Genomic DNA, 288,358 nt, shown 5'->3' on the forward strand with positions numbered 1-288,358 from the left:
TAAGGTTTCTAGTGCAAATGATGAGGAGAGCCGGTTAAGGTGGTGTGCCACAGAGCACACCCCTGTCTCAACAGCCCAGACAGGGTGCTGGCCTCCTGTGATAGTTAAAGCACCTTTTCACAGAAACTGGAGCCATGAGTTTGTAAGCAACATTTTCTTTTTCAAATGATCAAAACCCAGAAGAATGCAGCAACTGTTCAGAGCTGTTTGCTAACATTTCAAGTTCTCCACTAGCTGTCAGAGTACGACAGAAACTCCTACTGTGACCAGACGACTGTGCTGGCTCCGCTGCAGGCTTCATGCGAGGTACAGGGCAGATTAAATAAGAACAGGTTCAACAACAGAGCCTACACGTGGGCACTAGATTCTGTGCCCTTGCATTCAGTCCTGCAAATCCATGCTGAAAAATAAGTGAGGAAGAATAGGTGATATTACAAGATGCTGACTCCAACACTGGCTGGACCACTTCATGAGACAATCTAATCTAACCAACACAGAAAAAAAAAAAAAAAAAGCTGGGATTTTCTGTCTAGCAATCTGGAGTGCTCCAGTGTTGGCTTAAGGAAGGTGCTACAACCACGAGCAAAGGGAGTGAAGGAGACAGAAATTGGTAAAGAATAAAAATGGATAGTGTGACATGTTTCTATGGACAGAAGGAAGATGTCATGCCAAGTCAGCTGCCCATGAAAACATGCATTAGGCACCTCAGAATAGCAGTAGAAACAGCTGGCGTGCTGAGAGGGCAACTACATGGATCAGCCTTGGCTTAACAGAAGGACAAGGCATGACAGATTTCACCTCAGCCATTGGGAGTTGCCTCTATTCAGTTAGGACCCACAGCCCTGGAACCACTCCTGAAATGAGGTGCCTGTCCATTTGCACAGATAATGATTATGACACCAATATTTTCTCTCAGAAGATTGTTGTGGGATGAGATGTTCCCTCTGCTCACAGAGCAGCCTCACTGTTACAGATGAGCTGGGAAGAGGCAAAAGTAAGCTGTCCTCTTTATTATCTGTGCCAGCAAGGCTCAGATTTTAGCCAGTCTTGTGTCTAACCTCAAATGCAAGATTAAAACCTGGGGGTCAGTACAGGTGACCTGGTGCCCTGCTCACATCACCCTGTCAGGTGGCCATGCCAAACCAGCAAGTCAGGCTCACTCTTGTGGTTCCTCCTGGGCAAATCTCATTTTTTTTTTGCCATGGAGTTATGCAACACTGCCTTTCCACCTGCTCCCCTTATAGCCTACTGCCAGGCCAGCTCCCATGCCGGCTGCATCCTCACATACAACTGGATATGTGGGGAAATTGAGCAACAATCTACTCGTGAGGGAGCAACTCAACAGAACCTGAGATGATGTCCGCCTTCTTTCAGAAAATTACTACATTAAAAAGCAGATTATAACACAGAAGAGGGAGGGAAACATGAAGGTTTATGCCATGCTAGCAGCACAGCACCTCCCTCTCGAGCACTGTGGCTCCAGCGCCCGAAACTCCCGGCGCGGAGTTCCCAGATGCGATCCCGACTCGTACACTGCACCTCTTTACGCTTTAAGCCATCTCCCCCTGCCAGCATCGCCCACTTAACCTGGCTGCGGCACAGCCACCCGGACCGAGTTCCAGTGACTTGCTGAGGTCACTCTTAACTGCAATTTCCCCTACGCAAACTTCATTGCTGCCAGTACGGTGGACTGAGTTCCACTAAAACCAAAACCGCCTCGCACCCTGCCAGCACCCCCTCATCATCGCACGCAGCGCGTCCGCCACCGCAGCTCCTCGGGCACACACCGCCGGTCCCGTCCCGCCCCCGCGGCTTCCCCTCCCCGTGTGCCGCCCCGCCTGGCCCCGCCCCAGCGCCGGTCCTCCCCCGGGGCTCCGGCGTGCGCCCGCCGCCTGCCCCGCTGCCTCGGTGGGCGCTGGATGCTGCACCGGAGAGGCCGGAGGAGCTCCGCGGCGGGGGCTACCCCGCGGTGAGTCCGCGGGCTCCGCTGTCGGGACAGCGGCGAGGGGGTGTCCCAGGGCTCCTGCGGCAGCGGAGGGGAGCTGCCGGGGGACAAAGGCGCGGGGCACGGGTGCCGGGTGGGAGCGGTGCCCGCGGGGAGCGGTGCCGGCGAAGCCGCCGGCCGCGGTGCGAGCGGAGAGAGCCGCGGGGCGCCCGGCTGCGCCCGCCGCCCGCGGGGAGGGAATGGTGGGGGCGAGGGCGCCGGGACGGCGGTGCGCTGCCCGCCGAGCCGGGAGGGGCTCCGTGCTGCGGCCGCCGGTCCCGCCGCGCGGCAGCGGCTGCGAAAGTCTATTTACAACTTTGTGGCTGGATGGGCGGTGCGAGCCTCGGCCGGAGCGATCTCCGGCTGTGTCACGTTATCAGGGGGTTTTCCCGTCGGAGCCGCCGCCGCCGTGGGTGTCTCTGCGCTTTCTCGGGCGGAGGCAGCGGGAGCGGGCAGGCACAAGGTGGGGACAGGAGGGAGTGGGGCTCTGGAGGAGCCTGGGGTCGTGGTAATTTATCCGTCCCTCGGTGTCGTGGACCGGGCCCCGCCGGTGGGTCTCGCTGGCGCTGGATGATGGGGTGATGCTGGGGCGGGATCAGCAGTGCACCGGCTGCGCGACGGGAGACACCCGAGGCGGCTGGCCGTGTCCCAGGGAGCTCCCCCGGGGCCGTACGATGGCACGAGTGCAGGACGCGTCCCAGCTGGTGCTCGGTTGGCTGCCACCTGCCTCGCAGGTGCCGAGGGAGACCGACAGGGACACGGCCCCGCGGGTCCCACCCCGTGGGGCAGCACCTGGGCCGCCTCCTTTCGGGGGGCAGCCTCGGGGGCGAGGGGCTGGACGCATCTCGTGGGGCTGGTCTGGGTGATCCCACAGCCGTAAGGGACTTTGATGCAGCCGTACGGGGCGGGACGGGACAGGAGGAGAGTGTCCCCGCAGGTGTTTGCTTGCGGGAGAAGGGGTGGGCGTCAGCAAGGCAAAAGTCTCCATACCTCGTTGTTTTTCCACGTCTTGGAGTTGTTTTTTGGTAACGATTTACAGGGAAAGGCTTTGGGTTTCCTGTGCTGAGAAGTCGTCATCGTCGGCATCGAGAGATGTTTCTCCTGCTGTTCGGCAGTGACAGGCTCTCAGGTTAACTCCCCTGTGGCATTTAAAATGCACATCTGTGTTTTTCCACCACACCAGAAAACTAGCACACTGTCTGAACCTTCAGAGTACCACTGTGATGCCTGGGCCCTGACAATAAATACTTCAAAAACGTTTTAAAAAAACCAAACCAGCAAACCACAACTGTATGAACACTGGTGACCTATTAATTTGTTTAGCATTTTTAATTTTTATTTTGTTCCTGGAAAATTTGGAATGACAACAGAATGCCTTGGCCTCACTGTTGTTTATTCCTCCCATTTAATTGTACCTTTAAACACTCTTAATCAAAATGTTCTGGTTTCAGCACTGGTGGTGGTGGGAGTCTGTGTAGTAGCCTGTGTTTTGGCTTCAGATAAGAGGTGTCAAATCAGAAAAAAATTGACTCTAAGAGGTGAGTGGGGGTCGTGTTTCTTGTAGAGATCACCTTGAGGAAGAAAAGAGGGGAGGCAACAAAAAAGAGTAAGACAAAAATAAGTCTACACAATGCTGTTAAGGAGCATGAGTTGTAGTGATTCTTTGCAGTGGTCTACCGAAAAATCTGTGCTTTTTGGACAGGTTTTTTTTTTTCCCTTTAGAATTTTTGTTGCTGTTAACTGGATTTTTTAATACAAACTTGATAAAATGGGATAAATACCAGTAACACCAAAACCATTTGGATTTACATGTGGTTTTCTCATCTAAGTCTTTTTCTGATAGAAGGTTTTAGACCTAAGTGAGGGACATATAATTTAGATTTTTTATGCGTGAATTTTTGTGGGGTTTTGGGGGGTTTTTTTGTTTGTTATATTTTAGTTTGTTTTTTTTTAAAATCAAAACTGATAGTACTTTAAAGCTACAGCACTTTTCTCTTCCCAACACTGCAGGTAAAAAACATATGAATCCAATGATTGGCTCTCTATCAGTTGGCTTTTGTGGTAAAGTCGTTGCCCTACTGTTCCTCCAAAGTGAGACAATGTAAATGACTTGCATGCTTACTGTGCTCCAGGGTTACACTTCTTTTCTTGCAGAAAGTCCCCTGTTACTGCGCTGCTGCTTGATTATCTTGGTGGTGTTAAGCAGTGGTACCTTAATTCGTGGTGTGTGATCAGTAACTCTGTGCAGACAAACGAGGGCTTGGCCCAAACAAGATCCTCTGGCAAGGAGGAGCTGCTCCCTGGAGAATCGCAGGAGAAGATAATTTGCTTCTTGTTTAACCATTACTTATGTTTGCCTTTTCTTTTTTTCCCCTCTATTTCCTCTTTTTGCACAATTCAGCATTGCCTCAAAAATGCAGCACTCTCTAAGGCTGGGTTTTTTTGTTTGTTTTTTTTTTTTTTGTTCTGTTTCTTTTTTTGTCTGTGTCTTCCCCATTGCTTTGCTAAAGCTGATGTCTGACAGTGTTGTGTGCAGTCTCTGAAACTGCATCTAATCATAAAGACCCTGCTGTTTCTGTTAATTTTATCAAGGTATTGGCAGATTGGCATTTTCACACTAGTAACAGATGCAAGCTGTGTTCCAGGTGGAGTTTTATCTATTCTTTTTGTCCACTTCACATAAATCAGTATTCCTCTCTCCTCTGAATATTTTCAAGACTAGCTTTACACTTGAGGGGGAAAAAATTAGAAGCAAACTGATGCAGAAACTGCCTGGTTGGTCTGGATATTTAGATAGTGATTCAAATGCAATGAGATCAGCAGTGGACTTTCCCCTTCCTCAGGGGAAGCAAGCCAATTTATTTTTTTACATGGTTATTACTGGTAGCAAAGCTATTTCTACTCAGAAGAATTTGTTACATTGTTAAAAAAAAAACCACACAAAAACCCAAAAAAACATGTCTCTCCTTATTTGTCCTGCAGCTCAAGGTATTGCTTGTGAAATTATAATTACGCTTTGCTCTTTATTTATTTATTTAATGAGGACTTTGTAGTCTGCTGCTTCTATAACTGTTGCAAGATCTTGGTGAGAATAGCAATGAAGAAATTTTTGGGCAGTTCTGCAACAGACTTCTGGAGTCTTAGGGATACATTCCAAGTCAGTCCAGTGTAGCTCAAGTGAAAAAATACTATCCTTGTAAAACAACTTGTGCAAAGACAGGCTTGTAGAAGAGTATCTCTCATCTGTTGTGCTTGAGGCAAGAGTATAATGGATCCCCTTGGGAGAAGTCCTGTTTATAGCCTTGGTAGACTAAAAATGGAATTTGTTTCCAGTTGGAGAATTAACTGATAGGCTTTTGGGTCAGGACGTGTCGTGCATTTGCAATTTGCACAGTATAGGAAGGTGTTTCTCTTCTGAGTTGCCAGTAGTGAGGCCAGGTCTTGCTGCTGTTCTCCTGCTTTTCCTGAGTTTCCGGACAGTTGCTGTGCCTGTGAAGGAAGCCTGGCTTTCCCTTACTGTAACGAACTTGCTGCCTGTACTTTGCCTCTCCTGTTTCCCATTGATAGAAAAGATGAATGGTCTTTACTAAAGAGCTGCGATTTACAAGGCAGAATTGCCAAGTGCTGGAGTGCTAAATTGAAGTATCTCTGTTCTTGTTCTTACACTGAGATTCTGCACCAGGATTGTCTTTACTGTGCTCCCGGCTGTGCATTTGTATGCCCATAAATGAGATTTCCCTAAGGGTCCATCTCAAAAGGGACATGTCAGTGTGTTTGAGGGGTGACAAGGTTGCTGTTACTGAATGGCTATTCCAGCAATTCACTTCTCTTAACTTTTGCAAGATCTCATCTGATGTGTGTTGGGAATCCAGCTGAGAAAATGGAGCTTGGCATTTCTGACCAGGCTTCCTTTGCAGCTGCTCTGTGTGAGGTGTAATGGATACTGGGGTTGGCTCATGCCCAATGCCATATTTTGCTGGTTCTTTCTCGTGCTTCTGCAGCTGTCTAGGCCAATTGATACCTTAAATTGCCACTTACTCTTAAACTTTAATTAATGTGCTTGATTTATGAAGTATGAGAAAGACTTATAAGTGATTGGTGTTCAATAAACAAGTCCATTAGTAGATTATGCAGCAGTAATGAAATTCATTGCAATAGAAACGGTGTGTCGGTACTCAGATGCTATATGGTACAAAAAACGTACTGTAGTACTGCAGTACAAAACATACAGTAGTACTACAGTACAAAAAAGTACTGTATGTACTACAAAAGTAGTACACTTTTACCAGTCAGTGAAAAGGAAGGATCAATTGATCAGTTTATCTTCCTACAAGAAAATTGTTTGTCTTCCCAGGTAAAAAAGTGTGCTGGAAAGGAATTGCATGCTCTAGATGCAGACTTTACTGTTTGGGTGTTCTTTAAACTGTGTACATTGCTAAGTTTTGCATGTAGTGCTGATAAAATAATGTATTTTAAAAGGCTGCCTGTTTTTGTGTACAAAAATTCAAAGCCACTTTCCATCACTTAAGAGCGATGGAAAAACATAATCCCTGTGAGATCCTAATTCGCCCCTTTTTGCCTGAAGCCTTTAATAGTCACTGTCTATATTTTTCAAAGAGCTCCTGAACTCAGTTTTGTTTCAGCTAAATATTAAGCTCATAAAGTGATTCATGTTGTGTTGTCCTCAAAGGGAGCAAACTGCTGAGGAGCTTTCTTCTTCCCATGGAAGAGGTGGATGGAAGCGTGGCAGCTACCTTGCGTGGTCCTGCCATTGCTGCCCTGCCCTCGTGCTTCCATGCATTGCAGGAGCAACTCCTTTGGTGCTCTGTCCTTTGTTAAGCATTTTTTCCTCTCCTTCAGGACTAGTAAATGCACCCAAAAACATGAGTCACTTTTCTTTGGCTGCAAGAGAATGCCGGTATCCCTGGGTTAGGAGAGTTGTCCCTATCTCTGAGTTTAAGGACTAAGGACAGAGTGTCATAGCAGCATGGTCCCAGGTTAGGAATGGGTGTCCACAGAATTTTGGGAGATTCCTTCTTCCTAAACACATTGTGTGGGGCTGCAGAGCAGAAGAGTTACAAGCACTAGAGCACATTTCCTGTCCTAGAATCCACTTGTACTGCTTGATGTGGGGCAGGGAGGCTTTATAGCACAAAGGTGGGGAGTCTGAGCACTCATGCCTAACTAAGAGCTGCATCTAATCCTGCAATGAAGACTAGCAAGAAAGCATTTTCCTTGCCATTGTTTAAGCTCAGTGTCACCAAGGAGGGCTGCTTGTACAGGAAGAAAGGAAAAAGCATGTTGGCTGGTATCTAAGACCAATGCTCAGCGATTTCCTCGTCACATCTGCTTGGGTTCACGGCCCTGGAGTTTTTGAGGGCATCTTGCATTGCACCTCTTGAAGAATCCTAAAGGAAAGGTGGGGGCGAGGCCCACATCCCTGTCCTGTGAGAGGACTGTGGTCCCACCTCACCAGGTGCCGAAAGCCTGCTGTAGGTGCATCTCCCAATTCCATGGGCTGAAGCCAGTTGTCTCTGCTGTCAGTGTTGCACATGTCCACAGCCAAGCAGCACCAGTTCTGGACTCCAGTTCTTCAGAGCACCCACGTGACTGGGAGATATCTTGGTATTCCTCGTTCAAAATGGCTTTGAATAGGGGCTTCCTACGAAGTAGTGTGCAGTGTTTGAAGATAGATGTGTATTTTACCCAAAAAGCAGTGTGTGGATACTAAATTTGGTACCTTACCTCCCTGTGGCATCCTTGCCCTTGGATGTGTTGTGCTAGTCCTGGAATGATGCTGAGGTAGACACATTTGAAAAGTAAGGGTGCTTCTGGGAGTTTGCTGCAGGATGTGACCTAGTTGTCCTGACTGCTGGTCACAGGTGGCACTTCTCACATCATCTTACAGCCATGACATAAAGCTATTAAGCTTCAATCTTGTTTTCTGCCCTGACAAGCAACTTTGTTTCCGCTCCTTCCTGCTTGATGCATCTTCTCTGAGAAATTTTCATCATTGCAGGGGTTAGTCAAAGGAGGTGGGTGGAGTTTTTTAAAATTGCTGAGAAAGGCTTATACATGCCATCATGACATCTTTTACTTGCTCAGGCTCTTTATTACTCTATTTTGCAGATAGTACTGATGCCCTACAGTGTGCATCTGAGGGGAAAAAATACCCGGAAGGTGAGGGGGGTTTTCAGTTCTACGACTGTGTTTCATCATGAGTACAAGGTAGCCCAAGTGTGGGTTGCTGCCAAAGGCAGATTTGTTTCCAGGCAGTTGTCTGTCTGTCTTGCTGCAGGACTGCCTTGATTAAAGCTGCTTAAGCTGTTTGTGAAACTGCAGCCTAAGAGTCTAGTGTTCTTAGAAGCCTAAGAGATCTCTGGATGATGTCTGGAAAATATTAAGAAGAGTCTTAATGTTTCTGGACACTTTTTGATGGGAGGCTGTAGGGCCACTGTGGCAAGGTTTAATCAGAAAGATGGTTGGTGCTCATTCTCTATCAGCTCTAGCAAAAGCACATGTTTTACTGTAATAAACCTTAAAAAGTATGTTTCCAGGTGTTTGTGACAGAAGCACAGAATTACCTGTGCTTTTTTTCTTGATAGATAAGAACTTTGTTCTGCTTTGCTACTCTGAGTTGGTAAGTTATGGCTAGTTCATCTGTTCCTTTTATTCCCCTTGAGATGTGGCTGTAGCTGTACCTAGCAGCTGAAATGAGAATTAGGGCCCAATTCACTGTGGTGTTATGAGCTAGTGTGTAAAAGACAGCGGTTCATTACAAAAAGTCACATGCTGTCTGGATGAGACATTTTCCCAGACAGGCTGGCAGTGGCATGGCCCCAAATTCAGTGGTGGCAGGACATCCTTGTGCCATTGGGTGTGTAGTGGGTGGGGTGTGAGGTGTTTCAGTGAGCCATCCTTCTGATCCCTGAAGCAAATGGCTCCTTCCTTCTCATTCAACTCCTCTTCCTCCCATGGGGGGCTCTTCTGCTCTTTTCTGCCTTGCTGGGGCAAGCCTCATCCATTCCTGCTTTGATCCAGCAAGTGCTGAGGTTCTGGCTCTGTGCAGGGAGGCAACTTGAGGGTCTGTGGAGAGAGGAGGGGAAGATTTAATTGAGTTTTTATGACCGTGTTTGAGCTGCTTAGTACGAGAAGGCTTGAAGTTAATGACAGGCATGTTTTCCAAAGATCCTCTGCATGTGTGTTTAGGTAAAATAAACACTGCTAAATAAGCTGTGCCACCACTCTGGGCACTAATAAGCCTCCAGTGTGATGATACCAGAAGAATACAAATAAATAGTGCCTTTGACTGTTTTAATTGATAGACTTGCTGGGCCTTTGACCAAGCAATTGCATCTCAAAATGCACTTCTTCAGGAGCTAAAACATGAAGTGACGTTAGTTTTAAAAAAAACAACACAACAAACACAAACAACCTGTAGGGTGTCCCAGAGGCTGATGACTGACTTTCAGCTTTTATTAATTCATCTGCAGTGCATTTGCTGGAGCTTTTATGGTTTAATTGAGGTTAAGAGGTTGGAATCTGTGGTAAACAAAGGAATGGCATATGGGCAGTCTGAAATTGTGTATGTTTAAGTAAGAGCATTCCTTCTGGTCCCTTGTTTTCATTGGGCACTTACTCCTGACTCACAACTTTTTTTTTAAAAAAAAAGTAAAGGTGTAAACATGCATTGCTAGCAAGTTAATGATTCATTAAGTTTTATCACATCCTAACATACCTCTAAAGAAGAGAAGGTTGAGCTGGGCTTGTGTTTGACCTCCCCCTTCAGATTAAGGACGTTTCTTCTTTAACCCCTTACCTGTCCTGGGAGGGTCCACAAAATCATTTGTTTTGAATCGTAAGAAGAAAAACAACTTCTCTTTTGCCTTTCTCACTTCCCTGTTCCGGTGGGCCACAGCTGTTCTCTTAAAAATTCAAATGGAAAAAGCAGGCGTGGGAAAAAAACTCTCCAGAAACTTTTTATTGTAGAGGCTATGGGGAAGTGGGAGTCAGTTTCTTCAGCTGTCCAAAGGAATCTGTGTGCATGTGTTTGTATTTTATGGTAACTTTTTTGTCCTACTTTCAGTTCTGTTTTGAGCCCCATGAGTGTCTTCACTGGCTGTGATACCCCCTTGTGAGAGGGAACGTGTACTGGCCAGTGCAGCCGTTTGACAATTAAGATAAGTTTATACTTGAGGTCTTTATGCCGTTGATAAAGTTTATGGCATGAATTACATCAGCTGGCAATAATAGTGGTGACCTGTTGCCCTCAAGTCATTCTGTAGACATCTGTAATTTATATACAGCTGTTAATAGTGTGTAGTCTGGACCCGAAGAGAACATGTGAGTATAATTATTTCAATAAGAGAAGATAAATCAGAATTTTCCTCTTAATATTTCAGTTAATAGCAGCTTTCACATGTCCCATAAAGTCAAATGTGTTTTTCTCACTTGCTTTAGTGTAGAGCAATCTTTTAAAAACTCCTATGTCACCATGACATTTTTATGAAAATCCTTTGCTAGGATTTTTTTTCTCCTGAGAAGCTGGGAAGCTTCAGCTTCTCCATGTTTTGCTGCTTTGGAATGTGATTTGAAGAATTGTTTACCCAGCATGTGAAATTGTTTTTACTTGATGACCAATGACAGCCACCTGTGTCGAGGCTGTGAGCAGTCACAAGATTTTATTATCATTCCTTTCTATTCCTTTCCAGCTTTCTGTTGAATCCTTTCTCTCTATTCTTTTAGTATAGTTTTAGTATAGCATTTTTAATATAATATATATCATAAATAATAAATCATGAAACATGGAGTCAAGATTCTCATCCCTTCCCTCGTCCTGGGACCCCTCGAACACAGTCATACCCCTAGGTCTTGTTAAACTAAATACTTGTTCTGAAAAAATGCTTTAATAACTCCCTTGTCTGCATTTTTTTTTTACTTCTGTCTTATGAGGAATGCTCTACGTAGCTTGAATCAAAAATTGCTTTGTTAAGAAGCATTGTATATGCTGGCTCGAGGAAGGTGGTGCATGGAACAGCTTCTGAATTTGCAAGAGGACACTCCTGGATCTATGTTGTATTTGCTTTAAAAACTAATTTTTAAAAAATTTGTGCTTGAGTACAGAGTTGAAAGGAGAGGGATAAATCCAAGTTCTGTTTGCTGTACTCTACATTATTGTTTGCTTTTCCCATCTCCCCCACAAGAATTTGATTCTGCCATCATTTTCTCCTGAACCAGGACAAACATGATTTTAAACACAAAATGCTTTTAAAACTTATTTGCAGTGCACAGGCACACAAGTACATGCATATATGTGTACGTGTGTTAGCGTAACATGGCCTGTTTCCCTGCTGCTTGTGATCCCTCATCTTTTATGCGTTGTGGAAGGTGAAGGAAAAGCCCATGGCTCCCTTCACAGCCTGTCCCCTGAAGGTGGGCTGGGCTGTGTGTGGTGGGAGAGGGTGGCACTTCCAGAACCAGTGCATTGGGCTGCCCTTGCTGGGGTCTGCACCTGTCCCTGGTTGTGTGGGGACTTTGGGGACAGGCATCAGCCAGCAGCAACTCTGTTGCTGTGCTGCAGGTGAGTGCTCAGGTGTTGCTGGTGGAAGGGAGTCAACACCTTTGTTCAGGGCAGTTGGGGGTTGACTTACATCAAAACTTGTATGGGGATGGAGTGGACCCCATGGTTGGTATCTTGCTGGTTTAGGTCTCTGCTGGCATTGATACCTAACCCACCCTCGAGGAACTTCTCCCCTTCCTGATGGATTCCTCAGGTGCCACCGGATACTTCCTGAGAGGAATGCTGAGAGCATTGGAGAGGAGAGGGCTATACATAAAATGGTAGAAGTTGCTGAAGAAACTGTCTAACCTAGCTGTAAAGTCAAGATGATGTTGGCTACTCTGCATTTAGCTGCAAAGAAAACTTCCATCTCATGTTTCTGTTAATGTCTGAATTTCAGCTGTAAGATGCTTGTGCAGCTTGTGCTCAGTGCTTGAGAGGAGGGCAGTGCTTACCTCACAAAAGGTGTTATACAGTGGCTCAGCCTTTTGAGTTTGTGTTCCACCTCCTCCTTTGAGTTGAGGTGTAGAGAATTTCAGGCACTGGTTTCCCAGGGAGTAGGGATGGAGTGAGGGGGAGGACAGCACAGATGAAGTCCTCTGCACTGACATGTGCCTGTTGACAGCCCATTGAACTCTCTGCTTTGGGAGTGAGTGAGGTGCCTGGCTGAAGGATGGATGGGCGCTCCCCCAATGTCACGAGTGTTTTCAGGCAACGGCCCAAGGTGCCACCTGCCTTATCGCTTACACCAGTCTGGAAACCTTGAGTCTGGTTTGTTATTCCAGGAAGACCTCATTGCTTTATGGCACTGTCGTGGGACTTTCAAACTGTTTAAAAGATTGACACTGCCTGGTTTGTGCTGTGATGCTGGTGGAAACATTGACTGGCCCTGGAAAATGGATGACTGTTGGGAGTGGTTTTGTTTTTAAACATCTCATCACACGCATGCTGTGAGCTGCTCCCAGTGCCAACAGAAGCACAGCACTGATGCTCTTGCCTTTTCAACAGGTACATGGGATGAAGGGAGCCTGACACCTGTCTGGAGAGGAGACCCCAGCCCCTGTGGAGCTGCCCACCATGAGCAGGACACTGCTGGCAGGCAGGATGCAGCCAGAGATCCGGAGCGTCTGCGTCTTCCTGCCCACCCGTGAGCAGCTCAGCCTGGCCGTCGGGGTGAGTGGCCAGGAGGTCGCTGCATCGCGGCCACGGTTCAGTTTTGTTAGCTCCCATTGTTCTCCCAAAAGCCTGGTGCTGGTCTGCTGACCAAAAGGCTATTAGCCAGCTTAGGGTAATTGGTTCTCCATTTTCTAATTGGGCAGCTTCCACTCATTCGCAGAGTTTGTTAGAAGTCAGGGCTGTGTTTGTCGGGTGGGGGTCTCCTCTGCTCTTTTTCTGTTGTTATTTACCTTTTATTATCTCTGAATGATTTTGCTGCTTGCAATAATCCAACAATTTTTAAAAATTGAACCTGAAATACCTTGATTACTTAGCAAGTGTACCCAACATATGACTGTTTACTCTTGTAAAGAGTCCAGCTATCCCTTGTTTTGAAAGCTTGCAGATCCCTTCAAAGAGTCTAAGGCAACCAGCCATTGAGGGTGGGGTTTTTTCCCTCCACTTGAGCGCTCATACACACAAAAAATCGAGGCAAGTCGCTTCATTTCTTTGATTGCTGCCTCGAATGTCTCAAAGTGTGAGTGACAGCAGGGCCAGCTCAGCTGGCAGCCCAGGGTGGCACGGTGTCTGCACAGCACGGTGCCTCTTTGTGCAATGCCGGCTGCTCCTTGAACTTGTGAGAAACTGAGCTGACAAGAGGCACTTGGCGTTCAGAGGACCAGCGAGTTTCAAAGATAAGTGCTCTCTTGTGAGCGTGTGCGTGCACTCATGTGGGCTGGGGAGATTTGGCTTTGTTTTGGGTAGGTTTTTTTCCCCTGCTTTGGGATGAGGAGGGGGAGAAGACAGTTGAGGTGTTATTTTAAGTACTTGATTGAAACTGTGGCTTTTGAAACTATGCATGCTAATCTTCAAAATCCGTGTTGGAATTTTCCTACCTGCTGTGTCTAAGTGTAGCATCCTTAACTGAAACAGCCTCAAGGGCTGGATGGAATAAAGCTTTAACAGAAAAATCTGGGACGCTCTGCTTCTAGGTTACTGGTTCAAACCCAGCCCATCCACTGCCCCAGAAGGCTTCTGCAATCTGCTGGCTTTTGTGCAAGGCAGAAAACGATGATTTAATTAAGTTCTTGGCAGCAGGTGTATGGGCCTGGGTAATGGTCTGTTGCAGCTGACCCTAAATCTCACCTTCTTACAGCTCTTATCAGGGAGGCTAAAGATGGGAGATGGCAGAGCTGCTGGCCATGGGGAAGATGCAGGAGGGCAGTGCACCAGCAGGGCTGACACTGTCACTGCTCCTCGCTGTGCCTGTGTCTAAATGGAGCACACAGCTGTTCCTTCACTACTGGGTCATGCTCCGGTAAATCATGAAAGCAGTTTATCATAAAATAAATTTGGGGTGAGAAAGACTCTTAAGATCGAGTCCAGCCATAAACACGATGCTGCCAAGTCCACCACTAAACCAGGTTCCTAAATGCTACATCTGCATGTCTTTTTTTAATACCTCTAAAATACTTAACTAACATAAGAAATGGTCTTTTGCATTGAGTGCTGGCAGGGACAGAGGAAAAATGCTCCTGTTCCCCTGTCCTGTCCCAGCCTGCTGCCACTCCAAAAAGCTGGGGTGCCTTGTGCATCACTACGTTGTCCTGTAGAGGAATCCTCCACAGCACCCCTCTGTATTCCTTTTAAGGAATTAATTTTTAAATGAATTCGCCCTTGTCATTTCTTTTAAAGACATTCGCCCTTGTCATTTCTGGTACCCCTTTCTTTCTTGTCTGGGAAATTGGGAAAGTATGTACTTGGAGATGCCTGCATGTGAAAGGGAATAGCTGCCTGGGCCAAAACATGAGACCTCAACACATAGTTGTGTCCTAATTGCATAGAGAGTGAAACATGACCTGTTACAGCTGGGCAAGTCACCAGAAGCAGCTTTTCATTTGGCTTCTGACTTTACCACAACACTCATTCAAAACAGCAACAAAAATTAAGATTTCACAGCTGGAGAGATCTCTTTTTTTAAAGAGACATCAAGGCAATTTTCTAGTGATGTTGGTAGAACCCAAATGTAATTAGCACAACCACAGATGATACTTTGTGCATTTATTAGAATAATAATGCCACTACTAAAGATTTCCAAAGCCTTTTAACCTCTTCAGTGTGGAATGCAAATACTAAACAAGCTTGCAGCTCATTGAGGTAGGTAGGAATGGTTATCTTTCCAGCAGAATAAATTATAGATCCTTCCCATGATAAGCACAGTGTTTATGCAGGTAAGTCCTCCCTCTCCCCTCCCATATAAATTCCACCCTTCCAGATAAGAGTTTACCTATATGTGTTTTATGTGGTCACATACAGATTGAAGCTTGCTTTTTAAAATGTATTTGTCTTACACCATTCACAGATAGTGCTGTTGAAGAGGGAAGAGCAGGAGCCACTTTAAATTCTCTTCCCCCACAATCAAGTATCTCTTAATTAGCTTCGATGTCTACCTTCTGAATGTACAGTGAATCTGGGGGATGGTGAGGAGTAAAACTGCCTTCTTGGGACCAGCTGTGAACGCTAGGAGAAGCAGAGCAGTGAGGGGAACTAGGGGGTGCTGCAGCTCACCAGCTGCTCTGAGGAGGGCAAGGCAAAGTGAGAGAAACTTTTTGAGTGGAAGAAGTCTGGTGAGGTCCTGTGGGCTGGTGAATAGCAAGCATAGGTCTGAAGTCTTTCAGTTGTTCTGTGAACAGGAGAGCCAATGTTTCAAAACATGCGTACCAAGAAAAGTAGATATAGGCAACTAATGCACGTGAATATCTGTACACAGAATGACCTTGGAGTAGCAGTTACCGTCTGTAAACTTGCACTTGATTTCACTTTGGACTTAAATTTCACGTGTAAAGAAGCCCTGAGCCCGACATGGGGCGAAGCTGAGTATCAGTGGAAGGAATGAGTCATAACATTTCTGAGATCAATCTTGGCACAGGAACCATATGCATAGGGAAGAAAGTCCAAAGATGAAAAATGCAAAGGGAAGTATTGGTTGCTTTGAGCAGAGGGGAAAGTAGGAGGAGGGCACAGCAGTTGCAAACATAATTGGTATTGCATAGCCTTTAAGGCTGGGAGTAGAACTTGATACAGAAGGGAAGTGCCAATTGGAGAATGGACAAGGTAGTAGTAACTTGTGCAAGAACTCTGCCTAAATCACAGTTTAGAGCTGTATGCCGCAAAACTGCCTCTTGAAGTACTCAGTTCCCTGGAATTAAGTATCTTAAAGCAAGTTTTTCTTCCCTTAGGTATGAAAGCTTGCCACTTAGAAAGTTCATGTGATTGTGTAGCATTTACAGAGAGTCCTATGCTGCCTGTGACTCTTGTATGCCCATAACCATTCTGGCTAGAGGTAGGGCACATCTTTCTTAGCAAATCCTTCCCAGGTAGGAGAACATGCTCAGAGCTTGCTTCTTTGGCAAAGGAGATTGCTCTGTGCCCAACTTTGCCTTCCAAATGTGTGTTCTGGGTGTTTGACTAAACACTGCATCTAGGTGTGAGACTGAAAGGGTGCAGTCTCACACGGAGACTCATAATTATAAGATCCAGATGTGGTTTTGGATCTTATCAGAACTGTGCACCACCTCCTCCCTGCTCAAAGCTTACACGTGTTTGCATTGGTGTAGTGCAGGCTTCAAAGCTCCTGATAAAACAGTAGTGAGTGTCTGGCTACTGATGCCCTGTCAAGTAGAAGAAAATGAGTACTTAAATGACCTCCTGTTTCCCATTGTCCATGTCTAGTGACATGGTACAGCCCGGGGCAGGGAGGCGAGTGCAAGCCAGTTTCTGGGGTGTGTGGCATACCTATACTAAAAGAGCTTTAAAAATTAGGATGGTGATTGGTTTGTAGGTGAGTTAAACAGTCGACTTTTGCCCTGTCATCTCTTGCTCGGTAGGTAGCACTGCACTGTACCCCTGCAGGCAGCTGCTCCTGGCACTGCTAATCTGCATGGTCCAGCAGTGAGGTAAAGAAATTCCAAGGTCTTGGCCCATTTTGCAGCTGCAGCTGGCTGCACCATGGCCTGAGCTGAGGTTGTCTGTGTCAGTGCTGTTCTGTTCTCCCCATCTGCTCTTTCTCTGGACTCCTTCCTCGTGCCTCTGTTGCCTGGGAGGTTTCTGTGTTTGCCTGTCCTTTTTCTCTCAGTACTCCTGGGATGGTGCAGTGGGACATGGGGAAATGGGGCTATGGATGGGGGGAGATTTAGTGGGAGAATCTTCCAATCATAGTGCACATCAAGGTCTGCACATGCAGTTAACCAGAACCATGCTCCTTCTGGGGCAGTCTGTGCATTACAGGAGGCAGGGATATCGGAAGGTCTCAGTGTGCAGGGAAACAGGCAAGGTCTTACAGGCTTTTGGCTGCAGCTGCCAAAGATAAAGATGTTAATGGCTGTGTGACTAGAAGCCAGCAGGAGACAGAACAAGCTCTTCTGTGTGGGGTATGAAAAAACCACATCTCTAACCTATGAGCTGCTCAGAGTCTTGTGTTTGTTTGGGTACTTTTGTTCCTGGTTCTCCTGAATGAAAACTTTTGGTTTTGGGTTTTTTTTCTTAAAAAAATATTTGCAAGAGAGCAGTATTTTTATTTCTGTAAATATTAATGATTATTATTCTATGATAATAGCAATAATACTGAAAGCAAAGGATGTTCTCTGGTGTGGTTGTGTTTGGGTATTTTACTTTGGTACCCAAAAATGTATTGGCTTGCAGCTCTTTAGAACTCTTCTTTAGAAGAGTTGCTCCATCCAGGTGCGTGAGCCATCTGTAATGTTGGATTGGTTGTGTCTTTCAGGTCAAAGCCACTGGACAGGAGCTCTTTCAGCAAGTTTGTGATTTAGTGAAGATTAAAGAGCCTCACTTCTTTGGCCTCAGCATTGTTAAAAGTAAGCAAACTCAATGCACGAGCAAGTGACTTGGCAAACATCCACAGACCCGCTTGTGTATTTACAGTGTGTGCATATATACACAGTGGCTGTGCCTGCAGGGGGAATTTGATTGTAATAAGGTCACAAAGTATGTAGATTATGCAGAGCCTTCCCAGAGCTCTTTTGATCTTTGGTATGTGGGCAGACAAATTGAGTAAAGGGGGGGCTTTTGTTCTCCACCTTTGTTCTTGGATTCCACCTCTTTGTGGGGCTTGCTTTCTCTCCTGTAGTGGTAGTTGCTAGTCAACATATTTGTTACTATATTCTAAACTATAGGTATTGAACAGGAGGTGGATTTTAAAAGGATTTTGGGGCTGAAAGTGTTATTTATCTTCTGAAGTCACATATGAAGAATGTGTCACTGGGGAGGAAACTCAAATGATTGTAAGGGACTGAATGCATGCATGGGACACACATGGGTTTTGCAATATCACATGGGAAATACAAAACTTTTAGTCCATGAGTTAAAGTCCAGTTTGCTTGGTCCTATGGCTTAGTATTGGCCAGGAAATGGTGTTAAGATGATGCTTTAAAGAAGCAAATTGATAATGAGAGATCACATTTCTGGTATGGTGTAAGCATTGACATTCCTTCCCACACCCCAACTCTTAGTAATTAGAAATGGACCTGTTGTCTTGTTTATCTATTATCTGTTGTCTTGCCTCCCCATATTTCTGAAAGCACTGAAAGACTTGTCTCTCCTCCGAAAACTTTTCTCAAGTGTGTTATTTACTACTGCAATTCTAAATATTTCATTGAAATAATTATATTATTTTATAAGTCCTTCTAAATAAGGTTTCTTTTGCCTCTTTATAAATATGTAGGATAAAATAAGGTGTCTTTTCTAAGTTTGTGCCATTTCCTTTATGCTCTTATTCTGTAAGAACTGCTTTTTTTGAGTGCAACATTGAAATGGAGAGGAACATAAGCTTTTTATGTCCATGAGGTTTGTAGAGTCTCCAAAAGATTCCTTGAACCTAATATACCTGTGCTTTAAACCAGCATAGTTTTTTTAATGTGAGGAGACCTGAATACTCTTAGCTTTTTTCACGAATCATCTGTGTTTCTGAGTCCTCCCCTTTGCAACATTTTTTAACACCAGGTTTTGCCTGTTCCACTTGAAGGACATCTTGGCTGAAATTGGAACCCTTGTCCTCTCCTGTAAGACAGGGCAATTTCATTCCTATTTTCTTTGAATTCTTCTGTTTTTCCCATGTTTCTTTCCCTTTTTTTCCCCCCTTCACATGTTTTTTTTGTTTCATATTTTCCATATTTTCCTGCTTTTGCCTTCCCTCACACCTTTTCTGTGAAGCAGTTTCCTTCACTCTATCAAGCACAAGGGCTTCTGGTCCCAAAGTAACCTGTAGTGGCAGATACCTTTCAACCTGTTGGAAATGCATTGTAACCACCGCATCCCAAAGAGCATAATAAAGCTGTTCTGACTAGAGTATATTGTCCACAACTTTAAATGGAAACACTCTTCTCACTTCATGAAAGTATTCTTCCTTTTAATAGCAGCTAATTCTTCCAGAAAGCTCTTAAAAAGTCAAGGAAAAGAGTTACAAGAGTCCAGTAGCCTGAATTTATATGTCTTTTTGTTTGTTTGTTTTTGTTTTGGGGGCTGGTTATTAGCTTTCCTGAAAGAAAAGACTTTTTCTGTTCCCCAACTTGGTTTCTCTCCACCTTGTTTTGGTCAGCAGACTGCTGATCATCTCCCTTGCTGCCTGTGGTAGCTGGGGTCTTGCTTCTATAGCAAATGTAGCACTGAGTCTGGCATTTGGAAGTAGCCTTTAAGGTATTGCCTGCTTCTCAGGGATTTTTGACTTCACAACAAGCTATCTGAAAAAAGGGAAGCGCTCAGGTCAGGTAGTGGGGCGCCTGGGCCTGGTCCCTCAGGAAAGGCTGAGCTAGGTGTCCAAAAAATGGAGAGGAGGCATCTACATTTTTGAACAAGGTAATCCTCTCCTTCATCATGCTTTCACCTCTGTGCTGCGGCTTCAAGAAGACATTTTTTTAAAAACAGCCACCCTGGTTTAGTAATAATACCTTTCCTGGTTTCTTAATGTGTATTTATTTTTGGTGGTCTGATACTGCCACATGCAAAACAAGGTATTCTAATCCACCTGCATCCATTACTTTGCTGCTAATTTGTCAACAAAACCCTGACTGTCAGCAGTAGCAAGAGAATGAAAATTAAAGGATTTCTACAGAACTGTAGCCAATCACACTGCATGGATTATCTGGATTAGAAGCCCATTTGACCTGCAGACGTTGTACAGATACACTAATGCTCAGTTGGTCTCCTACTAAGTATGTGTGTGGGGGGAGAGGTTGGGGTCCTTAATCATAAACAGAAGTTTAACCCCTGAGTGTGGCAAAAAGGGGAATGGCATCATAAAGCACCATGCAAACTGCAAACCATGAATGCTGTAAAATCTAAGCTGCAGGTCTTTGAGCATGTTTCCCAGCATTTGATACCTAAATATGTTGCCTTCTCTTCTGGCTGTTGTAGATACTGAGTGCAAGCTTCAGGATTAAGGGTAACAGTTACATTGTCGGGATAGCATTTATGAAAAATGCCCTTCTGTTCTTGAACAGTTTTTTTATTCTCAAGAGGAAAACCGCTTCATCCCAATATATCTGAGAAGGAAAAAATCTTGTGTCTGTAAGAAGTTGATCACTTTGGAAATGTACATTAATGGGAGGTCCTACAAACCTTGGGACATGTTGCTCTTCTAGTTTTGTCATGGATCGTCAGGCAGGCTATACCTTGTGTGCTCTTGCTGCTGAAGTGCTTGTTATTAATTTTGTTGGTTTTTTTTAACTTGTAGTTTGCTCAGTGAAAGATCCTGTGACCCTGCCAGGTTCAATCTGGTTCCATGGGCTTCAGCAGCTGGGTCTTATATGGCAAATCCTCCTGTGGGGTCAACCTTATCTAGTGCCCTGCGGGAGGTTTCCCTCTTGTTATCGGAAAGTGTGTGCAGCAACACATTCAGTCTTCTAAAACAAAACGGAATGTCAGCAGACAAAGAACAGCCAGCTTTCCTTTGTTGTAACCCAGATCCCTTCGATCCTGAGTTTTGAGCCATGCTTTTCTAGGAGCAAACCTTGCTTGACCTAAGCAGATGGAAGCCTTCAATTGGGAAGGAGCAAGACTGCAGCTCCTATACCCTGCCACTGTCTCTGTGTCCTCTTAGGAATTTGTCAGGCTGGCTTTCGTACGAAACCAAATCCCTTTGCTTCAGCTCCCCTGCCTCAAGAATAATACTCTGGTATTTAAAGTTATGGCTGTTCACCTTGCCAGGCCCACGCTTCCCAGCACATGCTTACCAAGGAGCTCAGTGATTAACTCTGCCAAAACCACTCTGCCTCCAGTTAACTCTTCTGCATGTGTATATCCTCCAGTACTGAAGTTCATGGACAGAGTATGCTACCACGTTATCTTTATATTACATGAGTATGTCTTATAACAAAGGGTCTCTTAGGAGACAAATAACAAAAGTTCTCTGAAATACCTTGTGATGATTTCTACACACCAGTCCTTCCTCACTATCCATGCTTCTTGCCTGTCCTCTCTTAAATCTGCTTGCATAGTTGAATCTTCTTTAGGAAATTCTCCTGTATTCTAACCTAAGATACTACTCCATTGCACTTACTTTGGTACCTCAGATGAGTTATATGCAATATAAGAAAAACACGTATAGAAATGTACCACCTAGAGGGAGTTGTAGGGGTTCAGATGTCCAGAGAATATAAAGTACTCCTTGAAAGGACTTACATGGTCTCTTCCTATGAAGGCAGTTTTTTGCCTGTACCTGCTGTCAATTGTTTCTCCTTCGGTATCAATACAACATCCAGCCAAGTGCTTTCCTGCCTGAGAATTGCAAAGAGTTTGTTTGCCCCTAGATGAGCAGTGCTGGAAATGGTTCTGCGGCTCTCCTTGTGCAGAAGAATCCCCCGTGACACTGCTGAAGTCTGAAGATCTTTGCCTGGGCATGCCTTGTTGCTAAATGTAAGATGCCAATGTAAAATTCTGGCAGTACCTATCCATTACCAGGAATGACTGAATCTGCCTCAGTGCTCAGACCTCAACAGTTCCTAACACCACAAAATCTCAGGCTTCTTTCATACTACCCTCTATATGACTTGTGTCCATCCCAGGTAAAGTGACCTCAGCCAGGACCTCCCTTGCTTTACTCCCAGCCTGTGTTGTGATTCTTCCCTTCACTTGGGATACATGTACTTTCCAGCTAAAGCTAAAAGCACAAGGTTTTCCTGAGCCAAGTTCTTTTAGACCCTTTAGTAAACTGATCAACCATGTATCAGAAAATGGACAACATTTCTTTCTATTGGCTTGAATGGTAACACCAGGAGCATTGAGAAGCTATGCTGAGGTGGTGGGAGCAGGTGCCATAGGGGTAGTGATTTTCCCAAATCACTAATGCTTGGAAGCTTGCGGAGATCCACATGCAAAAGGGGGTGTGTAGCCAGCTCTTCTTCATTAATCAAACAAAAAAATCCATGCTGGTGTTCACATTATGTGAGGGCTACAGCATGTGTTGTGAGGTATATTTTAGTGTGGGGTTTTGTTGGTTTTTTGTTTTATTAAATCTTCAGCTCTCCCCTCACCCTAGCATCCCTCTGTCCTGCTCCTGCTCTCTTTCCTGTTGCACCTCAGGGGACATAGTGGTGTTGCCATGAAGCTGCTTGGAGCGTCTGGGAAAAGTTAAGCGCAATAGCCATGGAAAATATTTTCCCTTCTCTTTTAGGCAGAAAATGCTTGCTATGTGGAAATTTGGCTTCACACTAATTCATATTTTATTTGAATCCTATTCTTCTGGACTGTCTAGATGCATTGCTAAAATATACAGGACTCAGCCAAATTTGTTAATGGGATCTTCCTGGCTGCCTGTGGGGCTAAGCACCCTCTCTTGGTAGGACACCTTTGTGGAATTTGTTGGTGCTCCTACCCCACAATGGGCACAGGAGGAGAACAGGTTTTTGGCATCACCATTAGCTTCTATGCAGAGAACTTATTTTTCATAAAAAATGAGATGAGGAGGAACTGGTTAATGCAAAATAATGGCCTTTGGGTTAACAGGGACTCGGAACTGATTTGACCCTGTATTACAGCCATAATTTTCCATTCCCATTTTTCCTGCAGTGTAAATAATGCCTATTGTAAGTCTGCATCACTCACTGGAACTGTGACACTTTTTTCTAACTGGGGACCTGGCACATTATTTTTTTGCAACAATGCGTGTCCTATATTTTTTTTAAATACATAAAATATGCCGAGCTAATTTTACAGAGTAAAAGTGTTTTACATTTCTGGTAACTGCTTATTTTGAAATGTGATTTTTACAGCATAAACTTTCAATCTCATTTGAGAATTCTTAAAGGTGAAATTGGGAGAAGTGTGTCAGTTTCTTTACTGCAAAGGAGCTGGCTGTCCAGATGCGTTTCTTGGGATTGCAGTGTAGTGCACTGGTGAGTTGTGCCAGGTCTGGTATCTGTGCATATGTACATAGGGGAACCTTTCAAGAGAAGCTGATGTATTTGTAAGATCACCTAGAGTGCTGAGATGAGATTCATGAACTCAGTGTCAGTAGCTGCAGGTGGATGACTGTATTTTTATGTGTGCATGCTTCTCAATCAGCTTCTTATTACCTTTCACTTGTCCTTCAGATGAGGCCAGTGAAGCAATGACAGTTTGTACCTGCTGAGTATCCAGCCCTGTTTGGATCCACAGATCAAATTTATTCTTCCCTGGAAAGGGGACCATCTGTGCATTTCTATATTGTCCTTTACAGCACTGCTTAGAGGTGCTGCAGTTTGGTGCCCTCATATTTGTTAGAGATGCTTATTTTCAAAGCAGGCAGTTTTAGCATCTGGCAAAAGATCTCTTAGGGTTTCATCACTAATCCAGTGTAAGGAAAAAAAACAAAACAAAGCTATCCACAAAGCAGTAGGGCTATGGAGGGAAATACCTCTTTGTTTTTGTAGATGGAGGCTTACATTGCAGGTTGACGTTCCAGCCATATTAACTTCATTAAGGCAGGAATGTAGTGCTGCATTCTTGCACAGAAGGGAGGATGCTGAGCTGGGCTGGGGAGGACCCCAAGAAGAGATGATACATTGGGGTGTCCTCCTGTAGCCTGGCTTATGCTTGTGGTTTATGTGTATCCCCCAATAGGCCTGATAATAACCTGGAATCCTCAGGTGTGACATCTGTGCCCTCACAAAATCATCTCTAACCTAATTAACATGACAGGAAAGAGGGGCTCTGGGGTGTTGATAACAAATGGCTTTACTGTAGGTTACACAACAGTTCTGTCACACTTTTCCCTTTCTGATGTACTATTCAGGGGTGATGGGATGGTTTGGGGTATGTCACTGTGCTTGCTATTGCAATTTTCCCCTTCTGATTGAGGAATAAATAATGTATTTCTCTAAATGCCTCTGGGCATGGGATCATTGTTGAAGTAGAAAGGAAAACTGACCCTTCAAGTTGTTATAGCCTCTTAACTAGGCATCACTGAATACCACAGTGCTGGCAGAGCTCACACCGGCTTTACCCATGACTGCTGTACCCATCACTCCTATACTGTGTGGGGAACCCATAGAGGAGAGTTTGCCCCACTGCAGGACTGCCAAAGCCCAGGCAGGGACTGGGTGGCGTGCTCATGTTATCCCACTCCTGTAGCTTACTGTGCAATTGATTCCCTAAATGAGCTTTTACTTACTTTTTAATAAAAGCTTTATGGAGTGATGCTTACCAGCTTGGCAGCTGATGAGGGACAGAGACAAGCCTAACATGAACAAACCCTTCTCTCACTCACTGACTAAGACTTCTATCAGCTTCTTCCAGGCAGGGTTACCTGATCTTAATGAACCTAGAAAAGAAAGGGCTGGGGCCAGTGTAGCCCCCAGCCACTCTATCCTAGACAGAAGTGAAGAGGCAGGTACAAGACGCAATCTCTGTGATGATAAAAACAAAACCAGCAAAACAGCAAAAATAACCTTGTCAAAACAGCAAAAATAACTTCCATGTCATGCTGTATCTGTGTGCTACAGCACTTAAATTGGCCACCACAGACACTTTCAGAAATTCTATACAGCCACTTTGATGGTGCAGTTAAATACTGTTTTGTTTCTGTACGTGGTATGTCAAGTAATGTGATAAACAGAAGTGTAGGTATATTAAAAGTACAGCTGCAAGCAGTACAAGGCAGGAAAGAGCATGGAGGCAGAAAAAGAACTTTTTTTGGGCATTGTCATTTTTGTATCCAGTGGCACTGCTATTTTACAGAAGATTTCTTAGTAGGGTGATGTGTGGGCTAGTTCTGGATAGAACCAGATGTGGTTTCTTTGACTTGAGGTGGGAGCTGAAGGAGGTGGCATTAGGAAGTTGTTTTGCTTGCTTGTTTTTTGAAAGCCAGCAAAGAAAGTATTTGTTGTATGTGGCCCTGTAAGGATCTGGAATGCTTTGGAAGGGCTGTGAGGTAGCTCAGAGACCCCTTCAACACCTACTAAAACACTGGCCATGCCAGGCCTGTATCTGCCATAATACAGACATGAGTGCAGGCTCTCATTTGGAAGTCTGGGCTGGTCTTAAAGGGCAGGAGTTTATTTTGTGAAGGGTTCTTTTTTCTTTTTTTTTCCCTCCCCTTTTTTACTCCTGCTCCTTTCATGTTTAAGGAGCAAGCTTTTCATCTTGGCACTTATGTCACCTGTCAAAACACTGTCCTAAGCAAGATCAAAGTGTAGAGGGACTGGTCAGGTGAATGTGCTCAGCTGGCATTGCTGCTGCAGCCTGAAACACCTGCCAGGTCTTGTCTTTTATTTTTTTCTTAAGAGACTTGAAGACTCAGGAAAAAAATCTTTCACTGGGTGAGTTGTTTGTATTTGATAATTGTTAAGCAGTGTTATGAAACATCAGCTTTGAAAGCAGCACAAACCTCTTTCAAGATGATGTGCCAATCAGGCTGTGTCTTGTTCACTCTCACTAGGGTGGAGAGCAAGTCCTGGTCCTTTAGTGTTTGGGGCAGGCCAGGTTTCCCTTCCTTTCATTCATCTCTTCTTTATATGAAAGAAGTTGGGTGTGAGCAGGACGCACCAGACCTTCTGAGAAAGGCCTTTGTGTTTGGTCCTCTTGTTTCTCACCCTTTCAGAGGATCCCCTTCACATGCAGAGGATGAAACCTGTCAAGTACCCAGCTCTATTTACTTACTTTTGCCATGTTTGATCATGGTGCTACATGATGGCAGAATACAAGCTTGCTTGTTTAGGTAGGGCTTGCTGGTTTAATAATAATGAAAAACTGAATCTGGTAAGCTGACAGTACAATTAGCTGGGTAAGATGATGCTTCTCTTTTTTGTAAATGGCTTCTTGATTATAAAGCAGGAATTCTGCATTTCTGGCTAAGATGTTTGGGAATCTTTAGCTCAGATCTCTTGAATGCATGAATGACCTTCCTTCCATGCTGTCTGGAGTAGCACATGTATGTAAGAGTACATTGTTTGTTTGTTTGTTTTTTTTTTCCTGGTCAGGAAATTTATTGCTTGGAAATAACTTGTAGAGTAACCTAAATGTTTAGTGTCTAAACATTTCCAATTATTTTATGTTGAATTCCTTTTTTTCTTATCTTTCAGATAATGAATATGTTTTTATAGACCTGGAGCAGAAGCTTAGCAAATACTTTTCAAAGGAATGGAAGAAGGAGACCACCAAAGTAAGAGAGGTGTTTAACTTTGGAAGCTGCTGCTTTTTTATTGGACTGCACAGTGAAATGAAAACTCTTAAACTAAGGTCCATAAAGCATTTTTTGAAGATAGTCTGCAGAATACTTTTCAGTTGCAAGATGCAGTGACTTTTGCATAGTTGTACAATTAGTTAAACCAGCCCATTATGCAACTTTAGCTGAGCAATAGTAACCACATGGTTACTGCTTGGCTGCTGCAGAAGTGGAGAAGGTCAGTTGGTCAATTTTCCATTTGAATTTAGTCTGGATTTTAGTCTGGAGATCTCATTTTTATCCTTAAGCAAAACAGCCTAAAATAACCTTCTGTGACTTAAGTCTGGTCTGCGGGAAATGACTGGAGCTGTGACTCTTCCCAGAGTATGTGCAAAAGGACAGTGGAGGGAGAGGAAGGATATTTTGTTTGAGACGAGTCCTAGTTCTTTAGCCAGCTAGCCCTGATAAGGGAGGGAAAAACTACATGAAATAAAGACAAGCGTATGTAATTGTTTAATACTGTTCATTCAGACATGATAACGCCTGTTTGTGTGTGTCATTTATAGAGGAGCCATAGTCTAGAACAAAGTATAGCATGCAATTGCTTTCAGATGTCTTAACTGGGTTGTTGTAAAAGTTGTAAATTACTTTTTTCCACCTTGCCTAAGCGTTTTCTTTTACAGAGTAGGCACACTTGCCATTTCTGCTGCTTACAGAAGTTTGCAGATAACTAGTGAGGTTTGGGCATCTCTCTTATCCCCAAGCATGTGCTCTGCTTTTCCCAAACAAGTGAGAGTTACTTAAGAAACAGCCAGAGTTATGCGGAGGTGCTGTCTGTCCAGCCAGTGAGAGCTTCCCAAAGCAGGTGTTTCTGGTCACCTCAGGATGGGGTATGCTTTGAGGTCTCTCTGTGATTGGATTCTTGCTGCACTTTCCTGGTCAGGATAAGTGTTGAACCTCTGGTGTGATGCAAATCACAAAAGATTCAATGAGTTGCTACTGGCAGTACTACAGTCTGAGATGAGTTGGCCTGTTGGAATGGGTTAGTTGACAAGGATTTAATTCCTATGAAGAGGTTTCAGGTGGAAAGCCCAGTCTAGCTGATAAAATCGTGTGACTATGAACAACTTCCAGAAATAAATCGGGTGACTATGAACAACTTCCAGAAATAAAATGGAGATGTTTGCATGGTCAAGAAGCTGTCTGCATCAGATGTGGAGGGTGTGCCATGTACCTTGTCCCAGTCCAGATGGATCTGACCAGCAAAGCCTTGGAATTGCCTGTGGGAGCAAAGTTACCTGTGTGAACATGAAAGTGGCAAAGTAGGAAAGATGAGAGAATGAGCTAGTATGAACTAGTAAGATGTTCCTTTCCTATTTTTCCATTTTTTCTTCTTTTTTTCTCCTGTTCAAACAAGCCTGTAAGTTGGAAAGATAGGCTGTAGCTAAAACAACAGGCCTCATGCTGGCTTTCTTCTGACAGCGCTCCTCAGTGTGAAGTAGACACCACCACTGCCTTCTGCTCTGTGGCTGCAGGAACATGTGAATAACTAACCAGGAGCCCTGCCAAACAAAAGGCATGGAGCTGATACCAGGCTGGTGCTCCTGAGCCCCAGGCAGTGACTGCTGGACATGGCAGCATGTGTGTCTGTGCTGGGTGATGTGGTGTGGTGCAGGGATGGTGGTTGCTCCTAGGAGTGCCCTGGAAATGCCATGGCCGTGCCAGCATGGCACACTGCTGTGCTGCTTTGCCTGGTGCTGGGAGGGAGGCTGGGTTAAACTTGCTGCGTTCAGCTCAAATGTGTTTGTGGTGCTGCCAGGTGCTGAGCTAGGTAATTCTGGGCCAGCCTGGGTGTCCCCAGGCTACACTGGGACTCTTACACCAGCTCATCCCTCCTATCCAAAAATCTTCTGCTCTTCCTAGGAGATTTTGTTGTTCAACCTGTCTGAATGTTTTGTGATGCCTCATTGTCATGAGCCTCCAAGACAGTCAGACTCCCTCCTAAAACTTGCCAAGAGCTAAGAGTAGAAAATGAAAAGCAGTATGGGAAGTGAATTTCAGAGGAGAGAACATTACCAGATAGGGTAACAGGAATTTTGGATGCTGATCATAATTTAACTCCTCTTCTGTCTTTGCTCTAGGGGACAGAGAAATTCAGCCCTCCATTTGTTGCGTTCTTTAGAGTACAATACTACGTAGAAAATGGAAGAGTAATAGGGTAAGTTCTCTTCTCTGGTAATTACTGTGTTTTGAATTATTCAGTGTGTTCTTAAAATGAAAGAAAAATAATGTTGCTTTGTTAAGCTCATCTCTGTGAACTCATTTAAATAAGCTTTAAAAATCTGTTTGAATTTTTTTAAGACCTTCACAGACATCCTCACTCAGCTATGAATGTTTTCTGCCTGAATCTTACTCCATATCCCTAGGAAAATTGTGACTGCTTTTCCATCTGTGTTGAAAGTGCAGGTTGAATGACGACATTATCAAAACACTCTTTTGCTTGTGTCTTTTGGTTGTATGAAAGGCACTGGATGAATATACCAAAAATAGGTATTTATACTCCAAAGCACATGCTTTAGATCTGTTGTTTTTTTGGTTTTTTTTTATTTGAGCAGTGCTCTGTGCAGTCTGCTTCTGGAAATGGACTTTCATACATGGACAAAAGAAATTACTTCATAAGTTAGAGTTTTTCATTTGTAGTCCATTCACATGGAATATGGGCTGCACTCAAAACAGCACCACCCTCACCCATGGTATAGAACAAAGGATGAGGTAGTTAAAAATGAACAACTGACAGAGTTAATTTACATCAATGCTTCTGGTGTGGCTCTGTCCCTGGGGGAAGCCAAGAGCTGGGATCATTTAGGTGGATTAAAATCTTTACCAAATTTTTGGCATTCATTCTTGTCTTGAGCAAAGCTTGTGGTTTTCTATGTTTTGTCTCTCCATAGTCTTCCACTTTTGGATACAGGGGACTCTTTCTTATGGAGACTGTCTGGCTGATAAGTTTTTTTTGTTCCATTTTGCCTTTTTTGTACAGAGAGAGATTACATACCATTCTGCCGCTCCCGAGTTATGTATCCTCCACCATCACAGGCATATTTCTCTTGCGCTAGTAGTTTAATTGGAGAGGTTTGTAGAGCCATGCAGAGATAGTTATCTGGCCCCTTCAAACTTACTTGCACACTTTTACAAGCAGACTGTAGTGTCCAGCACCTCATCTACATGCACATGTCAGCAGCCTGCTTCCCATGATCTCTGAGGACAGGAGATGTGTGGGTTATCAAGGCTATGCCATAGTTATTCCTTATCAGACAATCCCTGTTTAGCAGCTTGAGGAAGAAGACAAAAACAAGCCCAGGGCTCCCGTGTCTTTTGATCTACCTTGCAGGGAATTAGCTGTTAAGAACTATCATGAGCCTAAGGCAAGGTGAAACAAAAAGCAGTGCCAAGTTTGGAGGGAAAAGGAGGACAGGTGTGCAAGAAACAGGACTGGGAGTCCAAGGGAGTTGACTCTCCTGGCTGCTACAGGCTTTCCAGGGAAACAGAAATGCTTGATTGTAGTCAGTCTCCAAAACAGGTGTGATGTGATTTTTCTTTCATCTACCTTCTGCCCTTATTTCTTAGATCTCATGCTCCTCAAAGTAGAAGCTACAATTTCTTGTGTTTGTACAACACTTAGTGGGAGAAGACCTTGATCTTGGTTTGGTGCTCCTTATACACACAACTGTATCAGGGTGGCATTGGCACACATCTGATGTGTCAAAGTTTAATCGCTCTTCTCAGCAGGATGATGTTTTTGAGGGGCCTTATCTGAACTTTGTTCTTGAAGTAAATTTGCCTTTGTCTTGCAGCGATAAGGTGGCACGGCAGCTCTACTACTGCCATCTCAAAGAGCAAGTACTTATGTCTCATTGCAACCACAAAGAAGAAATCTACTTCTTGCTGGCTGCCTACAGCTTACAGGCAGACTTGGGCAACTACAGAGAGAAGGTCCATGCTGGCAAATATTTTGAACCTCAGGCTTATTTCCCACAATGGGTAAGTTCGGGGGGAACCTTTCTGTGAAGAGATCATGCATGCAGCAGGAGCTATGCGAAGGTGGTACCTAACTGCAGCCATGAAACTTCCCCATCTCCCTCTGCAATGATCAGGCAAATGGGTAGAGTATCACCCTGAAGGTCCCTCAGGAGATATCCCTTGTCTTTCCACTGGATGTAGATGCACATTCCTGGGCTCACTCATCAGTGAGGTGGGTGATACATCCTTCCTTGGTGATGGCATGTGTTGGTGTCACATGAATAACTCTGATGGTGCAGAAGTCTTTGTTTAATTCTTCTGTGGCTTAAAGGGTTGTGTGTTTCCAGTGGTACATCAGCAAGATCTGCACAGCCCAAGCTCTCCAGAAAACCTTAGGGCTGCAAAGCCAAGTCTACTTCCCTTTGTTCTCTCTGTAATCCTTGCCTTAGGGATGGATAGATCCAAACCCTACAGGGTAATACTGCTGTGCAGTCCCTCTGGTGCTTGCTTTGTCATTAATCTCTGCCTCAAGTGCAGTAAGAGGAAAGAGAAAGTGTTTGCATGTTTGTTTATAAGCATGTGCATGTGACTTGTGCCCTTCAGGACTTATAACCAAGAATTGATTTAATTGTCAAATGAAGGCAAATTAGCTAAGACTTTGTTAGTTGGCTGCTTGTCCCAGGCAAGTTGCATCTCCCCTATAACATGGCACTGTCCTCTGCTTTGGGGAGAAGGTTCAGATCAGTGACAGGACTTGTCTTGAAGACCAGTAGTCTCTTTTATGCACAAATCCTTGCCTGCCTGCCTTGCTGTGCAGCAGTGTGCCTTTATCCCAGACAACAGGCCCTCATCACATGCCATTCCTTGTTTACCAGGTGCCTGTCAGGAGGTAGCTAACAAAGGGCTGGAAATGGTGGGTCTTGTGTGCTGCTGAGCCACAACCCCAAGCAAGTATGTGGGTGATTTATTACATCATTACAAGCAGCAAAATCTGGCAGGCATGGGGACGCTTCTCTCCCTGCCCCTGGGGAGATAGTGAGCAATCTCCTCCTCCAACACAATCACTTCCTTCAACACGTGCTTCATATCATTTGGCCAAGGGCTGCCCCAAGTCTCGTGCCAGTGAGGAGAGGCACTGCTGCCCTGGGCTGATCCACCCAGCTTTGAACCGTGGAGCTGGCACGTCTCTTTCTGCTGACACTGCACAGCTGATGGCATCAATATTGTCCTCCACCAAGACCAGCCTTCCTCGTGGGAGGGCAACCAATCTGGCAGGGCATGCAGAGGTGTTAGCAAACAGAGCAAGCAAGGGCTTTAATATTAAATGTAAGTGGGAACTGGCTGGTGATGGTGTCTGGTTGGTTTGAACCAAGAGAGGTTGTTTCTGGCAGGATGTTCTCAGGTACCTGGTGCAATCTAGTTTTAAATGCTCCTGGTGGTGGGGGATGTTGGGAAGTGAATTCAGCCAATCATCCCTCTTACCTGTCACTGCTACTCACAGCCTGAAAGGAACCAGTTGAGTATGGGAGAGGGATGAGCTGCCCAGCAGCCTTGTATGGAGAGGGCATGTGGGCAAACATGGGAACTGGGCACTTGCAGGGCAGGAGCAAAAGGTCCAGGGCAGGTTTTTTCTACTTCTTAGTGAAGCCACGTGCCTGCCAACCACTCCTAATAGATAAAAAAATACCTTGAGATAGTGTTATCCACCCTTTGAGAATGGAAATGCTAAATAAGCCTAATGTGCAGTTTCTGGTCTTAAAAGGAAAACCTAGTATTTCTGCCTCTTCAGAGATGTTGCTGCTGATTGTGCTGGCATGCAGAGGAGTATTTGTTATCTGCCCATAAGCATTTATGGATGCCAAGAGTTAGGAAAACTAATTCCAATACTTAAAAATGAAAAGAGCTGACGTGACCTCTGTAGTCTTGGTCTGTTACAGTTTTGCCACTAGGATCTGTTTGGAGACATCAGTGTCATCTGGGTTGCATTAAATGCTTATCCTCCAGGGAGGTAGAGGCAAACACAGACCAATGTCTTGAGGGAATATATGAACCTCCTCCACCTCCAGCCACTGCTTTGCTGTTGATCACAGCTGCCTCTCCTGGGGATTGCTGAAGAGTTGCTGACCTGTTTGTTTTCTTTGCGGTTTAGATAATTGCAAAGAGGGGGAGCGACTACATCTTGAAACATGCCCCAGAGATGCACCGAGAACAGCAAGGGCTGAGCGCTAAGGAAGCAGTGCTGAAGTTCATTAAGGAATCCTGCCTGCTGGAAGATGTGCCCGTCCACTTCTACAGGCTGCAGAAGGTTAAACAAAGAGCTTCTTATTTTGAACTTCACTCCCATCATTAATTGAGTGCACCATGGCATTTTTCTCTTTCTGTTTGTTTGAGGGACGGTTGCCTCTGATTCAGAGAGGCCAAACAGATCTAAAATGCTCAGCCAAGTGAGGGCTGTCCCCACAAACAAATCCGTCGCCAATGTACAGATATAGCTGGAATTTAGTTTTGTTCCTCAGCCAAGAAACTGGCCACAGGAATGTCAAAACTTCATATTCGTTCCTGCCTGTCAGTAGAATTGCACCAGGGAAATCAATGAAGCCACTTTTTTTCTTGTTGTTTTTCATTGAAATTATGACAAGAGGTCAGCCAGCTTTCACACAAATGTCATGTAACAACTGAAGGTGACACTGAGTCATTCCAACTTTTGTATCCCATTCCTTCTCCACCTCTGCCAGAGTGGTTGGTGTTTTTTCAGCTGTATGCTTTTCTTGGCAGTTTTGGATTCCTACATTGTTGCTTGTTAGACTCCTTACCCAAACCTGCTTAAACAGAAGGTCCTTCATTTTCACATGCTGAGTGTTTAGCTTTAGAAATGGGACTAATGAGAAGTTTTCTGTTCCACTTAGGTGAGTGAAACCTGCCTATGCAATTAGGAATGGCTTGGGCTTTTTTTTCCAAATGGAGATATATTCCTCTGTCAGACTCATAATTAAACTTTTTGGGTTTTTGTGCTCAGTGGCAATTATGTGGGGGAAGTATACATGTCCTCTGGACATATCTAACAGCTCTAGTTACTGAAGAAACATGCATTTTGTAGAGAAAATAAGTTTTGATCAGTAGTTCAGGCTTAGTTGCTTGCAAACCAAAGATGCGCACCTACCTCTCTTCTGTTCTCTGTTTTGATTCTTAATGCTGTTAGTGATGCAGTCATGAAAGAGTTAGTTACACTTGAATGCCATAAGAAATCCAGCTGGCAGGACATGATACATTTTATATCCAAAAACACCAAGGCTGTGACATTGGTTGCTCTTAATATTTAAATTCCTGGTTGACTTGAATTTAGGCATCATGTACTCTTCCAAGTGTTGTTTAATCCTTAACAGAGTCTTATTCCTGCTATGTGACATATTACCTCATTTTGTGGGTGAGAGATGCTCTTCCTAGGTGATGCTTGAGTCACAGATTGCCTGAGCAAGCGCAGAGGACTTGGTGAAGGTTTTGGTGGGCTGGTTGCCCTGAGATTTCAAAAGCAGTCACTTTTGTCTTAACACCCTCCTCATGGCTTCTACTAAGGTTGGGAGCTAAAGAAAACACAACACGCCCTCTATCTCTCATTCAGACCAATACTGATTTACAGAGCTCTTTGTCCTTAGGGGGCAGAAAATATTTCTTATTATTTCTTAATATTTCTTACTTTGAGCTGAAGACAGGGATGCTACCAGGGACAAAGGGTGGGGTAATGTGATGGCATAAGGCTTGTATCTTGCAAGCCAGATGAGGAGAGACATAAATAAAAATGAGTTGTGACATAAAGTTTGAGCTTTGTGAGCTCATACATTTTTACCTCCAAATTTTCTTTCTGCTTTTCCTCCTAACAAAAAAATGCATGTGTTCCCCTCCCTAACTCTGTTGTGTTAGGAGAGGCTGAAAGAATTAGCTGATGATATTTTTGGTCTTCAAGCAAAAGAATATTAATAGAGACCAAGTTTGTCATACCAAGATGCAGCAGGAGTTAAAAGACAGTATTTCAACCCAGATAATAAAACTCATGTAAAACCACCTATTCCCAACACCAAGATTGAATGTTAGAATGAAAGTCCCAATAACTGGGCATTTGTTAGCTTCCCCCCTAGCCAAAAGCTACCTAAGATCTAGCAAATCCCTGGATGGGAACAGCAGTGCTGTGGCAAGGAGAGGGGAATGCGTTCCCCTTCTGTTTTGGGCTCACTGTCACCTGGAGAGCAAGACTGGTGCATGTTCATGGGGACAGCAGAGACATCAGATGGTTACAAGAGAGGTTACAAGGTGGTACCCCTGAGAACAGTAATTGTCCATATTCTCAAATCACTAAAGCTACAGGATTCCCTGTCCAGGGCAGCTAGGACATATGCTGGTGAAATGCCTGAGCCTCCCAGCATGAGGGGATTTTAGGTGTAGGTATTTCAGGGGTCAACAAGGCAAGATGCACTTTACAAACATAATAAAAACCAAATGAGCTGATGGCATCTGTGTGATGAGGAGTCCTGCTACCTCTCCTGCAGTAGGTGCCAGAACAAGAGCGTGGTCTTTGTAGATTAACCTTTGACTCTTCTGTTCTTTTAGGATAAGAAGGAGGATCGACCGACAGTTATCCTGGGCCTGACCCTGAGAGGAATGCACATCTATCAGGTAACAGACTGCTGTGAAAGCCTTCTGGTGTAGCATTAACTCTGCCCAGTTCCCTGTCCTCCCCCCTCACCACGGCTCCTCTGCCTCCCCTGCAAACCCCAGGCTCCACATATCTCAAATTCTTGGTTGTTTGCAAATTCTTTGCACATCGCTGATTCCACCCTGTACCTGCCAGTCCCTGTGTCACTCTGAGTTTGATGTGTTGCAGGAGGTGAATCACGTTCGCCAGCTCCTCTACGACTTTCCCTGGTCACATATCGGGAAGCTGGCCTTCCTGGTGAGTATGATGGAATGGAGGCCATCTGCCAGTGGCTGCCAACCTGGGATGTGGCGAAGCTGTTGGCCTGTGCTGCTGCGTCAGGTCCTGTCACCTGCACGCACGAGACCACATCTATCTCTGGTAACTGTGTGGCTGAAAATGTGCTCCTGCTCATTTCTTTGGCATCGTTCTCTTTGTGCAGGGGAAAAAATTTGAAATCCAGCCAGATGGTTTGCCCTCTGCACGGAAACTGGTTTACTACACGGGTTGCCCCTTCAGGTCACGCCATTTGCTACAGCTACTCAGCAACAGCCACCGGCTCTTTCTGAATATTCAGCCAGTTTTGAAGCAGATCCAAAAACTGGAGGAGGCTGAAGGTATGTTAGGGAACACCCAAGTGAGTTTAGTAAGAGGAAGTGACAGTGTGTTAGTCTCTTCTGGTGTTTCATGGTGCCTGCTCTCATCTATTTAATGGTGTTTCTGCCTTATCGGGGTGCCAGTGACAGAAGCAGAGGTTCTTCTGTTAGATACCTTTCAAGTCCATTCCTAAAAAGTAATTGTGGCTCCCACATTGATGACTGTGATTGGAAAATGTGTTTGTGTGAAAGCAATAGAGGGATATCTCCTCTCGGGTGGCTTCTGTCTTTCCCTTCAGTGGGGTTATAGCAGTGGCCTTGAGCTGTGTGGGTGCAGCCAGTGGCATGTGCCAGTCACCTGCAGAAAGGCTCACTGATCAAGTGCCTGTGGGCAAAAAGCCCTCGGTTGTTTTGTGTCCCTTAGTGTTGCATGGATTTCTCAACCACCCTCAGCACATACATGCCATGGGAGAAATAATAAATCATTACTAAATACCAGCCACAGGAATCTTGTTGTTAGCTGACTTCATGTAGTGGTGGGTATTTCAAGAACCAATCAGTGCATCTGATTTTAAAGATTGAGCACCAAATTTCACTAAGTAATTCCCTTTTTTTGTTTGCTTTTGTTTTGCTTTGTTGTTATTGACCTTCACTCTGAAACCCACTGTTTTCTGTATCATAACTGCCTCTACCTGCCTGTTCTAATTTAGGAGATGCTGGGTTTACTGCAAGTATGAGTAATTCTTTCACAACCACCTGAGCATCCATCTGTTGAGCAAACAAAATACAAAGCTGTCCCTGTATTTGTTCAGTAGCTGCAGCAGTTGTTTCTTAGTTGTTGGCTGATGCTAACAGAACTTCCTGAATATATTTTGTTACCCTTCCTTAAAGTTCTTACTGGTTTCTCCCTCAGAGAAGAAGCGCTACCGGGAGTCCTATATCAGTGACACTCTGGACATGGACCTGGACCCGTGTGACAAGAACTCCCGTGGCAGTGGGAGCAGTGGGGGCAGCCGCAGGGATAACCGCCTCTCACGCCAGTCCACGGGCAGCCACGGCAGCTCCCATACCTCAGGCATTGAGGCTGACTCCAGGCACCGCGTGTCTGTGGAAATGTCGGTGGATGAGCCCTTCAGCATTGACCGCGTGCATAGGAAAGAGAAATCCTGCAGCTCAACCATCAGCTACGGTAGCTCTGGCATTGACAGCGGCAGCAAAGGGCGGGCTGAAGATGACACTCAGGATGATGGTAAAGAATTTGGATATGTGGAGCAACTTCTAAGCCAACTTTTGTCTTCCCCTGCAGAAGGGCAGGGAGTAAGAGACTGTACAGCAGCTTGGAGCACAAGTGTAATGCTAACCATTCTCCTGCTGCTCTCTTCCTCCTAGAGCTTGAGCTGGCAGTAGATGAGCCAGAGGAGATGCCTGTAGATGAGCCTTTAGAGGGAGACCAGTTAGAAGAGGCCACTGTGGGAGAATCTGTTGAATCCCTGCCTCTAGATGCTGCTAGCTGCCAAGGTGAGATGGCTTTCTGCTGATGGTCAATGTTGTTCTTTAAGGCTCTAGCAACAGGCATAATCTGAGGGATCTACAAAAACTCTTATCTCCTTCTAAACAGCTGCCAGTGCTATTTACTGCCCTACTGCAACAGGATTTGCAGGCAGCTCATCTAGAGTTTACAGGCCAGCATTCTGTATTGTGTGTACAGTGCTGCTCTCCTCTGTGCTCCTCAAAGTCTCCCTTCTCTAAATGTGCCAAGCTTATATTCAGTTAATGACAGAAAGATAATTGAGGAAAACCTTTTGTAGGGAAGAAATATGCTTTAATATCTTGTATGCCACAAAACACCCAAGGGGATCAACCACAGAATAATGGGATGGTTACAGGAATTCTTAGGTAAAGTTTTGTGACTTGTGATACAGGGAATGCTAGGCAATGCTAGGGTTATGCAGGAACTGTCTGGCCTTAATATATACAGCCTTTATAGCAAAGGCAGGAAGGGTGAAAATGGGACAAGTTGGCAAGAAATTGTTTCCTTGAAAGTTTTCAAATGTTGATCTTTAAGGCCAAAAATGAGTACTTGTGAGCAAACCTCCTGGAGCGCTGAGAGTGCCTAATGATATATATTTGTCTTAAGAGGACACTTTTTGTCACTGTTTGTCACTGTTTGAATGTGGCCTACGAGAACAAGTTCCCTTTTCTATTGCCCACAAAACCTCAAACTTGCAATGCTTTTCACTTCCTGCTTCTCCTTTGCAGCTATAAATCAGGACTCTCTGTCTGTGGTGCAAGTCACACTAATCAAAGTGAGAGGCCAAAGTGTGGAATCCCTTCACCAGGTAAGGGAGAGGTTGCTCAGCAGGAGGGTCTGCGTGTGGGCACTGAACCGAGGTCTAGTGTAATGGAGACAGCTCTAAATCAGGACACCAGGATTAGTTTGGATTTGACTGATTTTTACGTGGTGTAATCAAAACCAGCTGCTGGTCAGCTACTGATCTCAGGAATAGGATAAGAACAGCATTTGGGCTCAGAATAATATAGAAAGGTTTGGAGCAATGAGCAGGGAGATCATGCAAGCCAGTTATTATCTACCTTAGTCTTCTGGATGAGACATGGAAAATCAACCACTTCAAAAACTTCAGTGCAATACAGAGGAAAGACCATCTATGCAGTTTGGATGGGAGTTGAAACTTGATCATCTTGAAGCCAGAAGTAGCTTACATCAGAGCAAAGCCAGATGCTCAAGCTCTAGTTGTTATATCATTTGTGTGATTATAGTCTGTGTGTACTGAAGTCTTTGTTGTCAAGGTTTTCTTTTCACCAAACACTTGAGAAAGGGAAACTATATATGGTAAAGTACGTCACAGAAGAAGATATATTTGGAAGAAGCTTATTAAAATGTCTTTTTAAGTCTTCTTTTCAAAGTATAGCTGTACCCACTGGGGTAGAAATGTGGTTTTTGAAAAAAACCCAACAAAACAAAAACCACAAAAAAATCACCTCTACCCTTTCTTCCCTCTCCTAATCCAAAATTACCTTATCTGCTGAGAGAATTCTAAAACTCTTAACATGGATTTCCATCACTTCTTAGGACTTTGTTTTTAATTTTCCATGTTTCTTTCTGGACCCAGTCAAAAATGATAAGAAATTTTCATTTATCAGCAAAATAGTCCATAAAGTGCTGTAGGAGATTTGAACAAAATCTTGGTTATTTCTTCCAAAAGACCATACAGTACAAATCATAATGAATTTATTCCTCTATTTGAGTGGAAGACTTAAGGGCTCATGGCTGGAAATGGGCCTCTTGCTTAAAGCTGTAATGTTTTTAAAGTTACTGCTGTTATCATGCTTACACTGTTAAATGATCATGAGGCATCTGTTTTATAAAAATGGTTCTGCTCAACACAGGACTGTCTATATGATTGCAAAGACCTGGCTGCCACTTTAGTGCATCACATATTGGTGGCTCCTTAGAAAACTATGAAAATATTCCTTACAAGGCCATGTAACTAAATGCTGCAGGGTTTCCTTAGCATTGACCAGACAGTGAAACGTACTCCTATTTCTGGGAGTACAGCTGAGCCAGCACAGGATTTCCTCAGGGTAGTTTTTTAATTCCCTTCCCATGGCAGTGAGAGAAATTATACTGGGAGTAAGTTTTCTGTGGTGCCAACAGAAATGTCTTGGTTTCAAAATTATATTCTTGAAATTAGCCTTACTATTAGCATTTAACAGGTGATTATTAAAGAGGCAGAGCAAGAAAAAAATACAAGTGTTGAAGCTGGAAATACTCTCTAATGGTCAATAATTCCTTCACAGAGGCTTGTGTAGCAAGATGGTGCCTCTGGGAATTACTGCTGATTTGTTGCTACTCTTTATGGAACAGAGTTATGTAGATGAAACTGTTTGTGGCAATTACTGGATACTGTAAACCATTAGTTTGCATGGTTGCCTTCTGAACCTTCCTTTCAGCTCATTAGACTTAATGTGTTCAAGCACTTGGGGTAGTTTTTTGTTAAGTGCACTTTGTCCATTTGAGGACAACTGCTTGGGACTGCCAAGAAGTGTGAGGTCATTCAGGTGTCAGTATCTGTAAAGTGTTTCATCCATTGTACTGGACACTTGAGGACACAGGGCAGACAGATCAGGATCCAGCTCAACATGGCATGCACTTGTAATTTCTCAACATGGCTCAATGCACTTGTAATTTCTGAATTGTTCACAGCTCCTTCTTTAAGCCAACATCCTTCAGAAGGCTGGTGGGGCTCTTTTGAAAGCGGGGAAGAACAATTTTGAGAAACTTTTAGCATACACAGCCAGCATCCTTAGGCTGTGTGTGAGCTCATTGTTTTTATTCATGTGTGTCTTGCTGAACTGACAGGTCAGATCGCCCAAAAGCCGGAGCTGCATGGACCAGCACAGCCAGAGTTTGGATGACATCCGCTTGTACAAGCGCCGGCACCCGTCGCTAAGTGCTACGCTGTCCTCAGACACATCCCACAGCTACACCTTCGGCTGCAGCCTCGAGGATAAGCTGTCTGTCTACGGCTGCGTGTATTCCACTGCGGACTGCAAAACCAAGTCTGCCCTTTATGGGAAGCGATCCATGAACTGCCTCTCCTTGGATCTTCTGGGAGAGGACCAGCTCCCAGAGGAGTTTGTGGTGTAATGAGATTGGAGCTCTTCCATACCAGGAAACAGCTCATCATGGCAATATATACCTCATTAACACGTGTGATGTCACTCTGGTTCTTGCAGGAGATGGTGAGCAGCTTTGTTATTCAGCTCTGTATCAGTAAGTGGCATCACTTCTGCAGACCTGGCTACAGGGCAAATCAACTGGAGTGTAGCACTTAACACTGGCATTGGTAGTGTCTGAGCAGAAAGTGGAAGTGGCCTGCACCCTTGGCAGGGACACAACCAACATAAAAACCAAAAAACAGTGGACCAAAACTGACACTGAGCTAGTAAAGCAAATTTTGTCTAAATGGATTAATCAGAAATTTTAAAGTTTGTCGTGTTCCTGCCTTTGTCTTGTGGTCCATGTCTCTTCATTTTAGTGTACAGATAGTTTGTCTTCAGTTTGTGCTGCTGCAACATTGCCAACAGCTGTCAGGCCAGGATATACTCCCAGCACATTTGGAGGGCTGAGTATGGAAGTGTCTGGCCTGTTTCAGATGTAATGAACACAAGTTGCTTATTCACGGCACTGGGAGCAAGACCTGCTGTGCCAGGAGTTTCTTCTTCTTTTGTTGTTGCTTTGTTGTAAGCATCCAGCCAAATACAATATGTGGTCTTTTTTTTTTCCTTTATTGCAACAAATGGAACTGACTGTCAGCTGTCTACTACTGCTGTGATGCAGATTCACATTATATCCTTGGGGAGATAGGGAGGAGATAAAGCAAATGACTTGGCTGCTTCTGAGAGTACAGAGGGCAAGAGCATTAACTGACAGGCTTTTGAAGAGAGGAGTGTGACTGTCCAGGACGAGAATTTGTCCAGACATGATCACCCCTTACTTTGATTCATACTTTAATGCTGTTCTTTTATTTGTTTTTAATAAATCTGTTCCTTAGATTTTTTTTTCCCTCTGCTTAGGAGGCAGGTAAGGACTGAGAAAGTCACTTTGCAAGGACAGACAGAGTGACTGTGTCCTACTTAGTCATGGATAGGTCATGCAAATATGTGTGTGTGGTGCTGCAGGGCTGATGATGGTGCAGGCATAGGGTATTTGTGTGCCAGGCCAAGAGTACTTGTTTTGGTGATCTTGAGAGTGGTGGATCTGGCTGTGCTGGCTCTCACTAGGGAAGTAATGATAATTATGCTGTTTGATTCAAGCATTTGGTGTGGAAAACATCCTGCTACCTTGTTACATGCAAATAAATATGTGTTTGGTTTCCTCCCCTCATCGATTCCCAGCATTGGGAAGCTTGTACTTGAAGGCCCAGCTTAGTGCCCAGCTTTTGACAGCCATCTAGGTGTGTTCTGGCAAACTCTAGAAGGAAAGGAGTACTGTTCTGCTGGTTGGGGAAGTGTGTGTTGTGCAGTATTGGTCATCAAAAGCTGAAGATAGCCTAATTCAGGAAAGGAAGGAAGCCAGACTATGACAAGGAAGGTTTGAGCTGCTGCTTTGATGGTGGGCATGCAAGCTCGGTAGTTGTCTGGTAAATTGCATTCCCATAATGCCGTAATTCCCATTCATTAAATAGCAAATCCTTGAAGTCCATCATCTTGCTACTTCTGTGTGAATGCCATGTAGAGACAGGCCATGAAAGTGCATCTGCATTTACTGAAGTGGGACCAGCTGCATTACATCCTCTGAGATGAATCCAGTACTAAACCCAAGCTGTGTGCACTGTAGCCATGACTTAATTGACTGTGCCCTCTTTGATCACACTGTTCTTTCTTGTTGTAATGAACAATTAGGAGGTGTGTGTTCACTGTAGCTTGTTTTCCTTTGTTCCAAACAAAGCCAAAATGCCTTTGCAAAGTACTTGAGGTATGTTTACTGCATCCAAAATGAATTCTTCTAAATGGATCTAAATGGGTAAAGGAAATCTGGTCGGCTGCTCTTGAACAGTCCAGCCAAGCCTCCCTCTGTCAGTCACTCCCTGTTACCTGGGTCCTGTTTGGCCATAAGCCACTGGAGATAGGCATGGCCAGGATCCAGGAGGCCAGTGGCTGTACAACAGGGAGCAGCCTTGCAGCAATGCAGGAGCCTTGCTCTTGCAGCCACCACGGAGCTGGAGGGATGGCTCTTACTGCAGCAGTGCCTGTCCATGAAAACGTGAGGGGGAGGTCTGGAGGGAGGGCCCCACTACCCTGTTGCTCTCCCACCCATGTAGATGTACAGTTACTTGTGGTTCTGGGAATGGTTCTTAACAGGAAAAAAAGGTCAAAATTCAGTGGGTATAGTTGTTTGCAAAAGGGTCATAAAATGCGTGTGCGCCATGTGCACACTTCTCTCAAAGACAATCACATCCTTATCTGCTTCAGCCTAACCACATCACAGAAGTGTTTATTGCCACCAGGCAGCTCACTGTTCTGGTTTTGCCGTTAGCAGGCATCCAAAGGATTTGGTGAAGCACTGTAGTCCTGCTGCCACTGGTTACAAAATGCACCAATGCCTGAAAACAGTGTAACTGACTCTTGCATGAGCATCCACTGCCTTGTACATTCCTGAGGAGTTCTTGTATTTATTCATGGCTGGTAGGGGAGGCAAACTCTACAGGTCTTTTCTCTCTGTGGTCTGTGCAGCTCCCTCCAGTACTGTAAGTGACGTATGCATATGAAGGGGAGACCAGACACTTTGTGTATAGACGGAGAATGAATCAATCTTACGAGCACTGTGAATATCTATTATGCAACTTTTGTATTTGTATTAAAAAAAAAAACAAAAAAACACAAACCACCTGTTTCTGCTAGTAATACATTTATTTTTTGTTTGGATTTAGAAGGTCTCTTATTTTTGGGTTTGATAGTTTGGTAGATGTTAGTGTGTAAGCATTTATCAGCTGATGTTAGAAACTAGCTGCCAATATTTGTACATATTTGTAAAATACTCGTGTTATAATCACTCTATTTTAATGGTAAAAGTTTCTCCTTTCCATGAAAGGATTTTCTTGTTTAAAATAAAACCTAAATAATTATATATACACCTGCAATAAAGTATGGATAGAAAAAAGGTAATGGTGTGGCTATTTTTGTGTCCAAGGAGGATGTGTCTTCCATTTGAGATGGGTTGTAGAAATTAATTTGCTGCCAGACTAATCCATATGAGCTCAGCTTGTGATGACAAACCCAGAGGCATTGCAGTCACTGGAACAACTCCTGTTCCTCCTTGCTGTTCTCTGTAGCACAATGCCAAAGGGCCTTTGTCAGGTATTAAGAACACAGTTGAGCAGGTTGGAGTCAGCAGGACACTCAAGGGGGCTGAATCTGACTGAAGAGACAAGTTAAGCTGCTCCTGGTGGTTAGTCAAGAAAACCAAGCGTGTGAACTCCCAAGGAGGCAGAGAGATCCTGTCAGCATCCTCCAGGGGCTGCATCCAAGGACAGCTACCAGCCCACAGGATGCAAAGTGCTGCTGAAGAGCACTCCACCAAAGTCACCTAACCTGCTGGCCTGGAGTCTGGCATGGATAAAGGAAAGGTTTCTTTTCTTAGGTCATAAATCTATGAAGGAATGCTGCAGAGCTATCTGGATCTCTTCTTGAAGAAACTTGCTCACTGGGAGCAATATATTTTCTTGCCCACCGTCCATATTATATTTTCTCTATAAGAAATTTTCTTTTTATGTACTTTGATACTGTAGTGTTGCCCCATTCTTAAGATTTCCTTTCTTGTACTTCATCTTTTGTTTCCAGTATAAAAATTTTCAAGGACTTTAGAAACTCATCCAACTTTGGCTTGGGGATGCTGGGAGAGGGTGATTTGATTACACATGGAACTTTGGAGATAAAACTAAGTAAGAGATTGACATTAGGTCACTCAAATTTGAAGGACTTGATGACTTCTCTTTGTTTTGTTGTTTGGCAAGTAATAGCACTTTCTGGCCCTCTAGGGTGGACTGCTGCTGACCAACACATATAGAATGTGTCTGTCTCAGAAGATGGGGCTTCTCGTGGTACCAGCAAATCCTGTGTGGATTCAGTCAAGTGCTGCAGTGTGGGATGGGGACAATGTGGTTACTTCACTGGATCTGTTTTGAAGCATGCCATCTGTGGGAGCTGCATGGAGGTAAGGCCTGAAGATGTGTACTAAAGCTGATGGATAAAACAACCCATGTGTTTTGGGTGCGGTGAGAGCAGTTCTTCAATGGATTTCTTGGCAGCAAATTCTGAGGCTGATACCGTATTTTAAGAGTTTGAACATTTTTGAGCAAGAGCCGGTCCTGAAGCCTCTCACTGGAAAGCTGTAGCTCCTTGTCCCCCAGCAAGGTGCTTCCTCTGTCTGGGTCTGGTGGCTCCGAGTTACTTTGCCCAGGCTTCTCGTGGCAGCTCTGTTCCCTCATCCCTGCCCTCGTCTGCTCTGCCTCCACCTCGGAGCCCCTGCTATGACGCCTCCCCTTTCTTGGAGCGTATTCCCGGGCTCGTGGTGCCCGAGGCCTGGCTCCTGCCTTCATGTCTCTCCTGGACGCGCACCAGTTGTGGCGTGGAGAAGAGGAAGGGACCCACGGTGTCCCCTGGCGGCTGTGCCGGGCCCGTGGCGGCAGCGGCTCGCCGTGGGGCACCCAGGGCCAGCGCGGCGGCCGCCGGGCCGGGGCGTGCGGCAGGGCCGGGCCGCGCGGGGGCGCCCGAGGAGCGCGGCGGCCTCAGGGCCGGGCCGGGGCCGGGGCCGGGGCCGGGCCGGGGGCTCCGGGCAAGTGGTGCCGATTCGCCTCGGGTAGCTTCTGTCAGCGTTCTGCGGGGTCCAGGCTGACCGCCTGCCCTGGGACGGGGTGATCGGTACTTGAGTGAGCAGAGGCCAAAGCCAGCGGTGGCCGTCGGGTCCTGACTGCCGCACAAAAAGCCCATGGAGCGTTTCCAGGTCTCGGGGGTCCAGCTCCGCAAGAAGGGATGCGTACCCAAACTGCACTGGGGAGAAAGGTGATGCCCTTTAGGCTCTGGTCACCCTTGGCCCGGCATAATTTAGCCGTGAAACGCTGATACAAGTTCAGAACCTTCCCTCCCTCTGACAAGTTGGTTTAAGAAAAGCAGACGGGTTTAATGGGATGAAAAGCCCGGGGGCTCGGGCAGCTGCGCCCTGAGATGCTGTAGCTGGGACAGCATGGAGGTGTGTGTGCGCTGAGCCAGCTGTGCTCCTTCTGTGTCACACACGGGCCATGGTGGCAGGCAGGACGGCTGTGAGGGAGCCCCGAACACCCCCCAGTGAAGCGGCTTTTCTCTCCAACTTGGAGCGAGCTTCCTTTCTGCAGGACCTCTGCAGTGTCAGAGCAGCACCACTGGGTATTTCCCTTAGGTGCACCCAGGAAATCAGATGTACTGAATTTTTAATTCCATACTGAATTTTTAATGACGTCCGAATGCCATTGCAATCGCTTGCCCACCATCCAACTCCAGCTCCATGGCCCCCTTGGGTAGCTGAATATTAGGGTTGGGCTGTCTGTTCACATCTGGGCCCTTCTGCCCTTGCCTTCAGCCCATTTGGAGCAGGGGCAGCTGGCACGGTGGCTGAGCCCACAGCTTGGGGAGGCAGTGCACAGGTGCCTCTCGCACGACACCCTCCTGGTGTGGCACACCCTGGGTAGCCCTCACTGGAGCAGGGCTTCAGCAGGAGTGGAGCACAGGAGAGGGTGAGCCTGGTGTCATCAAGAATGCCTTTGATCAGCAGGGATTGCCTGGAGGGAGCAAGAAGATGATGGAGAAATGTACAGAAAGGGTCTTGTTTCACTTCTCTCATCCAAACAGCAGTTTATAAAGTAAACCCAGCTCAAAGTAGTTCCCGTCCTTCCTTTGCTGGCACTGAAGCTCATTTTTTGGGGGCACTCTCCAGCCTATGGCCATGCTGTATTTTCATGCTGCCAGTCAGCCAGGTACTGGCTGTATCTGTCCTTCTGAACCCTGAGTTTTTCTCTGCAAGCAGGAGATTGTAGTTGCTAGAATAAGATCCAGATAGCAAGCCTTGCAGGGGAAGTCTGTTGTTCTACTGCGGAGATGTAATGATGAAAAATCATATTTATCCTTTTTGGCAGACTGCAGGGGCAGCTGAGTATGGGTTATTGAAGAGCATAGCTGTGGTATTCTAAAATTTTGCTTTGTTTTTACTCCTGGAAATATAAACATCACATTTTTATTTTAAATCTCATAAATACATTTATACCAATCTGCTTTTCTGTCTCCAATCAATGCTGTTCTCATATGCAATGAGATAATTGGATATGGTATATGCTGCTTTCCAATCTGCAGCCTTATGTCTCAAGCCACCATGTGGAAAATACCACTTTAGTAACTGTAGAGCATTCAGTGTAGGAAAAAATCATTTTGTGTTAACCACAGAAAGCATTCAGCCCCTTTGCTACGACCAGATGACAAACAGCCTGAGCTGTCTGACAATCGTTGCAATGGAGACCAATTCCCACATCCATGTTCTCCACCCTTGTGAAAATGGAAGCCTTGACTATGGGTCTCTGTCAAATCAACAGCTTTCAGACTGGAACAGTTGCATCAAAGCAGCCCCTTCCTGCTTTTCTGCTCAGTGCAGGCTTTGGGGTTACCCTCCCCTCTGCACCCTCTCAAACTCAAATGCATTCAAGAGAGCGCTGGCTATTGGGATGGAGATTACTGAGCAAAATCTTGCACTGCAGGAAGCCAGGTACTTTTCTCTCCTCCATATGTAACTTCTGGGGATGAGAGGGATGAGGGTTTTGCCCTGTTCTGAGATACCCACTGTTGGAAATAAGGACTGAGATGCAGTTTGTTGTTGTTACTGACAGTGGTATTGAAATCTTCCCTGTCTGGCTTATGAGCTGCACTCCTTATCTCTAGGGTGAAATGGTTCTCTGGGTGTATGGGAGAGGCATGGGAAGCCAGCCTGGATTTTACCTGTATTGTTCCCTGAAGTGGATCCTTATACCCTCTGTGTTTGCAGGATCAGTGACACCAGCAGTGTCCCACTCCTCTCCTCTGGCGCACATGGTGCACCACTACTGCTGTCAGGGAGGGTTTTCTGCCCATGTGGTCTTTCTGTGGCTAATGCGAACGTTCTGCCTATGGTCTTTCTAGTCAGACGTGAAGAGAGGGCTCTCATAACTTGTATGTTAAAGTGCTATTGGATTATGTGATGCATTTTTGGGAGCTCCTGTTCTTGGGATGGTCAGGAAGGACGTGGCAGTCACCAGAGTGGGTGCATTAAGGCTGGCGAGGCACCTGGGGGCAGGGGATGGTGTTAGTATTGCCAGCTTTGTCCACACATGTGTGCAGGTGTTGCAGTGCTCTAGGTTTTCTTTGGAAACCCTGGTCCCTAAATCATGCTTCCGCATAAGAAGGAAAACAAGGAATGCTTTGCAGCATACCTGGCTGAAGGGAAAATTTGGCAATAGGAGTGCTTAAGGGGCCCATGCCAGAAGGGCAATAGAGAGCCTCGAGTACAGGTAAATGTTGGAACATCTAGATCCAAGCCCACACTTGCACAATGCCTTGAGACTAGGAGTGTGGACAGCTCCCCTGGAGCAGCTGTGCCCCTGGCCTGTCCCAGCCCAGCCTGGCTGGCAGCCCTGGCATTCAGCTATAGCCACATCCTGCAGCAGGATGAGCAGCAGGGTTTGCTGTGGGAGCAGCTGGTATGACTTTACTTAACATGTGCTCTGCAAAAAGAGAGGGTACAAACCATTGCTCTCCAATCTGCTTCAGCACAAACCCATTTGAGCTCCAAAATTTTCAGCATTACTACTGAAAAACATAGGGCAGCTTAGGCAAACTTAGGGAGAGCTCCACAGCCACAGTGTCAACTTTAACCTGTTTTCAGGATTAACACAGGCAGAAAGGAGCTCTTACAGACTTCTTTTTCCCAAGGACACAGCTGAGCTTTTGGACACCCAGTATCCTTAAGGTTAACAAACTTTAAAGACTCCTCAAAGCTGCTGCCTCAGACTGCTACTGCTACCACTCTGGCCCTGCTTCATTGAGGCAGTCCTTAGCTCAGAGTTGCCTCTCTAACTCCAAGTGGGTGCCCACAAAGCTCCAAGTACAGATTCTTCCCATTTCAGGATGAATGGTTAAACCAGAGATCCCCACAAGGCATGGTGACAGCAGGGACAGTGAAGTGATGACATCCCAGGTGTGGAGGAGTGTTAAGTGGTTTCTGCATTTCTAAGTCATGCTCTTACACCTGACAGCAGGGACCACAAAGTGTTCCTTAGTGGCTCAGGTGTGTAACTTGCTGCAGCTGGTAGCAGGTCCAGGCGGAGGGTGCTGCAGAGGAAGGCAATCAAGGCACAGGAAATCAGCTGTCTTTCTGAGGCAAAGAGCCAAGTGAGAGAAGGGTTCAGTAGAAGCTCTGGGAGAAGCGACCAGAAGGCTCCAGTGTCGTGGTCCTGTGGATTCCCAGGAGAGAAATAAGAAGAGCCTTGCTGGGATAATGGGGTAGGGCTTGTTTGCTTCCTAGTCTTTTCCAAATGCTGTTCATTCTAAGAGCCATATTAGATGCTGGTGTTTCCTAATGGTGAAAGTGCTGACTCTTCCCTGGGATGTGGTGATGTAAGGAATAACTTGCAAGGACTACAGGCAGCAATGGCATGGGGTGAGGGCAGCAGTAACTAGGACCTTGTTAGGTCTTCTGTGCTCACTGCATAATTAGGCCAGGGCTTATTTTACTCACGATTGCCCTTATTTTATCCCATATGTGTCTCTTGTGTTGCCTGGAGCTTGGGATTCTCCTGTGAGAACAGCTCTGCAGTCCTGGTTTTTTGGGCTGCAGAGGACCTTGGCCTCAAACATGTCAATTGTCCGACGGTGTCCTGTCTCAGGGCACATGTGCTGTGATTGCTGGGTCTAAACTGGGAGCAGCCCTGTCTGGATGTGGGCCACAAATGCCTGGCAGCGTGAGCAGCTGGGTGAAGGGGACAGCAGGATGTAGCAGTGGGACACCTGTAGGGACTGGCCTGGTGGCAGTGCCACTTGGTGAGAGTGGATGAGAGACACTGAGGCCCTTCTTTAGGGGGCTCTCAGACCTGCTCTGTCAAAAGCAGATGCCTAAGCTGAGACTCTGGCCGGGATCTGGCAAAATCTCAGCAGTGAGGATGAGACCTCAGCTTCATGGTGCTAAGTGCCAATGAAATCTGATCTGCCAGGGTTGTTTTCAGGACTTCAGTGAGTCAACATTTGTGTGAGTCAGTGTCATGGCACCTCCACTATCTCGTGCCTGCCATTACTTTATCAGAGCTCCCTCAGGACCCTGTGGCATTTTCCATGTTTCCCTTTCACTCCTTTTGGGAAGCAGATGGTGTCCAAAAGTCTCTGGCCTTTTTTGATGCTGGATACTTTTGCTTTCTTGCATCTGTGGTGAGGTTGCCTTGCCTTCAAGTTTCCCATCACCACACTGTAACTGTAACACTGTGTGTGGCCCAGAGCACACCTGGCTGCAGGACTCCTGTGTGCTGTCCATGCCTGGCCTTGTAGTGTGTAACCTCCTCTGGCTCTCCCAGAGCATTTGGGGATGTTGGGATCCTCTGTGCTTGGCTGGTCTCTCCAAGGCCATGTTCTGGGCAAAGGCAGTTGTTCCTGCCTCGTGCATCACCAGACTTGCCTGCAAACAATCCTCAGTGGCACCACCCCTTCCCTGTCTTGGCAAGGATGTTCTGCAGAGGGACCACCTCACCATGCCATGGCAGTGCAGGGCTCACTTCAGGAGAGACACAGCAGGAGTACTCACCTTCAGTAAGAGGAGGTGGATGGAGAAATACGAGTGGTGAGAGCAGCTGCTCTGTTGGCCTGAATATGGCCTGAGGTAATACCTGTAGTTACCTCTAAGCTCATACAAGGTCCACAACCAGAATGGGTGCAGTCCTGGTGATGCAAGGATCAGGAGCAGCACCTGTGCGCTCAGCTTCCCCAGGTGTTACATTTCCCTGCTGTGTAACTTGGGAAGATTTCTTTACCAGGATCCTTCCTGGGAATGTGCAGGCAGCTTGCTTATTGTCCTCTGCTCCATGTCCCCATGCAACTGCACGTTTTAACATTTTTGTTATTCACCAATTCTTCTGCCTGTTGTCTGTATGCCACAGGAACTGAGCTCATGACATGCAGCTGGGACTGCAAAGGCTGTGACATTTTGGTGTGTCTGGGTTTATGGGACAAAGCTCCTAAGAAGGGTTTAACATAGGCCCACTTCTGCTGGAAAACTGTAGGCCTATTGCTTGCATCCCACATCCCTAAGGTGGCTGTTGTGAGTTTTTTACAGCCAGGTGGTGCCCACATCAAAGTGTCCATCAGAAGTCCTCTCTCCTTGTTCTCGTGGGCAAAACAAAAAAGCTGATGCTGCTGAACTGCAGGTACAGCTTCTTGTGTTCAGGCATCACAGTCACATCCTGCCCCTTGCTGTTGCAAGTGTTATGCCGAATCTAGCAGGTAAACCAGATTCTGGTAAGGAAGCAGAAGTCAGCCTTTCTTTGGACAGAGACTGGGCACATCTCTCCATAAGGCAGCATCAGTGGGGGCTGGCCAGAGGTACAGTGCCCTTTATGGCCCCTTGTCTTCACTGGAGACAGCCCAGGCAGAGGCTGTTGCATTGCCTGGCACCTTCCCAACACCTGGGTTGTTGTCCCTCTGGGCTGAACCCTGTGCCATCTCCATGAGGTGTCCCTGTTTAGACACGGCAGTATCAAAATGCCTCTTGTGAACTTTGTCCTGTCTCTGTTGGGAAGTGCTTCCCAAGAGAAAGACGCTGTGAAATAACTCATCAGATCTGACTGCCTAAGCTTGGTTGCATTAGGAGATACTGAACATTGGCATGGTAAATACCTGCTAACCTTTTTCCATGGATTCAGCCTTGGCAGCAGAGCCCATCAGAGCAGCATGGGTTCCTCATCTACCTCCTTTTTAGGTAGCACATGGATGAGTGTGTGCATCCACCTGCCTTGGGGTGGATGTGGGACATGGGTCAGGAGAAAAGAACCTGGATCTCAAATGCAAACAAAACTTATCAGGGCATGTGTAATGCAGATTGTGATAGGAACATAGGTGCTGCTTGGCCAAAAGTCTGGAATTGTTGGAGGCCCAGGATTAAAGCCTAAAGAAGCAGTGCTCACTAGTGTATCGGTTGCCTTGCAAAATGCTCCCATTTCTGAATTGAGTTGTGTGTTTTTCCTGAGGCTTGTATGGTTTAAAACAACAGCTCAGAGACAGCAGTGGGCAAAGTCTATGTGTATGTGTGCGTGCTCAGAAGGAGATAGAGGAGGCTCTTGCTACAAAAAACCCAGACATCTGAAGTGAGGGAGGAGCTATCCTATTCTGCCTCTTGGAAATTCAAAGCTTCTGGTGTGGCTTCCAAAACTTTTTATAGTAGTGGGGTGGGTCTTTTTTGTTGGTGGTGCCTTTGGTTTATTTGTTTTGTCTTGTTTTATGTAGAAGAGGGACACAAGTAATTAGTAAAGTCCAGAGGAAAATGAAAAGGAAAAGCACTCCTGGTGCTGCTTTTAAGTGAACTGCTGGGTACTGACTCATCCCAGGCAGGATAGCAATTTCATGTAACAGAAAGAGTAAGAGGGGATACATGATGGAGGAGATACTTGCAAAAATGAAGCTAGAGGAGTTGGGAGAAGAGGGGGGTGATAATTTGACTAACTGAGGTTCCCCAGGGAAATGAGCAGAGGTGCAACTTTAGGCCTGAAAATCTGTGGATAAGATGTGCTAATCTCATGAGATATGTGCATCAATTCAAGAAGGCTCAAATTTAATCTTAGATTTAAAAAAAAATAAACAAAATCAAAAGAGGAAGATGCATTGCAAGATAAAACCTGGTTTGATACAAGTGTGTGTACAAGAGGGCAAAAATAGTTGTAGGCAATGTTTCCTCCCTCTTGTGTCCTTCAATTAGATCCCCCTGTGCCCTCCATTATATGATATGTGGCATTTTGACCTGGCTGGGGCTATGATTAATGTCCTTGTTTAATTGCCAAGTTGGTTTTGTGAAAGGCTGTGGAACCTTTGTCATCCCTGCACTCTGGGCCTGTTTGCTCCTCCATGATCAGATGCTGCTGCTTCTTCTGGCTGGAAGGGAATTGCAAGCCCATCAGCTTGTGACTGTTTCTTCTTAGCAAGAGCCAAGAGCCTTTTCCAGTAACTGCTTCATTCTGCCTGTTCCTCACATTTTGCAAGGGTTTGGAAAAGTGCTTCATAAAATGGAATCAGCAATTTAATAACAATTTTTTGTGAACCTTCCAATGCTGATTATGGTTTTTTCTAGCCTGGCTAAAAGCAGACTTTCTTTGTGGCTGCTGCCAAATCATGAAGCCACACATGGAAATTAAATATATAATTTTCAAACGTCAGCGTAGGCCAAGGTTTTGTTTAAGAGTGGGCTAAAAACACTGTCTGGCTTGATTACTGGTTTGTTTTAACCCGGTGATGATATGCAGCTCTCTTAAGCAATGGTGGATCACAGTGCTTTCTGGGGCTCTGCTGATAAGAGTGTTCCTAGGTGATGAGGAAGATTAAGGGCTTATCTGGAGAGGGTGCACAGTGCTCTCAACTGCAGTGTGGGTTTAGCACTCAAAGCTAAAAAAATGGTGAACTGCCCTGCACAAAGATGTACCTTGCAGGTGCCAAGTAAAACATCTTCAGAGAGAACTGGTGGAGACCTGCTGCTTTGCCACGTGAGCTGCTCTGCCTTATTTCATGCAACCTTGCCCTGTTCAGAAAGCTGACTGCTGCAAGGGAGCTGGGGAGAGATTACAAAGGCTGAGAGGCACATGAACCAGCACTGCAGAGCTGGGCAGGCACGGTAGGGTTCAAGGCTGAAAAACATACGTGAAAACCCTGCACAGCACTTGTATGTTCTTCAAGATTAAGTCCTTGAGCAATCAGTTTCCCTGGCTGTGGCAAACTGAGAGCTGGTGCTCTAAACTCTTTGCTTGGACTCCATTGATAGACTGGGAGGCAGAGTTATTGCTGAAAGTGGATCTATCCTGTTAATCCCTTTCCTTTGGCAGGAAGGCCAACCACCAACCTCAGCTGATAAATTCAGTCTGTAATGATAAATCCACAGAGAAATGTGGGCACCAAACTGTACTTTTGGGCCAAATTTTAGACTTGTACTTTAAAGGTAATTGTGTGATTCTAGATAAATCTAGATTTCTGCTACCTTTGTATAGGTTTACATGTACACATGTCTGTGTATATTACCTTAGACAAGCACTTGCTGCTATTAGGCCTTGGGGATTGGTCTGGTGGAGTCCCATTTTCCTTGCCCTATCTCCAGATCTGCTAAATGACCTTCCAGCCAGAGCATTCACATGTACTGGGAGAGACAGGAGCTCAAAGATTTGTCTTTGAAGTGGATCTAAAGTTTCTGCTTTTTGGGAGGATGCTTCCACTTCTAAATAAGGTGCTCCGGGGTACATCTGCATGACTGTGGGACCCTGGGCCTGCCAGGCAGGTGCTGTGCTGGTCGGGCTTCACACCATTGGCTGCTTGGCCACCTGAACACCAAACCAGGATGCTGAGTACCAAAAGTATTCACGAGAGCAAATTCTCGTGTGTTTGTTGCAGTTTCTGCAGTGGGCAGGCTCTTTGAGGAAGAGCTGGAGGATTCTGGATACTGTTGCTGAACTTATTTGCTCAGCTCCTCTACAGGAAGCTGCATAAATTCAAGAGGAGCTCCCGAAGGCCAGCCCCATGGGTAGCTGGGGTTTGTGGTGCCTTGCAGCATCATGTGGATGTGTGCCTATTTCCGAAGGCCAGCCAGGGGACAGTGCGAGTGTGACATAGGTGAGCATGGACTGAAATGTCACAAGAGAAAGTTGGGGCCCAGGGGAGGAGAATGAGAGCCCAGCAGTGGAAGGTTAACATGTTGGCTGCCACCAAGGCATGTGGATCATGGATAGGAAACAGCACCCCTCTAAACTGAGCAGTACTCTGAGACAGTGACCCAGGACTTGTCTGAAGCAGGGTTGAGAGTGCTCCAGCTTCAGTGCCCCAAGACACCAGCACCAGCTGAATGCTGCATTATGCACTCACAGACTTCACTGAAAGGATCTTCTCCTGATTTATGTTGTTTTAACTCTCATTTGTGCCCCTGCCCTTGAAGAGAGCAAAGCTGTTTTAGCATATAGACTACGAGGGCACTCTTAAAAACAACGACCTTTTCCCTGGTGCTTATGCCCTTCTATCTCAATATTTCAGAATTCTTGCAAACATCACTTTTCTTTCTTTCTTTCTCCCAGCGTTGGTATGTGTGTTTCAGCTTGACAGTGCCAAGACAGTGCGGACTGCTTTATCAGGATAGGCTTTAGTCAATGAGGGAAACCTTGAGATCAGCTCTGTGAATATCTGTCACATCTGCTTTTCTAAAACAGATGTAATTTCAAAGCATGAAAGATCTAAATAATGAAAAATGACAGCAAAGAAGTACAGGGACTTGCATATGCTATTTTGCTTGCTCCCCAAGACATAAGTTACATGTCTGAATATCCTCCTTTGGCAGGCCTGGGTGACTCTTGGGACAGAAGGCAATTCAGCTTAGACACATGAGTAAAGCCATTTCACCCTTACAACTTTTACCCTTCTTCCCTTCTGACACTGGGATTGAGCAATCACATCTCTCTAACCCAGGAAATTCCAAACCTGAAGGTTGTTAGAACAAAATGTTAACCCTGCTGCCCTGCATATCCTGTACACTCCATCGTGCAGGTCAAACAGTGAGCGATATGCTATGCTGACAAGGAAAACAGGAGTAGGGAATGCTGCATACTCAGTTTGGCAGAGTTAATGTTAATGTAGAAACTTTACCTTTTTGCTCATATTTGAAGGGTTTATTTCTCTGCTTCAATAAGTACTGCTGTTTTTCTCCTACAACAAAGGTTATAAATAAATCCAAAGTTTTGAAGGGCAGTTTTTCAGAAAAAGAAAAGAAAGAACATGGCAAGTTGTGCTTCTGTGTAACAATTTAAAATGTCACACCCTTAAAATACTTGAACTTACTTTTAACTACTGGTGGAATCAGCCCTTGTTACCTCTCCTTGAGCTGTAATCCAGGCTGCTTTAGTAACTCGGCTGTCCAGAGTCTAAGGTGAGCTTGAAGCTGCTCCTGCATTCTGTTTACCAGGCTGACATTCCTCGCTCTGGCACTTTCTCACCTGAGATTGTTTAACTGACCACTCAGCTTCCTAAATTCCAGTGGCCAGATTTGTTTTCTACCCCTCTGTTACTGCTGGAATCAGGTAAAGTGAAGGCTTTTTTTACCCTCATGACATTATTTAGGAAAGCAAGTGTTATTACAGATCTCTGGTTCAATACTTATGTTCTGAGTACCAGAGCACTGCAAGCAACACAGCAGCTGTTATATATTCAAGGGTGAAATTCCAATAATAGTATGCTACATAATCTCTGGATAAATATTTGTGCTTGTGAAGGTTAAGTGACTTGGAGTACGATAAACTCCAGCTTTTGGGGCAGGCCACTGCAATTTAAGCCTTCTTGCAGTGACCTAACAACGACCTCTCTCCCAGTCTAGGGGCAGAGTAATTGCTGGTGGAAAAAAAATTAAGAGTGGCTCTTGAGGCCTCTGCTGAGCAATAATTTACTGCACAGAACACATCAGATGTTGCTTGATCCCAATTGTTCACCTTGGACCTACTTCTCACATCTAACATTGCTTAAACTTCTTGAAACTTCTCCCAGTGTCCCTTCATTCACAAACCCTGCATGATGTTGTCTCACCTTTGGTGTAAAAGGGTGAAAGCCTCTTGCAGGTGACAAATGCATATCAAAAGCTGGTGTTTGGTGTTTTATTTGCATGGTTATCCTTTTTTAACCTGAAGGCACAGCATCAAGGCTGTGATGTGTTTAACTTGCTTCAGAATGCAAGTGAAACAGTAGGCCAGATTACTACAACAGTTGTACAAGTTGGGTCCCATTAGGATCTGTAGTTCAGGGCCTCTCAGCATTCATGAAGCAAAAATATCCCCTAAACAGGCAAAGCTGTGGGTTTAATGAACTCAGCAGAGCTGGGACTCATTCCAACTATTTAACTTAAGTGTGTTTTCAAAAAGTTGTGTAATCCCTCATTTGCTTTCTAAGCTACATTCCAGAGGGATAACAGATATAGCCTTACTTATTTTTCTCCATCTCAGTAATGCCATTATTTCCTACCTAAAACCAGAGAACAAAACTCCATTCAGTACAGCTCATGGGTTCCTTTACACTCCTACCTGTTGCTAGTGCATTAGGAATGACCCCATCCCTGCCAGATAGAAGAGCAGTCAAAAAATGATGTGTCTCATTTTAATACAAGCTGGGAGAACGTATTTCACTTGCTGCTATGAAGCACTGGAATGATATTTAGACTCCTGACTTCTACTGAGAAGACAGAATGCACCCTTGGCCTGTCACAAGCAAACCACCCTAAATCAGGGCCCTGTTGACTTAGGGCAAGTAGAATTAAAGAAACACATCACCAAAGCTACGTCTTAAAGCCAGTTTATTTCTCTACCATTCCACCGTGGTGGGTAGCTGTTGACAATATTTGCTGTTATCTTTGGAGCAAGAACATCATTAGCAGGTTTATTGGTTACTAATGCCATGTTGAGGATTGTTTATTTTATCTGGCAGTTGATATCTAAAAGAATGACTTAAGGACAACAATATACATTTCAGTCTGAGGAACTCATTAATGATACTTTAATCCACAGGCGTCTTAGGTTTTATTTTCCTTTACTCGGCACTGGGAAATTTTTTTTCTTGACTTGTCCTCTCTGAACTTGCCGAGCACGAGTTCCAAATCCCAGAGACTGCATTGATTCTGTTAAGTACTTTTGGCCAGGAGAGATGCACAGCATCACCAACAGTTTGGCATCACCTCCTAAAAGCAGGGGAAAGACAAAACATACTTATTTGTCTCATTATTTTCATTAAGTTATACATTGTTACCATGCTGTTCTACACAAGAGTGAGCACAGGTTACCATTGCTTTCATGGAGCAGAAGACTGCTCCTGAAAAAAGGCTGTTGAAACAGACAGCTCCTGCATGGGCAGTCTATATCTAACAATATGACATTTGCCCCCAAGTGTTTCACAATTTGTAAAGTACATTTTTTTCCCTATTAGCTTCATTAGTTAATCATCATGTATGTTATGGCTCTGCACACTTATTTAAGTTCTGTCAAATATTTGTAAATTTGGGGTAATGGCAAAATGGCTTGTGTGGCGATAAAACAAAACAGACTTGAAGTTTATAGACAATGATTAACAAAGGAAAAAATGGCCATTTTGAACACTTCACCAAAGTCATACAACAGACTTAGTTAAAATCAGGCTGAGCGCCCATACAACATAGCTCTCACCTCTCTTTTTGGCTTTCCCCTTTCACAGTAGGGACTCCAATACTAAGTGAAAATCAAAGCTTAAGCAAAAAATTCATAGTATTTTAGAAACTCTGAAGAACTGTTACCTCATTCACTGTCAATGCCTTGAACTGGAGATTGAAAGCATAAGGGCTAATATTTTCTGGCTGAAGAAAAATGAACTAATGTACTATCCATACGGACACAAATCTGACATTACTGCAGCCATAACACTTGGTTTAAAACTGCTTCTGCATTGATGAGGAGCTAAAGAACAGGAAGTGACCCCAACACAAAAGGAAATTGTAGCACAGTGCCATGTCTAGTCTTCCTCCTTTGTCTTGCTGCTACAGGGCACAATGTTAAGGAATATGCAAGCAGGTGTATGTATGTGTGTGTGTGTGTGTATATATATATATATATATATATATATATATATATATATATATATATATATATATACACATATACACACACACACACCCTGTAGTACTAAAGATTGAAGTTTAACTTTTAAACTATACCTCACAGGAAACACTGGTGAAATGCAACTTTTACCCTTTACACGATCATTTTGGGATGTTGTTCTTCAACTGAGCTTTGGAAACAGCAAGGTTTAGCCTGATTCAGAAGTTCAGAACTGTCACTGTGTACTCCCACTCTCGTGAGCCAGAGTCTTTGAAATAAAGGGCACATTCAAGCAAGGAGTATAAGCTCATCTTCTAGTTTTACACAGAAAAGGAGAGAAAAAACCAGTAGAATAAATCTATATCATTGAACAAGAGTCAGAATAATTCCTCACCTACGGAGTCCTGAAGCAGATGTGTAAGTTTGCTGTTCCGATATGGGACGTGAGCTCGCTGCTCTGCTATTGCTCCCAGAACGTCGGCCAGGGCGGACAGGCTGCGGTTGATGAAGGAGGTCTCTCTCAGTGCTGCCCCTGTCACTCCAGACATACCTGGTACGGTGTAGAAAAAGGCACTGCTAACACTAAGCACATCTGCTTCAAAACTGTAATATGGAGGAAAGGTTGAAGAAGATTCAATGTCTACAGCTGGTCCAAAGCATCTCATGTTAAAGTTGATCTCTGCAGGTGTACAATGCAATTTTTGCTCCATATGTATTAAGAACAAAGAACCAAGAAAGTAGGAGCACCTTCAGATCAGACAAGACAACACTTCTTTTGAAAACACGAGTCCACAATGGCCCCAAAGAGAAGCCTGTTTTGTTGCAACATTTTTTATAATAGTTAGCTGCCCCGTCTTTATCCCTTTGGAAAAACAGAAGAGGCACTGATGGCACAAGCTGCAGAGAGAAAACTGTACAACAGCCATAAATGTGAAGTGCTTGGGTTCATCAAAGACTGTGGAGTGGTGTTTTATGACATGATTTGCTATAAGGAAATAGATAAAGGAAAACAATGCCCTTCTACCACCCACCCAGCATGGCTGTATGTAGCTATGCTGCCCTTGAGCAACACAGTAAAGGTTTGGTCTATGCAACACATTGCACCAATTCAAAGAGGTGCTGCAAGCTCAACTCTGTGATCAGTCTGGATAAGGTTGCAGTTAAGAGTAATTAATTCCTGCTGTCCTTACCTTTGCCATTTGGGAAAGAGAAATTTGGTATTAGCAGTTAGCATCATATTATTCAAATTCAAGCTTTCTTGAGGATAGTGGATGAGGTACAGATACACCCTCTGTCACTTCTTACCCAGAGCACATGATCCATGTCAGGCAGAGCTGATGACAGTGGGATCAGATGAGGCCAACAGCTTTCTCTACCGCCTACTCTCCTATCTCTCAAGACAGGTACAGGGAGTAGCTAGAGATCTTGTTTTCCCCTTAGGCCAGCATTTTCTAGCAAAGGGGAGTTCAAGAGGGAAATGTGAAAAAGTACAGTAATAGCAAAAACCCCAGGAGTCTGGACAGAGAGAGCTGTAGAACTGTGATGGTGGGAGAGGATGAGGTTAGAGTGGTAGTCTCCAGTTGTCAGAGAGAAACAGAGCAGAAGAGTTAGGAAGATCCTGTCAAAGGGTGGATAACAATCCAAGATAGGCTGAATCTCCAGGTAACTTTAATGGGGTCATTATACATATAGCCATCCTCAGGCTGCTTATATATCAAGGAAAAGTGGACTCCTGGGATAACAGTTATCCCCCTAAAGGAGAAAACTGCAAATAGGGGAGGGGATACCTGTTTAAACTGCTCATTATCTGCATCTGGTTAGATGAACTTTGACAAAGCATTTCACTGAGTTTTCAAAGTGAAACACAGTTTGCTGAAAAGGGACAAATTGGCTTGTAAATGCTGCAAATGACCCAGGCCAGCTCTAGAGCCAACAGTGCTGCAGTGTGTGAGAAGCTTGAGGCACTGCTGCTCACTTAGATTTGCCCACATTTTAAAACAATTACGAGGTAACACTGCCCTCACTTTCAGCAGAGTATGTCCACTAGCACATCTGATGACAGAGGTCAGTCGGCCACTAACTAACCCATCTAACACTGATGTGAGCACAGCTCTTCTGGCTTCACTGGAGGATCTGGCCTGCTGAGCCCCAAACCAAGGAAATGTTTGTCCTGGTTTAACTGAGAGAACAAACACACGCCCCGTTGCTCAATTACATGTTTTCAGCATTTAGAGCAAATGAAAAAATAATGTATTATATTAGGTTTCTCTGTAGAACAAAAGTTTAACAGTGAGCAACAGCAAGAATTCTTGGCAGTAAAGTAAAAGACTCTTTCATAATACTGGTTCACTTTTCAAAACATTATTTCTGGAATGATACATTTGGCTGCACGGTTTTTCTTGGTAAGAAAGCTTGTCCTTTAGGAAATAATCAAGTTTTTGAAATTATTGTGTGCATAGAGGAGGCAGGAGGAAAATGCTTTGAAGAAACAATGAAAACAATATTATCTTTTCAACACTAATTTCCTCCAAGACTTTTTCCATAATAAAGCAGAAAAATCCACACATGGTGATAATAATTATTACAGATATTTGTAATATTTAAATAATTTATGCCCTTTAAACATTTTTGTACCAAAGACATGCTAATTTTCAGAATAGGAAAACAGGCCTAATAAAAGCAGTCTGAACAAATAGTGTATCTATGATATGGGTAATTGTCCTGGGCTTATTTCAAGCTTATACAGCCATTCTTTGAGTTAAACTATACCAGTGTAAAACCGGATCAATCAGCCCTCAAAATTTTGTTTATGCCAAGATCTGTGGGCTCAAACCACCCTTGTGTGAGCAGCATGTACCCCTCCATAAAGAACTAAGGCATTTATTGTAATCTAGATCCATGCCCACGAACAGACACACTCACTTACCGACACACTCGCTCCCAGCCAGGTCCACCAGCTGCAGTCTCGTTTTCACTAGCTTCATTTTCTCAGTTGCTTCAAGCTGCACCGGTGAAGAGGCTCTGGAAGAAGAGGTGGATTTATTTTCTCTCAATTTTTGTGGAAAGGTGAAGGAAGCCTCTTTATTTAGTCTCTGACTGGTTTGTTCATCTTCCCATAAAGTACCTGATTAATGGAAAAAAAACAAAAGAGAGCTTCTCACTGACACTGAAAATTGAGGTGGGGAAAAAATGGGGCATCAAAAGGGTGATGTACAGTATCTGCTGCTTCAGGCTATTCTAACAGAATCCATGGCACAGGCAGGCTGAATGACTTTTTCTATCTTATTTAAAGTTTTACTCATCAAACTGATCATACCAGCTGGTAACAAGCTTTGGTGTAGATTGTGTTGTATCCAATATCCCCATTGTTGACACATCTGTGTGGAAAACAAGAAATGGGAGTCCAGTAAGGACTTTAAAGAGGCTTTTTTAAAAAGCTTTAGACTGATCGCAACCAAAGTGCAATTTCAGATGCTTGGGAGCAGTAGGCTCTGAAAACAAATTCTATGTATTTGAAACATCACCTGCTGGTGCTCTGGCAAAAAAAAACCCAAAAAACCTTATCCTGCCTCTTCTATTTTGTCCTTTGCTGCTGCTCTCCCTAGGCTTCCTTCAGCCCTCATATCCCAGTGCAAGATCTCCACATGATGAGCTATTAACCTCAATAGTGTAATTTCCACTTGTTCAGGTTGGTTACCTACTAGTATCTTTCCTCAGCAGAAGCATCTGGCTTTCTCTCTTTGCTGGGAAGGAAAACAAATACTGTCTGGGAAAGCTGCTTTCACATTAGCTTAGCAGGAATATATGCAAAATGGATTTCCCAAAGCAGTTGTTTTTATTTTTCTCTTAGTGTTTTGGTTTTCATCTATCTCTTTCTTTCTCTCTCTGAAAGAACAAAAGAATAAAAGGCACATATTCTGCTACAGGTCATAGAGACAACAGACCTCCTTGGGCGCTTACAGAGTTCTAGCTGGAATAGTAGAAAGTTTCCAACTGCAAAACTTGACTAAGAAGCAGACTGACTTGCATTACAGAGCTCTGTACTTCTCCAAGTAGGCTGCTGCTAAACCATGAGCCAGCTCTTCACAGTGTAGGCAGAGCAGCTGTGTTGGCTTACACAGAATAAATGGCTTCAGGCCTTACAGTGTCAAACTAAGTGTTCCCACTTCTCTTAAGTTTTAGACAATGAAATAAAGAAACAGCTCTCCTCAAACAACAGATAATACTGATCAAAATGCTAAAATACCTTAATCAAACCTGAAGAAGTGCTGGCTTGTCAACCCTGGCTTTAGGTGCAGAACACATCACAGACTTTACAACTTTTTCTTTAGTGACTAAGGTATCTGACATTGAGATATTTGACAATGGCACCTGGCTTTTAAATCAGGATCCTTTCCTTTTGAACAAGCCAGGCTGTGCTGTCACACACTGCTGCAGTGAGGCCCCAGCTGCAGTGCTGCTCTGTTTCCTTACAGTGCACATCTTCACCTATGTGCTGTGAGTCAAAAGCCAGAGTCAGCATTCAACAACAATTAGACATTTCTACAGAGCTTTGCTGCCAGGCAACATGGCACAGTGGAGTAGCTGCAATTAGAAGTGGCAAAGGGAATTCTGGACCAGACAAGATGGCTGCTGTGCTAATGGTGCAAGCACTGAGTTTAAAAAAGTACCATCGGTCTACTTGACAAGAATCTGGAGCTGACTAGAGTTAACATAGGGAATGCTGGAGCTGCAACTTATAAATTAACTGTGTCTTTTGGCAAGGCCCATAGGTAAGAGAGGGCACTGTTTGTTCTGCTTTTCTGTTGGTTTAATTTCTGATAGCAGTCTAAGGGAAAAAATGTTAAATATTTCCCACTTTCTAAAATCATATTGTTGTTGCAGAGTATGAAGGAGATGGACCACAGCACTGAAAGCAGAGAGCTTAATTATAACATGAGCAAAAGAAAGCAAAGTTACCACCAAGAGCCCCAAAAGAAAGTTTTTCCTCAACAAATAAACTGGTAAGTCTTGGTGTGGTAGTGGAAAGCAGAAATATCAATGTTGCCATAGTAAATAGCACAAGTATTTTGTCTTTTCATACAGTGTGGCCTATTATTAACAGTTCAAAAGATTCTGAATTTAAAGGACGTCTTTGCAGGGCAGAGAGTAAATAAATTTAATTCTTTCTCAACCACAAGCATATGATGATCCCTAAAATTTATGGTTAGCTTAACCACAAACTTTGTATGACATGTAATTATTCATTCTAAGTAATTCAACTACTTTATTTGAGTATGTACCTTATCAAGATCTTTACTATCTTATACCTTATCTTACGACTTTCTGATAACACTTATTCATTAGCTGCCTCATGCAATAAAACTTCAATAACTCTGGAAGTCAAGGCATGTAAAGAAAAGTGCTAAGATTTTATGAAACTGAAAGTGCAAGTAGCATTCAAACAGGAAAATGGTCTGTTATTTAAGAAGGAACATAGAAGTTAGAAAAATGGAAAAGAACTGAGGGAATGTATAAAACATTGGAAAAAGAAAGAAAAAGCAATATGAAAACCTCCCAGCCCACAGACTGTTTTTCTAAAAACAACTGGCTCCAGATCTATTTTAGTAACATCCTACTTACCAAAGTTATCTCCAAAGACAGCTGTGGTTATGGTCAATGTCACTACCAGATGAGAGCGAGAGGAATGAGCATGCACCAGTGTTGGGTGCGTGACTCTCAGCTGTAGGCCTTTGTTGACAAGATGCAAAAATTCAGATGCATTTTCAACAGTCCTAAGAAGTAAAGAAACAGAAAGGATATTTAACTGACTTGCAGGAAAAATCACACAAGAAAGCTGACAACTTGAATGAGAACCTCAGCATTTCCATTTCCCTGCTCTTCTCCTTATACTACTCTCAGTTTTGAACTGCACAAACAGACTTTTTCAGGTGGGATAAAGATGAAAATTCATGCCAAAAGCTGTGATGCAGCCCTGAAAGTGCCGCAGAAGTGGCCTGCCAGCCTTGCAGGTCCAGAGGCACTACAGCTCAGCTCTTGAAGCAACAGACATTTCTATATCTCCACACTTCGGAAGAAAAGACACAGGTTTGCTGGAATTGCTGGAATCTCAGGTCTTACAGAAGTAGATTTCTCCAATTTATGCTGAGGTAGCTCATTTTCTTAGGTACAGAATTAGGCAAAACCCCCCCAAATTTCTCTGGGCCTCTGGAAGTCATATTTCACATTTGGAATTAAATCCAGACTCCCTGGCCAGTTCCACTGTTCAATGAGCCCAACGTCTGAATAAGATGTGAATTTCTATAGACCATTTATCTCATACTATCTGTTTTCTTTTCCTGCTAAAGGAAGTACTGCACATATGATCAATCCAAGGGCAAAGACCTAGCACACACAGTGAAATAAACACAGAAAATGAAATAAACTGGTTAGGTAAAAAAAAAAACCACTATGATTTTCCCTATGTTTACAATGTTTAAAACAAATGAGATAAGAGTGCCTACCCTTTTCTTTCACTGTGTTGCCTTCTTCAATAATCACTGAAGGTAGAACATCTAAACAGTTGTTTTTAGGTGGGGGTATAAATTATGACAGTGTATCATAGCCTGGTCACTGAATGCTCTGTAACAGCACAACCATTAATGACTCTTACGATAGGCCACAGGCTTGGTTCCACAATGCTGCAGTCAGCAGCAGCTAGCATGTGATAAAAGACAAGGTCTTTAAGACTTAGATTTGGCTGATTTTAGTAAAAGTCACACCAGGCACAAACTTATTTTATGCTAAGAGCCATACCTGAAGAGTTTAGAGACAGAAGAACAAAAGAAAACAAACTATACTCAACTAAAACAATTTCCTCAAAAAACAAAGCAAGGGCATCTGAAGTACAGAAAAGCATTTGGCCACACTATATCTACAGGCACTTAGGAGAAGCAGCCAGCTAAGTGCAGTTCCCTGGGTATCCAGGCCTGCATGAGGTAAACAATCACTACAGACTTCCCCTGTCAATCCTGAGCCACACATGCCAGCCACCATGGTGACACTTCTACCTCTGGGCACCCAGTGGGCATGTCTCCTGCTTGTTTGACCTGGTACCAGCAGAGAACCAGTGGCTCCAGTTCCTACAGTGGGAACCTTACACAGGAGTGACCTGACTTGCCTCACATCCAAGGAGGCACACATCGTGCCTTCTCAAGCCTTGAACTGCATCTTCCAGCGGCTAGTCAGCCAGGACTGGAAGGGTCTGAGGGGGAAGTAGCCTTGGCTAGAACACAGCACCAGGCTGTTGGATTCTGCAAGCTGCCGCTGCTGTGAGCTGGCAAAGGGTCAGCACTCCAAGCTGCTGCCCCATGCCTGCATTTGCCAAGGAAGACAGGGCCCAGGGTGTGCTATCAGTGCTGGTCACCTACAGCTGGGAAGCTGCAGCTGGCTTTGAAGACAAGCAACACCCCCAGCCCTGAGTGGTGAGCTTGGCACAGTAGCTCCCCCGCAGGACTGACAGAAATAATATTTTAGTATAATCTCTACGACTTCATCGTGCTTTATGTGCCGCACGTTCCAGGACCAGATTCTACAAAGAGAAGCCCTGTTGTGGTTACGTTAAAAATTTGATGCTGAAAGGTCTCCAAAGTCAACCAAGCTATAAAAGAAGAAAGAGACTGAGGCTTTCATGATTCAGTAAGATGAACATGTTAGCAGGAAAGAAACTACTGTACTTTAGTGGATATATGGAGAAGCCAATGAGGCCAATATATTCTAGATGAAATATTATCATAAATGAGGATGTGTTTTTATTCAAAGCACCAGCTGTTTACTTAAGATTTCAGGCAGCTGGGTGGCCTCATTCAATGATTCCTTGACTTTCTTTGGGTTTGTTTTATCTTATTAACCTTTCTATGTAATTATTAATATAACCTGTTTATGAATTGGACTTTTTTCACTGCTTGCATTGTAATTGAGATACAAATCCATATTTTTATTTATGTTTGCATTAGAATTTAGTATTAACTGATTGAGATAAGTGGCTTTTAAGAGTTTTAGTTCAAGGCACCAGGTTCCTTTGCCATGAATTAAAATTTACAGAAATAAACAGAGCAGCCATTTTATTAATTAGAGGGACAAATGAAACCTTATTGTAGCTTTTTTTTTTTTTTTTTTTTGGTCTCTATGGCACAAGTCCCACTGCTTCTCACCTCTCCTTTTCCCAAAACCTATGAAAAGAGATGGGTCATCCACTAACTAGGCAAAGCTCCCTTGGGAAGTGGAACAGACATTTTTCAGGAATAAAATTATGCCAGGCCAGCATCTTAGTAACTGAAATACCTTAATTAAAAACTGCTTGGAGGTTTTGATGAAACAGGGAAAATTCAACTCCCAGCATGCTCACACTACATCCACCCGTCTTCACTTTTCTAAGTCATATGGTTCCTTTCCTGTCTAGTCAAAGAAAAAGATTAGCTCCTCCAAGAAAGATTCAGCACACACAGGTTAAGTTCTGCTCCCAGCCTCTTCTGGAGTTTTCATTCCCTTGACAGCAGAGCCTTAACTACATACTAAAAGTTGCAGTAGAGTCACAGTTGGGAAATACAAGGATAGAGACATAGAGAAACCCACTAGTCAGCATAATACAGACAGAAAGGGCAAAAGGATTCATGACTTTAAGCTCCAGTCACTTTTTATTCATTCCATGTTCTTATGGAGCATGCAGAGTGCAATCAAGCCTTCAGAATTTCTATGGAAATTGTATTTAACCTCAAGACCAAAGAGCAGGCAAACCCCAGATACAAATGTTAATCCTTCTGAGAATATTGCAGTGCTTATTATTTCACAGAAAGAAAGGAGAGTCCTATAGCACCTACAGTGAAGAAAACAACTTGACAATTTCTCTGGGCTCCTACTTTTCTACGAGCAATTACATTGGTAGAAAGTACAAATCAATAAATGCATATCACTAGGCAGAATAAAAGTACATTTGGACAATCCTCTAGTACATTCTTGTATTTTTATCAAGGCTTGCTGGGAATATCATTAAATTCACATAAACAAACTACTGGTCTGCTTATGAGACTAAGTCCCACAGGACAAAATTATCTCCACTGATGGTGCATTTTATTTAATTGGCATGGGATGCATTTCATATCTGACTGCTAATTCCCCTTGGAAAAGTAGAGATTAGACCATGACAAGAATTATTATAGAGAAGCAAAGAAAAACATCACGTTTCCTCAGAAACATAGGAAACACTAATGCTATTCTAAACATTTCAATAGAGCAAGATGTTTCTGTTCACAAACACTATTTACTCAAGGAGCAGGACACTTCTTTATGTGACATGTCGATAAAGGAGCACATGCTCCTTTCTGGAATCTGTTCTTATGCTGGGTGCTCACAGAGAGATGCCCAGTTTAATTCCACTGGGTACCATCACCTCTCTGGTGCCACTAGTACTGCTTATCCTAATTTTTTTTTTTTCTAGCTAATGTTGATACTACTAGCATAATGCCCAAAGAAAGGCCACAAAAATGGTGAAAGGCCTAGAAAGGAAGCCACATAAGCAAAGCTGAGGTGACTTGGTCTGTTCAGCCTGGAGGAGACAGAAGTGAGACCTCATTGCAGTTACAACTTCCTTGTGAAGGGAAGCAGAGAGGCAGGAATCAGCCTCTTCTCCTTGGTGACCTGAGGGAACAGCCAGAAATTGTGTAAGGGGAGGTTTGCATTGGATATTAGGAACAGGCTCTTCACCCAGAGAGTGGCTAGGTACTAGAATGGGATTCTTGGGGCTGTCCTGTGCAGGGCTAGGAGTTGGACTCAATGATCTTGTGGGCCCCTTTTCACTCAGGACATTCTGTAATAAACGACACAGCCATTAGTAAAATGAAGCCTCTGAAACAGATTCCCTCTTCTTAATGGATGAAATTGTATGAATATATGATTTTTAACATCTAATTTCCCAAGGTAAGTTTTTTATATATAACAAGAAAGCACTGTACATTTGCTTTGTATGCCACACTTACATAATGCCAAGAATCATTCCCATGAGTACTAGAACAAACCTTTGTAATGCTTAGTAAGTAAAAGAAGGCATTAAAGTAAGTATAGCTGTAGCCTTAAATACCCTAGCTCTCCCTACACTGTCAAGTTGTGTAAATAAGGATCAAACCTGGCATACACCAATGCTGGGGAGGGACATTTTAAAAGTGAATGGTGAGAAGTTTTGCTGCTTAGCTTTTAGTTTGAAGAACCTTGATTTTCAAGACCTACCAGTTCAAATGGCAACATAACAATTCCAGCTTTAACACCTCCAGTTATGAAAACAGAACATTAAGTAATATTAAGAAGGCTATTGGTATTAAAAGATCACTTAAAATCTTATTCTAATTTTTTGCAACTCCAGTGCATAAAGGGAAAGCTAACACCCTACAGCTGCTTAACTATTGTAACTGGTACATAAATTTCTTTTATAATCTGTAAATTTTATAATTCAATGAGAATGAAGAGTGCTTAGTGACTAGATTATCACTTCTTTTTTTACAGCTGACAAGATGCCATAGATCCAGCAACAACAACATATGTGGCAATCTTCAGGCATTCTGAGTGAAAGGCACTTAGCACAGGAGTATAACTGGAAGTAATTGTACACATATTTCTAGAAGTATTTTGACATTTGCAGCCAACTGCAGTCTAATAGACTGAGCTAACAGAAACAGAACTGTTCTTTTGCACATGGTAAGGTCTCATTGTTTAGAAGCAATCTGGTGCCTATAATGCAATTTTGTGACAGCTCTACAGAGCATTAACACCAGATAGTGTTTGGATGGTAGGAGCCGTGTACTCACTCGTGTGTCAGCAGTGGCACATCACTCTTCCCTTCTCTGGTTGTGACAACATCACGCTTGACGCCAAACACTTTTCCACAACTATCTTTGGCCAGAAGATCAAAAATTTCATTATTATACACTTCTACAACAGAAACCTCAACCCAGTAACTTCCTGGTGGCTTTTCTGAAATAAGCCTGGCAAATAAAAAAAGAGAAAAAAAATTGAAGAAAAACATCCAAAAATGTTGAAGTCAAACCCCAAATGAACAATCTGTGAATAGAGATCTATTCTTTAATTGTAATATAATTACAATCTGATAAAAGCATTTACTAAGTATCTGCAGCCTTGGAATTGCCTCATCCATATGCTAATGTTAACTTGAAGAATCAGAATATACAGTTTATTTATACTTGAGGAAGTAAATAGAATTTAATTTTCCAAACAGCTGTGCCAGCTTGTTTTTTCCACTAGCCTTCCACCTCGGGATTTTTTTAATACCATTTCTCTGCTGGCAGTTATTGCACTCAGAGCTCAGAGTATAAAATCTGGCAGAGGGCAAGCAATTAACAGAGATGGGAAACTATATCTGGAAGAAGTTATCTGTTCACAGCCTGAGAAAATCCATAAATTAAGGGCTTCTCTATTCAGGAGAGTATTTACAGTTAGACAGTTATTCTCATACAAAATTGGTTCTTTGATTTAGCATACCCTTCTCCAAAACAAACAGGCTTAGCTGGAAAAACTTCTCGTGGCTCTTTTATTATAACATAGCAGCATATCAGTTCAATCCTGTATTAGGTTCAACTGAAAAAATCTAAGAACCCTTAAAACAAGAACAGATTGTAGCTAAAAATTCTACTATCCTTCTTCCTTGGGACTGTTTTCTAATCTGAATCCTCTTCATCCATTCCAGTTGTCAATATTCACAGAACTTTTCAGAACTTAATTATCTTTTGGACTCCCACAACTGTGGCTGAAACATTTTCTGAAGTTTAATTAGAGTCTGAAAGCCAGACGGACAGATAACACACAGTAAAACTGCATAATCTTACTGTCTTAGAAAATTGGATTAAGCAGGAGAGAGACTAGAAATCTATATAAAACCTCAAATATCAAATGGTGGTCAGAGAAGCTATAAATATTAACCATTTTGAAACTTAAATCTGTAGTGATAAACACACTACAAACATTATTTCATCCTTTCTATACAGTTTAAAGTGACTGCCACTGACAGCAAGCCTTTACTTCGTTTTTACCGGAACACTTCTTGGGTAGCTCGGGGAATAATTCCAAGTTCTGATTCCTCTTCTGCAGCGAAGGCTAAGTTCCCCTCTAACTGTGGTCCCAACATTGTGTATGTCTTCCCACTCCCAGTTTGCCCATAAGCCATGATACACACATTGTACCTGAAAAATAGAAGTGCTGTAATTTATTTTTCCATCACCAAATCTGTCTGTTAGGTGGCAAGTCAAACTTCAAACAATATGGGAACACAAACTTAAAAAAGAAAAAAAACAACACTGCCCCCGATTTCTTTCTGCAGATCTCGAAGTCTGACAGTAATTACTGTTCATAACATCACCTAAACAGATTTTATTTTTTAAGCAGAATTGAAGGGAAGCTTTTAAATAAAAGTTTAAAAGATCCTTAGCTTGGAATGATTGATGCTGTTAGACCTCCTTGCTTGCCCAACTTTCAGCTTTTGCACTACTGAGCTGCTTTTTAATCAGCTCCTGCACCACTGCAGCTTACAGTACAGCATTTTAAAGTAAACCATTTCTGAGCTAGATTTGTGTTACAGTGCTGTGCTGCAAACCACTGCACTTGTATCCTAACAGCTGGGAACTCTTCATCCCTCATAGCCTTTTTCAGGCAGGCTCATTAGTCATAGCCCTCAGAGAAGACAGCCCTAAGAATAGGAGGCACAAATTTTAAACCAAGAGCACCAGTTGAGAATGAGCACGCACACAATGACTACTCTGGAACAAAGGTGGCAGGAACTGCTCTGATAAGGACAAGTAGAAAATGAAAATGTACAATATCAGTGCAGAAGAACAGGCACTTATGAAACATCATCTTCTGAAGCAGACAAGTAAATATGTCTAAAGAACAGAACTCTGAAAATGCCTCTTAGCTGCACTGAAAATAGTAGAAAAAGAATTGTTCACAGCTGTGAGCACTGTTGTGGATGGTCTGTGCTACAGAGATCTGAACTGAAATGTATGAATCCTATCTAGAAAGTGTGTTACTAACACAATCAGATCAAAGTCAACATAAGCAAAATAAGTGGGTGGATACAGATGCATTCAGCCACAGTATTGTTTTGTATGGAGGACCAACACTGTGCTGTGCAGCTGAAGTTTTGCCCCTCCTTGGCTGTGCCTGCTCTGCTGCTCCTGCCAGCAACTTGATGTTGACCACAGTACTGTGCCAGCCAAAGCCTTGGAAGATGTGCATTTATGCCGACAGGACTGCTTTCTTCTTGGACTATCTTGTTTCTTCAGAGATATGACATTAGCAGAACCTTCGTACACAAGAAGTGCTTCACAGTTTGCAGAAACTTCTGCTCTACTAGAGTTGCAAGAATGGGCTTGCTCCTTTTCTGCCAGGGAATAAAATTTCACTGCCTAAGCTACCTCCTCTGTGGGCAGACCTGAAACAGCTGCTTTTGATTATCTGATGCTTTTCCTCATATCAAAAATGTAGTCTCAAGCACATGCCAGCATATTTCAATGAACACCTCTCATCTAATTGTTTTAAATGTATGGTTTCAAGTCATGAAATACTTACATGCATATTAAACATGCCTAGAAGCAATTATTTCAGGAGGATTATTTTGAAAGCTTTTACTTTTTAGAAAGAAATGTGGGCTGATAAGCCACACGGAAAATACCTGGGTACCCTTTCTGGGAATGTGAAGTCAAAGTTGTAGTCAATGAATCTATAGTAAGGTCCCTCCAGATTTTAGCAAACACTGCAGAGTATATAATAGGAGTCTAGTCATAGATTTGATGAAGTAAAGGAGATGATAAAACTGTAATTGAAAACAAGGAGCACTACAGTAAAATTAAATGTGACAGCAATTAGGGCAGTACAGCTGAAATGAGGGATTTCCTGGGAAAATATTCACTGCTGACATAACTCAGTAGAAAAACTCACACTAATTTTGGTAGGTTTTAGCTAGACTAATCATGAGTAATTTTCACAGTTCCACCCCTCATACACACTGCCTGGCCAGCCTGTAACTTATTGAGACTTCTAGCCCTATTTCAAAATTAAACAGATCTTTGGAACCTAAAAAGGAACCAGATGTTTTTTCCTTAGGAAAAACAGAATTAGTCTTCTTAGAAGTCTCTCCTAAAGGAGAGACTATAGTCCAGCTATTTAAATTTTCCTTAATTGCTGCTAGTTATAAGACAGTAAGGATCATGGACAAAATAGTTCTGACAAGATACAGATGATATGATTAGAAGTTAAGTGGGCAGAGGATTGTAACATTGAAGACAGAGGTGCAAGTCAGGTTTCAATCAGTGGTAATTTCTCTGCCAAAGCCCAAACAGTGTTTCAGTCAGCCCAAATGAGCTAAAACTGGCCAAAGCAGTATCATATCTAAGTAGGTACAGGAGATAATGAATTGTTGGGGGATTCAACAATAGGACAAGCAGCAGATTACTTTATATTTACCTATATAGTAGTTATTTATTATAGTTTACTTCATTGGTGTTCTAGCTCCAGCATAAAGCTTTCAGATAGAGAAGTATGAAGATTTTTGACTATGATTCACCTATGTGCCCTGATATTTTTCCTTCTCCACTTTATTATTATATATAACTGTTATAGACTTGTTTAGAAAAGCTAAAAACTCTTATTGTGAAGCTAAAATACCAATAGTTTTGTAGCACTTCTCTCCTGAAAAGAGCGTGGGTGTTCACTCTAGCAAAGTTACCCCTAGGAGAGAACACTGTTAAAGGAAATGAAAGGAGAAATTCATTCTTTAAAATAAACAAGTTGGATTCTTCAATGCTGTAAAGAAAAGAAAAGTTATCTTACTCCCCTGTTGGCCCTGTATGGCTCATGGTAAACTTTGAAGCCTGCTATACTTTGTCTGGTTTACATATGGAACAATCTTTTCTTCCTGTATATTTGTACTGAAAAATGAAACAATCCATTAAGAAAGAAAAACAGAAAAAAAAAAAAAAAGGAAAAGGAGAGAACACTCCCTTCTACTCGAGCTAAAAGTTGTTACAGACCACTTTGGAACCCAGACTAAAACAATCAGGAGCAGCAAAGAGGTTCAAGGTTCAGACTAAGAATGTCTGTTTCCCATTTACAGTGGGAAGGCTGCCGTACTCATATGCACAGACTCGCCTTTCCTGAGAATCTGCTTCTGTTTAAACAGCACTTCTGGAAGAACAAGACAGGTCTTTTGTTTGCAATAACAGAACATTTCCTAACTGAATACAAAATGTCAGCTTTTAGGACAGGATTCTCCCCATGTAAAAATTAGTAAGTGGGAAGTACAGCAGATCAAAGTACAGATCAGATGTGTCTGACACTTAAGGGACTTGTTGAACCAAGGCAAAATTATGATCATTGCCAAAGGAAAAGCAGGGAGAGAAAGCAGTAGTTTTAAGACTTCTCTAAACTCCTGCAACATAGTCTTCCCTAGGTTGGTCAGCTAAAGAAACTGAGGTTACTCATCACTGGTAAACAAGAATAATGCAATCTATGACTTCCCTCAGCCAGAGAGCCCCCGGGGGCCTCTCTGTGGCGTGTGGAATTCCCAATATTCACAGTATCTTTAGATACCTCTTCTAGGATGCTTTTAACAAAAGGAACCTTGGAAACTTCAGTGTGCAGGCTGCTGGGAATAAGGATTCCCACTGTTCAACTATGCCACTGTGAATAGAAAGGGACTGTCTTTTTCTCTCCAGGGAGCGAAAGGTCCATGACAGCCCTACCATATAATTATGTGGTATTGGAACAGGGATGAAAAAAGGAATAGAAAGAAAGTTATATATAAAACTCAGCTTAAGCCTCAAGGATTATAACAATATGCACATCAAAGCCTCTTTGCGAGAGTAGCTTAAGTTGGCTCAATAGTTATGAAAAATCACACTTTATGAGCTTCACTAGCTAGAAGTAATTCCATGTATTTGTTAGTGCTTGTAACTGATGAGTTATGCATTCAAACCAGAATTCTGTTTTACCCCAGTGCCTGAAGGAGCAGTAGAATGACTGAGAATGCTCAGTTCTGGTTCAACCAGGAACCGATCGCACCACCTCCTATGGCCTGTGCTGGACCAGAACAGAGAGTGGCCCTGGCAGGCCTTTCACATTGCACACAACGTTCACAGTGAATACACTGCTGGAAAATATGTACCATATAATGTCTGCAGCTGGAAAAGTTATAAAATATAACCTGAAGAACACAAAAATACAACATCTTCCATTAGAAGCATCAGTTTGACAGAAGCAGATCAAAGGAAAAAAATGGGATTTTTTTAAATCTTTACAAATTTGTCTGCTCTGCTAAATTTTGTAAACCATAGTTTCACCGTTTATATAGAGAAACAGTATTTGCTTGGTGCTGAGTAGAAAGAAAACAGGAAAATGGAACTGCAAAGCCACAAAACTTGACTAGATCACCATTATTAAGTATTTTTCTAATTGATAGATTTCAGTAGATTATTGTGCTTTAGCTTTCTTACTGCAACTTTTAAACTTACCCGTCCAGCAGAGATGTTAGCAAAGGGGCCACATCTGCAAATACTGCATCTTGAGACTCCAAATCATTGTAAACTCTGAGGAACAAAATGCCATGATTAACCAAAGAAAAGTATGTTTGTTGTCACAAGAACACAGACCACAGAAAACTGTAGGCCAGTGACATATATATCTGGGACTGGCTGACATTTCTGTGACACAGAACTGAAAATTTCAATTCCAAGTCCTCACTCACATTTTGGGAGCAGCTGTTGTGTGTTTTGGGGAGAACAACACATAGGTGTACCCTTGTGGATTGAGCTCATCCTAAACCTCCTGCTTGCCCCTCTGGCACACAGAGTCTTTTTTTAGGCTGTACTGGATCCCTGTAACTTTTTCACACCAACTAGAATGTGAAATAGCCCTGCTGCCTGGGATTCCTATATATCACTTTATGGAAGACAGTGGTCAGGTTGTACTGCCCTTTAGATGTGGGTAAAGTCTGGGGGGATGGAGGGGAGGAAGAGGAACAGAGACTGCAAACTTGCTGAGGACTTGTCTCAGAAGACTCAGAGGCACAGCAGAAATCAGAATGCTCCTGAAGGTAATGTTTAAGGATGCACTATCTTTGTGGGCAATACCAGCCTAAGGTATTTCCATCCCCAGCCCTCATGAACTACCTACTCTGAAATCAACACTTCTCACTCAAGGGAAGACTTTCTTTTACATATTGATGTGGAGTGCAGACCTTTTTAAACAGAATGGAAGACAATTAAATTGCATGAGTTATTCTACCTCTTAGAAAAGAGCAATGACATTTCAATATGTGGGCCAATACAACAATGTCTGAAACAACTCTCATATGTTTTTTTGAATGCAAGGAGGAAAAAAAAACCCAACAGTTATCTTCAAAGAAATCTTTTCTCCAACCCTTTCAGGTTTGTACAACATAAAATCAAGACCCGAAGACAGGAAATCATCAGAGAGAGGAAATTCTGATCATAAAACATGGATATCCCTAACTCATTCATTTCTTCTGTAGCACAACAAAAATGTATCCTCCCCAAGAATACAGCCTGCAGCACCCATTGTTTATACAAGATGAACAGAATCTAAAACATGAATGTCTTTACCCACAGCTAAGTATCTGAGGTATGAATGTTTATCTTTTGAAAAAGTTTCCTTTTCTGGTATCTTTCTGTGGTGATTTTTTTTGTCTAGCTCTGTTTTCCAATAGGTGATATATGCTCTTTATAGCTCACAGCAAAATGGCTAATTAGGAACAGAATTTTGGTAGCAGCAAATGTTACAAAGTGTAGTTACCTCTCTGTGTATACAGCACACCAGTACACTTCAGTTAACAGTATCCCACAGATTGTACAGCATACTACAGGGTTAACTGCATAAAGACAAAGTGTTGCTATTCAGCATTTACTCAAGCCTCTTTCTATATCTGACCATGATCTGTCCTGTACAGTCTACAGACTGCACAAATAGAGTTTTTGCATTCATGCTCTCCATAAATAAGTTTATATAGAGGGATCACTGATAAACAGATACAGAATTGGAGCCAATGCACTGAACTCAGCATTTTTCTTCACAACAGCCAGAGGAAGAAGGAAGAAACAATATGGTGGTCAGCAACACAATAATTAATTTCTGTGCTTCATCCTAATCCTTAAAAGCTGTATACTGGCCTCAAAACTGAAATATGAGTTGAATCTCTATTTCAAAAAAAATTATTATTAGAATTAGCATTCAGTTTCTTTCTGGATCTTGCTAAATTCTTGGCCCAGAGCAACATCCTGTGGCAATGTGTTCCACAGACTAATTGTAAGCTGCACGAAAATGTACTCTCTTTAATCAGGAAAGGAGCACTTGTCTGGTTTGATAGACAAATACTGTTTGTATTGCCATTCCACTGATGTTCCATCATAGTGCACTGAGAAACCAACAAATATGCAGGGATGTGGCACAGTTCAGACCGAGAGGACACAGGCACTGAATACTCTGTCCCTGCTTTGCATGCACATGAGCATATGCTTCAGTAAACTTTGCACATCCAATCTGCAAGGTCAATATAAAAGAGCAAAAGCACTTCCAAACACTTTGCTTCATCTATCATCTGCAATTGATGAAATATTTATTAGCACCCAGTTCTCCACCTTAACCAACTAGGTCTCTAACTCAGTATGTGTTGAAATATTTTTTCTTTGCACGTCAAAACATCTCAGAGCTACTATGTAAATTAAAAAAAAAAAAAAGAGAAAATGCTAAGAAAGGCATTTTAAAGATTAAAACATTCACAGTTGATGACTTTTATTGCCTAAGAAAGCAAACCATTGCTACTGGCCACAACCCAGGTGAGAATCAATCAGTCTTAGCAGTTCATTTGCACAGCAAAGTAGAATCACAGAATCAATTAGCTTGGAAAAGACCTCCAAGGTCATCAAGTCCAACCTTTGACTGAATGCCACCTGGTCAACTAACCCAGTAGGTGTCACATCCAGTTGTTTCTTGATGTGGGGATGGTGACTTCACCACCTCCCTGGGCAGCCTGTTCCAGAGCTGAAGCAGCCTTTCTGTGAAGAAAATCTTCTTGATGTCCAACCTGAGCACAGGCTGGACACACACCTCAGCCTTAGTGCAGCTTGAGGCCATTTCTTCCAAGTACAGCCACAGCTGGGGTCAGTACAGCTATGGCAGGGTCAGGCTACGGTAGCTGATCTGAGGAAAGGCATGTGATTCCATGTTACAGTAACTACTCAAATATTTACTCGACTTCCTAAAGGGGTTTTACTGCCTCTACTTAGCTGCTGTGGTTCAAATGCTGTCCATACTGAAATAAAGTGGTTTAAAGTAGTCTTGAACTAGTTTATGCTACACTGTAACCACAGCCTTGGCTGAAGCATAGACACCCACTTCATTAGCTATCTGAAACCATGAAAGATGCTGCAAATCCAAAGAATCTCTTTCTAAAATCCCATGTATTTTTACCCGAATGATAGATTTGTCCCTGTGCACTGATTAATGTGAATTTCACATTGAAAATTCTGAGCTTCCTTTTTATTTTGCTAACTGATTTGCCAATAAAATTATAAAAGCATAACATGTTGAAAGCTGGAATTTTCTTCCAGAGCTGAAATCAAATATTTTGACATTTATTAGTTCCATAAAACATTGCTAAAAAAATAAACATTCTAGAGTTCATAAGAAACATATGCTTTTCTGTTTATAAAAAAATAGCTGTACTGGGACACTAAAAAAACATTCCTGGAGGACTGCATTCTTTGGGGGATTTACATTTTTTTTAACCCTTTTCCTGATTACCAGGATCTACACCACATTTCCAGAATCACAGCACCTCTGGAGTAGTGTGTCAATACCATTAACTATGCTGCTCTACAGAGCTGAATTCCAGCATTATTATGTATTTACTTCAACTGGTATGGCTGTGTTAGGTACAGCTGAAGAGTGAAAGGAATTACTTTGAGTAGCTTAGCAACATATGAGGGGGCCATGTACCTAAGAGATCTCATATGCCTCGAATCAAAGAAGTCCTATAACTTGTGGGATCAGTAAAGCTTCCCCAAGATCTGCATTATCTCAGGATTTTTCAGGTGCTTGGTGGCCTGCATGACAGCAGTCCCCATTCTCCTGTGAGTAGAAAACTGCAGCACTTTACAAGAACGCCTTGAGGAAAGGGTAAACAACTAACAATGTTTAGCAAACCTACAGGAATTTCTGCTGAACAGGCTCAGACATTAAGTTTAAACCAGGACAGATAATTCATGCTGGGTACATCTGACTTTAAATCAAGTTTTGCCTTCATGCAAGGAAGCATGATATTGTCCTCCTGTATTCTGTTTCCAGAGGGTTTTGCATCGTGGTTCAGGGTAGACAGCCTCCTGAGTAATTGCAATATACAAATTCAAAGTTTGCATTAGAAAGAGGCGTTGGGGTAAAATTTTGTGTTTTGTCATTTACAGAGTTCTCATTGTATTATTTAACTCTTCATTCCTGTTTTCAGAGGTCCAAGTCAGCACTATTTTGACAGAACAGAAGGCACCCTTTAGCCTGACTCCCAGCAGTTTTCTGTCTCACTGACAGAGACTGGCAGTGACTCCAGTGTCCCATTAAATCCCTTATCACAAATGGTGCATTCAAAATCCTATTCATCTGTGTGGATTTTTGAGCATCTAATATGGAAAGTAGTCCCACTGTAGCCTTTCCCTTGGGGAGTACTGATTCCCATGCCAGTGCTCCGCCTTGCTGCCTCTGGTCAGGCTGTTTGAACATCAGCTCGTACAAGCGCTCAGTCCAGTTTCTGCCAAAGTCATGCTCTAGTTCTAAGGCTGAAATCTTGCAATCCACCTCAATTCAAAGAATCATTGAATTGTCTGGGTTTTAAGGAACCTTTAAAGGTCACCTAGTCCAATCCCCCTGCAATGAGCAGGGACATCAACTAGCTCAGGTTGCTCAGAGTCCCATATCACCTGATCTCAGATGTTTCCGGGAATCTGATATCTAGTCCCTCATTGGGAAACTATTCCAGCGTTTCACCACATTCATTGTGAAAATATTCTTCCTTATATCTAGTCTCAATCGACCCTCTTTTAGTTTAAAACCATTACTCCTGTTCCTATTGTAACAGACCCTACTAAAAAGTTTGGCCCCATTTTCTTATGAGCTCCTTCTAAGTACCGGAAGGCAAACAAGGCTTCCTTACCTTTAAAACATTCTGCTACATTGCAACACGTTGCAAGGATCAGGACAGCTATTCATGTTGTGAAAAGAGTCAAGTAAGTCTCTCTAAAGGTTTCAAACTCAGCCCTCTCAGTAGTCTTTACCAAGAGGGAAGACTGCTATCTATTCCCTGAAATGCATTATTCTGTCCTGGGAAGAACATAATCATCACACTAAAAAAACCCCAAGAATTTTCCTCCTGCCTGCCCTACTCAAAAATCCCAACCAAAAACATCATTACCCTCTAGCTAATGTCTACTAAAAATATTGGTCTCCACTACACAAATCTTCCAGCAATTCAGATTTCCAGATTGCTACACAGGACTACCCACCTCTCAAACTGAAAAGTCTTGTTTACTGAGGCATGACCAGGACGGCTACACTTGACAAGGATGGTTTCCTAAGAGAAAAAAGTAAATAATCTATAGTTAATATCACAGGCACACACACAAAACCAAATATCCATCAATCTTAATGTATCAGGTGACAGCTTTAAGGACCCGGAAGTCCAAGGCCTTTCTCCAGCAGTCACCAATTCATGAGGCTTTAGAGCATGCAGTGAACTTGCAAAATCATGAGAAAGGCCCTCAAAACCCATTCAGGTTATTAAATATCAACCAACACAAAACATGCACTTAAGTTCAAGAGAAAGATCCAAACCCTTACCTGAACCTTTTATTGGACCTAGAAAGTCACAGGCAAGTAAATGCAAGCTCCCCAGCTGCCACTACAGGCACAAAAAAAATTGCAAAAAAGAGGTTTTTTTTTATTGTTGGGCAAATTTTAAGTGCCTTTTCAGATTGATTTCATAGATAGCTCTGCCTAGAACTCAGCAAAAGATGCACATTTTATCAAATAACATGGTAGTCCACAACAAAGAGAAAGAGCTGCACTACAATCTGTAGAATTCCACAAGTTTTTAGTGGAATGCACTTTCCAGATGAGTTATACACTTACTTTGTAAGTCTGACAAATATGTAAGCAGCCCTTTAAACTATTACCAGAGTACAATCACAGCAGTGTGATGTGGCTTAGCTAGCAAATTCTGTGCTCCTCATGGCAAATGTTGCTTAATTGCTGAGAAAAGCAAAGAAAAAGATGTGGGGGGCTTACAACAAATTGGGCGGAAGCTCTCCAGCACACAAAATACTTCATCTAATTCAAAGAGATTTTCTAGCTTACTAACCTGTGGTTACATTACTGCATTTGATGGGAGTGCTGAAATTCCTAATGTGCTTCAGACAAGTGGGCTGGAGTCTTGAACTAGTGGCCTCAAATAAGTATTGCCACAGACTGAAATTATAAAAAGCTGAGCAAATAACAATCACAGAACAGTATGTCCAGTGTTCAAAAGGCTAATAAACATCAACTTTCTTCCTTTAGTGTTTATGAGTATTTCTACCTCTTTGGAGAAGAGAAATGTATAATTGTCAAACTAATGATGACTAAACACTTACTCTACAGAATGAGCTATGTTACCCACCCCAGTAATGGCAAATTTAGCTGAGTACAGTAGTCAGTACAATACTGCTACTAAATGCCTGGCACAAAAATTCTAATAAGATCAGTAACCAACAGGCTCCAGGAGAAGGAAAAAGGAAAAAACTTAAAAATATATAGAATGATGGAATAAATTTCTGATTCTGATATCTATACATCTATACTTGCAGACAAGTTTTCTCTAAGGTGAGAAATAAGAGAAAAAAACCTCTATTTGCATAACATAGAAACAAAAGAATTGACTGTTAACAGGCAGAATTTTCATATGAGCATTTGTAATGACCACGTCCAGTCAGGCTTTGAATGTCTCCAAAGATGGAGATACAAACCCTCTCTGGGCAACCTGTGCCAGCTTCTTCTCATGTTTAGACTGAATTTCCTATATTTCTCATTCCCCCTTGAGCTGTCACCACCAGAAAGAGTCTCTGCATTCAGTACCTCCTCATCTGCTCATTTTCTCAGGTATTAACAATACCAGCACTGTTCAGTGTGCAAATCTGTGTGGAGTGGTTCAACCTGATGTGTGGTGTGTACTCATTCTCCACAGTTATTGCACAATAAGCTTCAGAAGAAAGGCTGAGACAGTTGTTAATGTTATGTTGAGGAGCTGAGCATACACAGGACAGCAAGAAGAAAACTTCAAAAATCTTCAAGTAACTCAAAAACTGAAATGCAATACTCTTTCTGGTACACCTAGTAAGATCTTAAGCTTTTTTAGACTTAAAATCAGAATCATATTTCTCTAGACAAGATGACCAATATGTTGGAAAAGACCATGCGTCTTAAAAATGATATGAATTTCTAAACAAACAAAACATTAAAAACCCACTCAGAGACTAAATGGAAGTCATGTAGTCTCTGTGGATCTAGTTCTCAAATGTGGCTCTGCTTTCTAACACAATCATGGCAAATAATTGCCTGGTTATGCTACACACGAAGTATTTTCAGGAAAAAATTCTGGAGAGGCAGTCATGATTTAAAAAGCAAAACTAATAAACTCAGCTTCTTTACTACACAGAGTCTTCCTTCACCTTGATCTAAAATTTCCTTTTAAATCATTATCTGGGAAATGGTTAACTTGTTTCCAGAAATACAGTCTTTGACTGCATTGCAACTAAAAGCTCAATACCAGTCAAGCCCCATATTTTAATCTGAAAATTGCACATTTATCCTTGCCACTAGCATAACATCTTCCGTTATTAACAGCAAAGTAAACAGGCAATAAACATTATTTTCCTTTACTTTTGTAAGATTAGTCTAAATCGACTGCTTTTTGTAAGAAGGATTCTTGCAATATTTTTTTTTTTCTTAAAGGAAGATAAATTCTTATTAAGAAACAAACAAAGACTTCAGGTGTTTGATCAAAACTGGCAAGGATTTTAACTAAATAAATGTCCGGGCAAACCAATAAAACATTTGAAGTCTATGTTGTGTTTTCCAAAACCAGGAAGTTAGCATTTTGCAAATTTCATTTCTCAATCCTGTGCTTATATTTATATTCCTGAAATATTTCATAAGATTATCATATTGAAGGTCACTCTTTCATCCAAAATAAAACTCATAAATTGGCATAAGTAAGCCAACACTGCCTTGCCTGTAAACATATCAATACTGTAATGCATCATATATCTATATGAAATAACCCAAAACCTAAATATTCCTAAATATACCTAATTTAATCCTTATGCAATAAAATTTAACAGGCCAGAAATGGCTGCAATATTTTATAGTACAATAAATGTGTCAGGATATCCAGAATACTATGTCTACCATTACAGGTCCCTGTTTTTTATCTCCTGATGTATTTACTTTCTTCATCTCTTTATGAGCTCCATTAGTTATTTAATTGCACACACACACATATATATATATATATATATATATATATATATATATATATATATATATATATATATATATATAAAACTATCCATATTATACAAGTGAGATCTGCCTAATGAAACTCTAATTTTGGAGATTTAAAGGCATAACATACTGTAGGTCACTTCAGCAATATTTTAAGCACTACACTATAAAAGAGAATTTGGCTCATCACCATGTAAGTAACAGAGAGCAGCCAACTAAGAACTATGGCAGCTATGAAAATTAAAACCCAAGTTAATACTTTGACCTTAGCTCACACTACTGTGCCTTTTAAAATTTTATGTCTTGGTAATGGCCTCAGCTTAATGCTGGAATGTCATTTGGATTTGCAGCCTCAATGACCATTCTTCTTCCGATGGATCTAAGCCAGGATATTTTAACATGCTTGACTGCAGCACCACATAGGCTGCTGTGGTTCACGAGGTATCAGATTTCTGTCCTAATGCACTAGCTGTGTTGCGATAGTAAAATTTGAAAAAAGCCTGACGTAATTTTAGAAATAGCTACAGCACATACAGGTGGCTCAAAGGGACTGACAGCAGGAAATCAGCAGCAGTTTGACTGTTGCAAACATTCAACCTCCAGTTTAAGGATGGCTGATCCAGCAGAAGCTCCAAGCTATTACCACTACAAAGAGTCAGGATGAAAATAGCACAAACCACCTGCTATTGCACCCATGGGTAATCAAATCTCAGCAGCACCTGGCCTTGTTGTTTTAGTTTTTTTAAACTCATGATTCTCATGCCCCTTTTGTTTCTTCTTCTAGTATCTATGAATGTGCTGTTGAATTCCACCATCAAATACTCACATCATCAGCTGCATATGCCACTTTTTCTGAAAAGTTTCTTTGCCTGCAAGGGAAGAAAAAAGCACCAATAGGAGAAAAAGAGGTACCTTTCAAACCATAAATGTTCCACTTATCTGAGAAAAAAAAATGTTTAAATGTGAACTACACACTGTCTGAAGAGTACCTTTCAGAATTATTGTACCCTACTAGTTAGTACATACTAACACCACAGGTGATTTTGAGTAAAGAACAAATTAAAGTGCAATCAAGCAAAATAATTTGTTTTAGAAAAGACACTTAGAACAAACCAAATTAAGATGCATGCACATGCAAGCCATTCTATTATTTTGTGATTATTGCATGAGCTTGTAACAAGAGGCTTTTACTTTAGAAAATTAAAGTGAAAAACACCCTCTTTTCAGGTATTTGTCCCTGATCTTGAATCCATGATTAGTCCAAACACTGACTGGGATTACTGAGGTGTGTAAATCTATTTATGTGTGCAAGATTTTGGAGAATCAGTCCATAGTTTTAAAGATTAGTTTTATTTAAATTACTTTTTGATACATTAAGAAAAGTTACCCTTGACAATTGTTTGTTTGGCCCAGTCCATCCAGTTTTACACTGCAAGTCAGCACCTGATTGCACTATTTCATACTGCAACAAAAAAAGTGAGTGGGTTCATTCCCAGGTATACAAAGCACAGGTTAATGCAAGTTTCAACTTCAGGCTTCTTGAAATATCTTGTCTGTTATTTTTGACATTTTTTTAATTAAAACAATCTTTTTGTTTTTAAGATTTGCCAAAAAATAATAAACTTTAAAACACTGTACTCTTAGGATTACCAGGCAGTAAAAGTAAAAGAAAGCCCCAAATCAGCTATTTACTGATAAAGCAAATGATAATGTTATTGGTTTCTAGCCACCCACCTAGTTTTCCCGTTCTTTCTTTCCTTCTTTGTATACACTTCAATCCCTACTTTCTTTCATGTTAGTCATCTATGGAGAATTCAGCCTGTTAAGCAGATACTTGCATCTAATCCCTCTTTTCCTTTTGGATCTTGGAATGTTTTGACACATCAGTTACAGTAAACGTTTTATAAATTAGGGATGCAGAGCCAAATTAGACTGAAATAGAATTACCAATGTTTGTGGTGACAGCCAATGTGTTCTGTAGCATTACAAAACAATTGTAACGCTGAGTGTGTGTCTCTACCCATGACTTTTGGCAGCTCTCACATTACTGCATCCCAGAATTTGTACAGGATAGTGAATACACTCTAAACTGATTGCAGCTGTGTTACTTCTGCCAAGCCAAGGATAATCCTGGCTTGGCAGAACAACTATGGCTTTCTATTGAGATAGACATACTTTTAGATAGGGAGTTGAGATGGCTAGAGCCAATTTAGCAGGAGAAAGAAAACAGCAATTAGTTTTTATGATACCATCATTCTCTCCCCACACACATAAAACCAAAAAACATCAAGGACACAGTTGTTCTCATATAAACATAACTATTATTTTCTCTGTATTTGAATCATGAGTCAGATAGGCTGTAACACAATCAAAACAGTTTACCTGTCTTGTGAATGTCCAGCAGCATCATCAAAAGGTAGCAATGGTCGAATCCTGCAGTGGACTCTGATATTTCCTCTCAGTTCCTGGGATAAGAATATTGAGCTGTATTTAACACAAGTTACTGGAGAAGGTAAATACACTGAAATTTGTCAAACAGACATGAACATGTTTAAGAAAGCCAGTGTTTACCACATCATAGCCCTAGACTCTGTGGGGAAAAATAGAATCAATATAATTTGTCTTAGTAAGGTAGGACAAAGTACTTGAGGAAGTATGAGCTCTTCAGAGCACTGGAATTGTATAGTCCTCTCTAGGTCATATGAACAAAAACAACCCTTCTGAGCCATTTTCCCTTCGTTCCTTTTTCTCCTTCCTCTTTCTCCTTCCTCCTTACATGAGCTTTTTCAGATACCTGCATTAACTCAACAGACATTACACACTCCATTTCTCTTCCACCAGTCCTGAGGAAGAAGTGGAATATAAAATATGTTATATATTTTCCTCTCCACTGCATTCCTACATGATTAAAAAGCCAGTAGATGATTTTTTACTGTAGGACATTTTAGACCTATTTATCTCTTCCATTTTGTTGGTGATCAGTTCTTCTGATTTTGATGACTGAACACAACTTGCCTGTGAGGACTATTGACCACTGGTATTAAGGCCCCATTGCTCTGGGGAATATCCTTTCAGTAAACTGCAACACAAAGCAAAATTTAGAAGATAAGTACTTTTTAACAAAGAGATTTATTGTCCCAGGTAGAAAAACTTTTAAAAAATTTGTTTGAAGAAGGCTTGTGTTTTCAAAAATTGGGTCCTGATTCAGGAAACCCAAAACTAGTCATTTGTGGAGAGGGGAGGAAGAGTAAATTTAAAGTACAAAGAGGAAAAATTTAATCCCAAATGAACCATCACTAATGGCTGAGCAGGATACAGCTTGAGATATTTGGAAAAATAAAAGATGACTACTTTGCAATATCAAGTTAAGAATTTTAGGAATTTCAAAACAATTTCAGAAGCTGCAAATTTAGAGAAGAGGATAAAGAAACTCAACTTTTGTCCACTATATTCAAAATGGATGATACTCCCTAGGGCAATAGGTCACATGAGAGCATTTGGAAGATTGTGTGTAAAAAGAAAGGAATGGGGCTTATTATAAGACAAATGTGCCTCAGCAAATAAACACATCATATATAGACAGCTGGGGCAAGTGATATATCCATGTGAAGTATATTCTTTACTTATACTGGTGAGGAAATTATGGGAATAATTTCAACAAAATAAGCCAATGTTCTGTTATTAAACATACTTACAATTAAGCTGTTATGTAGAGCCTTCCTCTTCTGCTTTTCTTTCTCATATCTCTCTGTCACCTCTTGTAGAGACTGCTCAAGATCAAAAGCTTTTATCTGAAACACTGGAAGAAAGCAGTTTCAGAAATAAAAGCTCCATGTCTTTAGAAAAGGAACTGTCCAGTAGCACCTTATGAAATATAAGCACAAACCTTCTCAACTTCTACCAAATTTCAATTAGAAGGCTTAGTTTCTGATTTACTAGACATCTATGAAAAATCCCATCATAGTTCTTGCTATGTGAAGCTACAAATTATTACCACAACTATACATGTGAAGTCTTGAAAAGCAATCAATAATGTAAGATATTTAAAGGCAGCTCAAATGTGTCAGTTTAGTCAGAGTGATGTTACCTGCCAGCAAAGCCTGAAACCTATATTTGAAGCAGCCTGCTGCTAGATGGGGCTGCCGTTTGCAAGGCTCATACCACAACAGCACTTATTAGACTCATGTGGACTAACTTTACAAGAAGTTAACCTGTCATTTACCCTCAGCCTAACTTACAGTGCTACTAATCCTTTACAACAGTTGTAAGGTTCCCCTTTAAGATAGGTTCATCACTCCATGAGGAATTCATCGGAAAGATGGATCATTTGAAACCTAGGGAGTCTCTTTCACCAAACGGAGAAAATTTTTATGGATCATTCTAAAAGCCTCCTAACTTCACAAATGGTTTTATTTCAGCCCAATTACATTAACACTGAGCCAGCCTAAAACAAACATACAGCCCAGAAGACACATTATGCGACTGTAAGCTTGTGTAAAAAGCAAGTTTTTAGGAACCCCAGTGGGAAATTAATATCCCCAGCAATTAGTGAGCAGTTTGGAAATTCAGAGTATCAAGAAGTCAAAATCAGTGTCTGAGAGCTGAATTAGTCAGATGGTCACCAGTCTCAGTATGTGCTACCTTGCAGAGCAAGGAACAGACTCAGTATCTCAGCACGGTCACACATACAATTTAATCTCTCTGGTATAGACTAAAAATTCAATCATTTCAAGGGACATTTGTGTACACTAGAGATTTCTCAGATCTCTTTTTTTCTAATACCCATGCCATTCACTCCAGCTCAGTGTTCCTCCACAAGTGCATGCATGCAGGGGAAGCATGATGTTAATAGCTGGGGAATCAATGTCTATGAGTTTCACTATGAAAAATCTTTCTTTTGCATCCAGCATGTGGAGTAACACTAGCATGCTTTGGTTTGTAGAATCCCATGTAAATTTGTTACCATAAGTTTTCAAAAGGGCCACTTACAGTCACTGGCCCCTAATTATACTGTAATTTTTAAAACACAAGGTTAGATTCCATTGATTATTTAAGTAATATTCCATTTATTATTTAAGTAACTTCCACAATAAGAATCTTCATTTACATATTTGTGTGCACACACTTTGAGTTCCCTAAGTCTCTGAAACAAGCAGTAAGGTAAAGCAATAGATGCTAAGGGTACTTTTCCATGATTCCAGTCCTGAAAGAAAAAAAGTTTCCTAATGCATAAATTATTTCTGAACTTTTTTTTTTTTTTTTTTTTTTTTGGAAAGTAGAATTGTGCAGTTACAAATATAAACACTCATTTAACATTTTCCTTGTTTTCTTCATGGCACCAGATGCAAGCTATACAGGAGTTACATTTTCATCCTTAACCTAGGGGTAGACATTGGGTACATCTGTTTTAAAATACTACTAACACACTCTTTATTAGGCAAGAGAAGTAGTCACCACATGAATGCATCCATTACAGACATGCCTTCTCCCCATCATTTTCCCATTTCACTGATTGATATGGAAATTTTCTGGGAGCTGGGAATGCCAACAATTTTTCTGTTTAAATGTTAATGATCACAGTAACATCAGTCTAACAGTTGTGATGTCTTGCAAGCATATTCAGGACTGTAACCTTTACAGTCCCCTTCCGTCAATTGACAGTCCCAGAGCTTTTTATTCGCTCCCCTTCAGTGCTGCACCGGATGTTCTGCTCTGCTCACACAACTGCTTGCTCAGTCACAGAAAAGTCTAAAAAGCAATCCTTCCTTCTGAGCAAATTCTGTCCCAGCTCAGCTCCCTGATCTGTTCTGTGTGTGGTTTCACAGAGTTCACAAACGTAACAGAAAGGTCCATAATAGGGACATGAAAAACAGGAGCAGCATAACCTAGCACAGCCATGGCACATCTGAGATATGGATGTGTAGCAGTCCCCATAGTTCCCTGGCATTTTTAATGTTTCTTGCCAGTCTAGAGTCCATTTTAAAAAAGGTCAATCTAATCATGTCTCCTAGGACAAGCAGCTATGACGCAATAGACTTAATACCAAAACTTCTTTCAAATTCAGCTGTATTTTATATTCCACACTGCAACATTATTTTTTGCATGGCCTGTTGTAACAGGTCAACAGGTAATGGTTTTAAACTAAAAGAGGGTCAGCTTACATCAGCTTTAAGAAAGGCGGCTTTTACAGTGTGGGTGATGAAACACTGAACAGGTTGTGCAAAGAGGCGGTGGATTCCCCATCCCTAGAAACATCCAGGGTCAGGTCAGACGGGCCTCTGAGAGCTTGATCTAGTTGAAGATGTCCCAACTCACTGCAAGGGGAATGAAAATAGATAACCCTTCCAGATCTCTTCCAAACCATTCTATGGATTATTCTTTGGGCTGCTACCTTGGATCCAAGTTCCTGCTCCTACTTCCTACTCCACTAAGGGAAATGCTCTCAAAAGGCAGCTGAGCTGGTGAAAATCACCTGTGGAGATGAAGATAAAAGAAGATGGTAGTTCACCTTCCACCAATACAAGTCATTAGCACAGTGCAGAGCTCAGCTTTCTCCAGCAAAAGCAAAGAACATAGGTGGTAGCACATGGACAAAATGGGAAAGCTCCTTTTTTAATCTTCTCCAGCCCAGAGAGAAAGTGTCCCAGAATTGCAAAGCATATCTAAGTCACTAGGCTTATAAGTCACCACAATTTCCTCTTTCTGATAATATCTGCATGGTGAAGCAATCTAAAAACTAACCTCAAATTTTTATGAATTCCCACCTTTCCAAAAATCTGCTGAATTACTGCTTCTGACTCAGTAGTATCATCTGCAATTTGCTTGCCAGTATTTTTAGCAAAAATGAGATCAGCTTTATCCCTGAGGAAAACAGACCTATAACAACAGAATAATGGGCACCTCTCTCTCTTATGAACTGCTACCACTTAAATTCAGTGGGAAAGGTAGCATAGCCTGGTTTTCAGACTGTGAATAAATATTTCTAAGCAAAGGACTACTCAGTTATTATAAGAAAGTTTTATAGTTTGTTGCATGTGAACTACAACTTTGAAATTTACCTACTCAAATGCTTCTTCTGTAATTTTCTCCCTTGTTTTCAATCTTTAGTTTAAGATTAAACCAGTAATATATACTGTCTCCAGAATATATACTTAGGGCCTTCTGTCTACAAAAGATTACATGTAATTTAAGGATGGCAATTCCAATGGTCATATTTAACCTGAATCTCCACCTAAAACACTTGACAGGGAACTGAAAACCAGCCAAATTGAAAACAAAAGTCATCCACCAAAGTGGATGCTAATTTTGTTATAGTTAGGGAAGTTTCTCCAGCTTATGATTTCAAAGAACAATGCACCAGGAAATGCAAACTGAGAACAGTCAATGCAATTTTGCCAGGCCTCTGAAGGAATACTTATTATTTATTTACACCACAATAGCTCAGTGCCAAACTCAATCTCATATTCATTCATTTAGCCTCCTGCTTCAATAAGAGAAAAGTTCACTTTTTAGATACAGTTAATTTTCAACTTTGGGATTTTTTCATTGAAGGAGCATTTTCTCTACAAGATCAATACAGTAATCAAATAAATTTTATTTATAACTTAGCACTTAACATACAGGAGTAAGTTCCGTAAACACCCATCACCAAGAGTGCTGTTTGTTGCTATTGACAAGAGGAGTCCCATTGGAACCAAATCGGTCCCAAAATGAAATAATTCAAGGAAAGAAAACATACCTTTTAAATGGTGACACATGGATTTCAGAGCATCACAAAGGGCCTCTGATTGTAAATTTGTGTATTTGTTGTTCACCAGGCTGCTACATATCAAACAATTTAAGCATTGCATGTGTCATATGATTCTCAGACCTGGTAGGAGCTTCACCAGAATCAAGGCTATTGGAAGCAGGTGCAGAGATCCACACCATGGGATCCAGGTGTAGGACCAATGCACTTAGTCCTCAGGGATGAGGGCAGAGTGTACCAGTGCACTGGCTCTCTTTCCTATGTATACATGAACAAGGAAGTGCCTGAATTCCAAAACAGCAACCCATGTGCTGTTAGTATCTACAGTCCAGCAGATGCAACTGGTTTTTGATTTTGAAGTAATTTCTTTTTTGGTAAATACCCAGAAATATTAAAAATAAGTCTATCCTAATTTCAGGCAGCATTTTCAGAAACCGCTGAAATAAGCCAAGTCTTTTCCTGGTACAGTCAAAAGCAGACAAATTTCAGCTTTATAAAGCAATGCAATCTTTATTTGGCTCTCCTATAATAGCCAAGATAACAAGCCTGAGAACTTCAGTTTAAAAATGCTACAGCTGAGCCAACTCAGCAGTAGTCTAATAGCAGCTGTAATCCACACAAAAGACAAACTCCAATTATCAGTCATAACCTCTGCAGACTTATTTGTACTTCCTCTAATGCTTCAGAACTCCTTGATGATTTAATGTCAAACAAGAAACAAATGCTACAATTTCAGTGACATGTTTCTCAAAAATCAAACTCAACCTTTTAACATTAGTAACATTGAACAATCACATTGTTGATGTTACATGTTTGAAATCTAAGTGCAATGAGCCTTACTTTGCATTGCTTCATTCTGCAGCTGTATCCCCTGGACTGCTGCCAGAACTTGGTAAAGACAAGTCTTGCTTTGACGTTGAAAGTCTTTTGAAAGCTCAAGAGCAAATGAATGAAGGCTCTTCAGGTCTTGCTTAAGCCTCTTCTCAGCAAGAAGAAAAATATGTTATAAAGACACAGAACCAGCAGTTAAGAAGAATCAATATAACAAGCCAAATTATTATGGTGAGACATCACAGGCAGGAAGAACCCTCTACTTGATGGAAGGAAGCCTTCAAGAGAATATCATTCAGTATGTTTAGAGAAGGATCCTGCAAAACATTTAGCAATGTAATTTCCTAAAAGTTTCAGCAAGACTTTATGGATCCTTATCATTTTATCTTACCTATTTTGACTGTAACACAGCTTCAGATATAACCAAGTCTCTCTGTTATTTCATCAGACAAAAATAAGTGTGTGTGAGCATGTGTGGGCTCTGTCCACTTTCAAGTCACCCAAGTCCTGAAATGGACATGCAAAACCATCTCTAAGGTCAACTTAACAATACCTTATGTCACAGAAACTCTGTGATATTTCCTTGTCAGCCTGTGTTACAAAGTGTTACATATTCTGTGACATTTTATTTTTCTAACTGTGGTACTGACCTTGAATTAATTAGTTTCAATGATAAAAAGGCAATCTAAACTAAAGGGACAAAATCACTGCATTTCACACTTTCAAAAGCCATATAATGTAAATGGGAAGAAGTATATTTTTGTTATTATGGGTATAGGATGACTGTTCATCTAGACTTTTATTTAGAGAGCTTTGTTCCCTCCTAGTATTCAGTGACATCTGATAGTTTACTACCTTAATCCACTGGTATTGCATCACAAGCAGTTCTGCCATTCTAGCTAATCAAAAATGTAAAATACTACCACAAAATTTACAAAGCAGAACTGCTGTAATTAGAATAAAACAGTACAGTTCCATTGGAAGAGACCTACAAAAATCATCTAGTCCAACAATGCTCCAGTTAGGCTGCATCCTTCTGTCTGTTAAGGAACAGATTTTTTGCTGAGATACTTTTTGGTCATTTTATGCAGGCACTCGGTGCTGCCTTGAGAAAAGCTGCTATTTGGAAGTGTCCCTAAAAGGAACTCACTGCTCTGTGGAGTAACTTCACAAATGAGTACTTCAACAAAGGCAAATATTATGGTACTGGCACTAGGAGAACAGTTTCAGTCTCTCTGATGCAAAATTAAAACCTGAGTGAGCATACAGCAAACTACTCTTCTTGTAAGATCTGCCAGAGAACTCTTAGTAATCAGTGGGGCTCTAAAATGCCTTTTTCAAAGGATTTGCCTATCTGGGTAAAGCATATCACAATACTCTTTCTAGGGTTGTCTGTATGACAGTCACATGGGGAATTGTAAAGATTTGACTACAAAAATATCTGTCTCAGGTATTAATAGCACCCTACATGTAAGATCCTGGAGCTCAGGACCATCCACTCTTACCAGCCTCTCAGGTGACTTTGCAGCCTATTACAGCAAAACCACTATGAAATCATTCTTACACCTCACTGTAAGCTCTGTTGTGAATACAATAAAGCCACAGATCAGGTTCATATCACACCATTTTCTGGGGTTTACTATATTTGATAAGCATGTAAATGTTTAGGACATTGATTATGTCTATGTTATCACTAGATGCCTTTACCTTTATTGCTTCATGCAGCTGGGTTACAACAGAACTCCTCTGAAATTTCACCTGTTGGCCATGAGCAGCATAGAGCTGCAATACTTCATTAGTGCTTCTTCCAGCCAACCCTTGGTACTATTAAAAAAAAAAAAATCACAAAAAAATCACTTAAAACACTCATGTTCACTATTTAATTCTGTTCCCCTTTTCTCTGTAAATACTGGTAATTCAACCATATGATAACATAGGACGTTGCTAACACTCAATTTCTTTGCTTTTACTTTTTTCTGAGTTAAGTGAAGAATCACCTCATGGTAAGAGGCCAACATCACTAAATTCCACTTTCTTGGGTCATAAACCTGAGTACCAGATTACTAAAATGCTTCTGCAGTACCTGAACCCTCTTATTTATGCTTGAGGTGGGTCTAAAGGGTTAAAACTGTGCTTTCACTTAGGGAAAAGGGCTGGTTACACAGCTGGATTAAGCGTCTCTGGAAATTAGATTTAATGCAGAAAGTACTCTGGAAGGACATGAAACAGAACAAAGACAAACGTACAGGTGTTAACCACTGAAGCCCTGAATACACAGCCCCCAGCTTTGTGCCCCCTGACAACACCAACTCCACTACAATCACTAGGGTTGCAATGGTGCCAAGCTGGGCCAACAAAGACCCTGCTCTGGGTCTTCAGAGATCACAGGAACCAAAGCAATTTTTAAAGTTTGTGGAGAAGAATCCTGCCTAACAGTGTAAAATCACCTATTATGGAAAAGCAATTTTTATGGCCAACTTGAGAACTTTTTGAGATGTTGAAATGAAAAGGAAAATAGAAATAATGCAACTTTAAATATTTACAGGCATGAATACAAGAAGAGTCATCTCAGTAGAGACTTCCTGTGAAATTCTGCAACATGGAAGAATCTGTATAACACTAAAAAATGCATTTTTGTAATTTTCTGACAGTCCTGGTGCTTAAAATGAGCTGCAATTCAGCTACTTTCCCCTGCCACCTATTCACATCTATCATTCATTAACCAGTATCAATTGCCTCTTTATTTTTGAAACGCACTTGTCTCTTGCACAGACTTATTTCCTGCTTTATTCACACCATATATTCTGTGACTGTAATTCTCTGTTATTTAAATTAGCAAAGCATAGAAGAGCCAAAAGACATGAAAGAGCTAAACCTACTCATACAATGGATTTGATTCAATTCCAATCATCTGACAACCACATTTATCAGATGATAAAAAGCAAGCATTTAATTGCAGTTTAACTACAGGTGATATAGACAAAAACAGTACAACATCCTGGAGCTGTTAGGATAAAGACGGATTGTATTCTCAAGAAAGAAGTACTTCACTTATCAAAATCAATATTTTCATGTGGCTTTTTCACCTTCATAAAACATGAATCTTCTATTTACACATGCAAGTGGAAGCTCTGTGCAACAATGCACCACCTTAGCACTATTAGAAAAAGTTCTTACAAGAAATATGAGGAAGAGATTTTTTGTTTTTTTAAAAATTCTTACAGGTTTTAAGGTCCCAGATATTGAGACTGATTCTATACAGTGTTTAGACGCTCTGAAAATCTAAGGATTTTCAAGACTCACGTAACTCAGATGCAATATTTACAAACAGCTTCACAAAAATGCACACTAGTAGTGCACCAGAATTAAGTGTCTTGTGAAAAGTTAAGCATATGTATATAAGCAATTGCAGTACTCAAGCCTTGTTGTTAAGTAAGCTTAGGGTAGTTAAAACCTCCTTTTAGCACCTAATCTGCACCATCTGCACAGGTTCCCCTTTACCCTCCACATTTCTCAACACTAAGATAAAAGCAGAAAGTTCGATGCTACTGTCATTGCATCACTTTGTCTATCAAGGCCATCTTTATAGCAAACGTTGCCTTGATTTTGGGGTTTTCTCCACTAAAATAGTTTTAACATTCATTAGAGTTGTTCATAGGCCCAGCACTTGCAAACCCGTGCTTGAGCATAGAAGCAAAAAATGGATTTTTATAGTCAGCTTTCTTATAAGCAGAAGTGAAACAGAACTATTCAACAGCATTCTCCAAAGAGAAATCTCAGTTTTGCAATCAGATCCATTCTGGCAGACTTGGCTTTATGTAAAGAATGCTGCAGGGTTAGGATATCAAAGACTGCTAATAAAAGCAAGGGCTATGCAGGTAGATAAACAGACTTCCAAACAGGAAAAAGCAGGGCAAAAGGAGGTCTACCAAGAAATCTGACTGCCTGTGTGCAGTAACAACCCCTCCAGGATGCTGCTGGGACAACAATACACCAGGCTGCAGAACATAGGAGAAGTGCTGAAGTTCATCACTGTCTCAAGGATGTAAGGGAAGGTCTGTAGCAGGAGATAACATTTTAACAAGACTGATGCAACCTATAGACAAACATTTACCCTGCAAATCCTAATTTATGGCAATCCTCATAGGTTTGTCTCCAAAGCTTCCCAAGCCACTCCAGACAAAATGAATCCAATTAGCTTTTACAAGTTAAGAATGAGACCTCTGTTAACCCTGTGACTGAACTTGTTACAGCTCAATCGCTCAGGCAGCTCCACCAGCAGATCTGAAGGATCAGGGATACACAGCCAAGGGCAGCAGCTTTTCTCACCAGCATAGCTGGTAGAATATTAGGACATATGGTGGAATATTACACAACCTTAAACAACACTCATTTCAATTAGTATTGTTTTTAATAGAGGGTCTTCAATTAAGGTAAAAGTATTTCATAGATGTCAGTTCAGCTCGTGTTTTCAGATTGCTGTGGCACATTAACCAAGAAGAGGCAAATTTTTAAAGTGTATTTAAATAACTGCCTGAATCAGTGCAAGAACCATTAGTGCAAGGTTAATTGCAAAGGATTTCATTTGACATTGTTTCTGACTGATGATGGTAACACTGCCCACTCTCCTCGTATGTCTATAGGTGCCCATTTCTTCCAGCACATTTTTCAATAAAATGAAGCAGTGCTCGGTTTCAAAAACAAGGCTTCATTCTTTGATACAAAGACAACTCCTTCCTACATCTGATTTACCTTACTGACTAGAATAATTAATTTCTTGTGCTTGTGAGGATAGAAAATAATCAGCTGAAATACTGAAGGCTTTCAATAAATATTGTAAAGAAGAACAAAGACAATAAAAACATTTCCTCAGAATAAATTAGTGTTCTTCTGTATACCTAGCAAAACTCATTTCAGATATACCACCTGTTTCCAGTTAGAGTTTGAAAAATGTTAAACCCATTTTTATCCACGGCTGTTAGCAAACCCACAGGGAGGGCAAATGGCTTCCCTGAGGTCATCCAACCAGTTAATGTTTCAGCCCAGATTAGAAACTCTTGGCCAACAGTTTCCACCGCCACTAATACAGCTGGCTCTGCTCTAGCAGCCTAGATCTATATTCAAAATTCTTTAAATCTCCAAAATTCCCCCCCTTTGAAGGCCCCAAACATTATCACAGGCTGCTCCTCATTTCAGTGAGGATCTAGGAATAACCTATGCTTCTGTAGAAGGATATAAGGCAATGAGGCCATCCAGTTATTGCTGTATGCTGGGTGACAAGGCACATGTGCAACAATACCAGTACTAAAACCACACGCAGCAGGGCATCCCTGGTAAGTCTACTCCTAATGAAATGTCTCTCCTGCACTCTGTAAGCAGCTCCTTTCAAAGCATCATCCCAACTGTGTCTAAAAAGCATTCCTGAAAAATCTGCCATTGTCTTTTAGACAAACATGTTCCCTGTAAGAAGAAAGAGCTATTCCACATTTAATGCTTCCCGAGTCATTCCCTCAGTTCAGCTTTCTAGATTGAAAGCAATAGCAAATATTTAAATTCAAGCTGACTTCTAGTTACTTGATCAGCCTATCATTACTGCTACCATTCATGATTTTGAAAAGAAAGAGATGCTGAGCCTTAACCCCTTCATAGATATTCCCAACTGGTAAAGAAGGCAAAACTTGAAAAGAGGAAGGCAGATTTCAGTGTCTTTTCCACAAGAATTATTTCTGAAAAAAAACCAAAAAACAACCAACAATCACCTCTGCAAGTTTTAGATGAAGAACGGCATTTTCAGTCTCCAGGACAACTATTCTTTCTTCTTTGGTCTAAGGAAGAAAACCCACCCAATACACAAAAATTTAAAAAAAAAAAAAAAGAGTCTGATTAATGTAGTTTCATTGTGATAGCCTTCATTACCATATTCCACTGTTTCTCAAACTTCTGAGATCAGTGGACTACCTACCCCCACCTCCTAATCACAACAGTATTTGTATATGAACATGCAAAAATTAGGATAAACTCTTATTCTTCCTTTATTTCCGTCTTTTCTGTTATGTTGCTTACTTGTGTGGGAACGCATAGGTACACAATTTAAAGCGCTTTTGCTTTGCGGAACCATCCCCTCCTGGCATTTTCCAGAACCGTGCTCCTTAGCAAAGCACTCTTTTATTTATTTATTTATGCATAAGCACGTAAGTTTCCAAGGCAGCACTATCAGAGGTATCCAACGGCGTCGCCGCCAGACGCTCCCTCAGCACAGGGCCGCCTCCCCAGAGCCCGAGCGCCCGCCCGGCCCGGCTGAAGGAGAGCTGCTCGCTGCTCTGACACTCCATTTCTACCCCAGCCCCAGCCGGAGCAGGCTCCTCCGACACCTGGGGGCCTAACGAGCCCCCCGCACTGCGGGATTCAAGATTCCCGCCTAGGAAGGAGCCGGCTATGGCAGCGTCCTCCCGGCCCTCCCGCCCGGCCGAGGCGCGGCCCCGCTGCACGTGCCCGCCCGCAGGCCCCGCCCCGCGCCCCCTCACGCGCAACCGCTGCTCCAGCTGCCGCAGGCGCTGCGCCCACACGGAGCTCGGGTCGAGCCCGCGGCGTGGCCGCATCATCCTGCCCGGTCCTGCGCCGAGGCGGAGCCAGAACTCCCCCGGCTCCGGCTCCGGCGGGGATTTAGGCCGGGACGCGTCTGGGGCGGTAGCGCGGCTGCCATGGCGACGGGACCGCCCCCTTCCCCCGCCCAGCGCCCTGCGCCGCGATTGGCTGAGCGAGCTCCGCCTGCCAGCCACGCCCCGTCCCTGAATGGCAGAACATTCAACCAATCCGCGAGCAGAGCATGGAATGGGGCGGGGCCAGTGTGGTGCCTGTGACGGAGCGCGCCCCCAGCAGGGAGGCTGAGCAGGGAACGGGCGTGCTGTCCATGGGGCTGGGGGTCCGTCCGTCTGCAGCGTCCCGCGGGACAGGCGACCTCAGAGGCCCATACCCATTATCCATGGGGGCTGGGGGTACCTCCGCCTGCAGCGTCCCGATCTCAGAGACCATGGCCAAGGATTAGGGCAAGGGAGTGCAGGAATAGAAGGAAAGCCTGGAGCTCCCAAGGCCGGTGTAAGGCTACCCGGTTCCTGGGCTCAGGGGCACAAAGTTCGCATCAGCGCAAAGGGCGAGGAGAAGGACAGAGTTGAGAGCTCTGATATTGGCTACACGACTTCCCCCCTAAGCAGTTGGTGATGTGTGCTTTGGGCTAAGGGCCACAAAGAAGATTAAGGGATAGGAACATCTGTTACACGGAGTGTGCTGGGGGAAGTGCAGCCCGGAGGAAGGGAAGGCTGAGGGGGATCCAGACAGTGTGTGCAAATACCTAATGGGGAGTATGAACTCCACAGACTGTGTTCTGTGGTGCCCAGGGGCCAGGACAAGAGCCGGGAGTCTAAGGGCAGTGTGAGGATAGTCAAACACTGGCACAGAGAGATGCTGGAGTCTCCACCCTTGGAGCTACTCAAGCCCCGATTAGACTCAGCCCCGGGCAAGCAGCCGTAGCTGCCATGGCTTTGACGCGGAGCTGGATGATGCACCACAGGGGCTGGTTAGTAACTGCGAACCCGGCCGGCATTAGGGCTGGTCCTAGGACAAGTACAAAGCCCGTGGGTTCAGGATGTGTGGGACTCCTGAGAAGCTGCCCAGAGCAGGAGAAATTCATCCGGCTGTGGCTGGGGGTCTCACACTGAGGTTTCCAAGGTGAAAATGTGACACGCATTAGCAATAGTACTTAGTACTCTACTGTATTGCACTGAAAGATTTACGTGGTCTTGAAAGCAGTCATTATACTATTTGGCTATAAAATATGTAAGTACACCAGACACAGACATGTCAGCTTCTTGGAAGTGGGTAATAGCGCTATTTTTGCACTATAGTTGTTTCAGTTTCTTCTTTTTTTTTTTTTTTACCAAAACCAACATGATAATTACAGAGGAATCCAGTTCTGCAAAATAGCAGTCTCAAGTTACTCTCTACTGAACATGTTAAATGAGCTCTCATGTGGACAGTACAAAATCCAAAGACACAGAGCAGTGAATGCCTCCATGTTTGGCACAAAAGAGATAGTGTTCCTTTACTAAGGAACCCAGACACAGCCCAGCTATCACAGGCCAAACCAAACGCCCCTGTGCAGCTCTATCCACCATCTTCTGGGATCCTGCATCTTCAACAAGTTGCTACAATCTATAGCCTCTGTTTAAAAAAACGAAAAAGACCCATCTGGCTGGTTGCAGTTAGGTTTGGCACACAAAAGTGTAACTCAGCAGTTCCTCCTTGCAACTAACTCTGCTTTGATGGAAAAATGAGAACTGACAAATGGATACAGGCTAAAAAACACATCAAAAGTGCTGCAATGGTGTGGATGTTACAAGATGTTGGCACTAAGTAAGGCAAGACAGTATTTTAATCAACATCAGCTATTTTGGGGAGGATGATTTAGTTGCTTGCAGGGTGTGACTCACAATGAGCTGTGATTTTATATGTAATGCTTATCCTGGAGCAGCAATCAAGTCAGAACAATGTTATTTACCAGCGAAACTCAGCTTCATCCCAGAAGGATCACCTCTGAAGTGTAATGGTTAATCTCTCCCTCGCTGTGGATTTTACCCACAATTAATGAGATTAAGGATCTTGTTTCTGTAGGCTGTAACAGACAAGACTTAACTTACTAGCACTCTTTGAAGTAGTAACCTAAAACTGAGCATTCACTACTCCTATTTAGTCATTTTTCTGTGCACCTCTGAAGGTCAAACAGTACTAAAAATTGTCCCATGACTAGAAAAACAAAAAATCTCAGTATGATGTGTAGCTCTTCATAACAGCAGCAAATCTCCTTAGGGATCTTCCTTCTATATCCAAAGCTTAGGAGAGGTTGCTTGATGAACAAAACAGCCTGTTGGTGAGACCTGGGAAAGAAACAATTATAAAATCCAGCTCTTTTCTAGAAATGCTGCCAGATCCTACAGCAGCACACCCTTCTACACTGATTCTCTACTTTGAAGAATATTTTCCCCCCCCAGCTTTCACCAACTTGATCCCATATTCCCCCTGCAAATAAAAAGCCTTGCCATATTACAGATCCCTCTGTGGAACTTCAGGGCCAGAAATTTCATGCAATTGTCTAAATAATAAAATTTGTCAGTGGATCACAAATCTTAGGATCCTATTAAGTAAGCACTGTCTTGTCTTGACTTCTGATGCATTTCACTTTAACTCCAGTGATGGAACCAACAAGACCTAAGAGGCCCCAGCTCCATAAACTTCTGATGAGTTGTCCATTGCAACATTCCTAAATACAGAATGGGTAGAAGAGCGTTTGGGGGAAAAGCCCAGGAGAGAAGGCCATTATCCCTCTTCTGCCAAACACAGAGAGATTCTGCAGTACGTCCCCACATTTTCTACTGCCTCTATGAGGTGACATTCTCCACACTCAACAGATGGTAACTTGAGACTGCTGTACTGCACACAGCCCGTAAACATTATTTGGTGAAACTGTAAATTTCTCATTGCACATTTTTTTTTGGTAACTGTAGTTGAGTTCTGAGCATCTGGCAGTAACAATAAACTGAGATTCTCTGGGCAGGTGTATTGCACAGTGGTCTCATTAAATTTACCTGCTACTACAGTTGGGAAAGAAGTCAGCCAACTTCAAATTTTTAGCCTGTGAGGCTTTGCCTTCTGGAACACACAACCAGTAACTGACCCTGAGACAGCAGTATCATTTGACAAAACAAGAGGAAGAGCCAATTCTAATCATCACATACATGAATCACTTCATGTATTTTAAGACTGTTATTACTGAAGCTCATTTTTTACTAGCACTATGTTTTGTGTTATCTAATTGAATAAGGAGGTAAAGAACAGTCTTGTTTATGCTGCTACTTGTGTACTCATTGCTTGACATACAAACAGCAATCAGTATGATCAAATATATTGCTTATTATTTCAGGGAACAGGTTACATACTATGGACTTGGTCAAAATCTTCATTTCACTGCCTTTTCCTCAAATCCCAGCAAGACTGCAGTACAGACTACCTAAAGGAGTTGAAAAACAGTGTATACGGATGATAAGTGCAGAAGGGAGAATTTAACAGATTTAAAATTAATTTTTTTGTAGAGAGCTGACTGCATATGCGAATATAACTTCACAAGGTTATCACTCTAAGGGTCATCATCAGTAAAAACACCAAGAGCTGTGCTGCCAAGGCTGACAGCTCATGTCCCTAAAGCAAAGCAGGTGCTGCACGGCCCAACAGCATCACACTAGTGTGCTCACTAAACAAACCTAACCTGAAGGCATAGCCCAAAACTTTTTTTCCCACTCAGTATGCATTACTACTGGTGCACATCACACACAATTCCTCTCATATCCCCTGGAATAGTTTCGTCTGGAAATAAAAGTTTCTATGACAAAGTTCACAGCTGCAATAACTACAGACTCAAATACACCACTTTCTATTTGTACTGGCTCTTTTGTTTAGACTGAGGGACTCACATACAGAAGAGCAATGGATTGTTTCCATTTTCTTCTAGTCTGGACAGTCTACATTCAAAATTAAAAGTTGCGTTCTTTTGAGGTTATAGGTGTACATCTTCAGCAGATGTACAGCTACAGCAGAAGGCATCTACAGCACTTCACTGGGGCCAGGCTCCCTCCCCAAGCAGAGTCTGAACTGCTGACTCCCATTAACCACAGCAATCCCAGTGGAGACTCTGCATACACTATTTACTTTTCCAAAAGATGCCACATTCTAGGTTCCTCTTGGCTGTTAGAAAAACAACGTTGCACTTAAGGAAGGTACAGATACAGTGTGACTAGTCTGTATAATCAACACCACTGGTATTTACTACTTCATAAACTGCTGGTTAAGCTGTACAAATCGTTTCATGTCAGCACTATAGGTATCAAACAGGCTAAGAAATTCTTCTCTCTGATTAGTGAAGGTCAGCCTCTGTTGATTCTCCATGTAAAATTAATTTGAAGTTTTCATATGAGATACACTGACTTTGCTCATAAATACATTTTAAGAGGACAGGCAAGGCAAAACATATTAAGAGCCCCTCTGGTTTATGATAATGTTGTTAGGAATGCAGAATTAAATAAGAACACAAAAAACATTAAATGCAAAGTTAAATACAATACAAACTTTATTAAAAATAGGTTGCAAGTGAAATACAGTAGAAATGGGAAACTACAGCAGTTTTGATGTTTTCTTTTTTCAAATAATGCACAGACAAATATGAAAAGCACTTTTACACATATTCACACTTGACCCGAATGCCCAATAGCGGCCAAATCCACTCAACTGAAGGTTATAGGTATTTTTTTTGCTAAGCCTTTTTCAGAGTCTAGCAGCAACAGTAATTCAGCCACAGCATAAGTTTTTTTCCTCAAGAAAAATTTGTCACTGTAAGGCTGCTAGTGTTCTCAAGATAAATTGGGAGAGGCTTGCTTTTGCTGATGAACAGACATAGCAAGCATGCAGATCCTTCATTAACACTTTGAACCAGTTTAATCTTCTACTTCATATTTAACAGGTGAAACGGTAAAAGCACACTTTCAAATAAGAAACCTGAAATACGTAAAAAATATTTACACTCCAATTTTCATTAACTTGCATTTATTTATCATACAACTCTTATTAAAAGTGATTTCTTTCCTAAGGCAGTGAAAGTCTACCCCTTTGTATTTGGAAGTGTGCACAAATCCCTAAATATATATTTATAAGAGAACAATATGATACAGGAAAAAAAAATCATCTAAAGCCAGTAAAGGGCTTTGTCAAATAGAAAATTTGTTTGGAATCACAATATATATTGTCTTAACATCACACAATGAGAAACTCTGATGAGGTCCTTATTCCCAACATCATCAGCCACATAAGCATAGCTGAGGAAACAGTGGGAGGAAAAAGATTAACAATTAAAAATTAAATAAGGCTATAACAGTGTGAAAAAATAGCTTGAACTGCCAAAAAGGCTTTCAGTACAACCATAACAGGATGGCACTAAAGCCAGCTAGACAGAATGGGAGCTCACTAGCACTGCTCCTCAGCATGAGCAGGGATGGTTCCTTGCTAGCACACCAGCTCAGTTAATGACATTATGAATGTTCCCACTTCCAGACTGCAGCACAGTATTTGATGCTTTGCACTTCTGTCTTCTTCTCTAATATGCCAGTTGATATCTCCATAGAAAAAAAATCTATTGCTGAACTGATAATAACAGACTTATCAATACTGTTCTAGGCCTAATTGCCCAATAACTTCTAATATGAATTTCTCAGAAAACATACCCACGTGTTCTGCTCACCTTCTAACTGTAATCCTTGCCTTTAACACACTACTAACATTTTGGTCCTAGCTGATGAAGGGCCACTAAGTGTAGCCTGCTATCTATTGCTTATGTAATTTTTAATGAAACAGTTATCCAAAGGTTGTTATCTTCACATTTTTTCAAAGTCTGAAGCACATATAGTGGGGATACAACAACATAGACTTTTCCATAACTACAGATAAAATCTTAGGCATCCATTTTAGACCCAACAAATACATAGGAATAGAGACATTTTTATTCCAAGATTCTATCTAGAGAATGAGTGTTATGCCAGTACTTAGTAATGGTAAGATCTGTATTGATATGCTGATCCTTCTATGAACACCATACAGTATGTCACACTTGCATATGAAACCTTGTTTAAGGTAGCCCAGACATTGGCTTCTTGTCAAACAACCTAAAATGCTAATTTCTAGTGCACAGTTTAGTTTAGGCAGTTCAAGCTATTCTCACTCTCTCTGCTCAGCAGCTAAAACAAAAGTATGTCTGTAAAACACCAGGAAACAGAACTTATCTTTGACAAGTGCTACTTGGTCTGGTGCAAAAGAACTTTACCCCCAAAACAGAAAAAAAGTTACCTTCACGTGATTCATATCTTTAAAAATTTACAGTGCTTTCATTGTATAAACCACAAGCTCCTGGCAAAGTAATCAGTTTTCTTGCTATTGCAACATCTCTAAGTCTTAATTAACAGTCTTAGATATAGAGGAATCAAAGTCACTCCTTTCAGAAAACATTCATTTTCTGTTCATACTTAGTAGTGTGCCCCCAATCTCAATCCCTCAATTTGGATATCATCCATTACATCTGATAAGGTGCTTTAATCTTATTTTGTGTTCAACTCATTTTCCAGTTCCATTAGTTTCCTAGAAGCTTTTACTTTATTGGATACATCCTGACCCTGTGAAAAAAGTCGCTGGCGTTCCCTGAACGTCAGGTTTTCTGGTGCTCCAGGTAAATCTGCATCTTGACTGGAAAGGAAACAAAAAATATTTTTTATAATTCTCATTTACAAGATCCTTAAACATAATCATTCTTGATGACATGCAATGACAGCTTCTTTGACTACAGCAAAGCAGTCTACATTCTGTGTTCTGAAAGGTTTTGTTCCTCACATATACCTTAAACTCTGACATTGTGCTATCACTTCAGAGAAATTCATGACTTGACCATTTATTGCATGTCAAAATAAATGGAAATGCTTGCCAATTTCCAACATGAATAGCAGGTTATAAACTAAGGCTCCGCCTGTGTTAGCACAGCATTACTGCTTTGGAAAAACTAAAGCAGTTTTCTGTGGTGGCATATTTCTAAGAAAAAGCACTGGAAAACAAACCTTTTCTTGTTCTATCATCAGTATGCTCCATGGTAAAGCCTGTATGAGATACATATACAGCTTAAATCTTTTATGCTTATTACAAGTTTTGTAAGAATCTCACTGGAGAGGTACTGTTCAGATTTATAAATACACCTAAACCAGGTGAAGTTGCTCATTTACAGTGATCATTTTGTTTACTTGTAGTGCCAAAACTCGTTGCTATTCATTTCATGCTTCAGATCATTTAAGGATTTGTGGAGAGAACTTAGTTGTGTTTTACAATAACCCGTAACAGAGCCAACAGCAGAACTCTGAAGTAGCCCCCAGAGATACAACAATGACAACAGAAAATACTGCAGAAGCTAGCCAAGTCAGTTGTATAAAAGTTAATGGACTCCTGTATATCACCTTTTAGACCTTTTGTCTCTTGGATCCCGATAAACATCCCCAGCAGCTGCTCCTGTAGTTCCAGTGTATGAATTTATTCCTTATGCAAAAGAAAGAGGTAAGTTTAAGGACAGCAGCTACAACACAGGAAGTTTTATACTGTATTCCTTCAAAAAGGTGCAGTGCTTCTTTCAAGAAACAATCTCAAATGAGAATCATAAATAATCAGAGGCCATCTGACCTCTAGAATATTTAATCCCAGTACTATTAAATTCAAACCCTCTTAAAATGGCCTATTTTTAAAATTCTTAATTTTGAGTCAAAACCCATTTTGTTTAGATTATCCAGCACATGCCAAATCATGTGCTTTATCTTCTTATGCCTTATTGTAAAACAGATACTAGAAGCTGTTCAAGGAGATCAACAGAAAGAGCAGCACTCTTCATTATCCTGTGACAAACTTCACAGGAATTGTTAGCTGTAGCTCCTCTCTTTCTGAGGCTAAAAGTAAGCAAAGATTAGTACATACCATCTTTGTATTTCAGCAGAATCAAAATTTTAGTCTTTGTTAAGTCTGATACACAAACCGTATCACTCAGAAGGTGGCCCCTTCCTCCCACCCCTGAATTTAAATTTCAAGTCTTGCCAGCACTGCACCTTTAAGCTGATATAACACACAGGTTTTACACATTATATTAATTCCTTGTAAAGGCCACAAGACAAAACCTTTTATTTCCAATCAGAAGTTTAATAATTTAGTTTATATTTAAGACCATATTCTCTTTATAATTGTCAGGAAAAGAGTAAAAAGAAGTGTAGCACTACTCAGATTTGTCTTCAGACAGTTCTGGTCTCAATATCATACATGTTATGTCTTGTGAACCTTCTTTGGTACAAAAGGAGATGTTTGCTTCTTCCACTGGTACATCTAACTTCTCAGAAATATTCAGTAACTCTGAGTGAGGCTAGAACACGTAAGCCAACTTAGCTAATGTGTTGTAGGCCAAATTTTTTCCACCAAAAATTTGCAGCAAACCAAATCATACTAGGTATGCCAGGCATATAAAGATTTTTTTCCTCTCAGTTGTGAGCCTTACATTCCTGTAAGTACTGCCCTCCCTACTTTGAAAAGCTTGTGGCTGGATCCACAAGCTGTGGTTCATGGTTTCATTTGCATTTCGATAGTGGTTTTCATTTGGGTGTTGACTTTTTCCTTGGTGAGCTGACAGACCCAATGGTTTTTAAAGACCCAGTGGAAGAAAGCACGAGAGCAAAATTTGCAGAAGCATGGTTTACTAGAGTTAACACTCAGAACAGGAAAGAGCTGTAAAGGACAGGAATGTAACAGAGTCAGCGAGATGGGAGATGGTCAAACTGCACAGTGAATTCTGCATTTTGTGCAAACGGCTTTGTACGTTACGCAGGCAGTCTTCATAGAAGCTTGAGCAATCAAGTGAAGTTAACCTGTTCTCATGGCTATTTTAAAAATTATGAAATAAGAGTATTCAGAATTAGTTGTATGGTTTATGAATTAGGCTATTAAAGGCGAAGCATCATACTACAGTATTCCTTAATTGTTACCAAAACCCTGACCAAATCTTTGTAAATTGTCCTTTTGATTGTTTTCCAGGAAAAACAAATGTGCACAAACAAAACCACTGAACATTTCACTTTCCTGAGATTCATTTTTCAATTAATATTAACAGAAAGCAGGATCAGAAATGCAATTATATACTAAATGGCATTCTGGATTGTGGATGATGGAAGGCAGGGAGAGTGGTGGTGACAACTAGTGATTGATGGCTCTATGGTTGCCTAATTCATTATATGTACAGCCTTCAAAGGGCTAAATAGGGAAGGGAAGCAAGGGCTTTTGCAAGCCTACATGCTGTGATGGAAAGCACATTTTACTTTTTATTACAGTCAGCTTCAAATAAGAATTCCTAGAACAAGGAAGTCCTTTGAAAGAAAAGAAATTAAGTACAGACATACAGTACCAATGTTTCATGTCAGAAGCCTGTCATTTCAGAATATTCTTAATTCTTTGTGATATCTGGTGTTCAAAAGCTGAAGTCCTTCTGGTACAAAATTGGCTGTGGGTTTATCAGTGACTTCACGTGCATGGTAGTAGGCATTATGGTAGTACACAGCAGGTAGCATCCAGAATTATACTCCAGTCTAATGAAAACACACTGAAAAGCTAAAACCTTCCCTCACCTTCCTTCAAGATTCAGAACCTATTACAGAGCCAGACAGGAGTGACAGTGGGTTTGCAGAAGAGAGGCTATTACCACAGAGACTACTACGTCCTGAATCTCACAGACAGCACCAGTGTAAATTACCAGGCTTCCCCTGAATTTACAGGAGAATCAATGTGGATACTTTTTTTATGCAACTTGGGTGTTGTGCTGACCACAAACAGTGGAACTACTGATCACCAACTGCACCAGCGGGACAGTAATCATAACTGAGCTAAACTGTCCCTTCAGTAATATTAAAAACTACATAATACTGTGCAGAGCTTCTCTTCAGCACTGGAAGCAGTTCAATGGTAGCAGAAGCTAATTTGCCCTGCAAAGGAAAGGATGATAATTTTCCTTGCTGGAAAATGATGACTTGAGCCTCAACTGAACAGGATGTGGACAAGCAGTTGAGTGGCCTTGTATATGTCCTAAATCAGATTCACATATTATTGCAGCTGGATTAGAAGTGCTTCTAATAGATGGAACCTATTTGGAGGCTCATATCCTCCCTATGCCCAGGGCACACTGCTGGATAAAGCAAGTGAGCGATTTTCCTAATTTGTTAAGTGGCCAAAAAAGTGATAAGGGATGTAATACACTATAGGATTCCACCTGTACCACTGAGACTTGAATCCAGCAAACAAGTTGACCAATAGCTAGAAGCCAGCATAAACACCTTCCCTTGGGATCTCAAGTGACTTGCTACCTTTTTCATTTTAGAAGGATGAATTGATCACATAGAGTTGGTTGTCAGGCACTTGTTAACCGCCAGTATAAGTAAAAAGAACAAACTAGGAGAATGTCATGACCCCCACCTTCAAAAGAACACAGAAGAAAACAAATGTAGAAGTACCAGCAGATGCTGCTGTTTAAAGACAAAGTATTGTATCAATAAAGTACAATCTTATCAGAGTGAGACATACTCAAAGAGTCAAGTACACAAGATTTCTCCTATACAGCAGCAGTTTAAAAAAATTTAGCTTTGAATTCAAGAGTATAATTAGTACTCTGCAGGTAAAATATGGTGCTGAAGCAGCTAGAACTCTAACTGAAATTAAACTTCATTATGGTTGGCTTGGAGTTGTACAACAACAAGATGAGGAGTCAAAGAAACAGAGAGGTGTAGAAGGGAAGGAGTAAATCAAACAGTACTAAGATGAAATTTAGATTTTTGTCTCTCTGCAAGGAAATTGCACTGTACAAACCAGAAATTCAGGAATGGTGCCTAATACATGAAACTAACTGCAAGACCTATTTCTCTTGGTGCTTGTGTATTTAAGATCTACATCTACAAATGTAATTTTTAAAGCCATTTGCACACACTAATAAAAGAGAGAGAACCCTGGTACCAACAACAAAGCAGAAGATAAGTTCTGTCCATGAACCCATTAGGAGAGGTTTCCTGTGTTCAAGAAAGGTGCACTTCCAGATGCTCTGAGTAAACGGCAGTCATACAAAACAAATCACTTAGAGATACAGAGTGAAAGCCAAAACCAACAGTACTTCAAACTGATTGAGTAGCAGTTAATATAATTTCTGATTCATACATGAAAGATGGAATTTTTGCTTTTGAAAAGTTTGGGTAAAGAGCAAGAAAATTTGAGAGATCAACATAATTAAAAATTGAAGGATTCATATTAATATAAGGATTTAAGTTAGATCACCAGAATGAAAATAGTGATTAAGGGAGGGGAAAATCACAAAGTCATTCAATCTAGAGCCCTGGAGTTGAAAATACAAGGACAGTTTTGTAGAGATGACTTATTTCATTGTTTCTACCTTTAGAGCTGCTGGCATGGATGAAACTTGGTTTGTTTGATGGGAGTGGGGGCTGGCTTTTTTTGACAGTAGTACTGTTGGCATTGACAGGAGATGACTGGAATGAGTTGGAAAGAAAGATGCCATCTGAAACTGGGCGAGGCTGGCGGGAAGGCTGCTGTGGCTTAAGGGTGGCAGGAGGAAAGTCACCATAAGATTTTCTTGTGCTGGAGTACTTATCCTGACCTGCTAGATTGGAATCCTCCTCCTCATCATCATCATCATTGTATGCAACAAACTTGGCAGTATAAATCGTGTCAGGGGAGAGGACCTGTGTTTTGAGGTAAGAGGTGTTTCGCTGAGGTGGGGGAGGAGGAGCGTTAGATGAAGGGGTTGGGGATGGGAGTTCATATTCCCGTGGAAGCGGAGGTCTGTACAGACCAGGCTCGTCAGGTTCCAGCAATCTTCGCTCAGCTTCATCGTGCTGCCTGCGCCTTTCAGCCTCTAAGCGACTGTAATACTCCTCTTCCTGGCGCCTCTGAAAGTCCAGAGGAAACAGAAACACAGCAGTCAGACATTTCAACCCATGAGATTTAAGCTTTCCATCACTGAGTTACAAACATCTTCTGTCAATCTTTTTTATCTCCTTTTCTGGCTATAAGCAGGGCATCTATATGGACTCATACAAAGAATATTTACTACTAAGACTGAATGATTTTTGTGGATGCACTGGTGTTTGGCCAGTGGTCAAACCATCACATTTGCAAAAAAACAGCAGCCATCCAATAACACAGTGTAGCTGTTATTTACAGATTTACCACTGCCTGTGGTCACTAAAGCAACTGCCTGTGTAAACTAAGGGCATTCCAACATTTATTACTCAAACTGTAACTATAGTTAATAAGGTACAGATTTACTAAAGCTGTAGAGAATCCGTGGGAGAGGAATAAAACTAAAATTAACTACCACCTTAAAAAAGGAACTTTGTAATTTTGTTTCATGCTTATACAATGTAAATTAGTCAACAGAGCCTTGGAATAGATGACTCCTAACAAAGTTTCTAGTATTAACACCAGGAAAACTACTGTCACACAAAAAAATTATTACAAAGAACTTTTCCAAAACAGGCATCAAACAAATACTGATAAAAGGCATTTAAAACAGAAACTATGCTAATGATATTTATATGAGGTTACTGACCGTTTACAAGGTCATTTAATATCTTCTATGTATTCTTCCTCTTTATAAGACTGTTTTGTTTTTAAACTAAATAACATTTAATTCTGTCCAGCTCTTGTCTCAGACACATTGTAAATTAATACAAGGGTTTATTCAGTAGTTCAATAACAAATGAGGTGTATTTGGGAACTGTATGTACATTACAAAACCCTTTGGGTATAAGCATAGAATAATTTCTGCTGGGAATATATGACATTTGAAATAACCATAATTTCTAGTTTTAATCCACACATTTAAAAAAATCCACCTTAATTCTATCTGTCCAACACTGAGTCAGTTATCCTGAAAAAAAATAATAAATAGATCTGATCTTGTTCATCTGCAGCAAAGACATGAAACTAATCTCCTTGTACTACTCTCTAAAACCATTTCACTGATAGTACTGGGTTCTGAGTTGGTAGAAGTATGTCAGTCAACATCTGTCAGTGAAAACTCTTTCAAGTGTGATCCAAATGTCATTTGGCCGCATCACTGTCAGAAGTTAAGAAAGCCATAGTTGTTTTCTCTTGGTTCCATTTTTTTAAGGTCCCTACAGTCTACTTTTAAAAACTTTCTGCACTTCAGATACACATTCCTCACTTCTCTCTTATTACCACCTCTTCCACTCATCAAACCATACTGTTTATGGGCAACAATTTAACAAAGCTTGAAAAATAAATGAACAAAGTTAATGTATCTAAAGTTTGGGGGCTTTTTAAATGTATTTGATCAATCTTCCGAGATGAACAACTTGAAAAGCTAGCCTTCTTTCTGAAGTCAGTGTTACTAATAGGGAAACTGAACAGAAGTTACTGCTTTCTCTAGGAACAAAAAAGGTCTTAAGAAATATGCTGAGTCAAATAAGTTGCTTTGTCTTCTAGTTTTATCAGTATAGGTTCTCATATTCATGTATAATGTTTCAACGGAACCTACAACCCTGAATTTTTATAATTTGATTGCACACTTATCTGCTGAAATTATTCACTTGCTTTCTAGAAACCACTTCCCTCCCACACTCCAAACATAAAAAAAACCAATATGGAATATTCATCACTACTCCGTCGTATTTCATACTTCTCTCTGTATCTGTATTAAAAAATACGACAAAATATGTAAGTGCCATCTACTGGGACAAAGGAAAACCCAATAACACTAACTGAGCCATGATAATAAAAAAGGCATACAATTTATGATGGGAGCTGAAGGGAAACAGGAAGTACCTGATTTCTTTAATAATTTTCAGAAAGGCTCTGAAGGTAAGAGTCTTGTGACTGCTAAAAACCATCAGGCACTAAGCCCACAGTACTATTTCTGCAAAACCAGTCAACTCCAGCTGGCAAGAATGGGCTGTTTGTTTAAGTGCTTTTTGGTTTTGATAGACCCTTTGGTTTGGTCATGACCCTTATCACCAGGGCTACTGTGTGTAAACCCTGCTGACCCAACACTGAGCTGGTACTGGCCAGGCTGAAGAGGAAAGGCCTGCAAGAACCCCTGTGGCACTCAGAAGACCACAACCTTTTCTTCAGCCTCTCTCCTGGTCCGCTCCTCCTCTTGCTGTCTGCGCTCCTCTTCCTGCCTGGCCCTGTCCTCAGCTTCTCGTTTCCGCATTTCTTCCAATTGTTGCTGCCGTCTGCGTTCTTCATCCTGTAACTAACAGAGACACAATTTTAATTGGTCACTCACATGGGCAAGATGGGTCAAAAATGTAACTAAAAATGTAACTAAAAATGTAACTAAATACTGGCATCTAAAAGTAACTCATTCACAGAAAATGCTATTCTACAGATCCATCAATACAATTTCTAGTCATTACAAGTATGCTTTGTTACACTGGTTTGCCTAAAATCCCTAAGGAAAAAAAAAGGAAAATAGAGGCGCACAGAACTACATACATAAAAGCACAAATTACCCAGGGAAACATTTTCAGTAGTCATGTATGAACCCCCAGTAGAAGACTAAGGCGACTCATGTTCCAAAGAGCTCCAACAACCATAGTCTCATAGGTACAATAAAATGAAATTAAATACTTAGGACCGAAAGTCCACAGCTCCAGCAGTCAATTGTTTTTTTCATTCTGGATTAGAATTTAAGCACCGGAAAATCATGACTCATTAGTCAAAGGGTCAATCCATTTAAAGTAACAGGCTCATTCAGCAAGTCTGCAAATAGTCTCAGGAAATAAAATCTCCCACTGTATCTGCAAGCAGATGGGTTTTGGAAAAAGCAGAGTGAAGGAAAGAAAACCTTTGACTACTAGAATGAACAGCTCACAAGAACAACTCATGTCCAACAGACAATACTGGTTTATATATGTGTATGATGCTGCACAGATAGGAAAACTGAGCACAATCCAAATTTTGCATGATTCTTTAAAAGCTAACAGTATATAAGCCCTTGATGGACAGGAATATTCACTGGCACAGTAATACAAGTAGAAATTATCTGGACTACATGCTGTGCTATTTCTTACTGTCACATATGTTTTAAAGTAATTTTTTTCCCTCCACATATTTTTTTTTAATCCTTATTAGTATAAATCAACAAATGATTTGATCTTGCTATAAACTGCATGTAACAGGGATACTTTTCTACTCCTGGATTTTATTTTACAATCCAAATTCACTTACAGAAAAAGACCCTTAAGACACAAAGCAGTACAAGAGAGAAAGAGAAATGAAATCTTAAAAGACTTTGTGAGGACAACCTTCATGCAAGTATCTTCCTCCCCAATTAATTAATAAAAAAGCATAAACAGTTTGGCTAATTTTCTTACAATTATTTCCCCCATTGTTCATTTTTGAGCATGAAAGCTAAAGAACAAAATTAATTTGATGAATGTATTTTAGAGGATGCTACCTCCAAGTAAATTCCCCTTATTTAGGGCTAAAACTTTGTCATTGCTAACTGAAAACAACAAAGATAAAGATCAAGCTCAGTCTGCACTGCAGAGCAGGGAACAGAGTAGTTAACCAACTCCCTGCTTGGATTAAGACTTCTAGTCTTAGTTATTAGAAGGACATTATTTCAGCAAAGGAGATAATATTGCTGTCAAAAGGAAAGACAGCTAGTAATTCACAAGAGTTTATACAAGAGAAGTAATTTCCTCTTAATAATAAAAAAAAAAAAAGAAAAAAAAAAAAAAGAGGCAAGCAAAAACTGCATGGTGAGAAAATACAGGAAAATTCCTGTCCCAACTATGAGAAAAACACCCTGAACATGGCAGTTACTGCACCCAGGTTATGGCATGGATGCCTTACTGCTTAGCAGCAAATATTCCTATTCAAAAGCACTTAAATGGTAAAGAACCTCCAACTAAATTATAGAGAAAGTAGGACTGGTTTATTTGATTGTCTTTTGACCATAACTAAAGAAAGAAGGCAAAAGTTACCATGCTGCCCACCTGAGAACTGTTGTTAACATCTGAATCGCAAGAATTGTGAAGACAACTGTATTCAGGTCAGAGGCTATTCTAAACATAATACCTATAGGAAAATAGCTAAAAAATTGTATGGAAGGCAGAAGTGAGAATACAGAAACTATTAAGAGATGACATTTCATTTCTTGATGACCACTAACTAGTTTCTATTTTGGAGCATTCCCAGACAAGGGCAGGGAGCAGAGTGAGATGAGGTATGCCAGAGCACTTGCAGGAATTTGTGTCTGTAATTCTGTGTGTACAACAGTACACAGTTCTAACTTCACCCCAAATTTTCAGGACGCAAAGGAAAATCAGCTTTGCATCCCAGTTCTAGTGAGAGGGCTGTTAAGATTCCCTGGTTGAGTATTTTGATTGGATGCTTCTCTATCCCAATCAGTTTTTCTCTTGTTTAAAAGTCATGTTTCCACCTGATTTACTGTACTTCCACTATCACCTCCAAAACCATGTGTTTATATTTTAAAAGGGAAGAACAACTAATTTGTACAGCCAGAGTGATGGAGAAGAGCATCCTCCCAGCTGTAACCAAGCAAAGCAGCTGAGCACAAAGCACCAGTTCTTTTCCCCTGCTTTGACCCAGCTCTACTGCAAAGTGCCAACCGTTTGCTCAGCCACACAACTTTGTCTCCCTATTGCCAACATACACTCGCAGCACTACTCCTACACCTAGGAGGGCCGAGAAGACCACATTTCCTCTGAGCTATTGCCCCTGGTAAAGGGGTCAGTGGGCTGATCCTATCAGGAATGTTAAGATATTCAGAGGACTGGCAGGCCATTCTCAAATCCAGTCATTTCTCCAAGCACTGCTTGTAACACTCTAAAAGATGTTCCATGAGAACTTCAAATTTATACCTATTTATTTGGCAGGTAAAAAGCTGTGTCAGATGTCATAGGGCCTGGGGAATTAAAAAACAAACACTATTTAAGCTGACAATTTTTGTATTTACTGTTCATCACCTTCCTTCAGGCTTGTAATTAGTAAGCAGAACAGCTATCAACAAGGCTCACCCTAGACATACAAAAAAAGCATCAAACATGACAAAGTTTTGTTGTTGTTGGTTTTGGGTTTTTTTTAGAAACAAAGTAGCAATTACTTGGGTATATGAAGTGGCACTGTTTAGATGCACTTATGTCTCGAAAGTCATGTGAATGGGATAAAAATAATGAAATTATGAAAAAGTGGTATTTGCTGGGTGTAGTGTTCAACTGTTTCAGAATTAGCTTGCTGCCTTTTTTTTAAACTAAATTTATGAATATCATAAATCATCTGACTGATTCAGGCCATGCACACATCTAGCCCAGTATTCTGCTGTCTCTGACCATGGCAAGAAGAGCTGCACATGAGCCTGGCCTTTTCTACTAGCATTCCCCCGGCATTTAGCATACTACTAGAGATGTCAGCTGGTACAGCCTTGACTAATCCTCTGAGCAGCTGTTTGCAGGCGTGATGTCTATGCATTTGTCTAATCCATTTTTCAAGCTGGTGATACCGTCTGCCTTCACCAGCCTCCTGTTGCTGAAAGATCCAGATGTTTGCTGTCTGCTTGGAAAAGCATTTTATCTATCTAGCTGCAGCTCCAGGAATCAAGGTTTGAGGGGAAAAAATATAGGTAGTAATTAGAAAATATTGGTAAGATTCTAAGTCTGAAAAATCCATGACTCCTGGCTTGTCCTTAAATTCAAAAAGGTGAAACGCTTCACCTGTTCCACTGCTGTAAACTGTTTAACCCTCACGTAACACACAGATACAAAACGGAGCACCTTAGATTTTATAAGTTACTGAAGTATGCATTTTAAAAGGTCGTTTTCTTTTTCACAAGGCAGTGCTGAATATTCAAATCCATACATGGAACCAACAGATTGACAGTTTTTCCAAGCAGCACAAATTAAATTTTACTAACATCCCCTTTCTTTTAGAACTGGTACACTAATTACACAGAAAGTAACTTTGAAGGGAATGTATTTCTGCTCTGGAAGACTACAAAACTCCTTTTTCATGCTCGATGAGTGCAATAAAATACAAAATTAACTGGAGTCATAGCAATTACTGTTCCAGTTTGAAAGTCTGTCATGTTTTAGATGCAAGAGAATAGTATTAACCAACTGAAACGGAAATTATATTGTAACTTAATGACTACATGCTTATGCAACCAACTTGGAAATACCAGTTTGGAAGTGATTTCTGAGTTTACAATCCATTTTTATTTTAATGTGCCAAAACCAAACACCTGTAACACCTGCAAACAACAGGGTGTCAGCATGTGCTGAAGAAGTATGCTGTATTATTAGGCTCTCAGTACAATTTCCCTTCAAACTGCAAAGGAAGTGCTCTTAGGTGAGTTCTTCTAAAACCTGCATGGGTGTGAAAGGAAAAGGAAGCAATCTTACCTCACAGCCTGTTCATTCAAAGTTATTAGTAAGATTTTATAAACAACATTGCACAAATCAGCAGATACAGTTTTATGTTAGATCACTGCTGCAACAAACAAATCAAGTCTGCAAGCAGAACACAACATCTAAGAGGAAGGAAACACAGGGAAAGGAATCACCATATCTGAAAACATTCAAATGCATGCTTGCAGTCAACTTACTGCTTACAGTATCATAATGATCTCTGAACACCCAAAGATGCCAAATCATCATCCAAAGCACATAGGGCTGTTATTGATAATAATAAGGAACTGAAATGGGAAAGAGATATTGAAGAGAAAGAAACAAACATACCAAATCTAGAACAGAGATTGCTGGCACAGCAGTCTGCTGCAGGTAGTAAGAAAGGGAAAAAAAAGAAAGATGCACAGTGTAAATAAAGATAGGTTAGATATGTGCTATTTCAAAAGCATTTTCTTTTATTTGTTTAATTGGCTGCTTTAGAATGAGGAACTGAATGGACATAGATGTGAAATACAGAAATTAAAACAAATAATCCAAAATATGCAAATAATCCACCTCAGTAGGTCCGCAAAGATGCTACTTAACTGCATCTCTAAAAGCGAAATGTAATCCAAATGTAAACATGAATTCAGTTCAAGACAACTGTTATTTTTTAGTTTCAAAATGTTCCAAAAAGCTGGAAGAACTTCATGCACAAATAGAGTTTTAAAGCCAGCACTTGCAGAGAAGACTAATATTGTTATGCAATACAACTGGCTGTTTTTTTATTAACACGTGGCTTTCTTAGCCTTGCCACAGTAAAATTTTTAAGACACTGTTTGTTAAAATGGCAGTTCTATATGAATTTTTTATGCCCATAGGTAACTGTCTATGTGTCACAAATTGCCCGTTAACAATGCTGGACTTTAGGGAAACCTGTTTGCTGAATACATATTGAGCTTTTTCTTTCTTCAGTTTCCAGGTTTGAGTTATCTATTGTTTTACACAGTAATAAAGTTAGGCATAAGGAAAAAAAAAAAGGAAAGCAATGCAGACTGCAGCAAATATGAGAAGAGTAAGTTTAGGAAATGAAGCTGCCAAAACAATCGTGAACTCAAATCCTACTCAAGCCACTAGCTATTTCTGAATGTCAAAACAAGCATGTCCAAACATTTCTCAGGAATTAAACACTGCTTATCACAGAATTAAGTCAACTTTTCAAGACAAACACACAGAAGACACTGAACATATTACAGAGCTAGCTTTTAAGCCTGGAAAAGCACAGCTATTGGTATGCAATTTTGGAATCCATGCTGTTATTCAGGAAAGAACAGATTTTCCTATAGACACTTTTTCTCAGTAACAGTAGATTTAGCAGAGTCTTGGGAGACAACAGCCACCAGCAAGACTGGTTAAAAATTCCACCATACTATTTAGCTGTATTATTTTATTACATAAATTATGAGCTTTCACAGAACTGAAGCTAAGCAAACCTCAGATGCTGATTAAACTGGATACCATGAAAAATCCAGGCCTGTAGGAGTTAGAGCTCTAGACAGGGTGTATTAGCTATTACATCACCCAAAACCACACACCTCAAGCAATGCTCCCTCCACTGCTGAGGTCAGTGCTGAGGGGTGGGTGGTAAAGGTGGAGGTAGCAGCTGTATCAGACCAGCAAGTTGGAATGTCTGTTCATCTCACTACTCCCTGGAAACAGTATGCATTCAGTGTCTGTGTTCATGGCCCAAGACTATAAATAAAAACTTTTAGAGGTAAATACACTGGGGAGGGGAGGGAGGAATGACACTATTTTTATTCCCGATTCTCCTACAAACTTTTGTAATTTCAAATGTTTTTGCCTACCTTTGTGCAAGCAAATTTCTGCCGTATTTTACCTTCTAACCATACTTTAGGGTACATGGCAAAAACCTTTATCCAAATGAAACTTTTCTCTTCCCCAAACCGGAAAAGTAAATTCAATTGCTAAATTGAATTCTATAAAAGGTAGCTTTGATACTGTCACAATACATTACTTAACTGATGAAGTTATTAATTTTAAAATTCAAGCCATTTAAGAAAGTGTCATCCTCCTTTACTCTCTAAGAACATCAAAATACTTAAAGCATGAAAACCCACCAAGCTAGAAATTTACAGTATTTTTTTCTAGAAAGGATTTTACCCTTGCTCTTCTTTCTGCCTCCAGTCGCTGCATGATGAGCATAGTATCCACCTCATCATCCTCCTCTTCATCATCATCTTCATCCTTTTGCTTTGATTCTTGCAGTCGCTTTTGGAACTGCCACTCAAGCATGAGTTTGCGGAGACGGTCATTTTCTTCTGCTGTACGATCAGGTTTGTTCTGAAGCTCCTGAATCTCTTTACTCAGCATGTCCACGATGTGCATCTGTTGCTGCTTCTCCAGCTTCTCCTTCGCATCCCGTTTCCATGGATCTGGAGAGAGGCTATCACCAGAGGACAGTTCTTCCTTGCTGATAGTAATGTACTGCAGATCTCTCCGCTCAATAGTCCGTGGCTGCTGTTGGGGCTGCAGCTCTCGAATAACTGTTTCTTGAGACCTCTGCAAAGTTGAGGGCTTTTCTGATTTCACTTGTTGAAGGGAGACGGGAGGAACCACAGGCTGAGCAGGAATTAGTGGCTGAGAACGCATTTGGCCCAGTTTTCTCTCCTGCTCACGACGTTTCCTTTCTCGTTCTTCTTCCAAACGCGCCTTTTCCTTTTCATACCACCTCTGATGCTCTTCTCTTTTTTTACGCTCAGCAGCAGCTACCTGGGAGGATGCTTGTGCGCCTATCTGATTTGGAGGAGGAGGTGGAGGCAGAGGCAAATCCATTTGTAGTTCATCAAATTCAGCAGCATAATGCACTGGAGGAGGTGGCGGCGGAGGGGGAAGATCTGTTCTGATGGGCTGGGAAATGGCCACTGGAGTTGGCTGGCTAGTGGCTGGAGTTTTCCAACGGCCAGGTCCACTTTTAGTTAAACAAGAACCAGGCGACACTGGTTTGGAGGAATGGTTCAGGTGTTCCTGGCTAGATGTGCTAGAATCCACAGATGAATTCATCCACTGATCGCTGTCCGACTTGCGATCAATGTACTCCACATCTTTCCGTATAACAACTTCCAAACGATTCCTCTCTGGCTGGAAAACTTTGTCTCTCAGCTCTTCCTGGGAACGAGCTACACGCTGAAAAACATTAAACAAGGGATGTGTATCACAGTCCATCCACATTAAAACATATTTGAAAATGGTTTACAAAACACATTCTTATTACTGAAGGTAATTACTTTTAAATAATTTCAGCATTTCCATACCCAGTAGGTTTCCCAAAACCAACAATAAAATATTTTTCTCAGTCTTCTTAACTCATTCAAGCGACGGAAGTTGTAGCAAGCTCCTGGGAACTGCCTGGTAACTGGACTGGGAGGAATGATGAATGCAAAATGGAGTTTAAGCTGAAAACCTCCCCAGCTTGCACAGTTTCTCAGGACTATCCCTGACATCCCCTCCCCCACGTGTGAGTACAAGAGTCCTGGTAGCTCTGAGCAGTGGCTCAGTCATACCAGCTCTGCCATTCAGACTTTGACTGGCTTCACTGAACATCTTTCCTATTGGGAAAGCAAACACAAAGGCTGCAGACAGAGAGAGAGAGAGAGAGAGAGAGAGAGAGAGAGAGAGAGAGAGGAGAGCCTCTGCCTACCCTTCTCCATTAACAGGAGAGAGGCCCTGCAGGAAGCTCCCATTACTAACACAATTCAGAGCACAGAATCCAGGCAGGCAGTCTAATTCTACCAGCTCCTGGAACATGAGTATAATGGTCTAAGATTTTTGTCACTGTAGTGCAACACCAAGTCTTTTTCTATAGAACCTCTGGGTCCCATTGCACTGAACAACCACCTGAGAAAAGGAACACTGGACCATAAACCAGGATTATTAAATCTGTGAATGATTTTCTTGAAGCAAATATTCATACTTCAAATGTTAGGAACTGCTAAGCACTGAACACATAATGCACCAATTATCAACAATTGAGAGAAGACTAACAAAGCAAACTCCTTTTATTTTCTTACATCAATGACCTTAACCATGACCTCCAAAGAATGCCTTCTTTGAGAGGAACAAGTGTATTTTTTATGCTCTATTAGTCCAACAGAGCTGAACACACAGTTATTTGTGGTAGATTTGCTGTAAAGATGCACCTAGCCAAAGTTTGCTAATGCCTTCAGAACAGAAAGCAGGCATTTAGCAGCTTTTTTACAAGCCCAGTTCTCTCTGCAAAGATTAAAGTGTATTTTTTTATTTTTGTAAAAGTTTTTCTTCTGTTTTCTTCTAATTTTCAACTTAAAAGAACTTCAGTCTGGCAGGGAAAATCTATTAACACTTTCAGTGCTAGTAAGGAGTTAAACCTTCTATTTTGCTTTAGCAAAATCCTTTTCTGCCCTGCCTTCAGCCTTAAGGATATAGCTCAAATTCATTGTCTGTCAACAACTTTAATAGATGGCCTTCATCTTTACCAGTTTCAACCACCTCATCTAAGCTACTCACTTAAGCTTGTTTTAAGCAGGGGAGAGATGCATTCCAGGAAACAATTATCATAGAATTCAGTTAAGACAAATGGGTAGGAACCATTCTCTGGAGACACCCACCTCCTCTTCTCCCATCACTGACAGACAGCGTGTAGATGTTAACTATGCAGCTAAGATTAAGTGAGATAAAATCATGAAATGTGGAAGAGTTAAGCAGGGAAATTCAGTAAAATACTTCTGTATCTATTTGCCAAAGTCATCCAACTTGCAGCACTCCCTTTTAAATTACTGTCCTACTTTGAGCAAAACATCTTTTTTTTAACAGCCCAAATAATGAGAATTTAATCTCTATAATACTAAAAAACCACTAAAATAAAAGTGACTTTTTACTGAATTTACTTGCTCATGCATGTGTGAGCAACCTATAAACAATTCTTTCTTTGCTTACTTAGACAGAATTTCAAGATAATTCACACGATGCTTTTCCAAAAGTAAAAGATAAGCCTGGTATAAGGGTCTGCCCTTATCACTAATTAAGAAACAGCACACACACCAAAAAAAAAAAAACAAACCAAAAACAAAACAAACAAAACAAAACAAAAAAAAAAACCCAAAAAATTATATATTTTTAAGTCTGGTGGATTAGAGAAAGAAGATCATCCAGTAACTAGTTTTAGTAGATCTAGGTTTAATTTCCTGTATGGATTTAAGTGAAGTTCTCACTAATAGGAGCAGAACAACACTGTGCTTGAATTTCTGAAAGTACAATGGGTGTAAATTCAGTCCATGTCAAGATGCATCTACACTTTGATAATAGATACAATTTGAAATGATATCTTTCTTTTTTTAACTAGGAGCAGGGAATGTGTTTCAGTGAACACCTTGAATAGGTCTCACAGAATTGTTTTATTTCAATTTTAATACTTTATCACTTAAATAACACAACCCTCGGGCAAACATTTTTCCACATAAATCTTCTTGGAAGAATGGAGATTTAGTTTGCTTTTCAGAGAGCCACAAAACATTTTACAAGATGAACCCTACTACTACTTACACCCCATTATCTCTAACAGGGGGATTAAAATATCCCAAATAACAGGTCTGCAGAACATGGTAACAAATTCTGTGAAAGGAAGGGGGGAAAAAAGGCAAAATGAGAAGGAAAAAAAACCAAACCATAGGGTTCCTGAACCCAAGCCCATCTTGGCAAAAGTATAGTTGTTCCCATCTTGTGGTATAATTGTAGAGAACAGTCCAGGAAAGCAAGCAGTTTCTTTCAGATTTGTTTCCTCATACAGAAAAAAATTACTTCTCACCTGCATGGTAGTATTGATAGAATGATTACTTTCTGCCTGAAGCTGGGGTTTTTCTTCGTAACTTGGCCACTGACTCTGAGCTGGACCCATTCGATCCTGTGACTTTGAAGCTGGGAATGTGAAATATTCTCTAGTATAGGTCTGTGTTGGGATGGGATAAGCTTCAGGTCGTGGGGGCAGAATCTGTTCCTGAAAAAGGGAGAAAAAAAATAAGGTAGGATTCTCTAATCACATAGATCTATATGGAAGATTGTTCTAAACATGCATCTTCCAAATATTTTCTTTTGGCTCCTAAGAGCATTACTCATCTGGGACAGGAGATGAAGAGGTTGCCTAGTATCAAATATAACTGTGGCTATGACTCATGTTTTTATGGTCTCAAAGCGAGTATGCAACATTGTACAAACCTAAGAAATCACAAGGACAACTTCATGAACAAAATTTAATGAAATCATTGAAAACTTTCCAAACCTTTCATCAGCTGTAATAAGCAAAATCCCACCCCATCACAAGCACCAGCACTGTGGTCAAATAGCTCAGTAAGACACTGCTTTGAATCAAGTCCACTGACACTACTAATAGATAAAGAAAGTTTAATAGCCAGCATTTTGCTTGCCATTTCTGACCTCTGTACAAAGATTTCCAGTAGAGACTGAGGTTATTTTGGTGGTAGTTCCAGATGCATAAGCATTCTTTCCCCCAGGGCTTGGAGGCTGATCTGTTGGAAAGTTAAAGGAAGCATTTACATGACTGTTAATAATAATTTACAGACCTTAATAAAGTAACAGTATTCACAAAATAACTACTACTTTGTCTTTAAGTAAGTTCCAGCAAGAAGCTTGCTCCAAATGTTACCACTACGCTGGCATTTTAAACTTCATCAATTTTTAAAAACAGTCACCCCCTTTTGAATACAACAGCCTCTAAAACTACTGGAGGAGGAATCTATCCCCAAAAGAAGGATAACTTTTCTTACTTGCTACATTGGGACTGGAACGATGATCGGCCCTGTTCTTCATCAATCTGTCATCCCCTGGCAGCTTCTTTGGTTCACTGTACTCCGTCCACGGCAGCTGAGGACTCTCAGGTGATCCATTTTGCGTGGAATTGTTATACAGCTCAAAACCTTCACTCTTTGGTCGGGGTTTACCTGAGCCACGGCGGTCAGAAACTGTAACAGTTGGATATGTAGTTTCTCCTTTTCACTTAACTACTGCCTAGCGTATTTTTTTTCAAACCAGAGCTACCATGAGCTTATATTTAAAAATTAAGTTCCCAGTAAAGCAAATGCTAGACTTAAAAATCTTTATTTCTTCAAATATACGATCCAAATCTTCTATCAAATATACAGAATTCCCTCCATCTGTATTCTTCAAAAGAACTTTAAAGGTTCCACAAGGCACCAAAACAACTGGAAAAACTAAATATGTTATACTGAAAGGTCTCTGGATGACTGAGACATATGGCATCTGGGACGGTGTTGTCAGCTGTGATAATAAGGATTTGTTCTTTTAACCCATTCTTTCCTATACTAGTACTACTCTGTATGTAGAAAATGTCTTCATTAACAAAACTGTTTCCAATACTATTTTATATTGGACTTCAATATTCTTTACAATACTACTTTATATTGGGCTTTTGTTAGTACCCTGAAGTAGGATGATAAAATAAAACAATGGAAAGCATCCCAGAACTTCTTAGGATCAGACACAGAAACTTGAAAAGATACATTTCAACATTTCTAGTTTTAAAAAAATTTAAATGGCAAAATACATTCCAGGGCTTCTGTTTACATTTATTTATCTCCTACTAGTTACACTGCACTCTGTGGTTATAAGGAAGACATATTCTGAGAGAAGAGAAGCTCTTCTAAAAGGGACAAAAAATGCCATGAAGTTCAATGCCCTTTATAGTAATTATATTCCAATTGTTAAAACAAAAATTAATTCAAATCAGAATTGTATTTAAATGCATAATTAACTTTTGAAAGGTACATGTGCAAAGGATTTATTCATTACTAGACTAGAAGAATTTCAAGCAGTATTTAAAACCAGATGAATTTCTGATAAGAAAGGAAATTTCTTTTTTTCTGCGCAATTACATTTCTTTTCTGATTTAATATTATAGTAATACTTGGTACGATACTGTAAATTATTCTATTTTCTGCATTCTTATGAATGCAGAAGGCAGACTTACAAAGCTGTTAACATCAATATTAGTATATTTACCTCTTTGCATCATTGGGGATGGCTGATTAAGCAGGGTTGCCAGGCCATGGTAAATTGCTCCTTGTTTTGCTACTTCTAGTGTTACTACAGAACCTGTCCTAGTCATAAGTTCTGCTGCCCTGCAAAAAAAAAGGCAGAGCAAATAAAACAAAATTAAATTAGGCACTGTATGACTTAGTTACCCTTCTTATCAGTAATCTGTTGCTTGACAAAGCACTCTTTCAGATTAATATTTAAAATCAATTTGAAAAAAATTACAAGACAGTAACAAGAAGATAGGCTTATGCGCACAGACAATACCTACTGACAAGTACTATTTAGTCCCAGTTTCTGCTTCAAAGGTCAGAAGCCAAAGTATTTAAAATTAGACCTAAATAAAGATCATTCAAAACCAAAATCCAAATGTATAATACAATCTTACAATCTCTTCTATACTGTAGAATCTCTTCTATACTGTATGAAAAGAGAAAAATAGTACACAAACAGTTGAACTTGTTGCTAAGGTTATACATAGGCAATTATCAAACACCAAGACAAAGCCTAAAGTGTAAAAATCATGAGCTTCTGTCCATTTTGGTACATTATTAAGCTAACATTTTCTTTGTATAAAAACAAGCAAGGAAAGCATTCCTTACCTCTCCTGGGACAGGCCCACCAAACTTCGACCATCCACACTAAGCAGCTGATCCCCTGCAGCCAGACGACCATCCTAAATACATATTCAAGAGAAGAAAATTTATACACCAATGCTAACATGATCTCCATTAAAACAATCTATCATTCACACAAACTAGCAAACAAAGGATTTTCAAGCATTTCCAAAGGCTCTTACTACTTTTGAAATTAATGAATTAAGAATATTACTAACCACATCTGCAGCACCTCCTTTCACAACAGACTTGACGTATATTCCAAGTTTGTCTTGACCAGCACCCTACAGAAAAAGAGGCATTAATTTAGTTAATTTACATTTTATCTCTTAAGCACTCCACAAACTTTAATCAAAACTTTACATGGCTAAGTAAACCTCTACTTTCTCATTACTTTTACGTATTTTCAAACTAGAGAAAAACCAATTATGCAGAGAAGAGTTACATTCAATTAAAGTCATATGACAAATTTAATAGTAGGCCTATTAAAACTGCAAGCTTTGTTAGAAGCAAAGAATATTTGGTCTTAATGCAAGTTTCAATAAAAAAAATACATTAACTGAAACTTATACTTTAGACGTTTGCTCTAGTCTCCTCCTAATAAGAAATATTTATTTGCACTTTCAGAAACATGTTATTTATACCTCTTTGTATTATGTTTTTAAAGAGAGCACTGTACCCCAGTGAAACAAGGTAAATTGCAGATTACTTGAAAAAGGAACAGAAATGGTTTTTTACATTCATTAGGACTGTAAAGGAGCCAGTGTAAAGGAACGGAGAGTATCTTTAGCTTTACATAAACAAGTAAAGCAGACATAAGTATTTTAGAATTGACAGAGCCAATATTTAAGTCTAGCGCAAAACCATGCAATTTTGTTCATAAAATATCTTTCTCAAAAGTGTTCTGCTACATTTTGAAAGGACTGTTAACAGTGACCTTATTGCAAGACAGATACCAACAGATACCAAGATACAAGAATGGAAGCATCTATTCAAGCCATGCTGTTGGGTCATCCACATGCTCCAATGTACAAGACATGACACAAATCAGTCCAAATGTTAGTATCACAAACCTTTAAATTGTCTCATATAATGTAAGACTATTACTTGTCATTTATCTACTACAGCAAACGGTGCCATTTTACTCTGCAAGTCACTTAGGAGAGTGCTAAGCACATTTTCAACAGAGCACAGACTTAACTGTAACATCATTTTTAATATAACCCCCCCCCAAGTTGTTCTGATATTGAACACACAGCTTCCTCCTTTTTTTCTCCTCCTCCTTTTCAACTCTTTTGTTTTGGCAGCAAAAGCATGCATTGCTCTCATTGTTATAATAGAGTAAAATAAGAACCAAGGTGAAGATTATTCCAAAGCTAGTTTTACACAGACATGGTTTTCTACACAAGTGAAAGACCTATTTTCATTAAGTCTTAGGTTAATCCCAAATGTTTACACAAAAGACGCAGAAAAATAATTCCTTCAAGTCTTATGATTCCAGATTAACATTCTATGTGTCCAAATTTTTCGATTTTTCATAATGATAAGTCATACTTATGGATAAAAAGGAAAAATGAGAAAAAATACCTGAAATATTTTTCTAGAAAGAATACAAAGATATTAAGAGAGTTCAGTTCCTTTCTGGTTTGTTTTGTTTTTTTTTTAAAGCTCTAAAGAAACACCGCTGTAACTGCAGAATAATTTTAACTTTATATCAGAAAAATCGGCTAAAGTTATGAGAAACACAAGTCAGAAGACAGCAAGATAAATGTAATGGAAAATGAAATCATGCTTCACAAATCTCTTTGTTTTTCCCCCAAGGAACCAAGATGTATATGAGGAAGGATGACCTAGCTGAACACCTAGACTTCCAAGTTGGACATCACAAGGTCTTTTAGCAGGAGTTCTTCAAGACTTCAAGGTGACATGCAATAAGAAAGAACCTGTCCTTGTATATTAATAACAGGTTCAATAATGGATCAAAAGTTGTTAGTTTTCACAAGGAACAGAAGTTTGCAGAGGAGCCCTAAATGTATGTACTGTTTACCATGCTCCTACGTGTTCCAAAAAAAGGGCAAATAATAATAATGTAACTATATGTACCAAATTGAAGATTTATCAAATAAGTCAAAACCAAGAGTTGCAGATGGATCACATGATACTGAACACTGAAGCAGTAATGGGGTGAAGATGTACTTCACGGGTTCAAATGTGAAATAATGTTTCAACCTTCTAAGGTGCTGGTTCCCATCAGGGCACTGTTGGCAGAATCAGTTACCACCTTTCCTGGCTGGGAACTGAAAATGAAATGACAGCGTTTATATGTGCCTTCTTCTGCCTCCAGTCACTAAGCACACCTGAAGGCAAGAGCCTTGAATTCCAAAGGGCAAAATAATCAACAGCAACTCACCCACCCACCCCTGCAGTTATAAGCTCATGCATCACATCTGTCATTGCAGGAACCAACCCAGGTTTTCCTGGTGGCCACACTGACCAAGGATAACCAGATTCCTCTAAAGTCACCTGGAACTGACAGCATTTTTAGTCAGTCCTGACTTCAAAGGATGCTAGCAGGAATCTCTTCCCCTTAGGTCCAGAAATTCAGACAATGATCTGTCTCATACAATGATTAGGTAAAAACAAGCAAACCTTTGGAAGAGCACTGCCACTTAAAACAGTGCATGCATTAATCACGCAACTTTGGCTGTCATTTATTGCATCAGACACTATATTCATCCATATACATCACCTTTCTCATGCTTGATTATGACTCTTAAGCACATTAAACAAAGCTGAAACTTTCTGTATAAGCCCATGATATGTGGCTTATATTGGTTTGCAGATAATGATGAAATAAACATTTTCAATTGCACAAATACCCATAAGAGTGGTTTCTAAACTAACTTTAACTCCAAAAGTTTAGTCACTGTTTTCAGAGTCATCTTACATCAGCTCAGAAATCTGGAAGCCAGGAGAACAGAAAAGAACAAAAAGAAAAAAAAAGAACAAAGCAAAAACCACCATGGTCACTAAAAATCTAAAAGGGTCACTATCATTCTCTCATTTAGAAAACTGTTTAGAATTCTGATTACTCCCTTACAAAATGACACTAACAGAACCATAAGGCTCAGGTGATAACAAGAATCATTAGAAACATGCAATACCTTTGTTGAGAGAACCAGCTAAGCAGACACATTGGCTCCTCAGCTCAGCAACAATCAAGGAACTGAAGGCCAATGAGATCCTGAGTTGCACTGATAGAATTATTTATCATCTTTCTGATCAGCCAGTAGAAAACACTTCTTTACTTCTCCTACCAAATGCAGCATGCTTTAAACAGTAAAACACAAACAAAATGCAACCAACCTCCATCCTGCAAAACATTTTCCATAAGATTTCATAATTAAATTGGAAAACAGCCAGGAACAAGACTGCTGAAAGATGCCAAAGTGTAAACAGGCTCCAAAGAGCCCTCGGTAGGGTTCTTTGAGGCTTTAGAGAAAAAAAAACTAACAAACAACATAACACACCCCCTCCCCCCCCCCCAAACAGATACAAGGCACTCTGAAATTACATAAAGCTAGAAACCAGGATGAACCACAGAACAGTCTGGGTTGAAAAGAACCTTAAAGACCATCTAGCTCCAACCCCCTTTGCACAGACAGGGACACCTTCCACTAGACTGGGTTGCTCTGAGCCCCATTCAGCGTGGCCTTGAACACTTTCAGGGATGGGGCATCCACCACTTAGCTGAGTAACCAGTTCCAATCCATCACCACCCTCACAGAAAAGAATTTCTTTTGACCATCTAATCTAAACTTACTCTTTTTCAGTTTAAAGCCATGCCCCTTTGTCTTGCCCTTCTAACAAGTCCCTCTGCAGCTGGCTGGCTGGCACCCTTTACGTACTGGAAGGTCACAATTGGGCTACTTTGGTTTTTACTCTGGCTGAACAATCCCAATTCTCCCAGCCTTTCCTCACAGGAGAGAAAGACCTTCCACTTTTGTTATGTTCTTTGGCTAAAGGCACCAGAGCAGGAGGATACCATATCAGTCTGATTTTTGCTCTAACCGTGCCTATACTCTAACCCTGACAGTAATTCTTCGTTATGATTCAAAGGAGCTGGCATTTTACTCCTCATTGCTTCTTTTCCAATGCTTTTATGATATCTATACAGTTTGTCAATCTCTTTCCTGTTTTAAAGGAAGTTACGAGGAGATATATTAGCTCCAAGTCTTCTCACTTAAACACAAAAAATAATGCATTTTGAAAGTATAAAAACTATTTAAAAATAAATCTCTGTTCAGATTACATTACAAGAACATCTTTATCAGTTACCACATCTACTTATTTCTTATTAGGACCAGTGAGCTTCTCTCTAATTCACATGTCATTTAACATGTTTCTAATGATACGCATGTACAAGCTTGGGAAGACTTCTCACTAAACACCCTAAAATCAACTCATCACCTTCCCTTCAATTTTTACCCTAAGCTTTACAGTAACTTGAATCTAAATTCCTATATTCTATTGAAATAGACTTGATTTTGCTTTGTTTCTACCTTTCAGAAGGCTGCATTAGAAGGAAATATACAATTTTTAGAAAGACAAAAAGGTTCTTAATATGTAGTAAGCCATACGAAACACCAAAGTGAATAAAATTCTCATATGCTCCACATGGGTTTTCCTGTTTTCCTTTAATGGCTTTACAATTAAACAGATTTCTTTGTGAACTACTTATTAAACTGCTTTTCTTTCAAAGGAATGTGAAAGTCAACATAATTAAAACTATTCCCCCACAAATAGAGCAATAACATGTGTGTATCGGTAACAAAAGTATGATAAACCTTCTTTTCACTTCATTTTATTTTGTCTAATCTTTAATACAGAAGCATGTGTATCCCTATGGCTTTTAGTCCAAACACAAGAACACAACTCTAAAGGAGTCAGATGACTGTGGAAAACAAGAATGCAGTAAGCATAAAGAGATGGCTTATTCCCTTTTCCCAGGATAAATGTACTGAAATCTACAGCATATTTTCTCAGATATACATAACCAAATACAAAATCACAAAAACTTTTTTAAGGATTTTTCAAAAACTAAGATATTCTATATTTAAAAAAACCTCATCCGCTGTACCACACTTTTTAGCGCTACCAATCTACCCATTTTCTTTCATACTTAATGCAATTTTTTCCCACAATCCCAAAAAGAAAGTAAAAGATAGCCTTTGAAGGAAAAATTTGGGAAATCCTCTCCTTTAAGTAATAATTTAAGGAAAAAACCCACTGAACTGCTACAGCTGCTTCAGTTCACCTGGGTGACAATATTCTTGAACTGAACTGAGTACAAGAGTACAACACTACTCTGAAGACTTCTAAATGATACCTACTTTTACAATGCACAGCCAAAACAGGACCCTAGGGGAAAAAAAGTTCTACAAGGAAGATATTAGCTGAACAGAATTCAACAAATAGTGAACTGGGGACTGAAGAACAGAATAGGGTATTTAAAAATGGTGATACCTGATGTACATCAGACCTAAGCTTCAAAATGAGAAACACCTCCATTCTATGCTTTTACAATCCAGTTAAATAATCAATACACAAAAACCTTTATACACAAATAAAGTGCATAAAGTAGAGAGAACTAGTTTGGAGGCCAGCAATGAAGCACTATCCACACATTTCAGGGTTTTAAAAATCCTATAATAATAAATTAATTACAGCAACAGTAGTAGTGCACTTATACAGAGCGTCAGGAAGAAACCCACCTGTCTGCTCCCATGCTGTCTCACACTTGGAGCTGTGCAGGCACTACTGTGTTGTGGCAGGTCCCATGACAGACCTGGCTGGAGACTCAGCTGATCCCTCTCCCCAGTTCCCCTCCTCCCAAATACAAGCTTTGTTTTCAACTTAATCAGCTTCCCTAAATTGTTTACAGCAGAGCATGACTTGTTCATAACAGTGCAGGAAAGGAGATTGCTAGGAGGGGCCTGAATCATTACGGGAGGTTAATTCCTTTATTTGGTGAACAAGGTTATTTTCAACCCAACAACTTATACCATTTGAAATTCCTAAATCCTACTATAGCCCACCTATTGACTTTTCAAGCAGCTCTGTGTAGTGTCTCCAAAACAACTGTATTCTAGTGGGAGTTGAGCCCTAAAACAATTGCAAAACAAACACCCACATACATGCACGTTCCCACACAGAGAAGTAAACTACACAGTGGAAAATTACTTCATTTTTAAGCTTTTGAACGCCTGCATGGCAAACATACTGAAAAGACACTTCCCAATTTTTCCAAGTCCCACCCATTCCCCTTCTAAATGTAAAAAATTCCTAAACTTGGCAAGGGACGGAGATGAATGACACAAGTAGAACTGATGAAAATGCATCTAACTAAAAAACACAATGCACTTTTACTCATGTAATTGCACAATGGGATAAAAACGTTATGTTCCTGCCCCCTTTTTTTTTTTTTTCCCAGAGAGCTTTATTAGGTCTCTGAGGCAAAGCATGAAAAGATTCTTGAAAATAATCTTCTCCACGCTTGGGCTTATTCATCTTTAAGATGCAGAAAACCAACACATGGGGGAAACTGAGGCAAGCAATTAAATCCAGTATCCAAGATGAAGCCACACATTTGCATGAGATGCAACCCCAGTATAAAGATCTTCTAATCATCTCACATGTATCTTAAGAAGTAATTAAATGTTTTAAAAGAGCACAAGTTGAAAGATGTTAACACACTGCACTTGCAAGTTTGTCATGCACTTGGAGTTTACTCAGAGTATGAGAATAATTAACCCTAAATTTGCTGTGGTTTACAGGTTGGAATTCTATGACAAAGGACAACTTTTCCATTTAACTGAAATTTTAATAACTGGAACTTTGAAAGATTTTCAAATCCTACTTGGGAGATAAAAATAAACACAGGGCACTTCTGCATACAGATGTCTGCTAGAATGGTAACTTGGGTCATTATTGTAAACCTAAATGAAGAAAAATTATGGGAGAATGTTTAAGTGACCAAACTACCATGTAAAAACAAAATAAACAAGGAGTCCTCCCTTACTGATAGACTAAAAGGAGCTACAAGTCAAGAGGATAAATTAAAAACTGAGGTATGAAACACTATTAATAAATTCAGAAATTAAAACTCACCAGGAGTTCTACTTTCTTAGACCTACCTTTATCTCACCTGTGTAGCCCTGTACAGGGTGTGACAATATTTAAAGTTGGACTGAAGGAAGATAGGGAAGCTTTTAGAAAAGAGGAGTAGCTCTATTTTTTACAAGGCAGGCTAGTTTGAAATAGTTCTTATCACAGAACAAAAACATGTTTAGAAAAATCTTACAAGATGGAGTCTGAAATAACAACCAAAGACTATAAATAAAAACAAAGGAAAATAAAAAGCAAGGAAATAAAACACAGAGAGGGTTTATTAGGCATTTGGCTGATGATGATTGCTGAGTTTCCTATCAGTACTGGTCAGAGGCTATGAGTTGCAGAGTCCACACAAATCTAACTTCACCTGAAAATATGACCAAAGACTGGGGCAGAGAACAGCTAACCAGATGGAATTGCAGCAAGAGCTTCCAGTTCTTTAAAAAAAAAAAACACTACTATTTATCTTGGAGACGAATGAATTCAGACAGACTGGAGCCAACAAAAAACCCATTAAAACCAACAATTAAAGCCGACATTAAAATCTCATCTGAGAGATAACTTTTTTTAAACCTACATAAATAATATTAGTATATTATTATGACAAACGTGCTCTTATACATGGACACATATATTCTTCTCAACTAACTGAGGGAAAGTGCTTGCTAAGTACTCATATTGGAAAATTAAGACGTGAGGAAGACTCTGCAAACTTTCACTTATAATTGTCTTCTAAATAGCAGTAGGATAACTGGAAAACCTGAGCTAGATCTCAGGACGTATCACCTTTCATAAAGGAATTCAGTAAAGAATTTATTGAATAAACAAACAAATAAATTAACTGAATTGCTTTCCTGTAAGGCCTGAAAGATTGGAAGAGTTCTGAGAACTCATGCAACTATGCAATCCATAGCAGCTAAAGAGCCAATTTTGGCATCTCTGGTCAGCACAACTTCAGCCTCTAGAATGCTGATATATTATATTTAGGAGGGCACTGACACAGGGCAGGGGAGCAAACAACTAACCACTACAGTACCTCACTAAAACAGAACCTGAAAGGTGAAGAAAATAAACAACCTCCCCCCAATATTATGTTTGTTTATAGGACTTTCATTCTTCAAGTCACACAGACTTCAATCTCAAAAAACCCCCCAAAACTCCAAATTCACTGGGAGTAGGAGGATGGAAGGAAAACTAATTTGATCCAACAGAGCCAAGTCGATTTAATACATTAAAAAAAATAAATAAGAAGCTCAGCTGAGACAATGGTACACAAAGATTTCATACCTGTTGTCCAAAAGTGTATTTGCCCCTTTTAAGCCTGGTAGAATTTTCTCCTTAATTACAAAAATTCTGTCACGTTAAAGAAGCCAAAGGACCAAGCTGGATAATGTAATCTAACCTCAGTTTTTGAGATAGTCTAACAATAAATAAGTTATTTTCCATCATATCTATTTACAATATATCAGAACACAGTAGCCCATAACTGTTTGCACAATTGGGATTACTTTGCAAGCCCCTCCTTACTCTGAAAGGATTGTGCCCAAAGTATTGCGTTTACTTAAAAATACACTACGAAAACTGTAGAAATAAAAGAGGCAGCATTAAAGAATACCTGACCAAAACAAACCATCACAGCTACTTCTACAGAGTAGTCAGACCAATGAAGAAAAGTACAAGATAAACTACAGTGAGCTAAAAAAAGAAATTGCTACTCCTACATCAGGATGATGTAAAACTGAGGATGTACAAAAGTACCACAGTAACAAATTAATAAGTATGACAGATTTAATCAGAGTGGTTAAGGAAAACAGATTTTATTGCTAGCATTGCTATGTCACAAGATGAGTTTTATAAAACTTCCTTGTCAGTAACAGACACAGGAAACTTTGTCTCACATACATTCCATTTGCCATAAAATCAGAAAACACCATACAGTGCAACTATATAGAAAAGTCACAGTTTGAATAACAGGAATATCCAACAGACTTCCTAATGGCAGCCCCACAGCTATCCCTGAGTTGGTGAGTCACCACAGAAGCATTAAAAGCAGGCAGAAGAAATTCTGCTTGCTCCTCCTTCCCACTTGGTATTTGCCAGGACAAGCAGCCATAAAGGCATAGTGAAAACAACAGCCAGCTCCTTCTAGTGAGAATCAACATGCAGCTTCATTCCCAGGTGAGCCACCCATGCTGTGACACGCTCATGAGGACCTGCCACCTGCAGAATGATGGCTTGGAGGTGCTGAGGCACCGCACAGCCCCACCAGTATCCCAATGTAAAGAATGAGAGGGAGTGAAGGTCCATCTGTTGACCAGGTGCTATCCTCTTAACAGGTGAACTATTCCCATGCCCACACATCATGCCCCACCCAACGTAGGTGGATCACAAATCACTGTACTTTCTGTGAGGTTAGCAATACTCCTGCAGTTTTAGGAGACCTGTAAAATGCCCTGGTTATTTCAATACCTATAATGAGAACCAGAACTACAAAAACTATTATAAAAACAGTTTTACAGTTAAAAAGAACAGAAGAATTGTATTAAGTAATTAAGGAAAAACTATGCATCTGCAGAGCAGATTGGCAGTACAGCACCCAACCAAACCGGTGCTGCTCCAGACAATTAACAGGAAGGTCTTGTCATTACTTGTTCTGAAGCCTCTTTTGCCCACACCCGTTGAGCTTCGTATACTTTGTTTATCACTCTGATAAAATTAAAGCATTGAACAGCTTCCAATGAAGTCTGGCAAAAGCATACCTGATTAAAAAATACTCTTCAATAACATTTTTTTTGAATTGTTAGATTTTTAATATAAAAAAACTTCCAGTATAAAAAGTGACTTTAATTTCCATAAAATGTCAGTGTCTTCCTAATGATCTTTCAATACAGAAGTGTACATTTCTGTACATATACATGTAAATGGTTTCACATTTCACATAAACAGTAAAATGAAAAAGGAGTCCTGAACTGAAAGTATCTTCACTCTCCAATTATACTTTGAATCCACAAAAATGTCATACAGTCACCAATCTTTTTAAGTAATACAATTTAAGTGGCTTCAGATACCAAGACTATATGTCAAAACACTTCAGTAGTTCACATAACCGTACATCTTTTAAAATAAATAATTTTCAAGATTTCCTTAAATTTGTCGTATTTATGCAAACATGAAATAAGATTTTATTTTAATACTGTATGTATCATATATATATGTGTGCACATATACACAAATATACCTTAGTAAAGGTATCTGGGATGTCTCATAATGCTTACAGCTGTCAGTTTTTCCAAGTCATTTAAGCTTCTGTGGTATTTTATAAAAATTAAACTGTTTAATACAGAACAAATCAACTGCAAATAAAATGTGTTTAAAGAAAATAGCACAGAAATGTAGCTTTTCAGGCCTGATACCAGCCATCAGGCCTTTTATCTGCCTACACCCAGAGTAGATTTCACTGATTTTTATCAAGGCTAATTCCTGATTCCAGATTCTTAAGCTTCGACAGAAGCTCTTTGCAAGCTGTAATAAACATCCTTAAAAGCAAGTTTAGGGAACAGAATCAAGTCTCACTCTGACTGCCCTGGAAAGTAATTAGTCTACAAGCAATTAAATAACCCAAGCTTGTAAGCATTTTAAAAAATAACAGTTTACTAAACTATGCAGGAGATTTACAAATTCACTCTCTAGGAGGCAAAAACAAAGGTTTTTGACCACCCAAACACTCACATTCCATAAAGCTGCATGTGTTCTTTAGGTTGTATCTGGATGAATATAAATGTTATCTTCCTTATATACCAAATATACTAAGTCTAAGACTCACTGAACTACTTGCTGTGGGTGGGTCCAGAGGCAGGAGAAAGGCCAACTTTGTAGGTACTGGTCCCACCTCTAGCAAGTGCAAACTTCTCTGGACTTGAAAAATCAGAAAAACCCCACTTTTTTCAGAGAAAGCTAAGGCCTGTGCTGCCTCAATACCAATGCAGACACTTTGGAAATCTGTCATCATTAGAGAAAATACTTTTCAAATATAAATGAGGTGAACCAGCCTACTGTATCTACAACTGATCTGTTAGCTGTGGTTACAGATGCATGGAGTCATGTTGTACCCTGACTTAAAAAGAATTTTAAAACTGACCCATGCTCTACATACAACATACTTCTGCTTTTCTCTCTCACATACTCCTCCATGTCGGGGGCTGAAACCCAAACGTTTCTGGAGCTAGAAAAAGTACAGTCACAAATGGGCAAAATATTTCCAATTAAACAAAACAAAATATTCCCAATCAAACAAAACAAGCACAAAACTTTGGTGATAATCAACATTATTCAACAGGTTAAGAAACTAAGCATTTAACTGCTATGACAAATTCCACAGCAGCTTTAAATTGCACTGAGTGGGAAAAACACATGAGAAGTGCCTTACTACACAGAGAAAAAAAAGGCAGATTGGCAGCAGTACATCCAACATCTGAAACATCTAACAACCTAGAAACTTTATGTCTGGTGTATCTAGATGCTCTACTTATAAGAAACTTCTAAGGGAGTAAACAGAAAAGACTGAAGAGTTTTGTTGTTATTTTTAATGGAATAGGGGTTACATGTTACTGTTTAATAAAAGAATATCTGCAATCAACATTGACTTGCACACAAAGCAAGCATATATATATACACACTCTCATCTTCTAAATATTCTTCTCACAGGACAAGCCAGGATATTCTGAAGTGGACATCCTGAAATGGCATTAATAAATTATACTGCACTGTACTCTTGTGCATATGTAATTGTATGGGGATTTCAACAGTGTTCAGCATGGAAAGCAGGTACACTGACACAAAGAGCTCTAGCATCTTCTGTGCTAAACAGAAATACACACATTTACAACAGCATGATTTCTGCCACACTCTAGGAATGCAACTGACCTAACATTTAATTCTAAGACTGGAATCAAGTATGCAACAGGTCTTAACTTACTTTACTCGTACTCTCATGAAACGGGAAAAGTGGTAAGTAAATGCAAAATGCTTCATATACAACATTTGTAAAAGACTAAGCAAATTTTATTCATTAGTCTTTCTTAACCTTTCTGAAAAAAAGAAGTCCTCTTTATTATTATAAATGCTGCAACTTAATATGATATACTACAAATGCATTAAAGGCACTCTTAATTTTCAAAAAAAGAAATTAAATACATGAGCCTGTTTGATTCCACTTCTCTTTTATTTCAAAGGAAAAACCTTTCACTGAGCTCAAGTAAAATATATTGCTTGAGCTCTATTTCACCAGTTAAAAAGGGTTAACTTTTTAATGTACATTTACTATAAATACTCCATGAGCATGGCCACACTAATAATACTCAGAGTTATGTACAAATCTACAAGTTGTACTGCAGGTTCTGTGATGCTCTTTCTCGGTAAGTCAATTCTGATCCTATGGTTCAGCTTAATTATGCCTGCATTATTCTTCACAGGCAAGACATACTGAGCAATTTATTTTGGAAAAAAAAAACCCCATACTGTATCTCTGCACTTTTTCAAAGAAATGGCACTTGCCTTTATAGCTAAGGATAAATTACAACCCAAAAAACCCAGAACATTAACTTCCATATAATACAGGTTCTACAGTTTCAGATGGATATAACATAATCCTGGAGCAGTGTGTACACTAACACATACTATTAAGCACCTAAATTCCTACTCCAACTGAGAGCATTACTCATACAGCAAGAAGTCAACACAGAACTTGCTAAGTTCCAAAAGTCTTTCCCATTAATAGGAAAAAAAAATCTGTATTAACATGTATCTAAACAGAATTTTCAAAGTTATTAGAATGCCAGAATTTAAAGAAGCCTGGCACAGGAATTCTAGCTACTGTGTATGTGCACTACAATTTTAGCAGGCATGCTAAGAAGTGCCTGCCTACACAGGGTATTAGTGCAATGAGGAAATGGCACGTGAATTTTAAAACTCACTTTCTTTCAGAAGGCCTAAAATACACGTCTGGCTCACCTCTTTGCAGTATCAATCTAAATACAAGCAAATAAGTAAGATAAAACCCACTCCACTTGAGTAGAGCTGAGGTCTCACAGCTACTGAGAAGAACACTCACACTGGGATAGTGTAACCTTCAGATTTTACACAGCACATAAAAGCATTAAAAAATTCTGTACAACCATCTACAGGGCACCAAAATTTAAGCAAAAACTCTGCTGAAAGTTAGGAATCAACAAAAACCCGGCAAATTGCTAATACAACAGCTACTTATTTGTTCATGATGAAAACTGAACTCGCAACCTACGTATTATTTTATTTCTGTAAGACTCAGAAATCTGTTCTGTAAATGAGAATGATACACTGTACTTTCCCTAAGGTCCTCCTAAGAAGCCTGTTAAGGTAACACCAGTAGTTCAGTTTAGCGCTGAACACTAAAAAAAATAAAAATAAAAATAATAAAACCAATTAAAAAAACACCTCCACAAAATTTTAAATCTTATTACTGAAACATTTCAATTAATTCATACTAGGAGGAAAGGCCAGAAAATTTCCCTAAATACTTAGAAATCACAGTCACAGGAAGGGTTTAAATGCTGAAGTATTTGAAATCTTAAGACCTAGAACACATGTAAAAAGCTAACAAAGTCAAAAAATTCCTATCACTGTCTATATTTGCAAACACAGGTTAGATCCACATCTGTATATTGTTACCAGTATAATTAACTATAAGCATAATTTTCAATTTTGGGAAAAATAATTAAATTAATGTTTAAACCTGTTCCTTCTACATGGATCTCCTATAAAATATTTGTCGAAAAAACCTTAATGAAAATTTTACTTTAAATTTGATATTCCTGTAGTCTCAAACCCTCCTTAAATTTAATACCTTGAACTGACTGCTAAATATAAAATGACAAACAGTGCTTTAGAAATTTAAGCAACTTAGAATCACTTAACTTATCCTTAAGAACAAACAAGGTTGCCAAATAATGCAAATTATTTCTGGGTAGGATGTTACAAATTTGTTTTTAGAACAGTAAGTCCATTCCCCAGAGTATTTACTGCTGAACTGTCATACTCATGTTTACAATGCTTCTATTAAAAAAGAAACAACTTATCACCTCTCACACTATTTCAGTAAGCACTACTTAGTCTGACTACCTGTTAAAAAATCCTAGAAAATACACTCTGATTTATGTACCAGTGGGGCCATATACATACGCATTTTAAGGTCCTAGTATATATTTTAAGGTAACTTTTTCTGTTGATACTACTAAAAGATGACTGGACAAGAAGTAGAAGTGTGCCATACTTTAAAGAACTAAATCACAATATACTAATGAGTATAACCAGCATGCAAAGATTAATCAAGAAAACTTCCTGCAGGACATGGGAATCCTTCCTTTCGTGCAGTAGGAATCTAAACAGAATTTAAATGCCTCTCCTCTGCGAATGTGTTCAATAAGACACCTTAACTGCAACCAGTTTGAATGTTCTGATCTTTTCAGATGGGTCTAGAGAGTATTAAAAAACTTACACTGCTTGGGACATCGATTTTAATTATTCTACTAAGATTTTTTAAGAGGAAAACAGACTTTTAGAAGAACCTGGATTAAAGCCAACTAATATGACAAGTAAACAGATCACAGGTCATGCTATTCATGCTCTGGCACAGTATAACAGTAGTTATCACACCTGAAACTTTAAATATTAATAGTCACTTCCACAAATTTCAGAAGTACATATGAAGAACAAGCTAAAAAATTAGTTTTTTCTTTCTAGATTTTAGAAAGTTAGCTACTAACATCTGACTATATTTAACTGCATGCTGTATTACATAGTTGCTACATGAACAAATAACTACTGGCAGGTTTAAACAGGCAAGAGAGCAGGAAAAAGTACAGGGATAGTAAAACTTCAGAGAAAAACAGTCCCAACAGAAACCTGAACGGACTTACCATGGATTCTGTTCTTCCAACAACAGAAAACCACATTTTGATCTCCGGGACTACAGATCCTTGAAAGAAAAAAAACAATTCTCCACTTCTCTTCCAGCCCTCAACAGCAACCACCAGCTCTAGTCTGCTGGATTTTCCAAGATACCCATCAAGATAACTCGGAGCTCGATGCTATGACACAGTGTAGCATTTATCAACACCAGCTATAACCAATACAATATTCAGACTCTTACGTAATCAGTTATGCTGTTCTGACTTCCATTTACTTTAGAGGCTTTATTAAACTCTGAAAACTGCTAGAAAAAACAAAAAGGGAGCCCTTTTGTACTAAAGACAAAAAAACCTCCAAATTAAACAGGAAGTAATGTGCTGGCCCACAGATGGCTAAGAAGTCACATGCAAAAGCCCCCAAAAAAGTGATATATTTTTAAAGTAAACTGCATGCACACGCAGCTTCCAAATCATCTGGATTTCATAAAAACTTAACCACAATGTGGTTGGGAGTCTGGCAGCTTTTAACATCAAAACATCTTTCAGGGTTAGAGCAACCAAAGTCTGCACACAACCTCAAAAAGCAACACTGTTCCCCGTTCCCTATACCCGACCACTCCTACCAACTGCATTTCCATATTCCATTACAAAAGCTATTGCTAATAAAGCTACAGAGTATTACTGTAAGAAAACATGCAACATCTACCAAAGGGCAGAACAAGAAGATATTCTTCTGGATCACATATGAAGCTAAGCACTTTAATTTTAAATAAAAATAAAAATTGGTTTAAAGCATTCAGTTTAAGAATTGCTGTTAGGTATTTTATCAATTTATAAGAAACAAAACAAAACCCAAACAAGCACAACACTGTTTACAGTGCGCTGGAAGCTAACAGCTGTTTCATAAGTAAACTTGTTTTCTCTGCTATGCTTGCATATAGCATATGCACTCACTACATGTTTGCTCAGAGGGACTGTCCTGCCTCAGATAACAACAAAGTGAGGTGAATACGGTGATGCACTGAATTTCTGCTCTCTGGCACTCCTGGCAGGCCTTTAAAATTTCTAATTAAATAAAATATGAGTAGTTGTGATTAGAAAGTGAAAGAAGTAATGCACTTAAACATTTTACCTGTCTCTAGGTGGGAAGAGGATCCAACACAGGGTTCCCCAGGGACCTGACATTTTCATATACTCCTTGACTCACCTCTTCAGGATTTGTTTTGGTTTTAATTATATTAATGTACACATGTTTGTAATCATCTAGTATTCCAAGGTAACACTTCTATCATATGAACAAGCAGGTGCACAGCATTTCAATGCAAGTTGCATTCCTTCTCTGCTTGTACAATTCTTGCTTTAACTTCAATCCTTGTCTTTTGATTGCAGAAGGAGTAACAATCACTTGATAATTAGGAACATTTGGTGTAAAGGTATTATACAAGGCATGATTTCTAATCTTGTCATTGGAAACTCTTAATTGGCACAGACTTTAAGCCAATAAAACCTCAAAACAAATAAAAACTCAATCATTAGAGTACAAATTTTTTAGATGTTTCCTCAGAGATGAACAGATTTACTAGGAAAGCACACATTTTTTTGCAATGGGTAGAAGGAAGAAAAGCAGTCCATTGGTATTATTTTCCTTTATGATCTCCTGAGAACGTGCCTATTTTGTCCACCTCTAGAATATCACCAAGCTGCATGTTAACAAACTCAACCCAAAGCCCATGACAAGTACGAGAAGCCCCGTAACACGTAACAAGAAAGGCAGGTCAGCACTGACATGAAAAGGTATTCTCACAACATTTTACTGAAAGCAAGTATTTTGTCACATCACAGGAAAATAACTGGTTTCCTAACAAAAGCTAAACAAATTCAGGGTTTCCTTCACTGGTTAGAGCAGGGCCTGTTGACCAGCTGCATCTTCTACTGCTACAGCCCTTTCAACGCACTGTAAAAACCAATAGTTCATTAAACACAACTGGGTCAGCAATCAAACTGGGCCCCTGTGCAGGGCAGCAGCAAGTAGGTATTTCTGAAAGTTAAGAGCACCTAATAGCCAACCTTTTACTATTAGAAAGTTTAGAAAAATCAGAATCTATTCTCCTACTTGCCTCTCCCTCATATTTCAGGCATTCCATCCAGTTAATGTTTAGAAAATTTTAACAAATAGTTGATTGGACTTCTTCCTGCCTTTTCAAAGTTAAAAATGAGAATTTTAACTTTTATGCTGCTAAAAGATATACTACTTGAGACATGAAGAAATATATGCTAGTAAATATCACCAATCTAAGGAATAGAAAGAAAAAATGCACCAACCCTTGCTAGCTTCTCAGTCACACTCACTCAATTCTCTAAGCTGTTCTGCCCTGATCAGATTGAGAAAATTAATGCTTGTGTATTCTTTGTATTCTTCTTTACTTTTTTTTAATGAAGCCTATTACAGGAAAAACATGCTGATAATTACTCACAGTGTGCAACTTTGAACCTCTTGAAAATAATCCTATTTAACTACTACAGCAACTTGTTTCAAACAATGCATACAATCTTTTCTATCCAACGAACATTCTGATGGCTTCATATTAAGCAGAAGTTTCTATCGTACATACACCAAAACTAAAACAATCTGTTTCCTTGCTTATTTCAGAGCAAGATTTAAAACATTACTGTTTTTATATCAGAATTCCAATATTAGGGCAGCACACAGCAGTAAGACAAAACACAACTGCCTGAACCAGTGTTTCTGCAACTGTGCAGATGAAAACCCTTCCTTCCATGACTGATGAGGTATTCCTTTACAGATGTCAGAAATCATGAGATGTATTAAGTAACTTGTAAAAAACTTTCAGATCAAGCTTACACACTGACCAGTAGCATTTATGCATACTGCTAATGGAAGTTAAATGTCAGTTGTTAAATCAACATCTAGAAGCCAGCCAGCTCCAATGAAAAAGGAAACTTTTCTTCCCCCAGTAATACGCTGCTTCACTCTAGATGAGAAATTAGATTTCACAGAGTAAAGTGAAAAAAATTACTTCCATGGCACATTTTGAAACATTCAACAGAAATGCAGTCAGAAGTCTGATACATATTTAATTCAGTGTCAAGAACAAGTATTTGCCTCTCAAATTATTAACCCACTCCACTAAAATCAGAGCAGAAAATTGACTTACATTTTCCAGATCCTGAACTGTTTCCTCAATAATTGCTGACTGTTTAGAACTATACACCTGACACCAGGTATTCCTTTACAGATGTCAGAAATAATTCTTAAAAGCTGATACCATGCAAGATTACCATTTCAAGAACAGACTACAAAATGAGTGAAGGTTGAAATAAAACACCAAAAAACCAAACAGTGCTGTTCAGAAGCAATTAACTATGTGAGGTAACTTAAAAGTAAAACAATCATGTTTTCAGCTCATGCATTAAGTGCCAAGGAGTACCACAGCATTCTGATGTTTCATACTACACAGTGAAGAGACATTAGGAAAGACTTCTTCCTTTTATTGTATGCCACCTAATCACAATGCAGACTTTTCAGTATCACTGCTGTATAATTTATAATAAGTTTTAAACTCAAAAGATTATGTCTGCTATTTGATTCAGTTAATAAAGCAAAACCAACCAGCTAGTGGAGTCTTCCATCTGGTGGCTGGAGCTGTATGTGCACTCTATACATTGGTACGTAGTGCTACAAGCTACACTACACCCTAGCTACTAGCTACAGCATTCACCCACAATTTTGGCTGTTACACTGTAGTCTCCACAGTGTAAAGAAACAAAACTGAATCCATTCTTGCACCTCTCTCTGCGCAAAAGAAAAGGTGCTTCTTCATGGCAGAAAGTATTCCAACTTCAATGCATACATTTGAATTGTTTTGTTTTATTCATCAATTAACCCACACACACACATTCTTTGTGTTCACTTCTTTACTTCAAGCAGAACTGCTAAATGGAATAAACCTGCAGCAGAGGTTTGAATTGAAGTGATGTAATAACTACATCCATATTATGTTTTCCCTTGTATTGTCCATGTGTTTATTTTACAGAAACATTTCCCAATCAGAATAAAAGCACGATCAACACAATGCGCACAAACAATTTAAGGAAAATAGACTTTTTCCATTAACATTTTCCACAGCAGACTTTTTTCAGTAAGACTTAAACAAACTGACTTCCATACCTTGGCAGCAACGATGCTCAGACCCATTCCATTTTGTTTTTTTAGTGTTACAGTGATAATTTCAGGTTCTTTTCTCAAAGGCTGAGCCTATCACATAACGAAGGGGAAAAAAGAAAAAATTCAGAAATTCATATTCACTGCCAGGTTAGGAAAGTAGCTAAGCAAAGTACTTCATTACAAACAAAGCTACTTTGTTAGAACAGCAGGTCTCACATCCTAAATAACATACCTGATATCTATTTTACAGGTGGAACAGCTAACATTTAATTAATATGAACTAATATTAGGTACTACACCTGTGTTATACTACACCACTGAAACTTGAGGTCTACTCATTGCTCATCCTTCTTTAATTTAGTAAAGAGATTATTAATGAATTACAAATAAAAATGTAACCAGTCTATAAAATTGTAGTAACTTTTAACAAAAACTGAGTTCAGACTCCATTGGCCCCTGTTACAAAGGTAAGGGTGATCTACATGGAGAGCTCAATTTTTAGTGCTGCATCTAGAAGATGATATTATCTTTGCAGAATTATTAAGAAGCCAATTCATCTCAAAGTCAGAATTAAACCTTTGAAATAAAGTTACAAAAAATTTCACTTCTGAATACTCTTGAATACAGCCAGAGTCCCCAAACATGTTCAGGTTTTTTTTTAATATATCTTTCAACATTGCCAGTTCCTCAACTCAAAAAGTTGTCATCACAATCTTCATTAGCTGAAGAATGTCAGTTGGAGCATGTTAGCTTATATTCATACTGAAACATAACTGCAAATTCCACAAGATCCATGACAAGTAAAAATATAAGCCAAGGAAAGTAATTATAAAAAAATATTAGTACTTTCTGATTGAGTTCAAGTACTAGAAATGCAAGTAGTTTTTAAGCTGAAAATACTAATCAAAATATGATGCTATTTCTGTTTAGTTGCTCTAAAAATTATTTCATATAAAGCCACCATCAAAATCAAGCTGTTCTGTAACTTTGATATTCAGACAAGCAGAAAAAAAATCACCACAAAACAAACAAACAAGCCCTTACAACAGAAAAGAAAAAAACCCCTTACCTTGCACTGAAATGAGACCCTTTTTACTAAGTATAATATAAAAGAAAACTAAAAGATGTATTGGTTTTTTTTCAGGAAAAAGCACCAGACTAGAACTTAATATTAAATATTTGGTTGGTAACTGCCAAATTAGAAATAAAAGCAGCCTGCAGTTCCGTAAGTTATTTATAGATACACATCCATATATATTTTTGCCTGTGTTTAGAAGAAATTTCTTCACTGTTTATTCTTAGATTGGGGGAATATGACAAAGTTTACTTATGTGTAAATTATAAGCATGCTACAGCCTAGAAAAACAGTGACTTTAAAAAATCTCAAAACAGTTCCTTAAATGCACCAATTCACTGATGAACTAATGTTTAACAATGAAGCCCATTCTTCCTAATAAGGACTAAAACTGATCACATAAAACTCAGTGCCTTGCCAAGAGTGCAGTCAGTAATTATTCACTGAATCAATACTTACCAGCTCAGCATTCTCATGGGACAGGTGACTTTCATAATCTGCACCCTCAAAGTATATTGTCCACGTGCCTGGTGACCGTGGATGAGGTGTTAGTCTACAAAAGCCTAAAAGAAAAAGTAATGTCAAAACAGCCATGGTATTTTCTCAAGGGATTAATTAAAATAAAATAGTATTCATCCTTTTTATATTCATTAGCATGTCAAATCTTATATCTCAGATGCCATTATGGGCTTTGTTGCAATTTTATGCTACTACCTACAAAATCCTATAGTTCTATAGCTGTTTCTTCTCGGAAACATACTTACTTAAAAACACTGCATGCTCACAGAAAACTCTGGGGCTGCAAAATACTGCTTTTACCAACCAGATTCAGAAGAGACATGAAACACCAAATCATCTTTTAGAATACAAACTACCAGAACTCTGATTAAAACAGTGCTACAGAAATCTACTTTGCAGACGGTCTAGCTAACCAGTCTCAGCATAGATTTAGCAGAGGAGAAGCTCTGTGAGTACTCAATATGGTTTTAAATGCAGCACTGCAATTAGCAGGTATTTAGTTTGATTTACTTTTTTTTTATTTTAAAAATTCCTAGAATTTTGAAAAAGAAGCCACAGCAGTTCATAAATATCCAACATTTTCTCCTATATCAGGGACACTGAGAACACACATCACACAAATTATTAATCACTCCATCCAAATATATGATATTCTCCTCCTCATAAAGACCATTTTTCATCAATTCAGTTTACACTGTTTCACTCCAAAAAGTCCCCCAACATAATTTAAGGGATACTCAAAAAGCAAAATTTGTAACACATGCATTAAAAAAGCCTTACTTAGAATGAATATACAGCCATTTGTATGGCAACTGAATTATACTTCCTAATTAAATAATTTATTCTATTAATCTCCTTTAGTCTCAAAATTACACCCTGTGTTACTAACTGGACTTTCAAAACAGTCAGTTTCCTACTTTTCTTTTAAATGCAAGAATATAGCTTATCTATAAACTAAGTTGGAAGCAACAATTGCAAAGGTTCACTGTAGTACAGAGCAAGTCTGCTTTTTTAATAGCCTCCTTTGCTACAGCCTCTTATTTACCTTGACATTCCTGTACAAGTTTTTTTAAACAACTGCTTTTAAGCAGAAAATCAAGAAATTCTAATAAAATTGAGTAGCACCAAATAAAGATTATAGCTTGTTCATTTACTGAAAATGTTCAGACAGACTCCCTGCTTTACTTCCACGAGTTTAACTCAGGTTCATGCAACCACAAGATCTATCATCTACTTGTCATCTGAAATTCTGCTGGACTACAAATGCCCAAACTGTAAGTTCTTACACCGATCAACAGTGAAAGAATTATTTTAACCTCACGGGGTTTTTTAATGTTACATGGAAGCAGCTGATGAGTAAAAAGAAATTTGATTTAAACTATTCAATTCACATTAATTTTAAAAATCAGAAAAGTTTTGGAGCAAAGGCAAAACAATACTTCAGTAGGCTCTAGTAATTCAGCACTGCTTACTTAGAACCTTGAAACTGAAAGAAAGGGACAGGGACAAGGGGTAAGGATTAAAAAAGCCTTAATAATTTTAATGGCTTGGGAAAACAAACACTTTAAGAACACAGTATAAAAAGACTGAGTCATACACAAAGAAAAAGTGGCTTACACTTTACTAAAATATATTCTGCATTCTGTGTTTGCTACACAGATCATTGCAAAACAACAAAAGAACTAACCTCTTTGACAAAGTGGATCTAAAAATTCTTGTAAACCACTTGGAACATTTCTGACAACATCACAGGAATAGCCATCTTCTGGTAAGAGAAAAGGTAGCTGTAAGTCAGGATCCTCTTCCAGCTGGACTTCTCGGCCATCGCTGCGAGCAAGTTCATCAGCCGTATTTTCTGCAACAGTTACTACATTCTCTATCAATTCCTGGACAGAAGGCAGAAAGACATTGTTACTCCAAAGTGATCATTTTATTAAGTTAAAAAACCTTACATGAAGAAGATGCTAAGATTGCAAGAAAAATCAACTTCTTTGGCTCTGCTATGTACAGTCAGTACACTGCATTGCTTTATTTTAGGAAATTCCATAGATAATTGTATTAGCAAATGAGACAGAAGCTCTTATTTTTATTTCAGTATTTTCCAAACCTGTGGTGCATGTTTTTAATATATTATTATTAGTAATAATAATAAAAACCCAAGCAGTGATGGAATTCCATCTATGTGTAAACAGGTAATATGGGTTAAGTTCTTCAGCAAAAGACTTTTTAGTTTGGTAGCCAATACATAAAAACATGGACTTTGTAAATAATGCTTTCAGCTATATAAATATTAGACTACCTCTACCTTTTTGGGGTTCTGAGATTAGTGAACTATCAGAGTTTACCCGAAGAGTAAAGAGTGTTTTTTACAATTCTGCAATAACACAGCTGTCCTTTGAATTTTGCCATGGATAAAATTTAGGATAGTCAGTCATCCTAAATATCAAGAAAAAAACAGAGTCCCCAAACCAACATTATACATATATATACATACAAATTCCAGCTACCAATATGTTAATCAAAGGACAATCTGTTCGCTGCTCGTATGAAGGGATTCAAGATCCCTCAGTATTTACTTCCTACATGTCAAAAAGTGTAGCGTTTCTGATGCTTTCCTTTTGATTTCTACAAATTAGCAAACTTTGTTCCTTCTGGTTACACAGAACCAGATTTTAGAGGTGCTCTGTTCTCTCCTCTAGCACCTTTCTGTATTTCATTACAAATGATGTAAGATGCAGTGACACTTCTCTGAGTATGTGCAACATGGAATGGTACCTTCCTTTCCAACTCAGCGTAAGAGATTCTTGTTAACACCCTGCCTGAGTCAGTGAATTACATCCACCAAAGGTAAGATAGCTATTCACAGCCGGTGTTTTTTTATCTCCAGTATGTTAAAACTGGACAATGAGCGACAGAAGAGACTTACTGTTGGGATGAGTGGTTCATCTGGAGCACAGTGATAATTCTGCAACAAGGCTTGTAGCTGCAGAGAATTCAGCTTAAAGCAAGTACTGTTAATATTTGGAACATCTGCATGTGAATATTTGTCCATGGTAAGCAGTGTGGTTGCCTAGAGGGGAGAAAAAAGTCCCAAATGACAAATTCAAACCAGAATAAAACTTTAAGCCTTGTGTCTAAATGTTCTTCAGATATGGGAAAAGAGAAAGCAAGAAGACAGATTTGTAACAGAAGCAACATCAAAAGCCTCCCCAAACAAACATTAAGTAAAGATGAATTAATACTAAATCTGTCATAAATTCAGCATATCAATTTTCAGCTGCTCTTATCATCTCTGTTTGGCATAGTTACAGCTCAGTCTTATAAATGGAAATTTAACAACCATGTTCACTATTAATTTCACTTGTAACTTTAACAATATTGAAAACATGTTTTGTGTCTTTACCTCAATGCTACCTCAGCATTCTATGATTGACTCACACAAGCTGTATTTGGCCACATGCTATTTTCTAGGAACATAGCATAGGCAAATATTGTCTTTGAATATACAAATATGTGAGAAGTGCTAATCACAAATACACTCACCTGTACTATTCTGCTCAGGTGGCAATCAGCAGCCAATTCTAAACCTTGTTTTTCTGCCCAGGCTTCAATGTGGCCAAGCTGTTGGCGCATGATAGCTCCCCAGTAATGTGAACATAACCCTGAATCTGGGGCTGTAACTAATCTGTTAAAAAGCCACATGTTGATAAAATGAAACAGCTGGGAGAAGAGCTGTATGGTCAGAGCAGCATTTACTCTACATCGTCGCAACAGGGACATGGCTCCAGTCAAGGTATGCAGCACATCATCTACAGAGATAGAACAAAAAAGTCACTCATGTTCACAAACTGCAGAGTATACCTGGTTTAGGCAATAACACAAAGACACTCAAGTCAGGCTGGTGAATGCTAGGAGGAACCTACGTGTATTTAATTACATAGTCTTTCAGAAATACACCTACTGGTCCATGATTTTAAAGATAGAGCAACATTAAAATGCTAGGTGGAACATAACCCCTGAAATGAAAAGAAATTCTTGGGGAAAATATTTATCATACAAGTAAATAACTGGCTATACCCAAAGTTTAAATCACATTCTCATTTCAGTAAACTGATTTTTCTATTAGTTTTTATAGCAAGTTCATATTCTGTTCTTCTATGCAACCTTTATATTCTACTGTTTCAAATGCATATTCTAATTATTCCATAGCTTCTTCTAAGCATCAAATTGTACTCAGAAATTTCAGCTGAAGTTATTTGCATTGTATGATACAGTTAAACTATAGAATGCACCTTCTTTTCACACATCAAATTTTTAAAACACATCAAAATCCCATTTTCCAATTACTCCACTGCAATATTACCTAACAAGCAACAGGGACTTCTATTAGCAAACACTCTCATGCTTTCCAGTGGAAGCAACACATTTATCTCCAAGTCCTCTTTAAAGCAATACTTTTAATTGGAAATATCTTTAGAAGAGACCATTAGTTTTTTTTTAGAATTGAAACTCAGGATTGTGTCTGAAAAAAACATCTGTAGATTATAAGAAATCTATAATGAAGCTCAAAAATGACTGAAATAAGAACAGCATCTGCTTTTATTCCAGTATCAGTTTGTTACATTTTCTGGGTTTGTGTCCCCAGAAGTACTCTCACAGTACAGGGCACTACAAACATAGCAGCGCATCGTCAGTCTTCCTTGAAGGCTCAATGCAGGAGAAAAAGCAAGAACAGAAAACTTAATACTCAAAGTAACAGAAAGTAGTTCAACCAAATGTTCTGTTTAATTGCTCTGCAGATCACTTTTCCTTCAATTATTGAGGCATTAGAAGTCTGAGCACAGTCACTGAGCCAGGATTACAGACACAGGGTGATAGGGAGGGCTCTGGGGGGGCATTGAGCGGGGGGCTCTGGTGGCAAGAATCATGTTTCAAGTATCACAGCAGGGAACCCTAGCAGGAATCTACATGGCCAGTCAGCCTGACCTTAGTAGCTGGGAAGCTCTTGATCAGGTTCTCCCATAACATCTTTACAACTATGGGAGGAAACTACCAAGTTGAGGACTGGATAAACTGATGGCAACACATGGTTTGACAATAGGACTTGGTGGATTTGTGGATACAATGTCCAGCTGACAATCACAGATTAGTGGCTTCCTTCATGTTTTGAGGGGAGACTGATACTGTTTAATTAATGCCTTTAATTAATGATCTGAGCAATGTGATGGAGCACATTCTCAGCAAGTTCACAGATGATACCAAGATGGGGCAAAATACTGATAGGCTAAAGAGCGGCAGCATTTTTCAGCTGGAGAATGGGCTGATAGGGATTTCATGAAGGTCAAAGGCAACTGTCAAGTCCTGCATGTGGGACAGAGTAAGTCTGTGCAACAGCACAAGACAGGTACCACCTGAACAGAAAACAACCCTGATGAAAATTATGGAGAGATCCTAGTAAACATCAAGTTGAGTGTGATTGAACAGTGTGTCGTTGCTTGAAAGGTATCCAGTTGCACACTTAGCTGTTGAGTCAGCCACAGTGCAGCTAGTAGGAGGGAGAGAGGGAAGCAATCCTTCCTAAGCACTCAGCATTGCCAGACTGCATCTGGAGCACAGCATCCAGTTTCAGAATCCCTGGCACAAGGAGGATACAGGATTAAGGGAACAAATTCAGAAGAGATCAAGTAGTCTAACCTATTTTAGGCCTCTGAGGATTGTTTTCCTCTGGATCATCCAGGAATGCTGGCATGTAGTTATTAAGCTCTGACTGCAGACAATGAACCAGGTACCTGGAAGGGAATGGGGTAAAAAGTGAATTTTAAATCCTCCACGTTTTCATTACAAATGTTCTAAAGAGAAGAGCTCTATCAAATTACAAGATTCCTGAAATTTCCGTGTTATGAATGTGATTATAGGAAACCCAATTATACTTTTAAAAAGGCCTGAGAGACCAATTTTCCCATCAATATCCTAGAAGCCTTGCACAAATAATTAGGCTGTCTGGGAACAAGCAATATGCATTTACATGCAATATTGCCACCACACTGGTAAGAGACAGTCATATGCTACACAAAGAGATGCTGCCAGGCCAATCTTGGATTCCGTAAGTTTGAAAAAATAATTTCTTCTAAACAGAAATAGATTTTTCTTTGTTTTAAAATCTATCAATATTTAAAAAAAAAAAAATCATGTTGTGACCCAACACACAAAATCCTGAAATGACCCTAGGGCTTTGTGTGAGAAATTTTTTTATTCTTTTATTTCTCTCATCTTCAACTACCCCAGAATGAAAATCTGTTTTAGTATCGTTTCTCTTCAAATAATTAAACATTCTCTTCAACTCTGTTTTTGCTAATTCATATTTTCTGCTAAGAACTAAAACTAAAAAGGAATCAGATTGTAAACATATGTATACAAGAAAATATTTCATGGTTTTCTAAAACACCCCCTTCGTTTCACTGGAAACATTTTTAATGAAATACAATTGCTAGAAATTAAATCCATGGCAATTTCAACCAGTGCTGCAGTATACCAGTTACTATCAATTGACATTTTCACAGCACTTCTTTCTGTTCATGCTTCAGTTGTGCTTTTTTATTTACCTTCTAAGTTCATATTCACAGGGGTCTCCAGAAGTTTAATACATGCATTTGGACATGTTATTCTATACTTGGGGAAAATCCACACAGCTAAAATTCAAGACTAATTTTGCATCCAGATTGCTCATAATGTAGAGAGATAAATAGAGCACCATTCCTTCCTAGACGCAGCAATATTCTGTCTTTGATGACTACCCAGCCAATAAAGTATCAGGAAATTATTTTAAGACACCGATTCAAGACACTGAGCTGTGGCAAAAGGCACGGCTTAATTAACAACTGGTGATTTAGAGATGCTATAAAAATTGAAAGACTTTGTCATAATAGCTACTTGCTATACCCTACTTGCCCAAAATATACCAACAGGAAAAACAAAGGAACCTGCAGGAATCCATACATGGGGTCTCGTGCTCCCCTGAAATCTTTTGAAAGTTCAGAAAGCAATGACAAGGTTTCACAAACTACACATACTGCTCTTCTGAGAAACATAGTCCCCCAAAGCATATGAACAAAATTTAAGCCTTACTTTTTGATTAATGTTGTGCTCAGCCAATATTGTTATCTTTATTCAATAACACGTTCATCTGAGGGTTTCCCTTCCCATTTGGTTATTTCATACAATTTTCCTTTAATCAGTATTGCAATTGCCTGAGCTGACAAGTATAGCTTGATTTTTACTCCAAACCAAAACCTGTCCTTCCTTTTTTAAGAAAAATCTGTGCAAAAAAACCACTGTGAAAATTGCTGTTTATGAAAATTATGAAAGCAGATAATATTTAGAAGCCCTTAAAGAGCACAAGATTCATTACTTTAAAGACCCAGGAATATTTAAGCCTATGTATTTACATACTAACAGCAAAACTAAACTTCCCTCACAATTTCAAATTAAATTAAGAGAAAGCCATCAACACAAACTAAATTTCCCTAAAATTATCATTGGCAGCCTCAACTATCACAAGATCATCCAACAGATGATACTTTTGCGCAACTCATATGTGAGTGATCCATATTCACAAAACAGGGCATCTGTCTAAAGAAGTAAGTCCAGGCCATTTTTTTAAGTTTTCCTCTCGGGTATTTAACAAAGCTCAAAGGATATTATTGCAGTATCTAAATTTTGGCAGAAATGTGAAGTTGTTCTATAAATCACAGAAACAAAGAAATTGGTAATTGAAACAGAAGTTTGATAGCCTTACTTGAATGCCATTTGAACCAAGTGTGCCAAAACATCTTGTGCATCCACGGTAATTCGGCTAAGATCTCTGTCTTGCTTTATGAAATTGAGTAGTTCAGATGCATTTGCCATCCAAAAGGCAAGGGCCCCAGCAATATTCTTCTGTTTCTGTAAGTGGAAAGAAGCAAGAAATAATACAGGGAAATAATTTTCTGATAAAACATGGCAGCTTAAAAAGGCTCCAAAAGATAGACCAGTACCTCTTCCCATTTCACCAAATATCTCTCAGATACCAGATATTTGCAAAATGTTTGTACGTAATACCGCAATTGCTGTAACTACTACGTTCAATTTTAACATGTTCACTGAACACATGAAATGCTAATAAATTGCCAATAGCCACATCAATGAAAGCCAAGTGTAAACATCAAATTACACAGTGCTAAGAGCTTAGCAGATGCAGTATCTGGTAATCTGTGCACTCTTAAGCGCATATTCACTACTACTGCCCACTGCCACGCTGATACTGCGCTCACTGGCTTTGATACCACGTGATTCAGTATCAAAGTACTGATCTATCTCACCATCTCCCGACCACAAATGCCAGGCCAGGCAACCTCAGATGAAATCCAAAGAATAGGAACCACAAACAACAAAAAAAGAAAATAAAGGGAAGAAAAAGAACTTTGGTCATTTCATATCCACATTGAAGTGCGTTAAGCAGAAATTATGGAATGCCGTAAAAGTTGCATAGTCGAAAAAGGATTTTAGTACTGCATGTTCCAGTTGCTGAATGAGTGTTATGAACTGTTCAAGTCCAGCTGTTTGAGTATTGTATTTTGATATGGAAGCAGCATGAGAAACTGAGCTAAGCCAACATAGCTAGGATCAGTTCCCAGCAAATATATCCTACCTGATCAACCTGGTCTACCTCCTGGAGAAAAACGGACGAAGGAAATCAAACAGAATAGAAGAAAGAAACTTGTGAACAATCATGAAAGCTTTAGAAATCAAACACTAAATATGAAGGTACAACACATGTTCACAGTTATACACAGATGCATTAATCAGTAGCTACAATGCAACTGAGCTCCTTCTAAAAATTAATTAATTTAATAGGACCAGTAGCACAACAGCTATGAACTGAAGTGCCCACAGGTCACAATTAATTCAAGGAATTAATGCCTTAAACTAGTTGCCATCCCAGACTGATTATTCCATGCTCAGTGTGCCAGAGAAACCTTGCAGAAATTTTTGCAGACAGTGGGGTAACCAGCCATCCAAACAACAGACCTTGGGAGCCATTTGCCCACACTGCTGCAATAGAGACAATATACAAACACACACAAAGAGGGAACAGAAACCCCCCAACTAAAATGAAAAAAAAAATAACCAAACAACAACATTCAAAAGCAAACAAAATACACAGAACACCTAGGACAGATTTAATACATAACTTTTCAATTAAAGAACAAAAAGATTGTTTGAAACAACAGAAGAGTCAAATGAAATACCATACTAAGTTTCTTAAATGTTGGTAAATATAAAGCTACACTGAGTTAAAAGAAAAAAAAGGACCCACCAGATGTTTGCCTGATTATTTAGAACTGAGCTCTTAATTATTTTTTGCTTTCTGTTCAGATCACTCTCCCCCACCTGCAACTCAGTGAGCTTAGATGGAAATATTTGAGGTGTTACTATTTTAATTTTAGTTAGAGCTCAAAACACCAAACTGCTGCTTTTTAGTCTCCTCTCCCTTTCCAACCAAAGCACTCTTAACTGACTGAAGATGTGTTGGCACAGAACAAAAGGAAATGCTCCTTCTACAAAGAAATGTTAAAATTTAAAAAGGATGAAAAATGTCACAGAATGATTTGGGGAAAAAAAAAAAAGGATACAAAATAAGGGCTTTTTAATATGAACTAAATTTCTAATCCTGCTTTTTTATTGAAAGCACTGAGCCTTCTTATAGATCTCTCCTATTTTATACTTATCTCATACAAAGTCATCCATAATATTTGGATACAAATATGAAGTCACAAATTTAATTTGTTAGCAAATACTTCTTGAATAACTTCACAAAGAGACTTGATAGCTTTCTGATCTAGGCAGGCAAAATTAAGATCTCAGCCATTAATTTACTCCCACAATATAGCACAGGAGTTTGTGCACCTTCTCACTCCTGTTTTGGGTGCCTCTCTCTACTTGCCACTCATTTGTTTTCTGTGTCTCACACACCATCAGATCCCTGTCAGTGCAGGAGTGCTTTACACTTGAGACACACAAGAAAGCTATTGTGATACAACTTACTACATGGTAATTTCACTGTGACGACCGTAAATACAACTACTTATATTACACCTTAGATCAAGTAATTTGACTTAGCTAAGCTTGTACTGATTCTACTCCACTAAGAGAGGTTCAAGCTAAAAACATTTTACTGGTCCCTAGAATCAATGTATTTCTTTGCCTTTAGACTATTAACCTTGAATTTCATTAAAGTTTTTCTCTTTTGTCCTGGGTGTATTTTCCCCCCTTTCCTCTAGTTCCTTTCACTGTGACATTTGAATGAACCTCCTTCCAGTTTCTATGCAACCTCTGACTCCTTTCAGTTAATTTCTTGCAACTAGGCAATATCTTTCACAAACCACAAATACTGCTTCTTTGCTGATGTGTTCCGTAATATTTAGGCTGGAGATTAGATTGCAGCTGAAGTTACATGGCTGTAGAAATGGCCTTTCACAAAGGACAGTCAGACAAACAGCTGGGTTTAACAGTTTTGTAATAGTATTAGCAGGATTATAGAAAATACATTTGCTTACAACTACAAGGCTGCATGTGACTTGGGAAGCCCTTCTCAGTGCAATAAATGAATATTTTTCACAGGATAATCTACTTTCTAGCTTTCATTTGTTTTCAAATAAAACTGATATTGGAGTCCACCCCACTAGAATCTTCTAGCAGTCACCTCAATAGCCATTCAACACTTACAACAGAGAACTTTATCTCTGCTTTCCCACTGTACCTGCCTCTGCCATTAAAAGTCTTTTTAGGTTCATTATATCTAGTATACATTAATTCTAAAAACTGAGTGACTTTGATTCAGACCTGTAACTTCCAGTTTATATTTGGAGCCTACTTCTCTGTTTACTTTCCATTCTAGCTGCTGAATTACTTATGTGCAGGCTTTTGCCAGTTCATGTTCTCCCCTGTAGTCACAGTCTCCTCTCTTACATGGACAGATTTAATTTTTTTTTTTTTAGTAAAAGAGCCTGATATTAATTTTTGATACCATTTCCATTTTATCAAATATCCATTGACTGTGACATCAAGATTCAAACAACTGTGACATCAAGATTCAAAACAACATACTAGTTCTTCACTCCAGAAGCAAACTGCTGTTCAGTCTCTGACCAACTTTGGAATGTACACAGAAGGTGAATCTTACTTTCTTATTGCAAAGTGTCCTCAACACCAGCATTTCCTCCCAATCTTTCTTGTGGAAGGTAGGGTCTTGTTGTGGAAGACTACCCAGGTGTCTAGAGCTAACATTCCCTTGCTGAAAACTTCACTAAATCTTTCCAAAACCTGAACAATTTTGGTTTGTTGTGAGTTTCGTGCCACTCCTGTTGATTACTTTCCTACTCTCCCTTACTCAAGCTGTTGTGTAACACTTGCATTGTAAATTCTCTAAGCAGGACTGACACATTTGTTATGCCTGTACAGCTCTTAGTGCAGCAGGGTCCTTGGTGCTACTCTGGCAGCACTATTTGCAACGAACACACCTGTTTTAATAAACATAGAAACAGATTTCAATTTTTCTTCTGGGAAAAAACTGCAGACAAAGAAGTTTAATTAATTAATTACTGGGGATACATGAACTAGCACTCCTTTTTGAGAAAATTACCAGTCTGTTTTATCAATGCAAGGTCCACAATGCAAGGTATTGTCTAATATCACAGACAGCCCAGGGGATCTTATCCTGCATTTTTACACAAAACAGAATTCCCCCCATAATTCTGTAGAAGACTTGCACATATAGTAGCAAGAGCACTAGACTACATATAAAACATTGGAACATTTGAGAACTTGTATTTCTCTTTACAAAGCAGTTGTGTCAGCTTGGTTCAAGATGTCCAAATTTTATGTCCAGTTTTATGTTCAAGACGTCCAATCATTTTCGTGGTTACAAAAGTTGTAAAAGTGACAGGGTCAGAATTTAAAAGTCATGATTCTTTTAATACATTAATTTCAAGTATCAATCAGTGCAAACAAATGCTACCTATACAGTATTCTTTAATAAGCTAATCCAACTTTTTTTAAAAGGATTCACAGCCAGAAATGTTTGCAAAGATCTTACCTTCTAGAAAAGAGTCACCTCTTGTCAGGGAACATAATCTTCGGAGCAACAGCCACTCCCTAACTTCCCACATTGCTCAGGAGAGAGTTTCCTACCACTGACATTATTCACTGACATAAAAGCAGTGACTGCCCCTCATAAAGGCAGTCAGTGCAGGTATTACTGTTTAATCAACTACTATTAAGGGTCAGATGAAAAAAAAGGCTAAGAAGTTAGCTTGATTATCAACAAACTGTAGGTAATTCCCTTGACATATTTTGGCAGAGGAACTCACCTGTATCACTCCTTCCATCATGTTCACCATCTTGTTGACTATTGCAATGACTTTGTGAGTACGCTCAGCAGGAGTGATGTCAGGTCTGTATTGGCTGGACAATACATACCGACATGTCATATACAAAACATATGTTGGTGACAGCTTAAAATGAACTGTCGAACTATTTGTGTAATTTATAATGGCAGATAAGAAGGCATCTTCAGCTGCAAAGAGGAAAAGAAACAGTATGTTATAAATCCAGAGACAGAAAGAACATGAAAGAAAACTATTTCATAACTTGAGGCACAAAGGATTTTCTATGGGAAAAGAAGAGGAAGAGGGAGCAACTTACAGGAATTTGAACTTTAAGCTGTCTATTATGTACTACTGTTAGTTAGACACACTAACAAAACACTTCCATATAAAGCCAGAAAATCTGATCATTGGGAAACATTTCTGTACTATTTCCTATCTACTGAAAATTTGCATCTTCAAGGGAACAGGAAAATGAAAGATTTCTCTTGCACATTTTACTCCAACAAAGCTCTCATACTAATAAAAATCAGTCTTTTCTTGCTCACAAACCAAATTAGTTTCAAATATTTGAAGTATGGGCAATCTCTAGTATGTTATTTTGCTACCAGATCTGAGGCCTTCAACACCTGAGGACCAAGATAATAAAAAATTAAAACTCTAAATGACAATGTAAACCTAATCAGATTCTACAGAAAATGGATTTTGACCAAGGTGCAATCTATTACACAAGGCACAGAGAGCTATATAGAAGACAATGAATCCAAGGTACTCTTGAGGAGATGGGATTAAAATTTTTTCACACTTTATCTAAAAATCTGAAGATAAGGAGTTGAAATGCAATCAGAATTAAGATACACATGAACATGCCTCAATATCTAAAGTATCTGCTCACCCTCCCAACAAAACAAGTTATACTACTAGACTGTCTAGCATCTGTATGGTCATAGTTTCTTTCAATGTTTACTTAAATGACCCTTAAGTTTCCAAGCTGACTGAAATATTACAGTATAGAAGAATGCATTAACAGGTTAGTATTGTAACTTCACTATATACTCACAGCTTTCCCTGAATTCAATACTGGCAGGCAGTATCAGTTCTGGTCCATGGGTATCCTGAGATCTAAAGAAAGATGAGAAAAATTGAAACAAATAATCCACATGGGTGATATTAATTACTGTAAAATTACGTATTTCTCCAAATACACTGGTTCCAAATATCTTCCACAAAATGACACTTTTTTTACCTTTCCTCCAGAATCATTCAAGCTGTATTTGCCAGCAACACAACAGATAAAAATACAGACTTGAACTGTGGAGTCTGTGATATTAATGAGCACCCTCTTGTGTGCTGCACAGCAGACTGACAGGATCAGTTTGCCATCTGCCATTTACAGGATTCAAATAACAAATTATTCATGGACACATGAAAGAAATTGAATGAAGCTTTGCCTGAAACATCAGCTTGGTTACAACAAATGTACTTTGCTGCCTTTCGTGTCTTCAAAATTTATAAAGACTTAGTCAACCTATTTGACCTTTTTTCTGGTAAAGAGGGAAAGGAGGTCAAACACAGGCCCTACCTAGCTGTTGCTACACTACATCAAGAAACAGCTATTAGCCCCAGAACTGTCCTCACTGAAACCGACTGCAGAGCTGTTTCTTACCAGAGCCCATCAGACAAATCACCGAGTAGAAAATTGAACAGAGATTTGACTTTTCTGGTGGCTGCAAAAGGTTAAGTGTATTTCACAAAATCACAGACTATTCTGAGCAGGAAAGGGCCCATCAGAATCATTGAGTCCAACTCCTGGCCCTGCACACGATGCCCCAAGAGTCACAACATGCGCATGAGAGCACTGCTCAAGCTTCTTGAACTCTGTCAGGCTGGTGCTGTGACTACTGCCCTGGGGAGCTTTTCCAGTCCCCAGTCACCCTCTGAGTGAAAAACCTTTTCCTAATTTAATAGATCACTACTGCCTTAAAGCAAAGACATTACCTGAGCTGTTCCCTGCAGCTGGGCACCTATTTTTAGGAAATGAGTCAAAGCTTAACATTTTCTGTATGCAATAATCATTTTAACCACATGTTAAACAGGCAGCTTTCTACTCTCCCTAACAGCTTTGATAAAGAAAGGTATGTAATATATTAACATTGTTCTCCTGAAGATTATCAGTTATGCCACAAGGCAGAGATAACTGAATAAAGGAGTGTTATACCTCCTGTAGTAAAAATCCACAATATAATTTTGATGGCTGATGTCAGAAGACCTAAACTAAATTTTAGCATATTGAATCCAAAAATCCAGGGTACCTTTGGGTGGGGTTTGTTTGGTTGCTTGCTTTTTTACAAACTTGCAAAACCTTAAACCAGCAGAGAATTCAGGTTATGCCACCTAGATAATGTGTTATTTTAAGAAGTGTTCACCAAATCCAATTTCTGTGGGAGTTGAAAGTTAAGGAATAGCAGGCATAGCATGGCAGTATGTACACAAATTTCTGCCATTTCAGTTACATTTCAAACATGACAGCACGCTGTCTTTATGAAAAGTACCCAGCTGGTGTGTAAATTGTATCTTTTTATCACTATAAATTTAAAATTAACTAATTTGTCACTATTTCCACACTGTCAAAAGTGCTTCTCCACTGAGAACTTAATGACTTCCATAGAAAAATTACTAATACATGGTATTAGAAAATGGAAATATAGTGGCAACTCCAGAAAAAATTTTAATCTTTCATTACTGGAATAGCAATAAGAGATAGAAATAGTTTAACAAACTGGCTAGTAAACCAGTAACAGATTTCAGTTGATGATTTATTTTATTTTCCTTAGAACAAAATTATATTGATCAGTTTCAGCACAAACAGAGGAACTGGATTCCCAGCCAATGAGAGACACTGTGTCATGAATGATGAAACCTGATAATAATGCAAGATTGCTTGCAGCCTTCTGGAAATTGGCCCTAAGAGCCAAATTAATACAAAGTATTCTTTAAAAACTTAAAATTTAATTCTATCTGTAAATTAGTTGTCTGGGAACTGATGCAGTAATCAATTATTTAACTACCCTAATAGGAATTCCTGTCAACAAATCCTGGAGCCATAGGATGGTCTGGGTTGGAAGGGGCCCTTGAAAATCATCTAGTTCCAGCCCCTGTACCATCTTCTTCCTTCCTCTAAAAGCACATAAAAGAAATACTCTCTCTAATTAAGCTTTGCATATTAGAAATCTAAGTTGGAGTAATTCTCTGTGCTTCTGACATGATAACATTTTAATGGATACATCTGAAGTGTATATTGTCCTTATGCTATTGCTCCTACAGATAAAGCCTCTCTGTGGTGATGAAATTCTTTCACTAAACCAGTCTGAAAGTCTAGTTAGGTTTAGAAGGGCCATAAATATTGACTAGGGGTTGCCTCCTTTCTTAGTATAGTATCAGGCAATATTACACTTTAAAATCACATTAAAAGCAATAATGCATTCTCCTGTTATTTCTGTATTCCCCTAGATTGTCTCTGATAAACTGCATTAAAAAATGAAATATCCTTGTGTGATTGTTTCTGTCAGCATATTATGTAAAAATTTTTAAGCATGTTACTTTTTAAGGCAAGGAATAAGGTAAGCATCTGCATTCAGTTAACACCATTTATATATTATCACATTCTTTTCCAACCAACCACATCTTAAAGAACTTCTGAAAGGTATCCAAGGCAAAAAACTCTCTTTTCTCATTTTTATCATGTATTTGCTCATGTTAACTGTAGTCAGTTATCTAATGAGAATGTAAGACCACAATCCTTAACTGATTAGTCATTATGTTTGATTTCCAAGAATCACATTACAATCAGAACAAGCATACCCAGTAAGTAAACTGGAGTTATGCTCTCAGATGTCAGGTTTTTTTCTTTCTAGAAATGAAAAAAACACGGCAGCTAAGTTCTAATCGTTGGTCTTCAACCTATTCAGTGAGTGACTGGAGTCTTATTTGTCTTATTATTCACCTTTAGAGAGCAGAGATAAACACAGAGAGTACCCACAAACATTTAGTGTAGGCTGAAAGTTGTACAGTAACAAAAACCTGAAACTTGCCACTGAAGAATTTTTGGTTTTTTAAACGAATAAAGCAGCTCACAATTATAGTCCTTAGAGTTCACAAAATGAGACCAGAGTATCCCAGAGGAAATCTAACTAAAGGTCCACAAAATACATCCAACAAAGGGGAATTTCATGTATTCAGGCAATTCATTGTTGTATTTGTCAAGTCCTAATCTGACATCCTGACTTTGCTAATTTGTTATTCTCATGAACACAGTGAATGTATCTGAGAAAGAGCACATGATAGAAGGACTGTATTTAGATGAATAAGACTCATTACATAACACATACTACAGACATTTAAGATATATACAGAAATAAAATATCAACATCAGGGCTGGTGATGAAGATCTCTGAAGCTGTAGTTGTCACAAATTTAAGTGTGATCTAGATGCCTCTAAAAATACTTTCTGCACACAGGAATCATGGTGAAAAAACCTTTGTAAAACCTAGCAATGAGTACTCTCTTTAGAAGGAATTTAAGACGTTAAAAAACCCCATCAAAATGAAGCCAAGATACAGCTCACACGGCTCTGTGTTTTTGAAATACAGAACTACAGCACAAGATAATACTCTTCATAGAAACGTAATAAACGTCATACACATACAGAAGCACAGTTCAAGAAATATTCACAACAGAAGCCCCAAGAACTTCTAACAGGCTATAAAAAGTTCAGAAAGAAGTTTTTGTTTATCTTTTATGAGGAAAATTACAATTAAAATGCTAGTAATCCAAGAAGAAGTTAAATCTTCACAATCTTAATAGAATTCTAAAAAAGAATCTGAAGATGGTCAAGCACTCTAACAAGGGAGTGTGGAGTAGAAGTGAGTTATATTCTAGTCTAACTTCACTGAAAGTATTTAAAAGATGCCCCTGCTATAGAACACTTGAACATTCAAATTCAAGTGGAAGCACAGTTTTCTGCCCTTGTTTGGTATTTTTTTCCTGCCACTCATGCTCACATCTCTGAATTCTCTTTTCTGTCTAGGGAATAATATATCAACTTAAAGATACAAAAAAAATCCATACTGTAAACTTTACAACTTGGATCACTGCACGTTTTAACCCTGCAGCAAATTTACCTTACCTTTCATCCATTTATCACAGCTGTTCCTCTAAATTTAAAAGTTGATTTATGTAGACAGCAATGCAATCTTGTATTTTTTGAAAAATTTGGAAAAAAAATTTATTAACAGTCTCACTGATTTGCTGAGGTGTGATAGGAGACACTAGAGATCATCTGATCCAATTTCCCTGCTCAAAACAGGGTCAACAAGAGCAAGTTGCTCACTACCCTGTCCAGTCAGGTTTTAAGTACCTTTAAGTATCTTCAAGGACAGACTCCACACCTGCTGACAACAGCACAGTAGACATAGCAATGACCTGGTTATTTCACTCTCCAGAGTAAATCACATCATCTTGCCACTGACAAACGAAAATTTTACATAATTGTACTTTTCATTTCACATGACATGCCTAACTCCAAATCAACAATGATGTGACATGACTATCAGCCTGACTTTACAGAAAGAGAGACACAAATAACAGAGTACTGAAGCAAAGGATTAGTTTTTGAGGGTTTTTTAAGTACTGTGAAGTTTTTTGCTTTGGTTGTTAATCCTGGGGCTTATCTGGAGAGAGTTCTCAAAGGAAGTATCTTTTTCCATATGGAAAACCAGACTATTTAAAATATTTTAACGCAGCACTTGATCTACTGGAAAAACAAAGTCTTTTTTTGATCCTGAGGAGTAATGGATCCCACGTTTCCTACCTGCTGTCCTGTCTGCGATAATCCTGCTGGTCTATTCTAATCATCGGCTTCACCATTCCTCGTTCGGCTGTGCTGGATGCGGATGATGTCCTGTCACCGTCCAGCCTGCTGGTGCTCTAATTCAAAACAGCAGGACAGGTGCTTAGCATGCAAGCACTGCATGAGCCGATATTTGTGCCTAGCAGCACTAAAATGAAGCTGAGGTCTGAGGCTTGAAAAGAGATGGGGAAACAGAAGAAGGGACTATGGCACAGAGAGCGACAGCTCAGCAGGCGTTTTCACCACAGTGAAGCACTGATGAGCCTGCTTCCAATTCAACAGACAACAACGGCCAGCTAGGAGCAGCTCTTTGTTAATGTACTGCTAGAATTTATAAAGTAGCTTGCAAACATCTTTAATCAAAAGCTTCACAGCTACAATACAAAGTAAGAATGAGTTGGGAATCAAAACTTTAGGTAAAAGACAACGTTAAATGTATTTACAAATTTAAAACTGGTCATGCTTCTCCACTCTGCTTCTGCAATAGTTCCAAGTGTTTGCACTACTGATGTGTAACATAATTTATCCTGATCTTAAGGAAAGTTTGACCTGGCAGGCAGTACAACATTTCCAAGACAAGAAGGGGCAATTCAAACTGTTATCTTTTTATGTAACATTTGATTTGTTTTCTTTTGGTGTCTCATGCTCGTAAATAGGAAGCTTTCATTTATGATTTCTAATTCAATCAAACCCTATCAGGAATGGGACAAATACACTGCTTTAAGCAGCAAAATAAATAGCAAATTTTTTCAGCATAAAGAGTAGAAAACAAGACACCAGTGAAAGTCTTTCAACATTTCATAAGAAATTTCTAGGACTAAATCATTTGCTTCAATGTAGGAAAACCTGCCAACAAGTGCATCTCAAAGCAAGAGCTTAAACTAAATTACTTTTTACCACCACATCTCAGAGAACTTTCATTAAACTTACTGTTAGCCCTTTTCCAAACAGAAAAGTAAACTTAGAAGAGAGCAAATGTTAGAGAATGAGTGATTCATCAGTGCTCTAACAAGACGATGTACAGTCTCAAACAGCATAACTGAAAAAGAAACTAAATTTTCCCATTAATCCCTAAGTCCACTAGAAGTATTTTTCTAATGACTGTTAATAGGATATGAAATAAGCTATATAATAAAGCCAGAAACTCTTATTCTGAGAAATTTTAAGACATTTTATTACTTTACAAAGTTTCTGTTCTTCCTTTTAAAATACCACTAAAATTTATATCAGAAGTAGGTGAGGAACACAAATAAGATAAAAGCACTACCTGACAGTACACAGAAAGTAGAGAAACTGAATCAAAAGACTGTGGTAAGAAAACAAGTAAGACTAAAAATACATTCAAAAGCTATCTGAGTTATTAATACCTACACTGCTGCATTAATATCACTAAATAGTTACAAGTATTTCAGTTGTGTAATAGCAGAAATAAAACATAAAAGGGATTGCAGTTCTGGGAAGATTACTCCATTCCATACTGCTGAAATAATTCATTCTCTCATTTCATCTGAGGCATGTGATCATAGCAAGTAAGGCATTAACCATTGTGCCATTTACTCTTTGTTTGCTCTTGGAAAATGCAATTCTGACACAAAATCTATTAACAGAAAGTGCAGGAAGAAAGCATGAAAAGATTATTACCTCATAAAATGTTTATAATTATGACTGCAGAGACAGTTTGTTTAGTCAATGTGTGTACAGGAGCTCTATTGAAGTCTAAAGTCACATCCATTAAATTTTAAAAGCCTAGTTAAATTAAAATTGAACACCCTTTCACATTTTATATAAAACATTTATTTACCCCATCACAAATGACAACAGCCATATGCTACACACACAAGGTAACAATGTACCAGTTCTGACAAGACTCTCTACCTGCAGCTAATCTGCTTTCCATAAGTCAATTTGAGGAGACACTACTTCAGGTTTGGAGAGTTTCCCTTTCTAAAAAATGCCACTATCCTTGACATGAGATGCATCCCCAATGCCAATACAAACATAAAGAAAAGGGTTTTGGGGAAAAAAATAAATCAAATCTAAAATAACAATGCATATAATATCTGACACAAGGAAAAACAGCTGGGGAGACTGATAAATTGGCCACACTTCCCCAAATACTACTGCTGTTATAATTTTAACTTACACATGCTGTTATTTGTTGCTAACTTAGTCATAATACAATACCTTGCTTGCTGGTAATGCAGTTCCACTGTGAATATCTCCCTCCAGATCAAATGTGGTTTCCTGGACAGCTCTATAAGCAAGATAACATTTCCAGTATGTTTTAGAGATTATACTGTTATATTATACTGTTCAACATTTAATAAACAAGGAACAGAGTAACTAAAATTAGTAAATTAAAATTCAAGGGTTATACCATGAATCCAGTTAATATTAACTTTTCTTAACACTCTATTAGTTCTTCACATCAATAAAACCTAAAAATATTTATAAAGACAATTTCATTTGCAAAACCAGATTCATAGCTGATTTCTTCCCAGTCAAGTGAGAAAATATAAATACACATAAACATAATACACATAAAACATATTCATGGCATCGCATTCACTACAACAGACGAGCTACAATTTTGTATTCAGGTCTTTAGTATTAAATGTACAACATAATGTAAATAACTGATAAATTATTGTAATGCATATTACTATCTCCTTGTTCTACAGATTAAAAAATACTTGTTTATTCAAGCTGCAACAGCCCTTTGCCATAGATTTTATTGTCCACATAAAGCTCTGAAGTAATATAGTGCTTTCCAGTTGACTGTAAATATGCAAGAGCACTTATTTATTGATCTGCAGGCTAAATGCAGGATGAACTCAAGATTTAAGCAAGAATATTATATGACAGCCCCATGGCTGGAGGTCTTCCTGCAGACAGGGCCTACAAAAAGCACAGTGTCCTTCCATAAGAAAATACAGTGGAGAAAAAATAAAAATGTTTAAAGCATGCATCTATATTAATTCAGCAGATAAGCTTCTTTTCCCAGGTATCTTTCACTCATCTCCAAGCCAATTTGTTACTTTTCTGAATAACATTACACAATAATGTGTATATTAACAACAGTAGCCTCACTTGGACCCAGAGAAGAAGGAAAATAGGATGTTGTTTTTTTCCCCTGCTATACAAACTGATTTAAAGATTATTTCTTCTGGGTATTTCTATAGCCATTGAACAAAACACCTGAACCCCTATGAGTCACAATATCTATGATCAGTATTTTTATTATGTACCTATCAAAAACATGAATGAGAAACAACAGGGTAGACTTCTGGACTGTCAGTCCTTGCAACACAGAAACCAGTCGGTAAGTAATCACACTACAAAAAGTGGTTGTTATATTGAGACATAAAGTTCCCTATCTTAACAGTCTCAATTCATGATTATTTCATTTCCAAATCTTTTCCGTGGAATTTTGAAAGTTATTATCTGAGAAAAAACAAAAAAACAGACTCTCTGAAAACATTCAGCAACTTCCTGACTTTTCCTGGAGCTTGGATGAACTATGAAATACATGAAAATAAGGCATTATAGTGCTTTTCACACAGAAGTGAGCATGAAGAAAACTTGTTTGAATACTTCATAATGTAAAAGACACTTGCTAATCCTACATAAAATCACAAGGTGGAGCTCAAGTATTATAATTATATACTTAACACTTCAAATGATTTCACACAATAGTCCCTGGCCATTTATAATGCTTTCATAATGTATTTTTTCCTAAGATTCCCCTTCTAACCTCAGTAGGATGAAAATAAATTTTACTCACCCAGTTTTGTGTCTTGGACCTTTGACCATAAGACTTGCATCAGTAGATCTTTTGGAAATAATATGGTCCTGAGTAGGATCCACAAACTTAAATACATGAGAAGACCCAAACTGAACCTTCATTCCACTTTGCAGCATGGTGGTTTCTGAAATACGCTGACCTTCCACATAGGTTTCAGCATCAATGCTTCTTGGGGTTACAGTAACAACTCCATCCATATTAGTGAGGTCACAGTGATGAGGCTGAATTCCTGGACCAAATAACTGGGAATAAATTAATTAACACAGAATAGATTAAATTATTCTGCAGCAAAAATAAAATAACAATAACTAAGATGTAGCTTCCCCTATATACAGACTTTATTATTTAACTAAATAATTATATTATTATTTAGACTGATTATTTAACTTTGATTACAAATTTACAGAGATGAGTGGTACTAAAATCAGTGAGTTTCACTTCATTTTTCAATGCAACAAGAATAATAAAACATGTATTTAACTAACATGTGCAGCAGACATCCCTTAATGAAATTTTTTTTCACTGTGTTTGGTCATATACTGTTTTCTTCTACTTGGTGCTTCATACAAAATTACACAACACAAATTTATACAAAATTACACCACACAAATAATTATAAATCAACTAAATGCACTGACATGGCTACTGTAAGAGACTTCCTGGCATGAACTTCATACAGATATGCTTGCTTTATACTCTTAAGAAATCCTACCTCAATGGGATTAAGACTGGCCTTGAAAGCAACAAAGCAATTACAATAACACTGATATGCACTATTTCATCCAGTTATGAAAAAGAAAACCCCATTTCAAATAATAAACATCTTAAACAATAAAAATTGACTTGAAATAATAAAATCCTCCTCTTCATTTAAGAGTGAAAGTAAATTAAAACAAATAACTATAACCATTATTAATTATGACCAAAATTTCAGCAATATTTTACCCTTCAAACTTTGAAGTGTATTTCCAGCATATTTTATTCAGATTCCACAACGACACATAACACATCAGAGATCAGATCAGTATTGTAATGTGAGTCTGCTTTTTTCCATACCTGAATGGAATTGTCATCAAATTTTTCGGTTCCAACTTCAGTGACACTTAATTGTAGACGATAGAGCTTTGGCTTATCTCTGGAGTCAGAACCGTCTGTACAACAAGTGACAAATATTATTTTGTAAGTTAATAAAGTTCAAATATTCACACAGTATTTCTACATTTACTGCAAGTTAGTTCAGAATAGCAATGTTTATAAAAAAAGAAAACCTTAGTGACATTTTTCAAGCTTGTCGGGAACTTGGTTGTTCCTCATAATGTAAGAACCCTGAAAGTAGAGAAAGCCTACTTGGAGCAGCTGTTAAGTACAAATGCAAAGAATAAAGTAATCAAGAACTACTATTCTGAACATACCACGAAAAACCTTTTCTATTTCCTTAGTACTTTAAGCAATACAACAGTTTTTATAAATCTCTAAGATTTTATATGGGTATACACCAGCATGGGTTTAGAAGATAAAGAAAATAAAATACCTCCAGATCCCACATTAATAGCATCTACTGATCTTACTAAAGTACGCGTTATCAGCAATAACTGCTGTCAAGTGATCCACATACCAAACTGTTTCTAATTAATCAGACACTGAACTAGAGCAATATTAAAAGACAATCCTACAAAATGTTTACCTATGACATTTAGTCTTAATACACAGGACTTTAGCACTCCTGGCCTTATCTTTGTAGTTCCATTGACCTGTATCTTCATCTCACAGAAAATTAGGTAAAAAATAAAGTCCAATTTCCTACTCCCCTCAAAAATTTGCTGGACATACAAAGTGTGCACAATTTAGCTAACACGAATGGGTTTTGTCATACATATAAATCCTCCCCACTTCCCAGAAAATACTACAACTTTAAATATGAGCGGAAACTGAAATAATACTGTCATTTCTAACTTCTGTCCAATCTCTTCTCCAAAGCAAAGTAAAAGAGAGGCTGCAAGACAAAGAATGTCTTTCCTGTGGAAATGAACACTGATTTTAAGTCATCTCCAAAAAAAGCATTAGAGACTATTATTAAAGCCATGGCACATACATTGATACGTCTGCGGTAGGCTACTAGTTATCTTCAAATTTTTAGTGAAATTCAATATAAACAGAAGCTCTATCAATCTAGTTGTAAACTCCCAGAACACCTTGTATTAAAACCACAGCACTAGATACAAATACAATTTTTTCTTCCACAAAAAAGGAGAAAATTTCAATGAGTTATTCAGTTATTTGGGTTATTTGTTGTACTCTGTCAGTATTAAAAGCCAATTTCTGCAGTAAAAGGTATCCTAATCTTGAAGATAATTACAACAAATCCTTAGAATGATGAAAGGCCTTTTTGTTCTAGGGGAGGGACACAGGAGGGAAGGATGGTTGTGTTATACTACAGTGTAAAGTGTATTTCCTATTTTCCAACAGCCAGAACCTCACCTAAATGGTATTTGGAATGTATCCCTTATAACTCACTGCAGCAGGATAGATATTCTGCTATACCTATGGTGAAGGCCCTACTCCCTACTCCTCAGGCTGTGAGTGTCCACGAATGCTGATCTTAAAAAATTGTGTACTACAAATAGATTTCATCACTTGATTTATGCACTTCAGAGTCACCATTCACACTTTAATAGTAATGTTATAAAAAAAAACCTGCAGTGAACAAAAGTGAATAATCAATGTAAGGACATCAAGTCAGTGGTTTGTAACACAAAATATGAATTTTTTAAACAATAAAAATAAATCAAGCCAGGCCGCCCTTCATGCTAATATATTTTAAATGTGTTACTTCACCACTAAAAGGTGAATCCTACACCACTTTGAACATTATAACTTCAATTGATTTCACTAGTCCAATGCTTGAATCAATACTGGGAAATAGTACTGACTTAGCACAGACCAAACCAGATGATGAAGATCAGCTCACAGAAAACAAGTAAGCCCAAAGCTGAACAAAAATGGTCACAAAATGGACTTTACCTATTGAGATAAAATTAGTTAAGTCTACGCTTTAGAAGCATATTTCCTCTGCAAGTTCCTAACTACTAAGGGTTTAAACCCTAATAAGCTTAGGAGATGGTTGGGCAGATCTGAAACACCACGTCCAATTCAGGAGATAATTTTACTATTAAATTTCAGACAAAATATGCACCTCCAGCAGAAAGAGCCAATAGTAAACTTTTTTTTTATTGTATCACACAACAAACTCATATGCAAAAGTGTTATACATACTGCAGTTCTGTTCTCAGAAAGAAGATTGGCCAGGAAAGCACCCTGGCCAGGGCTTTCCACTTCTCCAGCCTTCCGCAATTCTTCTGTCCAAACTGTTATACCTCCATGTCCTTCACATGTCCCACTGCTATTTGTTCTACAGCTCAAGGTTGCTCTTTTTTTGTGATGAAGCAAGGGAAAAAGCCTTATGGGGTTGCCTTTTTATTTTTTATTTATGCTTTATAATTTTAATTTCAGGCTTGTAGGATCTGAGGCACACATCTGAAAATAGGGGCATTTGCTTTCTCTCAGCCTTTAAATATTATGACTATACAACTGAAGTTACTAACATTCCTGAACTCATCAAAAGCCATATTCACAGATAATACAGATAGAATCAGCTATTCAAAGCGCTGCTGAATGTCACTTCAGTCTACCCAGTCTATTTCTATTACTATCAGATTCATCTCAGTTTACTGGTTCATTCACACGACTTGGATACAGAGACAATTGCTGACTGCCACATGTACAGTCACAAGCTACTGAAGTGCATCCTCTACCATACCAAATATTCAGTCAATGAAACAGTCATACAAACAGCAACATAGCAGCTGTGGAGAAGGGGAACAACTGGACATACTTCACTAGCAAACTTAATGAATTTGTGCAATTGCACAGAGCATGAAAGCGAGTCTGCTAGGTTCTTCTGCAAAAATATAAACAGCCTCTGTTTTGACAGGCGGACATTTCTACTGGAGTTATTTCTATAATAAATACAAGTATCCTAAAGTGCTTTTTTTCCAAAGACATAGTCTGATTCTAGAGTATGAAGACCTCTTTTTCACACACTGAGATAAAAATTTTAAAAGCTATCTTTTTTTTTTTTTTCAGTGACATGCAACCAAATTTCAATCTTCCTAGTTAATGGTCAAGTGTTCCTGCAGAGCTCATCCATGATTTTTACTTCAGCACACACTATGAAACCTTTCTGCTCTCTGGAATAACAATGTTAACAAAACGGAAGCCTGAATTCAATTCACATAATTGAGCACTGGACACAAGTTTGAATACAGTTCTTTAAACCCCACTACTGCACTCCACAACCATAAAGAAAAGAGTGAGCAGCACTGACAACCACATGTAGTTCTTCTATAGCAGTCTAGAAAATCAAGTGATGAAACGGGGAAAAAGTAATAAAATAAAAAATATTTTGGCAGATATTTCACAATGAAAAGAATGGCTTTGTATTCTTGTCTATTCAGTCAAATCAGAACACATCTGCATATTACTCTAAACTCCAAGGAGAGTTGAAGATCCGTAACGATGTGTACATAAGGCTACCAATTTTGAACACTACAAGAAATGAACAAGCCTCTACTGTCTGAAGTGCTAAATCTTTGACATGCACCACTAATGTTAGACAAATCAGGCAGCAGAAACACCAAAGGATGCTATGGAATATCACGGAATAGAAAGTGAAGTAATTTTCCCAGGGGTCCAAACACTATTACTCATAAAAATCATCACAGACATCAACACAGTCAAATACTGAAAAGGACAGCTAAGTTTCTTGCCATTTACCCAATAACCACTTTAACTATGAATTCTGCAAGTAGATGGATCAAAGAACTTTTAGTTCTGCTACAACACTTCTTGTAAACCACCCTCTGAAATTTAGCTGTTAACTGTAGCTGGAAAGTTGAACTCTTTGGATAACAGCATATTCATGATCTATTTGATGTTTGTTCACCAATCAAGTCATTAAATGGCAACTAACAAAATAGATAACTATATCACAGAAGCAATCCCTTGGGAAAAAACCCTTAAGATAAATAAGATAGTCCTTCATTTGTCATAAAGAAACACAGGATTTACAGTCGGAGAAGTTTTTAGTGACTAATGAGAGAACAGTATCAAATACAGCGTTACCTTCGTAAGTGTGATAGTTGTAGTAGGCAAAGTGATTCCTTCTCCCTGGGGTTAGAAACACATGCAGAGGACCCAGGTGAAGGCAGCACCAGCAGGACAGATACCATGCAGAACATGCGGAGGAAGGCAAGAAAAGAAAAGACCGGAAAGGGTGAAACTGTAGCCAGACAACACCTATTCAATTTATAAGGATGAAGTTCATTAAACTCTTTCAATTTTAGAAACTGTGTAGAATATAAAGACATCAGTACTACAAAGCTACTGAATGAAACAATCCTTACTGCTTAGAGAAGTGATAACAAGCTGTTAGAAGAAAAACACAAACAACAGGTCAGTCCCACAGGCAATGTGTGAAGCTCAGCACACAGCACTGACACCTGCAGCATTTCAGACTGGGCTTACTCTCTCCATTAATGGGCGTCCTGCGCCACTGCCCGAGATCAACATCTTAATGATAAAGCACCAAATCCGAGATCAACATTTTAATGATAAAGCACCAAATCCCACAGAATAAGAGAACGAGAAAAGAAATCAACAGCACTAGTAAAAGAACCCAAAATATTAATATGGAAGCCAAACCTCAACCTGTAGAACATGACAGTAAATTTCATATATTCTGTGTACTGATAATTTCATCTGGATTTAAAACACTATTTGACCATAAATTTAACCATTTTTTTGCAGTTCTGATCCAGCAAAGGTTTCAGCACCAATTTCCAACTTTGCTTCCCAAGAGGTACACAACCAGAATTCAAACTGTAACATTAACTTGAATATCTGAGTGTACTCAAGTTACAGTTCTTTTTCCTATTAAGTGTATATAACTCAATCACCAAAAATAAAAGTCCATATCCAAATCTATAAAGATGAGGATGACAGAAATTAAGAGCATAAGTCATGTATGTTTTATCAGTAGTTGTGCTATACACAATCAATCACCCCAGCTGTTCCTAGATCATAAAATTAATTGCAAATTGCCATTAAGCTCAGCGAGTTCCAATTATGCCAAAATAAAACTCAGCCTGCTTGGGATTAGAAAGTTCCATATAGATGTGAAATATTTTTCAGCCTAAGTTTGATTTTTAAATTCATGTTCTTGTCCTGTTAAAAAATGTGATTTTCCACATATGGCACCATCAAATACCATGTATGCTACAGTGTACTTGTGAATGTAAACAGAATCAGATTGAAGCTTAATAAATAATTTCTCCCCTTTTTTCACTCCAAACTCCAGATTTTGATATTACAGCAATATGTATCTCTACCTTTAGAACTGTTACCTCCAATTTAGACTCTGACACCAGAAGAACAACTCATGTGGCACAGACTTCCTGCCACACAGAGTTCCTTGTGCTTATAAAGAATATCTTATTTTTGAAAAATCAAAATGATTATACAGTAATGTAATTTAGCTTATTAGATAACCAGAATTCTTACCTGGGCTTAATTCTACCAGGTATGGTAGTTTCTCAGGAGGAAGGCAAGAGCCATAGCCAGACCCGTCAACTCTTTCCTTCCCCTTTAATGGCTTTCCATCAATTATCTTCCTGGTTTTCTTTGGGACATAATCAGGAGGCCGCCTTTTCAACTGAAAGACCAGTATTCCTAAAACACAGTGTTATACATCCTTTGAGTCACACTACCACTGCATAAGCACACAACCAACATCTATTAATCTGCAAGTGTCCCACAGGATTACTTGCAACTTACTAAGTTCCTGTCACTTCTTTAGAAAGTTTTTACTTAAAAATAACTACACACAGATTAAAAGCATACTTCAGTATAGTGAATAATTTAGAAAACTTGGGATAAAATGCAAAACCTTTCTACTACCTAATGGTGTAATAATATGAACAGTGTATAATGAAACAGTAAATAACTCTAATACTCCCTAGTATTTTAAGTGTCCAAAACCAAAACACACTACAGAATATGTTAGAATTTCTTCCTTTACAGGGGCTCCACAACATGGCTTACGACCCAAGGCACAAAAATATCTTAAAGGTTTTTGGACATACCTTTATCACTAGGCCACTCCCTGAATATCTGCAGTGGACACTCATCATCATCAAGAATAGTTTCTTTAGCACCTTTATCATCAGAGTGCTGAGCACCAGGAGGCAGCATGACCTAAAAAAGAATTATCAGAGCTGTTGGAGGACAATTAGAACATTCAGGGGTATATTCTCTGCTAACTTTTTTTGCATGTGCTGTTTATAACAAGAGATAAGGCCAAAGAATTCAGTAACTTGGAATGTATTTTGTTTCCAAGATTTTCTAACACTCCTCTCTCGCCTCTTGCTACAGTTTAATCACACTTCCCAGAACATCAAGTCTAAAAAGCAAAGAACAGCAAGTTACATTTAAAGTAGGCAAGATGTTCTTTCAGTAAAAAAAGTTATTCCAATTTCTCATAAGCTAAGACAAAGAAAAAAAAAAAATTGTGGAGATGATGGTCAAAAAACAAAACTGAACTCTCCATTATTTCACACACTGGAATCAGCATTTCATTTTGCTAATGCCGTTCTGCTAACGTAACATATTTAGAAGAGACACAACAAGCTGGCAAAAACTATGTTATACCTGCTGCATCCTTGTCTTACCCAAAATTTACCTGGTCTACACAAGGGACTAAGGGCACAACTGGAGCATTTCACACAACTGCTTCATGCTGCCTAGCTCTAAGGAAGAAACAAAACCAAGAATACTTTTGGAACATAACTACAGAATGTTCCTACCTTTTACAGCTATACCCTTTCAAGGCAGAGGAAGGGGGAAACTTTGATTCATGAAATCTGATCTTAGAGGAGACACAGCCTGTAATTTCATGCATTACTGCTCCCCACAGCGATCAAGAACAAGTAACATTGACAGACAGTATTACAGTTATGAAAGACAGATCTTTCAAAGCTGAATCAAAAAATAAAATAATACATGTTGTACTCCCACATTTGTAATCCTAACAATGTTATTTCAATTCACAGGCAGTTCTATTTTAAACAAACTACTCCAAATTATTCCCATCTCTGAACTATGACCAAGGTAAGACCTTCTGAAGTGATGTAGCCATTGGCTACAGCATCCTACTATGCTGCAGCCCTCTAGAGACTTTGCACTCTCATTTGTTCCCTCCTTTCCACACCCATTTCTGTGTTAACCAAGTTCTCACAGATCTACCTCAAACATCCTTTCATCTTCTTCCAGGTAGGAAACAACTACATTTAAGATTAAAAGTATGCAATCCCTAAACCATTTTCTATGCAAAACGTGGCTAAACATAGGACTAATTAAATTATCTTTAATCAGATTTTCAAACAGACAAGCTATTACAAAAGAAGGAAAACATTAAAATGTACAAACCAGAGGGAAACAGAAACACATCTACACTCAAACCTTATCCTGCCAAACTGCTCTATTTCACATCTCAGATTTTAAAACCAATTACACATACAGGATAATTAGGGCAACATTGTGTTTCAAGCTATGTTCAAGAAGCAACAATCTTAAAATTCCAAAGCCCTTGAACAGAAGGTAGCTAGTTACAAAGCACGAAATACATGCTATACCAGGACCTGACCAATACTGGACTGGGAAGGAAACCAAAGAAAAAGCAAATGCAGTGAAACATGCAGAAAATACAAGATAAGAAATTTAAATGAACACCACAGCAACTTCAGACTTGACTTTCACAACATTTGTTGGAATATACAAGTAAGAGATGGTACTTATTTGAGTATTAAGTCTTTTGTGATAAGTAATAACTAGAAATCAAATTATCAGACCCATCCTTAATAAAAGTCTCATGTGAGAACACCCCATGCTGCAACAGGTCTTCAATAAGCTCTTCTGTCTTTTTAATGGGTTTTTTTAAAGTAAAAACCCTCATATCTACAGTATATTTGAGTATATCTGCTTATTGTGACTAATTAATCTACAGTTTTCCTTACAAGCTGGGAACAGAGGCTCTGCACATGCCCCTACTAAAACAAACAAAACAAAAAAGAAAACCTAAGAAAACAACATCAACAACACCACAAAAAAACCCACAAAGCCCCCCCAACGGATCTTGCTAAAATACTTATGTCTTATGTCTATAACGACTACTTCATAAAAAAAACCAATAAAACTACTCGCCATTAAATGCATATTTTTGCTTGACATTACAAGAAGTTATTTATGCCTTACCCTCAAGTAAAAAATAAGTGCACGCTAAAAACAAAAGTCTAATCAAGATTCTGCTTTTAAGAGTTAACTGGTTTGCTGCATGCCTGAAGTCTAATGCCCTGAGTGAATATGCACAGGTAGCTTGGAAGACTGTCTAATTAATTTGACATCTTCAGAGAAGTGCAGTGAACCCCACATTACTCAGGGAAACTCAAACCAAGCAAACTGAAACAAACAAAACATACACATTGGAACAAACTGGTGTCTATTGCTTACACAGAAAAGCACTTTAGAACCAGGAATAAAGGTACAGCCAGATACACTGCAAACCAATGTATGAAAGCAAACAACCAATAGGAGAATGCCATTTACAATAAAAGTTGTCAAAAATGTTATGAAAAAGTCTTACAATGTTTATCTTTCAACTGAAACTTCAGGAGCGATTTTTGTTACAGGTACTTACAGAGCATTATAATGGTCTTGCCCTGTAACTCAAAATTCATTTTAATAATTAAGTAAATGTCAACTGCTTAAATCTTCAAAGAAGACACTGCACCTGGCACTCAAAGAGAACAAAATGTTTCAAAATCCCAACGAGTAAGAAACTGAACTTGTGTCTTCCACTGATAATAGCTGAACTTAACAAAATGTAAGGAATAAGAACATGCGCAGGACCTGTCTTACAGAGTACTGTAAAGTGCCAGAAGAACAGGGGCAAAAGCCAAACTAGAGACAGAGAATAGCTGTGGGACTTGAGTATAAAGGGAGTGCCGTTGGATAAATTTAGTAGTGCATTTTTGAGTTTCCAAAAAAGACAACAGTGATTAAAAACACAGACTGACTCTTGGGTATTTTCATGTTTTAAGCAAGGAAAGCAACTCTATAAAATATCAGGAAAAAAGCAGATTTTAAAATCTAGATTTAAAATACTCAACTTCATTAATAAAAGAATAATTAATATATCAAAAGCCAAGCACTGTATCAGCAAAGGATGGCCAAGCAGATTTTAGCCAACTACAACAACTTACTGTGAGCAAATAAGGTCTGCTACACTTAAGAGTTATTAAAACAGATCTACTATTGGTCAGTGAAGACCACTACTGTAAGTCAAATGTAAACACAACTGACATCAGTTCAAACACTTACTGTATGAAGATGTGTTACTCAGGAAACACAAAATATTTTCACGAGTACTTCCCAAAAAACTAATATAAAAAAAATTCTTTTGCAGAAATGACTTAATTAACCTTTGCCAAGATCAAAGCAATATTCTCCAGACTATTTTCTACATTAAACATCCCCACACAAGATCAGAAAGTAGGATGTAAGGGAGAACACCACCACTACAAAAAGAGTAACTTTCAACAGTTTCCTGGGTAAAGGTGCAATTAGTCCAATAAATCCCCTAATACTCAAAGATTTTTTTAATACATCATAAGTCTAAACTAACCAGAATGAAGTAAAACTTCCAAATCTTCCAAATTCAATCTCAGTGTCTCAGCTGTAGCCCATGATTCTCCCAAACCACCACAGTATTGTAAGAAACAAACTTTTTTTTCCCATTTTTTTAACACTTTAAGGAGCAAAAAATGCAAGTTTATTGGACAAGTCATAGCCAAAAATGTAATCAAACACTGGATTCAAAAAAGGATCAGTATTTTCAAGCCTCACTGTTCTCCCTGAGAAGACAACATGGTCTGAAGTTTGTAAACTTGAATCAGTACTGCCCACAGGACCTTTTGATTAAAGCCACACCTCTAAGAAATAACAATTCTATGCAATTTGTTCAGAATTCGTAAAATAATTAATTTCTGAAATTAAGAGCATCACTTTAATGTTTTCTGATTTGTAGTGAGGGTCAGCTACCACTGCAAGGTTTAAGGAAATGGCACACAACATACACCTTTTACAATGGAGCTCACCTCTGCACTTCCACTTCAGAGTGGATACTCAGGGAAACAGTCTTGTGTACAGATTTAGGTATCCACCCACATACATCTGTGAATCACCAGCACATTCAGTGGTATAAAACCCATAAAAGTGCCCAATAAAGACATGTCATTTTCAGTATTAATGTTTTCCTGTACAGCAAGCAGTAATTTAGTACAACTGGAAGATGAAAGTTTTAAAAACAAAAAATCTGATATGTCACTTCACAATTCCTGAGGCTGTTAGATTTAAGGGGGTGGGGGGGGAAGTTAGTCACAGAACCAACTGAGTCATTCTATTTAGCTTGGAAGCTACTGCAAGAAAAAAAAAACAACCAAATATGAAATGTGAGAAGATTGTGTTTTAGTAACTTACACGAGCAATACAATAATCCTTGGGATTTTCTTTTTCCAGGCCATATTTTTCCAGTGCTTCAATAACTGCAAAGTCTGCAGTATCTGTAGTGGACAGCAGGATTGTCTTGTATGGTATATTTGGTTTTAAACTGTCTGCATAAATTCTCAGCGTCCCACCTTGGAAACCAAACGGAATTAACAATGCAATCACAGAATAAAAAGACAGACGTAAAGTAATTAATTATATTTCTGACAGAATATAAGAACAAACCCTTCCAGAAATAACTTCATTACTCTACTAATACAAGAAAAATTATGTAACATCCCCAAAATAGATTTCTCTCTCCACTGCTAAAAATCTCCAGTGATATTTCCGTAATTTATCTAATGAAGTGTTTTCCCAGTCTTTCACCATGCTTAGTATTACATGAAGTTAAAATGAAATAATGTCAATGACTGGTTGAAGAGTAGACCTTTACCATCTTGTCAGGAAGTCTGTGCTGACCTCCCCTTTCTTTAACAAGCCCATTTAAGATTTCCTTCAGGACAATGTTTTCTACACCTCTAACTCTTTCTTCACTACTCTTCCATGAACAGATAATACTTTCAGATTTTAGCAGTTCTAACATAGCTTCACTTGTTGTTTTTTAATAGTGTATCTACAATCACTGTTGTTATATCCCCATCCCATCAACGAGAAATACTTAATCACTATTATTCACAAGATCTACCAGAATCCTTTATGCAGAACAATCAGTCCTTTACATTCTTTATTTACGCTACTGATTCAATTTTCTATCAGGTCATTCAGCTCATTCTTACTACAAGGAATGTCAGTTATCTCAGCCAACCTCCTCAGTTTGCCAGGCTGAGTCCATCCTTCCTTTTTTCCCAGTTTAGCACTGTTAGCAAGCTCAATGAGCACACTTTCTCTCAATCTGCCCACGAGAGAAAGCTTTGACATGCACTCACCCATGGAACACCGCCCCTGTGGAATCCTACCTTCACAAACCCTTTGCTCAGTTACACACCAGATAAACTAGCCATGTGCAAAAAATGCTGGAGAATGCAAAAGTTAAGTCAAATTTAAGGAGTTGCTGGCCTTAATAATATTCTCTTGGTAAAATGTTTATAACTTAACCAGAAGAATTTCAAGTACCTGAATCTGGTCTGCCATCAGAACTGCGAAACTCCTGCATTCTCTTCTCTAGTTTTTGCTGTCGTCGCCGTTTCATAACCACCTCAGGATTGGATATTGTGCGGGTGAAGCTGGTTTCAGGCATATCTTTGTAAACCTCAGCTGCAAGGCGAAAATTCTCACTGCCAAGTTAGTTTAAATAAAAAGAATGTCATTAAGAACTTAAAATAGATACATCCTTATTACTTCATATAGGATAAAAAGCAATAGGGTTCACAGACACAGGAGCTCATTTAAGTTATTGCAAGACGGTTTCTACATGAATTTCACTTTTTCTACTGTTAATGGGGTTCATATAGCCATGCTCACCTGATATAAAAAAACAATTCAAGGAATACTAGCTGCTAGTTTTCAAAGAAAACAAGAAGTCTTCTACCTCTTAAACATGAGGACAGGGGGAAAAGCATTAAAGAAACTTTACATTATACTCCTAACTTTATTATGATTTCCAATACTGCAAAGCATGGGAAAGCTGAGTTAGCATGTGCTTGCAAGTCACGCTTTTTCTTTGGCAAATGCACTTAAAAACAACTCTCATTTAAGTTTTAAAAAATAAGTTTAGACCACTTACATATCATCCCCATGAAGAAGTCTATCGTCTTTATCTGACGCTTGTCGCAATGCCTCTTTTTCACGCCTCTTTTTTTCTTTTTTTTCTTTTTTTGAGAGAGTTCGCTTGAAATTCTGAATTACTCCCTCTTTTTCTTGTTTTTCAGGCCCATTACTCTGAGCTTTCTGAAATAAATGAGTTTAAAACAGCTTCCATCAATTTCAATCCAAAGAAAAGTTAGTATTGGTTTTAACTTTGCAGATGAACCTGTTCAAGACACAGTATCACGGACCCAAAACCAACACTCCAGGCAACAACGCTCCATTACACAGCGATGAGACTAATGCTCCCAAGAAAAACACAGAGAAGACAAATATAATGTCACGTTCCAAAGACGGTATGAGCTAATTGTACTCAAACAAGTGAAGAAATTGCAGAATTTTACTTGAATAATGCCTGCTATCTACTTGGCCTCAAAAGATAAACTGAAGCTGCAAAACAAATTTTTGCTTCTGAGTAAAAATACTCTGTAACAACACTGTGCTTAATCTGCTTTCAAGGCAACTGTGTTGGAGCTCCAGATAAGAATAAACTGCAGAAGGAAAAACATTACAGAATACTTCTCCCCAATGGCATATTTTTCCAAGTCGTCATTCCAGTGTTGCAGTGCTGTCTTCTTCAATACCTGCTCCTCGCATACACAAGATACCTGTAATCCTAGGCTCATTTGCCTTACGTAGAGAAGATTACAGAGCACAAGAGAAAGAGGATGTAGATTTTCTCACTTCTATCAGGAAGCGAAGAACATAAAGAAGGAAGATTGCAAATCACTTAATTCAATTAATAGGAATAGCAGGGTTGGTACTCGTAGTGCAATGCATCACTAACTTTCCCTTCTGCCCTGTTAACATGCATGTACCCTGTAGTCAAATGCCCAGTACAAGCTCACATCCCTATACCCAAAGCACTTGTAAAATTAACAAGCTCTAGTTCCAAAAGCAAAGGAAATTTAGTGCTCAGCACAAGATCAAAAACTCGCCTTAAGATAGCCCACAATGAACAGCATGTTTTCCATAGCTATAGGCAACCAAGCTACATATAATATATATAATTACATGACTTCAGGAGCCAAACTCTAATCTAATTTAATGTTTAAATTGCTAATATTAGAGAAAATTTTTGTACAGTTGATGTTGGCAGCTCATTCATTTTGCATCTGTAAGAGAAAAAAATAATCAAAAACCAAAAAAAGCAAAACCAAACCAAATCAAAAAACCCTGCACGAAAGGAAAAAGTCTGCCATACTTTTTTCAAGAAACAGAATGTTACCTAAGGAGGTAATAATTTTTAGCTCTTTAACTCCCCCTGGCATTCCCTTTTAAAAGCTTTGCAAGAAGCAAGATTACCTCCTGGTATGTGGCACCATATACTATTTGAGGTATTTTTCAAGTCATCATAATAGAACAAAGCAAGCTTTAAGTTCTCTAGGCACGCGCCAGTACTAGACTGCTACATGGATCACAGCATCACCAGCCATCGAAAGACAACAAAAACGTGTTGCAAATATGCACTTTAAGTATTTAAAAATACTTGCTCTAGATATTGAAGACCATGAGCAGCAGTTGTTTTCAGGAATTAGAAAAGTGAAAGTTATGTTTTCCTACATAAGCAAACCCCAGAGATTTCAAAACTGCTGTTAGCACTAGCACGCTCGATAAGGACTCACCTTTGGAGGAAGTGTGTCATTTTCATTCTTGAGGACAAACCTTCCCTCGCGATCATCTTTGTTCCAGTTTAACTGTACAACAAGAGGCTTCTCATCCACATCTAATCTTCTTTCTTCTTCAAAAAAATGAAAAGCAGTAACAGTTACTTGGTATTTCAAGAGCAAAGGTAGTTTGAAATAAGTTAAGCTTTTAATAAAACCACAAGGTTTGCTTAACAGAACACATCAGTTGATGTTTTCCTGTTAAGTACAGAGACAGAAAGAAAGCTCAGGAATGTAGAATTAATTACATGTCCCCTTTCCAGCAACAAGCCCAAGTGTACTCCATCTATCTATGCAAGCTAAAGGTCCCCAGAAGGTAGTCTCACGTAACTCCTTTGTTAGAACTAAGTCTCGGAACACAACATTACCACTCTGGAGGAGAAGTTAGATTTACAGTTGAAATGTTTAAAACTCTGTAACATCCTGGGCCTTCCAAATACTCATTTTTCTTATTTTAAATTTACTTTAAAGTAGACCACAGTCTGGTTGCAGCCTGAAAAATACTATCCCACAAAGACTGCACAAAAATAAACAAGATTACAAAATTTAAACATTAAAACAAATCAAAAGCTGCCACGACATTATTCAGATCCAAGATAAAATTTCATTTAGAGTATTACATCTATTGTAAGTATATAGAAAAACAACTGACAGAGTGGTTAAAAAACTTAAGCAAGTCTTGCCATTTGATTTTCCCTTTCAAAAGAAGGAGACAGTACATGTGCCCAGGAAAACAACGATGTTTTTGTGGTTATTTTTATTCAGTAAGAAACACTCCTATTGACCTTGCATGCCTCAATCATCTTTTAAAAATCAGGAACTTGTTCCGCAAAGAAAACAATTTCATTTTGACTATAGTTACAGCACTAACAGACTTTTAAAGAAATCTAAGGCAGAAAAAAATAAATTCTTTTCAGTCTTTCAAATGCAGAATTTAAAGTCATTCAAGCACTTGTGTATACTTCTGAAGTACAAAAACACATAACCAAAAGATAGTTTCTCCTTTATCTGTCCCCACCACCACCACACACACACTATCACCTTCTGATCTGAAACAGACAAACTTCAGCAGTATCAAAGGCTATTTAGATACCCAAGTTCTTCACAGGTAATATTAGAGGATCTGTTTAAGAACCACAGTGGCTTCAAATAATATTTTGTTTGAAACTTCCCCCAGTTCAGCAGTAAAAGAACATGAGTGACAAAGCTAACATCACAGGCCCACAGTTTCAAAGAACAGAAGATGTGCTCTCAACTAGTCTAATTTAACAATCCTAGTCTCCCATTATAAATTTATTCTTTACCTACTAATCCTAAATATAGCAACTCTCTTACAAATGTCAACAAACTAATAGGATGTCAATCACACCATTTTATAGATCATAATCAAATCTTACATTAATTGCAGGCCTGGTATGTATAATTAAGTTTTGAAAACCACTCCCCAAAACCAATTAATAGCAACGTATTTAAGAATAAAACACCAAATCTCATGTGGTTCAGAAACTGAGGGCAAAGCTGAAGATACTTTGGGTGAGAGTAGGTATGATGGTGGTGCGGATGCAGGAAGGACTTAATGAATAAATACAAACCTCCACTGACGTGCACTTCATAAAGTGAGTATTTAGGGGATGATAACATTCGCATGTCTGGTCGAAACTTCTCTGCAAGAGTTTCTATCACATCTTGAGTTGTGGCAGTACTAGAGACACGGATACATTTTGTTGCAAAATTTCCAGCTGCTTTGTCTTGAAAGTAGAATCTCATTACTCCATGAAACTCGAGATCCTGTAAAGAAATAAAAATACAAATCTGAGTGCTGGCTAACAGTTATAAGGTTCAGAGTTTTTATTATTTGTTACAAATTTATTATGAAAATACCAGACCTCCAAATATTACACTGGTTTTCAAAATTTTTATAATGGTAGAATTAAAAACCAGTACACTATATACTTGAAAAGCTATCCTGCAAAAAGAAATTAAGGACTATCTATTACTGAAAATACTGAACTTGAATCTTTAAGTATTGAAATTTACAGCTATATTCAGGAAAATGAACAAAACCTAGAGACACATCTTGAAGAGTAACTGAGAACAGGCCCCTGCAGCCCAAGTCTGTAAAAGTGCATGTTCAAGGAACAGCAGCGTGTCTTGACAAGAACAGCTTGGTGTCACAGAACTCACAGGATCATCTTTTCTCTCCTCTTTTCACCCCTTCATGCACTCCTCTCTCATGCTGGCATCTGTTTGTCTGAGAAGCAGCCTTTCAAGGAAGCTAAACCATTTGACTTACTTGTACTTTTTATTTTAAGAAAGGTTAGTCTTTGGTACAGCTCCCTGAACACTCTGTGAGGGGAAAAAAAGCTTCAGCACCAACACGAGGTGAATAAAGGCATTGCAGCTGTCAGGCAGGTGGCTACACTACAACTGCGAAGGCAATTTGTTCAGACTATTGTAAACTCACATCCTCAAGTGATTTCCTTTGCCACTGGAGCCTGGGCTCTACTGCACACCAAAATTCAGGAGAACACTGTCCGCTTATGCTAGTCACTACCGGTCTGAACAACTCCAAATTCAAATTTCAGTTCCCCAGTGGTCTCCACCTGGTCAACTTTTGCCCCTTGCATAAATCCCAGCAATCATGAGGCCCTGCACTCAAGGGGAATCAAGGATATTCAAGTCTCCACTTGACTTTGCCAAGTTTAATCTACAGTTTAATAATCATTGCTCCTGTCTTCACTCTCCAGAGGCTTTGAAACAGGCAAATCCTTAGGCATTGAGCACAGTGATAGATTTTATGCTAGGCACAGCCCTTTCCAGAAGTACATCTGATCACAGGACACACATTACAATGCTTCTTTGAATAGCAAACAATAGAGATATTTACTGAAGCTACTCTATCATTCAGAAGACCTTTGCAAAAAGAAAGGAGAAAACAAGAGTATTTAAAAAGGAATTAAAAAGTCAAAGAACCTACACTCAGACAAATATCTATGTCACCTAGATACATGCAGAAATAAGAACTGTTCTTCTCAGGACATTCCCAAGCCTACACCAACACAGCAGTCCGATGAAATGCACCATGGACCTCAACAATGGCCAATTGTGTTTTATTCTCTGTTGTTATCTGAACAATTCACAGAATTAATCTTTCTGAGCCTGCACTGCTGTTCCCACAGAACTATGTACTTAGCAATACAGTGTTCCTTCCAGTGTTCCTTCCTGCAACAAGTTACAGTTTCCACATCCCTCACTCCAGCTAACTCCCACCTCTGTATACGCTCTGAACTTGACTGCAGTTTATACAACCGTGGGTATAATTCTTCAGCTGTGAACATTTTTCCAACAACTACTACTCACCTCTCAAAAGTATCCTGACTACTTCATTGCTTGTCTTTAATTATATATACTGAATTATTAACTAATTATCCATACAAGGACTTACCCCTCTCACGCAGAAGGCTACTAAATGACTTCGGGAAATCCCACCTATCATAGTGAATTGGAGCTTCCCTTACATTCTTGCTAACTCCTTCAGTTAAGAGTTCTAAAAGGTCTGAAGCACAACTTTTCTAAGTCCTGTTGACCTTTCCACGGTCTATTATAACAGACACCATTGTGTGTCCATGAATTCTGTAGGTTAATGCAGTTTCTACTCACACGGAACATCGCCAGTGAGCGTCCTTTGTAACACTGGTTTCACAGTGCATTTGCATCCAACGACCTGAAGGTGTCCACCTAACAGAGCCATTACAGACCACTTAGTGAAATTACTTCATCTCTCACTTCCTTCAGTTATTGGATAAAGATTCTCTCGTTCTAGTAACTTGCTTTCCTGCCTTTTTCTCTCTTAACAAATGCTGATTTGAAAGCATCCCTCAATTTTATTTTTTTTTATCTCATGCTTTTATATTCTACTTGTCAGATTTTATATCCTCACAATTTTCCTCATTTGGATACTACTTCAGCTTTCTAGTAACCATCTTTGCCTGATGTTCAGTCATGCCAGCTTCCTTTCACACTTGCCTCGATAGCTGGCATGTTTTTGGTCTGTACCTCCAGCACAGCATCTTTAACTCTCAGCAGGCGTAGGTACTTGGCTACTTACTTGCCCCTTTTAGCTTTACCAAGCTTTCCTAGTGCCAGTATGCTGCATTTCCAACTGGTTTGGAAAATTCTATACTTTTTGCAAGAAAAATTAATCTAAGCGTGTCATGATCTCTAGAAAGCAGAGCAGTCTCACTGGTAATATTCCAAGCCATATTCCATGCACACTTTTGTGCAGATTTGGTTTAAATGGTTGCCTCTCCTGCTAATACTTCTTAATCATGATGCTTCACAAAACAGCCACAGCATTTTTATAATCAACTTTAAGTTTCAATCCACTTGTTTGATCATTGCAAAAGACAACACATAAGCTTTCTGCAGAAGTATCATGAAGCACAATCATATCCCATTTATAACATTTACTTCCCTTTATACAAGGTTTTCCCCACCACCATCTCAAGGTACTGCTGAAACAAGAATTTTAAAAGAGAAAAAGGAGCACATTACTAATATTTTCCATGCATTATGTACTGTGTGAGTACATAATGAGATAAGATTAAAGTAGCTTTTTTCAATTTTTTTTTCTTTTTTAGGGAGAGCAGATTATTTTACTAAGGACACATTCTACTGCCAAGTAGCCATGCTTTTAATCTGCAGATTTTTTAACAACACAGTACAGATTGAAAAGCAAAGGAATGGAACACAGGTCCATTCAGAGAAGAAGTAAAAAACAATCCAAGAAGCTTTCTAAACTACCATATTGTTTGCTGTTGTTAATATTAGTAATATCAATAATGACAATGTAAGTTACAACTTATTTCTATTTCCAGGTACTAAAAAAGCAGACGAGACAAAAGTACATTCTGAATTCTCAAGATACAGCATCTGTATAAGCAAGTTTTGTTTTCATTTTCCAAAAGAAGTAATGTGTTTTCCTAATATTGCCATTTGACAATCTGGATATAAAAACAACTGAATGCAGGGACCACTGACTGTCCATTTCCCCCAACCTCTTCTACAGCAGCTTCTCAAGCTGTGTCCCCACAAACCATGTCCTTGTCCCCTCCCCCCTACTTTTTCCAAAGTTTTCTGTTTAAAAAAAAAAAAGACTGCACAACAGCATCACAATCTTCTATCACTTCCCCATATAAAAGTCCTTTAAATGTTTCACTTCCATTATGTTCCAAACTGTACCTTGGGGCATTGCTTAGACTATTACGGATTTATTTGATGACATGGAAGTAACTGGTTTCACATTTCAAAAAGAATCAGGAAATAGGAGACCAAAAAACAACAACAACAACAAAAAACCCCACAACCTTCTAGTCTTCACTATTTTTTTGATATCGCATGAGCGTTTGTGCGTGCGTATAGCTACAGTTCAAGCCACATTTAACTTTCCAGCCATGTGCTTAGCAGATAAATCCCAACTACACACAAACAGATGCTACCACTCACACTCAGACAACAAGGTAGGCACTGCACTTGAATTTCCACTCTCCACTCTAACTCTGCACTAAAGTGCTTATTTTTCAGAGTTTTGTGTTTCATCCTCAAACTCATTCACTACTGAATTTCTTTGTCAAGACTGCTAGGCACGTTCACTGCAGTTTATAATATGAACTTGTGTCAAGAAAAGAGGCTAAAGAACAAAAATTGCTTGTCCTAAACTAGGTAGATACAGAAGTATCTATTATTCCCTGATATATTATTGTAAGTGAAGGAATCTCCCCAAAACACTTACAAATCTCTTGAAACCATCTTTCTCTAAAGATAATAACTGTCATTTATCATTTAACAAAAAGAAATTAAAATGTTTTCTGGATTTCAAGAGTGACTGATTACTTAAGTGTATGAACACTTCTAAATTCCTCTCAGGAGTTCATACGCATGATAAGCAATTTTAGTTGTATTATCAATCACATTTGGTATTTTATGTATCTGCTGTACAAGTTCATGGATCATGTAGGAAAGCAAGGATACAGACCAGTCTTCAGCCACACAAGTACAGCCAATTTTCACAAAATTTTAATTCTGATCATCTAGACTGCAAAACGTATTTTGAAGATCATACGGCCAAAGTCAGTTTTTTAGGCCTTTCAAATAATAAAGGCAACTTTCCTCAAACACAAAGCATAATTATTCCTTTTTATCAGTACCAAATGAAGTTATGGTAGTTTGTAAAAACATATTCTACTCAAAAAGTTTCAACTTAGATAATAGTTGCCAATTAACCATCGTTTCTTGGTTTTACAACAAAAGTAATCTGCACCACCTCTTCATTAGGCACAAAGGAAAGAGTTTATAGAAGCATTTCAAATCCCTAGTTATGACTTTTGCATAAAGTAAATGACAGGCAGTAACTGCTTCAAAACCAATGGAACAAATGTGCCAAAAGTGTCTTCAGAAAACAAAAATAAAAACACACAAAAGCATCAGAATGAAACACCTGAAACACTTTCATAAAGTGAAACTACTTCAAAATTCTACAAAATCTTGTGAAAAGCTTCCATTAAACATTCTTAGAAAACATCTGCCTTCTCAGTGCTATCACTCTCCTCTGACACTGTCCTTGAGGACCTCAGACCATCATTAAATGAAAAAGAGCACTACAAAAGCAGGAAGCAAACAAACTTTAATACATAACAAAGTCAGTCACACAGAGCACCCAAGTCACACTTACAACTGAAGATGTGAGGTAAAAGTTATCATATCAATTCTAACCCATGTTTTCCATAGGGCTTCACGAAAGGGACTCTGGTTTCTCAAAACAGTTTGATCTTTAAATCTAGTTCCAGTTACTGACTGTCAAGGGTGGATCTCTGCTTTCAAGCAGTAAGCAGTAATAATCAAAATCACTCATTTGAAGTTATGCTACAGAGAAATGCAAGTAAGTAAAAGAGGGAGGGAAAAGCATCTCAAGCTCCCCTTTCCAATTATGAAGAGTAGTTATATATTCATGTGAAAAGTGTTAATAATTACAGAAGATAAAGGTGCTTAATACTTTGGCAATACAAAACAAAGAAAATCCCCGCAAAAAAACATCATCTCCAAACCTCTCTTTTTGCCAATCATCCAACTCTTTTTACACAAGAATATAGTAGTCAAGATGGAATATAAAAAGCAAGTAGAAAGACATAAAAAGATTGCACTGTACATGAAGCTCAGAAAAAGCCTGCAATGTGACACAACGGGATTTGCAGCAGGGAAACCTGGACTTCCTGAAGAATCGGAGAAGCTTCTGCAAACAAAATGGTAATATCCAGGAGCCATAACCTACAGCCATGCTCACATGAGAAAGGAAACCCCTGCTTTAAGTATTTATCACAATATGTAGGGCACAGCGATGAATGAGATCAAACTACTACTCCCACAAGCCAGCAAAGCATACCCATAGGCTATTAAAACTCCTATCCCACCTGTATGCATCACAAAGCACTACATACTTCAATACTTAAAGAGTATTACACACTGCCCATTCTGTAAACTCTACAGTCTCTGGAGCAGCACAGAATATACAAGTTTCCCTTCAGAAATCTTCATCTGCACCCCCTCCCAGAGGCTTTGATCTCTTTCAGCTGCATTGATAACACTGTTTGCCTTGCAAGCACATTCTGCATGACTGCATCCAGAAAATACCGAAACCCAGCACTAAGAACATCACATCTTTCTTCATGCCCCATTCAAATTCTGCAAGCAAAAATCTACAGAGAACTAAGCTGCAATTACTATTCAAGTACAAGTGCTTGCTGCTCAGGAGTTTTGCTAACAGAACATAGAAAACAATAAAACCAATCCACAGTGCAGAAAGTAGAATTAAAGCACATACAAGTTGCTTTCAAATGAATTCGGGTCACGATATTGATATAACAGGTCAGCACAGCAACAGTATTATTACTGCAGGATATTCTGCAACATTCATATAATGCCTTTGTATCTGACCTGTTGTCAGCCTACACAGTAAAATGGAATTGCTTCCTTTGCCTCTCCAAAAGCCGTATGTATGCTACAAATCTGTGGGATTCTAATGAGTACAAGAATATTTTAAAAAAATTCCTATAATATTTTAAAATCCATTTAAATCAGTAAGGCAATAAGCACTATGAAATTGCATGGGGGTGAGGTTTCTAGCTCTCATTCCCAGTTCTAGCACTCAATTCCCATAATGACTGCTCAACTTGAAACTTGAGGACAGACAACACTATTAAAAAGTAATTTCCAATAGTTGTTTTTTTAAAAAAATCATGGTAATTGTTATAAATTTTTTCCCATGTAGAAAAGAAACACAGTGTTCTTGTTAAGCTACAGTTTTTGAATTAACTTCAAAAAGTGCAGCTTCATGATAAAAGACTACCTTTAATCTAACAGAAGAAAGGAAGAACAATACCCATGAAAAAACAGCTCCTGTAAAAAAATAATTTTCACCGGCTTTACTTCCTCTTCCAAACCTCTGACACCTGGATCAACAAAGACTTTCCACTACAGAATGACTCATTCTGCCACACTTTAGACACCGTAATGTTCATAGAAGCAGGACCAACAGCTGACCTTTCTGTCAGACAGAATTACCAATAACCCACAACATGAAGATCAGAACTAATTGAAACCGCCTCTTTATTTTCCTGAGGAAAATTGCATCTTAGGAACCAGCTCCACTACATTTTGAAACAAAACCTCAAAACCAAAAGACAAGAGGTACTACAAACACTTTCACAATATAAATATATATATTTATATATATATAAATGTATAATATAAATGTAATGCAATGAAGTCAATGCAAAAGCCACTGCACTATACGACAAACAGCACACAAAATCTTAAATTAAGGCCAAAATTCAAGTATATAATTATCGCATCCACTAAAAAAGGATTAACTTTCATAAACGCAGCTTTAATGCCCATATGAACTCTGAATTATCATAGATGTAGATATTTTACTGTATACTTTATATGCATTGTCCCTGCTTCCTGTTGCTTATCTGTCCCCAACAGCAAGACTAATTAACACAAACTCTTGGGATTAAATAAACACTACTGTAATCGTCAATACTTTCCTACTAACTTACATCTCACAGATTTTTAAAAATTTAAGTTTCAAAAGAGGCCCATATCCACCAGGTAGATGAAGCAGGTCCTACTGATTTCAAAATAAAACAAAACAAGCTGTTTTCAGAGTAGTCGTTTACCGGAGCCACATTCTGTGGTGCCATCAACCACACTTCATTCTGAATACACCAAAGTTTTCATAACCTTTTACAGAAGATATTATTCCACAAGCAACATGAACTGTCTTCACATAAGACGTATGAGTCAAACCGCAGTTTTTCACTAAAAATTAAAAAAAAAAATTGCCAAGGGCACTCCCTGAAAGCATGACAGACATTATCTTCCAATCCTTAATTCTGAAACCAACACAAGGTGATCAGCAAAATCAGCACAGCACTTGCAACACAGTTGCTGCCTGCCCCCTGCAGGGTGTGCTTTGTTAAACTGCGGTGGACAGCATTTACACAATCAACCAGAGAACACAGATCTGTTCTTTGTACAAAATGAAACCTGCAGTTAACTGAAGAAATCAAACAAAAAATGTTTTCAACAAAAAGCTCTACCAACAGTTTGGTAACTATTGAATCATTCATCAGCCTGATTACATTAAAAATAAAAATAAAGCTACAGAAGATTAAATCACATCCCCAAGTTAAAACATACCACCAGTTACAAACTGTATTAATGCTGGTATCATATAGAGACTCTCCCAATACCCTTATACTGAGGGCCTTGCAGCAACTGTCAACACATACTCTGAAAAAAATATACCAAACAAAAGCTTGTTAAGAAAGTTGTTGTTATGATTAGGAAAATTGTTTGAAGGTGGTGATATGACATTAAGAAAACAGAAAAGTGATTGATGTACATCTAGTATATCAAAATACCCTGAAGGTCTCCATCAACAGGAGAGAGGTCAGGCAGAGCTCAATCATACTTGAAACCAGGTAAAAAGCAAGTCAAAACCAAACAAAGCCTCCTTTGAATTAACATGACATATTTAAAAAAGGAAAAATAACAAATAGCAATGGGCCTCAATAAAATATTGCTTACCTTCCTCCTATTTATTTACAACCTGTCACTGTTTTTGCAACTAAGACAATTGCTAAGGAGCAACACCAGAAAACTTAGAGGAGAAGAATTAAAAGTAGAGACAATCCCCTGTAACATTTTTCAGAGACATCTTAAAAATCCACTGAAATAAATCAGAGTTCTCCATACTATTTACTATGTTAAAAACTATTCCTTTTGAACAGTTCCATTTAGAGGAAGAGAAACAGGTTATTACATCCACCTCAAACCAAAATACAACAGGAAAATTGAAGGGTGAGAATGAAAGTTCAGGCACTGGAAGTCTGATTTTTCTCTGTCATTGCTACTTGCAGAGATGCAATCCCTGTATTTAAAACATATTCAGACATCAATCGGGCCACAAAAAAAGACTGTCCTTACTCACTTTAACATTAAAAGTGCAGACACACAGTCAGCAACAGAAACTCTAGTGCTGCAGAAAGCACTTCCTCATACTGACACACTCATTCCCACCTCTTCTCTTATGCCAGGCACCAGCATCCTGCAGCTGTACAGCAACATGAATCAGGTTAACTGGGAAGGTATTTCCCTTCCCTTCATTCAGTGTGGAGAAAATGGTCAGTGCCATCAGCTGGGGGAAACTGTCCTGCTGATACCTTTGTTAACTTGAAGGAACCATGAAACAGCAACCTCTGCCAAGCTGGACACTTCATTCCCACTTCTGCACCAGCACCAGCACGTACCTGGCTCCAGCCCGATAGGCCAGTGGGCTCTTACTGCTTTTTGTCTCAGGCTATGCTGGCTTGGCTGTGAAGTCTTGACACAGGTCAGATAAGCACCAGACCAAAGAAGGCAGCAGAAATGAAGCAGCCCAGCAGAGACTGGCTACTCCTGATGAGCTAAGTGGAAACTGTAGTTTGTTACAGGAATGGCAAATCTCTCAAATATTTTTAATACTTAGTCCACAATCACATGGCATTTAGATAAAATAATTTTCTACAATCACAAAGTAAAATTTAGAATACTGTAATCTTAAGGCTATTTCTATAACTGGCATACAAATTGTTAGATTCCAGAGTTACCTGATAATTTCTCTACAACTTAAAAAGATTACAGTTTTTCCTCTGTAATAAAACTCCGATACAGGAATGTCTTAGAAACTGTCTTAAAACCATTAAAAATGACAATACAAGTAGTTTGCAAATTCATCTGTGAAACTTCTAAAAGCTGAAAAGATACTTCTTTTTGAGTGAAAACTCAGTATCTCTAACAGAAATGTCAATCTTCTTACAGCAGAAAGCTGAATTACGGAAAAAACACTTCCACCAGCAATCAAACTCATGAAGCCTGGTTTCTTGTGGCTGTCTTCTGAAAGCTGATCACAGTTTTATCATAGATGGCACAAATAAAATTACTCTTAACATTTCCCTCCTATATGGATTCTCTAATGTCCAAAAGTACATACACTACTTAGTAAAGACTAAATCAAATTTCTTGTCTGTTTCTGACCTCTTACAGTGGCAACTTCACACTCCTGACATAAGCTGAAGATTCAATCAAAGAATCAACAGACCAAATAAAACCCAAATTTGACAAGCTGGTGCCCATTGATAAGCTGTCACCAGCAAATACATACAGCAGCTCAGAAGCCAAGCCCACTTCAACCACCTCACATTCACTTGACAAAACATTCATATTTATCTGCTTTCAGTATAACCTCTATATTGGAAATAATATAAATAAACTCTCACTACAGGCAAAAAAAACCCGACACCAACAACCCTTTAAATGAACAACAGTCTGGAATAATTTCTTGTAATTAGCACTGCATTTTTACTATTTTTGTATCAGGCTTTAGTACGATGAGGATATCAAAGGAAACTATAAAAACAGAATCATTTTTACGTAATGCAGAAAGGGTCATGCCATGCATTTATGCTGACACAGCCAGTAAAGTTTGAGCCAAGTTCTGCTCTTTAATGATAAACTTGATTGTGTTACCCTGGCTTCTCAGTCATGTGGGATGAGCTGGAATAAGCACCGTAGAGGGTTAAGACATCCAGCTACACTGACTGAACAAGAAAAACGCTGGTGCTATCTGATACACTGCATGGAGGAGCTTTGGCAACCAGGCTAATTAGTCAGGAGTTTTAAGTAGGAATGCTAACCAGCCTAACAGAAAAACAAGCACCTGATTCTCCTGAAGTAGACAAAATTCGGCCTGGAATCTGCATGAAAAAAAAATACCCCAAACCTCAAAAATCAACACTCTAATTTAAATACAACCTCTGACTAGACTTCAAAAAGTTATTTCCCAGATAAGTTACATTAGTCAAGCAGTTTTAAGGTCAAAATGTACCACTAAATGCAATTTTACTGTAACAAATTCTATAGAAATGAGGCAAAGGACCTCTTTTTGAACTACTGCTGTTTTTCTTCTCTACATGAAATACTTTCCCCTTTGGTTTTTAAAGGCAAATCAGTCATACTTCAGGCTATGGAATAATCAACATCTACAAAATTAGTTCTGAAAAAGACCCCAATCTGAAAATCTGCACTGATGAATGAAATTATTGAGATGATCTGTGTCATAGCCAAACATACACAACCACACTGCTTTTATATGCAGCTTTTTCTAGAGTAAACATACACATACACGAGCTAAGACATCCTTCTAGTTACTTCTACCACACATTCAGGAAAAAAAAGATATTCATTCACTACAGATACAACCAAACATGTTTCAAATTAACACATGAAATTGCCACACAGTTTTCGCGTTAGAAAGCATTAACTTGAATACTTTAAAAAAAATACAGAGTTGACATTACAGCTTCCAGAGGGGAGCATGTCCCAAAAAGAGTTGTGGTTTTCTTTGTTTGGAAGTTGTTTTTTTTTTTAATTCAGTCACTCAAAAACTCCTCCAGGAAGCCTAATTTTGAATGACTCATTTTTATATTTAAAGGAGTGAGGTAATATCTTAAAACTTACAAAGCAGATTATTAACATCATTAGTTATCTTAATGTTGGACTACCAAGGCCACAGATAGCTTGTGAAAAATCTATACAGTAATTCTAATAGTTGGGTAAAATTCATCTGTTGATAGCCTTCTCTCTGCAAATCCTACTTAAACCTGTTGTATAATCTTTGGCAACAATTTCATCAAGCACTGTGCTTTGTGAATGACATTCAGCCTCAGTTAGTTGCATTTAAAAACAACTGCTGACAGCTAAAAAAGGGCTTTCTCTGCAGTAACACCATATACAGTATCTTCATACTGACAGTGGTTTTGTACTCCCTGTTTTGTGATGTTTTCTTTTGACTGTTCTCATACTACAAAATCCTCCAGTCTAACACAAAAGCTAGCTCAAAGCACTCCCAAGCATATAAAAATGTTTCTTCCTAAAGCACCTGCACAACCAAAAACGTTACCTTGCTTCTAATTTTACTCCCTCAATGCTGTTTACTTTTAGATTTGAAAGAGAAGATACCATGTAGCTATCAACACAACAATTCACTTTAATGTTTTGTACTTGAGCTGGCAGCCCTTCTCACTGAAGAAGCATTTTACATTCCAATTATCACCAACTTCCTTTTCCCCAGTAGGGTTCCACACTTGCTCCCAATCTACAACAGCGTCTGTTTTGCCAGACTGGAAGCAAGTTCATTGGCTGAAAGGTCCTACTCTCTAAACAGGCTTATCTAACAAGAAAACGTCTATACATTAATACTTTCTTCTTTTATGTATCATCCATATTATTATTATTACAGAACACGGAAGGTATTAGTCACATGGACGTAGAAATAAATTCCCCAAAAAGTCCCTAATTGTTGACTGCTGGATGGCTACCTCAAGAGAAAAATTACTCTGTAATTCCTGCTTGTGGCAGCAAGGGAAAATATGACATTAAGCTAATCCAATGGCAACTAACATTACATTGGAAGGGGCTTTCCCAATCTCTATCTACTCCCACTCCAGCTGTGTGTCATTATAATTGTTTCAACACAAGCATTTAGGTGAACTCTAATGAGCCAGTTCAGAGAGAAAAGCCCAACAGGAACTAATCCTTGTCTCCCAGCTTCCTTAAGAACTTCACCATGGAGTCACATAAAACCCAATGCTGGCATAAAGGAGGGATTAAAAAAACACAAACAAACCTGTTCAATTGAAGAAGGGGTGAAGGGAGCACTTTCTTGCAGCTAGAAAGCCATTTTACCAGCTTCAGCTATAAGTATGAAACCTCATCCACGTACTTTTCCCTTGGGTAGCTATTGACACCCAAAATAAAACCAACAGCAGTAGTTTACAGAGGCAAGGAATGCTTCTGCAGATCCAGAAATCCAACCAATCAGCTGTATGACAGAGGTTGGCTTCCACGGTGGAAATAAACCGGTTATCTGTGGTAATGCAGGAATTTCATCATCCCTGTCTAAACATCTATTTCTCTTGCCTAAGGATGAACAAACACAACATTATGAGAGTAATACAGTATTTGAAACTCACTATAACAGACCTAAAAAAGTCTATTAAAATAAAATCAGACTGTAATTCAATTATTAAATCATTTAACTGAGGAGAACTTTAGCCATGTTTTTGTTTTAGTACTACAGGACATAGCAACCCATGCCTACAAGTAGCACTACACACAAATATATGAGGTTTTCTACTGCTTCAACTAAAAGTAACTAAAGGTATCAAATACTAAGGTGGTGTTATTTTCTATTGTAAATAGTACTTTCTCCAAAACATCAGGAGCCACCAAGTGCAGAGTGCATTAGAGCTCCAATCACCAGCTTTTAACTCTAGCCTCCAAATTTTTTTAAACGTCATAAGCATAAAAAGGCAAGGGTTCAGTTCAAGCAGGAATGACACAAATGGTACAGGAATTACTCAGCAGTGCCAAGAGATCTTCCTCAAAACAATGCTGCATCAGATGTCCACACACAAACACGGACAGAGGTTTTACAGACCAGAGTCTCCAAAGTCCTGCAGAGCCCACAGTAGCACCATTCGAACAAAACAAGCCACAGGAGGAGAGTAAACAAAATTATTAAAAGACAATGAGATTTTAAAAAGCAGTCAATCAACAAAATCAGTTCAGAGACAGGGTGGGATACACATGTTTAAAAAGCTCAATTAGATCTGCTAAAGGTAACATTTCATTGTGCCACCAGTCATTAAAACAGAGAAGCATTCAAAAACTTAACTATGGGTGTAAAAAGCTACTTTCTTCCTGTAACTGCATGGTCACTGTATTTCCTTTTTTTCCTACTGCTTCACAGTCTCTTATTCCATACTCAGGACAACAATGCCAACGCAGCGACTGTGAGTAATCTCCAACACTATTCCCGATAGAGGAAACAGCAGTTGACCAGTTGATTACATAGGAAGCTCCTCATTTCCTTTGCAGTTCTCTTCATAATAGCAGAAATAATCTAGAGAAAGGTATCTTGTGGTAGTAGCATAAAGACCAACTCCAGCGATTTTTTGTCAAAAGGAATTCAGTCAGAAATCACCATTAGCTTTTCAAACAATAGTCGAGATACACATACCCCAGTTCAAAAAAATAGTTTGACTTATAATTGTTATCATAACCTCTCAAATATTTTGGAGTTGAGTCCCTCATTAGAATAAGTGTTCTGTGCAAGACTACTCATGTTTTATGAAAAATTATGATTCTCAAAAAGTAGCAAGGCAGCTCCTTTCCCAGTCATAAACACTAATATATCATTACTTCTTTAAAATTATATAAGACATCTTAAATTATCATTTCGTTGCAATATAAGGTAATGCAGAAATCTGGCTTCACTTTTTGACATAATGAGGGGTTGAAAGGCAAGTATGGGATTGATTCAATTAAGTGCTCAAAATTTGAAGTAGTCAAGAATTGCTTGCTCGCTTCTCATTTTAGCAGCAGAGCAAATCTAGTCTGGTAGGTCAGCAACCAAACTAATACTGCCCCCTCATTTCACAGTGCTTGCTCTTTGTTTTTACAAAAGGTTGCTCCCGCCTGCTTACAGAAGAGTGAGGAAGTTTCAGAGGGCAGGTCAGTCAGATCATCAGTTACAAGACTGGGTGTGTGGAGCTGGGAGGAGATAGGAACAACAAAAAGACAACTGAAAAGCTGAATACTTAATCATCACATAGGCATCCTTCACATTACTACTTTCTTCCTCACCCTTCCTATCCACCCTAGTCTGGAATAAGGAACTTGAAAATAAACAGTGCATTTCTGTATTTGTACATTGCTAAGTCTACGTAGCAACTTCTTTCCTAGAACTGAGAGAGAAGATGATTGCAGATATTAGAGAATACAACTCAACAGCTCCCTTCCAGAGTTTGCTCACCTAGCATTAAGACTTCATGTTGTCCTAACCTAGGCAGTCTGCCCCACCCACTGCAATGACTGTCTGCAGCTGAGCAGATTCCACTTACGAAAGGAGACCATCAGAAGGGTATTTTTCTTGAGGAACTCACAATTCTGATCTCTGAACTTCTGGGGCAAACCAGTCCCAATCTAATAACTTCCCAGGGTGCACAATAAACCTTTTAAACCATGTGTTTTTGGAAGGAAATCCTAGAACAAGCATCTGGACGTAGGGATTAACAGCTAAAGTAGTAGTTCAGCTACTTAAGAATGGCTAGCAAGATTGCATCAAAATAGATTCAAACATAATATGCAGAAAAGGTGACTTAAAGCTTCTTTAAACTTAATATCAGCATATACAATTGAATGCTGAGTTTGAGATGTTTCTTATTTGGTTTATTTCAGTTTAGAATTCCTATTATATTAATACGTGCCTAAGAATATTTGCAGAATTAACAGACTAATGCTACCCAAGTTTCAAAATAGAAACTTACATTTTAACCGTAAAAATGCTCCATTGATGTAACAAAGTTGTTAAAATATCTGTGGCCAGGCAAGATTATAGTCTATTCTCAAACTTCAGCATTTCTTCCATCAAAAATGGTACACTACCAGCACGGCCTATTTTTCAGCATCACAGAGACCTGTATCACAATAGCAGAATTCAAAACAAAGAACATGAGGCCGAGTATGAGAAATTGAACTAGTCAGCACACCATACTGTACAAATACAGTTTTATACACTAACAATAATCAGGAGTGAAAGCAAATCTTTATTCCCAAAAAACACATATCAACAAAAACAATCCAGCACAGCTCATTCACTGCAACTATCCATTTCAGTAACGAACACAGGCATGTCACCTGGAGAAGGAAGAAGCACCGGAACAGAAAATGGAAGCAAAACTGTGTGCCACTTACACAACTTACAAACACTTCCTGTCCAGCAGCACTAGGACCTCACCCTATCTCCCCTGGGCAATCTATCACACAGGATACATTGACAGAACATAGCTGGTGTAAGTTAAAGGATACATAAAGTGATCCTGAAACATTAAGCTATTTTCAGTCTTGAAGGTTGTGTAGGATGGGTAGAAGAATGCTGTGCTCAACTTTAAGAAGAATCTAAGCATTTCAATATTCAAAGCTTTCAAATACATGCCTAAAGGCTTTGACAAAGGAAATTCTTCAAAGTGGGGGTTTAAGTGGGGTATTTTTGCTTTGTGTTTTTCTTGAGGTTTTGAGTGGATTTTCAGTTCAACAGAATTCAACAAGGGCAAAAGGAAAGTCCTGACAATGAAAGGTAAAATGTCTTGCAACAACACAGTATCAAGAAATGACTGGCTGGGAAGAAGCTCTGCTAAAGAAAACATGAGGACCTGGGTGGACAGCAGGCTGAAGATGATTCAGATGCATGCCCTGGCAGCAAAGTCAACATCATGCTTAGTGGCATTAACAGGAGGAATACAAGCTTTAGGTCAAGTAAAACAATTGTACTGCTCTCTCTACCCATCACTGGTTTTGTGCTGTCAGTACAGGAAGAACAGAACTAAGCTGAAGTCCAGCAGAGAGCTATAGAATGTTTAGGAGGCTGAAGAACCATCTTAGGAGGAGAGACAGAAGGAACTGGGTTTCTTGCTCCTGGAGAAGAGCTGGCTTTGGGGAGACCTACAAAGCAGCTCACAGGACCTGCAAAGAGGCCAAGAAGACAATGCAGCAGAGATCAACAGGGCACGCTGGGAGGACAAGAAACACTGGACATTAAGTTGAAACAAAAGCGGCCCTTAAACTCACTACACAGAAAGCCTTTTTCACACTTTGGATGGTCAAGCCAATGAAGGAGGGTGCCCAGAGTCAGTTACTGGTCCTCAGGGGGTTTTCAACACCTTATGAGAAAAGCCCAAAGGGCATCAGGACTGACCTTGTTTCAAGCAGGAGGTTGGACAAGAAATCTCTTGAGGTCTGTTCCAAATCAAAGCATCATATTTAAACATCTGTCGAGGACAGGCTAATTTTCCAATGCTGTTCAGCTACAGAAAACACTAATTGTTACAACAGCCAGGCAGGCAGATACCTCTAATTTAGGTATGACCTCCAACCAACAGGAAAGCTCCCAATACTGAGATGCACCAACATGTGAGTCTCAACAAGGGCCATGACTAATGAAGGGATGAAAAAAGCTAAATAAAGTACTCTAAGTGGCAGCACAACATTTGTGAATTTCTCTTCAGGTATAAGCCTAACTGGTAGACAATAGAGACAGTAAAGCAAGTAAGTGGTTCTACTACATGTAAGAATAGTCATTAATAATGCAATGCAATCCATCACAATTGGAAATAAACTAGAATGGGTATATACACCATGGAACAATCTAAGATTACAGGATAATTCAGGGAGAAAGGAAGTTCAGGAGTTTCCAATCCAACCTCCTAGTGAAAGCAAGATCGTTTCTGAGGTCTTATCAGGCTCTTTTGCAGCTTTCTCCAGCCTGCTCTTAGACATCTCCATGGACAGAAACTGCACAACCTCCCTGTGCAACCCGTTCCACTACTTGACTATTCACTGGCATCTGAGAAGTTTTCTTTTGCAGAACACTTTTGTAGTTAGTGAACTGCATAATGATTTCACTTTTAAAACAGATAAAATGAACTGTATGCCTGAAATAATAATTCTTTTAACACAGAAGTTCATCCTTCAAGAAAGATTATATAACCAGAAAACAATGAAAGATCAAAAAACTGAAGAGAAACACAGAAATTTAAGGCAAAAGCTCAGCGGAAGTGGTTTTGGGAAAAAAAAAAATCAGTATTCCCCACCCTCCCTACATCCTCAAACCAGTGAGATTTCCACGAGTTCTACATGTTACTTCTGAAAGCAGTTCAGTCCTGAAGCTCTAGACAAGCATCTGAGTGGAATATGGGAAGTGATTCACTACTATCAATAAGCATTTGTTGCTAGCCTATAGTTGCTATAGGGTATGTGGGGCACAGGAAGGCAGGAGTGGGTGGAAATATTATTATTAATAATAGCAATCACAAACAAACCACAGCAAACAGCTTGATTTTGAGAACACCACAAAGCAACAGAACATCAGAAGAAAACAAACTCAGAAAGCAGGAACAAAAGGATAGTGGGGTAGACCAAGATAAAAGACAGATCAAGAGAGGAATTATCAGAACGCTGGAGCACCTCTCCTATGACAGCTCAGACATTGGGGTTGTTGATCCTGGAGAACTGAAGACTTTAGGGAAGCATTTTTATAGCAGCCTTACAGTACCTAAAGGGGGCTACAAGAAACATGAAGAGGGACTTTTTACAAAGGCATGTACTGGACAGGACTAAGGGGACTTAGTTATTATGAAGAAATTCTTTACTCTGAGGTTGCCCAGCAAGGTGGTGGATGCCCTATCCTTGGAATAGTTCAATGCCAGCAAATACAACATCTTTTCCCCAAAGACAAAATTTTCAAACCTTCTTCTGAATGACAAAGAAGAAAAAGGACAATTTTCTCTGTAAGGATATAGGTGTCCATTTTGTAAGCTGCTCTCTTTGGACCAAACCATACTAATAAATGTCGATGGATTCATTTGCAATAGCTAAGTCAGAAATGGTAGTTCCAGTATCCATTCATTTTTAAGCCATGATCAAGAACTAATGAACTTAAACATGCCATTACTCCCTGTCCCACATGCTACGCCCTCATCATCATCAGTAAAGTTTACAAAAATAAGCACTGAAAATTTTCATGCTTGTTTCAAGAAGAAAGTCATCTCAAGGAGCAGACTTCGACAACAATCAAGCCCAGATTAGATGCCTTTTTATTAAAACAATGCAATTATTTTTTTTTTTTCTTAAGTAAAATTTGTTCACTATTTAAATTCCAATCCTCTGGAATATACTTCAGGTTTATGAAGAAAATGCTTGAAATGCTTTTCATTTTGAAAATACAATCTAATTCTTCCAATACATTGAAGTAAATTTTATACTGCAATTTTATACTTGCAACTGAATTTCTTTGTAATATGCCTCAAACACACAAAAAAATATACTTTTTATTTGCATAGAACATTACTATATACGCTTTTATTAATATAGAATAAGAAAGTGAGAAGTATTTCCCAAGCCAGGAAAGTAACTTTGCTCAGGGGAGTCTACTCATAAAAATGTTCATTTCACCTTCAAATAGCACATTTGGTTACCAAAGAGCTGTGTTTTAAAAAGTGCTACCAGCTCTATTCTACAGATTTCTTCTAAAAGAGAACAAATTACTGGTTTCATCAAATTGCACCAGTTAACAAAACTGGTCTCTACAGCTCTGTAAATCAGGAGTTGCCAGAAGAATGTGTCTGCCAGTGTACTGTGCATGAACTCTCACTTTTAACCAAGTGCAAGTTCTGCACATCTGCCCAGTAGTTAGTTTTGCAGCCAGTGACATGGTTTGTATGTTTAGTTAACTTCACTTAAATTCCCACCTTTCATTTGTCATCTCTACATTGCAAGAAACCATCAGAAAATTAAATGGTTGCTTACTTTCAGGCATTTTCTTGCTCTAAACCACAATTCTATCAAATATCCTTAATTTTATCCTTATCAAGGGACTGTCAGTTGGGTGGCACACAGAGCAAGGACAAGTTACAATGCAAACATTAACGCAGATGATTAACCGTGAACAGGACTATTTCGAGTTTAAACAGGCTCAGATTACAAAAACATTCAGTAACTTGGTTTGGCTTACTCAGATATTAAAACATAGTTAATGAAGGCATAAATGATACTACTGTACAAGACTTCAAGTACACTCTGACTCACAGTGAAACAATTTAGTTTCACTAAATTTTAATTTTAATTTAACTAACTGCTAATATTAGCCAAACAGTCTCTGCAGCAAATAATCAGAATTACACAGCTAAAAAATTGTACCAATGAGGTCTATACTCTCATTAGTGAGGGAATATGACAAAAGAACATGAGATGATGACCCAAAACAAAAATTCTGTCAAGAAGCAAAGACAGCAGGCAGAAGTGGAAAAGAATTTACAAATCTAAGGAGTCTCTAACTTCTTTTCCTTTTAATTAACAACCAATAATGTCTCCTAGTGTAGTATGTATACTGACTACAGCATGTATGTTTCTCTACCACTGAGGACAGTAAACTTTTCCAGACTTATCCCTACAAATAAACTGTTTTTGCATAGAAATAAAAACACATGTTTCATTTTTTGTAATGAAACAAAAACCCAACCCCAAACAAAAACACATGCACATTTTATATAGTCTTAGTTAACACCATATCATTTGTTCTGTGCATTTTTTATTACTCTCCACACTGAGACACAAACTTCCCTTATGATTAGATACTTAGAGTAACTCATTCAAATAAATTTCATTTTTTTAATTATTATTGCAAAGCATTTGGGGATTTTGAATTTCTTTCTATTCAGTATTCTCTTCAAAAATGTTAATAAAACATATATGCTTGCCTTAATTAACAGCTTACAAGATGTTAGAACACCAGAAAGTTAAATGGAAAAAGGAAATTACTTGAGAACATGTGGAAAAAGGAAATTACTGGAGAAAAAGCTAGGGCTGTTCAGCCTGGAAGAGAACGTTGTGTGGAAATCTCAAGCAGCCTTCCAATATCTGAAGGGCGCCTACAGGAAAGCTGGAAAAGGAGTCTGACAGGAACTCCAGTGATGGGACAAGGAGTAATGGGTACAAAAACTGAAAGAGGGGAAAGATTAGATATTAGGAAGAAGTGCTTTATTGTGGGGGTGGTATGACACTGGAAGAGGTTTCCAAGGGAGGCTGTGGATGTCCCCTGGCAGTGTTCAAGGCCAGACTGGATAAGCCCTTGAGCAACCTGGTCTAGTTGGAGGTGTCCCCGCCAATGGCAGGTTGTAAGCAGGTGATCCTTTAGGTCCACTCCACCTCCTCAGCAGTCTGATTCCTCACATTTGGAACTAAAGTTACCTATTTACTGAAGTGAGGCAGTCTCACATACATTTGATACAGAAGTACTTCTGAAACAAACAAAACCCCAAATATGAAAACCATTCAAGTTTTCTATGGAGATACATAACACTCTTCCTACCATATGCAGCTCCCCAGTAGAGAAAAGGAGCAATCTTTGCTATACCATAGAACTCACGGAAGAGTTAAACCAGAGATGGTGTGATGGTGCTGGTAGATGACACTCTAAGTGTGATTAACTCCCTTCCCCCTATGTCTTATAAGGTGAAATCTCAAATTAGGGTAGCCTAGAGAATTGCATAAATCTATAAAAATCTAGCACCTCTTTCTGCCTCTGTAGAAACTAAATTTACAAGTTTTCAACACATTACTTCATGTATCTGCATCACTTTTTCCATCCCACTGTCCTGGAAACATTATAACACAGTGAGAATGTTAGGTGTCTTATATACAAACCAAGACAGTTTATGAAGATGATACAGCTATTTACACGTACAAGCTAAGCATGATCTAAATAAGTATCATCTTAGAATCACAGAATGGCTTGAGTTGCAAGGGACCTTAAAGAGCATCTAGTCCCAACCCTCAATCTTGTAATAGCAACAACTTGGAGAAGCACTCTAAGGGAAAAAAAAAAAAAAAAAGTCGAACCAAGTAATATGGCTCAGTTCCAAACACACTTGAATGACCATTGCCCACTTTCAAGAATTAGACTTAAAATTGCTCATTGCATGAACAAAACGCATCATAAATGTCCTGCTTATAAAACTGGTTTAGACAGATAATCAACATAAGGAAAAGTCAGACTACTACATTATTTTGTAATGGCATATACAAACAGAAAAGCTCTGTAATTAAAGAGAAAAGTCTCCTTGCATACAGCAAGTAAGCAGCTTTTCCCAAAAACAAATGTAGTAAGCTTTAGCAAAACCTAAACTTGAAGGTTTTTTTTTTTTATTTTACCTAAATTTCACATACGTAAATATAGAAAAAAAATGTTGAAATAAACTTAGCACCAATTTTAAAATGCTGTCAACATTTAATGATGTTTACATCAGATGGACATTGGAGGTGGAGAATAAGGCAGAGAAAGGGCTGGTCAAAGCTGAAAGCCATAGTAAAAAGCAGCACACAAATTTAACTGCTACCATGTACTTGTGGTTGCTGTAAAAGTCAGCATCATCAACACCACAGAGCTGGAACAGAATCAAAGATGGACAGTTCTGCGTGGCAGAAGACAGAGCCCCATAACAGCAACCACATGATGGCAGTGATGGCAGTAAGAGGGTCAACACTGCCGCCTTCCTTTCTGTGCCTCAGAAGTGCTGAGAGGTGGGTGAAGAAGGGGCTGCAGAACACAGTGTGTGTGTGCCTCTGAAAGTGATCATCCTCTTTTACAGCTGCTGAGGTGGAAATAGCTTCAGATTACTCACACATCCATCAGCCATGACAAAGAACACTGCTCTTCAACATTTCACTTCATAAATTAAGGATATAAAGCTTTCAGAAATATGTTGGTATCTCACCCTACTTGCAGGTTTCTACTACTACTGATAACATCAAGATATTGCCATAGAAGAAGACGACACAAGGAAAAAGGTGTGTATATCAAGGATCAGAGAAATTGTCCTGACCCTTTTGCAACATACAGAAACATCCTATTTATCCTCAGGATTTGAATAAATTAAGCTCTGCATGCTCTGAGTACCATCCGTATTACCTCTGAGGTAGTTACGAAGGAATTTTTCCCCTTGGTGCAAGATCTCCTTCTCAGCAGCTAAGGAATTCAGTATAAGGTTAATCCAGGAAACTCAGTCTGTCTCTACCGAGCAGATACCCAGAAGAGATGACAGAAGCCAAAAGCCTATTAAAAGGAATCCTCTCCAAAATAAGGGAAAAGTATCTATGGTTATAACAGTATAGCAAGCAAAAAAGCACTCCCTTAGAAGAAAACCCAGGAGTCACAGACATCATCAGCACACAGACTAGCTGGTTATAAACAGGCCCAACTGCAAGGCCACTCCAAAATACAAAGTCCACATGGCGGGTGTACAGGACTTAATGGCTGATCTGTAACCTTGCGGGAAACTTCTCACAGAGGCAGATAATCATAAGGCTGATCTCTGAAGCCAGTGTAGCAGCATGAACACATTTGAAGACTGCTGTAATTGGCATTTTTCCCTGAAAGTAGAAGTTTGGAGCGTCTGGTTTAAGGTTGTGGATGTGAGAGTTTTGGCGCAGAGTGCACGTGGGAGGAAATGAGGGGGGAAAAGGTCTCAGCACAGGTAGAGACCTGAGAGAGCTAGATCAGTACATTTATAATTATATACATGGATATTTATGAGCATCCATACACACAAGAATGTTCAAAGAGCTGGAGACAAATGTGGAACACTGAAGATAAGACAGGCACTTACTTAAGTGCTGAGTTTCAAAAGTTTTTACAAACCACCAGTATCAGAACATTGTACAACACCTGAGCTTCAGCACGAGACAGTCTCACATTGGTACAATGCTACCAATTTTTGTGCTGCCACTTGGCACTTTATCACTCAAAACAAATGAAGACTTCTTTGAGAAGGCAAAGATTTCAAATTTGTCTAATCTATCAAAAATTTGAGATACCAATTTTTTGAGCTCAAACTTAATGCAAGTGAGAAAGCAAATCGTGAAACAAAAGTATTCTGGAGCTTGTCGCAGACTACAAACAATTTACTTACAACAGTAAGAATTAGTAACTCCTTCAGAACATCTAATACTCAAGATACTGAGCCAGTATCAGAATGTTAGGAGACACAGTTGATTATTGCTTCAGAAAATTCTACCCGAATTTTGAACACTGTAAAATTCAAACACTCTAATTTCATCACAGATCCTACTTTACAGGTCACCTTTAGTCAAAAGTTACAGACAGGCAGAAATCAGAAGGCAATAGAAAACTAGATGTTTTACTGTAAATCCTGACAAAGGCTGCAGGAGAGAGACAAACCCTCTCTTCTTTCCTTTTCTTTTCTTCCTATTAAATGGACAGAACACCTGAGGCAGACTGCAAACCCAGCTCATATATTGAAAACTTCCCAGAACTGCAATAATGTCACCACTTTGGGTGGGTTAGGTCTTTGGATGCTGGTAGATGGCTTTGGTGAATAAACCAAAGTAGTCAGTGCATAAAATTACTTCATTGTTCCCTTTTTTTTTTTTTTCCCAGTCTACATATCAGTCCTTATCTGTCTCAAAACAGTTTGCTATAGGCATAACAAGTGAATTTATTGAAATAGTCTTTGCTGCACTATGGCAACAAGAAAAACTCTCATGAAATACTAGATACAGTTTCAGTATTGCTGGACACTTTATCAAAAGTATTACAATACATCTCGCACAAAACAAAGAAGGGCCTTGTTAGAGCATTTCACTGATTTTTAAAAAAGGAAACAGTTGTTTGACTTTTTTTTTTAAGGCTTCAAAAAGCTAAAGAATTAGATCACAAAATGCAGTAATCTTAAGTAATTCCAGTTTTGACCTTCTTCACTATACAGCAAACACTAGACCTAACAGGCAAATCCATCAAAATCAATTAGCAGGACTGAGCAGTGCTTTTATTAGTAAACGTTGTCTTTCCATCACCATTTTCAGATTATTTTCCTTTTCCAGATATGAAAATAAACTATCCTAATCTTTAAACAGCCAGAATCCACAGTGAGTATTAAAGAAGCCTTGAAACTTTCATTCTGTGTACACTGAAAGTAAGTAGCAGCCATGTTCAGTAAGGCTATCACTTTAAGTGGAAACACTTACATGTTTCCCAATAAAACACTCAGCATTCTACAAGAAGTATGCAATGCTTGGATATGATCCGAATGCAGAAAATATTATCAAACTGTACACGGAAGGTGAATACAAACCAGATTTCTCAACATAAAAGAAGTGATATTATGAAAGCCATTTTAGCAATGCAAAGCTTTCTAAAATACAACCTGGTTCAATTTCGTTTGTTTCCACATAGACATTTTACCATCCAGGAAGACACTGTATCACAGGCAGCATTGTCCCACTGTTTTTAAAATTAAGAACATGGCATAATTGTTTTTACTAAAATTGAGAACAACAACAAAATGTTTAAAGGGACCTTTTGAATTTCAAGCTGATGTACTGCTCAAAGTAGAGCACCTTCTGGAGTGCAAAGGGAATGACAGCTTTTCTTGTTTTAGACATTGGGGCAGGGTTTCTTTGTCCTTTGAACTCTTGCCCAATCACAGGTTATCCAACCGCTCCTAATTTTCATTAAGAAGTGAGATTCTGATCACTGATTCTGTTTTTTTAAGCAATACAATATATGTAAAAGCAAAATGTAAATATATGTACAAGCATGACACTGACATCAAATTGTGTATCTTGCCTCTAAGAAAATAGAAGAGTATGGACTGACAAATCAAGTCATCTAACCAAGAGAAAGCTCTACTAAACACATCATGGAGTGCTTGAAAAGTCTATGTACTGAAACCTTAGTTCACAGATACTGCTCTGAGCAACGTACTTTGTCGGCCAAATAAATACTGTTGCCAGATAACTCACTCTTTTTCACACTATAAAAGGTGCTCTCACTACACAGCAGGGCCAGGCCCTCAGACACAATTCACCAAGGGGAAGCCTTAAACCACATAATCAGGAAACTATCATCTATCACTAAGTAGTGAGTTTTTGTGAGAGCTTTCCTATTTCTGAGTTCTAATTACAAGAGTGCAAATTTTCAAAGTAGTAAGAAAAACACTGACCAAATAAAAAACCCCACCCTGCAGCCATTGTTTCAGCCTGCCATCACTCTATAGCAACTAGTACTGTAGTGCATAAAACCCATTCCAAAACATTTACCCAAGAGTTGACCTGGCATTAGGAGTCAAAGCCAAACACATACGCAATCTCCACTTCCATACCAAATCAGCCAGGTTTCTAATATCCTTGAATAGAATCACTATAGCAACTCATATTTTTTAAAGTTATATCTATTTTATATTCTTGTAATAGATAAGTAAAATTAGAAATCCATTTATTATTATTCTTAAGATATACCAAACACCTCTTAATAAAAGCTTAACATTTTCAAAACTAATGAGGTGTAATTTCTGCTCTTCTTAGAAAATCTTTAAAAGAAAAGAAATCTTTAGCTCAGGATTGGTCTATTGCATTTTCAAACTGCAAGAGGTGACATGAACAAACTCACAGGAATGTACACAATTTTATCAGTACAAACTCTTACAGACTCTTCTATTAATATGATGAAATTCAAACACAAATTACAAATTCATGTAACCAAATACAGTTTACATTTAAGTGCAAATTTGAACTTAAAACTATCACCCTATACTGATCTTCTAGATGACAACCCTAGTCCTAGGACTTTTTTCAGTTCTTACAGGATTCAAACTCTAAACAAATCTCCTAGAGTAATGAGTAATCTACAACAAAATTCTGCAAGACAGACCATGGCAATAAAGAGCCGTGTTCTACACAGTTGCATAGAGAAATGAAGCAAGTAGTATCTACACAGAAGGCATCTTCACAGGAGACAAGAATGAGCAAGAGTCAGAGGAATGGCTCCCTAGTAAGAGTATCTGTGCTAGAAGATGATCTGAAGAGAAGCTGTCTGACAGGTGAGCACACAATGGAAGAAGGCAGATCTAGAAAATTTAATTAAATATATAATAACAATAAGTTGATAACCTTGAGGGAAATGCCCATAACAGAAGGAGATGACCATTATCCTGAAGCATTACACAAAATGGTTTTAGCAAGTTACATGTACCTAACACAAGAAAACATCAGTCATGCATAATAAGAAGGTATGAGAAAAGTAGGTGTTGGTTAAAAAAAAAACAAAAACCATACATTGGACTTGGACTTCATGTCAATGTAGATTTTTTTTTTAGTCTTTCTAGAGAACTGAACTAGACAGCAGCAAAAGGCAGAACTGCAATTCAATGACTGAAGGCAACCAACCACATGGAAAACTTATCCCTACACAGAAAAAAGTTAAGTTACAACGTTATACATCTTTATTATGCAAAAGCTCATGAGGCACAATACAGTCCAGGAAGATAATTTGACTGCTACTGCTAGGTCTGAACTACTGCAGAGTTTTATCTCTGTTGACTCAAGTTTTCATCTTTTATTATTAAGCTTCCAGGCAGGGACTGTTACAGAAAAGCAGTAATTTTTACTCACAATTAAAGACCTGAGGGGAAAGAGGAATCTCTGCAAGAAATTTAACCACAATTATGAGCGAAGTCATGCATGCATCCAGAACAACTATCAATTACCTCTTTGGTTTCTCTACCTAACAATCTTAACAGCAGAAATAAACAGGCTTTAGCCTTATCACAAGATGAAATGAGCATCACTCAATATCTATTTTACATGTAAATATTCTTCCTAGCCAAAAATCTTGAAAAATCAACAATTACCTAAATAGTGCTTTACTCAAATACACTTCAGAAGAGGATTCCATTAGCATGAAGTTCACTTTGAAAGACAAAGCAGACACTCCATTACGTATCTGTAATATATGCTAAATTAGACCTCTTAAGTTTATCACAACATTTAGTTTACTAATGCACACTGTGATTCTCAATTCCACCTTCATCAGAACCACTGGTCAAAACAAGGAGTTATTTTCTTTATGCATGTTCTGAATTTTGCACAGCTACCATTTGTTTCCCTTTATTTGTAACAAAGCACAGATACTGACACAAAGACAAACTCAGACTGATTTCTTATAATCTACAGCCTTCCCACAAATACCAGTTCATTTCAACTTTTATCACTTTCCAGCTAAGTTTTAGCTTTTGTTACCCCCTTTAGATGACAAAAGCATCTAGACACAAGAGCAGAAATCCAGTAATTATAAAACTAGGTTTTCCTCAAAAATCATGAAAGTGCCTTCCATTCATCTTGGTTTAACCTCTCTAAAAGAGAAATGGTTTTGACAGAAAAAACACACTTGCACAAACAAAGCAAATCCCTTACATGTCTAGATGACTGGGGGTTTTTCAGCTGAAAAGTAATGCTTGTCAATGGCATTTTAGGCGGGGAACAGATTCACACATCAGGAGGGAATTCTTAAAGCCAGTATGTCTGAATTGAATGGAACTAATTAGCCACTAGCTCAAGAAATAACTTATACAAGGAATATTAGAAGCACAGCCCCTAAAACTTCTTCCTAGAATTATTTTCATTACGTTATGATGTCTGTAAACTGTGGTCAATATCTTATTTCAAACTTATAATTGGGACTCTCTAGAGAGCGCTAAGACTTCATTTGTAATGACTATTCACTTTGACTCAGTTAAAGGAAAACTGGTCTCCAAATACTCCTTCTGAGTACGCACATGAGCAGGCCTGCATCCCTGACTTCTTTTCTCCAACCATTTTAATGCAGAACTAGAGCTCAACAGACTCAGTAAAGTGCAATTAGTAATCCCGAACCTCTAACTAATGCCCCAGTGCTTTTATGTCCTCTTGAACCGTGCCTGCTTAGTGGCAGCAATTCTTTGAAAAACATTCTGCTCACTAAAAAGCACAGGCATCAGTCCTCAGGATTCCAATCACCCTTCCAGACTGACTAAATATTAGTTTAAACATCTGTTGCAAAGAGAGTTTACTTTCCATACCATAGGTTTGGCAAACTTAAAAGGACAGTATTTTCAGATATATTACCAGCTTCTTGAGGTCTATGCAGGATGAAGAGTTGCACTTCAACTACTGAAAGTGGTACAATCCAACTAGTGGAGATGGCACAAGTATTTCTACCATTTAGATGGTATTTCCTTAGCTCCAGACTTGCATTTCCACTACTAGTATCACCCATAACACATGAGATTACCAATTTTAAAAACAGGTCTTGAAAAAGGGTCAGAGCCAGATTTTTAAAAGGGTGAGATCTTTTTGTGGGTGAGCAGATAAACAGGAGGGGGGTTAAAACCTAAAAATTACCATTTCTTATTGCTTTAACTAGATTTAAATAACAAGCTGCATAACTAGCATTAAAAAGCTGTAAGCTTATGTCTTTTCTGTGACACTTAATGAACCAGAACTGAACCCAAAAAGTTCTGAAAAAGACAAAAACTCCATCAGACCTAAAATACCCTGCCATACAGCATAGTGTGCAATATTTTCTGTTAATAGATTGCTCACTTGTATTTAAAGCCAAAGAAAACAATGTAAAACACACTGAATAGACCAAACATACATAACACAACACAAGGAAAGTCAATATTAAAAAAAACCAAAACAAAGCAACCTGGGAAAAAAAAAGCCCCACCTATATTCTGAAGGGTTATTTCTAATACCTTGTTGCTAAGTTTTTTCATACATAAAATAATCAAATACCATGAAGACTTTTGAAATTGCCTTTTTTTTTTTTTAATGATGGCCATTTAAAGTCAAACTCTCAGGAGTTATTCTTTAATGCAAAGCATGTTATTTCTCTAAGGTTTTTGATTAGACCTTTCTGCTTTTGCTGACACAGAGGTATATTAGTCTAGAAAAACATTCTCCATCAGAAAACAAAACTACAACAGATCAATGTTTCTGACAACAATCCCCCAGCCCTTGAGCAATTATTATAAAAAAATCCCACTCGTTCTACAAAGTGTCTCTCAAAATAATTAAATGCAATTCACATTCCTAGTCCAGAAACCATGCTTAGAAAAAACACAACACTTCTCTTCCTCTCATATAACAGCTATGAAAGCATACATTAAAGATGAAACCATTTTTTGTCATCACCAATAATTGTAACACCTAGTTCAGATATGGCATCTTATTAGATGCATTCAAACAGTGATAAATGCATAGTCTACAGTACCACTCCATTCCTTCCTCTCACCCAAAACACCCATGTGCAGTTATTTTATGTAACAATCAACACCAGTTAGCACTTTCATTAAAGGAGGAAGTTGAAAAAGCTAAACTGTATAAATGCAAATAATTTCCTATCTACAAGTTCCCAAAAAAACTCTATGCACTTATTACAAAATCATTCATTCACACTTACTCCTTTTTGAAAACTCTGGGTACTGTAAGCACCCAAGACTTGAATCAAAATCAAACCATCATTTTATCTCCTACTGCAAAAGGTCTAAGTCTTTTCTAAGTCTCTTTACTGTGTTTCTATGCCTGACCAAAAAAAAAAAAAAATTAAAAAAAAAAAAAAGGGAAAAGCATCCACAATACTTGGTAGTACTTGGAACAAGGGCAAGGTGAAACAATTGAAGAAAAGGGTTAACATTCTGCTTCATTCTGAACCTGTAATTTCTCTACAAACGAAAACACAATCCACCCCACCTTCCTCCAAAAAATTCAGTATTTTTTTCAGACTTGCCAAAGTGAGTAGCTGCCTCACATAAGTTAAAGTAGAGACAGTAGAGCTTAATAAAGTTTAAATGATTACCAGTATTACAGACATCTTTAGCAAAGGTCTGTACCCAGCAGCACTCCTGAAACATCATCATTTAAACTTCTGCTAGTAAATGCAGAGTTTTGGTTTTGTTCAATTATAAGTTTCTCAAGCCACAGAGCTTCTCTGAACTACTTTCTGAATAAAAATAATTTTAAAATTTCAGAGTAAAATAGTGCAAATTAACAGGTTTCTCAGAACAGCAACAATGGTTCAAATAGGTAAATATCTAATAAATTTAAAATTACCACTTTGCTCCCAATCATGAGTCCACAAATTACTTCAGTGAAAGCCAGTGAAGATACGAAATCCTCACTCCCAAGCAGTCTTTCAGCTTTCCACGTGATACAGAGAGAGGAATACTCAACTTTGAGCATGAAACACAAAGTTTGTGAAAACACAAAGTTTTCATTCTTGTTTTGCTGGGGTAAAGCACCTCTGAATGACTTAGTTAAGAAAAAGTTAGTAACAGAACTCAACATGCCCTATCCAAGGCTTTTGCTCTTCAATGTCTTATATACTTTAACAATTTCTTCCTGAAGTCTCACAAGAGGCAAGTAAACAAGTAGATCTCTAATCCCTTAGGACTAGTCTACTCAATAAAATATTAACAGGAATTCAAACAGATTAATGTCATGAACCACTTGTCCAAATAAAGCCTCACACATTTGAACTACTTTCAAAATACCACCCAACCTTCAAAACGAAGTCACATTTTACACACTGCAGTAAAGAGAAGAGGATCTAATGGAGTTGGAACAACTGTCTCTCACCAAAGAATTAGACCTTTCAAACTAATACCAAGGTATATCAGCCAGTCGCACTGAATTCCTTTCACTGTCACTGCATAAACTGTCAGAACCCTAGTCAATTTATATTAGATTTCACTTTTCCTTTGCTTTACCAAAAACTCTGAACCCCACTATTAAGGCTGTGATTAGCCCCTCTGAAAATCCTACTTTCTTACATAGGAAAGTTACAAGACAACTCACTTAAACCAGGTTGCTTTCACTGAGGAAATGCCTGAAGAACCACTACAAGGCATCAACTCTACTGATACATGCAACCAGCAGCTCCTGGATGACAGTCTGCATTTTGGGCCACAAAATTAACTCAGCAGGCCAACAACTGTAACTACGCCTGGACAGCTTAAAATGATTCAGTTTGACTCAGCTCAGGCACACACAGCCAAAAGTCATATCCAGGTTACTGCATCTTCACAGATGCCAGACTTGCTGCAGTCCCTACAAAAAGCAAGATATGCCTTATGATCAAGCTGAGCCTGGAAAAACAGGGAAACAACAGAGGATTGTCACTTCTCAAGCAGTCTAGTAAAAGGGCTTTCATTTAAGCTGATAAACAGTACAAATGTGAATCACACCATGATCTAGGTTGAAAATATCGCCAAAATTGTGTCAGCTCAGGGTAAGAGTGAAAATAAATGTGAACATTTGTAAGTGTAATTATCTGGAAAGAAAACATACTTAATCTATGAAATTGTTACCTGCTGCCAGTTTGATGTAAACTCACCTGCAGTCTTATCAAATGCTTTTAGAACTAGTAGGCTAAAGAGCTCATACATTCAAGGATATTATGCATGCACTTCATTTTTTACATTCAGTAGTTCAACTGAAATGTCATCACTGACAGTGGTGAGTATGCTCCTATACAGGTTCAGAGGCTTAAGTGCAGAAGTGTGGAGTGAATGCAAGTAAAATTATTTTTTCTTTCAATAACAACTATAATGAAGCTGGTGACTTTTGTGCAAACTCTAGTTAACTACAATAATAATTATGCATGGCTGACCTGAAGAAGGTATGATTTGTTAAACTACTCACTAACAAAACCACGGAAGCACACTCTGCCATAAACACAAAGAAGACAGGCTGGAGTTAGGATGTACTGGGAATGGACAAACACATCAACAAAACAAAAAGTTCAGCCACAGGCAGTTAGCAGCCAACCTGCAATTCCAAAAAGACTGCTATGTTCTCAAACACAGTCATGAAAGCTTCTTGACACTGGCTTCAGCCCAATTTTTTGAGACAGTGACTGTCAACCAACAATGACATGGTTAAAATCTAAGCAATGCAAAGAACTCTAATTACGATAAATCTTGAAAGATGTAGGGAATAATCCAAGAAAACCTTCATCTTCGTGTTCAAGAAACTGTCTGCAATGAGCAGAACTGAAAATACCCGAAGGTGTCGTAGTTCCTAATCTTAGAATTGCTTTCAACACTTTTTCGTGGCTCTGCTAGCAGTCAGCACCTAGGTGCAGAACAGGAGCCAGCTCCAAGACCAAGCCAACGTGATTTCTCAGAGGCTTCTGTTAATAAACAACCAGGGCCAGGCCAAGAGCAAGTGTGAATTTCCTCCTTTTCCCCAGGAACACGCACATGATCAGCCTCCACCCTCCAAGCAGGGAGCCCGCTGTCACACACAAACAGGGCTGTAACCTGCGTCCCCAGCCCTCCCCCTACCCCCCCTCGCCGCTTTCAAACCAGACGCGCAGCACGAACCAGCCAAAGGGAACATGACAAGGGGCAGCGGGAGGGTGTGGTTTGACTATTACATTTTTATTTTTTTTTAAAAAGGACAAAACCCAGCCTCTCTAGGCCATCAGAAACACCCACTTCATTAGGCAGAAATTACCCGCTGTGTTTTTCCAGTACAACATGTGAACTCGGGTCTACGAACCTGCTCCTGGTATTTACTTTAGGCGGCGGGCTGGCAGCCTGCAGGCTCGGAGAGCCAAGGCTCCGTCCGTCACGCCCTGGGAAAGCCACTCCGGGGATTGCACCAGCAACCCGGAGAGCCGCCGGACTATAAACGGCAGGTTGCTTTGTAAGAGGCGCCTTGTGCACAAAGACGAATATTTAAAGAAACAAACACGCTAGCAACAAAAAAAGCGCCCAGCACCGGGCTTCTCAATCCTCCTCCACCAGCCGCCTGTATGTACTGTTAAAGTCACAGACAGACACAAAAAAACCCCCACGGAGGTACCGGGCGTCGGGCTCGGGACGGGGGCAGCTCCTGTATTCTCGCCCTTGCCCGCTCCCTTTCGCCACCTCCATCTCCCAGCGGGTTTCTCCCCCGCCTCGGTGCCGCCTGTCCCGCGGGGTCAGGCCGGCATGTGCCTGCGGGAGGGAACAGCGGGAGGAGGGGAGGGCTCCGGCCCTGCGCTCCCTTCCTCTCCCCGGCCGCTGCAACCTGCCTTTACCCGGGCACGGCGAGGGGCCCTCGCTGCCCACGGAGGAGCGGAGCCCCGGCCGCGGACAGCGCAGCAGCGCCCGTGTCCGAGCCGCCGGCCGGGGCGGGGGGCGGCGCGGGAGCCCGGCTGCCGCGGGGCGCGGCCTGGCCCGGGCGCGGCGTCTCACCGGGCCGGCCGGGCGGGAGGCCCTCGCCGGGGTCGCTCACCTCGGTGGGGTCGCTGATCTCGAACAGGTCCAGCCGGTTCGCGTTCCAGTGGTTGATGATGTCGGCGAGTTTGCGCCGCTCCTCCTCCCGGCTGCCGCCGCCGCCCGACATCCTCGCTGAGCCCGCCGCCGGGGAGCCGAGCCGGGGCCGGGGCCAGGCCCTCTCAGCCGAGCCCCGGACGGAGCGGGGGGTCCCTCAGTCCCGGCCGGGCAGGGGAGGGACCGGCTCTCCCCGCGGCCGCTGCCGGCTCGGGCGCCGCGGAAACGCCCCGGGATCGTGCCGCCGACAGCGATCGGCCCCGGCGGACAGTGGGGAAGGAGAGAAAGAAAAGGGGGAAGGGCGGGCAGGGGGCGGGGAGGAAAAGGAAGGATGCCCCGGCTCGGCAGCGCCCGCCGTATCTCCCCGCTCGGCAGCGCCTGTGGCCGCTCGCCTGCCCTGAGCCGAGCGAAGCCGCCGCTGCCGCCGCCTTTCTCCGCCCCGGGATCGCCCTCCCCTCGCTCTCTCCCTCACACACCGGCCGTGCGCGCCCCCGCCCGGCCGCCCGCCCTCCTCCTCCCCTTCCCGGGCGTGTGCGCGCCTGCGCGCGCTCCCGGCGGCCGTCGCCTCCCGCCGGCGTGCGCCTCCGGAGAGTGCCCTCCGCGTCCCGCCTTCTCCTCTCGCTGCCCGGCTCCCGCCGGCGAGGGGAGGTGGCCGGGCCTGGCGGTGGCCGGGGCGGGGCGAGGCGAGGCAAGGTGCAGCGGGAGTCCCCGCCCGGCGGCCGGGTCAGCGCGGCCCAGCGGAGAGCGCGGTGCCGGCAGGAGGCTCCGCGGGAGAAGCGGCAGGAGCCCCGGGCGCCGCCTTAGCGCGGGGCCCGCGGTCGGGCTGCGGCACCAACAAAGAGCCGCCGCGGCCGCGGGAACAAAGACCCTGCGGGCGGATCCCGGCGCGGCCCCGCCGTAGCTTCCCCGCGCTAAGGCGGGCGGAATGCCGCCGCTGCCCAGCCCTCCCTGCCCGCGGGCGGCGGTCGGGGCGCACGGCCCGGGGGGTGGCTCCAGGTCAAGGCCGCCCCCTCGCCCTGCGGTCCCCGGGTCGCCGCGGTGCTTCGGCGTCTTCCCGGCACAGCCAAGGGAGCGACGCTCCGCTGCTGCCCCGGTCGCTGCTGCGTTCGATAATGGTTATGGAGTGCCTTGGGAGCGCCGCGTGGAAGGAATTGTCTAAAAAGGCTGTATTGACAGAGATTTCCACAGCTCGAGATAAACCTGATAAGAAGTTAAAGTATCAGACACGTTTTAATGGATTTTAGACACGTTTTTCTGTGGTTTCTCACAAAACGTGTCGGTTGGCCTTACAAGGCATCGCCCATTGTGTAGACGTTGGAATTCAGTCCAGCTCTGGGGGGTTGGCTTTGTTTCTTAACCCGCAGAAGTAATGCATCCTGATAGTTCAGCGGTCATGTTTGTTGTGCTTTGGGCATCCTCTGAAGCTTAGTACTTGAACAATCCTGTTTGTCCAAGTGTGTATCTTTTTTGGTTTCTTCGAGTGGTTAAAAAGGGGGAACTACTGTTTCCTTTTAGCATACCTAGCAAAGTATTTCAAGTTCCTCTTTGCTGAGGCAGTTCAGAGGAGTGACTTTTGCTGATGAAGTTTTGATTTGGCTGGGTTATTTAAAGAAGGAGATTCCTCAGAGGCCTTGTCTACATTAAGCAATTAAATTATTGTTTTTATCCAGTAGTACAGCACCTGTATGTATAACTACCAGAAGTTCTGGTTTTACAGGTGAAGGTCAGTTATACTTTTGCCCTACATATGTAACTGTGCCATATTCAGGCTTTCCAGTTCCAAGGGCGGAAGGGATTCTATTTCTTGGGTCCCAGAATTTCGGAGGTGTTGAAAGCCTGTCTGAGCCCTTGGAGAACTTAGTGGGAGTCAGGGGAGACACACAAAACCTCAAGTTCTTGTAGTGCCGTCATACTAAAGCTGTGCTGTATTCCTTTTAGATGTAAAGTGTAGAGAAAAGGGAAAATCAGACATAACCCTTCTTACATAAAAGGAAGGGGGAAAAAAGCCTGATTTTTTTTTCCCAAATCCAGAGAGTGCTACTGGATGTTTTGCAATGCCTCCCAGAAACCAAGTATCACATCTGTGATGTGATAGCTCACTACCCAAGGCAGATATCTCCGTGCTGTGTCACAGATGACATTTGCAGAATGTTGTGCTGGTTTCTATGCTTGGTTCTGTCTGCATATTGGTGAAATGGGTTGGTTCAGTTCACAGGGGGAGAAACAGTGGCTGTATTGCTTCAGGATTAGAAAGGAAACTTAAGTACAGAGTGTGCATACATCAACATTTTGCTGTTACAAGCTGCATAGATAAAATTGTTTTCCTAGGGAAAAGAGGTGGTTGCTCTGGGAAAACTGGCTACTGAAAGTAGTTGATTTAGCGTTGCTGGCATGCCTGGGTTTTCAAATGCCAGGGAGCACCAGGAATGAAATTATCACTGTGCTGGATCCACACGGTGGATATAATCAGCTGAGAATTTATTTATTTCTATTTGAACTGTGTCTAGTCAGCATTTCTAAACCATAGCTAGACTCCAGCCTGGATACAAACAAATCCTTCAAACGGAGCAGAATTGGAGCAGGCTCCTAATGTTTAGATGTGACTTCTCAGAAATCCCGAGTGACTACAATGTATTTCTGCGTAGCAGGAGCAGTGGAAATGCTACTGATGGTCAGATACCAGCAGCAACTATGCTGATGATTAATTCTGCCATGATCTGGTCAGTGCTGAAGCAGCATTGGAAGAAACTAGGCCTGCTTGTACCTGCTGAACAAGTTGTTGCCACCAACAGTCAAATGACAGCATCTTTAGTACAGAGTCAGGATTTAAGAAAAATACTCATGTAGACAAAAATTTAGATGTCTGAGTGAACCAGCAGGACCAACATATAGAGACTGTACTGTGGAAGATAAAACATAAGCCCTGATTTCCTTGGAAAAGCAACTGTGCAGGGAACTAAAGCATTAAATTACAGTGTACCAGCTAGTTTTCTGTGGAAAATGTGTGCTGTTTCACTTGCAGTCCCTATTGCAGTTTTTTCAAAGGGCCATTGCAATGAGAAGTAAAACAGCTGCTGTAAAGCCTAGAAAGTGACATGATTCCTGTGAACAATTGTAAAAAAAATTAGAGATATTTATGAATGGAAAGCATTACATTTATAAAATGTATTATAAACAGGATTGTGTGTTTGACTGTCATCAAGGCATCTTCTGTTTAAGGTAATGCATAAAGTTACTTGAAACCATTAAATTAAATTCTCCTATCTATTCTTTGTGAGATTTTTATCATTTACACAGTCAGAAAATCCTATTGAGGAGTTTCCAATTCAGACTATCATTCCTGCAGGTATGCCCACTGAAGCTGGTGGCAGAGTTAGATTCAAGTCCTTAGAAGATCACACGCTTGATAAGAAATTATGGAGTAAGTGAAGCAAAAGAATGGGAAACAAAAACTGCTTTCCTTGCAAGTGATGGTAATTTTTTAAAAATTTCTTTTCTTGCTGAACAGTGTTCTTTTCCAAGGTGCTAAAGATAACTAAGGTACTGTAAGCTATTATTCTGATTGTTTGTTCAGCACTCAATATTTAATATGCATTTTACAGAACAAATAAGATAAATGCCCTTCCCTGTAGAGCTTGCAAGCTAAATTTTGTCACAGGGGAGAGCACCAACTAGAAGAGAAGACCATAAAGAAGAAACATAGATATACAAGGAAGGCTTTACAATCCTCTTCATTCCCTGGACATCACAAAGTCACAAGTGCCCATGTGATTACCAGCCACAAGGGTCTGTCTGCTGTCTGTGCAGCTCCTCTCATTAATCACATTGGCATATGTTGGTCCCAGTGGGATCTGATGGTTATGAGCAACAACCACGTACAGGATCCCTTTACTTCTGCTCCTTGGCTAGTGCAGCCCATGCAAACAGTTCTCCTGTATCGGGAAGGCTTGAATGAAGGCAGGGTCATGCTCTACTGGTCTCCTGGCCGCTTGCCAGCTGCCCATATGGTTGCCAGAATGCAGCATTAATTTTCCGAGGCTGCATGCATCTGATGTATAGTGCCACGCTGTGTAAGTCAGTGCACTACTGAAAGTTATAAATTCATATGTAAGACCAAAATTATTAAAGTAACCCTTCTCATGGCTTCCCAAGCGTGCATGTGTTTTGAGAGCAGAGGTACCAGAGCTGTAATTTGGCATAATGCAGTGCAAAACCTTATGTTAGAGCAACATTAACAAACTTGGGTCATCAAACTGCAGTCTCTACATAGATGACACACCCACTGAGGAAAATGAATTATCTAGAATAAGGATTGCAGCTTGGACACTATAAGCACACATAAATCAGGGAAAGAAAAGAAGTTTTTTAATGCACCATTATCTCACCTAGAAGAATTGCACTCACTGTGTACATCAAAGTATCAATTTCATACCTGAACTGGTAAACCTAGTATATACAGGCTATGTGAGCAAATTCACGTTACATGAAAAACCTTTACTATGTGCTTAGTTCATGCTTTTCTTACTGTATTAATACAGAAGCCTATATTTAATAACCTTGACCTCTTTGAAATACAAGTAAGAGGGGAAAAACAGAGGAAGTGTAGCAAGTTATGTAATTGGGTTTTGGAAATCTTTAGGTTTTTCAGTTCAATTATCCTCGCTCTATTTTTAGGGAGGGGCGAGCACAGAACTGTATAAAATGGCAGCTATCTTAATAAATATATCTTACTTTTTGGTTTCTGTATGGATGAAAACTGTCAAGAAACTTCCCTTAAGGAAGGTGCTTAATTTTTATTATGTATTGGTCTTTCAAAGTAATTTATTAGTAAATACTTCCTGGATCAAAATATCTAGAGTTATATTTGTACTAATGAAATAGGCAATGTAAGGACCTTTCTCTAGCCCTACAGCCAGCTGACCTAGCTTGACCACCTCTATGGTTTAAAATTGTTTTAGCTCTAAAATAGAGTGGCTGTGTGCAAATTGCCCGCTGGAGAGGTCGCTGGCACATGCTCTTTCCTAGTCCGTGCCCAGGAGTTGTCTATGAGCTATCCATTTCACAGCCAGACTTTGCTAACCACTTAACTTACAGATAGTTGGGCATAAAGAAGTGGATCTGGATGCTGAAATGGCCCAGGGGACCATTTAGCAGTAGAGAGAGAGCCTGGAAGCTCTTCTTGTGCATCTGGCTTCAAGGCAGGGTCCTCTGCAGGATGGGGTGCTCAGGCATACCTATGTTTGTAGGCTCAGAGCCCAGACAGCTTTTGTCCTGTCTTTGCTGAACTGTGCTGTGATCTGTGTTCAGCAAGGTGGATGAGAGTCTGACTGTCTTGTAGCACATGGGCATTCAGGTTGACTTCAGCAAGATGTGTGTTTGTCCTCAGGTGAACAGCTCTTGGAAATCAGAAGCACATGGGAAGAGAGGTGGGTCCCAGTAAGAGGTTACCACTCAGTGTTATCCTAATACTACAATATCTCCTGGATTCATTTTCAGATAAATACTGACTGTTTTTCTTGAAAACTCTTTACATCCAGGGAGTGCTTTTTTCAAAGCAGAAGTATAGAGGAGAGATTTAATGACTGGTATACACTGATATTAGATTATCAGATGATATCTCCTGGTCTTTTCCAATATAACTAAAATGAAATCAGTTAAAGCAAAGTTCAGCGCTGCTGCAGGTATGAAGAAAAGCTTTCTGATGGTTTTTATTTTTAATTGCAGATCTCTACTTTAAAGTATTTTCTTGCTAACTGCTGTGTTGTGAAAGAAGCTGAGAAATTGGCTGACCATAAGAAATAGAGTCTATGTAAAATTCTCAAGTGGACCATGTACATAAACTGACACCTCTTGTCTCCAGAAGTTTAGCTAGTCTGTCTGTGGTATACAGCATTATTTTTTTAAATAGTAGAGATTCTTAGGTAGAAGTTATTATGCATTTCTTTTAGGCTGAGGGTAGCCTTCCAACCAGCAGTCCAGACTAGGCTATTAGTTACAACAATGTGTAATCATTTCAGGGTTCTTTGAGCATGATGTAGTGGGTGTTTGGTCATGTAATTAACCTCCTGCCATTGGCCTCACATTATCTCCACCCTATAATTACTTGACTGAAAAAATAACACCTTTCAAAGCATACATTGTATAGAAAATTAAAAGAGCATTAATTTTAATCTTCCTTCACACTGACACGATGAATATAACTCCTATGTACATTTCACTTATTAGTAGAAGTCGTTTGGCCACATCTGAGCACTTTTTGTTGGAAAAGTTTGGTTTGGGAGCAAACTGGGTCAACATGCTCTTGGCTTTTTTGTTTTTATTTCACTTTTTTAGAACAAGTCCAAAAGCACCAAGAGGATTTTCATGCAGAAATATGCAGTGAGCTGAAAATGTAATGGATATTCATTTCTTTGGTCCAGCAATTGCATTTCTTTTAACTCAATATGCGTGAGTTCTGTATGTAGAGAGCTTCAGCCTTAAAACAAATACTTCAGAAAGCTTCTAAGTGAAACATTAATGTAAACCTGTGAAATGAAAGCAAAAAAAAAAAAAAAAAGGTCAGTCTTCCCCTCCTCAAGTTTTCCATAGTAATGCTTCTGCATTTTGGAGACCTTCATCCTGAACAAGTATGAAATAAAAAGATTTGGAGGAGTTTGTATGTACAAATGAAAAGTAACAGAAAGCACCAGGGAACTCCTGTGTAGAAACCTGGAGTGGGATTTATATTAGCTAACCCGAATTGTTTAAAACTTACAACAAGAGGGTAAGTATAGACCCCTCTATAGGTAATGCAGACAGCAATTGACACATATCTGGTGGCAAGATTAAACCATAATTTTAGAAGGCTACAGGGAAGTGAGATGAATCCTCCTTTAAAGGTTATTCTGCTATCCCCCATTTTCCTCAGAGCTTTAGTCTGTTTATTTTGGCATAGGCTACACCTCCCAGCCCTCCATTGCTGTAGCAAATTATGCTATTTTTCTATCAGGCATGGCACAACTGTATTGATCATCTCATTTACATGAAGACCAGTCTCTCCATCTGTGTTAAACCAAATGTTGCAAACTCAATGAAGGACCTGGGTTTCAATTTACAGGTGTCTCAGCTCAGCCCTGCCCAACTGGGTAAAGAAGGAAGTAGCCATAGGGGGCATATTAGGAAATAGATTAACACTGCATAAATAGAGCTACCTGGGCTACATTTTAAAGCATGTCCTTTTCAGGTGGCTAGACTTATCCAGGTGAAATTCTTTTCTGTTTCACCTCCTGGACAGCTCTCTGTGACATCTGTGCTCAATACCACATCTGCCAGCACAGGAATACTCAGCAACTTTGAAACAATGGAGCCTTAACTCTTCTCTGTGAGATCAACCTTTAATACCAAATTGTGCTTTTTTTAATTGCTATTTTTTCTCAGTCAGATGCCCTCACCTTTATCCCATGCCACTCCTTTATTGTGGGAATACACCCAGCCAAAATCACCAAGGTATTTCCTTGGTGATTTTTTTCCACAGCACAGACCTTTCTAAATTCACTACAGTTGTGAAGTTTGTCAAGTACTAACATATGGATAATGCACTTGCTGTGGTGTGACCTCTGTTTGCTATGTTAACCACAATCCTCACATTTTTACCCTGTTTTCCACACATTTCCCCTCTCTGATTGGTCATTATATTCCTTTGTATGTTACTGTGTTTCAGTAGGTGCTGGGATTTGCGTATTGGTTTGAGGCAGGGACCAATTTTTTGTGTACATGTAGCAGTTAGCAGAGCTCAGAACAGTAGGGGAAGGTTGCATCACCATGTGATTAATATTAAAGCTTGTTGGAAAGCAAGTGGCGCTACCAGACCCTGGTACAATAAACATCAGTATTTTGTATCCTTGGCTCTCTCTCCCATGAGTGCAATTTTGTACAGTAACAGGGAATGGAAAAATCAGACCATCTCCTGGCCAGTACAGTCAGGCTGACACAATAGCAGCTACATCTTGCTGTTAGTGACCCTGGTAGGTCAGTTAAGAAATGTGTAAGAGTGTCCTTACTCAATGTTATCCAGCAAGGCACTGCGGAATTTATTCACTTAAAAAAATTCTAAATACAGCTTACTCTACCTTGTAAGCACCTTCAGGGTCAACACCTCCCAGACAAACTTTCCCAAATGCAGTTTTTCTAAGTGCAAAATTTGTTCCTACATTGTTTTCATATTGTAAAAGTGTATTTAGGTGTTACTAGATGAAAAAGAAAACCAAGCCATAAACAGTTTGAAGTAGATATGACACAAAGAAAGTACCTTTGCCAAGGCATATATCTCAAGGAAGTTCATTCAGATCTGACCCTACAGGCCAATCAAATGAGAAATCAAAAATTCAAAGATGACTATAGACAAAGATTATGGAGGAGTACAGCTCTGTAAGTGAAGGATCTCCTGAATTACATTACTTCTACATTTCAAAATGGGAAGACAGTACTTTCTTGCTTTCTGACTAAAGTTAGAAACACATGCACAGAAATAGGCACCTAGATTAATGACCTGTTTTCCAAAATGTCATCAATTCCTAGTCATCAAAGGCACCTTCGAGTCTTCATTTACAAATTTAGACCACGAGGCTTGAAAAATGTGTCCTTTTCCTCCCAACAGCCCCTATCTGAATATGGGAATTCAAGAGAAAGGCAAAATTGCTTCACCTGACATGGTTATGGCAGATGGATGTAAACTGCTTAGTGTGACAAATCACCGGTGTCTGGAGGCACTGCTCTGAAGCAGGGGTATGCTGCCAGGCTGTGGGTTTTCCCTTTTAGGGGCTCTGCCTGCTCAGCCCTGGCCCCAGCTGCTCTGGGCCCATGGATGCTCTGCTCACTGCCATGTATTCCCATGGGGCTGCATTGGCTGCTTTGCCTGTTGCTAGCAAGGATGCAGCAGGGAGCTCTGCAAACCTCACTGAGCATGATGCTGAGCCAAGGGGTCAGTCTGGTAGACCTCTTTGCTGCCAGGGTATGCTGCTAGCAGCATTTTACAGCTAGGACAGTGTAGTCATCCCAAGACATGGGCAGTTCAGTATGAGTAAGGGTGTTTTGAAGTCCCAAGCCTATATTGGGTTTCTATGCAGTTATTGACCTTAATCTGACATTGTCTTGTGAGAAGGCAGTATGAAAAGATTACAGCTCCTTCTCGCTATAACTTTTGATTTACAGTGAACTTAGTTAGCTTCATCTGCTAAGGAGACAATATAAAATGCTCTGCTGCAGGCATGGACTGTGGCACAAGTGCCACTGTGAAGAGGGAGCAATGGAAAAACTCATCTGTATGAGGGAGAATGAGCAGCAGATTTGTTCTGGCTTGTTTAATGCAAACTGTAGAATTTAATTCAGCTGGTCTTTAGAGTAATTCAGTGACTTACATTTGGTGAAGTCCCATCTTTCATAACAGCTTGAACTCAAGACGGCAAGAGACAGAGGATAAAGAACCTCATGGGGTTTGTTCCAGCCATTAATCATCCTTGCTGCTGAGAGATGCATCGTCTCCAATGTGCCCAAATCCAACTTCCAGGCACTAGTACTTGTCACGCTTCTCTGTTTTGTTGAATAGCCCTTTGGTACATTCTGTTTTCTCTCTTTTAAGGCACTCATATCTTACCTGCTGGTTTAAAGAGACATCAATTTATCTTCTTTTTAACAAGCTAAACAGACAACCCTCTCTCTCACCATAACACATTTTTTCTAGCTTGGAAGTAAGCACTAAGATTGTTCACTGCACTTGCAAGCACATTTTGACTTTTCAGAAAGGAGATACTAGCATCCAGCAGAACAACAGTTTATATATTTAGGAGTCACAGCACAGACCAAGTTCTCCAGGGCCTCCTGGCACAAAGGTTAACTCTGCGTATATCAGGCTGTACTTCTCGTATCAAGTTCTTCCTGAACTTCCAGTATTGTATTGTTTCATTTGAGAGTACAAAGCATTACCAAATTAATTTTAAGAAGTGTATATTAAGGCAACATTCCTCCATGTGCACAGTAGCATTCCTTCTAGCCATATGTCTCTTTAAAAAACATAAAATATCTTAAGGAGAAATAAATTCTGTCTGCAGTAATACAACTAATTTCATTCTCTAAAACCAGTCCTTTGATGTCTGAAAGTGCAAAGTTTCTAATCACACACAAATCTCTCTAAATAGAAATAAATATATATAATGTTGGGATTTTTTTTCCCACATCAAGCTTTTAGGCCAAGAAGTGATGTGTTAAGGTGCATCAGGGATGGTCTAAAGTTCAGCCCTAATGATCTGGTGGGTTGCTTATGGAGGAAATGCTAAAACATCCTTAAGGAAAGCAGTGGTGGCTATTTGCAGTGAATTCCAGATTTATATATATATATATATATATATATATATATATATATATATATATATATATATATATATATATATATGATAACTCCTCTGTTGTTATTGTTAAACACAATAGTGCAGGTCAGAAAGGACATGGTTAAAAATTCCTGTGATCCACAGCATTGTTCAGTGGCCAGTTTGGGGGTTTCTCTCTCAGAGCAAGCTACAGCACATAGACTTCAAAAAGGAAAAATATATATAGAGGTATTAAATGTGCTTTCAGAAAATATTTACAAAATGTTTCAAAGTCCTAGTTACTTGCATTTGTCCATGGGAAGCAGATATATCAGTGTTACACCCTTCAGCATTTTAGCAGGGGTAAGAAAGTGAAACAGATTTAAAAGAAAATAGCAATTTCATACTGTCATATACAATAATGTCTTGAGCTCAAGGGGCTCCATTAGACTGAGCAGAGAAAAAAAACAGTCTTCAGAAAGTATTATTTGCTTTAAATATAAATATTTTCCTTAAGAAACATCTTAAAGTGACTGCAACTGCCCAGCCTTGCTCTGATTTCTGTACAGCAGCCTATTGGATTAACTGTACAGGAGATTTAAAAGGGTTATTCTAGGTTCCACACCACTGGTGGAAAAATAAAATTACACCAGACCCAAACTGAATTAAGTAGTAAAGAACCCAGCCTAACATGTTATAATCACCTTCTTGCTACTGATGTAATGTTTTTCAAGCAAAGCTACTATGATCTTTAGCCCCTGATATAAATGGATTTGCTAGTGACTGTAGCAAAATCAAAATTGAGGCTCATTTTTGCTTCAAGATTTTTGCAGAGTGATTTGGCACACTTAATGCTTAGTGATAAAGCAAAAGTAACATTGAACCTGTAATAGATATACAGGGAAGGGATGAGAGATACGCAGGGAAGGGATGAGGGTAGAATAAAATAAAACCTTGTCCATTTTAGAAGAAAATTCTTCTTCTCACTCTACCTTTTCAGTTTTTTTCTGTTTTGTTTTCCTCCTTCCTCCTTTCTTTCTTTCTTTTACTTGCTTTTCTTTGCCTAGCCTTGCCCATTCTAGAAGACAGTTATATATTTGCTGAGTTCCTCTTTATGAAGAACATAGCTCATGCTATGCTTACGTATCTTTCTTGACTACAGATATTTAGGTGAAGTCAGACTTTAATTAGAATCTTCAAAGACTTCTGCAGCTGATAACAAGATGCTCACAGAGGCTGGGAAAGCCACACTCACTTCAACTTCTTTGTTGTTAAGAGAGGCTCTCACTCACAAAGGGCACTTCAGGACAAGATCTTCTCCTTACTGTTCAGAATCAACCCCTGGAAATTATTCTCTTCCTTAATTTAGAAGCACCAGTAGGAAATCCTTCCCCTATCACACACCTCAAGTCTCATCCCATGCCAGACCCCACACCCTGTGTGTGGAAAGTCCCACACCCTGGAGCGAGATATTTCAGTCACTGTTTCTGCTGTTGATGGTGTGCTGTCTCTGGCCCCCATGGGGCTGGAGTGGGCAAAGGAGCCTAGTGCAGGGCAGTGGGGCAGATGATGGGCTTCAAGCTCACTACTACCACGCTCCTGGGAGCTGAGGGACACCCACTCCCTCAGAGTAATGTCAGCTGCAGCAAGTATCTTTTTTCTGGCCTTCCTGGGGAGAGAAAGCTGGGTTTCTCAGGATGATCAATCCACCAACTCAGGATGATCAATTTATTATACTACATTTTCTTATAGGATGGGCACGGCATACACATATGTGCCATGAGGAAGAGGAGAAGACACAGATGCATGTTCCAGAGTCTCATGTCATGCTGTGATGGATCCTCCATTGCTTGACATTTTCACAGCTGTGCCCCAATTTACCCTGTTTTGGCACTCATCTTGTTCCTGCACTGAAGTACCCAATGATGTCATGTTCCTGAGCAAATGCCTGTGCTATTCCTTACACAGGACAGAAGGAAATTCGCCTACTGCAGAGGGAGATCCTGATCCTATCTGATACAATTTGAATATCCAAGTCAGGCAAACAAGTTCCCTTGTGGGAATACTACTCTTCTCTGGCATGCCCAGCCGGGGAGTTTGACTGCATTGTTGAAACTGCCACATCTCAGAGTGGGGCATAAACCTGCCACATGAGAAGGTTCAGTGTCCACTGACTACTGAGTCTTTACAGAGCTGGGGAAGGAGTCAGATAATGATCTCAGTTTGATTTTCTCTTTGACGGAGCTTTTCAAAGCCATGAGCAAGCCTAATAGCTGCTTATGAAAATTAATCATAATGTGCATCACCTCTTTTCATCCAGCTATCAAAAGTGGGAGTGAACGGAGAAACTCCCATTGTGCAGAGAAGGAAGCAGATGCTGAGTGACTCAATGAAGCAGAAAGAGGAAGCAGTCTCCTGACTCCTCCTATCCACTCACCCCCTACTACCTGTCTTGCTGCTCTTGGCTGTCATTTGTGAGAGGTGTTAGTAAACACAGCTATTCTTAGCTGTCCCTGGGCAGACCCATGGACACCACCCTGGGCTGAATACCTGTCAAGTACCTTAGATATGTTCAGGGGACTAGGCAAGTGCTGATCCAAATAGTTTCCGTTCCTGTGGAGAGGGTAGATGGGAGGTGCAAGTGCCTTTCCCATATTCAGCAGCAGTAGCAGCCCCGGCACAACACTTGCCATGTCAAATTCTCCCAAAAAGGACTTCTTGAGGACCTCTCCACTCACAATGTGTTCCTGTGGTGTACTACTTAGCAGGTGAAGAGTTTTGTTACAGAGGGAGGTCAGCAAAAGCTCCACATTCGAAGGCAGGACTCCTCCACACTGTTGTCAGTTACTAGGTAAAACTTAAATTGCAAATAAAGTAAAAAACCTCAAATTTAGGTACCAAGTGGAGATGAGATCCTAGAAGTTCAGACTATGCCTGAGAGATCTTGCTGGAAAATGTCTGGTAGATGGGCTAGCAGCTAAATCCAGAATGCCAACGTGGAAGCCAGAATAGATTGCAGAGGGTCTTAAGGGTTACTCAGATTATGTGCTCATTTATGTCAGCAGTGTTGGCAATTTGCCTTCTACATAGTGGCAGTGAGTATCAGCTTAAATCTACTTTGCAGCTCTCTAAAAAATGAATGCATTTTCTTGCAGAGCGTTAAAGAAAAAAAAAAAAGCAAACGAAATACAAATTGACCTGTCCTTTAGACAGGAAGAAACCAGCCAGTTATTTCATTACTAAGTTCAATATAAATAATTCCTTTACCAATACGTAATAGAACTCTGACTCTAGCTATCAGATAAGCAAAACCTTAGTCATATGGATGAGAACTGGAAGAAGTAATTAGCTACAGAGAGGCAATTTTAACAGTTTTGTGTTTGATTCCCATGTAGAATTTCATATGCCAGCCACATTTTCTAAACAAAAAAATTTTTGGCAGTCCTTTGGAAAGTAGTATGTATACAGATAGACTCATTGGCTTGCTTTCACCCTAGCTTGTTTTGATACAAAGAGATAAATGCATTAGTTGTTTTATGAGTGTCTTAAATTTAGACTTTTAACTGGTACAAGTCAGTGGGCTTTCAGTGATTCAGGTCTGAATTAAATTCACCAAAGTCAAGGCAATGCACTGCAGTGAAACTAAACTGATTTACACTTGCTGAAAATCTGGTGCATTTTTTAAGCCTCTTTTGTAGTGATATAAATACAGCACAAAGTCAGTGTGAAATCATGGATGCATAAGAATTTTAATACTTGGCTGTAACACATATGTATGTGGCTATGTAACTAAAAATGTATGAATGTTTGTTTTACTCCCCAGTGTTTGTCACAGGTTTAACAGAAGGGAGCACAACTGAGTGAACCAAAGTCCAATTGTTCCTTACAAGTTACGCTTCTGGTGCCGCTTTATCTGTAGATAAAGGCAGGTCCTCACATTCATGTCCCCTCTGTATTGTGGAAATTGTAGCTCAGGCAGGCATAGAAATTCACATAGATATGAGCATCAGCTCCAGCTGTGGTCCATCAGCCTGGGCTTCCCTCTCCTCTGACTGTTGTGGCAGTCCTAGTCAGGAGCTCCCGGCATATCAAATACCCCATGCTCAAGCCTTCTGGTGGAGGAAGAAGAAACATAACGAGTAAAGACTTAAAAATGAGGGACAGTAGGACAAGAATTAGTCCAGGCAAGAGATGCAAAGTAAAGCATGTAGACCAAGGAGGCATGGGCAGAGATAAAGATGACAAACTGTGTCAGGGCAGAGACTAAAGAAATAAGAATAATTTTTAAGCAATTCTGGGAGAACACTTCTGCCCAAATCTTGGAACCACAGCTTCAAAACTGTCTCTGAGTCATAGCTCCCGATGGTCTCTGTCTGTTAATCTACATCTGCAGCCGGCAGAGTCATTCCTTCTTAGCATTGGCAGTTTCTGAGCAGTTTTCTGTTTGCTCTTTTCTTCTTATTGTGGGTAAATGATGAAATCTGCTTTGCAGAGACTCTGTCATGGGACAGTTTCCTTGTAAGAGTATGGTAGCACTAGTAGTTCTGCCAACAGGATGATTTAGCCCTGGTTTTCAGGACAGACAAAGAATTAGTTGGCATTTATGCTTCTATTCCTATCTAAGAGTCACCGTGGCTGTAATGTTTTATGCGTTGTTAATCACATTCACCAGCACAATATTTATTTTCTTCTGTTTGCTCTGCCTTCAGACAAAAGGTGGCTTGCTGTGGGATTCAAGGAGAGAATGATGTAAATGTCTGTGTGGTTTCATGTAAATAATATTTTCTACTGCTGCTGGCATTGTGAGATGGTAGCATTCCCATGAATGCAGCTCCCAGAGGAAGTAACATTATGGAAGAAACTTCTACAGTATTTGCTATGTTTGCAATATTTGCTATATTTCCTATATTTTTCAACCGTTCTCTGTTCTCAACAGCACAGAGCTGTGAAGTCCAGATTTCCAGCAGAGGAAGATGAGCTAAGGAATGCAAATCTGCTATATACAGTTTATTCCTTTATGTGAATTTCACTCCTGAGCAGCTTTAAAGTATTTTCTCTTGCAAGATGGAATTTCCAGTTGACAAACAGCTTGACTTGGAGGCCATTTGAGTGCTAGTAAAACACTATATATCATCTGTTTCTGGGAAAAAAATCACCATAGTGAAAACTTACCTTTAAAATAAACATGCTGAATATCTCTGATGGGCACATGCTTGGTGATGAATGTTTATCATAGTTCCCTTTTAAGTAGTGACTTCTATTTTTACACTGAACTTTCTCTACATTAGTGACACAATGTTATCTCAAGACCTTTCAGCCAGATAAGACCACACCAGTTTCCTCAAAAAGGTCTTCTGTCTAAGGATTTTGTACATAATTGGAGTAGGAAGGCACTGTGGGAAGCAGAACACTGACTATATTTAAATTAAGAATTCTTAAAAGCTGATATTAGTTAGGGAGTTGACCTGAAAGTTTTTGGTAACTGACATGACTTCAAGATAGGCCTCATAACAGATTTGTCAAAATACTTTGGACAGATACTCGAGAAAGCAAGAAGAGTCTGCCCAAAAAAGAGTAAGAAGAATTAAAAATCTCTGTGACCATCTATCTTGGGTAGAGAAAAGTCACAGTGCCAAAAAGCACCCCTCCCAGCCTGTGACTAGGCATCTTGAAAGGAGCTAAAGTCTGTCCGAGAGATGAGATGACCAGCAGATCACCATCTGCCTGATTGGCTGCAATCCTAGGTTTTGCTTTGTACGAATCCAGAAGCCTGAAAGAGTTGGTATGTTCTCAGACTTCAACTATCTTCAGAAATTTATTATTACTTCCCCCCCTCCCTTCCCCCTCACCATTATTCTATGCTGTGAAATGCCATGGTCTTTTTATGTTCACTAATCTGGTGTGTGAAAATAGGTCTATCAAATGCATGCATATGAGCACATGGCAGGTCAATCTAGGGGAGGCTTTACTATCCAAATAATATTTTATAAAGTTGGTTTTAGAGTCTATTGTACATTTGAAAGTCCGAAAAGAATCAATTAGCTACAATTCTTGGTAAATAAAGTTTTCAAACTTCTTATCAAATTAATAAACATCTCTGACAGTAGAGGCAGGGAAAAGCAGCAACTAGATTTTCAAGGTTGCCAACATGATTTTTGAAAGCACAGAGAAGGCTGTCTAAGTACTCAACCATTCAGCAACATAATTCTAAGAAGAAAGCTTTAATCATGGTTTCTAAGACAATCAAATTGTCAGATGGTAGTTTTATTTCAGCACACGGAAGATTAACATTTTCGATAACAACTATACAGGTTTCAGCAAAAGTGTCATTTTCTAAACAGAGGACATCCCTCTTCTTTGATTCTTTTTAAAATGCATAAGGTAACATCTGATTATTTTTGAATTTGACTAAATTCCTTTATAATATTGAGGCTCATCTGACTTTAGTATGGCAGTTGTAATTAGTTCTACATTAATTATATTGGATCCAAACCTGCCAGTGTTTGAAGGCAGTGTCCCTGGCTGTCCATGTGTCCACTGACATGGCAGTGAAATCACTGTGGATGTTTGGGAGTGGCTTAGCCATTTACTTAGTCATTCGTGTGACTTACAACTTTCTTCCTCACTGCCTCTTCTGTCCTGTTTGTCATGCAGATGCTGGAACTGCTTGTGCAACAGTCCCTCCGCTGCTGCCTCTCACAGAGGGATGTCTGGAGCAAACCAAAATCTGCAAGGCTTTGCTTTTCACTGCTTGACTGGAAATCACAGAAGCTCAGACCTGAATAATGAGCAGCACATGGCCAGGTACAGCAGGCACGGGGAAGACATCTAGAGCATTATTTTCTCAGGCATCATTCCCCAGGACAGTCCACTCTTAAAACAGAGGCTGAGGTTCTTGTCCTGATTCCGCTCTGGGGATGGTGACAGCAGGCAGAGAGGTGGCAAGAAACAGAAGGTAAGGAAATCTTCCAGTGAATTGTGAGAAAAACATGAACCAAAATCCTCAATGTGTCTTAACCTGGAGAAAGAGTCTGCAGATAAATCTGGAGCAGCTGGATGAAATGAGAAAGACCTGTAAGGAGGGAGAGCCTTGCTGCAGCCAGCCTGTCCCTAAAGCAAACTATTTTGGACAGCTGGCCCTTGCTTGCTGTGGCAGAGCCGTGTGTGGGCACAAGCACAGGTGTTTTTGGTGGCTCCCACAGCGTAGCTCAGGAGTAGACATGAAGAGCCAAGAGTGTTCAGGTGGCTAAAACCAGGGCATATGAAATCTTGCATCTAAACCAATGTTTAGGGGCTTGGTTGCCTAGAAGGAGCCCAGGGAAGGGTCAGTGACTTGGAACAGGACACAGACCAGCCAATGTCAGTGTGCTGCTGCCAAGTGTTCCTGTATAGAAACCCTGGATGCAGCTGCCTTCTCATATTCTTTCAAAAACATCACCGTACTTGCTGCTCGTAGCTAAATGTTGATGAAGAGTGTGCATCTCCTAAGTGTAAAATAAATTGGAGGCTAAGAAAACTATGAAAATACAGAAGGCTTCACACACCCAGGGGCTTGCAAGCACAGAAACAATGCCCTGCATTCTGCTTAAAGGAAAATTGCTCAGTACTTTTCATTTGTGTGCTGTTATGGCAAAAGCTTATAATTTGGGGCATGAGTATACAAGTATTCATTTGATTTTATATCTGTGCTACTGATTTCTGGGATGAAGATTAGTGCTTCTGGCCCACTTTATGAATACTGAATGCCATCTGTGTTTCAAAATATCTAAACAATGACTGTTCATTAGATACACTAAGAAGATGGCAGTATTTTACAGAAATTGTTGCATACATTTCACTGAAGTGACAGGCAGAGCACACTTCTACTTTTTTTGGTCCCCATATGTCATCTACTTTGAGCAGCAGAGGGGGGAACAAGGAGACTCACAGAGGTTCCTTGCAGCCTCAACTGTTCTGTGATTCTGTGGCTTGGTGGTTTTGTGCATAAACTACTGGTTAAGGATAATGCTGCTTTATAGCCATGTTTCATTTTAGACTTTATTTGTAAAACTGGATTTGCTTCTGAATCAACAGCGAAGTGAAGATACTGATATAAAAGAAAGACAGATACTTTCACAATTTCTGAAGAGAGTGGAAATGAGAGAAATCACAGTTGTCTCACTTTGACCAAAAGGAGAAGTAAAAACCATAGGGGAAGCCATCGAAACCAGTGATGTCACATCTTCCTGTATGTAATTGTTAGCTCTCTTACTGTTAACTCTCAGTGAGTATCTGGTTCATTTATTTAATCTGATTACCTGTTTGAAGACAGCTCTCAAATACAAACTTCCAGAAACCCTCTTTTGTTTATGGTGAAGATGTCTTCTCTCCTGCTCAAAGCCTAAATTCTACCAATTTGATTAAAAAAAAAAAAAAAAAAAAAAAAAGAAGGTAATGCTCTTTTTCATTTAAAATAAGATAAAAATGGAGATAAAGGAGGGATAATTTGTAATTTTAACTACCTTTGTACTTTGTATCATACCTGAACTCAACTATATATCCTTCCTCTCTGGAAAATTTTACTTCTCCCACCTAAAGTTAAATAATAAGAATGATGAATCAAACTTTGATCACTTTTAATTTGTCAGAACTATGATTTTGATTTCAAAATTTGTGTTGCTGTATCTTCTGAGATCAATTTAAAAAGTAAGTTTTTGGCTTCTTTTTGACCCTTTGCCTGCTGCTTGTAGAGGGGTGACTGCCAAATTCCTCAGCAGAGGACTGGTGCCTGCTGGGTCCATTGTGCCAGCCAGCCACAGTGGTCCCCAGCCAGCAGTCACTCTCTCTGGCCCCTCCACTGAAACCAGAGTGACCTGCCTGGCCTGAGCAGCCCATTGGTCACCATGCCATCCCTTCCTCTGCTTGGAGTCCCAAGCACTGGGCAGATGTGGGAGTTGGTGCGGGGAGGCTTTGCTCTTCCCGTGCACAGAGGTCTGAGGTGACCTACCTGGGGATCTCTCACATTTTTCCTTTCTGCACACCCTTCATTTCAGCTGCCCCATCTTTGCCATTTCTTCATTAGACATAATTAGTCCAGCAAATGAACTGAAATTAGCACAGTTCATTTGTGCTTTTTCTGGCATGTGCTGGGCAGGAGAAAAAACAGCTTAAATTTTTTATGACCAAAGTGCTGCCTTGCAGCACTATGTTGCCAAGTGCAGCTCCCACAAGAAGAGGAAAACTCTTGGCTGTGTTGTTGGTCACCCATAGGTATTTGGTTGAAGCCCATGAACTGGTATCTTTAAGCTTCTGCATGAGAAGTGAAGCTCGACCTGGTCTATTTCCATCATGGGTCAAAAGGAGGAGTAAAAAAATGTGTGGTCTTGAGCCAGGGTCACCCCACCTGCTGTCTGGCCCTTTGCTGCACTGCACAGGTCAGTGACCAAAGATTTGACCTTGCTGCTTTGGAAAGGGCTCTATGAACACAGAAGGTGGATAGGACTGTGCAATTCTGCTCAAAACATGGTCCTTCCTGAAAGTGCCATCGCAGTCACAGAGATGGTAGGGATGAAGAAGCACTGGGGAGATGAATGCAACCAGGAGGAGGAACAGCTTAAACAGAAATCTGCCAGTCCTTTCAATGTGGCATCTATATAGCACTTCTTGTCGACACATAGCTCTAAGTGCTTCCCTGCCTTTGATTCCAGATCCTTGCCTGCTCTTTTTCTTTTTTTTTTACACCTTGCTATCAACTTTCCAGTAAAGGAAGATCTGCACTATGATGATTTCCAAACCCAAGACTATTTTTAAAGGTCGAAGAGCAGTATAACTCCTTCTAAGACATACAGGAGTGCAAGGCTTGAAGGCTTGGAGCTATTAAAAAAGCCCCTTCTTCCAGGGCTTTTTTGGGGTTTTTTTGAGTTTTTTTGGTTTTTATTTTTTGTTTTTTGTTTGGTATTTTTTTCCCGTGAGCATTCTGATTGCTCCTGGTAGCCTTCCTTTGTTTTCTGTAGTGTCACCGGAAATGGGCACCAGCCAAATGGGAGTGCTGGGGGCCACTTGCCTGTGCCCTTTCCTCCTGTCTGTGAAATAACATTCATGCAGCACATTTCTGCAGTGACAGCCACCACCTGGGAAGGGGACACAGTGGCTACCAAGCACATATGGGAGTGGGAAGGCAGGTGAGGAGATGCACAAACCTCCCTGGTGCTGATCCATGAAATGCATAAAGCTGTGGGTCATGTCTGAACATGCTGTCCCCAGCATCTCTCTCTTGGGCTTCAGCTCTCAGTAGCTGTACCCTGCTGTGCAGGGCTAGCACTTTCTGCATGCTGATGAGCAGTGCTGAAGACAGGTGTGCTGGTTTCTGGGCTGCATTCTGCCTGGGCTCGTGTCAAGTGCAGCAGGGCATGCTGGAGGCTTACAGCTCTCAGTGTGTATCTACCAGCATGCTGCTGCCCACAGTCCCACTGGCTGTCACCTCCTGAGGTCACACACGTGCACCATTGCCACGTAGAAGACTGCTCACATGCACCAGCTAGAGGCTCACTACCCAACAGACAATGTCTGCTCATTTTTAGTTGTTTTTTTTTTCCAGGACTTGTGTGCTTATGCTGGCAGCCATAGTGCAGGCCAGCAAAGGGGTTGTGGCAAGTACTCCCACTCCAAAGCACAGACACTGATTATCTTACTCCTTGTACTGAAGGAAGGCCTGCTTTTAACTCTTGCCTGTTCTCTCATCTAGTTCATCTGGTGCACCATGACTTGCACAACTGAGCAGCACCTGAGGAAGGGCTCATCACTCAGGTATGGGCTCAGGTCCCTGCATTCCCGAGGGCTGTGCTCAGTGCCAGCCCATCTGTGTCTCCTGAGAGCTGCTGAGGGCATGAGCAGCAGGGGATGAGGAGAGGCCCAGAATAAAACACAGAGAGGCTGTGGTGGGGACAGGTGTCAGTGAGAAAGGAGGCTGTGGCAAACACAAGTTTCACCAAGACCATGGCAAAAAAACAGGCTCATGATGTACTAGAGTAGGGAAGTAACAGGAGGAAAAGGAAAGACATGGGCAAACAGAGATTTGGAAGCCAGGGTAAAAGGAGAGGAAAAAAGATAGAAGAGGGAAAGAGAAAATCTGATGAGAAGACAAAGAGCAATGAAGAGTATTATGAAATAAGTAAATGTCAATAGCAATCTGCTCAGGGTACTGGGCAAAGGATGATGAACTTGCAATCAATTAGAGGTGGTGAATATGTTGTATATTAGAGTCAGCCAGCCAGCACACAATCAATCAATAGCAATGCAGAATTGGAGGATGGGGAAGAATTCTAATAGCAGACAGGTAACACATAGATTGCCCTCTTGGTGGGATATTCCTAGAAGGACCATAGACTTGCATGTCTGGAAGCCAAAGGCATGAGGAAAGGGAGCATACTGACAGAGTACTCTTGCATATCAAAGAGGTGTCAAGCTGGAATGGCTGTCAGGAGACACTCATACAATTAAGATCAAAATTCTCTATCAGATTTCAGATGTGCTTTGAATTCATGCCACACCTTGAGGAAGAATACAGAGAGCTGTCCATACAGTTTTCTCTCTCTGGAAGATATTGGCAGGTAAGACTGGAGTGCTTAGTGGCAAAAGGTCTGCTCTGATAAATGACTGGATTATAGCTGGAATGTCAAGACTCTCTTCTACCCTCCACCCCCCTATATTTATATATATATATATATATATATATATATATATATATATATATATATACACAGAGAATTGCAACTACCTCTTTTACTAATCTTGCCCACAAAATAATGTTCAGATGCCACACATAAAATCAGTCTAAATGACAGTGGGAAAGAAAGCGTAGCCTAGATGTCCCTGTAACTGCATCATTCTCCCACCTGTTCCCTAAAACTGCTGGCATGCATCCTCCAGGAGTTTGGATCTAAGAGTTCCTTGTAGAACACAGGGAGGATAATTAATCTGAGAAGAAATATCTGCTGATCAAGATAAAATACAGGTCAAGAGAAATACAAGAGAAATCACAAAACATCTGCAGAATTTTTTTTTAGTTACAAATTTTATCCATAGGGCTTGACCTGAGTGCCTGGTACATATCTTTGAAAAACATCCCATCCCATTTTAGCTTTAATCTCTAACTCCACTGGATTGCTGCCATGCTCCCAGAAGTGTGCTAAGTGGCATATGCATGTCAGTTGCACTATTTCCCAAAATGTGTCAAAATGACATATTTTATAGAACATGCCAATAGCACCCCGACATCCTATGCCACCCTGTCGTCTTCCCAGCCAGGGCTTTCAAGCTGTGGGGTTTGCCTGCAGGAGGCACCTGAGCACAGCACCCTCACCTCCTCCCACCCCTCTGTGCGCCAAGCCTTGCCATATGTACCATGGCCAATAACGAATGAAGAAGGGATGGGATATATTGTCCAAGGAGGGAAAGAAAGCTCAATCTGATGAACAATTTGCCATGTGAGCCATAACACATGGCAAACCTCTGCAGAAGGGAGCAGCAGTCATCTTCTCACACTTTCCTTGCAATGACCTATTCCAACTCATCTAAATGATGGGGTGAGTGAAGGCTAGCTTGAGTTTTCTTGCATGCCATTCATGTTGCATGGGTTCTTTGCATCTTGTGCATGCTCACAGGAGATCTTATCACTAGTTTGTGACTTCTAAAGTGCTGAGAAATGCTGTCTGAATACTGAGCTGTCAGTGGGAAGGATGCTGTGCTGTCAGGCTCTAAGATGCCTTAATGCTCTTTATCATGACGTGTCCTTGAAGCTGCACAAAACAGCTGCTGCTGAACAGCTTCTCAAAACCTCAGCTCACAGGAGCCACAGCATTTCTGCCTCATCACCTGCTCTGGCTGACTCTGGGTCAGCAGCGTGTCTTGGCACTTTACACTGAGCAACTTGAGCGGAACAGAAAGCCTGGAATGATGCTGTGCAAGTCGGTAGCATGGCTGCTGCTCCCACAAGAGCCAGCTGGAATGATACTAGGGGTACCTGGCAGGGAAAATGCAGCCACCTTTTGTTTGCCTCTACACCACAGGGTAAAGTTCACCTGGAAAGACATTGGTCCCACATTTCATGGCAGACCTGGAGGCTCCCAGCATAGGTACCAGTCAGCATCCTAAGAGAATGATCCTGGAAGTGGTGAGAGCAACAAAGATGTGGTCTCTACTTCTGTGCTCACAGGCTGCTGTAAACCTCATCCTTCCAAGCACTAAACAACATGTGAGACCTATTGGGTACTCTTTAGTAATCTGTATTCCACACTGATTGTGTGTAGTCAAGATCAAAAGCAGTGGATCATTTTTTCCTGCTCCATACAGCTGAGGACAAACATTTGTCTTGCTTTTGGGGAAAGGTGAAAAACTCTAATTTTCCTGGAATCCATGGTTTTTCTCTCAGTGACTAGCCCTTCGAATGTGTGTCCAAGGAAAAAAGAAGTGGTGTTTTGTGTCTTGTCTCAGTGTGGAGCTGTATGATGACATATTTCTTATAAGTTATATCTAAGGTGCAAGAAAATACTTGTGTGTCAGTGAAGCAGACTGCCATTCTGGTTACAGCTGCTTGATGGATGACAGATTGCAGGAGCACAGAAGAAAAGGAGAAGGCTGTGACCCAGGAATTAGGGGCTCCTTTCTAGTGGCAAAGAAGTATAACAGAAAGGGGCAGTCAGTGGCCCAGCTCGGTGAGTTGAAAAGCCAGAGTATGGCCCAGAGTGGAAAGTATGGTCTTGCAGAGAGTCACCATTTTTCAGCTTATACTTTCTCCCACAGTCCCTCAGAACAGGGAGAGAAAGAAGACAAAATAAGTCTCCTGTTTTCCCCATCAGAGCCTTGATACATCTCTCTGCAGACAGCATCGTCCTCCTTCTTGGCAGTCAGATCTTTTTTCTCTCCCAATAAAAGAGCCTCTGGAGAGCAACTAAAAGGAACAACTTCACTAGAGCAGCTTAGGACAGCACGTGCCGCCCTACATGGCCAGATTGAAATCTGAACTTCTGCCCCTTACTCATGCATGAGTTCATATTTTGGCAAGTCTGTGGAGTTTCTAAACAATTATATGTTTAGTTGACTGGTTCAAAAGGGGAAGCCACTCCAGTCAAGTAAATAAGATACAGAGATAAGTTCCTTGAGAAATTAGGGTCTCAATGAATACACAAATACACAAAGGATGTATAAATAAATCATATTTATAAATAGTATACTTGTGTACCATTATTCACACTAGCTTTCTTCTCCAGTTACTGTTAAAAAGAAAATTGTTCCATAAGCATATTTTTCTTAACTGTATTCAAGATGGCTAACATGATGGGTTGAAATCATTAGAACACACAATAAAAAGATGCTGCTTCCCTACAGTAAAAAGAAACATTCCTGTAAAATGTCTCTCATTTTTATTTAATGGATTCAGAGAAGTTACTAGTCTTGGTCATCATAAAATTATGTTTGTCCTGTTTTCCTCTTGCCAGTAGCAGGGAGCAACCCCAGTTTCCAGTGTAGTTCACCTTCTCTCACTGTCCTCAACACCAGAGCCTGTGCTTGCTGTGAGGACAAACAGGGAAGGAGCGACCAAAATAAGCTGCAGCCCTGCTGTACTTTTCAGCCACTCCATTAGAAAACCCAACCCAGAGACATTCTTGGGGTTTTTTGTCTGGTTGTTGAAATATAATCTGGAAAAAAAGGATCTGCATGTTGTTATGCCCTGTAGACCTGTGTAGGTCTCACTGGTCTATTTTATATGGGGATGATGCCAAACTCCCACTCCTGTGCTGACAGTGCTTCTTTGCAGTAGGAGGAAGCTTTGCAGATCCTTTCCAAGTGGGCTGTAATGCCCAAGGGACAGGCCAGCAGAGCACCTCTGAAACACCTAATACAGGTAACTTGCTCAAGGGCACACAAGAAATTGGTAGCAGAACTGATTTTGAAAGTTAGAGCATCAAGCTCGCATCTGTCTTCCTAACTGGTATTTTTCTGGCAAATAACAGAGCAACATATCATTAATTGGAAGGTGATGGCTTGGGATTTTCAGAGTACACTGTTCATTACTATGATGCTTCATGGTTTGATTTCCAGTTTGAGACAAAAGGTCTAATTTTCAGAACAAAACAAACTTGCTTGCTGACAAACAGACTTTGTAGATTCAGTAAAGTGGATACTTCAAATATGAGGCAGCCAAAAATCACTTAACCTGGTTTGCAAATCTTTTCTGCCTTTCAGCCATCATTTGCCTAAAAAAAAAAAAAAAAGGCAAAGAAAAGAAACAGAATTTCATTCATTTTAAGAAGCTTATGATGTCACATGTGAAATGTCAACAGATAGCAACTTAGACTAATCCCTGAAAGATGACCTACTTGAAGGTGTTTGACATACCAGGCAGTCTCCCTATACTGCATCAATGAATGACATTTTTATGTAGACAGATTTTAAATGCATCAGATTTTGTGCTAACCAGATGATTTACTGTTGGATCAAACTTTGATTTCCTAGTCTAACATTTAAGACAGAAACTGTTAAAGATGCAATAATCTCACAATAACCTACAGACCTGAAGCTTTCACGTTCCTTAATTCATTTTTATCTGATCTGTTCCTTTTTATTACTATAGATATGAAATTAGAATTTTCTTATATTGCTTTTCTTTCCACAGAGGTCTAACTCCCCCCAGGTTGATGGCTTGCTTTTCCTACTGTCAAAGTAGTGTTAGCCACAGACTCTGGTGGGAGCAGAAGTATAAGCTTAACAGATAGAGATCAAAATTACAATGAAACATATATCATGTGGATAATGTTAGGGAAAAAGAAAATTCCACCCAGTTTAGACCTTTCAAATAATCAGGGAAGGTTTCTTCTCCCAGCAGAGGTATTTTTGCATGCGGCACCAAATCCAAGAGATTGGAGAGTACTCCAAGATTATAAAGATGTTGGCTGAGCAAAATTCAGCTCTGCTCAGAAGGCCAGCCCAAGGTCTTAAATGATCTATAGGCTTTGTGCTGACTCCTGTCTGTCTATGCAAATAAAATGGGTAGGCATGCCTGCACTGAGGCTGGGAAAGGGCACGGGCCAAGTATGGTTGTACAGGCCATTCATTTCATGCTCTTGTCTTCTTTATTTCCTTGTTTCATCAGTGCTTTTTGGCTTAAAGTAATGACTCCTGGATGTACCTGTAAGAGGTCTGCCAATTAAGAGGTATTTGGTTGGGAACAGCTGCATAGATCCCCTGGAGGTGCTGAGAGAAGGATTTTGACACCTGTTAGTGCAACCTGTGTGTGGCCAGATGGGATGCACTGGAAATCAAATCAAACATCACCGCAGCCCCTTGACACACTCCCATGCCACAGGGGTGAGTAGGCATAAGTGCTCATTAGTACGTGAAAGAGATTCATATTTTAGCTGTGGGTTATTAGGTATGGAAACCTGTTCCTCTGTGTGATGCCTGATGTGGAGAGACTTGGGAGGGGCTGGCTCCAGGACCTGCCACTGATGGTTTAGTGAAAATGGAAAAGGTTGGTGAAAAGAAAACGAGTACTAACTTAATGGAGTCAGCACTGAAAAATTAGGATCTCCCAAAAGGCAAGATAATTTTGGGAATGTTTATGTGACAATGCTATATGCCTAGCATGTAGCATATTTTATAGCATTAAAAAAAATCAAACTAAAAAAACCCCACCAAGCAATCACAACAAAGATGATGCAGAAAATAAAACATAATTAATATGAGCAAACCAGCTATATTGACAGTGACTACTACACAGACCAACTTTGTATTCAGGGACAGCTTCCGAACCTCAGTGAGAAGTAGAGGGCATAAACAAATCTTGCGATGCAGAATCAGATTTATGGAGGTTTAATTTCTTTCCTGTGTCTGTTGGTTTCAATCAAAACTGAAAAGCAAATGAGAATGGATGCAATTCTTCTTTAAAATGCAGAAGGAGTGCAGAAAAATGAGGCCTTCTGGAATGTTACTAGCTGTTCTCCACCTCCACAAAGGGAGAATGCTTATTACACATCACTACTACATTTTTCAATAAAAGTAAAGCCCGGCACTTTTATGAATGGTATGAATATTTTATTGATCTTATCCACCCACTGTGGATCTGACAGAAATAACCTTATAACCTAAAAGAATATTAAAAGAAGAAAAATAAAACTGAAACACCAGATAAGCAATTGTCAGAAAAATTGGGACTTAGGTGCTTATCACATTAAATGAAATTATCGTGGGTCTTTACTATGATAAGCAGTTATCAAGGTGCTCTCACCTGCACCTACTTGGATTTTGGATTAATATTTTACAGGCATTTTTCTGCATACAAAGGAAAAAAGCAAATGGGGGACAGTGGGATAGAAAATCTTGTAAGCCTGTAATAATGGAAAGCTCAACAAATCTTGCAATAGAAAAGCATGGATGAGAAAACAAAGCAGCCTATTTATTATAGCACTGCGATTATCCAAGCTGCAGGATCAATTTTAGACAGACTAGCTGGTTATTTTCCTTAGGTCTATAATCCTGTTTGACTTTCTGTGTTATGAACTCCAACTGTTCAAATGAACCAGGGCAAACCTGTTCTGGTGTCTGTGATGGTCTGTGTTCTCGGGGAGCAGCACCTGTGGCACCCAGCACAATCAAGAAGAGGGTATGGATTCTCTTCTCTCTTTTCAAATCATGGTGTAATTTCTGGAGGGAGAACTCCTTATGACCTTGTGTGAACTGGAATTTTACTGACAACTCACTTATTTTGGGAACAACAGAGAAAGCGTGTGCTGGCAATTTTGCTTGACTGCAGAATTGTGTTCACCTTTGAGTCTTCTTCAGAAGATATGCCTTTTGGTTTGTTTTCTTGTGCCAATATTGCCTTATGGCTAACAAATAGATAAAAGTTCAGGTGTAGGCAGTGAAATACTATGTTTAATCCTTTTTGCTAACAAAAGTCTCTTATAACAGATAGGAAGCAAATACAAATTTTAATTGCAGTCTTTCTTTGATACAAAGTGTTATGCAAACTTGGCTTTCTTAGGTATTAAATTTCTACTGTAAGAAGTAAGGTTTTGCATACTCTCATATATGCTGCAACACTTATTATTTATTTTTCCAGATTTTGTTTATATGTATGCCCATAAAAATATATATACATACACACACATAGAAGACAGATATGTGCATGTATATTTATAAGCAAGAGTAAATGCACAGGGCAGTGTCAGTGTGATCTACTCTCCCTCAGAATATTTATGAACTTTTTAAGTTGTTAAATGAAGATGAAAAATACATGCTCAAAGAAAGGACATGAAGTGACTCAGTGTTATAATAAAGTTTGGGCTATTCAGCTTAGGGGAAAAAAAAAAACAACAAAACCAAAACAAACTACCAAACTTCTTTTTTTTGGTGAAGAGGCTATTTTCCAAAATCATTACATGAACTGGGAACCAGTTAAATGAAATCTTCCTCTCAGTTTTCCTAGTGTCTGAAACCTAGGTCAAAAGAGAATGAAAAGTGAAAGTCATTACTCTTTGGGGTGGAGCCAAGATGGGAAATGTTACTCACATCTCTTGCAGCAAACTGCATGAATTATGACCAGGAGTGAGCCCCTGAGGACATTCTGCATTTTTCAATCCTCTCAGCCCCTGTCCTCTCTGGACAGGCAGAAGTACTGCAGAACTATGCTTCAAAATTTGTTAGTGATTACATTTCATAGGCAGAATAAAGGATGCTGAAATACAAACCTTTTTTTAAATGTATGCTTATACGTAGAAACACACATAATGTATAAATAATATTTTATTTATTTACATAAATAAAAGTGACTTCAAAACCGAGCTTTGCATGGAAACATGATAGACTTTCCAAGGGACATCATAGTGCAGTGTAGCTGACCACTAAGGCATCTTTTGAAGATTTGTTGAAAGTTTTCTGGTTTTGTCAATTTAATGTCTTTGTCCCATGAATGGAATAATCACTTAGATTTCTGAACACTGGGTTTTCTGGAGGATGGTTTGATTTTGTTATTTGATACCAGACTGCGAAGTTTGTTTAGTGGTTTGGGGGTTTTGATCAGTTAGGGGATTTTTTTAGGACTTCTTTAAGGGCATGCTCCTAGTCCATCTGTTTTAGTTAATGCTACACAAGTTCCTGATAAGTCCCTGCCAGGTATGCAGGTTGACTTTCTGCTCCTAAACTTTCTGCAGCTGGGAAGTGAACAGTGTCCCAGCAGCAGCCTCACTCCATCTTTTGTGTAAGTGTGCAATGAGTGGATTCCAATGGAAGGGCTATGATCAATTGAGGGTTCAGAGGAAAGTAAATATAACCTAAATATTTGATGATAAACAAACCAGCAAAGAATATCCAGGAATGTTTGGGCGCATGTCCTTGTGAAATCCCACAAAGGCTGATTTATTTTAGACTAAGTTGGAAAACCCTACATGTTTCCAGGTAGCCCAAATATTCCTAATTTCTAAGAGGTTCTTGGCCATATGCCAGGCTGAAGATTGTTTAAGAGATAATAAATGAGGTTAGATTCCTTATTAGGAAAAATATAATGGAAGATGCCTCAAATTGAAATTAATTGTTTTTTCTTGCTTCAGGAAGAGAAGGGCAGTGACTCTGGATCAGAGCAGGGGTCACCATAGCCTGGTGCACTGCTTTGAACAAGAAGTCCAGATGTCTAGGGGCCTGCGTACAGTTATTTTTATTTTTTTAAATAATTTCCCAGCTTCCCATGATTTCTGGTCTTCCATGAGAAAGAGAAGATGAATCTGTATTTAATTTACAGTGGAAAGTCCATGGAAGAAAAATCACTTCTTGAATCCCTTTCTCCCCAGTCAAGGTAGGGCATTATCCAAAGAGTTGGACATGAGCCTCTGTTGCACACTTTTGTCCTGCAGTGGTTGGAACATTTGCAGTTCTTGGCAAGGGCCATTTACTTACCAGTGATTCAGCCTTCAGTAATCAGCACAATGGTGAAACTGTTCCATCACAGCTCAGGGACAAACAAATCCTACCAGCACCTCCCTTCCTTGCCCATTTTCTTCCTTTTTATGAGGTGGGAGGAATGATGTGAAGCCTTCTTTTGACATTCAAATACATGATCTGATGAGTTATTTCTGAAAAACATCCACAAAAAAAAAAAGGTGGGGAGACAGTTCTTCCTACTAATCAGCTGTAGCAACTTTTTATCTCTTAGCCTTTTCTAAGCTTCTACATTAATATTAAATTCCTTACTCTTAGCATTTAGACTAATTGTGTATTTCACAGTTAACATTTATGTTACTGCATTTTGCTTCTGTTCTGGATTTCTTTGGAGTGTCTGATCTCTGCTTCTAAAACAGAAGTTGACTTATATGCAATGGCTCCAAATCAGTTGCTTTGGATTGACCCCAGGCCATGCTTCTGTCAGTCCATAAATGAAATCTTGGGTACCTGGCATTGTATCAGAAACATGTATTAAATTAAAATATGTATTATTTTAATCCATTTATCAGCCTAAAGAGACTGTACTGATCAAAGTGCTCATCTTTGATGGAATTTTTTCAGCAGATCTGCAAGCTTTTTGTCTGTAGGTCTTTGATTGGACCTCTCATGGCCTTTTCCTGCCATCTACACACCAATATTTTGGTCTCTGGCTATTGCTGCTCTGCTCTGCTCAAAGCAGGTTTGGGCCCAGGGACTTCCTCTTCTATTTGCACACTCCTGAGGCATGAACTGTGATCATACTTCTCCTTTCCTGCTACCAACATGCCTCAGTTTCCAATCATGTTAGTGCCTGGACTCATTCACGCACAGCATGAGCAGTGTGGCTCCGCTGCTCTGTCTACATCTGCAGAGGCAGGATCCAACTTCCACACGTCTGAACTGCATCCTAACTGAACCCAAGTACAGGTACTGGCGTGGACATATCAGGCCACAAGTCCATGCAATTGGCTGTCACTTGAAACCTATGGAATAATACAGTCTGCCATACCATCCCACCAATTGTTTCAGCACCCTTAATGAACACTTTTGGATGAACTCCCTGAGATGACCCCATGAAAAGCCAACAGCGCTGATGTGTGGTACCAAGTGTTTTGCTCCTCTTGAGGCAAGGGTTGGACTGCACTACAAGTTGGGACCTAAGCACAGCCCTTGAGTACGACAGTGATGCTTTGTGGGAGCATCTCTTACTCTGTTTAGAGGCTGTTGATCTCTTCTTAAAAGAAAGGGGAGGCAAGAGCGTGGATGATGACCATCAGTACACACACTGTCTCCATTTACCTCGCTGCTCTCAGTACCAGGAGCACATGTGCTGGTTTCACATTCTTTCGCCAGTCAGGAGTAAGGAAAGCCAAGGGGTTGTGCAGCTTACCAGGCCAGCAGACCAAACTCAATTGCTGTCTAAGGTGATCCACAAGATCCTGACACGAGGAAGGCATCAGCCTCCTCCAAAGGGTCCCAGCCCTAGAGGCACCCATGTAAACAAGCCCAGGCACACTACCCATCTGTACTCATCCCCTGCAAAGAATGTGAACAGATACTCTTCTGAGCTCCAAAGTTATCTTACTCGTAGTCCAATTTGTGCACCAAAGCTGAGTGGCCATGTGTAACACTTAAGCTGTACTCACCAATAGACTAGGGATCAGGAAATTTACCTTAAACAACAGGATCTAAGTGAATCAGTTCTACCAAATGTAAGGATGCAGTTAGGTGGGGATTTATCCTGCTGTTTACTGTGATTTGGAAATATTTTGCTGACAATAACGCTGAGCTTCCCCGGAACACCACTTGCAGGACTACATTGGAAACACACATGACCTGTCCTTGGAACTAGAAGGATGGTCCCTTGGGGTGCCACCATCAAGTATCCTCTCAATGCAACTGGGAAAATATTCTTCAGTCAAGTGGAGACACTGAAAAAAAGAGGGAGAATGAAACACCAGGGCTGCCAGGTCATGATGATGGTGCAAGTTGGCACAGACTCCCAAAAGCACACAATTACTAACCTGATAGAAATGCAGCTGAGGGCTTGTTCCCGATCTGGATTAGACTTGTACTGCCAGATGATCTGATAGATAGAGTTGTTATTAATGAATGTTGAATCACAGACTAGGTGAATGATACATGGGTCAAGCCCACTCCAAGCCCACAAATTGCTGCTGTTGCTGAATGTATCCCCCTATGCTACTCAATGAACCAGTATGATAAGATAGAAAATAATTTATTATTTATATTGCCTGAGGCAAGAAAGGGGATGCAGGTAAGGAATATAAGAACAGTTAGAGTGGCAATTAGAGCTAATGTTAGTCTGACTGACCTACCTTGACATTAAATGCATTGGAGAATTCCCTCTGCCGTTATAAAGTGTGCTTTTCTGCATAAGTCTGATTAAGAGGGGACAAGTTTCATGTATATGCCATCAGAAATATGGAAGGATATCTTAGCAGGTCCAGGCTGACCCTGGTAGCAGCAGAACCAGTGTGGAGGTACAACATGCCTTCAGAGGGAAAAAACATAATCTACAAAAAGAGGTGGGCTGGTATTTAAATTAATAGAAAAAGGTGGCCAATATTAGTTTAACCTAATTACTGTCTTAGACAACATAGCAAATAGTTCACGGCAGCTAAGTGTGAGAGAGATCATACTCTGCTCATCCAAACTGTTGAAAGGATGTGAAGAAATAGTGAAGAACAGGGTCCCCCTCCACTTTCCAGCATTTTATAAGATGTGCACTGCTTTCCACCAGATAATAGAAATCAGAGCTCACCCTTAAATTCTGCAAGCCTGATTTCCACTGCAAATCCATATCAGTGAGCCCATAAAATACTTGTGCATATCTGCAAGTTAGCATATGGGCCTGTCAGCTTCTGTGCCTCTGGGGAGGTAATTGGCCTTCCTACCACCAAGACCACTGCTAAAGTAAAGAGCGTGGTTCTTCTCAGGATATCCTATGGGTAAAGTGTAAATGTGAGGTAAGTCAGTAATGAGAGCAAAGAATAGTGCAGGAATTTAAACAGCTCTCAGATTCTGCTCTCTTCTTTTGCAGCCCAGCACCCAGGCTAGTGGGATATTTGGCAAGTGTTCTCATTCTGATGGCAGCTTGTTTATCACAACATTTGAATTCAGCTGGTTCAGCGTGGTGCATATGTTTGCTGTTAAGCTCAGCTGGTACAAAACGTTCAGTATAACTGATGTGCTGGATGTAAGGACACAGGAAGCAACAAACTGGTCCAGACTCAGAGGGTGTTTAGATATGTATAAAAAGAAGCTGAGCAAACTATTAAAAATGAAAATAATTTACAGGATCGAATTCAAAGCACTTTTACTCTGGTAGCTATTTTTTTAAATGACTACCAATGACTAACTTGCAGGTAAAAATGCATTAGGGTTCAAAATGTATGCTATTGTACAACCAATACAGAGTTAAAGCTTGTGGTGAAAACAAAATACCATACTGCTGCCATAGCCATTCCCCTGGAGAGGGTATAGTGTGGATAGAACAGGTCTGCTTCAAACACAGCAGACCTCCCGTGTGGCACACATATTCCTTGTCTATACTAACAACCTTGATACAGATGTCTCGGCAAGCCTTCCTGCTGCCTACAACTCTTCAGTATTTTTACAGATGAAAAAGAGGTTGCCAGCAGGGAATGTCGCAGCATGTAGAGAATTAATTATAAGTGATAATAATCCAGCAGACTTATCCTGAGATTGAAATGTCTCACAGAATCGTTTTTGTCCTTGAAAGATGGATACTGGCTTTCTTGTACAGTCTAATCTAGGGACACACAGCAAAAAAAAAGCTCTCTTGCAAGTCCTAAAATGAAACAAACCGTATCAACAAAAACACTTTCCCACCAGCAAAGTGCCACAGGGGATCAGCTAACAGAGCTGCAGCAGTTTGCTCTGCAGACTTTCCACACTACTGGCAAAGCTCAAAGATGGACCAGGTCCCAGAAGCTTCTGAAGGTTTTCCACAAGTGAAACTATAGCTTTCCAGTCTTTTGGCTAGCTGTGCTAGTTGAGTTTTGGCAGAGGGTATGGTCTAATCAAAGATGAAGATCTTGGATGTATTGTTTCTGAACCCATAATAATCCCTTCATCACCTTACCAGCAATTTGGGAGGCAACAGATAGTGGCAGAGCCTCTTGCAAAATGCTTTGTGCCCAGATACTGCACATGGGTGCAAACACTGTGGCAAGGTGGGTACCAGGCAGCAGCACAGCCCTTTTGGCATTGCCTAACGCAACCCTTATCCTGTATGAGACCTGTTTGTGGCATGGGAAGACTGCAGCCTCATGATCATGCCTGGCAAGGCCTGCCCTGGTTGCTGCACAGTGGCAGAGCAAGGGAAACCGTGGAGCTGCTGGCCCAGGGCCAGGGCAAGTGGCTGGGAGATGCTGGCTGATCCCTTAACTGCCGCTGATGTGACCTCACTGCATATCCCTCTTGTATCCTCTGAGGAAGGATATGGTTTGACCTTCCAAGAGGCACAGGAGGCTGGGGATTGTGGCAAAAAAAAGGGCTTTAAAATGGCAATTTTCAGCTTCTGTTATCCTCAGTACTATGGGGATGATGACAGGGATGAACCTGAGGTTCAGAGTGGAAACAGACCTTCCAGGCCAAGCAATACACCCTAATGCTGCCCACTGCCCTCAGCAGGTGGAATTTCACCTGCAGTGTGAAGCAGCTGTGAGGAGGGACCAGCCCCTCACTGCCTCCCCTTGCCAAAGACAGGTCTACAGAGCTTTGCTGCTCCTGGGTCTCTCAGGCCCTCTTTCTGCAAGGTATTCATCTTCAGCTAATGCAAGCAGCTACCCATTGTCATACTGGGATTAGGCACGTGTTCATGGTTCTTGCTGAATGGGAGTCTTAATGCATTATGGGGAAAACATTAGGAAGTTGGCTTGAAGGCTTGGAAAAATCATTACTGTATCTGCCCAGACTGAAAACACAAATTGTTTACCTATTTTTTTTCAGGTAATTAACAGATCCTAGTACATGATAATTAACACCTGAGCTGTCAAATCTAACACTGGCCATTTTTCCTATCAATTAAAGGCTGTAACAGCAGATGGAGTTTAGAATAGATATGTTTATTAGATTTGGGATGAAACAGTATTTTTAGAGGAAGTATCTGGTATACTGGTTTGAGGGTGGTGATGAAACAGTGCTTAATAGTCCTGTTATCTTACCTACTCATCACACAACAATCCAGGAGCAATTATCTAGTATCTTATGAGAAGCTGTATGAGCTGCCAAACCTGCTGAGCAAGTATCTCAGCATCCAGATGGATGACAAGAGGCTGAGAGCTACAGGACCTGCTGGGATGTTGTCTGTCTTGTCCCAGCCAGGAGAGCAGCAGCATCCCCAGAGGGCAGCCAGCATGGGCTCTCCTCATGGGGGATCCTGCACACCCTGATGAAAAGCCATTTATCTTTCAGAGGCTGAGAAACAGACTAAAAAGCCCAGCCCCTCACAGACTCAGAAGTGACAATGACCTTTTATGAGCACATTCTCCTTTAGCTTCTGCTCCTCAGTTTCAGTTTTATCAATTCCCCACATATTCAACCTACATTTACTCATTTCTCACTCTCTTGAGACCCACTGCAGGCATTGCAGGAGAATGCACAAAAAGGAGTTTATTCTCTGTGGCTAAGCCTTATGCTAAGGCTGAGATGCCACGGGCATGAGCAACCAGAAAAAAAATTAAAATCTAGATAGCTGCTCAGCTGCATGATGTAACACTCCCATTTACAAAAGACAGGAGACACACCTAGAAGACCTAGTTTGGAAATAACAATAACAAAACAACATGTGTCCTATCCACCCTGTTTGAAGGGCAAAAGCACATTGAATGCTTAGGGAAGAAGTGGCTCTGAAACCCAGTTATTAATGTTGTTTTCTCAAAACAGAGTCAATGGCTAAAGATCAACAAGGCTATGGCAGTTCTCAGGCTGCCCAAGGAGCTTGAGAATGGTGACACATTTAGACTTCAGAGCAGTAGAAATCTTGATGTTAACCCAGATGTTTAAACTTCATGGTGTTCATTGTTGTTGAGATTCAAGTTCTTTAGCAGACGAGGCAAATAGTGGCTATCTTGAAAGAGCTCAGATTTTGAGCAGAGCTTCACCAGGGGGTATTCTGGTTTGCCTTACAGTAAGAGGCTTTTGTTGTCAAGTCCTGGAATTTGGCATCTTCGGCCTGTGCAAACTTTGTTTCTAGTGTAAATCTAATTGAGAACTTTCCCCACATTAGCTCTTCTATTTAAAATGGCAACATGCACTTCCTCATAAGCATCTTGGTTTTGCTCACCCATTACAATCTGGGCTGTTATGTGTCCTTCATCTAAAAGCTGAGTATGGAAATTTGCAGCCAGCAGGGCAGGACTGGGGTATAACTTTAATTGAATTTCATTCAGCTGCTTTCTGAGTTGCTAGAACAAGGAATACATAAAACACATTTTTCTTAAATCAGGAGATTTGGATTTTCTTCTGGATAGTTGGTGAGCTGTTGGATTTGGGAATGCCAAATGATTCTGTGGGGAAAGAAGCATGCTGGGGTTCTTACAGAGTCTTAGGGGTCCAGCTCTACTGGGGAAGTAGCCAACTGAGGTATTTAGTCCAGTCATTACTGGGCATCAGACACAATGCCTTCCAGGTTTTTTATTTTTTTGTGTGTGTGTGTGGGGGTTTTTTGTTTGTTTTTGGTGGGGGTTTTTTTTGGGTTTTTTTTTTTGTGGTTTTGTTATTTTTGTGTGTGTGTGTGTTTGTGAATGCAACAACAATGCAAAAACTTTTAGGGGCAAAACCTCCCTGTAACGCATATTGGTTGAGTCAGGAAGGCCTCCCTGGAAAGAAGAATTACTTTGTAAACCATTATTTGAAATCCTGGAGTTATGAGGGATTACCAAAGAAGTTTCTCACTGACAGAATGAAAGCCAAAACTGAGTTCTGATGCAGGTAGCTTTCTGCTGCCTCACGCCATCGTGCAAATATGCGATTACGTGCCACCACCAAGGCTGGGGAGTTGCGTACCTCTGAAATTGCCAAAGAGCTCAATTAGCTAACCCCATCATCATACACCTACCTCTGCTTGTTCTGCTTTTGCCTTTCCTTTTTGACTCAAAAGGGTGGAGGAAACTAAGTAAGCACTTTGCTTATTAGCAGTTGCCATCTTCAGTTCCCAGATCTCGGGAAAGGAGGGTTCTTGGTGACAACTGGCAACACAAGCCGTGTCTTTGCCCAGAGCCCCCTGTGCTACCCAGTGAATGGTGTGGGCTGGGTGTAGTGAGCAGGCTGTAGAGTGTGCCAGTTGTGCTTGTAGTTTACTCAGTCTGCTCACAATGGCCCTTGTATATCTAGGTAGGGAATCCTGGATGGAAATGAGTGTGCAGAAGACATGTGCAGAGTGTGTTAGGTGTCTCAGACCTCTAGTACTTATCCCTCACAAAAATACAATATATCTGAAGAATTTGGAACAAACTGAGCCTGTGTCTTGTGTGCTGTACAGTGAAGTGTGGTAAATCAAAGGTATCTGCCACATGTGGGACTTGCTGAGGAAGTGGATGTCACAGACACAGATGGCCTCCCTTGTGCATAGTTGGTGTAAGAGTGTGTGTGTGTGTGTATAAGTGTGTGTGTGTACAGTGACTGGAGTCACTGCGAAGCTGTCTGCTGAGACAAAATGTATTTGACACCTGCAAAATCTGGAGAAAGTCCAAATTCCTTTTCAGTTTCCTTATTTAAACAAAACTTTTATGCTGAAAAAGAGGGCATGCTCACATAACCCCAGACTTACTGGACCCTAAACTCAAAGCATTTTACTTTCCTGAAAGTGCTTGTAGGGGTGGGAAGACATTTTTGTACTTGACCCAATTGCTCCCATGGAAAAGGGAAAATTGTATTTGCTGAAGCTAGTGAAAATATATTATTCAGGCTACTGGTGTCTCTCATACACCTGTGCTGCTCTGCTCAAATTAAGTTGCTGGTGATGGATGTGTAATTGTGTTTGCAGATGTGTATCTGATGGGATCTTGGAAGTGTTTGCTCAAGAACAAAAGGAGCAGCACCCAGTCCACTCCCCTTTGGCTGACAGGGCTTTGTAGAACTTGAGAAAGCCAAAGCTTCAGACTTGTTCAAGCCCTGACAGTGATGGAGATGGCTGCATTACCTGCTTTGCATTCAGCGACCTTGCAGGGTTTGCAGAGCTGTGACAGTTTGGGGAGATTTTAAGAGGTGACTTTGGACCTGCCAAGCGAGCAATGTTGATGTGGGAATGCAGGGCAGACAGTGAACACCAGCCCTGCCTACCCCAGGGGCAGAGGTGGCCACAGCTGCCCTTCCCTCCTGCCCGAGGCCCAGCTCCCGGATCCTCCTCCTGCCTTCCCACACCCAGCCCACCTGCTCGTCCTGCTCCTCTTCCTCCTCTTCCTCCTCCTCCTCCTCTTCCTCCTACTCCTCCTCCTCCCAGTCTGACTGGCTGCTCTGTGCCCTCTGCTACCTGTGTTTCCCTTGGCAATTTCTCACATGCAGGTCGGTGGCTGCAGGCAGCCTGAGCAGGGTTTCTTGGAGGGAAGGAGGAAGGGAGACAGTAGCCCAGGGCTACAGAAAGACAATCTCCTGTGCCTACAAAATTAATGTGTTGTGTCAAGGCCAGTATTAAACTATGCCCCTGTTCCTCTCATCACTGTGTTTGTCAGGCTACTCTGTGCAATCACATAACTCATTAAGTGCCTTATCCACATCAAGTCCTCCCTGTAGGGCCTCTTCCTGCTCCTTCCTTTCCCCCATGGAATAGATCAGAAATATTCTTAATTTGCAAGTTGTGACTAGTCAGTAATCCCATCAATATATTTTTCAAGGGCACAAGTATATAGCATATTCTGGGCATGTCTGCAAAATCCAATTGTTTTCAGTCGAGGAACCATCATTTTGATTGCCATGCTCCCTCCACACTAGATAGTAATTCTCATCTTATCATATTTTATTCTGCTTCTGTGTACTGATTTACAGCAGAGGGAAACCTACTCAGTGAAATATCCACCGTCACTGATAAATTCTGCATGACATACATGATTAAATGTTATTTAATTTTTTAATGATGTTCATAAATGTATATGAGTGTTCTCCCAGGGAATATAAATTTCCATGAAGCAACACTGAGCAATAAGCTACTCATAAACCTGATGTGTTAAACTATTCAGATAGGTCAGATGATCAAATGTGACTGTTCCAAGTTTAACATGGTTCCTGATGAACAGAAACAATTTTACCATGCCTGCAAAAAAAAAATCTTTCCTTATTTGATTTTGTACTACAAGCATCACCTGGCAACTTGTTTGTAGCCTTGCCTCTCTTCTGAGTACATCCATCTTGATCCATCCTTCTGTAAAAACATTATGCCTTTTACTTTGATATTGATCTGTTTGCTGAGGATTAGCATACAATTGTACAAACCTCTTAAAGCTTTATCATATCTTTAATGCAAAACTCATATAAACCCTTTTCTATTATGACAGAAGAGTCTATATCACATCCCTTAATCTGACAGGCTTCTGGAGGAATGAAAGATGTAGATATGATTGCAGAGTTTGAAAGTCCTGTTCTAAGCTGGTCCAGCTGTCTGGCAAAGGAATCTAAAGAAGATGTATCTATGCATCCATCCCTTTGCCAGTGTTTTGTAATGCAAGATGCCAGTACATGATGCTTTAAACACCCCATCTACAAGTGTATCATTAAGTATATTCTGTATCCTTTTGAATATGCTGATAAAAATCTCTTTTTAAAGATTGATTTTATACCCTTTTGCCTTATGTGTACAATCAGAAGCAAATCTTCTTTTACAAAGAATGGAATCAATCATCTGTGATGATAAATATTGGGACCACATTAGCATGAGCTGAAGACCAGTGGAACAGCTTTCATGTGCTGCTGAAAGACTTCAGGTAGATAATGATGCTGGAATCTCTTCCATGGCAGTCTGCCTTTTCTGCTAAACCCAGTACTTGTTAAGGATGCCAGGAGAAGCATCTGTTCTCCACTGAAATCTCCTGACCTGTTTTAAGCACCTGTACAATATTTTTATGGCTAACTGGATCAGAGTAAAATGTCAAATTGTTCTAACACAATAAATGAAATGCATGTGTTGCTATAATGACCATAGCACAAGTGGCAGAATATCTCTTGCCTTGCCTTCATACACAGCCATGGGCTCTGCTGCTTCCTTTCCCTGCTGTTCTTCCCTCCTACTTGGGTGTCTCCTTCATTTTGCTCTATTGAATAGCTATTCTTTTGGTTGGAAGAAGTGAGAGGCAGCAGGATGGGATGCCAGTGGAATCATTTAACCATCACAGTGTAGGTACTGGGCTCAGGATGGAATTCTGACAGTCCTCACTGCCCCTTGTCCCAGCCTTGACTAGAAAATTGCCACCTGACAGTTCGCAAGACAGGGACCTTACACCTGAAACCTTCTGAAGTGAAGGTGATGGCTTAGTTACCTGAGTGCCTAGTGAAGTACAGACTGGGCTGCTGGCTCCCATAGGCGTACTGCAGTGCACATACATCATAACACATGAATTTACTGAATAAATCCACTGATTTACTTGGATGGACTTCAATCCATTTTCTTCCTGTTTACTGGAAAATGAGTCCTACAGAGAACAGAAACTACTCAAGTTACTGTCACATGAATAATTACATCCTAGAGTGCATTATATGTTACCTTCCTTTTCTTTAGTCTGTGAACAGTTAGCTCTTGCTGTTCACCAATATCTTTCCTTTTTTAGACAAAAGAAATTAATATTGAAACCAAGAGTAGTTTTGCCTCCAGTGATTTACACTATGGTACCACAAACTAGGCAAAACTCAGCTGCAATCACCCTTTTTTCTCACAAGGATATACTAATAGTTTAGGACTCACAGTATGAGATGGCCCAGTGTCACAGCAGTACTGGTGCTCATCCAGTGACACTTAATGAGAGGTGAGAAGGATGTTTTCAAAGTGACAAATTCTGAATATAAATAGGAAAGTCACCCACACCCCTTGTTTCCAGTGAGTGATAATAATGACTGGTGTGGCAGCCTTGCTCTGTGTGGGCTCTGCAGAGGCCAGTAGAGAGGCAGATAAAAGATAATCCTCAGAAAGATCCTCAAAAGTGCAGGGGCTGTGCAAGGAGGGAGGGGGCTGGCACCCATGCAACAACCTTGCATCAAAACCAGGCCTTTTCCTGCATCACCTTTATATCTGCATTTCTCTAGCAGAGAAATCATTCTATAGTGAACTTTCTCTGTAGACCTCAACATGTTTTCCCAACCCAATGTTATCTGTAGGCAGGCAAGTGTTTTGAGTTCAGATTTCTAAAGGAAAGGGGCAGAGAGGTCTTTCCTTGAAGGTGGCTCTGGGTATGTTGTGTGTCTGCTGTTGCTGATCTCCTGTATTTCCAGCCTCCCTCTCTTCCACTGGAGCCCTTGTTCCCCATCTGTATCAGGCACACCATCTCTTCAGTGACTCCTCCCTCTCCATGAATTTGTGGGGTCTCCTTTACCTGGGTATTCCCTTCACTGGACTAGAGTTTCCTGTTTGAGTCTCCCCATTTTAAACTTATAGAATGATGCTTCTGCACTGCCTGGGGCCTATGCTCAGTCAGGACCATGCAGCCAAAGCACTGTAGAGAAACAGGAACAGCTTCCCTCACATATACTGTGATCCCCTCAGTAGTACTCCCTGGCCACCTTTTAGGAAAAGGTCATGTTTAGCTAGCTGGGTTACTTGCCAAATCATTTGTAGATCCTAAGCCAAAACCTCTGACACAAACAGGACTGGTATGCGACAAAGTGATACTCAATTATTCAATCAGTCTTTGTTCCAACTCAAGCTAGCTGAGGAATAATAAATGATACAAAATGCTGGCTCCCCAAAACATTTGGCTAATCGATCCCTTTATTTCTGGATCTAATCAGTGTTCCAAACTAATATGCATTCAAGCCTGCATTAAATGTTTTTGTTGCCGATCCAAGTCTCTTGCTCTGCATATTTGGAAGCCCCTTTACTGATTGCCTCTCAGCAGGGGTGGTGACAGCTGTCCCGGGGCTGAGGGCTGCACCCTCCAGCTGCTGGGACTGGGGAGAGCTCAGCAAATGCAAGAGCTAAATTTTGCCTAAGGGTAAATAATAGGGGGAAAATAAAGGTGAAATCTGAACACAGGCAGCATCAAAATGAGCCTGGCACATCAGCTCGCGGCTGCTGGGGGAAGGGACAGTGCTGCAGACTTCTGGGCAGCTGCTCAGCACTGCCAGCTTTGCCTGCCAGCACTCAGGCTTTGGATTTTTATTTTCCCTTCAAATCTCTTGGGGAGTGAGATGCTAAAGTGCAGTGAAGAACAGGACTGCAAATCACCACCCTGTCTGTCTTAAATGATTTGAGGGCATGATGTTATGTTGGAAGTGCTTCCCCATCTGCATCCCCCTCTGGCAGGCACCCCAGCTGTGCTGTGCCCTGCTGTGCTGTGACCTACCCAGCACAGGGAGGCCACAGCCTGCCTTGCAGCCAGCTCTGCCAGGGAGGCGAAGGAGAACCCCGTCCTAAACCCCCGCTCATTTGCTGCTTCACATTGAAATCCTACGAGAAAGGGCATGGGAGGAAAGATCAACATGTTCAGTAAATCCCATTAGCATTGCTGCAGTCCCAGTTAGGAAACATATTGTGTGATCTCCAAGATCCCTTGACAAAGTGAAGGATTTTTTTTCTAAAGGAAAAGTAGGTGATCCCGTGCAGCTGAAGTCAGCCTGCTTTTTCTGCTTGGCTGGGGGCGGAAACAGCCTGACACATCACTGAACAGGATCCACCTCTTGTGCATTCAGGAGTTATGTCTGACTCAAAGGCCAAGCAGAAGAGGCGTGTGAACCTTTCTCCATTGCAGAGGTTTTCCAGTTAGTTTGGCATAGAAATACTGGGCATTTGCAGATGTGCATGAGGTGATAGATGTCATAGCCCCACTTTGGCAAGCAGGCTGCTGCTGAGGAGGGGTGCAGGAGACTCCTTGATGCATCAGCAATACTGGGGACTTTGCACATCAAATAACTTTTTCAGCGTCTTTCCCCTGCCATTTTGTCAGCAGCCAATAAGCTTCATTGAGAGAGGGCCCCAGGGACTGGCATTGCTCCAGAGGAGTTGCTCTGCCCTTCTCTGCAGGATTGAGATCATCATGGTGCTCCTCCCTTTGGTGCCTGTGGATCATGGTGCCAGCTCGTCACGGCCAATTCAGTCTGGAGAGGTGGCAGGAGGGCCTTGGGGTGTCTATGGCTATCAAATATGGTCCTGCCTCCCTGGACATGAGGAGATACTTGGAAAACTGCTGGTGTTATGCCAGAGTATGTGGAGGCAGCAGCAGCGAGTATAGGCATATCATCAAGGGCTCAGTCTAGAAAAAATTGTTAGAGCAGATGAAAGAAGGACAGGGGAAGGGATTTAATCCATCTTATTTAAAGTAACATTTAATTTCTTGGCAAGGAAAGCCATGAGAATATTTTTGGAGACCCAGCTACCCTGAAAGTTTTGAATCTGACATGGCTACTACTTCTTTCTGACTTGAAACACAGGAGAGAGAAGGGATGGTATCTTCAAGGCAGATCTGAGCACTGTGAGTCATGCTTATCACCATCCCACTAATGCATCTAATTTGGACAATTATGTTAAACTTGATGTTAACCTTCCCCACAGTTCTTTGAAAGCAAACCAAAGTCTCTTCTGGCCAGGGGTACATAATCCTCCATCTTCCGTGATTACTATCAAAGGCCCAGCATGCAGCTTAATTTGTTATTGGTTGCAAGGTATGCTTAGATCTCAGGGTGGTTGTAACAGTGCAAAATATATATTTAATAATGAGTAATAGCTCCATAATCTGTGGCTCTCCCTTCCTTCTTGATGTGTTCTCTTCTCAGCCACAAAGCACAGGAACCCTCGAGTGTTCCTTTATGTCATCTTAAAACCATTACTCCAACACTTTCTTCTGTTCATTCTTTTTCTCCAGATTATATTCAGACTACAAACTGTATCAGGCAGAGACCTTACGCCTGCTACATATGAAAAATGGTTGCAGCATAATACAAACATTGGTAACAGAACACTGTAGTAATTAAGTGTTCATTGAATTTTAGGACCCAGTGGTAAAAGTAGATGTGTTACTTGGTCCTCTCACACAAGGATAAACACCAGTCTGCTGCAGCACGCACCATGCCCTGATGGGAGATGAGAAACAGGGGCTGTTGAAGTGATTGTCAGAGAGAGACCATAGGGAGGAGAAACTGGGAAAGACCCCCACAAACTGCTCCTTTGTGTGAGGAACTGGCCCAGTGGGAAAGGGCATCCCCAGAGTTCACCTTTGGTGCTTGTTAATATTGTCACCCTCTCTATATATGATGATATTTTTTTGTTGATTTCACCATTGTTGTTACTATCATTATTTGGTGTTGTCACCCCATCACTGCAGACATGGTGCAAAGCAGCTTAATTGAGGCAGCAGATGGGTGTGAGAGCTTCTGCAGCCTCCTGGCTCACACCTGCCAGTGGCAGTGCCACTGCTGGTGGCCAAGGTGCTGCAAGAGACACTGTCACAGGTCCTCTGCTGCTGCAACTGCTCAAGAGCCTTCAGTGCGGAGCAAAGAGCCCTGCACACAGCCATGGGCTGCAAGGTTTCCAGCTCCTGCAACCAGATCTTCCCATGTGTGTCACTCCATTCAGGAGCCAGGGCTGCCCTCTGGTCACATCACGTTTCGCTCAAGTTGCATCCAGCAGCATTTAAGGACATGGAACTCATTAGCTGGAAAGTCTTTCCCCTCACCCCACTGAATAATCTTTTCTGACACCATGTGTAGGATCACTAAACCATCTCTTCCCAAAGTGTTTCCCCTCTGAACTAACAGGGAAGGAGCAAGACACAGCAGCTGGGGACAGAAAGGGCACGGATGGGGGTTTTTTTGAGGGCCAACAAGTGCCTCAAGAGCTAGTCACAACACTCTTTCATCGATTTTGTTCAGCACTCAGCAAATGCAGAGCCATTGATTGTCCACTGAATAGTCTGCAGAGCTCTGCTTTTGCTGAGTTGTATGTGGAACTGAGCCAAAAGGAGAAGAAATAATTAACAGTCTGCCCTGTCCATATGTTTAAAATACACTACAAAATGAAAACAGTCCTGTGGAGAGTTCTCTGCATTAAAGCATTTCCGTCATGTGGAGTTGGAATATTTCCTTTATTCCTTAGGGGGGGACTTAGGACAATATTTGAGAAACCAGAGTTGCTATTAATTTTAAGGTTCTTTTTTTCCAATTCTTTCAATTCATTATTCATACTTTGTATGCCTGCATAAAAAATAATTAGGTTATTGTATGAATTGAAACTACTTCAGATGTTCAGAATTCACAAGTATAGTAAGAAAAAACTGAAACAAGTTTAGATCCTGATAGTACAATCTGGAAAACATAAGGATCCTGTTTAAAGACAGATTTTTACTGAAACTTTATGGTCCAGACCAATTTATTTAAAATAGATTTGACATCACCAGACCCAAACCCATTTAAAGCAACTTACTGGGTTTGAATTTCTTGGGAAAGAAATAACATTCAAAAGTCTGTTAATAATAGGGGATCCTTGTAAGACAAGGAAGGAATTTGTGTCAGTCTCTGCTGATGTCATGTGGAGTGCACGTATCCATGTGAATGCTGCCCATGCCTGTTTAAACAACTAATTTCAGAAAATCTCCTAAGAAATCCTGATAACTCCTCTGCTGCTATCAGTGCCTGTTGGCTTCATTATCAGACTCATTGCAATTGCTTTCTGGTGATTCACCAGTGCAAGGCAAAGGAGATCTAAGCAGAACCAGCCAGCAAAGGATCCTCACCTCCATGAGTAGTTTGACTAACTATACATCTAGTTGAAGGACCTGCACAAAAATCCAAACTCTTCTCTTGCTGCTGCTGATGTCCTCCCCTGGGCTTTTCTGGCCCCTTGCATCAAGAGTCTATGAAAGTAAAACTGGCACAACCAGCCTGGTTGAGGACAGATCCCAAGGTCAGCCATCCAGCCTGCACTAAGTATTACCTTGGTGGTATTCTCAGCAGAAAAGCCAAGTGCTGAACAACTTACAGAGCAGCCAGCAGCTCGACCCTTAAATGTGGTCCCTGGATTTGCTTCACCCTTTTGGCTCTTTGGACTCATGTTCAGGTCTGCTGGCGGAGCCAAGTGGGGATTGCATTGGCACAACCCAGGCTGCACCTGTAGAGGTTAATCTCTCTAATCATTAATCTGGCACCTTGCAGTGCAAATACTCCGAGTGGATGCAGAGCCCTCTGGGTTGGCTGGACGCGGATCAAATATTCCTTGTGGAATCCCAAACATCTGCTTGGCACAGACATTGCTGGACCTGGCACATTGGTTGTCCTCAAGGGTAAGCCAACTATTAAGTTCCCCAAACAGCTGGGGATGGTTGTTGTATAATATCAGCACCCTCTCCCTCCTCTCCATGTCTCAGGGGCTTATTTTTTCTGAGGTCCCCTGCCCCACAGCTCTGACTGGTATGGCAAGTTTGCACAGGGCCCTGCTTATGAGTTTTGTGTTCACAGTTGGAGCTCAGCTTGAGCTGCCTGTGGTGGCAGGGATAGCAAAAACTTCAGTGTCAATCCTCTACTTTCTGGGGAAAAAAATGCGAACAAAGAGATGTATATCACAGGATGAGCAGGAGGAGTGTCAAAACCTTCTCCTCTGAGAAGATAAAATACTCTGTTTTCTTCATGGGAACCAGTGCTTTTGTCCTGCCATATTTTCCCAGCACAGCCCATATGTCCCTGCTCATTGCTGCCCAGCCTCTTCTCTAGCTGTGAATGCCAGAATATAGTAGCATAACACAGATTTCACCTTTCTTTTATTTTTCCACTAACTGAAAGGTCAAAACAAATTGAATTAAAGAACTATGTGGATAATTCAGTCACTAAAAGCTTGTGAGGAGGTGTAAAAGCTAATCGCAAAAATAAATAGTTACCCAGTAACGTCATTACATTAAGTTAAGAACTGTATATGTTGCATAACATAATGAGAGCTTAGAGAGCTGAAACCACTGAGAAGCTGTAAGTCATGGTTGGAATCACAGGAGAAACCCCCCATTGCTGTCATAGTCCAGCTTAGGAGCAGCCTGGGAAGCTGATCTCTGGGCATAGATGCCATTCTGACATCCTCCTAAACAACTGAATTACATTCATGCCCTTGGGTACTGTCTACCTTGTGCATATGTGCAGCCTCCATTTCCTGAACTGCCCAGCGGAGGGGCCAGGGGCAAGTGAAGAAGTGGGGACAAGTAGGCTGGAAGTCTTTTGTGTTGTAATCAGCCTCGAATTTGATAAGCTCCCCTGGGAGGAATTTGCTCTGGGAATTGGGTTCCAGGTAGAGTCAGAAGGGCTGAACTGGAGTCTTCACACAAAATGGAAAAGGGGGTGTCAGGGAAGTAGGGAAAGTCATTATCATATCAGTAATGTCATTTAAATAATTCCATCCTGATCTTGTCCAGAGGGCAAAAGCTGGCAGGCATCTCCTGACAGCAGAGTAGGAATGTCCTGCCGAACAGGTTGCACCTCTCTTTCCTCCCCAGGCAGAACAGGGTTCAATAGGGAAGAAGGCTTTGGGATTCTTGAGTATTCTCCCAGCACCCTTACTGTTGTGGAGGGCAATAGAAAACCATTCCTCCAAGTTTCAATTCACCAAAAAAATAGGTCTGGATGGAGCTATCATAGCTCACAGCAAGGCAGGAGCAGCTCTGCTGGCAACAGCCCTTTGTAGACAGAGGAGGTGAGCATATGCTGGACATGAACAATGAGTAGCCTTAGGAGAACTATCAGGTATGGTTTTACAGATCTAGAAGTGCCTCACAGCCTAAATAATTGGTACCTAGCTTTTAAATCAAACCACAAAGCCCCTAGTAAGTGAGTAACTGCATCTTACAGGTGGCTCTTGAGCAGTAGTCACAGCAAGATTTCGAGTGATGGTGAAATCAGCCTAAAGGTAAGGGAAAAATACATAGGCAAGATATTTAAATAACAGCAACATTGTTATTTAAATAAGGAAACACAACACGCCTTTCTGAAGCAGCTGAAAGGACAGTTAAGTCTTAGCTAAACTGGGGATCTTGGAGCTAAATAAGTCACCACCACTGAGTCTTGAGGAGAAGCAGTCCAGGAAGAATCAGTTGTCCACAATTGTTCATAATACAACTGGGAAAAAAGAAACCTTGTCCTTTGTTAGACCTCCTATTTTTCTTTTCTGTTAAATCATTTTGATCCCACTGGGGTCATCACATACAAATAGTCCTTTGCATTGCATAGTTAAATTTCTGTAATCCTCAGATGCTGAATTTTCTACTGATCCTTCAGGGCAGCCAGTCTGAATGAGAAAGGGTAGAGGGATCCCTTGTCCAGCCTTTTTAATTTCAATTTATTGCAGTCTGTACTGTCCTTTACCACTGCATAGCTAGGGGGAAGGGAAGAGAGTTAAGCCTTCATCTGGGGGATTGCAGTAACCTTGGCTTTCAAACACACAGCCAGTGCACAGCAAGAATCTGCTTTGCCTGTTATATGCTCTTCCCCACAATACTAAATTAATTCATTTTCTTAAAACAGGTCTTCCTAATCCAAGGATCTATTTTAGATACAAAGTCAACGTTATGAAGTGCAACACATCACATTTTGTACTAATGATTATGAAAACAAGCTATCAAAAGCTGAATCTCTTCTGTGTTCTTAAAACACTGGTTTTCACTCAGCCCAAATAGTAGCGGTGTTATTAGCAGCTAGAGCAATACAGTCTTACTATTTGCAAAGCCCCATCAGCACAGATATTTAGTAAGCTTTGGAATTAAATAACCCAGTTTCAACATCTACTTTTTGCAGCAAGTCAGTTTTAAAGGGAAGGAATCTATCTTCAAATAATGTGAAAGAGAAAAAAAAAAAAAGAGAAATCTAAATGTTCTGAAGCATTTTATGTCTGTGACAGTAAATTTCACCCTAAAAAATGTACAATTCACCCTATAACCTTCGCATTATTGGTATGTAAACTGACCAAACGTGAAAAATGTGATAGTATCTACAGCCCTCAATTCAATTACCTTCTTTTATGTAGGAAAGGTCTGAAAGGTTACCATGCTGGTACAGTATTATTTCCCACCAGTCAGAAAATCTTCTGAGTTTACAGATCCTTGAGTTTTGATCAATAACAAGGCTCTTATTTGAACCATTAAATCACACCATGGTCTCCCAATTCAGCAAGATGCTTAAGCACTGAATCTGAGCTTTAATTCCGAATAAACAAGTGTATCATACTGTTTTGCCATTTAGGCTGCTATACAAACTGAAATAAAATGCATCTAGCTTAATGTGTTCATTAAACATTCTGTGTAAGCACACAAAATTACAATCTTAGTATAATATAATGAAATCATAACTGCTGCCTGCAATAATCTCAGCATAAATCTTCCTGCTTTCCCAAGGAAGCAGTGTCAGACTTCTCTGAAATCTGCTCTATGAAAGCAATTAAGTCAAGAAAAAACAAACAAGAACGGTCAGGCGGGACTGAGCCCTCAGCAGACAAACATTATTATGCTCCTAGAAATCCAACTTTTTTTTGTGTTCCCATCTCAGCATTCATTCCTGTACCATCTCTTCCTTCCACTGTGCTCTTTTGGCTGTTGATTGGAAGATCTTGCGATACTCAGCATCATTACAAGTTATGACTTCATTCCTGTCTATTGGTGTGTGTAGGTTTATGGCTCTTTGCCATCCTCTTGAAGTTGTGATCCAAACCTCCAATTTCTTGTGTATGAAAGCCAGAAAAGTCTAGATAGCATTCAGAATGCCAAAAAACATCTGATGTTGGCTTTCTTCATGTATCAGATGATGCACTGTCAGCAGTGTTTACAAAGGCTGGACACCAAGAAACCCACACCAGACATGTACTCGCCTTTTTACAACCCGTATTTAAATTACTGTCTTTTGTTTCTTGCTCAAAATGGGAGAAAACTCTCTCTTCAGCTCATTAACAAGCACAGGTCTTCATTAATGACTGCTGAAACTATCTGACCAATCTTTTTGCCCATCTCTTCCTGGTGGGTCAGGCAGACGTGTGAGTATAGTGCTGATGGTTTGCATTCACCCTCTGGTCCCTTGCTGTCCCTTGGCAGAAATCAGTATCACTGTCCCAGCAAGGTGCACACCACCATAGTCATTGAGAGCAGAGGTACCTGGCTTAGGATGGGTGGGTGTCCCAAATCTAGGTGGCAGCAGGTTGAGCCCCATCCCTGCTGCTTCCCTCTGAAGCAGCCTGAGGAGTGCCCAGCCTGGTATTGGCACCTGTGCCAGCCTTTGTGTTACCCCAGAAGGTGGAAGAGCTCTAGCCAGGACTAGACTCAAAACTGTGTTTACCAGAGCACTTAGATATGCTCAGAGAAGCAATGGTGTTTCACAAAACCTGCCTGCACCTCATGCTTCAATGGCCCTGAGCAAGCTTCTGTCTCAAGTCCTTCCCCCATCTGCTGTTGTAGCATCTGAGCCCTCTCAGCCAGCAAGGTTTCCAGCTGAACCCTGGGCACAAAGGGACCCCTGCTTAGGTCAGTGGACTCTTGGTCTTTGAGGCCTCCTTGAGGCTGGCCAGGGAGCCACTCAGCCTGCTCCGTGTCCCTGCTGGCCATGCAGCCTCTCCCCGGATTAATGAGCCCTTCTGTTCACTAGGTTATTGCTGGTTTTAAAACAAAGCCGGGAAGCAGTGCTTTGGTTGGGAGGGAGGATATGCTAAGGAAACATGCCTTAAGGAACAGGCCTTATTGCTTTTGCATTGAGATTGAGAAGCCCTGAGGAGGAGACAAGGAGGAGGCTGGGAAAGCAGACCTAGAGCCATTTGAAGTGGACAGGCCGGATTTATAGAGCTAGACACTGATAGCAGGGATGCTGCTCTTTGATTTGCAGCCTGTGTGTTTGCCTGATTAGCAGAGTGACATGAAAACACTTGCTAGGAAAGCTTGACATTAAGCTAAAAGCAGCGAGAGTTGAAGTTGCAGGCTGATTGCAGGAAAGCTTGGAGCCTTGTTATTTTAATTGTGTCTGGACTTCAGCTTTTGGGCCCAAGCTTAGTGCTTTTGGCAAATCCAGTCCTCATTCTGAGTCAAAAAGCTGCTACTCTTATGATATTACAGAGCATATTTGGAACATATTATTCAGCCCACGGCTCCTCCTGCAATTTCTCAGGTTTTTAGTTCTCCATTCAATTCTTTCCAGTCTGAGGAACATCAATGCTGCAATAGCCTTAAGGAGAAAACCTTAATTTAAAAACAAAAACACAGAGGCGGTTGCACAGAAATCCTTAACTGTGCCTTAATGCCAATGGCTACCTGAAATAAATGAAACGTGCTGTTGTATTGCCTAGCTGTATTTAGTTAACACTATTTCAGAGAAATATTTCATTCTGTTAAAAAAAGAGAAAAAGAGCAAGTTTGGGACACTTGAAAATATTTTTCATTACAGTCAGAATGTGGCCCAACTAATCTAGTTGAAAAGGAGAAAAACTGAAAAACTGAACCACCATTTCAGCATTCAAACACACCAAATTTATTTTAAAATTAATTGCAGCAAAATTGAAATTTGAAACCGGAGAGAGAAAAATGTTTTTACAAAAAAGGAAATAAAATAACCTGGATTAGCTTCATATTTTCTTTCTTTTTTTTTTTTTTTTTTTTAAATTTGATCACAGACCTGAGAGGGATGGCATTCAGCTACATGGAGAACCAAAAAAACACAATTGTTAGTTGTCTTCTAAAGCTGATGTGACTCAGCTGAAGGACATCCATGGCTTGCTGCAGGCTTCAGGAGAGCTGGTTTTAGCTCTAGGAGAGACACTGTGTGCATTTCACTTTAGATCCTCAGAGGTACTCAGGCAATTGCGGGCCAGTGAAGCCAAATCTAAGAGATTTTGAGGGACCAGATGCTTGGAGAAAGTGCCCCAGGACCTCCATCAGTCCTCTGTGGCCTCAGGACACCCGAGTCAGCGGCAGCTCAAGCTGCTTCCCTCTCAGGTTTTGTATCTGCAGCTCTGTATCTTGAGGCTCTGGCTGCAGGGACCGAGTACAAACTGTTCTCAGTACATGTTCAGGATCCTCTTCCCTCCCCCCTACTTTAAACGTGTGCTCAGGAGGTGGGTCAGCACCACCGTGCTCTTTGTACCTGCAGGAGACTGAGGTGTTGCCTGTGGAAGCCAGCCAGGAGCAGCAACAAGCTCTTCCCAGCAATGCCAGGAAAACGCAGTCCTATTTCACACTGTACTGGTTTATCTGTCCTAAATCTCTTTGACACCCACAACCAGAACAGACCATCTTAAAAACTGCCCCCACACTCGCTCACTACAACCCCATTAAATGGGAAAGAACAGGAAGAGGAGCTGAATCCAAGTTTTATAAACAAGGTGGACTAGAAGACTGAATTTGCTGTATCTAGTGAGAGGGGGTCCAACTTGCTTCCATGAAAAGATGTGTTATTAATTTCACTACCTTCCTTCCTGTCTGTCTGTCATTCACATGCTTCCTCAGCAACGTTTTAGTTGGCTGGGTGATTTTAAACACCACCCAAGGCAGAAATGGTCTCAAAGGTGTTTGTGAAAGATTCAGTAGCATTAGCAGCTGGGTCCAGTCAGGACAAAAACAGGCTTCATTAGCTCTGCTGTTCAGAGTGGCTTATAATAGTATAAATATGTTTAGTACCTTACTGCTTCTGTCCTAAAAATCTGCATTTAAAAGAAGAAGGGAGCTTGCAGATTGAAATGTGTAGTTAGGTCCCCCTGATTATATTTCTCCAAAATTCTGACACCTGATAAGAACACATTACCATAGGCACAGAAGCATTCAAATTTTAGCCTTGTGTATATGAAGGACAGATAACATGGTTGTTTCTTTGTATGCAGGGCTGGAAACCCCAGGTTTATTCCAAAAGATAAGCAGGGCAGTCTCTAAATGGATCGCTGACACATGGGATTAACACAACGAATTATCACACAATGTGTTGCAGTTAGAGGCACAGAGATTAATTGCTGAAGGCCAGATGGGAGTGGGTATGGGTAAATACAGCCTTTTGTTGAAAGAAGAGGGAGAGGGCTGACTGCAAAGCTGCAGTAAGCAGGAGGAGAGTGTGACTACTCCTGGGGTTTTTGCCTTGACAGGGCAGACACAGGCAGAGCAGCCTCTGGAGACCTCTGGAGACCTGTCCTGGGCTGACTCTCACCTTGTGTAGAGTCAGCCCATGAGCACCCCATCATCTGTCAAGGAATGGGGGGGCCACTGTGGTGTCTCCAGGTCTCCCTACATGGCTCTCCAAGACAGTGCCACATGGCCAACAACACCCCTCTCCTTGCACCCTTGTTCCTGGGGCTTGCCCATTCCAGCAGGGATGCCAGTTGTACTCAAATTGCTGCTTCTTGGCTGGCAGTTGAAACACCTTTTTGTTTTCTCCTTCTGCCATTCCAGGACCTGGCTAATATCATTCTGAAGGACAAGGGTCTTTAAGAAAGCTTTAAAGTAGTTTATGGAGATGACACAAGTATAGTCATAGTTCACATGGTGAAAAGTTATATGTAGATTATTAATGAAAGCTGGCTGGGGCAACTAATTTAAGTCATTACATTTCATGTCATCATTGAAACAGGAATGCTTATTTACAAGAAAAGTCACCTCTATTTTAATATGGATCTAGAAACCATTGCCTTCCAATTTGCTGGATATGTCTAAAAAGCCTGCTTTAAAGGATCCTGCCTTCCAAATATCACCATCTACAGCAACATGTCGATCTGACATTTAAAACTGAATTGGTACGATGACTGTCAGTGGGCCTAATTTACAGGAGTGTGCTTCAGTAAAACACAAAGGTTATAGAGATGTTTCCCACTGTAATTTCAGCATTGATGCATTTCAATTGATTTACCATCACAGAAAGCATCTGAGCCCCAGCCCAAGTGCTGTATCATTTTTCTATTATGGTGGTACCTTGCTTGTTGATTTAGGGAGAAAAAAGAAATTAACACAAATACTTTTATATTTACTGGCATTTACAGGCATTTACTGGCATTTACATTAAAACATGGTGCTCTGCTGTTGGGCAGCATTTGGTACGTACCCTGAGAATGAATGGAGAAAGAACAGATACGTGTTTGGTTAAAGCAGGAATTGCCAGTGCCACCAACACTTCACCAAATCAAAAACAATAATGAGTTTTAAGCTCTACTACTCAGTGAAATAACACATTATCCCCCTCTTACACAAATTGCAAACCTCAGTTTCTCAGGTAATATCAAATAGGACCATCTATACCCCAGTAAGGAACTTCTGTGCAACTCCAGTCTTATGCTTTGATGATAAATATCTTTATCTGTCTTGTCACCATTGAAAACCAGCATTCATTCAGTTGGGAAATAGGTACCCAGTTTGTGGAATGTGTGAAGTAGGACTTAACACGTGAAAGAGGTAAAACACCCTAAGGCAGAAATCAAGAGCCCAATGGCCTGGCCATGTGAATTGCACTCAGCAGACTGAAGAGAAGTCACTGAAGGATCTGAACTACATCTGCTGAAGGATCTGAATAACATCTACTCAGAAATTCCCAATCTGAATACTCAAAACTAAGAAGTTTTTGTAGTAGTTGATCAGTTTTGAGAAGGTTCTGTTGACAAAATTTCATTTAGTTAGGCTTCTCACTAGTCCGTGAGGCAGGCTGATGTGGAAGCCATACTTCCAGAGTACCTGGTTTCATGGAGACCCCACCACAGAAAAGTTTAACTCAAGAGTTTCAGACTCACAGCTGCACTTCAGGGAGCCTTGAAACTTGCAGAGCCAGCTCAGGCCAGGGGCTTCAGAGTTTAAAGTTCCCAAGCTCACAGGAACAGGGCACAAGCTGTTGTTCAGGTTGATTTTTTCAAAGGGAAAAAAACCCCAAAAAATAACATGCAGAAGTCAGCCAGGGATAAGCATTTCACTTTGGAAAAACAAAATTCCAGAACTTATTTTCTCCATGAAGTTCTGGAGTTTACTGCCCTGGTTCTAGATTTAGCAATGCTGGAGTTTTCCATGAATGGAATTTTGACAGCTTTTTATTATCACCCTCCCACTGAGAGGACCCAAGTTCTCAAGGCACAGGAGATAATGTTGCAATTATCTCTATGACCTTCTGCTACTGATATCTCATGTTGCTGGGATGGGGCGGGGGAGAGGAGAAGGAGTTATTTTGCAGGCGATTCTGATTTTCATCCTTCCTTCCCAACCTCCCTCATAATCTTTGCAAGATAAATTTCACAGAAATCCAAGCCTATGTTTCTTTGTAAACTTACTGAACAGCATGTGAGTAGTGGAACTGCTGAATCTTAGCAGCTGGTTGGTCTATTCCCTTTCATTTTGTTTTAGCTGTTGAATTTCTGCAGAGGCAAATGTCACACTGCTTCCAATGTAGACCTCTGCTTTGTAGTACTCCATGCGTATTTCCAGTCATTGGGGAAACAAAGAACTCTTACCATATGTAACATATGCCTCTCTTTTCTGTTCTTCATTCTGTATTGCTATAAAAGAATTTTAAATGGATTACATCTATCAGAATTTAAGTTGTGAAGGAAGAGATAGAAAGATGGTATTTTTTTTCCTTGCCAAATAATGTATACAGTCATTTTTACATAATACTGTCACCTCTCATGCTTTACACCTGTCATTACCTAAGCCAAAACTAAAAATCACTTCACAATAAAATATGTTGTCATATTTTACAACATAGAAAAGGTCTCAAAGACAAATAGACCACGGAAACAAAATAGCCAAAACCAATATATGCTGACCAGGGCTGCAGCTGAATGAGGTTTTGAGATGTAGTATTGATGCTCACATTCAATTTAATTTCAGAGGCAGAATCCTGTGGAAGACTGGCTAACTATTCATTAGGCCACCATGCATTCTTTAGTTGTATTTTAAAGTCTAAATTTAGATGATGGGAGGGCTATTTCAGACAATTCAGTTAAAGGTAATACAGACACTAACTGATATGGGTAATTGTTTCTAGAAAAGCCATTGATCTACTGCATGCACTTGAAATTCAGCTGGAGCAGAGATCTGTTAAAATTATTTTTATTAAAATAAACCAAAGGAAACTGTGGTCCCCAATTAGCTAAACATTTTCAGGTGTGACACTTCCTACTGCTTTTTGTACACAGCTTTTGAGTGGCTACTTCTTGCTTCCTTTTACTCAAGAGAGCTGAAGAGCAAAGATGACAAAAAGTGTGGTAGATGGCAGCACACGGGCCATTGCAGGACCATGATCCCTGTTCCTTTTGTGCCAGATGACAGCAAACTCCAGTGTGCCAAACCACAGTTGGGAACTGGACGCTGTGCAGGCACTAGCATGAAAGCCTACTGGAAAAATTTGTGGTGGAAAGCTCAAATACCTGAACTTTACCTGAATGTCATATGCTTTGGGTGGAGTGACAAATAGTTACGCTGCAAGTAACCACCTAAGTGCTAGTAATGGGAAGAAACTACCCAGTTGAGCAATTATATTGGTGCAGAACCAAGAGAGAGCACGAAACACCGATCAGGAAAATAGTTTATTTAATAGGAGTCAGCAAAACAAGAGATCTCTGATCGTGCCAATGTTCACCAAGGATCCAAGAAGGTCAAACCAAAATTTAGTCACCATAGAAGAGATTCACTGTTTAGAGCATTTGTCTTAGATGTGGGAAAGCCAAGCTCCAGCCCGTGACTGAATCATTTACACAGATGATTTGTGCATGTGCTTCCTGCCTCACCAGCGAGTGTCCCAGCCAGCAGGCTTCTGCCTCATTCCAGGAAGGGAAGATACCTGGGAAGCTTTTCATTTCATCCCAAGCAGACGCAGGGAAAATTCCTGAACTCTTGCTTTTTTTGACAGAAGAAGGTTGTGCTCTTCTTCTGACTCTGGTGTGGTGTGAAATGACATTGGGCACAGCCTCATGTTTGCATACAATCCCACAGAACAGCTTACCACTGCTCTCTTAGCAGACAGGAGAGTGTGACTGCTGCTCACAAGCTAAGGTGTCAGCAAGCAGACACAGCAGCAGGGTAGGAGAGCGGCAGAAACACTGTTGTGTTGGAGAAATGCTCACTGACTGCTTTGTGCCCAGAAAGAGGCACTGAGTTTAGCAGTGAGTTGCTAGAGCAGAGGGAGAAAAAGGCTCAGGCAGGAAAAGGTAGAGGAGAAAGAGGAAGGAAGAAACATTTAGATCATTCCTGTTACCAATCAGGTAAAGGCAGCAAAACTTACAAGTCATCAAATTAATCTAACCAAGTGCTTTCTCCTTCCCCAACAGTTTGCCATGTGTTCAAGCACATACTTTTAAACTATAAGTCTTTGGACAAGCTCTGTCCATAGTTTAACGAGATAATCAAAGTTCTCTTCAGGAGTAGATACAGGCAGATTTGGAAGCTGCACAGTGAGGGAGGCTGTAAACGCAGCAGTGCAGCCTGCAAGCCTTTTACTGGTAGCATGTGGTGCCAGAAGGGGGATCTGGGATATTCCCATCTTCATTTCGTGGGAATATTACTCACAAAGAGCTTGCAGTGAATGGCGCCTTTGCTACCTCCTCTAGAGAAAGGTGAACCCGTGAGTTTCCAGGCCTCCAGGAAATGGGACAGAGCCCGTGACAGGGCCAGGAACAGACCCAATTCCCATCTTCCTTGCGCGTAACCATGATACAGCAGAAAGCTTGCCCTATGGATCTGTGCCAGATGAATGAGCAAAGACTCATTTCCCTGCCCTTAGTGTCCTCTGTTTCCTTTCATTTTGCAAATCAGGAACGAGGCAATGATTGGCCCCAAGTGTGGACAGCAGGAGAAATGCAATAATGACTTCACAAGAAATACTGGACAAACAGCTGAACAACTCCCATTGCCTCACATGCCTCCTGTACCTGAAGCTGAGTGGCTTTTGGTCAGCTGCTTATTTACATAAACAGTCTCGTAAGACTGGTCTGACATAAAAAAAGATGAAATAAAATGTCACAAACTTACACAGTTGCAGGACTTGTGTTAACTAGGACAAAAGTGCGTGACCCTCCTACAATAAATGGTAAGGGTGGAACAGGAAAGCTGATGTTCTGTCAGAAATAGCACAGAGAAACATTTATTTCAAAATAAACAGGTAATACTTTAGCCTCTAAAGCCAGTATATTGCTTCCCTTCCTGCCAAGGATGACTGAGTAAGGGATTATTCTTAGATGTGTGACTGTGAGTAAAAACAATCGTAACTCCTTTTCAAACCTTAAGAAAAAGTGTATCTAATGTTTTATTTAAACAGTTCTTTGCAAAATTCATCAAAACTATTCCAAGAATGCATCAACAAATTACTCAACCACCCTTAACACCGGGAAGAGGTGACATCTGTTATGTTGTCTGTGACCAGCTCTCAAAGTTCAGTAGGTGCTTCTGGCCCTGCCCTGCCTTACTGTCACCCATGGCAGCTTTGCCTCTAACATACACTGCAAGAGCTTAGTTTAATATTTGGACAGCAAGGAAATAATGCTCCTGTGGGAGATCCTTGGGTCTGTGAATATGGTCTGACATGGGCTTTGGTCATATCTCCTGCATGACACCAGGCAAACCCCAGAAGCCCTTCCTAAATTTACCTGCTGCTCAAGGAGGAGCACTGCAACCATCGGGGAAGAGAAGTTCGGGGCACAGGGAGTGGCTCTTGACCTCAGCTACCCCAGCATTTCCACAGTACAATTTGTCATCAGACAGGGAGGTCTTTCTGGATCACTTTGGGGGCTCAGGTACTTTAAAAGGTACCTATGCAAGGGAAGATATGCTACAGCAAATGTGAAACAAATGCTTCTCTCCTAGATTCTTAAGCACTTTAAGAAGTTAGGCCTGTAAGTAAGTCACCATTGTGGTATAGTAAATCCTATATTAATCCTTTGCTAAATTGTTAAGTTATAAGTGAAGTTAAATGCTGTGAAGTTGAGGTGCTGTTCAGGTAAAGTGCTGTTGTGCCTTCAGGCCTGTTCCCTTTTATCCTTCCCATTTCTGTCATTCGCCCCCTGCCCCCCATTTTGATTTTACTTCAGTGTGGTTTGATTGACTCTGAACTTTTATTTGCTTTTCCTCGGTGTGCTTTAACCATCTAGTAAGTAGTAGAGTGAACCTTGCTAATGAACTTTGTAGTGCTGTTGCTTTTATATTAAACCTGTTTTTACTGATACCTTTGCCAGTGATTCTTTAAGTGATCTTACAACACTCATTCATGATACTGGGCAATGAACTCCCCTATAAAAAGACACCATTTAGGTGCCTGCTTGCTCCTCTACACATGCCCACACAAATTGCCCACGGGGAACACATCTTCTCCATAAGCATCTCAGTTAGAGGTTAGCTTACATTTTTGTTAGGCTGGCTCTACATGAGAAAAAGTCTCTTCTCCTGCAGATTGCTGGGTAGATTGCTTGAGCAAGTAGGTTCAGTTGAAGTTCAGATTAGCATCTAGACTAAATTAACAAGCCTTTTTGGTTGGCCTGTTATTACTTCTTAAGCTGGGAGACCACATGAATTTCTACACCTGTGACTGAATAAGTAACCTGTAAACATGCGCATGTAGGGGTTTGTCAGTAAGCATTTACTGTGGCTCTGTCTTGGCCCTGATTTACTGAGAAAACCACTTATTCTTTGATTTCTTTTACAGGTCAGATTCTCTGTACGTCATTCCAGAGAATATAATTTACAGACAGTTGTTATCATGTTTACTTTGATCCTAGAGATACTCAGTTGGAAAGAAGTACGAGGAATTTAGGGGGCATAATTACTAGAATTCCTTATACCTGCCAATCTGGCTACATTGTGAAAACTCCATTAAGTGTATTGGAGAAAACCTCAGGAAAGGCACAAAGAATTTAAGTGTTACTTATCTTATTAATTTGTCTAAAAGCACTGCTCCAAAAAGGAGGTTGAGAAAATTTCAATTGTTTTACAGCCACTGCAATTAAGTACCTTCAATTAAATCTCTATGACTGTATAGCATCATAATAGTACCTTATACCTGAAAGGTCTTTAAGGTCTTTAATCAAAAGGCCTTAATAATTTTATAAATCTCCTTTCAAAATTAAGAAGCTGGTCTTCAAGCTGCCCTCTGAAACAGGACTAGACTTCAGAATAATATTTTGCAGAGCACAACCAAAGCATTCAACTGCTCTTCCTCCAGTTATGATGTCCAAGTAAAAGCCCTGAAGGACTCCCACTGCAGGAGCTCTTCTCATGCAGGTCTGTCTTAGCAGCCTCCATATCCTGGTGCTTTATATCCTGACTCCTCTTGGGCTGCAGAGGAATACTGGAAATTCTGATGCATACAAAATGGATTTAGGCACTACCTGTCAGGAACAGTACTATAGTGTAGAAGCAAAGCTACAGAAACAATATGCTTGCTTGTGATAAATATATTATAGCTGTATGGCAGCAAACATGTCCTAAAAAACACAGAATATGCCAACTGTTTTAATGAGATGCATTATTGTTAAGATTAGTCTTTAAATGCAGCATGTGTCCCATAGCTGATTACCACAAACCCTGGCATGTTGTACAAGCCTTGTACAAGAGACTTCATTTACAGATAGTGCAACAGATGAAGAAATGGCTTCTGAGATGACTCAGGCTCCAGCCGTGAGCTGCTGTGACCTCTCCTCATGGGTGCTGAGGATATGCCCCACTCAGCTTGGATAACTGGTCTCTGTGAGGCAGGGGGCAGGTTTCGGAGCTGTCTTTGATCTTTGCCCTTCCCATTAAATCACCTGTTGTCCTCGTCTCCTCACTTCACCTGAGGGTGTATTGGACTTCTGATTCAGGGAGAGAGGGGGAAGGATGTATCAGGCTGATCCTACAAGCCCAGTCTAACACTAGCCCTCAGTTCAGAAAGTTGAGTATCTTCATGCACTGCTCCATTCTGAAATCAGCAGATTACAACTTTCAAAATTGTTCAGTTACATTTCTAGACCTACTTTTCTGGATTTGGCCCTTCCTCTCCTGTCCAAACTAAGGACACTTTGAAGCTTTGCATGTCACTATCCATGTCCTGACCTCTCTACACATGCTACTTTGGTATTTAAGAGAGAATGGTCCAAAACTGCTTCAGCCATGCCATGGTGGCTTTCCAAGGGCCCCAAATGCAAGGCTGGCAGCCCTGCTATGTGCTTGTCAGAGTCACAAAAGTCCACCAACACAGGCCAATTGCATGGTGTATTTGGACCAAACCATGACTCACCCCTCACGTGGATGCTTGGGGAAAGGGGAGTTTCTGCAGCATCACCCACCCTACCCCCATCCCCCTCACAAATGCCAAGTATGTTATTTTATTTCAATGACTTCAGTATCTACCACTCCCTATCTCCAACACCCCATGAACAAGCAGGATGGCATGTTGTGAGCAGACCTGTTTACTAAGCACACAGGAATTTCCATGATTTGCTCTCAGACAGGCCAGGAGGTTTCCCCCAGGAGACCCAGAGACTGCTGCTCTGGTGTTATTGTGTGCAGAGTTCTCAGCATTTCATGGGTCACTGTAAATGGCATTTAAGGTTGCTAATCCTTTTAAACTCCTGCACTGGTTCTTTTCATTAGGTTACTATACCCAGCAATTATATATGCAGGGCAATGGAAAGCTCAGCTTTTCTCTCTCCTCTGGCTCAAATTCTCAATACTTTGGGAAAATAGAAGCAACCCACTGTATAGAGGCTGTCACATTAATTTTGTGGATTTTGTCATCAAAAGGCAGCTTTTTGCACAAAAATGTTAACACAAGGAGAGCCAAATGCTCATCCAGACAGTGTCTTACACAGCAGCTGCAGACACCTAGATAGGAAGAAGACAAGCAGAGATTCTTTCTGTCCATATTCTCTCAAACTCAGCATGGGGCTCTGGTATTTCCAGAGCCCAAAGTAAATTCTTGGTATTTGGGTTCCCCACATCATCCCTTCCTCCTGTGTTTCCCCAATTGTTTTTGGTTTTTTTTTTTTTTGAACTCATATACTAGATGGTAGAGGTTTACAACATGTGGTAGTGGTATACAATTTACCAAGGCACCATATGAAACAGATCCTCCTCTTGCTTCTTCTGAGCCTCCAAAAACATCTTGTTGGAGGAGACTACTTAGAGACTTTTTTGCCAGCCATGTTTCCACCCCTTCCCAAGCACCACATACAGTGCAAGGTGTCTCTCACACACCAGCAAGCTAACACAGCAGAGAATTTATTTTCTCATGGCTGTGGTGGAAATGACTGTATGACATGTAGGAACAAGTTTTCTGCATGTGAATGGCAAGAATGAACATGGTTATCAGAGCTGCCAGCCATTGCATGAGCTGGACTCTGCTCGAGGCTTTTTTACTTATGATTTTTTCCAAGCTGGCAGTGAAGAAAACAGTCGGAAAGAAATACTGCTGCAACAGGCTGGGTTCTTGCACACTTGATATGTGCTGGGCCCAGCTGGGCTTTTTGGTCCAGAACTGTCTGGGCTGAGTCAGCAATTTGGAACTCCCGTGTGCCTGAGGCCAGGAGTGTGTTTTCCTATCTGAAAGGACAATATAAATCCCTGTATGTCTGGAAGTTAAGGCCAGAGCTTGGCTGCCATGAAGAAGGTGCATGCTCTCCTGGCAATGCAGCCCTAAGGCATGATGTCAGCAGGAGCCAGAGGGAAATACAATGCTTTTACAGAGGCTGGTCAAGTGATTTATACAAAAGCCACCAGCAGAATATACCGGGTCCTTGGGCTCACCTTCATCTTCTACTGAATTCTTAGGCAAAGATCACTGGTTCAGATACAATTTCTTCAACTGTAGGTGAGGAAGAAAACCAGTAAAGGCTCAGTCACCACCTATTTTTCTTGTCCTGTGTGAGTTTTCCCCTCTCTAAATTGTTGAGGTAGTTTGTGCATCACCAATGCCCTTATCACAGTATTTGAAGAATTTCCTGGCAGACAGCAGAGAACACACAAGCACTGAAGTAACTGACAGCAAGGAGATGAAGAAAACCCTCTGAGGGTGGTGGAGCAGTGGAACACCTCATTGAAGGGAAAGTATCTTCCCTTTGCCCTTGACAGTCACCCGCGGGTGAAGAAAAAAATCCCCAAACCCATCTTTGCCTTAAGTGACTCTTCCCTTATGTACAGCACCCTTCCCATGGATGGCCACTTCATCTCCTTTCTTTCACCTTGGTAGGGCTTGAATATGGCTTTAAAATGATCAAGATGGGGTAGAGAGAACAAAACATGGTGAGAAGGAGGTGCAGGAGGAAGTAATACTGGGCTGGAAGAGCAAGTTTGCTGAGAAAAGCAGCCAAGAATAACCCTGCAGAACTTTTGCCTCATTTATCCTGTACTAGCGAGAAGAGAACGTACATTCAAGTGCGCAGCTGCTACTACATTGCTTTAACTTCTCCAGTCTGAGTCAACACCAACACTCAGTAATTCAAGCATCCTAGTGACTTGTTCCCATTACCTGGAATCACCAAGGGACTACTGGGACAAAAAGGCACCCAGCTGCAGCACAGTGTTACTGCTGTGCCTGCCACATATTGGTAACACTTCTCTCAGCTGACTCAGTCAGCACTGAGGACCTGTTGGATTGATGAACCGGCAGAGCCACAGTAAATCCTACAAAAACAGTTACCCTAAGATGTCCTACAATTCTTCCCCCCACCTTGCCACCTCCCAGCCTTTCTGCAGCTGCAGGGGCCTGAGCACTGGAGACTAATCATCACATTTTAAGATAACCGACATAGTTTAATATGTTGTCTCTGCCTGTTGGGGAGCTTCAGCCCAATCATACCCTTAAATTCACGGTGAACTTGTCAGATTGGACAACAGAGCAGAGCTACCATTAACCTGCCCTGTTTGAGATCATCACCTCCACCCTTCTTCCCACCACCTACACAGATGCTTTTCCTCAGGAAGCAATTACATTGCCATTCGCTTTAACAAAAGTTATTCAGCATCTGAATTGGCCTTCAACGAGGCCAGCATCACAGAGGCACATTCATTACAGGCTCACCCATGAATACCAACCAGAGGGCTTAGTCCACATGAAAGCCCAGCCTTTTGGGAGTTGTTTGCAGCATTCCCTCCCCAGAATTCTCCAAACAATGTGCTCATAGTAGAACTCACATTGATCAAACAGGTTAGCCATTAAGCAACCTCTTCACTGTCAAGCTTCATACAAAGTCCTTCCCTCTCTTTAGATGCAAAAGACCTTCCTTTAAGGTATGAAGCCTAAATAAACTCAGGTCCACGTGTTATTAGACACATGATGGGAACTGCTGTCTGACTGAGGGCTGTTCTTGGCCAAGGAATGAAGCAAAAAAAGAGCTGGCATGGTTCAGGCCATGGCCAAGATGTCTCAAATCCTATGTCCCAACAGGGAAACCAAATACCTTTGTTCTTCATGACTTAAAATTTTCATTTGCACATCCTGAAATTTTTAACCTCATTTTCTTTGGAAACAAGGCTTAGGCTGTGCCTTGTTTTATGTGTATGTGTTCATGTCCCTGCAGACTTTTCTAAGTATTGGCCAGTTTCAGCAACATTTAATAGACTAAAATCTAAATGTTTCTAAATGTTTCTGAATGTTGTTTTCAATCTAAATTCCAAATGTTTCAGGTTTTGTGGAAACTGACTTCTGAGAAAAAGACTAGGGACCTAAGTCAGTTGCAGTGTGAGATCGCCCTGTATTAGTTATCAGTGACTACACTTTAGAAAGAGCCCTTATAAGTGCTAAAAAACTTATTTCAAATGTTGTGAAAATACAGTAATTCAGTGTCTTGCATATTAGCTACCCAAGGGTATGGCCAGCCTTGAGCTGAACATCTGTAAGAGAACATCTGTAAGACATCCTTCATTTTGGCACTCAAGAAGTTCTTGTTTGACTTCTTAACAGACCTGGACTCCCATCCTACTCCCTAACTCTGTAGATTCAGCCCTTCCAGTCCTCACTGACTTCCTTCTGTGTTCCAATGCCATTTGTTTTGTCAGCTCTGTGATAACTAGGTGCCTGGATGAATCTGAATGTGGCATGAAAATAAACTCCCTGATGAATAATGCATCTCTCTAACTCTTACCTTCCCTCCCTAGAGAGTGAAAGGTTGTCACATTTGTTTTCACCTTTACATTCAGCCAGCTGAAGAAAACTGCTGGCATCTACAACTTGTGCAGACTCTTGGAGAGGCCAGATTTGCAAATTCATGGTCCTTCTGCCTGCATCATCATTACAAGGTGGTAGCTTTTCCTGTGAGCAACACAAACAGTGGATCTCTCCTTCTGCAAAAGTCTAGTAAGCAGAGGAATGGTCATTCAATTTTTGCCCTGATTTTCAAGCAAAGAGTGTGGATGGATTAGTTTAAAGAAGAGGAATATTTTTTGTACATCAACAAAATGAATGAGAGAAGACAAAACACCTTATGAAGGCAAGTGAAGGCAAATTCTGTTATGAAGTGTCCAAACTCCTAAGATTTTTGTAAGTCCGTAGCTCTTGCAGAGACACAGTTCCTACTCAGGTCACCGAGAATTTCTACCTGAGCACAGATTGAATGAAATAAATAGGTTTCAAATACAGTCCTAGGAGGTTCAAACCCTTATTTCAGATTTTGGTTTGCTCTAGTACATGCAGTAGATGTTGCAAGTGACTCTTATGGGCACTTTCCTATATTTTTCCTTTTCTATAAATAGGGAGCCTATGGAACAAGATGAAAAGTGACCACCTCTTAACCCAGGGACGGGAATAGTCCAAAGGGTTGCCATACAAGTTTTTCTAATCTCCACCCTGCCAGGATAATGTACTGCCCACTGTGAAGCTACCTCTGGGCTAAAAGAGTCGTGCAGCCCCCATGCTGATTTGGGAGTTTGGCCTTTCTGCTGTGGCTGCCAAAAGTGACATGAGTTAGTGCTAGGTTTGCTTTCTATTAACAGCTGTGCTGAGATCATGATGTTTCTTAAGCTCTCAGTGTCCGACTGAAAACTTTCAGTCAGCAGTGCTGTTTTCTAATGGAATCACACTGGTGACCTAGAGGTGAAAGATGATTTCATCTGTGTTTCCACTAAAACAACTTCATGGCTCAGAGTTCATTCTAATCCAAAAGTACTGTGAAAGCAGTCCTAGAAATGAATATGAATGTGTGTGGTTGCATCCATACACAGCAGTGCACCTTTGAGCATCTGCACTTGAATGCAAAGGTCTGAACTACTCAGTGTGAGTGATTTAGACATTTGTAATTATGGCACAGCCTGGGTTTATTAAGGCTACTCATTAATTAACTTTGAAGTATACTTAAAATGCATAGAAGTGGAGTTAAGATGAGGCAGGTTCAATTTCAAATTAATGGCTGCAATCCACTAAAAGGGCAGTAACAGATACTGGGGATCCACAAAGTCTGTCATCATACCATATTCTGGTGGAAAGCAAAAAGTTCTAAAAGTGCGCATGGCAGTCATACAAGGAGTTCTGATTGAACCTCTGTGCCCACTAAACACAGGTCTAGGCTAACTCCAGGAAGTAGTTGAACTGAACTCAGAACCCAGCTGTTCATACTGAAGGTAACAGGTAACAAGTCTACTAGGCCCACAAATAAGTATAATGGAATCAGAGAATATGCTGAATTAGAAGGTGTCCATCAGGATCATCAAATCCAACTCTTGGTCCTGCACAGGATATCACAAGAATCACACCATGTGCACGAGAGCATTGTCCAAATGCTTCTTGAACTCTGTCAGGTTGATTCTGTGACCACTTCCCTGGGGAGCCTGTTCCAGTGCTCAGTCACCCTTTGGATGAAAATACACTTTCTTTATCTCTAACCTTAATAGACTCTGACAGTTTCATGCTGTTAGAGATAGAAATTTTTGCTAAAATTACTGAAAAAGTCCTGACAATCATTTTTCAGTATACCCCAGTAAATTTCATGAGCACTCTAAAAAAAAACAGTGGGGCAATTTATGATGCCTTCTTCTTCCTCCTGAATTCTCAACACTAAAATTGGAGATGGGGCCAAGTCTGAATTTAGATCCAGATCTGGTTTACAGGTTAGCTTTGGCCTAAATCCTTTGGATGCGTCCTCCTAAATATTTTAATCCAGGTCACACATGTGCTTTTGAAGCAAATCTCCTGGTCCTGACCACTGCCTGTTATTTGGTTTATGTTGCAAAGAGGTCTCAGGGCACATGAGACCCCTCTTAGATGGAACTAGGCAGTGGGATGCATTCCCACTGTCAGTGAGTACAGGACCCTGCCTAATGTGAAGCAGAGGCATCAGGATGTCTAATGTGATCACTGGATCCTCAGCACCAGTGGTTCAGGCCAGCAGACCCACTCAGGCTCTGCAATGGAGTCTAATAGAGACATGACATAGATGCCCTAGCATGGAAATATTTGAGCCGACATTAGGTACAAAGCATGTTGCTTTGTGGGGTTTACACTCCTTCTTAAAATGTGTGTGCTCATGTTGCGAGAGAAGGAAACAAGCGTTGCTGCCATGAGTAGAGACTACGGCCATTGCTCAGTGTCATCTTGGTTCAGACTATAAAGGGAGCATTAGAAATGCTGTTTTCATGCACTGCTAGAACATAGAGCAGGATGTCAGCACAAATGATTCCTGCTGCATTTCCTGGGCTTGATTATGACAGCGTGCTTGTGTGAAAAATAACACAAGCAGAGGTGGGTTTGGAGCGCGCAAAGCGCTGGGTGTGGTAGCAGATCTCAAAACTGTCAGTACAGGGTAAAAATGTGAGCGTGGTCTGCCAGAGGCCCTTGGAGCCCAAGGGACCCTTGACATAAGCGCCTGCCTTCAGAGCGAGGCACCCTCAGGCATGTCCCCCTGGGCAGTCAGCCAGCTGCCTGCGAGGCCTCCTGTGGTTGGAGGGGCAGTGGGGCAGGGCAGCTGGAGATTGCCTTCTCAGAGCACAGCCAGCACCTCCCAGCTTGTCTGTACAGGGGTGTTGCTGCCAGGAGCCTGCCTCTGACTCCTCTGCTGCCAGTGGTTTAAACTCCAGCAAGGAGATGTTTTCTGACCCTTTGTAAAAATGTGATTTAATCTTAACTGTTCCAGTAGGCTGTAGTTTGCTAAACACACAAGGCAGATTAAGCTTGTTAAGGTACTTGTTTACTAAAGATGATTAACAGTGGCTTTGGAAGTTGTATGTAAACCATGGTTTAGCAAGACCGGAGTAAACACATAGGCAATATTTTCCCATCTTAGATTTAGCTATGATATAGGAAATAAGGGGACCAGAAAAGAGAGTTTACTTAATTTTCCCATTGGAGATGGGAAAATTAAGAAGTAAACTCTGGGTTTTCTGTGAGCAGTGTTTATCACAAGAGTCTTATCACAAATGGCCACTAGATTAATTTGTCACGTCATACAGGACAATACAACTGTGTATAGTTCAAAGTTATTTAATATGAACACTAACACCTTTACAACTGTGGAGTATTTGAAATTAAAGGCAGCAGATTTTATATTAGTATGATATAGGAAGAAATAAGATTGTAGGAGAGGCTTTGGCTCACACTGAGGTTTGAGGAATGAGTGTCCATCCATATTGAAACTTGTACCTGCACATGCCCTGAGATCCTCTCTGAAACAATCTTTAACATTTGTTGGGTAGGATTTTGCTCCTAGTAGGCTGCCCACCTACACCTGTCCCATAGCACAGATCTTCAGTTTTGAAACGGAATGTTTTCCCTCTCTAGCTTTTTTTCCACATAATGACACAATTATAGATTTCTGTGTCATTGTTGCCCATGATTTCTGCATGCCACTAGCTCTGTTCCATTGCTCTGTGCTCATTGCATTCCATGTTTACCTGTGTAAGTAAAATTCTCCTCTTCCACTGCCAGTTCCCAGTTTCTTTGGAGCAGGTTTTTCCCAGTGTCACAGTTGCCAGCCCATGGCTGGGGGTCAAGAGGCATCAGAGCTTAACTTTCATCATATGGTAATAAAAGCGCCTTCTTTGGCCGAGTGCCGACCTGCTGCAGCTGAGCCTCTGCTGAAACGAATGCAAGACAGTCCTGGTTTAAATTAAGCCCTGGGCACTTCTGCAGTGCACAGCAATACAGTTCTGCTCGTGCCCAGGAAGTCAAGGCAGCCCTGCCAGCTCCTTTGAGCCCTTTATACCCTAGTGATCAGTGTAATGAGCAAGCTGAGTCTCTCTTCACTCACTGCACACTACAGAGCAGATGACAAGATGAGCTCATTAGCCCTTTCACATTAAAAATGCCAACAAATATTTGAAATGAACCATCCTTTCTCACAATACATATGAACTTGCAGGAAAAAATAAACCAAAAAACC

General features: G+C 40.4%; 3 protein-coding genes across 35 annotated transcripts; 1 reads left to right on the top strand and 2 right to left on the bottom strand.

The window, feature by feature from the left end:
• Positions 1–1,816: 1,816 nt before the first annotated feature.
• Positions 1,817–43,339, top strand: FRMD1 (FERM domain containing 1). Of its 4 annotated transcripts, none has more exons than XM_038132906.1 (14): positions 1,817–1,969; positions 12,552–12,716; positions 17,482–17,572; positions 26,270–26,349; positions 28,494–28,570; positions 30,207–30,393; positions 32,522–32,677; positions 34,975–35,040; positions 35,249–35,317; positions 35,502–35,676; positions 36,569–36,904; positions 37,045–37,173; positions 37,915–37,994; positions 40,037–43,339. In XM_038132906.1, the coding sequence occupies exons 2-14, from the start codon at positions 12,621–12,623 to the stop codon at positions 40,322–40,324; spliced, it is 1,830 nt and encodes a 609-aa protein (XP_037988834.1). In that variant the 5' UTR covers positions 1,817–1,969; positions 12,552–12,620; the 3' UTR covers positions 40,325–43,339. The 4 variants fall into 4 exon arrangements, with proteins under 4 accessions (XP_037988834.1, XP_037988838.1, XP_037988835.1 ...); XM_038132907.1 differs by lacking the exon at positions 1,817–1,969 and adding an exon at positions 2,048–2,447; XM_038132908.1 differs by lacking the exon at positions 1,817–1,969 and adding an exon at positions 3,024–3,113.
• Positions 43,340–56,771: 13,432 nt separating this feature from the next.
• KIF25 (kinesin family member 25) lies at positions 56,772–97,978 on the bottom strand. 3 transcript variants are annotated; one of them, XM_038133197.1, is made up of 15 exons: positions 97,797–97,978; positions 97,032–97,097; positions 92,980–93,096; positions 91,282–91,420; positions 86,390–86,493; positions 85,077–85,159; positions 83,521–83,563; positions 79,661–79,728; positions 74,606–74,680; positions 70,133–70,282; positions 68,894–69,070; positions 63,681–63,832; positions 60,985–61,182; positions 58,453–58,608; positions 56,772–57,169 (listed from the first exon to the last, which is right to left on the bottom strand). In XM_038133197.1, exons 1-15 carry the CDS (start codon positions 97,872–97,874, stop codon positions 57,012–57,014), a joined length of 1,764 nt encoding a protein of 587 aa, XP_037989125.1. In that variant the 5' UTR covers positions 97,875–97,978; the 3' UTR covers positions 56,772–57,011. The 3 variants fall into 3 exon arrangements, with proteins under 3 accessions (XP_037989125.1, XP_037989127.1, XP_037989126.1); XM_038133199.1 differs by having other exon boundaries at positions 97,801–97,906; XM_038133198.1 differs by lacking the exon at positions 97,032–97,097.
• A 4,442-nt stretch (positions 97,979–102,420) lies between these two features.
• On the bottom strand, positions 102,421–219,118 carry AFDN (afadin, adherens junction formation factor). Of its 28 annotated transcripts, none has more exons than XM_038134016.1 (36): positions 218,619–219,118; positions 184,874–185,069; positions 183,240–183,352; positions 181,535–181,698; positions 180,925–181,085; positions 179,785–179,942; positions 175,335–175,446; positions 174,754–174,921; positions 173,317–173,361; positions 169,192–169,286; positions 168,115–168,377; positions 166,515–166,584; positions 165,261–165,290; positions 164,292–164,407; positions 159,483–159,544; positions 158,408–158,613; positions 154,687–154,707; positions 153,796–153,941; positions 151,695–151,789; positions 149,544–149,809; positions 148,927–149,070; positions 147,688–147,886; positions 145,941–146,044; positions 144,410–144,496; positions 125,323–125,388; positions 125,090–125,163; positions 124,455–124,573; positions 123,203–123,397; positions 122,853–122,944; positions 122,227–122,415; positions 118,548–119,570; positions 116,718–116,753; positions 112,073–112,207; positions 109,361–109,877; positions 105,360–105,438; positions 102,421–104,604 (listed from the first exon to the last, which is right to left on the bottom strand). In XM_038134016.1, the coding sequence occupies exons 1-36, from the start codon at positions 218,727–218,729 to the stop codon at positions 104,460–104,462; spliced, it is 5,802 nt and encodes a 1,933-aa protein (XP_037989944.1). In that variant the 5' UTR covers positions 218,730–219,118; the 3' UTR covers positions 102,421–104,459. The 28 variants fall into 28 exon arrangements, 27 of the variants coding, with proteins under 27 accessions (XP_037989944.1, XP_037989947.1, XP_037989945.1 ...); XM_038134019.1 differs by having other exon boundaries at positions 112,073–112,201; positions 116,718–116,750; positions 183,240–183,355; XM_038134017.1 differs by having other exon boundaries at positions 116,718–116,750; positions 183,240–183,355.
• Positions 219,119–288,358: the final 69,240 nt, after the last annotated feature.

This window comes from Motacilla alba, chromosome 3 (assembly GCF_015832195.1).
Source record: "Motacilla alba alba isolate MOTALB_02 chromosome 3, Motacilla_alba_V1.0_pri, whole genome shotgun sequence".
Lineage (NCBI taxonomy): Eukaryota > Metazoa > Chordata > Aves > Passeriformes > Motacillidae > Motacilla > Motacilla alba.

Bases quoted from the DNA above. Each gene is read 5' to 3' on its own strand.
- KIF25 (XM_038133197.1), bottom strand. From the start codon at position 97,874: ATGATGCGGCCACGCCGCGGGCTCGACCCGAGCTCCGTGTGGGCGCAG. The intron at 74,681-79,660 runs GTGGGTAGTCCT...TTTGTTCCTCAG, and splicing joins AAGACTTTTCAGTTTGAGAG to AGTTTACAATGATTTGGAGT. The intron at 70,283-74,605 runs GTAAGTTTAAAA...TCTATTTTTCAG, and splicing joins CTAACATCTCTGCTGGACGG to GTACAATGTGTGTATCATGG.
- FRMD1 (XM_038132906.1), top strand. From the start codon at position 12,621: ATGAGCAGGACACTGCTGGCAGGCAGGATGCAGCCAGAGATCCGGAGC. The intron at 28,571-30,206 runs GTAAGTTCTCTT...TTTGTCTTGCAG, and splicing joins GAAAATGGAAGAGTAATAGG to CGATAAGGTGGCACGGCAGC. The intron at 32,678-34,974 runs GTTAAACAAAGA...CTGTTCTTTTAG, and splicing joins ACTTCTACAGGCTGCAGAAG to GATAAGAAGGAGGATCGACC.
- AFDN (XM_038134015.1), bottom strand. From the start codon at position 218,729: ATGTCGGGCGGCGGCGGCAGCCGGGAGGAGGAGCGGCGCAAACTCGCC. The intron at 168,378-169,191 runs GTATGGAAAAAA...ATTTATTCCCAG, and splicing joins TTGATGACAATTCCATTCAG to TTATTTGGTCCAGGAATTCA. The intron at 109,878-112,072 runs GTTGTGGTCTTC...CTGGACTTTCAG, and splicing joins GGAGAGAGGCTGAAGAAAAG to AGGCGCCAGGAAGAGGAGTA.